This window comes from Myotis nattereri (genome assembly GCF_964212035.1).
Source record: "Myotis nattereri genome assembly, chromosome: 3".
In the NCBI taxonomy this organism is placed as follows: Eukaryota; Metazoa; Chordata; class Mammalia; order Chiroptera; family Vespertilionidae; genus Myotis; species Myotis nattereri.
In genome coordinates this window covers 87323528-87611885 of record NC_138077.1, presented here as the reverse complement: position 1 = coordinate 87611885, position 288358 = coordinate 87323528, and the positions used below count along the sequence as shown (strand labels likewise).

Below are 288358 nucleotides of genomic sequence, written 5' to 3'. Positions count from 1 at the left end.
GAATAAGCTAAAGGAGTTCATCACCACCAAAACAGTATTATATGAAATGCTGGAGGGTATTCTTTAAGAAGAGAAAGAAGAAGAAAAAGGTAAAGATAAAAAATATGAACAACAAAGTGGCAACAGATACATACCTATCAACAATTGAATCTAAATATTAAATGAATAAAAAATCTGATGAACAAAATAAACTGGTGAGTAGAATAGAATCAGGGGCATGGAAATGGAACAGACTAACAATTCTCAGAGGGAAGGGGCTAGGGGGTGCAGGAAGAGATTAGACAAAGATCTTACATGCATTACCTGTGGACACAGACAATAGGGTGGTGAGGACCAGGGGTGGGTTGGGAACCGTGTGGAGGGGAGCTATGGAGGGAAAAAACAGGGACATCTGTAATAATCTCAACAATAAAGATTAATTTTCTTCAAGAATATGTATACTTTTGTCAAAGAATGAAATAAAAAAGATGTTATATAGTAATACTAATCTTAGATCCCTACCTCATTGAAAAAAATATATTTAGAAAAGTATTATAGAACATTAAAGTCTATCCTAACATCCTAGAGCAGCAATTTTAACCTTTTTTATCTCACAGCACACATAAACTAATTACTAAAATTCTGCAGAACATCGAAAAAATATAATTTTTGCTGATCTGACTGTTGTCTTTTTTTTTATTTGACAATCTAAGGGAAAAGAAGTCAGTGCCCCTGACTAAATAGTCAGGTATTACATGTTTTTAAAATTCTTGTGGCACACCAGTTGAAAATGGCTGTTCTAGAGGAATAAAGAAAACTAAATATCGTTAATCTTCATTTTTAAAAGTTGTGAATTTTGGTTTACTACTTTCACTGCTTCATTTATTTTGGCTGGCTTGCCCCCAATGTTCAGAGCAGCCTAATTAATTATTATAATACCTTCCATGAACTAAATGGGTTTGAAAGACCAAAAGGCAGCTACCCTTACTTAAAAAGGAAGAGGTCACTGGGATAAAATGCTCAAGACGTTGTACTGTGTCTAGAAATTCTTACCTTTGTTCTGTCCAATTACTTCATTAAATCCCAAGTGAGAAAAGGACTTAAGGAAAGTCACATTTCAGTTCTCTTTCCAGCTGGTATTTTTTTATATACTGCTCTTTTAATATCACTATTCCAGGACTATTCTGAGAAGACTGTGATTTTTAATTTCATATTTCCTTTTCAATAACAGTTATAGAATCTTGCTTCAGAGGCACTTAATAAGCCATGATAACACTCTGGATGCTGTTAAACGTTGAAATCTTACTCTGAGCTACTTACAAAGGTCTATAAAAAAGGAAGTATAATATTTTCAGATTAGTTACATAGACTATTCTGTTTTAACCCAAAATTTGTATCTCTCAATTCAGCCATTGTTTACTTTAGCACTGGTTTGGGAAATGACAGTTTTTAAAGACAATTCTCAAACCAGACTCCTAACTTGTTAAAGTGTATATGCAAATTTGTTCTTCATACAAATACCCAACAATAGAAGTTAATTGTATTGTTAACTAGACCAAATATCTTTTATGGGATAGTTTCTAACGCTGCCTTACAAATAACTCCATTCTAAATACTCAGGAAATGATTAATTACCTAAGCGCCTCACTGACAGATCAGTCAGTTCCTAAGAATAGCAGCAGTTTGAATGTATGAATCTACATCTCAAGAAAAGGTTATTTTAGGATATGAATCCATGCTTCTTTTGTACCAGTCCTTGGGAAAGGACATCTCCCTCAGAAAGATATGCTACTGTAAAGGACTGCCAAATTTCTTCAAGTCTAATACAAGTTTAGAGGAAAAGCAGTGACATTGGGAAAAGTAAACAGCATAATCTATACTAATAAAAGGGTAATATGCTAATTAGACCGGCTTGACCAGACATCTTCCGGTCATCCGGTCCTCCTTCCAGACAAAGCCACGGTGGCAGGGGCCAAGGCAGAGGCAGTTAGGGGTGATCAGGCTGACAGGGGAGCAGTTAGGGGCAATCAAGCCAGCAGGGGAGGTCGCTTAGGGGCGATCAGGCTGGCAGGGGAGGGCAGTTAGGGGTGATCAGGCCGGCAGGCAATGGGGTTAGGTGCCATCAGGCAGGCAGGCAGACACAGTTAGGGATGATCAGGCAGGCAGGCAGAGGGGTTAGGGGCGATCATGCAGGCAGGCAGGTGAGCAGTTAGGAGCCAGCGGTCCTGGATTGCAAGAAGGATGTCCAACTGCTGGTTTAGGCCCGATCCCACAAGGAAAGTTCTGTTTAAACTAAAGTGACTAAGATTTTCTCCCTAAACTGGCAGTCAGACATTTCCTGAGGGATCCCAGATTGGAGAGGGTGCAGGCCGGACTGAGGGACCTTCCCCTTCCCCCGCACAAATTTCGTGCACAAGGCCTCTAGTAGCAGGTTATAAAGTTCAAATAAAAACCACTATCATCTTTCTTCTGTCTCCTAGAACCAGGAAGACGGGCTGAAATTCTAGTTTCCTTCCACCACTTGCAGATCTTTACTCTCTCATGTTACTCCACAGGTGGATTGAACATTTGTGTACAAGGCTTTTTGTGAACATGTTTTTGTTTCTTTTTAATTCTTACCACAGGATATGCTTATTGGCCTTTTAGAGAGAAGGGAGGAAAGAGAGAGAGAGAGAGAGAGAGAGAGAGAGAGAGAGACATCAAGAACATTGATTGGTTGCCTTAAGTATGTGCCCTCACTGGGGATTGAACCTGCAATTTAGGTATGTGCCCTGACCAGGAATTGAACCTACAAACTTTCTGTGTACAGGATGACACTCCAACCAACTGAGTCACACTGGCCAGGGCAACATATGTTTTTATTTTTCATGAGTAAAGACATAGCAATGAGATTGCTAGGTCATATGACATGTACATGTTTTACTTTTTTCTAAAAATGCAAATAATTTTCCAAAGTAGTTGTATCATTTAATATTTCCATTAATAGTGAATTAGAATTTAACTTGTTTTATATTTTCACCAACAATTGAAATTTCCATTCTTTTAGTATTAGGCATTCTAATGATAATTTCATTATCAACAACAAATGCATAAATATAAGTGGAACAACAGTGTAAATATGAGAGAGACAAACTTGAGATGTAAAAAGTGCATTAGTAAACAGATTTAAGACATTGCCATGGGGGTATTTCATGCTGCTTTGGTAATGTGATTTTCTAGTGCAATAATTAAATCTACTCTGATATGTGATGTGAGTAAAGGAGGATTTTGAATTTTATTGATTAAATAAGAATGACTCAGTAAGCTAACTAATGAAATAAATACATATTTTACATCACAGTACCCCAACTGAATACAAATATCATTTTAATAGGAAAAGATACCAAGTTTCAACCAGCTCATGTTACATCTGAAAAAATTCTTTGACTCAACAGCTATTTTAAAAATTTTTAAGTTTGTTAAATAAAAAGTATTAATACATTTCCTTTGTTTCTTTATGGAAACATCTGTATGTTCAGTTTGAGAAACATCCTAAATGAGTCACAAAAACAAGTGGTATTTGTAAATTATCAGAAAATGGTAGCTGTCCAGATCATTAACAATCATTTCTGATTAGATTATAGATGGTATTAGAGTGGTAATTCTCAAAACTGAAGGAATAGTATGGGTAGTTCTAAGGATACAAGACACCAAAAGAAACTGACTTTTCGTGGATTCCCACAAGTAGGAAAGACTGTGTCTTTAAAACCTAAAAAACCTGTATCTAATCCCAATTGTGACAATTTAATTATACTTGACAATAAACCAATCACTAAACTTCTCTGAGCCACAGTTTCTTCATGGGTAAATGGGTATAACACTTTTATTGTGGGGATATTATGAAAATCATATAAACAAGCTCTATAAGACATCGTGCCTGGTTTCCAGTACCATAGTTAAGTGCTCAACAAAAGTTATTTCCAATTTTCCTTTTCTCCAATTGCTATGCCTTCCCCATTTCCTATCCCCTAATTGAATTTACTTTATTTAAATTAACCCAGCAATGATCAGAGTTGACCATTTGAAATCTATCCTGGTTGATGTAGCCTGAATGAGATTATGATAAACTGGTTTCTGATGACTATTACACTACTCTAGTCTTCAAACCACCTTTGATCTGGAAAGCAGATGAAAATTAGTTGGAACCTCCTTCAGAATTCCAAAATAGTGTTTCTTAGAACTCTAGTGTCTTACTTGTGTGTCTCTCACACACACAAAAGGTCTATAGGCAAAAAAAAAAAAAAAAGGCAGAAGAACAGTGTGTACTGTGGTCCCCACTTTCAGATGCCTAGTGAAAAGTAGCATATTGAAGTTTCAGAGAAGTTCTACAGTAGAGATGGGCCATTAACCCACAATATTCCAATTTCAATATTCCCTCCCCACAGAGGCATTCATTACTAGCTTTAGTGGTTCAAGTCTAAGGAATATAACTTGAGAAATAATGCTACATGATATTATTGATGACTAGTCAAAAGCCAGAAAACTAATTTTAACTTCCCCTCCTTGTCATTGAAAGAGCTCATTCCCAGGAGAGAACCCAAGATGGCAGTCTCTGGGGACCCAGACTCATACGGGGAGAAACTGGACTGTCTGGCAGCAGGCAGAACTCGGAACTCGAGGGCGGCTTTCTCTCAGAGGTGCTTGCAGCGATTACCGGGACACTGAGACGCGGGCCTCTTAGGGCAGGGCTGAGGATCAGACATAGCTGCTTGCTCTGCCCTGTTGATTCCCTCAGACCCCGCCCAACCCAAGCTGCCGCAGAGGCTTTTGCATATGAATGCCCTGGCCCTTTGCAATCTGAAAATTACCTAACAAACTGCAGCTGGGCCAGACAGACCCAGAACTTCCAAGAGAAGGCCCAAGGCTCCACAGCAGCTTGCATTGCTTCACAGCTGGGCCTCATCTGAGCACCTCCAAACCCCAAACAAGGAAGGGGAATCTGCAGATCTCTTTGTAGCTCCTGCGTAGCCTCAGGCAGAGGCTAAATTAGCACCTCCTTAGATCCAAGAGCCAGTGTACCCAGTGGTCAGAAGGGGACCATCCAGATTACAACTCCTCAGATCCATAAGGGACACACTCAGGGGGCAGACTCAGTGAGCACCAAAGCCCCACTGAAGCAAGTCTTGCCCCAGAAAAGTGTCTCCAGCTCAGAAGTTCTCCCACTGTAGACACAACTGATTCTCACAGCCAATTGGCCTGGAGGTCAATTCCTCCCAGTGATACCTGCAACAATCCAGGCTTAACTACAACAAGACTGTGCACAAAGCCAACAAAGGGGTGCACCAAGAGTGTCCACCTCAGGTAATTGGGGAGGCTGAGCCACTGGGCCCTATAGGACACCTAGCACACAAAGGCACTCTACCAACACAGAGAAGCATAAAAAATGCAGAGACAAAGAAACAGGTCACAAATGACAGAAATAGATGATAGCAAACTACTGGATATAGAGTTCAAAACCATGGTTATAAGGTTTTTCAAGAATTTTCTAGAAACTGCCAATAAATTTTGTGAGACCCTGGAGGATATGAAAAGAGACCAACTAGAAATTAAGCATACACTGACTGAAATAAAGAATAATATACAGAGATTGAACAGCAGACAAGAGGATTCCAAGAATCAAGTCAAAGATTTGAAATATGAAGAAGCAAAAAATACCCAACCAGAAAAGCAAAAAGAAAAAAGAATCAAAAAATACGAAGATAGTGTAAGGAGCCTCTGGGACAACTTCAAGCGCACCAACATCCGAATTATAGGGGTGCCAGAAGAAGAGAGAGAGAGCAAGAGATTGAAAACCTATTTGAAGAAATAATGACAGAAAACTTCCTCTACCTGGTGAAAGAAATAGATTTACAAGTCCAGGAAGCGCAGAGAACCCCATACAAAAGGAATCCAAAGAGGACCACACCAAGACACATCATAATTAAAATGCCAAGAGCAAAAGACAAAGAGAGAATCTTAAAACCAGCAAGAGAAAAACAATCAGTTACCTACAAGGGAGTACCCATATAACTGTCAGCTGATTTCTCAACAGAAACTATGAAGGCCAGAAGGGAGTGGCAAGAAATATTCAAAGTGATGAATGCCAAGAACCTACAACCAAGATTACTTTATCCAGCAGAGCTATCATTCAGAATTGAAGGTCAGATAAAGAGCTTCACAGATAAGAAAAAGCTAAAGGAGTTCACCACCACCAAACTAGTATTATATGAAATGCTGAAAGGTATCCTTTAAGAAGAGGAAAAAGAAGAAAAAGGTAAAAATAAAAATTATGAACAGCAAATACATATCTATCAACAAGTGAATCTGAAAATCAAGTGAATAAAAAATCTGATGAACAGAGTAAACTGGTGAATATAATAGAACCAGGGGCATAGAAAGGGAGTGGACTGACGATTCTTGGGGGGAAAGGGTGTGGGGGTATAGGAAGAGACTGGACAAAATCATACACCTATGGATGAGGACAGTGGGAGGGGTAAGGGCAGAGGGTGGGATGGGAACTGGGTGGAGGAGAGCTATGGGGGGGAAAAAGAGGAACAACTGTAATAATCTGAACAGTAAAGATTTAATTAAAAATTTAAGAATAAAGACAAATCAACACACACACACACACACACACACACAAAGAGCTCATTCCCAGACAACTCCAATCAAGGGAGGAAACCTAGGAGTTATAGGTTTTAAGTATTTTCTGAGATAAAATGTTAACCTGAAGACTTAGGGGAAAAGTATCACCAGGATTGTGGCTCCTTGATGTGCTGTTGAATTTTTTATGACTTTAATGTATTGTGCATAAACATAGTATCTGATATCTTACCCATGAAGACAACTTCACTGTATGAAAAAGTTATATAACTGAATTCATTGCTTTCTCATTTTGTAATCTAAAAATGGCATGTAATGGAAATAATATAAAAGAGGAGATAGGATCTAAAAGGGAATGCAATGTTTACACAAACTCTACCAAATATGGCAAAATGTCTTAAAGTTGCCAGATAAAATACAGGACACCAAGTTAAATTTGAATTTCTGATAAACAAGAAATATTTTTGTCATCATAAGCATTCTATCTGAAATTCAAATTTAACTGAGCATTTTATTTTTTATTTGCTAAATCTGGCAACTTAAATGTCTAAATACCTAAAATGCATCAGAAGTGACATACATAGAATACAAATAATGAAAATAGGTAAGTCTTTAGTTTTTAAATATTTACATGCCACAAAAGGAAGAAAGAAAAGCAACTTCAATTTCTTGCAAAAGGATGACAGAAATTAGCATCTATCTAAGAATTCAAAATTGCTGCTTTGGCAATTACTAAGAACAGCAATATTTAAAGACAAAAATGGAAAACCAATAGGCAACTCTTAATTAATTAAATTTTGGAAAAAATGCTTTAGGAAATGGAAATAATGTGAGAAATAGCTATAAAGGCTATGTTGTTTATTTTTCTTTCTTTTTTTATTGATTTTAGAGAGAGAAAGGGAGAGGAGGGGAGAGAGAGAAACATCAATGAAAAAGGATAATTGATCAGCTGCTTATTGCACACCTCCTACCAGGGATAGAGCCAAAAACCTTTCGGTGCAGAGGACAACACCCAACCAACTGAGCTATACTGGCCAGGGCTGCAAAGGCTTTAAACTACAATTTCTTAAAAAGTCATACACCCAAAAACACCTTTTATGTAAATAAATGTACACTTTCTTCAGCATAATATTGAAGATAAGGCAAAAGAGAAGTTCATATGCAAAATGAAAATATGAAGTTCATTATAGTTAAGTCAACATGAGTATTGTACTGTCAAAGTCATTCTAAAAAATTGAAGCTAAATGTATATATGTGTTATGAATTAACTCATTACAAACTTAATAGCTTTTTCCTTCATACTTAAATTAGTAAGATATGCAGTCATCAGAAAATATTTTGAAAACTAAATTATATCAATTGAATTGATAGGCATTTTATTTAAGTATTTATATTTCTCACACCCTAGCTGGTTTGGCCTAGTGGATAGAGCGTCAGTATAGAATAAAAGCCTAAGCAACCATGAGGGCAGAACAATCGAAATGACTAGTCACTATGGTGCACACTGATCACCAGGGGGCAGACGCTCAATGCAGGAGCTGTCCCCTGGTGGTCAGTGCACTCCCACAGGGGGAGCGCCGCTCAGCCAGAAGCTGGGCTCATGGCTGGCAAGCACAGCTGCCAAGACAGGAGCCTCTCCCGACTCTATGGCCACAGCACAGTGGACCAGGATGAGTGCGACTCCGTGGCACCTGGCACAGTGGGCTGGGATAAGCGTGAGTGACACAGTGCCCAGCCCCAATTCGGGCTCCTCCCTGGCCGCCTGCAGCTTGGCACATTGCTACATCCCCTGAGGGGTCCCAGACTGCGAGAGGGATGTCCAACTTCTGGCTTAGGCCTGATCCCGCTGAATAAAAACAGGCAAGAGTAGGACTCGTGGTTCCTCTCCCAAAGGAGATTCCGCCTGGCTCCCATGCTTAAAACTTATTTCTTGAGTAGTGTCTTCATTGTGCATCAGCCCTCCTGCAGTCCCTCCTGAACCCGCTGTGCAGGTCGCTGCATGCCTCCTCAATAAAGATTGCTTTGAGAAAATAATTATAAGTAGTTATCTATTTCTGAAAAAGTACTGCATTATGGGGGGGAAAAAACGTTTCTGCCACAACACTCTCTTAAGAATCGTTTTAGTATATTTCAGAATATTAGTCAGGATGGAGATGCTAACTTGTTTAATTGCCTAAACATGAAGAATTTAAGAAACTCAAAGTTGCCCTCACTACATTTTATTTATCTTTAAATAAATTCAAAGTTTCTACAAATTCATGTCATTAATTGAATTCATATGTTTTAATTGAACTAATCAGGATTTCTGAAGGTCATCTATACTAATAAAAGAGTAATATTCTAATTAGACTGGATAGACCAAACGTCTTCTGGACATCCTTCCAGACAAAGACACGGTGGCAGGGGCTGAGGCAGAGGAGGTTAAGGGTAATCAGGCAGGCAGGCAGAGTGGTTAGAGGTAATCAAGCCAGCAGGGGAGAGTGGTTAGGGGCAATCAGGCAGGCAGTCAGAGGGGGTATGGATGATCAGGCAGGCAGGCAGAGTGGTTAGGGGGGATCTGGCAGGCAGGCAGGTGAGCAGTTAGGAGCCAGTGGTCCCAGATTGCGAAAGGGATGTCCCAGATTGGAGAGGGTGCAGGTTAGGCTGAGGGGACCCCCCCATGCACAAATTTTGTGCACCAGGCCTCTAGTGATTATATAAGATAAGAAATCCAACCATTCAGCCAATATCAAATGGCTCATTGATGTTTCTTATTGATGTTTCTCTCTCTTATCCTCCCTTCTTCTCTCTAAAATCAATAAAGACATATTTTTTAAAAATATTTTTTTTATTGGTTTCAGAGAGGAAGAGAGAAGGAGAGAGAGAGAGAAACATCAATGATGAGAGAGAATTATCGATCAGCTGCCTTCTGCACACCCCACACTGGGGATCGAGCCAACAACCCGGGCATGTGCCCTGACCGGGAACTGAACCATGACCTCCTGGTTCATAGGTCGACACTCAACCACTGAGCTATACCGGCTGGGCAATAAAGACATATTTTAAGAAATACAATACAAAGTATGTGGGGATAGGCTATCATAAAAGGAACAGAAATAATAAAAGTAAAGTAATTTTAAAAAGAAAAGAAAAATAAATTGTAATATTGAATTGGACCATACAAACCACAGCAAGATACAGGAGAGACCCCATTCTGGACCTTTCATACAGACAAAAAGCATATTGATCATATGCTGCCTTCTTAAAGGTAGAGTCAGTAGACATGCTAAGGATGCTAGTTAATAAGTACATCTTTAGGGGAATAAATATATCCTATGAGTATTAAGTTTTACAAGGTCAAACATCTTGATGATACTAAACAAGCACTGAATTAACACAAATACTAAGTATTATACCCATAAACCACTCATTTTAGATGGCTGTGCAATTCAAAATTTAGGCTTGAGAGATAAAAGCAAGGAATATCCATGTGCCCATGGATTGTTCTACAATCAGTGACAAAAGGTTATACTGCCTACGGCTATCTCTACCCAGGTTAGAGCCACATCAGCTGAAACTGCTAACACTCTGCTCTTTCCCTTAGTGGCCCTGTATCTCAGATGACCTTTGAATTCTCTACTAAAATGTCCTTTGGGAACTTTATATTATGCCCTGCTTTTCTTAGACAGACTAGGACAACCAGAAAGGTATCAGAACTGTTGCATATTTAACTTATGAAACATTTATTTTTCCCACTTTTGTGAGATTTCTCCATCCAAAAGAGAAAATTGATTGCTAAATATGGTATTTCATTTCTACTGCATGTTAAACTTCAGCTTTGATAGAAAAATAATGGTCTGTCACAAGGACATCTTTTGTACTGTAATTTCTTTCATTATTTTATGACAATTGACATTTGGCAGAATATGGTAAATAAGTTAAATTTTAAGTTGATGATTGAATCCAAATGACAAAAAAAATACTTCATTAGTAATCTAAGAACTAAAATAGATATTTGTTGATTAATTAGATTATTCTACGTGCTTTTTAAAGCTCATAAGATAAAAGACAACTCAACTTTGACAGGGCTTAGAAAAATCTTTCAAATGCATTAACTCATATACTCTTAATTATTCTGCTTGCTGAACCCACAAAAGGAATTTGCTCTCAGAATTATTTACGTGATTTATAGACATTGAAAACTCTTGTTACAGTACAAATAATTAAAATATTAACCTAAATCTATTTGAGTAGCAATAACATGTAAATAGAAATGAGGTAAATGATATTTATTTAATTTTTATTTACAGTAGTCATGTTTATGGTTTTTTAACTTTTTTGAGCAAAAAGATCAATACTTCAATAATCAGCTGTTCTGGAAACAAGTGTCTAAAAAAAATAAAATTTTAGATATATTTAGTTTCCTGAGTATTATTATAGACATTTATCATAATAGAATACCATCCTCATATAACAAAAGTAAATTTTGTTTTTAAAGGCTATTATACTTTTGATATGCAGAAATATGAATATATGCAAAGTAAGCAGTGGTAGGAGTGGATAAGAGTCTGGAAGACAAATCTAACCGGGTTCCCATATCAATACAGATCTGTCTATGAGAATATAAAGTTTATTCAAAGTAGAATCAATGGAAAATGCAATGCTGTTAGTGTCCCTAAATAAAATTGTAAAATGTATATAATGTAAAACAACATAATGTACAATAGTATAATAGTATACTAGAGGCTCATATTCAAAATATATAAAGTACTCATACAACTCAACAAAAAGAAGATCAACAATCCAACTAAAAAATGGGCAAAAGACCTGAATAGACACTTCTCCAGAGGACATACAAATGGCAGAGTGACACATGAAAAAATGCTCAAAGTCACTGATCATCAGAGAAATGCAAATTAAAACCACAATGAAATATCACTTCACACCTGTCAAAATGGCTATCATAAAAAAAAAAATCAACAAACAAGTGCTGGTGAGTATGTAGAGAAAAGGGAACACTAGTTCACTGCTGGTGGGAATGCTGACTGGTGCAACCATTATGGAAAACAGTATGAAGTTTCCTAAAAAAGTTAAAAAGGAAACTTCCATTTAACCAGCAATCCCACTTCTCAGAATATATCCTAAAAACCCCAAAACACCAATCAGAAATAATATATTTACCCCTATGTTCATAGCAGCGTTATTTATAATAGCTAAGATTTGGAAACAGCCCAAGTGTCCATCAGTAGATGAATGGATAAAAAAGCTGTGGGACATTTTATACTATGGAAAATACTATATATGGTATATTCCATAGTGTAAATGTAAAAAAGAGAGATCTCTTACCCTTTGAGACAGCATGGATGGACCTGGAAAATATTATGCTAAGTGAAATAAGCCAAAATGAGAAAGAGAAATATCACATGATCTCACTTATTTGTGGAATTTAATGAACAAAATGAATTGACCAACAACAAAATAAGACCCAAAAGCATGGAGGCATGGAACAGACTGACATACCTTGATGTAGGGTTGGAGGAATGAGAAGAGATAAACCAAAGAACTTATATACTTATATGCATAGCCCATGGACATGGGCAATAGGGTAGTGAAGACTTGGATGGGTGGATTGGAGCTGAAAGGGGGGGAAAAAAGGGGAAGATGGGATATATATATAATACTATCAACAATCTATAATAATAAAAGCATAATATGCTAATTAGACCAGTCATCCTTCCAGACGACCTTCTGGACGAAGCCAGGGTACAAGGGAAGCCCGGGTCCCGGGTGCCAGAGGGAAGCCAGTGCCAGCAGCTGGGGGACAGAAGGCCTACTCTTTTTATTTTTTAAAAAATATATTTTTATTGATTTCAGAGAGGAAAGGAGAGGGAGAGATAGAAACATCAATGATGAGAGAGAATCACTGATCGGCTGCCTCCTGCATGCCCCCTACTTGGGACCAAGCCCACAACCCAGGCATGTGCCCTTGACCAGAATCAAACCTGGGACCCATCAGTCTGCAGGCCTACGCTCTATCCACTGAGCCAAACCAGCTAGGGCAGGAAGGCCTACTCTTGCACCAATTTTGTGCATTGGGCCTCTAGTTATATATAAAATAACATTATGGAAAAAAAAGAACTCTGTCTTGAAATCCCCACTTAACTAATTAAATTCACTCCTTCTTCCAAGATACTACCTCCTCTATTTGTAAACTAAAGTTATTTCCCAATTGGTATCTTTATCAGTTGACTTTAATGACTTTTTGACTAATATCCTCCACTCCCTTGCTATCCTGTGCTTCTCTCACAACAAGATATGTAATCCAACAATGTTCATTTTCCACTCTTATACCAAAACTACTGTGCATTTCCATAGAGAAAAATGCAACCTAGCAAATATTTATGCTCATACAGCTCTAAACAATACCCAGAATACTTTCTCTGCCTTTGATAACCTCCCTTCCTACTCTCTATAGCCACTGTGCAAAATGTTCATCTTGCCCTTCATGATTCCTGCCTCCTCTCCCTCAATAGATGACACAGTCTCCTTACCAAAGTGAAAACAAGAGTCTATGACACACGAAAACTCCAAGTTCCTGTTTTTTTCACCTCCCAATAATACATCAATGACCACATATTCACCAGCTACAAATCTATGTTTTTCACTTATCTTCTTTCTCCAAGTCTCAAATAACATCATACAAAGTACTTAAGGAAGTGTTTGACACAAACTAATATATTCAATAAGTTTGTTTGATCAGTTAGTTAGTTTTAATATTATTCCATTTTAAAAACAGGTAACAAATGCATAATGTATGTAAAACTTTAGTATCTTTCCAAACCTTATCTCCCTCACCATACATTTCTATTCTCTGGAGAGAACCACAGTTGACAGTTTCTTGTATATCTTTCCAAAGATATTCTATGTACAAATAAGCAAATATTTTCATAAGTATTCTTTTTTGTTGTTATTATTAATCCTCACCATAGCATATTTTCTCATTGATTTTTTAGAGAGAGTGGAAGGGAGAGGGAGAGACAGAGAGAGAAACATCAATGTGAGAGAGACACATCTATTGGTTGCCTCCTGTATGTGCCCCAACCAGGGCCAGGGATTGAGCCTGCAACTAAGGTATGCACTCTTGACCTGAATCGAACCTGGGACCCTTCAGTCCACAGGCCGATGCTCTATCCACTAAGCCAAACCAGCTAGGGCACTAGGGCACATAGGTATTCTTTATGTTACATGAATTGTAACATACTATACATATTCTGTGCACTCTGACTTTTTTACTTTAAAATGTTTTGAAAATATTTTCATATAAAAATATAGAGTCCTTATTTATTGTTAGTATATACAATCATTTATTTATCTTTATCTATTGATGTGCATACTTCTTTTTCACACATGAAAATATATTTATAGAATAAATTATTGAAAATAAAATGATTGTATCAAATATTGTCTCTATGGGTTGTACCAACATATATCAGCAATGTGAATGAATGCATGCTTTCCTTCACTTTCAATTAATATGGAGTAGTTTTCATTCATTCATAAACAAATCAATAATTTATAATTTATAATTTAACTTTTTACTTTATCTGACAGTTTAGCATCTTATTGCACAAATATACCAAATTATCTTTTTATTTAAAAACAGTAAGTACAAGAGCTCAATTTTGAGTTTTCATCTACTTTTTGCCTTTTTAAAATATATTTTTATTGATTTCAGAGAGGAAGGAAGAGGGAAAGATAGAAACATCAATGTTGAGCAAGAATCATTGATTGGCTGTCTCCTGCATGACCCCTACTGAGGATTGAGTCCACCACCTGGAATCAAACCCAAGACCCTTCAGGCCAATGCTCTATCCACTGAGCAAAACCAGCTAGGGCTATTTTTTTTTTTTTGCCTTTTTAAAAGTTTATAAATTTTAATTTTTTCATTAGTAACCAAACCTCTAAATAAATACTTCACATTGACTTTCTCCATTTATTCATCTTCCATTCATTCTTCAATGCATTGTCTTCACCAATCCCTGGAAATTTTATAGATGCACAGGGTTTCAACTAATAATGAATGAATTATAAATTAAATTTCCAATCCAGATTTGCCTTCTAGACAATTCCTTTTATGTTTTAAGTTAAACCAAAAATCTTGGAGAAGAAAAAAACTACTTGGTAGGAATTTCAGTATTCTCAGATGGAAAAACAATGTTAAGTCAAAGCACATGAAGAGGTCTTCTCCTTTCTGGACATTCAAATATAGACAGATTTTTCATAATCATTTTGGGTTTGAATCTCAGGTGTTGTTATCTTAATCATCTTCTGCACTTTAATTTATATCTTGGCATCCTATGATAATTTACTGTGTATAACAGAGACAAACAAGATATGTGCTACAGCATTAAGTAAAGCCAACCAAATAAAATAAAAATAGAAAATATCTATTTTATTTAAAATCATGGCTACTTAATACCTTACATTTATATGAAACCAGTATATATTAAGCTAAATATGTCTCAGTCAAGCACTGCCTGTTTTGTCCAAGTTTAAAAGTTAAGGTTTTCTTCATATTTTAGTTAATAGCCTTGATTAACCAGCTGACTGGGAGACCAGATTGCACTTAAGCAGAGCTCCAAATCATGGCTATATAACATCTGCCTTCTGTTCAGTGCTGAATATTCTATATCATTAGTCGAAGATGACAAATCAACTACCCAATTTGATCTGACAGTTATTAAGCACTCACACTATTTGCTAGATTTCTGCTTTGTATGTCAGCTCTACCAACCCTACGGTGCTAAATAAATGTCAATATTAATAACTAGGGGCCCGGTGCACGAAATTCGTGCACTGGGTGGGGGGGGAGGTGTCCCTCATCCCAGCCTGCCCCCTCTCACATACTGGGAGCCCTCAGGCGTTGACCCCCATCACCCTCCAATCGCCTGATCGGCCCCTTGCCCAGGCCTGACGCCTCCGCCAGAGGTGTCAGGCTTGGACAGGGGACCCCCATCTCCCCCCGATCACTGGCTCTGGCCCCCACCCAGGCCTGATGCCTCAGCGAGAGGAGTTGACCCTCATCACCCTCCGATCACCAATCACCGTATCGGTCCCTTGACCAGGCCTGAGGCCTCCGGCAGAGGTGTCAGGCCTGGGCAGGGGACCCCCAGCTCCCCACGGTTGCAGGCTCCGCCCCTGCCCAGGCCTAACGCCTCTGGCCTAGGCTTCCGGCCCGGGCAGCAGGGACCTGCAGTGGCAGCGGGGGGTCCCACGATCGTGGGCTTCACTTTAGGCCCAGGCAAGGGACCCCTAGCTCCTGGGACTGCCAGCTTCGACCGTGCCCAGCTCCCATTACTGGCTCCACCCCTACTTCCTGCTATCACTGGCCAGGGCGGCAAAGGCGCCTGATTCTCCAATCATGGCCCCAGGGCCGCCTTTGCCCTGCCCCCCAGCTCTTAGCTCCCCCCTGGGTATCTGATCACTGTCAGTGGCAGGGGGCTTCTTCCTGCTTTCCCTTTCGCCTCCTTGCATTGTGCCTACATATGCAAATTAGCCGCCATCTTGTTGGCAGTTAACTGCCAATCTTAGTTGGCAGTTAACTGCCAATCTTAGTTGGCAGTTAACTGCCAATCTTAGTTGGCAGTTAACTGCCAATCTTAGTTGGCAGTTAATTTGCATATAGCCCTGATTAGCCAATGAAATAGGTATCGCCGTACGCCAATTACCATTTTCCTCTTTTATTAGTGTAGATTTGTTTGATGTATGATACACAATCACTTGGTACTTCCTAAATCTACCAGATGTAAATATACACTTAATAAAGCTTAAGTCAAGTGGGTCAAAAAAGAGAAAGTGGATTTAAGATGAAAGAAGAGGAAGAGAAATGCTTCATTTTAACATACTTACAAAAGAAAGTAGAATAAAATAGAAGAGTATACATCATGTTAAAGTGAAATACATTTTATTCCATTAGTACATTTGCATAAAATATAAGTAGCATTTTAATGCCTTTCAAGTTCTGTTTTTTTTAAAAAAAAAAAAAAAAAAAAGACAGAGAGAATAAAAAGAGAGGAGAGATTGTTGTACTTGAAATTGCTTAAACCTTGCCATCTGAGCTTGGTTAACTAGTTATTATGCATCAAGAAAATTGAAATTGTTAAATAAAATATCACTAAAATTAGATCTTTTAACTTTACAATAATAACTTTCATTGAATTTTAACACATCCCAAACATGTAATATATTTTTTCAAATATTTTGCAATGATGTTTTTATTTTATGTCGTAGCATCTGCTATAAACTAAAGGCATGGCTGTGGGTGTGGTCATTGTCTCTCAGAGAAGCAGCGTCCCACCGAGACCCAGCTTTCATTCTCTTGTCTGTCTTTTCTAAGCCTTTCAGTCGCCCCACTCTGGTTCACCCCCTGCTGGTGTGGCACATTTTAGAAAGATCTGCCTCCATGCTCCCAGGGCAGGTTCCTGCCTCAAACTCTGCCCTTACAGGAAACAGCTTGGGGGAGGGTGCAACCGTTGCCAAGACAACCCCTGTAGGACTGACTTCCTTCCACTCCGGCTCTGTCGCTATTCCTCTGTATGTGATGAACACCACCCATGGTTTTTATATAAGTAGATTGTATCCAGTGTCACCACGGAGTGACCTATTTGTCTTACTAAATACTCAAAGAGAAGGAATGTTAGGCAAAGAAGAAAAGATCATAAAAATGTTCTTTCAAAACTTTCATCTATATCTTGATTCTCATAGCCACTTGGCCTGGAGGTCAAACCCTCCCTGGTATTAGCTACAACAATCAAGGTTTAACTTTGCGCACAAAGACCACTAGGGGGTGCACCAAGGAAGCATAACAAAATGTGGAGACAAAGAAACAGGACAAAATTGTCAATGGAAGATATAGAGTTCAGAACCACACTTTTAAGGTCTCTCAAGAACTGTTTAGAAGCCGCCGATAAACTTAATGAGATCTACAAGAAAACTAATGAGACCCTCGATGTTATATTGGGGAACCAACTAGAAATTAAGCATACACGGACTGAAATAACAAATATTATACAGACTCCCGACAGCAGACCAGAGGAGCGCAAGAATCAAGTCAATGATTTGAAATGCGAGGAAGCAAAAAACACCCAACCGGAAAAGCAAAATGAAAAAAGAATCCAAAAATGCGAGGATAGTGTAAGGAGCCTCTGGGACAGCTTCAAGCGTACCAACATCAGAATTATAGGGGTGCCAGAAGATGAGAGAGAGCAAGATATTGAAAACCTATTTGAAGAAATAATGACAGAAAACTTCCTCTACCTGGTGAAAGAAATGGACTTACAGGTCCAAGAAGCGCGGAGAACCCCAAACAAAAGGAATCCAAAGAGGACCACACCAAGACACATCATAATTAAAATGCCAAGAGCAAAAGATAAAGAGAGAATCTTAAAAACAGCAAGAGAAAGAAACTCAGTTACCTACAAGGGAGTACCCATACGATTGTCAGCTGATTTCTCAACAGAAACTTTGCAGGCCAGAAGGGAGTGGCAAGAAACATTCAAAGTGATGAATACCAAGAACCTACAACCAAGATTACTTTATCCATCAAAGCTATCATTCAGAATTGAAGGTCAGATAAAGAGCTTCACAGATAAGGAAAAGCTAAAGGAGTTCATCACCACCAAACCAAGATTATACGAAATGCTGAAAGGTATCCTTTAAGAAGAGGAAGAGGAAGAAAAAGGTAAAGATACAAATTATGAACAACAAATATGCATCTATCAACAAGTGAATCTAAGAATCAAGTGAATAAATAATCTGATGAACAGAAAAAAAAAAAACTTTCATCTATAACTTACTAACATATTACCTGTTTTCCATTTTAATTAAAATATTGAGAGAATATACATATTCCCTCATTTATGGTAATTGTATGTGTTTCCTCCCACCACCACATTCTTAAAGAAGAATTAGAAAACTTGGTATTAGATAATGATGGTATTATAAAATGTTGACTGATGTAAAAATTAAAGAAATACTTTTTACCCTGATAGACCTATGGTACTTTAATTTTTTAATAATCCTGAAGGCAGAGGTTGCTAGCTCCATACCGCAGATGACAAATATAAATAGCAAGCTTATTAGGTTGCCAGGCACCTAAGGGATTTATTTTTTTTTAATATATTTTTTATTGAGTTTTTACAGAGAGGAAGGGAGAGGGATAGAGAGATAGAAACATCGATGAGAGAGAAACATTGATCAGCTGCCTCCTGCACATCCCCTACTGGGGACGTGACCCCAACCAAGGTACATGCCCTTGACCAGAATCGAACCTGGGACCCTTCAGTCCGCAGGCTGATGCTCTATCCACTAAGCCAAACCGGTTAGGGCAAGAGAGCTTTCTTTTTTTTAGTGATGCATTGTATTCCATGGTGGAATTGTACCACAGCTTTTTCATCCATTTATCTGCTGATGGGCCCTTGGGCTATTTCCAGATCTTCGATATTGTAGACTGTGCTGCTATGTTCATAAGGGTTGATACATTCTTTCTGATTGATGGTTCCAGATTCTTAGGATATAATCTGAGAAGTGGGATCACTGGGTCAAATGGAAGTTTCATATTTAATTTTTTGAGGAAACTCCAGACTGTTTTCCATAACAGCTACCCAGTCTGCATTCCCACCAGTGGTGTACTAGAGTTCCCTTTTCTCCACATCCTGGCCAGCACTTCTCACTTGTTGATTTGTTAATGGTAGCCATTGTGACAGATGTGAGGTGATACTTCATTGTCATTTGAATTTGCATCTCTCTGATGATCAGTGACTTCGAGCATTTTTTCATGTGTCTTTTGGCCATCTGTATGTCCTCTTTGGAGAAGTGTCTATTTAGGTCCTTTGCCCATTTTTGAATTGGATTGTTTGTCCTCCTTTTGTTAAGTTGTATGAGTTCCTTATATATTTAGGATATTAACCCTTTATCAGATGTATCATTGCCAAATATGTTCTCCCATAGAGTGGGCTCCAATTTCATTTTGTTGATGGTTTCTTTTGCTGTGCAGAGGCTTTTTATTTAAATGTAGTCCCACTTGTCTCTCTCTCTCTCTCTCTCTCTCTCTCTCTCTATATATATATATATATATATATATATATATATATATATATATACACACACACACACACATATGTTTCTTCTTCCCATTACATCAATTCCTTTAGCATTTATTGCGGTGCTGGTTTGGTGGTGACAAACACAGTTTGGTGGTGACAAACACCATTAGCCATGTTTTGTCTTGAAAGCACTTTATTGCACCATCTATTTTGAATGATAGCCTTGCTAGATATAGTAATCTTGGTTCCTGATCCTTGCTTTTCATTACCTTGAGTTCTTCATGCCATTCCCTTCTGGCTGTAGAGTTTCTGATGAGAAATCAGCTGACAGCCTTATGGGAGATCCTTTGTAAGGAAAAAATTGTTTTTCTCTTGCTGCCTTTAAGATTCTGTCTTTGTCCACTGGGCAGTGGGGGCTTGCCCGGGGTGGGAATGGTTGGACCAGGACCCGGGTGGGGGGGGGGGGGATGGCGGGGGGGGCAATTGGGGAAAAAGGAGACATATGTAAAACTTAAGATAATAATAAAAAAAAGTTTAGTATATATTTTAAAAATAAAATCTAAAATTAAAAAACTAAAATAAAAATCTGAAATTTAAAAATTAAAATTAAATAAAAAAGATTCTGTCTTTGTCTAATTTTTGGCATTTTAATTATGATGTGTTGGGCATGGCCCTGTTTAGGTTCTCCTTGCTTGGGACTCTCTGTGCTTCCTGAACTTCTGTGACTTTTTCTTTCACCAGGTTAGGAGTTTTCTTCCATTATTTCTTCAAATGCATTCTCTATCCCTTGGTCACATTGTTCCCTTTCTGGCACTACTATTATGCAAATATTGTTATGTTTCATGTTGTCCCACAGCTCATGTAAGCTCTACTCCTATTTTGGTATTTTTTATTTATTTGTGTGTTTTGTTTTTTTAATAAATCTTTATTATAGAAAGTATTACATATATCCCCTTTTTCCCCTCATTGACCCCTTCAAGCCTGCCCCCACCTTCCACCCCAGGCCTTCACCAACCGATTGTCTGTATCCATGGGTTATGCTTTTATGCATACAAGGTCTTTGGTTGATTACCGCCCACCCACCTACCCACCCTCCCCGACCTTCCCTCTGAGATTCCACACTCTGTTCCATGCTTCCATGTCTCTGGATCCACTCTGTTCATTAATTTATTTTGTTATTTAGATTCCACATATGAGTGAGATAATGTGATTATTTGTCTTTCTCTGGCTGACTTATTTCACTTAGCATGATACTCTCCAGGTCCCTCCATGCTGTCTCAAAGGGTAAGAAATTCTTCTTTTTTACTGCTGCATAGTATTTCATGGTATAAATGTACCACAGCTATTTTATCCACTCATCTACTGATGGGCACTTGGGCTATTTCCAAATCTTAGCTATTGTAAATTGTGCTGTTATGAACATAGGAGTGCATACATTCATTCTAATTGGTGTTTCAGGTTTCTTAAGATATATTCCTAGAAGTGGGAACACTGGGTCAAATGGAAGTTCCATATTTAATTTTTTGAGGAAATGCCATACTCTTTTTAATAATGGTTGTACCAGTCTGCATTCCCACCAGTAGTGCACTAGGGTTCCTTTTTCTCCACATTCTCCCCAGCACTTGTCGTTTGTTGATTTGTTGAAGGTAGCCATTTTGACAGGTGTGCGGTGATACCACATTGTTGTTTCAATTTGCCTCTCTCTGATGATCAGTGACTTTGAGCATTTTTTCATATGTCTCTTGGCCATCTATCTGTATGTCTACTTTGAAGAAGTGTCTATTTAGGTCCTTTGCCCATATTTTAATTGAATTGTTTGTCTTTTTTTTTGTTACATTGCAGAGGGTCCTTATATATTTTGGATATTAACCCTTTATCAGATGTATCATTGCCAAATATGTTCTCCAATACAGTGAGATCCCTTTTCATTTTGTTGATGGTTTCTTTGCTGTGCTGAAGCTTCTCATTTTGATGTAATTCTATTTGTTTATTTTCACCTTAGGTTTTTTGTTTTTGTTTTTTTTTCCCCTAGGAGATGTATCCATAAACATATTGTTACAAGAGATGTCTGAAATTCTACTGCCTATGGTTCCTTCTAGGATTTGTATCATTTCCCAACTTACATTTAAATCTTTTGTTCATTTTGAGTTTATTCTTGTATCTGGTGTAAGTTGATGGTCTAGTTTCATTTTTTTTTTTTGCATGTATTTGTCCAATTTTCTCAACACCATTCATTAAAGAGACTGTCTTGACTCCATTGTATGTTCTTACCTCCTTTGTCAAATATTAATTGAGCATAATGGCTTGGGTTAGTTTATGAGTTTCTACTTTGTTCCATTGATCTATTTGCCTGTTCTTATGCTAATGACATGTACTCCTATTGATTAATTGATTTTTCTTTTTGTTTCTTGGATTGAATGATTTTTTTCTACCCTGTCTTCTAATTCATTGATCCAATCCTCGCTTCCCCTAACCTTTTATGTGTCCCTTCCACTGTGTTCTATATTAGTGCTATGTCATTCTTCAGTTACTTTATCTTTTCTCAAATTGTTAAGCATCTTTGTCATTATTCTGACTTTATGTCTGGTAAATTTCTTATCTCCATTTCATTTAGCTCTTCTGGAGAATTCTCTTATACTTTCATTGGGGTTTGTTTTTTTGTCTCCCCATTTTAGTTGTGTGTTTCGGGTTGAGTCTGTGTATTACATAGATCCTCTACAAGTCCCAATCTCTAGTGCAGAACAAAATCAGACGTTGTTTGTGACTGGTCCAGCGTACCCTGCTTGGAACTATCAGCAATCCAAAGCTTGTGGCTCTCCCCAAGATCTTCACCAGGGACTCCTGTTTCTAGCCCAGGACCAGGATTAGGTCAAAGACTCAAAACCTCCTTACACCCACCTCTGCCTGCAATCCCATTGACATTCAGTTTTGATTAGCCTCAGGTTATTTACTACAGGGTGGGGTTGAGAGGTTCTCCAACAGGGTAGGGAACTGCCTTCCCCCAAGAAAAACTGCCTGGATACCAAAGTTTCACTGGAAAACAACATCCTCTGCAGAGTGAGGGAATGGCTTAGCACAGGAAACCGGAGTATCAGTCCTCCAAGCTCCAACCCCAGAGCCGCCAAGCCTGGATTCTGCCCACAGAGCTCCAGTCCACTCGGCCCTCTCTCAGCAGGAACCCCGGTGTGTGGCTGCACACGAAATTTTGTGCATTAGCCCTTTAAGAGGGTCCCTGCATTTCAAGCTGTCTGTCCCTGGCAGACAGCAATCCTGTTGCTTTTCTCAGCCAGATATTATGTGAGAACTAAGAACTATTTCTTAGTTCTTGTGCTCTGGGCTGGGGAATCAAGCCTGGGTTTTAGACACTAAAATTCTCAGTGGGAACCCCCCCACAGCTGAGATATTCCTCCAGAACTTCAGCTGCTGTCTGTGGGAGCTCAGCCAGTCCTTTCGTGCATCTGCACTTCCTACCAGTCTCTGTGCGGTCTCTACTTTCTGTCCTCAGTTATCAGGGTTCTCTCCAGCTAGTCTTCAGTTGATTATTCAGGATGGTTTTTCTGTATTTTAATTGTATTTCCAGTTTGGTCCTGGGAGAGTGTCAGTGTAGTTTTCACTTTCTCTGCCACCATTTTGGAGTCGCTTCTAAGATTCTTAATCATACAGCCCCATAGCCCTAATATTCTTTGCATAATAGGCAGAAGTATGTCTTGAAAAATTATGCATGTGATATTTTCGGACATACCATGGCTTCCAATGAGATTTACAGGGAAATACAAAGTTTTTAAGAGAATTATACTGACTTAGATCAAAGGGGAAAGAGACAGTTCAAAATAAAAAGATTTTTATAGACAGAATGCAGGCTGAGGTGTCTACTTAGCTGTAAATGTAGACTACTTCTCATAGAAAAGACAGAACCTCTTTGAGAGCCAAATCAACAGCCCAAAGAGAGGTTTCAAGAGCCACAGAGTACAGTGGGTTAGACCTGTGGTCAGCAAACTGTGGCTCACGAGCCACATGCGGCTCTTTGGCCCCTTGAGTGTGGCTCTTCCTAAGCCTTAGGAGTACCCTAATTAAGTTAATAACAATGTACCTACCTATATAGTTTAAGTTTAAAAATTTGGCTCTCAAAAGAAATTTCAATCGTTGTACTATTGATATTTGGCTCTGTTGACGAATGAGTTCGCCGACCACTGGGTTAGACAACCCAATTAGGGAGCAGAAGTGGGCCTATTTGAAGATGCATTCTGACCCTCCTACTATAGCTCTCCGACATTTGTCTGGGTAGATTTCAGATGAGTGGCTACTATGTGCCTCTATTTTCCTAATCTTTTTGAAAGGAGAAGTCAGTACAATTATCCTGTCCCTGACTGATCATTATATGTTAGGAATTAGGGAACAGATAACTTGTTTTTTGTTCACAGGTCTCTGAATCAAGAGGCACTGCAGCCTCAAAGAGCCTCATCTGCTTATAGACCTTCCTTATGCAAAACACAAGCTTATGGGCTCCGAGACTTTGCCATGATTGGATGAGTCTTGGGCAGCCAGGAGACCTGGTGAATGCATTTTGAATATGAGAGAAATGGGAATTATTGCAGCCAGTAGACAATCCAGGGGAATGATAATCCCACAGGTGAGACTGAAACTTGGTCAGACATCTGTAGGCAGAGTTGAAGCAATATGTGACAAGAAGGAATGGGTATCTAAAGCCAAAAAGGCAGTTGGTGACAAATCTGAGTAGGGTACATAAAAACCTAGAGTTCAGGAGACTTAAAGATTAGAAACAGAAGGCAGTGATAACGAAGTAGGTAAAGAAAATCTATTCATATACATGGAAAATGTGAGCAATGCTCTTTTGACTTCAGAAGTGCTGCAAAGCCTTGTGAAGACCCACATTGCTCTCTGTAAGCACATCTTCTCTGGGCTGAAGGAGTTCAAGCATTGCTTAACATTTTCACGCCCCAGCCCTCAAATCACTTCTTAAATTTGAAACTGCAATCCCAGACTCTGAATGTAACTGCAATCTCTTTCTTTTTTCATCCTTGCATATTACCTGAGCCTGCATTACCCCTGCTGCTTACCTCATCAAGACCTCCAGTTACCCAACCCTGGCATGTTTCCTCTTTAAATTTCCCTCTCTGATATGCCCCTTTCTGAAACTACCATTGACTCAGCATCATCACCAACATCTTCCCTTGGCCCCAGTCTGCATCCTGATTCCTGATCCTATCCAGAATTAATTCAATTATCTTTTGCTCTGGGAATAAATCCCTAAATTTAGAGCACTGATGGAGGATAACAAAACCTAGATCAATTTTATTCCAATGACCTTCTAAGGTTCTCATTTCAGCTACACCCTTAACAGTTCTCTATAATCTTTTTGCTTAAGCTTCCTCCCTAAAGCAGTGGCACAACTCTCTTCAAGCTGTATCACTGTACTTGCAAAACGCACTCTGCCCAAACACATTTCCTATCCTTTCACAAAGCTTCTTAAACATTTTGAAAACTTCTTATAGCCTAGAAAAGAAAACCCAGTGTTCTTATCTGCTGGGGTCCAACCCCAGCGGGTCCAGGGGTCCCCAAAGGTGTGGACGGAGTCGGCGAAGAAGGAATGACACGGAGACAGCGTTCAGTTGATCAGCAGCCTACCCAGGATCGCTAGCCAGGATCTCCAGCGAAGTTCTGTTCAGGATCTCCAGCGAAGTTCTGTTCAGGATCTCCAGCGAAGTTCTGTTCAGGATCTCCAGCCAGGTTCTGTAGCCATGTTCTCTCGCTAGGTTCTCCAGCCAGGTTCTGTCCAGGTTCTCCAGCCAGGTTCAGTCACCAGGTTCTAGTCAGGTTCTCTTGCCAATTTCTGTAGTCAGGTTCAGTCCAGGATCTTTTGCTATGTTCTCTCGCTAGGTTCTGTCTCTAGGTTCTGAGGCCAGTTTCTGTCCAGGATCTTTTCCCATGTTCTCTCCAGCGAAGTTCTTCTGTCTCTAGAGAACGTTCTGTGTAGGTTCTGTGCCAATTTCTGTCTCTCTTCATTCTGTCTTCTTACATCTGTATTTATACCAGTTGATTCCAATCCTATCAATCTCTATTTCAAAGGTTAGGGCGTTTCTTATCTCCATTCCAGGGAGTAAAGATTATGTAGCTTAAGCATGATTGTTCGTAGTTAAAGTGATTAATTACCCACCTGGAACTTAGTTTAGAGGTTTTATTCCCTCCCTAATTTCAGGGGAAAATCCCTACCTGGGGAAGCAACCTTTCTCAGAGACCTTGGTTAAAACACATAGTGCCTAGAAGGTGAGCAAACATATTCAGAACAGTATGCCATATATGCCAGGTCCCTTGAAACAGCAAGCATGGACCAGCTCCCGGCACTTATCATGCCAGGACCTTCACTGTCTTCCTAGGTAATTTTCACTCCTTACTTCCAACCTTGGTGCTGCTGTGCCTTTGCAGGACCCACATCGGACTACTTACTTCACGTGTCTAACACCTCCTGCCTTTATGCCTCTGCTTTTGCTCATACTTTATCCTCTACTAGAACAGCTTTCACTGTCTCACCACAGTATGATTAATTCTTCCTCACCAGTACTTCTAAGACGCTTTATACATACTCTCTAATGCCCTTATTGCATTGTGACTATACTATAAGTATGTGTTTAACTTCTTTCATATACACGCTAGTATCTTAAAGACAAGTACAAGGTATTATTTCAAAGTTTTGTTCCTGAATAGGTTTGTTTGCCTGTTTTGTGGGGTTTGCTTTTGTTTGCTTCTCTTTTTTTACAACTAGAAAATTAATCAGCACATAAATAGCACTTAATAAATAGTTCTTAAGTAAATGGGAGCGTTGAAATATAATAAGGACATTGGAATGTCTCAGAATTGAAAAAGCAATAAAAGATGTTTGAAAACTCTATGAACACATTCCTACCATTATAATTTAACATCAATATACACATTTAAAACTGGTCATTATCTTAAACATTCCCAGAAAGAAACAGTTCATTCTGTTGGATACTTGCCTCCATTTGAATACAATCCTTACTCTGTAACAATATTTTACAGAAAAGAAATTACTTTATCGCCCTCAATACTAGAAGAGTTATTAAGTAAAGTAACAACTCTCTCACAGACAGTAAAATGGTTTTTTCCACAGCCAGTTATATTGTTATTGTAGAAACATTAATTAAACCTCTATACTTCATTTTTCTTGCCTATGGAAGGGGAGAAAATAACTGTACCTATCTTTTAGATTAGCACTGACAATTAAGTGGGCTAATACATGTAAAGCAGTTAACATCCTTGGAGAAGTAGAAACTGAGAAAAGACAAGTATTATTGTTATTCTAATTGGAGCAGCCAACTTTGTAGGTTCTCATGAGTTCTTGAGAGAATTGAATGTTACTTTCATGTTATTAATAAAACTATGTGTGTAAGAACCCCTTCAGGTCCTTATAATCTAAAATAAGTTAAACTAGGAGCATATAGTTTAAACTGAACAGGAACAATATAATTGGACATTAAGATAAACAGAAAAATATAAATTAACATTAGATTTTTTTTAATGTATGTAAGTAGAGGAGTGAAACATATCATGTAGCTAGTTCAATAAATTAGCAAATATTCATGCTGAGTAAATCCTGGGAAGTTTTTATCTCTGTCTTATTATCAGAAAGGCTACATATAGTCAATGGGACTACAGGCTCCACTTAAAGAGTAGTCCTGACTTTTACTCAATGAAGACATTCAAAACATAGAATACAATCTATGTTTTAAGAGTAGGGGAAACTTGAGTGACATTGCTTAGGTTCAGTAACCCAGAAGCGGTCCCTAGCACCATGAGGACTCACAGTGGGAACTTCAGATATAAAGGAATATGAACGAATCTAATTACAGGCAGTGTTTGAATCAATAATGGTACATTATTTATTGAAATTCTAATTGTAAGTGGCAAGAAAAATAAGACAAAAAGTATAGAAACTGAATTGCAACTGGCTGCATTTATTTTCCCATTTTCTTTGTTTTCTATAAATACACTGTCAGATTAATTTTTCTAAATTTAATAATGAAAAGATTCCTTATAAACTGTAACAGAATTTATGTGACACATTTTTATTTTTTTCCTTAGTACTAAATACCATTTTATTAAACTTAATTTGAATGCTACAGTGTGATGCTTAGAGATATAAGTTGAATTATTAAATAATTTACTTTCTTATTTTAAGCTGGTCCATTTTCCTACAGAACTATTTTTTATTATGGAAACACACGGAACTATTTTCAGTTTCTTTTTTTAATATTCTGTTCAAAATGTAATTTGAAGATTATCTCTTGAAGAGGCTTGTGTGCCAAAATTATCAGGCAAATTAAAGTGGAAGTTATTTATAACACTTATAACATGGGAAATATCAGCACTTTTAAATGAATTCTCATAATACTAAATAATCTTGTAAAAGAATTAACCAATCAAGAAAACATTTAGCCCTTTTATTGAATACATAGTGCAAATTTTATGATAGGATGATGGGGTAAAATTGGAAGGAAGGTAGAAATTAATTAATCTACCATGTTTCCAAGATGCCTAAATGACTTTGGAGTAAGCATTTCACCACAGACCATTGACCCCTCACACCCACCCCGGAGATGTTTCTAGGGAAGACAGCTAAAGACTGTGAGGTCCACTGATATGGAAAGCATATATCAAGGATTTTCATGACGGTTCTGAGGATGCTGATAAGCACACCATTATGCCTCAGGACCTGAGATCCAATATTGTTTTAGGAAATAGGGTCATATGACATAACTCCCCTACAGGCTGAAAAGAGTGGAAATGACGTGGGGAGAAGGGAGTTAAAATGCCTAGAGCAGGTCCAAGAGCTGCCCCAAGACCTCAAAAAAAAAAAAAAATAGGGAACTATCAGAAGAAAAGTAGGAGTAAGATCGTTTATTTGAGACACTCCAAAAAGTCAGTTAGGAATGTGAGAGAGACGCTGAGAAAGTTGTACAGTAGAACTGTCACAGCTGCTGTCAATGAGAGAAACTCATAGATGCTACAGCAGTGAAAGGATTAACAAACGGCTGAGGAACAACCATATTGATTACCCACCACCCACCTGACTCCCAGGACCAGCACCATCAGCATCACCTGGGCTCCTGTTAGAAATGCACATCTGGGCTCCCTGCCCCAGATTTACTAAATCTCAAACTCCAGAGGCTGGGACCAAGTCATCTGTGTTTTACCAAGCCCCCCTGGTGATTCTGACGCAAACTAAAATCCAGAACAATTGGTTTAGAATTGCAAAGGAAACTTTAGCCCCCATTCTTCATCTGGAGTTGTCTTACCCTTTAAAAACAGCTAAGTGTTGATATAAATTATAATGTAGATATACAACTCCTTTTCAATTACACACCGCAGAAATACTCATTTTCCAGGTAGTAGGTGTTCAAATTTCTTCTGCCCCTCAATTTTCTTAGAAGAAGCTATCAGAACCTGCCTTAAATAAATATGAGAAAAATAAAAATTAAATGTAATGCTGGTAAACCAAATACAAGCAGAATATTAAATATGCTGCACGCCAGTGTTTTATAATGCACACACACTTCAAAGGAAGCACTTGATATAAAAATATCAACTATTTTAAATTATTGTTCTATTAGTTCCAACAAATGAAACATAACCATTTAAAGTAAAAAACTATTTAAGGAATATGGAGGTAAAATTATTATGAGTTATAAGTAAGAATAAAGTTTCAGATTTTCATGTTCTTTCTTCTCTTCCTAAGATATAGGCAGCTGGTAAAGAATTATTCAAGAAAGAGAGAAGGGTAGATGCAAAAAATTATTATAAAAATAATTATTCTTATTTGATTATATTCTTATTGCTCTTATTTAACTTGTCATTAAATAATATCATGTACTGCCTCAAAAAACATAAGCCAGTTTAGAGGGTCTTCTTTCAAAAGTAAGGTTACATGGTCATTATCATTGTGATCTGTAGAAAAGAATAATTTCCATTTCAGGGTGTGTGCCATGCTGAGCTCTCCTTACTGTCACAATCATCTCAGTAGGTGGGTTATTTGCTCAGATGTGTCACTGTAATAATGGGCAATGTTGTTCAGTCATTTAACTGTATCTAATTTTATTTCATTTTAAACTAAATTAGCTACTTCTAACCACAAAGACTACTAAACACTCTGATGTTTTACTAATTTCATAAAATAATCATGGAATTCTAGAGAGATACTAAAAATATTTTATTTTTGTTTATTTTTCTTTTTATAACCTTTATATTATGACATAAAGTGCATTAAATTTTCCTTTAGTCTTCATAAACCCAATAATAATGTTCTCAATGTAACTTTGAATTAAGTACAAGATTGTTTATGATTTTAAATACTGCCTTTAAAATAATATTTTCTTTTGTAATGCACAAATGAATATTAATGACATGTGCTTTTAAACTTTTTCTGGCACAAACAGAGAAAATCATAGCTAGGATTAATACAGTTTTTTAATGCAATTCTATAATGGTAGAGATTTTACTGAATTATAGTTTAGTTTACTCATAAAAATTATTTTATTTGAGGGGTATTTCAAGAAATGTTTTGAAAATTATTTGTTACTATTCTCATTGGTTTCTTAAATTAAATTTAATATAAAAGAAAATGAGTAATCTCAATTCATTTTTTTAATCTATAGAATGTTCTGGAAAAACATACACATATACTTTTTACAAATTTATTCTGAAAGGAAGAGAAAAATATTTAAAGCTTTCTCTGAACTGTTTTTCCCCTCCTTTGTTACAGATATCTATTTTTCAGCTATATTAATGTTCTCAAACGAAGAAATGGATTTCTTAAATTCATCTGATCAAAATTTGACCTCAGAAGAACTATTAGACAGAATGCCATCCAAGATTCTGGTGTCCCTCACTCTCTCTGGGCTGGCGCTGATGACCACCACCATCAACTCTCTCGTGATCGCTGCAATTATTGTGACCCGGAAGCTGCACCACCCAGCCAACTATTTAATTTGCTCCCTGGCAGTTACAGATTTTCTTGTAGCTGTCCTGGTGATGCCTTTCAGCATCGTGTACATTGTGAAAGAGAGCTGGATTATGGGGCAAGTGGTCTGTGACATTTGGCTAAGCGTTGACATTACGTGCTGCACGTGCTCCATCTTGCACCTCTCTGCGATAGCTTTGGATCGGTATCGGGCAATCACAGATGCTGTCGAGTATGCCAGGAAAAGGACTCCCAAGAATGCTGGCATTATGATTACAGTAGTTTGGATTATATCTGTTTTTATCTCTATGCCTCCTCTGTTCTGGAGGCACCAAGGAACTAGTAGAGATGATGAATGCATCATCAAACACGACCACATTGTTTCCACTATTTACTCAACATTTGGAGCTTTCTACATCCCATTGACATTGATTTTGATCCTCTACTACAAAATATATAAAGCAGCAAAGACGTTATACCACAAGAGGCAAGCCAGTAGGATTGTCAAGGAGGAGCTTAATGGTCAAGTTCTTTTGGAGAGTGGTGAGAAAAGCACCACACTGGTCTCCACAACCTACATGCTAGAAAAGTCTTTATCTGATCCATCAACAGACTTTGATAAAATTCATAGCACAATGAAAAGTCCCAGGTCTGAATTCAAGCATGAGAAATCTTGGAGAAGGCAAAAGATCTCAGGAACAAGAGAACGCAAAGCAGCCACTACCCTGGGATTAATTTTGGGTGCATTTGTCATATGTTGGCTTCCTTTTTTTGTAAAAGAATTGGTTGTTAATGTCTGTGAAAAATGTAAAATTTCTGAAGAAATGTCAAATTTTTTGACATGGCTTGGATATCTCAATTCTCTTATAAATCCACTGATTTATACAATCTTTAATGAAGATTTCAAGAAAGCATTCCAAAAACTTGTACGATGTCGATGTTAGTTTTAAAAAGATTTATTATTAAAAGGTTGCGATTATTTTTTTTGAGGTGAAGTAACTAAGTGAATGCTAAATGATAAAGCATTTAAACTTTTAGAAGGACATAAATTAAAACTGCTAAAATGATAAGACTAGTTTATATTTTAATAGCAACAGGAATATTAAATGTATTGATATAAAGATATTACTTTTGACCATCATTTTAGAGTACTCAAAATGAGAAAATAATTTATTGTTTATAAGCAGTATTTTGCCTATGCAATGTTCCTAAAAAGCTAACTGGAAATATATATATATATATATTTAATAACAGTAGTTTTCCAGATTTATATCTTACAAAAATTACAGAAGAGTGTTCAATTAACAACATACCTCCTTTTATACTGTCTATAGAATCCTACTGTTTTATTATATAATTCAATTATTTTATTAAAAATATATAATTCACCACAAAGCACATCTTTCTCCTACCTAGCCACTCTTGTTCCCTGTCCATCTTACCATGGGCAATAGGACAGGAGGGAAGGAGCTATCAAGATTCTTAGTATGACTGGAGGAAACGTAAAAGTCAGAGATAGAGAATGTCTCTGTATTTAAATAGTAGAGTAATCATAAAGTGAGTTAGGGACTGCAAAATAATTTTAGATACCGAACTTATGCATCTTTAACATATTATTTTGTTTCATGTGAATTCCTAGAGTAGTTTTAATTAAACTTAATTTAATTTTTTTCATCACCATTTATCCCCCTATACCGTCTTCCACTTCCATCCACTGCCCTTGGCCCCACAATCACCACACTGTTGTCTGCCAACCATCTGTTATCAACATTTGAAATCAAAGTCTTACTCTAAACAGCAATAACTCAAGGGGAAAAGGTGAGGGAGGCCAAGGAGAGGTGTTATACTTACACATGTTTATTTAGAAATCAAATGTGAGGCACTAAGAACACTAGGCTACTCACCATAGCTATTATACTCATAATGTCTTTTTAAGAATGTAAAATATATTTCCTTTCTGTTCATGTTAATAAGCTTAATTCTAACTAAAATGTTCATGAGCCTTTACACTTCAACATTTCCATACCTTCTATTGAAATATTATTTCCTTTTTATTAGAGAGAATGTGATAGAAACTTTTAGAACTTTTCACTGACTTAAAAAAAAAAAATCTAGTTTCCAGTTGGTAGAAATGAATAAGCAGATACTCATTATCGTGATAAATATATTTATATGATAATTACATATGTATATACCTCCCAATTCGTTATTCTACTAGTTCAGTGAACTAAAGCAATTTCATAATTTTCTCTTCCATATTTAGATAGAGATTTGAAAACAATAGAGAAGATTACAGGCCACCTTTTGTAAGGCCTACCATCAACCAAGATTATTTGAAAAACAATACATTTTTTTAAGCTGTACCATTATGTGTATTCTAAACATTCTTTCTTTGTGGATGCTTAAAGTACATTGCATTTTTTATGTCTCGATAACACATTATTCTCAATCTAACAAATATTTACAGAGTTCTTGCTTTATATAATGTCTTCTTAAGAATTACTACATAGAAGACACAAGAAATATTAGAACACAGTTTATTCCCTTAACATGTTTGCAGTCTAGAAGGTGGGGGGTTGGGGGGACGGGGGGTGAACGCTATAATGGAAAAGAAAACAAAGATGTGTCATGGAACCTGCTTGCATACTTATAATGGTTAAATTAAAATATCACTTACGGTTCAGAAAAATCAGGAAAATTTTACAAAAATATATCTAAAATATTATTAAATAAACAACATTTGGGCAAGAGAAATGGAAGAGCATGCTCCAGGTGTGGCAACATCAGTTCAGACTGCATCCTGCGAGTATTCGGTGGACATGTTTACGAAACATCAGTGAGTCTGGCAACTATTTAAAACAGGAGGAAAAGAAAAGATTAAGAGAGAAAATGGCTGTCATTGTGGCTGACTCTGAATGTCAGAAAAAGAACTTTACTGTCAATTTGGTTACTATCTATCAATGAGTGGTCACTGGAACTTTTTAGTAGAAAAATTATAAGTTTAGGACATGGATTCAAGCAAATAGGGTACTTGGAGATGATGACTTTTTGTTAGAAAGCAAATCAATGATCCAGGCAATGATGTCTTGAACTTGATTCTGGCAATGAGAAGGAAAGGGTAGAAACCGATGAAAGATAGTCTGGCAGTAGGATCTACAGGATATAGCAAATATGTTAATAAGCAGGCAGGCAGATGAAAAGACATGACTCAGATAACTTGTCCTCAACTAAAATGAGAAACACAAGAGAAAGGCCCTTGCCTTCTGGTGAGATGACTTCTGTTGTGGGTATATCAAACACATAAAGACATGTCAGCTCACAGGCACTATGAGCAAAACAAAACTAACAAGATGATGAGGGTTATCTAAAGCTCTGTTGTCCTCTTCCCTTTGTCTCCCAGGAACTTATGCTGTGTTGACAATTCAAAGCCTGCTCTAGTCCCTGTCACTCTCTGCTTATTTCTCTTTTCCCTTCTCACCAAAATTTGATTGTGATTTATTCATGAAAGGCCTTGCTTAAGTTAAAATAATCTGTTACATTGATTTTTTTAACCCACCTCAGAAATGTATATATTTATATTGGAGAACTCACCAATCACAGCCCATCAACCCAAGGGAACAAATCTGAAGCAGAGTATGTTTATCCAAATACACATACCACCCTCTACTCTGAGTTGGACTGTAGTGAAAATCTAGGAACATGTAGTGACAAAGAAGTCAAGTCTCCCTTCAGAGCTCTGGGATTAATCAAGTTTATTATTTCTGTGTGCATAGACTTTTTTTTATCCAAACTTACCGTGACACATTACAGTAACTATCACTTTATCCGTGTGTTTCCCCCATGTCCTGGAGGTACGGGTCATGCCACCTCTCATGAACAAATATGACTGATTTATTTTTAATATAGTTAAATAGTAGGTAATATAGGACCAAGTGCAATTTGTACTTTCTTTGAAATTTACTAAAAGCAGATTACACATAACCTGATATTATTCGCTGAATACTTAGGATTTATGTAATGAAATAAAATGTCAATGAAAACTTTCCAAGTAACTAAAAGTTAAGGATTTTTACAAAATATATTTTTCACACTGATAACAAATGTAATGATATAATAATGTTTATAACTTAACTGATAAGGTAGAGGAAGAAAGTATAAATATCATAGAAAGTGGTTAAATATTAGATAATGAAAGTTAATTTCTGCTATAATTTTAAATATAACAGGACTAGAAAAGTAAATGGAGATTTTATTTTTGCTTTGCTTCTAAACATTTTCAAATGAAGGGTGTAAGAAAGGCAGGGTCAAAACACAAAAGAAAGATAGGAAATCAAACTACTGGTTACTAAATTCCATCTAATACTTTATGATTAAGTACAAATTATGTTTGAAAATTCACTACTGCTTATGAAATATAATCTATACTAATAAAAGTGTAATATGCTAATTAGACCAGGTCAACCAGCCACCTTCCAGATGTCTGACTTCCTTCCGGACAAAGCCATGGTGGTGGGAGCCAAGGCAGAGGCAGTTAGGGGCAAGATCAGGCTGGCAGGGGGTTAGAGGTGAGATCAGCTGGCAGGGCATTAGAGGTGATCAGGCCAGCAAGGGAGGGCAGTTGGGGGTGAACTGGCCTGCAGGGGAGGGCTGTTGGGGGCGAGGCAGGCAGGCAGGTAAGTGGGTAGGAGCCACTGGTCCTGGATTGTGAGAGGGATGTCTGCACTGGGATCAGGCCTAAACCGGCAGTCGGACATCCCCCGAGGGGTCCCAGATTGAAGAGGATGCAGGCCAGACTGAGGGACACCCCCCATGCTTGAATTTCATGCACTGAGCCTCTAGTATCCTATATAATAAAATCCTAATATGCAAATCAACCAAACGGCAGAACGACCGGTTGCTATGACTTACACTGACCACCAGGGGTCAGATGCTCAATGCAGGAGCTTCTCCCAGGCCACAGGCACCAGGCCAGCTAAGGCGGGTGTCAGCGGGGGGCCCCCCGATCACCACGCTGGTCACCCCACAGATCGGCCCTGATCGCTGGCCAGGCCTAGGGACCCTACCTGTGCATGAATTTTGTGCACTGGGCCTCTAGTCTATATATATATATAAAAGCCTATGTGACCTAATGATTGAAATGACCAGTTGCTATGATGCACACTGACCACCAGGGGGCAGACACTCACCACAAGAGCTGCCCCCTTGTGGTCAGTATGCTCCCACAGCCAACCTCCCATGAGCCCTCACCCCCTGTCCAGCTAGCCTGATGGCCCCAATCAGGGCAACCAACCTCCCGCAGCCATCCATGGACTGGCCAACCTCCTGCAGCCCCTACCCTCCAAACCCCCCTTGGAATGGGCGCCAGATGCAGGGCTCATGGCTGGAGAGCACTGCTGCAGTGGCGTGAGCCTCTCCCGATCAGGACTGACTGGACACGAGCCTGCGGCAGGCCCAGCAGGGCGGGGATGAGCGGGAGTGACAGGCAGCATTGGACTGCTGGTTTCAGCCCAATCTTTGCAGGCCACACCGAGGGGCCCCACCCATACATGAATTCGTGCACCAGGCCTCTAGTCTTTATTATAAAACTGGTGTAAGCTTATGGATAGCCTACCTCAATAGTTTGTTTTGTTTCACAATAAATCCATGAAGTCAAATCCATAGCATAAACAGTTTATCCAGGTACTGGCATCTGATGGATCAATCCTTATATAGGACCATTTTCATTTTGAATCTCCAATCTTCCTTCCCCTATTCTGGTGAATTTGATCTTCTCCCTCCTTCCAACCCCACGTGTGCTCTAGGGTGCATGTGTTCTAGGGTGCCTGCTTGCCAAGTGAATAAAAGCTTCCTTGGGACCCATTTCTACATTATTTATTATATCAGTTATGTAAGCTCCAAATTAAAAAAATTCCCTTAGCAGAGCATAATTCCCACATGCACAGGGTCAATCTTAAACTTGCCCCTCTATATCCAAGAGTTTTGTGTACAATAGCTAAGATCTGGAAACAGCCCAAGTGCCCATCAGTAGATGAATGGATAAAAAAACTGTGGTACATATACACCATGGGATACTATACAACAGTAAAAAAGAAAGATCTCTTACCCTTTGAGACAGCATGGAGGGACCTGGAGATGTGCTAAACAAAATAAGCCAGTCAGAGAAAGACACATATCACATGATCTTATTCATATGTGGAATCTAATGAACAAAATAAACTGTTGAACAAAAGAGATCCAGTGATACAGAAGCATGGAACAGACTGCCGAATCTCAGAGGGAAGGTGGGGATGGGTGGGTAGGTGAGAAGATATCAAGCAAAGAACTTGTATGCATATATGCATAACCCATGAACACAAACAATAGGGTGGTGAAGGCCTAGGGTGAAGGGCAGAGGGTGGGAGTGGGCTAGAAGGGGTCAATGAGGGGTAGGGGGGACATATGTAATACTTTCAATAGTAGTTTAGATACATAAATTGCCAATTGTACACCTGAAACCTATATAATTTTATAAACCAGTGTCACCCCAATAAAGTTAATACAAATTTAAAAGGTAAAGATGTACAAATTGCCAGTTATAAAAACAATCATGGAGATGTAAAGTACAGCATAGGAAATATGATCAATAATATAATAACTATGTGTGGTATCAGGTGGGTTCTAGACTTATTGGGGTGATCACCTGATCAGTTATATAATGACTAATCACTACATTGTACACCTAAAACTAATATAATACTCTATGTCAATGGTAATTGAAAAAAAAATGTTTTAATTGAAAAAAAAGAAATGGCGCATTAATTAGAAACCCATTACTAGGAAATGTATTGACTTGTTCTACCAAATGTTATGAAAGTGGGGGTGGTCATATGCTTCTTGTTGACATGCTTTCCTCTCCTTCAAGGAGTGAACAGTTTCCTCATGAAGTTATACGAGACCTCATTTGACTTACAGTCAGAGAATCAGTTTTAGTAGAAAGAAAACTTGAAGGATTTTTTCTTATCTAAAGTTTTTCAAAAAATAATTCTGCTCAATTCAAAATAGGTCTGCTTAATTTGTTTTAGAAAATATGTGTTCCTAATATGTTCCTAATAACTTACAATGGTTATATTCAGACTTTTATTTTATCAGAAAATGTTTCTAAAGACAAGTTAATATTTCTGTCATGAATAAATTAAAAGTTTTCTTATAATATTGTGATTAATTTTTTTGGTCGTGTGAATCAATATGGTTTCTCCCATTAGTTAAAATGAGGAACATGTTGGAAGAAATATTTCCAAACATTATAATAAACTAGAGACCCGGTGCATGAATTCATGCACAGGTGGGGTCTGGCCAGCCCACCGGCCAGTGGGGGGGAGGGGGCCTGCGGGCAGTTAGCCAGTCAGCCCTACCCCCTATTGGGGTGTTGGGGACCAATTGTGGGCAGGGAGTGTGATTGGGGCCCAAATCAGGCTGGTTGGCTGCTGCAGTGCACATCATAGCCACCAGTCATTCCAGTTGTTCTGGTCGTTCTGTCATTCTGGTTGCTGGGCTTTTATATATATAGATGTTTGATTATTGATATAGAATATATTCTCTGTGCAAAACATGAGAGTACTTGAAATCCACCTGGAAAAAATTAAAAATTTTCAAAGAATTTATACTCCCTGGTTAGGTTAGAAATCATAAAAATTCTGTGTGTGTATGTTTCATTTTGCAGATATTAAGCACTGAATTGGTGGGGGGGGGGGGGGAGATCTTTTTAGCACCACACACTGTTGAACTTTAAGATGGAAGAAGAATGGAAGGATAATTCTTCAACAAGAAAAAGGAGGAGTAATTAAAGTTTCAGGTTTTTAAAACTAAAATCACCTGAAGAGTCACCTGAGATACTTACTGGTTACAAAGGCAGATTCCAAAGATTCTAAATCTCTAAGTCCAGAGTGGAGACAAAGAATCTGAGTCTTCAGCCCGGTTCTCAGTTTTCCAATGAAGGTGGAGCTTGGAGCTTTTCTAGAGACCACGGAAAACTCCCAGTCAGCTATTTAAGTGTTTTGTGGGACACAGTTCTAGCAGTGAAAATGAAATTTCACCACCATTCCACTAGTAAGTTGTTCAGAATCCATAAAGGTATTTGCTGCTACATGAAAAGTGCCTAATGCAAACTTTAACAGAAGTAAAAATCACATCAACATTAATGAGTGGATTATAAACATTCAGGAAGAAGTAAACAACTATTAAAGTCTATTTTCAGTCAGCATATTATTTAAGCTTTGCTAGGGCAAAGAATAAATGTTTTTCATCACATAGGAAGAACTTTCTAGATTTGAAATCAGAAAAGGCTTAGTGAGAGTCCTGATTCTGCTAGTCATTACTTAATGCTGAACAAATTTTATCTATCCTGCTCTCTTTAGATTACAGTTCAAAGATTAAGGAGATAAAATGATATGAAGCAAATACTCTTGAAAAACACTAAAGTAGCCTAGCTGGTGTGCTCAGTGGTTGAGTGCCAACCTATGAACCAAGAAGTCACAGTTTGATTCTGGGTCAGGGCACATGCCTGGGTTATGAGCTCAATCCCCAGTGGGGGGTGTGCAGGAGGCAGCCAATCAATGATTCTCTCTCATCATTGATGCTTCTATCTCTCTCTCTCTGCCTCTCCCTCTCTGAAATCAATATATATATATATATATATATATATATATATATATATATATATATGAAAAACACTAAAGGACTATCCAAAATAAATTAGCATTTTTGTTGTTATTATTCATTATAGTAGGGCTGAAGTGAGTCACTTGAAATGGAACCTCAAATTTTGCATAACGCACTGCCTATTTCTGAGTCTGAAGAGAATCAAGTTGTTAATGGCATCCTGTTTCTGGCTCTCCCTGTAAGATCTATCCTTGGTGAGCAGTAACTCCCAACAATCCTACCAACAACTACAGAAATGACACCCTTTTGGGCACTTGCCAGTCTCTTCCTTTGCTCTATCCTTCCATCCCTATGCAATGCTATCCTTCTTCCCTATTAAAATTATAACTGCAATTATTTCAGCATTAATTTCATCTATAAAAATATTCAGAGATAATTTCTCTTATGTTTTAAGATTATGGTTTTATTTTAATTTTTTATATACTAAAGGGGAAATTTTCATTTGAAATTAGAATTCTCACCTGATGAAAATAAGTCAGAAGATGTAATTTTCAGTTCCATTGAGTGCAAGAAAAAACACTACTAATTTGTACAAGAATATTAATATTTAAAGAAACTACTCAATAATGGCCCCCTATTACATCACAAACTCTCTTGCCTGACTTTAGGGTCTTAATATTAATAACAAAAGATAGCACTTGCTGAAAGATCTTATTTCTCACTATCCCCCAGCCCCAACAATGCTCTCTTCTCCAATATGGTCCCTCTATCACTATCTTCACATGTGTCTTGCTCATTCTTGTATCCACTGCTCTTTTTGCTTTTAATTTTTTCCTCCCACTTCCCTGATGTTTAAAGGCACAACATATTAAAAAGCTCAGTTTAAATTCGACTTCCTTCTTAAAACTAAATTTGTATTCAGTTTCAATATTGTGAAGATATATTGTTTTCTGTAATTCTTCATTTGTTTTTAATATCACTAAGTTCTTCTTGATTGATTGGTTTCACAGCAACTAAAAATAATAATGAAAGCTACTCAAAGAACATACGTTTATTTATTTACATTACTTCCATACCTATCTTAAATATTTTTGAATACTGAGTGAGCCTGGTTCATTTTGCTATGTCCTAGTAACTTAAATATAGCTATAGTTGACTTATCTTTATTCCTAAATTTAATAAAAAGAAATACACGTGAATTGTAATCAGAAAGAATATGTGTTTTGTTAAAAATAGAAAACTAAAAAGGACATGAAACCCATAAAGAACCAGTCGGAAATGAAGAATCCACTAACTGAAATGAAGAATAATTTACAGGAAATCAACAGTAGAACTGATGAAGCTGATAATCAAATTGTAATATAAGGAAGCAAAAAATACCCAATTAGAACATCAAAAAGAAAAAATAATTTAAAAAATGAGGACTGTAAGGAGCCTCTGGGACAACTTTAGACCTACCAACATTCACATCATTGGGGGTGCTGGAAGAAGAAACAGAGAGAGCAAGAAATTGAAAACCTATTTGAAAATATAATGACAGAAAACTTCATTAATTTGGTGAAAGAAATAGACACACAAGTCCAGGAAGCACAGAGAGCCCCAAAGATGCTGAACCCAAAGATGCCCACACCAAGATACATCATAATTAAAATGCCAAGGATTAAAAACAAAGAGGTAATCTTAAAAGTAGCAAGGTAAAAGAAGTTGGTGGCTTACACAGGAGCTCCCATAAGACTGTCAGCTGATTTCTCAAGAAAAACTTTGCAGACCAGGAAGGAGTGGCAAGAAATTTTCAAGTGATGAAAAGCTAGGACCTACAACCAAAATTACTCTACCCAGCAAAGCAATCATTTAGAATCAAAAGACAGATAAAGAGCTTCCCATACCTAAGAGTTCATCATCAACAAACCAGTGTTACATAAAACATTAAAGGGTCTTCTTTAAGAAGAGGAAAAAACAGCAGGCAGCCAGTGTTGCTCAGCGATTGAGCATTGACTCATGAACCAGAAAATCACAATTCAATTCCTGGTCAGAGCACATGCCTTGCTTGTGGCCATGATTCCCAGTAGAGGGCATGCAGGAGGCAGCCAATCAATGATTCTCTGTCATCACTGATGTTTCTACTGCTCTCTCATTCTCCCTTCTTCTCTCTGAAATCAATAAAAAGATATTTACAAAAAAAGAAGAAAAAAAGATTAAAAATATGAACAATAAAATGGCAATAAATACATATCAGTCAACAATTGGATCTAAAAAACAAAATAAACAAGCAGAAAAAAAAACAGACTCATAGATACAGAGAACATAAAGTTTTCTGTCATTATATTTTCAAATAGGTTTTCAATTTCTTGCTCTCTCTGTTTCTTCTTCCAGCACCCCCAATGATGTTGCCAGATGGGAGGGGGTTAGGGTGATGGGTAATAAAGGCGAAAGGATTAAGAAGCACATATAGATAGTTACAGAATATTCATAGGGATGTAAGATACAGCATGAGGAAGATAGTGAGTAATATTCTAATAACTATGTATGATGCCAAATGGGTGTGAGATATATCAGGATGATTATTTAGTAAGTTATATAATGTCTAATTACTGGGGTGTACACCTAAAAGTAATATAATATGATATGTCAACTTTAATTTAAAAAATTATTTTTAAAAAAGCTTTAAAAAATAAAATAAAATTAGTCCTTATTTTTCAATGATTAAGGAATATCTTATTGGCAATGAAATACATAAAATTGACAGAACATTAATTTTTTGTAAAAAAATCTATGCATAATGATAAATTTCAATAAACTGTTTGTAGTTATACATTATAAATCTTCTATGCACTATATAAAAATTCTTTAAATTGCCTACTTCTAAAGACAATATTTTAATTACTATTCTAAAATAGATCTAAATAAATAAAGTTGATCATATTAAAATTCAGCTATTGGCTTCCTTTTCATACACCTGCCCTGATTTGTCCCTCTCTGTTCCACAATCTGTATGTGGATGAAAAAGGATAGCACTTTTAAGTAGGAAATATCTCTGCAGTGAAGTAGAAAATGCAGTACATCTCTCAGCTACAAAGGAACAGTTCTTAATTCCTGGAGAACTCTAGAAATATTTCCAAAAGCTGGAGAAACAGCATTTCTTAATATTTTCCCTCAGCTCAAGCATCTGAAAGAGGTAATAAGTAATTGGAGCCCACATCTACTTCACCATCCTATATAATTGTGGCTCAAGTACTCTTAAGTTAACCAAACATAGAAATGTCAACTCTTTAAAGCTGCCCAACTCTATAGCAAGAACCCGAGAATTACTCTGATGTTGAGGAACAGAGTATATAAGCTCTGGCTACCAAACAGAGCTTGTTCTCCACAGAGACTGTCTGTCATGGTTGTCCTTTCATCCACAAACAGGTTCTAATTACATATACTTTTTAAAAATGGAATAAAAGATGTGTGTGTTTTTAATCTTCACCCAAGGATTTGCTTATTGATTTTAGAGAGAGGAGAAGGGAAAGAGAAAGAGAGAGAGAAAGAGAGAAATCAATGTGAGAAAAAACATCAATTGCTTGCCTTCCATATGTGCCCCAACTGGGGGTTTGAACCTGCAACCTACATATGTGCCTTGATTCGGAATCAAACCTGTAATCTTTCAGTATATGGGATGACACTTCAACCAACTGAGCCACACCAGCCAGGGCTAAAAGGTAAATTTTATCTCATATTTTCATTTATGTTGTTGTTTCAGAAATGAGTTTTTGTGTTAAGCTTGGTTTTCTTTTCTATTATATTTTTCCTATCAATCTAAAAGTTTAAATACTATCTATTTTACTTGCCATACTTATGCAAATATAACTCTAACTGGAGGCCCGGCGCATGAATTCATGCACCAGTGGGGTCCCTCAGTCTGTCCTGCAGGATCAGGCTGAAACCAGCTCTCTGACATCCCCTGAGGGGTCCTGGATTGTGAGAGGACACAGGCCAGGCAGAGGGACACATGTTTCTTTGTGTCTACATTTTGGCTGCTTCCTTGTGTTTTTTACTATGTATTCCATATGAATGGCCTGTCCTAGATCAGGCTTCAGACTCTCTTAAACAAGCAGCAGCTACTATGTCTTCTGGAATTGGTAGAGCAGCCTTGTGTAGTAGCTGTCCTGTAGGGCCCAGTGGCTCAGCCTCCCTAGTCACCTGCACTGGGCATTCTAGAACACAACAGTGTTGTTGGAGTTGAACCTTGATTGTTGTTGGCATCACTGGGAGGAGTTTACCTGCAGGCCAATTGGCTGTGAGATCCAGCTGCAACTACAGTGGAAGAGCTGCTGTGCAGAAAACACCCCTATGGAGCAGGACTTGCTTCAGTGGGGCTTTGGTGCTGACTGAGTCTGCCCCTTCAGTGTGTCACTTGTGGATGTGTGGAGTTGTAATCTGGTATGGTCTGAAACTATACACTGAGTGCACTGGCTCTGGAGCCTCCTGGGAGGTGCCAAGTCAGCCACTGCCTGGGGCCACCTGACGGGAGCTACTGTGTGATCTGCAAATAGCTGCTATTTGTATTGGGCTTGGAAGGGGTGGCCAAGCTGAGAAGCAAGGCAGGCTGGTGCTAGTGCTGAGTCGTGGGCCTTTTAATTGATTGGTATGGGGCACACTAACACCAGTTGCTGCTTGTTTAAGAGAGTTTAGGAAAGTCTGTAACCTGATCCAGGACAGGCCATTCATATGAAAAAGCTCCTTCAAACAGCTTGGGTGGAACTGCAAGTTGGATGGGGCAGGGTCTCAGGGAATCACCAGGGTGGAACAAACAGTCTGAGCCATGCTGATGGAAACTCAGATATGGCTGCCAGACAGCTCTGCAATGTGGGGAGGTCCCAGCACAAGAACAGTGACCTCTGCAAGTACCCCCATCTGGGAGAAAGCCACCTCCCCTAAGCCAGACAATCCAGTTCTTACTTATATGTCCCTGGTTCTCCCAATTCCTCTGCCCTGCTGCCACCCAGCACTGGAGCTCAGAGGGAGTGGGATCATGTAAGTTCATGTGCTGGCCCTTTAAGAGGGACTGCCTGAATCTCTAGCAGCCTCTGAGTCACTCAGCCACAATCCCCACTGGTTTTTACAGCCCAAAGTTATGAGGACTTCCCAACTCTGGAACCCTACACTAGGGGTCTGGTGTGGGGCTGAGACCCCTTGCTTCTCACAAAAGGGCTCCACAATGAAGATATCCCTCTTGATTAAAAACACGCCACACGTGGGTGTTGGACCAGCCGGTTCCGTGCCTCTGCCCCTCCTACCAGTACTGATGTATTTTCTTCTTTGTCTCTCTAGTTGTAGGACTCATCCAGCCAGCTTTCAGGCAGTTCTGAATAATGGTTGTTCTGTATTTTAGTTGTAATTTTGATGTGGTTGTGGGTGGCAGCAAGTATCAGCATTTACCTATGCCTCCATCTTGGTTCTCTCCCAAAAATCACTTATTTTTATTTTTGAAGTAGCACCAAAAATCTTCCTTGTGTCAAGAAAATCTTTATGTATTGACTTTAATGTGATCTAACCCTCATGCTTTATTCATAACAGCTGCTACTACAAGCTTGAGGTTTTGCACTACTATTTGCTGCCCTCTGCTGGCTAACTTAAAACTCACAGGAATTATTGGAATTCTGGAAATAAACACCCTGTATTCTACCAAAATTTATGAGAGACATAACCTAGTTAGGAATTGGGAGGGCCTTTGGAGGAACTCTCATACTTTAAGTCAGTTACAAAAGCCCTACAGGAAGAACTCTATGTTTACAACAAGCTCAATGGCTGTAACAGCCTTTCGCCTTAACTTCCTCTCCCTCTCTGTAAAAGGGACTCCTGTTTTCTTCGTGGCCTGTTTTCATGCACATGACTTGACATGTCTGCACGATCCAGATCGCAATCTCTTCTTTTTCTGGAAAAAAAAATTCTTTCATGGCAGAATACATAATTAACTTTTGTTTATGTTGGCCAATTCCAATATAGATGTACATTAGTGAATTTGAAATGCGAATGCTCATAAAATCTCAAAGTATTTTTTTCTGATGCATAGATGCCATATGACTGTGAACTACATTAGTTGTTAGATGATTGAGAAATGGAGACCTCTTTTGAGGAGCTTAGCATTAAAAGGAAAAAGATATTCTTGAGGTAGAAGTTTTATGTTGGTTTGGGTTTGTTTTAAATAACAGTGTAGTTGAGCATATGGGTCATTATGTGAAACATTACTTGATACTTCCACCCCTGCCCAGGAATTTTCTTTATTAATTGAGCCTCCCTCATTCAAGGAAATTTCTCTGGAATAAATGCTGAATATTGACCTTTAAGTTCAGAAGCCATGATACAGGTATAACAGTAGAAATTTTAAAAGGTATTTGTCTCATTCAGTCCCTCCAATGATTAAGTTGCAAAGTATCTTTGTGGGTAATAGAACTGAAGCCAAAATTCCAGCCAAGAATTTATTGAGGGAACTCTGAAAGTGAAGGATTCTGAGTTTGCTTTCCTTCTAAGACCCTGATCTAACAGTTCCCACAGAATTTTCTATTTTGGAGTGTGCAGTTGCAATATGTTAAATACTAGAGGCTCGGTGCACAGATTTGTGCACCGGTGGGGTCCCTCAGCCTGGCCTGTGGGAACTGGGCCCAAACCAGTTCTCTGACATCCCCCAGGGGTCCCAGATTGTGAGAGGGTGGTTCTTGGGTGATGCACCTCAGAATCAGGCTCCCTCCTCTCTGGTCCAGGTGTGTTACCCTAGAACCCCAACTGCCAAATCACTGCAGCTCTGCAGCTCCTGCATTGAATGTCTGCCCCCTGGTGACCAGTGCATGTCATAGTTACTGGTTGGATGGTCAGGTGGTCACTTAGGCTTTTATATATATAGATAGTTACATAGGATATGGGGGGCATAAATGAGCCCAGTGAGCATCCTATGGCCTGTGGTGACATGGAGTGTTCCTCAAAGATCCCAAATAAGATTCAGAAGTTGAGAGAGAGAGAGCATGAGAGAGATCATGGGTGAGTAAGAGAGAGAGAGCCAGCTGCCCTGCAGGGGACCTTAGGAACACAAGAAGACAGACAGCAAATCACATCTTGATTGAATCACATCTTGATGTTTATGGCAGCACAGAAACAGAACACATGAGTTCCATGTCAAATGAGTTACATCTCAAAGATTATAATACAGCATTGAGACAGGGCAAACATCAGTAGTAGATGTATTTTCCCAAACCTAGCAAGAAACAGTGTTGAGAGCAAATTCTGAATTTGAAAAAGACATGAAATACTCAGAAATCCCCACAACAATGAAGTTTATTGGAAATAATTGAGTTCTATCCTTTAGGCAGAGTCTTAAGACAGATATTTCATCCAGTTATAAGAAAAACAGTTATATTTTTTCACACCATCATTTATGATTGGAAAAACAACAGTGAAAATTTTAAAAGAAGTTTCTGAAGAAAAACCAACAGTGCTAGGAGTTGACATTTCTCCATACCTTCACTAGCATCTTACTCTCTGTTCATGCTTGTTGTTCAGAATTTCTCCTGTTCTATCTCTAGGTCTTTTTTTTAGTTTGGATAATTTTCCCCAACTTAAAAAAAAAGAAGAAGAAGAAGCAGGGAGGACAGATATCTTATCAATATCATCATTTTTCTCCAGTACAGAATTTTCTATTTTAGAGTGTGCAGTTGCAATATGTATGGCTTCTGGCCTGTGGTACATACTCAAAAATTACTTATTAAAATGAAATAAATAAATACACTAGATGAGTAAAGCCCAGATGAGAAACCTATATTTTGTGAGAAATGTAGACTTATGACAAGATAGTACCTTTACCCTTTCCTTCTCATTAATACACTGTGAATAATTTCTGTGGATATACTTAATTAGTGATAGTTACTAGGACTCAACTTAGAAATTATAAGAGACTTACCACTTGTCAACACAAAGGACTTGCAGATATTATCCTTTTCTTAGAATTATATTTTAAATGTTACAATTTACTCTTTTCTCTTTTGGATGTCCCTCTCATTCTGTCTTTGTAGCTTAGCATCACTAAGAGGAGTGGGAAAGGGATCAGAGATGTATTCATTAAGCAAAATAATAAGAGGACAAGTTCTAAACTAACTTAAGGTAACAGCTTAGTGTTTCAAATAAACATTGTTGTTTGCTGCCCCTTGCTGGTAAGATAATGAAATTGCTAAGTTACTTTTTAAAAGTATAGTTCTTGGCACTGAAATCCTATTTCACAGGAAATAGTTCCTTCACCACAAATGGTATATAAGTTACACAAGTGAATTGTCTCAAATACTGAATGTCATATGGGAAGAATCACTTAACTGAAGGCAGTTCTTTTCTGGCCTTCAATTTGGAGAATTGAAAGAAAGTTAAGTAGAAAAAAATAATAAAAACAAACTCCACATGGATAAGGTGCTCTCCCTTGCTTGAACACTTGAAAGTTATCATTGGCACAAATACTATCAGTTGATTGCCTTGAAGTGAAAAGCTTCTTTCATTCAATTTTGAGAAAACATCTGCAAAATACCCACATCTGAATGACCAGGATATGTCTTCCAGCCTTTAGTTACAGGGGCTTCTCTTCCCAGCTCTGGAACCCTGTGCTGGGGGGCGGCTTCTGCAGAGCCGTTCTCCCTCCCAATTAAGAAACAGCACGTGTAGGTGTCAGACCAGACTGTTCAGTGCCTCTGCCCCTCCTTCCAGTCTCAATGTGCTTTCTTCTTACTTCTCCAGTTGTAGGGCTTCCATTAAGCCAGCAGGGATTGTGGCTGAGTGACACAAGTAAAAATTGCATTCCATGAAGAGCAGCAACTACCTTAGTTTGCAGTTGAAATTAGAGCCCAAGTGCTTTTCTCAAGATAATCATCACAGTTCTTCATAATTCAGCAAAAGTAGTTTGTGCATACAATACACAAAACATTAGAAAGGAGCAGGCCTGAACTGCTGGGAAAATGCTTTAGCATATGCTTTGGAATAAAGCACAGAATTCTGTGAGCTTCCCGAGCTGTAGGGGTTGGGCCTCTGAATGCAGAGTCAGCAGTTCTTCCCTGGTCTCTGTTAACGGTTAAGGAGCACAGGGATTCCAGTTGCTAAATTAGTGTTCCTCCAGTGCCAGGTTGGCTGGCCATGGAAGGTTTTAATTTGGACATGAAATGGCCATGGCTTTACCCAGGAGGTGATCCAGACCATTGGTTAACAACCTAATGTGTGGTCTTCACTGCTACCCCTTCAGCAAACAGCATAGGTCCCAGGGTTCGGTTGAGATAAGCAGTTCATGGCAGTGTCTAGAAACAGCCGTGGGCAAACTACGGCCCAAGGGCCGGATCCGCCCCGTTTGAAATGAATAAAACTATTGAAAAAAAATGCCGTACCCTTTTATGTAATGATGTTTACTTTGAATTTATATTAGTTCACACAAACACTCCTTCCATGCTTTTGTTCTGGCCCTCCGATCCAGTTTAAGAACCCATTGTGGCCCTCGAGTCAAAAAGTTTGCCCACCCCTGGTCTAGAAAGGATCTAATTCTTGATAAACAGGTAAACAAGATGATGGATAAGCAAATAATGTTGAAAATCTAGTAAAAAAAAAAAAAAAAAAAAGGCAAGGCAAAGTTGAAAATGGAAAGTGAAGAATGAAGTCAGAAGAAATAATAGCCTCCGGCAGCATAATCAGGCAATCCCCTAGATGTGGCACCTGGCTTGTGACATGGCATGGGACTTAGAGGCAGTTCTTTAAAGAAATTGCATAGAGCCAATGAGGACAGCTAGGCAGGGAAAAAATGATCATGAAGCCAAAAGGAAATAGGGTCAGAAAAAGAGGGCCCAGGACAGGAGCTAACAGGTGGTAATTTCAAGCAAAGACTTAAAAAATCCTGTATTGTTTCAGATAGGCATAGTGTCCTGCTCTACTGAAGGAAGAGAGATGCTACTCTCTCTCCTCTTCCCTCTACAGTGAGCTACAGGAAAGAATAACGCTAACTCCTCTTACTCATTTCAGCCAGTTCTCAAACTTCATCTTCCACACACTACTTCCCAATTGAAAAATCCTATAGACTTATTTTAATCCTCCTTTGCTATGTAATTTTCATCAATATTTCTCAATAATCTCCTGCTAAGATGCCTCTAATAAAACAGTACTCATTATTACACTGTCACTTTCCTGATGTTATCCTCTTTTTAATTTTATTACAGGAAACTTCAGATATAGGAAAGTAGACAAAACAGCTTCTACAGTTATTAAACTCATAGGTAAAGTTCTTTTATCTAGGATCCACACCCATTTTTCCCTCCCATACTATTTTGAAGTGTTTCCCAGATATCATATCTCCTCATCCATAAATATTTCATATATATCTTTACAAGATAAATACTTCTTTGGTTATAAAACCATTGTCACAACTAAAATATATATAATAGTTCTTGATATATATAGACACAGTATATATATGTGTGTACATATATATATATAATAAAATATTATTCATCCATAAAAATGAGGAAATCCTACCATATGCAATAACATGGATGGACCTTGAAGGCATATTGCTAAGTGAAATAAGTCAGCTAGAGAAAGATATATATACTGTATGATCTAGAATAATAAATTTTTAAAAACCTTCAGAAGAAGGGGTCAAACTTGTGATTACCAGAGGCAGGAGGTAAAGGGAGGGAAAATTGGAGAAATGTGGTCAAAAGATACAAACTTTTCGTTATAACATAAATTACTAGTAGGGATGTAATGTTCAATATGATGACTGTAATTGCTGCATAATACATAAGAAAGTTATTAAGAGACTAAATCCTAAGAGTTCTCATCACAAGGAGAAATGTGGTTTTTTGTTTTTTTTTTTATTGTATCTATATGAGAAGATGAATGTTAGCTGAACCACTGTGGTAATCAGGTCAGCGTCAGGTGCTCCTCAACATAAGATGGGGTTATGTCCTGATAAACCAATTGGTAGTTGAAAATATTGTAAGTCAAAATACATAAAATATACATAGCATACTTAACATCATAGCTTAACCTAGCCCAGTGGTCGGCAAACTGCTGCTCAACAAACCACGGCTAGCGAGCCACATGCGGCTCTTTGGCCCCTTGAGTGTGGCTCTTCCACAAAATACCGACTTCTGCGCATGGGCCACAAAGTTTCAATCGCACTGCATGTGCGAGCTCGCACGTGGTATTTTGTGGAAGAGCCACACTGAAGGGGCCAAAGAGTGCATGTGGCTCGCGAGCCACGGTTTGCCGACCACGGGCCTAGCCTAACTTAAGTATGCTCAGAGCACCTACACTAGCCAAAATTATCTTACTGCTGATGCCCAGCATCACACGAGAATATTGTGCCACATATTGCTAGCCCAGGAAAAGGTCAAAATTCAAAATTTGAAGTATGGTTTCTAGTGACTATGAATTGCATTTGTACCATCACTAAGTTGAAAAATCCTAAATCAAACAACTATAAGTCAGGGACTGTCTGTACATATAAATCAAACCATTGTGCTATATGCATTAAACTTGTAGATATAGTGATATATGTCAATCATTTCTCAGTAAAACTAGAAAAGAATTCCTCTAATGATTAGCATGTCTACATGGATGACTAAGCAGAAGTTATTAGCATGCCGCTTAGAATAAGGGATGTATGTATTGCTTATCAAAGATTTGCAGAACCTTGTAACCTGACTCATATCAACTAACATAGCCTTCCTCAGACCCCTACTGGTACCCAAATGATCAATTTCCTCTTGCTCCTCCCAATTCCTTTCCCATGACATAAAAGAACCTGAATTCTGTACTTTTTAAAGATGGATTTTAGGTACCACTAAGTCTTCAATCTTCTCAATCAATAAACCTTTCCTTACTCCTTCCCTCACCCCCAAAAACAACTGGAAAAGAAAAAGTTAAAATTTGTTAATATAGCAAATATCCAGTCAGGATTTAAATGACCAATTTATTCATGAATGTCATTTCTTTCTCGTTTAAACCAATATTTAAATAAGATGTATAACTGTTTGATAAATTTCTTACTTCTCTTTTAATCTAGAAGTTTTCTCTCTTTCAATGTCCTCCTATATCCTGCCTGCAATCTCTTTATTGAAAATAACTTCATTATTTGTCCATAGAGTTTCCTACAGTTTAGATTTTGCTGGTGAGTTTTATTACTACTTGATTCCTGTCTTTGCATTTCCTGTGAAGCAGTGGTTGGATTATATGACGTTTTCTTGGTGAAACTGCTTCACAAAGAGTGTGGTGTTCTTCCAACAGAAAGTTTAACTGCTTTTGTGATGTAGGCAGACATGGGTAGGTATTGCCTAGACCAGTGGTCAGCAAACTGCAGCTCGAGAGCCACATGTGGCTCTTTGCCCCTTGAGAGTGGCGCTTCTGTGCATGGGCCTCTGCTCTAAACTCTAGCACTGGGCAGTTTTGGGGGACCCAGACACATGAGGGGAGGAACTGGATTGTCTGGAATCGGGGCCTGAACTTGGAGGCGCCTTTCTCCCAGATGGGGATGCTCACAGGGGTCATTGTTCCTGTGTGAAACCGTCCCTGTTGCAGGGCTGACTGGCAGCTATAACTGAGTCTCCATCAGCCTACATATGGCTTGCTACAGCCTGAGATGCTGCCCCATCCAATTTACAGACCCACCCAAACTGTTTGAAGCTGCTTTTCCATATAAATGGCCTGTCCTGGATCAGGCTTCAGACTTTCCTAAAATATCTCAAATAAGCTGCAGCTGGAGTCTTCCTACCCCAAACGTATCAATAAAAGGCCCAAGACCCAACACTAGCACCAGCCTGCCTCGCTTCACAGCTGGGCCTGACCTGGGCACCTCCAAGCCCAATGCAAATAGCTGCCATCTGCAGATTGCTCTGTAGCTCCTGCCAGGGGGCCCTAGAGCCAATGCACCCAGTGGACAGCTTCAGACCATATCAGATTATAACTCTACACATCCACAAGTGACACACTGAAGGGGCAGACTCAGTGAGCACCAGAGCACCACTGCAGCAAGTCCTGCTCCATAGGGTTGTTTCCTGCACAGCAGCTCTCCCACTGTAGTTGCAGCTGGATCTCACAACCTATTGGCCTGGAGGGCCATTCTTCCCAGTGACGCCAACAACAATCAAGGCTCAACTACAAGACCGTGCACACAGTTTGCACAGGGGTGCACTAGAATGCCCAGCTCAGGTGACTGGGAAGGCTGAGCCACTGGGCCCTACAAGACACTTACTACACAAGGCCACTCTACCAATTCCAGAAGACATAGCAACTCTACCTAATTTAGAAATAAATGCAAGGAAGCAGCCAAAATGCAGAGACAAAGAAACATGTCAGAAATGAAAAAAAATGGAAGCAAGCAAACTACTGGATAGAGTTCAAAACAATGGTTATAAGATTGCTCAAGGATCTTAATGAGAACTTCAAGGAACTTAGTGAGACTTTCAAGTATCTTAGTGAGAATTCAGAAGACATGAAAAAGGACCACTCAGAAATTAAGCATATACTAACTGAAATAAAGAATAAATTGACAGGGATTCAAGAGTAGAGTATGGGGATTCTGAGAATAAAATCAACAATTTGGAATATGAGGAAGCAATAAACACCCAATCAGAAGAGCTAAAAGAATCTAAAAATATGAAGATATGTAAGGAGCCTATGGATCAACTTCAAGCATGTTAACATTTGCATTATGGGGGTGTCAGAAGAAGAGAGAAGGCAAGATATTGAAAACCTATGTGAAGAAATATTGACAGAAAACTTCCCCTACCTGGTGAAAGAAATAGACTTATAAGTCCAGGAAGCGCAAAGAGTCCCAAACCAGAGGAACCCAAAGAGGACCATCCCAAAACACATCATAATTAAAAAGCCAATGGTTAAAGACAAAGAGAGAATCTTAAAAGCAGCAAGGGAAAAGCAGTTAATTACCTACAAGGTCAGCTGATTTCTCAACAGAAACTTTGCAAGCCAGAAGGGAGTAGCAAGAAATATTCAAAGTGATGAATAACAAGGACCTACAACCAAGATTATTCGACCCAGCAAAGCTCTCATTTAGAATTGAGGGTCAGATAAAGAGCTTCACAGACCAGAAAAAGCTAAAGGAGTTCATCACCACAAAACCAGTATTACATGAAATGTTGAAGGGTATTCTTTAAGAAGAGGAAGAAGAAGGAAAAAAAAGATAAAAATATAAACAGGATGGAGGCAAATGGTAATCTCAGGGATAGGGCATGCACAGCTGGCAGAGGGGAATGAATGATGGGCCTAAGCTGCAGTCAGACATCCTTAGCACTGTGGAGGAGGCAGGAAAGCCCCACCCCCACCCCCCGCTGCTGTGCTCACAGCCATCAGCCCAGCTTGTGGCTGAGCAGAGTTCCCCCTGTGGGAGCACACTGACCACCAGGGGCAGCTCCTACGTTGAGCGTCTGCCCCCTGGTGGTCAGGGTGCATCATAGCGCCTGGTCGTTCCTGGTCATTCCGCAGTTAGGGTCAATTTGCATATTACCCTTTTATTATATAGGATGGACTTAATCATAGTTTATATATTTTAGTCCATTGCAGTTGTCATTATGCATATTCAAATTGTCCATATTAGTACAGTGGGAACTGGTGTTTACCCAGAACTCCGTGCCACATCTTCTAAGTCTGAAAACTACATAGCCCATAATTGCCTTTCCTATGTGGTTTTTGGGTCAGTTTGTTAATGACAGGAATTTGAAAATTGGAAGTAGAAGCAGGAGCCATTATTCTCAGGAGTTTGCTGTGACCAGATTCAATTGCTTCATAGACATGATTGACAGCTTCTCAAACACTTTTAGAATTACCTTTCAAGCCACTTCAAGCTTCAGACTGAAGACATTAGTGATAAAATCCTCTGGCTTCTTTTCCAGCTTTTCCACACTCATGTAAATTCAAATTCTCATAATAAGCCTGTTTATCCCAATATCTGTTGTTGTGGCTCTTTTGTTTGAATCTGGGCTGATAAAGAGTTTCTTCAAATTGGGTCCGGAGTCATTTTGCTATAACATTGTGCAGTTTTTGATAACTTCCCTTCTGGTATAAGAAAGTATTCAAATGTTATTTTGTACTATTACTGCCCAAGAGCTGGAATCAGACATTTCTTCAGGAGCATCCTGTCTTTTGTTTTACTTTGTTTTACTTGGCATTTGAAATACTTCCTCTCTGCCTGAGTACATAATTTATTAATAATAGCTCCTATCACTCTCTGACATGAAATCATATATTTATTGCTCATTGTCTGTCTCCTCCATTAGAATATGAGTCCAGTGTGAGCAATGACTTAGCTATGTCTGCCACTGTAGCTCTAGTACATTTCTAGCTACTAACATTCTTTATTTTCTCATTCTTATCTAGGGGTTTCTTAAATTTCTGTTTACTTACTAATACCTTGGGATGCAGAATTAACTCCTCCAATAGAAATATTCTTGCTTTTTTAAAATAAATATATCGCATACATTTCTGATGTCTTGTGTTTTTTAAGTTATATCCAATAAAGAAAATGTTAACAAAATAAATAAGTTTAACCCTTGTATGTTAAAATTCCTACGCAAGGCGACAGTTCCTATGTTTTTGTGTTTGTCTTTATTATACTGAAATGAAATTCAACATTTACAACTTCAAAAAAAAGGTGCTCAGAAAAGTGCCTGTTCATTCAGAAGTGAAGGTCAGATAAAGAGCTTCACAGATAAAAAAAAGCTAAAGGAGTTCCTCACCACCAAACCAGTATTATATGAAATGCTGAAAGGTATCCTTTAAGAAGATAATTAATTTGATGAACAGAATAAACTGGTGAATATAATAGAATCAGGTACACAGAAAGGGAGTGGACTGACAATACTCGGGGGGAAGGGATGTGGGGGGTGCAGAAAGAGGCTGGACAAAAGTCATACACCTATGGATGAGGGCAGTGGCAGGGGTAAGGGCAGAAGGCGGGGTGGAAACTGGGTGGAGGGGAGCTATGGGGGGAAAAAGGGGGAACAACTGTAATAATCTGAACCATAAAGATTTAATTTTAAAAAAAAAAAGAAAAGAAAAGTGCCTGTGGTATGCCAGGCAGTTTTCTTCCAAGGACTAGCCTTGGAGTATAGTATATGCTAAAAATCCACTAAACTAGGGCAAAAGTAAGTATAACTGTCAATAAGAATTTGCTGCAACTCAGCTGCTTGGTGACACCTAGTAGCTTTGTGGTTTCTGTTGACACAAAAAAAATAAATAGTGAACTCAGAAAAGTATCACCACAGTAGTCTATTTTATATGAGTACTGGTGACAAACATCTGATGCTAACCACAGAGCGCAAAAGTCAGTATACAGATTAATACATGGTAAAACTTGAAATGTAAATGATTATAGTCACACCACAAACCACATGGTTTTCATAAATGTCTCCAATTTTCTTATAGGCAAGCTGAGTACCTGTAATTGGAGAAAGGCTTTAGACCAAAGAAATATGATCGTTCTACTATAAACTTCAGTGATTTGAATTGTTTGATTTAGAGGCGTAGCTAGAAATTTTTTGGTGTTTTAACAAATCCTAATAAACACAGCTAAACTGAAAGAGTGTACCCAGAAAGACCCTTTATTAAAGTTTTACTAAAGCAATATATTTTAGTATAAAAACAAACATATTGAAATAGTATTTGTAAAAAGTGTTACCAAAATACATCAGGCTTTAAAAACAATTCTTATCTTTATACTTTAAACATGCATTCTTTGGTCTTTATAAATTTTCTGGTACAATCTACAAAGATATACTTAATTATTGGTGTCTGAATACTTCAATTTTAGTGTTTTGTAAAGTAGGAACACACTGAAGATGGAAAATGGTAACTCTAAATGAGTCAGAAACCACTCACAGATTTCTTAAAGCCAAAAAAATGTAAATAGGAATAGAATAATCAATACTGCCATACCAATGTCCAAGTTGTGATTTACTATGGCAAAATGAGTCTGTTCGGTAAACTGTGAATGGGTTAAAGAGATAATAGTAAGTATTTGTATTCTTTTTCTACTCTATAAATATAAAATACTAGGGGCCCAGTGCACGAATTTGTGCACCTTAAAAGGAACTGTGGGCCACAAGGCTGCGGTGGGCACAGGGCAGGTCTCAGCCCATCCTCCGCCCCCCTGCCTGACCCCACCCACTGCAGCCCCTGGTCCCCTGTCTGCCAGCAGCCCAGCTCCCACTGCCGCTGCTCCCATGCGCTGTCAGTGCCAGCCTCGCTCACACCCACTGACAGGGGGAAAAACCCTCAGGGGCGGTTGGGGCCAGCAGCCGCCACTCACTGCGCCAGCAGCAGGTGCAAGCCGTGTCTCCAGTGCCTGAAGCAGGTACAAGCGGGGCTGTCACCCTTAGCGGGTGCAAGAGGTGATTGCCAGCCCTGATCACCCCTCAAGAGCAGGTCGGGGTAGAGAAACCTGAGGAGTAATCAGGGCCAGCAGCCACTGCTCACATCCACTGACGCTGCAGAGCAACCGGGCCCTGCATCGGCAGCGAGTGCAAGCAGTGGTTCCGGCGCCAGCAGCTGGTGCGAGTGAGGCTGACACTGGCAGCAGGTGCAAGCGCCAGGTGGGACCGCAGGCACTGGAGCAAAGAATTTTCAGTAACCACCAGAGGCTTGCCCTGATGACAGTGACTGGCACCCTGCCTTGGTCTGGTGCCCCTGCTCACCTGCTCCACCATCTCGCCATGGCCAATGCCCGCCATGTTCTGTGCTCCGCCGCCTGCTGCTGACACCTGCCATGTTCCGCGCACACCCCCTGGTGGTCAGCGCATGTCATAGTGACCAGTTGTTCAGTTCCGCCATTCGGTCTATTTGCACATTAGCCTTTTATTATATAGGATGTCATGTCAAGCCAGGAAAGGCTATAATGACAAGAATCTATTTATTTAGAATTAAAAAAATATATTTTTGATAACCTTAAATTCATTTTACTGCAAGCCTTAATGGGATAAGGAAGAGGAAAAGCAGAACAGGCTGGGTAACAGTAGTACAACTGCCATGACAGCATATGGAAAATGATCAGATTGCAAGTCTTTTGAGCTGGGCCCTCCACTTAAATAAATAACACACACAGACACTCAATTTTTCCTGTGAGTCCGGGCTCTCCTGAAAGCAGACACTAAGGTGGAGTTAAAAATGCAGAGGTATCGTGGAGGTAACACCTGTGCAAGATAAAGAGCAGAGGGAGCAAACTCGGGCAGAGAAAGCCTGCAATGCAAGTTGACACTTGTGAAAGTGAAAGTGAAAGATGAAAGACTGGGCCACAAGAGCCTCAGACTCTGATGCAGCTCTGAGAAAGTATCGGCTGGTGGGGACCACTGGGGCAAAGATTGCTCACAAGGGAGTTTCGAAGTGGGAGGAAATTGCCATGCTCTGATACCCATGCTGGGCTTATTCTCTCCAGGGAGCTGCTTAGAGAGAGCCTGGTCTTGATTTGAACACTGGGACAGATCCTGCAGGCACTGCAGTTGGAGGCTGTAGCTCACTGCATTCCTCCTGGCAGCTTCTCTCTTGAGGGCAGATCGAAGTGGCACACCTTCATGTCTGCCACATTTCCTGTTCAAGTTATTGTATAGTTATCCATACGGCTTTCTTTCTCTTTAGTAATAAGGCAGATTGTTTTAAAATGCCATATATATATGTGCTATCTTAAGAATATGTCATATGGACTACTTGATCTTTCAGTTATTGAGAAAATAAGATGTGTCCAAGGGGAAAATACACTAAAAGGTTTCAGAGAGATGTACCAAGACATCTCTAACTGAACAAGAATTAAAATGACATCAGACTTCTCAACAGCAACAGCAGAAGCAAGGGGGAAAGACAGAACTCATTTGAAAGTGCTGAAGGAACTATGAATTAGAATTTTATATCTAGGTGATCTTTTAATGTGAGAGTAAGGTAGAGAGGTTCTCAAGCATACAAGGTCTTAGACGTTTTATGACACATAGTCTTTATTGAAAATACTTTTTGAAGAAGCATTCCAGAAAGAAGAGAGATGAACAATTAATAACATTTACTGTTTTTTAGGTAATCATTACCTCACCCCCCAAAAAGAGAGAGAGAGAGACCAAGAAAAAAAGAGGGAAAAGGAAAAGGATGCATCAATAAAAGTTCTGGTTGGAGGATGTTAGACTGGTGGGAGTTGAGAGAAAGCTAAAATATAAGTCTTTTTTTAAGAGAACATAAAAATATTGTTTTAGGCTGGATTTTCCCAGAATTAACTCCTGAGCCAAGGATTTGGGTGCAAATATTTTTTTTGTTGTTGGTGACACCAATAGGGAAATGCAGAAGAGAATCAGGAATGGGAAAGAGCTTAATATAGGATATGTTACGGAGTAGGTTATCACTTAGGCAATGAGGGTAAATACCACTAGGACACTCTGAGAAACTAGAACATGCCTCAAATTTGTCCCATTCAAGTTGCCAAAAAACTTATTCCCTCACTGGTTAAGGACTGTTCTAATGGGCATTAGCTCCCTGTAGGTTACAATATGGCCAAGAACCCTCTTAAGACCCAGGAAACCCTCTGGCTAAGGGTCACAGTGCCTGAAATAAGAAGCTATTGGTATGTATGCAAAACATAATTGGACAGGGGATATGAGTTGGGCACGAACATCAACTGCTGTAGCCCACATCTTGTACTATACAGTTCTATGTATGCCCATTAAATTCTCCCTATTTAGTCACTATTTTTTAATTTACTGACTGGCCACAATTTTTAGCTCACTCCAACATATTTAGCCAACTCTTCTACAAAAAAAGGCAAACCAGAATGCCTTTTAAAATCACATGTGTTTGGAGATTTGAAATAGCATACTACTAAATGACCTTTGCTTAGCCAGAAAAAAAACATGAGGGAAACTTGTGAAATACTCAGAACTAAAAATCAGTGTACTATATATCAAATCTAAGGAACATTAGTAAAGAAATGTTTAATGGAGACATTATTGTTTTGAATATATTTGTTAGAAAACTAGAAAAATTAAAAACAAATGAGCTGGGAGTTCAAGCCAACAAGATAGAGAAGAAACAATTGAGTAAAGCTGGTGGGGTTGGGGGGGGGAGGAAGAAAATAAAGATAGAGGCACACTCAATAAAACAGAGAATGACGATAAATGAATGAATAAATAAATAAATAAAGCAAAAGGGAGAGATCAACAAAACCAAGAGCTGGTTCTTTGGAAAGACAAATAAGATAGATAAATAAATATGCATATAATATATGATTCAGAAATCCCAGTCCTGGTAATATGCCCAGAGATAATCTTGCACAGGCCCATGAAGGAAAAGATAAAAGATTAGTTCAAAAAAAAAAAAAAAAGATAAGTTCATCTCAGCACTATTTGTGAAGGTAAGCATTTGGAGGCACCATAGTTGTCCATCACTGAGATAATGGATAGATAAAATGTGATGATGCATATTATAGAATGCTATGAAGAAGTCAGAAATAATGAACTAGATGTAATCAAAGCTACATGGATAACTCTTGAAAATGTGCCAAGTAAGAAAAAAAATACATAGTGCAATATCATTTGTATAAATTAAAAACACCTGAATAGAAAAGGAACTAAATGTTTTAGTGATATAGACATTTTCTAGGAAATAAAACACATTAGCATAGACCAAAGGCGGTTGGGGGCAGGTATGATATAAATTGGAATAGAACCTGAAGAGGAAGTATAATAAAATTAAATATGACAAAATCAAACAAGCGAAGGGATGTGTTAATGATAGTGTATCATAAACCAATAGCATTTAGTATGGAATGGTCTCACATACAATAAAACACACTTGGAAATTTCACTGGAATAAATCTCAGTTATTGACCAAACTATTTGTACCTGAAGTTTAAAAAAATATATATTACTATCAACCACTAGTTGCATGACATGAAAAATGAATTTTATATAATGTAGAAATCACATCTTTCACAGAACCAAGACATGAATCTTTGAAAGATTTTGAGATTTAATTTCTGATTCAGGTTTCTTTAGGCTTTATTATGCTTTTTCTGTGAACAGACTTTGCCCATAATATTCCAAGTCTCTAATAAATTCAAATATTTATCAAACTTAAACCTCTATGTGATACAAAAATATCCTAAAAACTAGTGGCCCTGGGCATGAATCTGTGTGCGAATAGCTCGCTGCCCCGCCCTCCTGCTGATAGGTCATTAGGCGTCACGGAAAAACGACCATTTGCATATTACCTCTTTATTAATAGGATAATAAAATGTATTATCTGATCGTAAAGTCCTAGTTTTAGATCTACATTTCTAATGTTCCAATTCCTTTTTTAAAAAAAATATTTTAATGATTTTTATTTATTTTAATTTTTAATGTTTTTGGTAGACCAATGTATTAAGATAAAACTTTAATTTCTAAGAACTCAAATTACCTAATGTACTCTTGTTTTATAAACCTACACATAAAATAAGTGCCATGAAATAATTACACTTTGAAAGTTTGCCTGGCAGAACCGAAACAATGTTCCAGTTGGCACTGGTACACTTAGAAGGCCCGTAATGGATTAAGTTGAAACGTCCCTCTTTGACCCTTATGTCATCAATCTTGATCTACTGTCTCTGCACTATACCTATCATATCTACCTTTCTTGGCAGGTAAGTCAACTCCAGAGACAGATCATCTTTTTTTCTTGGCAACATCACTTTACTAAAAAGAAGCCCAAAGGCCTGCAAGACCACAGACTTCCAGTTTGGTGATCATCTTGACCCACCCCTTCTGTTAGATTTAGCTTATTCAGGTTGTGGAGATCTTATGAAATTTGCCAGTGTTGAGAGACGAGAGTTCAGCTGAAAGTCCAGACTCACTCCTTCCGAGCTCTAATGCTGGGCCAGCAGATTGAAAGGGTGAGAGCTGGAGGGACAGCTTTCCCCCAGACAGAGTGCTGGCAGAAGCCACCGTTACTTTCTTAATGATTTTTAAGTAATGTACCTTAAGACATTTTAGGTCAGTTCTAAATATTAATTTATTTGTTATGAAGTATGCATTATACTTAAAGTATGCATTTTATAACTATAAAAATCTTTAACAGATATTATCTGTTTTCGACACTTCCAGAATATAATCAAATTCATATATTTTCTATTGTTTTGAATACTGATAATAGCTTTGTCCGAAGCCAAACACAGTTTTGTACATGAGGTTCAGTTCTCATGCAAATATTTTATAAGTCAGACAGAACTTATATCTGGAGCTCATGGATCCTCTGTTGTACTGATGTCATACGTATTTTGTCTTGCTATTTTTTTCAAAAGGAATTTTATTAGGAAACTAAAAAGGAAAAGCTATTTTTTAAAATGCCAAATTAAGCAAATCTACAGTACCAAACTGTAGAAACTACTGAATTTCTTGAAGACAGGTTAAAAAACATAACCAAGACATTAATCTTTAATTAATAAGACTGAGTGTTACGGCTCAGTCTAAATTGTACTCATGCCTCTTACTCAGCCCTGTCTCCTTCTCCTGCTTCAAGGGCATCTTTCTAGTCCTCTGTCTTTCCACTTGTTCCTCTCTTAGTTCTTCCTGTCTCCAAGATAGTTCTGGTCACTTTAGCCTACTGAGACCACTGGCTCTTAATTGTTTACAATATAATTTCTGCTGAAAATAATGCCTTTTTATTCCATGGACTTTGCTAACATATTAGTCTCTTTATCAGATACTCAGTAGAAAACCTATAAAAGTCAAATGAACTTCAGATTTCATCTTAACCTATTGGTGAGCATAGTTTTCCTGAACTTCATCAGACTGCTTGCTTGGTTCTCAAGGATACAGGTGATAAATAGCAACTAAGTAGGTAAGGTTAAAATACCCAAGTTTGTAGTTAACGCACTGATTCATTTAAAATATCTTATTGTTGTAGGTGTAGGGAATGGTACCACATGTCTGACTGTCGGGGTCAGACCAAACCTGGGTTCAGCAACCTCGGTACTAGGGTTCTGGCTGGGAAAGAATTCAGAGCCAATACCCAAACTGTAAAAGAACATTTATCTGGTAAATTATAGAGGTAGAAAAAGCAATTCCTAGAAGAAATGGGCTCAGGAAACAAGTTAAGGAGGTAAAGGAAGGGCCCTTGGAGCTTGGGAGTGAGGAAGCTAATGGTAACGTGCCTGGGGCCAGGGCGGTAGACCGTGAAGGACAGGAAAAGCCCAGGAGTGCTGCCCTGAGGGAATGCACACTGGGTCCTCTGTCCTAAGGGTTTAAGGGTGGAGAATTTAGGGAAGGCCCCAGGGAAAGATCTTAAGACAGTGGTTCTCAACCTTGGTTGCACATTAGAATCACCTGGGAATCTTTTTAAAATCCTGATTTCTGGGCCTCATCCTCCGGAAATTCTGTTTCTTTGTTATGGGATGGGGCCACATTAGTAACAAAGAAACAGAATTTCCGGAGGATGAGGCCCAGAAATCAGGATTTTAAAAAGATTCCCAGGTGATTCTAATGTGCAGCCAAGGTTGAGAACCACTGTCTTAATAGAATATTGAGCAGTTTTCCAGGTATGTCTTTTCAGGGTTGTGGTCTCCACTGATTGATTGGCTGTCACCAGGGCAGGGGGTCATTATTCATTGTAGCTGTGGCTGGTTTTGTTGCTTATCTGAGCCTGGAGCTGAAATACTGCTGAGGCATAGATATTATCTCTAGGGAGGAAAGGTCAGGGGGTCCAAACTGTGTGACCAATGTTATGCCAGGGGAGGAAAAGTCACCCTGGGGGCGTGGTCTCACCCTACAATTGAGTGTCCCCCAGCTAGGCACCAGGGGCTTTGATGACCTTCTGCTGAGACTCCATGGTACAAAATGTGGCCCACAGCCCAGCCCAGCCCAGCCCAGAAATGATGGCTGTGTGTGCTGGGTAACGACATTACGTAGCAATGCCTGGCTTCCTCTCCCTAGCAATGACTAGCCTCCTTGCAATTTCTTCAGTCCAGGAACATGACTTGCTTTACTAGTATAGCCAGGTGGAAACATTTACTACTTTAACCAAATGTCTGTGAAGTGTTTTCCCATGCCTCATCTCATTTGGTCCTCACAGAATAGGTAGATAGGAGACTCAGTGGAACCCTATTTTCTTTTCATCAGCCAGAAAACAGGGGTTTAGAAAGCTTAGAAACTTGACCCTACTGAAAAAAACATAAGAAATGATGGACCTTGAAAATGACTTCAGGTTTTCTCACTGCACAGAATATTGTCAAACACTGCAGCAGATAAATATTTTACTCTTTGTTCTCCCTGAGTGATCTACAATAATAATCTGCTCCGTGTTGATATTTACTGCTGTGTTGCTGACAATTACCTGAAAGAGAAGTTGGGATGCTTCACTGGGCTGGAAAAAGTTTAGCTACATCAGAAAGCAGGTCTAATTAAGCAAGTTTATTCTATATATATGAAAGGCTAAGTTGACTTGCGCGTGCACGATACATATAAACCTCTCACTGGCACCAATTGCAGGCATGTGTTTCCATCTGTCACTGTCGATCATGAATTTGGTTGACACTTCTATTATAGAGAAAGGGTGAATAGCGATATTAAAATATTTCTTCTAATTTCCTTTCAATGTGCACAAATCCGTGCACTGGGCCACTAGTCCAATATAATAGCACTACCAGTTTCTGGAAACACTTCTCACTTTGGGACACAATGCTAGGAAATGTCATGTGCATGGTTTGCAATGCATCAGTTCCTGTATGGATAGTACTTTTCCTTTTGGGAAGCTTTTAGCAATTTCTCTGAGCCCTAAGAGTTTTGAAATTTCACAAATAATTGTCTAAGACACAACTTTTTCTTACTATTTCAAGCTATTGACCTTTAACTAAATAGAAAGCCAGATATTTCTGCAGTAAAACGAGTTTATATTTGTAAACAATAAAGAATTGAAATTCAGGGCATCCTGTCTAATGGGGAACTACATGCAGAAGTCCCTCTTTTACAGAAAAGAGGAATTTTAGAGAGCTGTTATAAACAAAGTTGTTCCTATTACGCTCTGGGATCTATGTGGGATATGAGAGCTCCCCCTTCTGGCCTCCTGACTTTATTTTAAATGAGGTTTCTGTTTATTAATTTTTACAGATCACTCTTGTAAATCACATTTGTGGTTTTGAGCATTAAGGGAAATTTTCTTCAATTACATATTTGATTATTTTCCCCCTTGATTTTCTCTTATTCTGTATTTCTGGAACTTTTGATAGACAACATACATGCTGAATTATTTCTTTATGTTCCTTTATTTCCTCGAAGTAACTGTCTATTGCTCTAAGACTGTGAAGAGTTCTATAACTTTATCTTCCAAATTAATCATGTGGTACTGATTGTGCATTGATTAAATGTTGTCACTTTTAAAGTGTAGGAACTATGCTTTTCTCTGATCACAATCCTTTTGTTACAACCTGTACTTGTTTTGTGAATACAGTATTCTCTTGTATGATATCCAATGTGAAGATAGTTAATTTAGTTTTGAAATGTTTTCTATTGGTTCCTTAGATCATCTGATTGGTCCTCTTAGTCAATATTTGGTTTTGTCAAATACTTGGTGAACTTTTTGACTAATAAATTAAGTTGATAAGTTAAGGTGGTATTATTATGTGTCCTCCAAAAAGACATGTTGAAGTCCTAACTGCAGCACCCGTGAATGTGACTTTATTTGTAAATAGGGTCTTTGCAGATGGAATCAAGTCCAATATGACTGGTGTTCAAACAAGAGCAGAATTTGGATATGGGCACACTGGGAGAATGCCAGGCTATGACAACAGAGGCAGAGATGGAAGAGCTGAAGCTATCTACACTAATAAAAGACAAAGATGCTAATTGACCATACCTTTGCTACGCCCACCAGCCAATCAGAGCGACTATATGCAAATTAACCCAACCAAGATGGAGGTTAATTTGCATGTACCGGCTGGGAGTGAAGACTGAAAACAATATAGAAGGAAGCCAAGCGCTGAAGAAGGGAGCAAAGTAGAGGTGGCAGAGTTAGGAACGGAGCCAAGGTGGCTGGAGGCGGGAGCAGAGCCAGGGCGCTGTGGGCGGCCGGGGTGCGGCGGGGGGCCTGGTAGGGGGCGGGAAGCAGGGGGAGGCAGGCAGTGGGAGGCGGGCAGTGGGTGGTGGCAGGGAGGCAGAATAGGCCCTTGATGTCATGGAGGGGCGGGACCTGATCACTTGCTGCAGAGGGATAGGACAGGCTCCATGGGAGGGAACAGAGCGGAGCTGCTCTCACATTCAGCCTCAGACTTCAGTTTCCTGGTGTGTCAGGTGGCCCTCCCCGCCTTCACCAGGTTGCAAGGTTCAGCTCAAAAGACTGAGAGCCTCCAGGGTGGTTGGGAAGGCAGTTGCGGGGGGTGGGGGGTAAGGCCGGTGGGCGAGCAGATTGACTGGAGGTGGGGCAGCAGGGCTCCCGGATTGGCTGGATTCGACAGGGCGGGCTAACCTTTGAGAGGTGCAAGGGGGAGTGTAAGGGAGTGTGCACTCGAGTGTGCCACTGGCCTGCCGGCTTTACTCTTACATGGCGACTGTGTTGGCGGCGGCGGTTACTACCCGAGCCCAGATGGAGCAGAGGCTGGTGGAGCAGAAGGACATCCCGGCATCCTGGTACCTGATGGTGTGGCCCGCGGGTCATGGCCAAAGGGGAGGGCGCTGAAAGCAGCTCCACAATGGGGCTGCTGCCTACAGGCATCCTCCAAGTGGGTGAACACCAGGCCCAGGGAAGGTGAGAACCTGGCATCCGGTGGAGGGCAAGGAGCAGCAGCGTCCACAGAGCATGTGAGGTGTTGGGAGCGGTGGACATGGCCCTGATGGCAGGCTAGGCCTAGGGGACCCTACACGTGCACAATTTAATCATGTGCTGGGCCTCTAGTAATTCATAAGCTGCCAGAAGCTAGGAAGAGGCAGGGAAGGATACTCCCCTACAGGTTTCAGGATTTGGGCTTGGCAGACAAGCTTGATTTCAAATGTATAGCTTCCAGAACTCTAAGAGAATACATTTCTGTTATTTTAAGCCACCCAGTTTGTGATACTCCATTACAGCAGCCCTAGGAAAGAGATACAGGTGGATTTCTGGGTTTTGTTTGCAGCTATGTGGCTCCTTTTCCTCACAATCTTCTCCCTTGAATGGAAGAGCTATATAAGTGAGGCAGTACCTTAAAGCATATGCAGTGAAGGACTAGAAAATTCCCCTTTATCTGCCAGAAGAAGAAAGACTTTTACTTGGGTGATTAGTCAGAGTCCTTCAGAGAAACAGAACCAGTAATCCTATCTAATAAAGAGGGAATATGCTAATTGACCCTCATGCCATCACAAAGATGGCTGCACCCACAGCCAATAAGGAGGGAATATGCTGATTGCCCCACCCTCAAAGATGGCGGCACCCACAGCCACAAGATGGCCTGCAGGGGAGGGCAGTTGTGGGCGATCAGGCCAGGAGGGGAGGGCAGTTAGGGGTGACCAGGCCAGCAGGGGAGGGCAGTTGGGGGCAATCAGGATGGCAGGGGAGGGCAGTTAGGGGTGACCAGGCCAGCAGGGGAGAGCAGTTGGGGGCAATTGGGCTGGCAGGGGAGTGGTTAGGGGTGATCAGGCTGGCAGGCAGAAGCAGTTAGGGGAAATCAGGCAGGCAGGCAAGTAAGCGCCTGGATTGTAAGAGGGATGTCCAACTGCCAACATCTGATGACTATTCTGGTCCCGGCACTGCTGATAGTGCTGCAAAGCAATGGAATTGCAAATATTAGGCATAATTTTGTTCAGTATTATACACCCTCAATTCATCAACTGTTACCATTTTTGTACCATAAACTTTATCTCTTATGTATCCCCATTTAAAAAGTCTAGTGAATAACTTTCTTTGTTCAAAGCTTAGTCTGGCTTCACCCATTATTTCAAATCAGTTAAACCTGAAAAGGAGTGAAAATTAAGTGAGTTATCAGCTATTAAAATGTATATACACTTTTGGGGGATACCCTATGCCCCCCCAAAAAAGTGTATACACACTTTGAATAATTATAAAGGCAGTTTTTGTATTTCAATTGCATTTTCAAACTTCCAGTAGCATTTTAGGATGAATTTTCTTTGTTCAAAGCTTAGTCTGGCTGAAAAGAAAGAAACATCAATTGAGCTATCAGCTGTTAACATGTGTTTACATATTTTGGGGAACCCCTGTATATGTGGAGAGATTTATTAAGGAATTGGCTCACAGTGATGGAGGCTGACAAGTCCCAAGAACTGCAGTTAGCAAGCTGGAGACCCAAGAGAGCCAGTGTTGTAGCTCCAATGTAAATATTGACAGGCTTGAGACCCAGGAAAAACTGATGTCTCAGCTCAAGGCAGTCAGGTAAGAGGAAATTTTTCCTCCCTTGATGGAGTGTTAGCCTTTTTGTGTTATTAAGGCCCTAAACTGATTAGAGGGGAAGGTAATCTGTTTTATTCCATCTACTGACTCAAAAGTTAATCTCTTCCTAAAACACCCTCACAGACACATCCACAATAATGTTGACTAAATATCTGGAAATTCTGTGGCCCAGTTAAATTGACATATAAAACCGATCATCACAAGTCCACCCCTTGTCAACTTGGCACCCATATGCATCACATTAAACCATACTTAATCTTCAAATAAAGACAAAAATAGGTCATAAGTTGAAACCACCTAATCTGATACAACTATCCTGTGTACAACTGAAATGTACTAACCCTTCCCTAGAAGAGGAGATGAAGTCCTTAAGTGAGCTTTATTCTTCTCCTTGATATCCTGTCAATTACTATAATGTAAAATTAATAATATTTAAATCTCTCTCTCTATATATAAAAGCCAAGTGACTGGAACAACCAGAATGACTGGTTCCTATGATGTGCACTGCAGCTGGCCAACTGGCCCGCTGTGGGCAGGGCCGGCCGGCCAACCTCCCGCAACCCCTCCCTCCAGCCGGCCCCAATCAGCCCCGATCAGGGCTGGCCCGCCGGACCCTACCTATGCACAAATTCGTGCACCCAGCCTCTAGTACTATAATATAAAGCCAGTTTTCTTATGTCACATAATAAAGGAATAGAAGGGGAGTGAAGACAAAGGTAAAAATAAAGATAGAAAGATAGATATATGTAAATATACAAATGTATTCAGAACAAAACAAAGTGGAAGTAAGTTAATGATAATTGCTGTCTTATTGTCTACTAGCATAACTGGTCATGGGTCCATAGCTGATATTTATAACTACTCTCTCTCACAACTCTGTGTGCCCTTTGCCGTCAGCAAGCAACTCAGTTGGTCCTGGTTCCTTACTTCATTTCCAAAGGGCCTACGCCTACAAGCTGTTGTAGTTTTCCATTGACCTTAAATACAGGGTATAGAAATACTAAGCAGTATCCTAAAGGATCTTTATATTCCACACCTCCACTGTAAAGTAGTAGTCAATTTCCTCTTGGTAGTCAGAATTAATCTCCTCAGAACATAAGGTTGTGGGAACAAGAAGCAAAAATCTTGCTAGTGAGTCACTTAATTATTGTACTGGTTATGGGAGAAACAGCACCATATTATTGGATGCTGATTCAGAGTATATACCACCTTCTGAAGAACCTGGCCCCAGCCCTACAAGGTATTGCTATCCAGTTAGCTTTATTATTGTTTACCCTGGTGATTATTCAGAGACAACACTCCTGCTCTTCATATTTGTTCACTTTGAGCTTGCTGTTTTTCTGGATCTGCTCTAAATTCGGAAGTGGTTTTCTTCAGGATGTGGTTTTCTTCAAAGCATCTGGGTCTTTGTTTTTCTCACGCTCTCACAGTCAATCTAAGCAATCTATTTTGCATAATCCACACAACCAATTGTCCAATACAATTAGTCTTTTCAATATCCAAATTTCTTCAAGATGTCTTTTCTCTTCATGGAAACCTTTTTTATTTGATAGTGCTACTATGAATTTCTTCTAATTTTCAGAACTTTGAGGCGTAAAGGGAAGCAAGTGCATGTGCTTGGCCTGTCACATCTCTTCACTCTGTGGCTCCGGTGTGCAAGTGTGACATCTTGAGACCAGAAGCAAAGGATTTCTGGTTAAAAATGGTTTATTAGGATGTTTTTATCTCTTTTCTCTCATAATACTTTACTAAAATAAAGATACGTGAACCACGCTGAGCCGGACTTAAGACTCAGGGGACAGGTTTCCTGGGGAACAACCAACCTAATCCCTCCCTCCCAGGGAGAATGTTGTGCCAATTTTCCTCTTCTGTCCCTGATTGTCTTGCCTGAAACTGAGAGCAGGGTGAAGCCCGGGGTTCCCGGATCCGACCCACATCGGTTGATCTGACGGCTTCAGAGTCTCCCCCATGTGGTGACTGGCTGAGTGTGAGCAGTGGGTCCTCTCCCCTGGCACTTGCCTCCTGGGCCCCACTCACTCAGCATCCTCCTAAGCATCCTCCATGCTTTCTTAGGACCCGAACGCCTTTCTATATTCCCCCAATTAGTAAGAAACCCCTGCTCCTTTGTCTTTGGTGCCCCCTTAGTTTGTTTGGTTTTTTCCACACAGGGAGCACCAGTTCCATTTCGTTATCACCCCCCCAGGTCAGTGTATCTGCAACTCCCTTCCAAGACAGTATCTGATACAGGCATTTCAGCATTTTTCCCATTGTTGTTCTCAAGTGACTCTGTTGAGCCCTGTCTACGGCATGGTATTGTTACAGGACTCCAGGGCAGGAGGAACAGGGAAACTGAGATAGGGAAGTTTAACAAGGCCAAACAGTGTGAGCAACTTGCAGCCAGCTTGTAACTAACAAACCATTACCTTCCCTCTCCAAGGATACGAGAACCAATGGTCAAAAAACCTTCCTAATGAGAGAATACGGAAAGGGCGAGGAAAGGGGAAAGGAAAAAGGGGCAGTTTTACCCGCTAAGCAGAGAAGCCAGCAGTCTCAAGGATTGGCAAGATAAAGTTGCCAGGTGCTTCTTGGGAATTCTGAAAAGGCCACAACAAAGTTAAAAAAAAAAAAAAAGGAGGAGTGGGGGGGGGGGGGGACTTGAGAATTAATCTGTACCAAAATAGTCAGCAGAGGAATTTTTTTTAAAAAATATATTTTATTGATTTTTTACAGAGAGGAAGGGAGAGAGATAGAGTCAGAAATATTGATGAGAGAGAAACATCGATCAACTGCCTCCTGCACATCTCCCACTGGGGATGTGCCCGCAACCCAGGTACATGCCCTTGACCGGAATCGAACCTGGGACCCTTGAGTCCACAGGCCGACGCTTTATCCACTGAGCCAAACCGGTTTCGGCCAGCAGAGGAATTTTGAGACTGTTTGAGGCAAGTTCCTCAGGCAGGGACTTGACCCCTCTGGGTGCAGGAAATTGGAAGAACACAAGGTGACTGACGGCAGGTAGATGGGACATGCTTTATTATGAACAAAGTAGCCAAACACTGCCTGGTCAGTGGCAACTTATATACACGATCAAACAAAAGAGGCCTCGTGCCAGTTAGTGATGCTCGTGCTACATTAGCATAAGCAGGTTATAAAAGGGTTATATAAGGGTGCGCTTGTGCAACATGTATAGTGCTACTGCTGAGTCATTGCCCTCATGCATGTGCATGGCAAGTAGTCCTTGAATCTCCGGCATACTCTGGTCAGGACCCTTACACTCTACCCCTTATGCCAATGGTTTCTACGGGGTACTCTGGCCCCAGTAGCAAAATTTACAAATGTCCAGCGCCATGCTCCTGACAATCCATCCTAATAATCTCAGAGGGGATTATAGGAAAGGGCTTGTATGGCCTGCACTTCCTTATCTCTTACAGGGCACTGGTTACATTTTCTTGATTATCAGGCACATATGTACAGCATTCTACATGTAGGATGGCACAAGTGTCCCCCTGAGCAACAGTTAACAAATCTAGTGCCATTCTATTCTGTAATACCACTTTGCACATCTGCGTTGTTTCATCCATCATTAGGGTAAGGGCTTGCCAGGTCTGATTCAAGGCTTTAGCTGTATGCTCAGCTAAGGCTGTAATTTCTACTTCTTCCTTAATTGCTCCTCCTGCAGGAAAGACTACTGCTAAGGGGTATAAACCACCAGGGAGTCCATTTAACACGATGTCACTGGTGGTATACTGAGTCCGAGTTATAGGGAATCTCTTCAAAAGTCTTAAGGATTCACCCAGAGTTATAGGGTCTACCCTAGGTACATCATCCCAACCGATTCACTGGGAGGTAGGGCCAACCATACCTTCCACACACCTATAAGTATCCTGGCATCATCATATCTACAGGTTTGTGCCGGTATAACACTTTCCATTTCATCACTTCTGGACCTCAACATTAGTGGTTATGTTATGGCACAAGTCTGGAGGCAGCCAGCCAACAACTTGATTCTTACTGTGTTGCTGCTGCTCCACACACATGTCTGCAGGTTCTTTTAATTCTACTCGTTCCCCTAGCAACCACCCCCAACTGTTCCACACTGCATAACTGATAAAGGGAGAAGTATCACCATGGTCATGCCAGATCAGAGTCTCTATGGCTTGGCGTACGGGGTCCCAGGAGATGTTGCCAAAATCTTGAGCAGCTAACCATGTCTAATTGGCAGTGGTGGCTGGATGGATGTGCCATGGAAATCCGCCAGCCATTCCTGGGGGAATTTCTGTGCACACCCAACAATGGGAGACATTAATGCACTCAAGCATAGGGGTGCACTCACAACACTATGCTGTTAGCTAAGCTCACTTTAGTCTAAGAGGCAAAAGACAAACTGAGACCATCAGAGGCAGATCATGGCCTTCCAGCAAAATGCAAGCAACTCTGTCTCCTCTAGACAGCGCTGTGGCTGGAATCGGAGGGCGACCTGGCTGGTGACAACAAACTGGATCTCCCCCTTTATAGGGGCCCAGTTTCACAGGGGAAGCTATGGAAAATCTGGGCACTGGCCAGAGGGCAATAGTGTAATTCCCCTTTAACACTCCCTCCCTGTGTTTTCTGGCTTGGACTTGTACAGTTACTTGCCAGGGCTGGATCAAGGAATGCAACTGTAACTTGTAGTCATATCCGCCTCCCCAAGTGGATAGGAGGGCTACCCAGGGCCCTTCCCTCGTTACAGTCCATGGCCAGGTCTATACTGCCTCTTCCCCTCCCCCAAGGAGGCAGGTGTGGGCAGCAGCAAAGTCCTACATGGGTCTACCTTGGGGGGACAACAGTTCATCTGTTGTTTTCACCTTCACATGCAGTGTCTGGGGATACCTCTGCATCATTAACTCTAAGGGGGAGGCACCTGTCTTCCTGGGCTGTTCATTCTGATGGATGTATCCAATGTTTTGCCCAACCTTTTAGGCTAGATGAGTCCACCCCTAGGCGGAGCTTGTCTTTCAATAGGCCATTATACCGTTCAATCATCCCAGCAGCTTGGGGATGATATGGAACGTGAAACTACCAAGCTATGTCCTAGGCCAGTGATGGCAAACCTATGGCATGCGTGTCAGAGGTGACACGTGAACTCATTTTTTTGGTTGATTTTTCTTTGTTAAATGGCATTTAAATATATAAAATAATAAATATCAAAAATATAAATCTTTGTTTTATTATGGTTGCAAATATCAAAAATTTCTATATGTGACACGGCACCAGAGTTAAGTTAGGGTTTTTCAAAATGCTGACACGCCGAGCTCAAAAGGTTCGCCATCACTGTCCTAGGCCTTGGCCCAGCTCTGTACCTCTTTCCCTGTGAAATGGGTTCCATTATCACTTGCTATGTTAAGGGTCACCCATAGGTGGCCCCTAAGTGTTCTAATCCTTGGACCACTATCAATTGGATGGCCTCCCTTGCAGGTTACACAAAGAGGAGGCTGGTGACAGTATCCACAGCCATAAGGTCATACTTAAAACCCAGATCCAAAGGGAGAGGCCCAATAAAATCTACCTGCCAATGTTGCGGGGGGGGGGGGGGGTGTGGTGCGTCTCCTCTGAGGATATGGCCCCTTTTCCCCTGGAGACCATATCGACTGGGGTGTACCTGAGCACAGCAAGGACATCCTCGCACTGCAGCAAGGGCTTCCCCCATGGATAGGGCCAGGTCCCAACACTTGGCCACCTGCATCGTTGCCCATGGTCCCACGTGCCCCAATTTCCAATGAAGCTACCAAGCCTGATCTTCAGGGGAAGGTACTACCTCCCGGACCCTTGCCAACGCATCAGTCTCATTCCCAGGGGCTAACAGTGGTCAATGGCCACTCAAATGATATATTGTTGCCTCTTTGAAAGTCCCTACTTCCCATATATCCTTCTACATTTCCTGTCCTCACACTGGACGATGACCTATCACCCACTGCTGCTGTGCCATTATGGCAACCACACAGTCAAGCCTTTAACTACAGACAGCCCAGCTGTCCGTTTAATGTCAAAACCACCCAGACTGCTCACAACTCAGCCTATGGGCTCCTTTGCCCAGTATAGACTCGAACCACAGTGCGTCTGTATCCAAACAGGTAGCCACTGCCATCCATGTAGTAGGGTTCCCCCTACTTGACCCATCGGTGAACCACATGGCCTCCGGGAGGGGTGGCGTACCCTCTGGGAACAAACTAGGGAGAACTATAGGGGCTGTGCGTGGGCCAGATGATCTTCACCTTTTCCAGCTGCAACATTGTCTGTCCAATTTCCTCCCGACCTCCTGGGAGGTGTACTGCTGCACCAGGACCACCTGGCAGGGGTTAGGCAGTTTATGGTCGTGTGAAGTGGGTGCCCCCTTGTGATGAGCTTTACCACAGGCATCCAAGTGGAATTTACCTTGGGTTGTAGCAATTGTTAACCCTTTTAGCACACCCATTCCCACGATGTATTCTGGTATGAGAGAGATATGCACGGTATATGCCTTCGGGGAAAGGCGGCCAATACCAGTGTCAAAGTTGCCTGCCACACATGGCCGGTTCGGGCTCTGTACCTGTACACATGGGCCACTGGGCCCGTGCATCTGTCCTGGTTTCCAGACAGTAAACTGTAGTCGGCACCGGTATCCACCGGCGCCCACACACGTTGCACGCTGTGGGGGATCAATATATAGTGAGTTCAACACGCGGCCTCCGCGCCTCCAGGTTCCCTGCGAACCGGGTTCCTCAGCCTGTCCTTCAGTCAGGACATTGCACTCCTCCTCCTCATGGAGAGTCTAGTCCTGGAGGCGCACCTGTCTGGGGGAACTGCCTTTTCCGCAGCTTCCGGAATCGCAGTCCTCCTGGTCATTGCCTCCAGAGGACCAGCACACGTCGTTGGGCTGCTGACCTATCTTCTCTTTCCTAACCCCCGCACCAGCAGTTACCCACATTTGCATGCGGGAGATTTTCACAGCCGCTGTCCTGCCACTTTTCCAAATCCTGAGCCCGTTGTCTTAGGCGTTGCTTACTTATGTGCCTTAGGTTTCTGCACAGGCACTGGTCTCACTACCCTCTTTTCTCATGGCTTGACTTCCGCGTCCCCCAAGCCAGCCGTCGTCATAGTAACTTCGTGGATACAGTGGTCTCAAAAAGGGGTCAAGTGGCTGCCAGCGAGCAGAATGCCACCAGAGGGGCTGAAGCAAGAATCAAGTCTTTCAAGCTGTAAAACACTCATCATCAAGACCTCGAGTATTCATATTAACATGGCTTGTCTTCCTACACCAGCCTCCCAGCAGATCATTGGGATCCCATTTAGGGTCTTCTAGAGGGACAGCCTGTTGTCCAATAGGGAAATGCTCACTTCCTGATCATCGGCCCCACAGGCATTAGTTATGAAAAACTCATCTCTGAATTGTTGGGTGGCCTCTAGAACCGTTCACTTTTCTGACCCTGACAAGTTCTAGCCCAGTGGTGGGCAACCTTTTTGTGAGTGCGTGCCAAAACCAGCAAAATCTCTGACTCAAAATTCTTCTGCGTGCCAACCCTAATTTTTTGAGAACATGTTACGCCTATTTTATATCTCTTAAGGTGTACGTATGTGAAGAACCTTGAAGAAATAATAAAATCCATTAGAGTGACAAAAACACAGTATATGATGATGAAAAATACATTTACTTTTTAATGTATACATGTACACTGAGAGTTTGACAGAAAACTTTATGACTCCATTTGATATTATCAGTGGGACTTTTGCTGCTGCATCACTGATGACAGAGATTTTATATCAGGTTTATATTTCGTGACCTTCAGAGATATGCATGAGCTACTACTTTCATCCGTCAGGCTACTCCTATTATGAGACTTAACAAAATTCATCACTGAGAACAAAGATTCACAAGCATATGTGGATGAAACCAAAACACTGGTCGGATCTAGGAAGGCAGGGAGAGTTAAGGCAGAGGCATAGAAATTGCTCTTCCCCTCTCTCGTCAATCCATGTCTATGGTCTTTAAGATAACTTGTTATGTAAAATTATTTATTTATCTAAGATGCACTTACACTGAATTTATCTGAAAAATAAAAAAGTCAATATTAAGAAAAAAATTGTAGAGGAAACCAAGATGGCGGCATAGGTAAACACCAGAAATTGTTGCCTTGAACAACCACTTCAAAAATACAACTAAAAGACAAAACGGACATCATCCAGAATCACAGGAAGGCTGGCTGAGTGGAAATTCTACAACTAGAAGGAAAGAGAAAAGCACACTGAGGCTCAGAGGAGGTGCAGAAGTAAAGTGCAGAGGTACGGAGGTGCACGTGGAAAGGGCTGGCAACTGAAGACATGGTCATCTTTTTCAATCGGAAGGGAGTCTCAAGCCCCCGACTGCTCTGAACTCCAGTTCCAGGAGAGTCTCTGGGGACCCAGACTCATACGGGGAAAAACTAGACTGCCTGGCGTTAGGCAGAACTCAAAGGCGGCTTTCTCTCAGAGGTGCTTGCAGCAATTACCATGGGACACTGAGACCCGGGTCCCCTTAGGGTAAGACTGAGGATCAGCCATAGCTGTTTGCTCCACCCTGTTGATTCCCTGAGATGCCACCCCACCCAAACTGTGCACAGAGGCTTTTGCATGTGAAAGCCCTGGCCATTTGCAATCTAAAATTACCTAACAAAACTGCAGCTGGGTCAGAGAGACCCAGAACATTGAAAAGAAGGCCCAAGACTCTACAGCAGCTTGCGTTGCTTCACAGCTGGGCCTCATCTGGGCACCTCCAAACCCCAAACAAAGAAGAGGAATCTGCAGATCTCTCCATAGCTCCTGCTGGGTAGCCTCGGGCAGAGGCTAAATTAGCACCTCCTTAGAGATCCAAGAGCCAGTGTACCCAGTGGTCAGAGTGGGACCATCCAGATTACAACTACGCAGATCCATAAAGGACACACTCAGGGGGAAGACTCAGTGAGCACCAAAGCCCCACTGAAGCAAGTCTTGCCCCAGAAGGGTGTCTCCAGCACAGAAGTTCTCCCACTGTAGACACAGCTGATTCTCACAGCCAATTGGCCTGGAGGTCAATTCCTCCCAGTGATACCTACAACAATCAAGGTTTAACTACAACATGACTGTGCACGAAGCCCACAAAGGGGTGCACCAAGAGTGTCCACCTCAGGTAATTGTGGAGGCTGAGCCACTGGGCCCTATAGGACACCTAGCACAGAAAGCCACTCTATCAACACAGGGAAGCATAAAAAAAATGCGGAGACAAAGAAACAGGTCACAAATGACAGAAATGGAGGAATGCAAACTACTGGATATAGAGTTCAAAACCACACTTATAAGGTTTTTCAAGAATTTTCACCGAAACCGGTTTGGCTCAGTGGATAGAGCGTTGGCCTGCGGACTGAAGGGTCCTGGGTTCGATTCCGGTCAGGGGCATGTACCTGGGTTGCGGGCACATCCCCAATAGGAGATGTGCAGAAGGCAGCTGATCGATGTTTCTCTCTCATTGATATTTCTGACTCTCTATCTCTCTCCCTTCCTCTCTGTAAAAAATCAATAAAATATTTTTTTAAAAAAAAAAAGAATTTTCTATAAACCACCAATAAATTTAGTGAGACCCTCAAGAAATCTAGTGAGACCCTTGAGGATATGAAAAAGAACCAACTAGAAATTAAGCGTACACTGCCTGAAATAAAGAATATTATACAAAGTTCCAACAGCAGACTAGAGGATCGCAAGCATCAAGTCAAAGATTTGAAATACGAAGAAGCAAAAATCACCCAACTGGAAAAACAAAAAGAAAAAAAGAATCCAAAAAAAATGAAGAAAGTGTAAAGAGCCTCTGGGACAACTTCAAGCGTATCAACATCCAAATTATGAGGGTGCCAGAAGAAGAGAGAGAGCAAGATATTGAAAACCTATTTGAAGAAATCATGACAGAAAATTTCCCCTACCTGGTGAAAGAAATAGACTTACAAGTCCAGGATGCACAGAGAACCCCAAACAAAAGAAATCCAAAGAGGACCACACCAAGACACATCATAATTAAAATGCCCAGGGCAAAAGACAAAGAGAGAATCTTAAAAGCAGCAAGAGAAAAACAGTCAGTTACCTACAAGGGAGTACCCATACGACTGTCAGCTGATTTCTCAACAGAAACTATGAAGGCCAGAAGGGAGTGGCAAGAAATATTCAAAGTGATGAATAGCAAGAACCTACAACCAAGATTACTTTATCCGGCAAAGCTATCATTCAGAATTGAAGGTCAGATAAAGAGCTTCACAGATAAGGAAAAGCTAAAGGAGTTCATCACCACCAAACCAGTATTATGTGAAATGCTGAAAGGTATCCTTTAAGAAGAGGAAGAAGAAGAAAAAGGTAAAGATACAAATTATGAACAACAAATACGCATCTATCAACAAGTGAATCTAAAAATCAAGTGAATAAATAATCTGATGAACAGAATGAACTGGTGATTATAATAGAATTAGGGGCATAGAAAGGGAGTGGACTGACTATTCTGGTGGGGGGTAGGGTTGTGGGGGTGTGGGAAGAGACTGGACAAAAGTCTACACCTATGAATGAGGACGGGGGTGGGGGGTAGGGAAAAAAGAGGCACAACTGTAATAATCTGAACAATAAAGATTTAATTTAAAAAATAAAGAAAAAATTGCAATGGAAGATTATAGGAGAGGGTTTCCTGTGCCAGCAAAAGTTACTGGCATGCCATATTTAGAGGTTGCCCACCCCTGTTCTAGCCTAAGAGGAACACCACTCATTTGACCAATCTGTCCCAGTGGCCCACCAGCTGGTTGACAGCCACTCACTCACTCCCTCAGTAGTCCTGCAGGTCCAGTCTCCAGAGAACGGGCCAGGCACTGACAGACCTCCGCCACTGGCATGATCCCGAAAGTGCCGCTGGTCTCCTGGAAGTCGGTCTCGGGCACTGTGGCCGCTTCCCCTCCCTAGATACTCCATAAGGAAGAAATGATATAAAAGGGGCCACCAGGTGGCTCCAGGCAACTGGCACAAACATCAGTGGGATGGATCAGATCCCAGCAGGCAAGGGTGTTCCACCACCTGCCTGGAGGGCTGATCATGTCCCAACCCCCGCCCCCCCCCCCCCCCCCACTCCTTGGGACAGGCGCCAGACAGGGTTCATGGCTGCTGAGGGCCACTGTGGCGGTGCGAGCCTCTCCCAATCGCGACTGACTAAGTGCGAGCCTGTGGCAGGTGCAGTGGGGCCAGCATGAGCAGGAGCAGCAGGCAGGAGCGGCAGGCGGTGTTATACTGCGGGTTTCTGCCCAATCCCCGCAGGCCACTCTGAGGGACCCCACCCATGCACGAATTCATGAACCAGGCCTTAGTCATAATAAACTATCATCAATAACTCAAGGGAAGAACAAAAATCCCCTCGGCCTTCATGGACAGACCAGGAAGGCATTGATGAAATACACCTCCATGTCCCCAGATTCCTTTGAGGGCCAACTCGTTTTGAAGGACAATTTTGTTATTCAGTCAGCACCAGACATTAGGAGGAAACTACAAAAATTGGAAATTGGCCCTGAAAGGACCTCAGGTAACCTCCTAAAAGTAGCCACTTCAACCTTTTACAATAGGGATCAGGAGGAGGCTGAGGAGAAGGAAGAAGGCAGTGGCTCTGGTTGCTGCACTTCAAGAGGCCAATATAATAACTCAGGGGCCCTGGGGACATGGAGCCCTCACAGCCACTTGTTAGGGCTGTGGCCAACCAGGGCACATCGAAGGGATTGCCCAAGAGGAAAGAGGAAGCCACCTGGCCCTGTCCTATCTGCAAGGCGGGTCACTGGAAATTGGACTTCCCAAAGGGCCTAAGGCCTCTCTGAGCTGATCTGGAGTCCCAAATGGTCCTGCAGCAGGATTGACAGGCCCAGGGGCCTTCCTACCCGGCTCTGACAGACTGTCATCTCCACCCAGGAGCCCCGGGTAACCCTGACTGTTGAGGGCAAGGAAATTAATTTCCTCCTCAACACTGGAGTCACCTTCTCCATCATCTTCTCCAGTCTTAGCCTCCCCTCCTCCCATAGTATAATTGTAAGAGGTGTGTCTGGGAAGCTTAAAGGCATTTTTCACAGCCTTTAAGTTGCAATTGGGACAACCTGATTTTCTCAAATACCTTCCTGATCATGCCAGAAAGCCTAACTCCCTTACTAGGGAAAGACATCTTAGCACACTTTGGCACTACCATATGTATGGTGCTGGAACAAGTACTCTGTTTCCCCCTGATGGAGACTGAGATTGACCCTTAGGTATGGGCCACCCAAGGGAAAGTCGACAGAGCAGTTGGGACAACCCCTGCTCATATACACGTCAGAGATTCAGACTCCTTCCCACATCAGAAACAATACCCCCTCAACCTGGAGGCAAGAAGGGGATTGCAGACTACAATAAACAATTTTAAGGCATGAGGTCTACTAAAGTTCTGTAATAGCCCATGCAACACTCCCATTTGGGGAGTTCAAAAGCCCAAAGGGGTGTGGACACTGGTCCAAAACCTTCTGTTTAATAAATGAAACCTGCTGCATGTAGGTTAATATGTCTTCACAAGTGGAGGAAAATCTTGACATTATAAAAAAGAACATCAAATTCATTGACAACTTTGAAAGCATAGACAAGACAAGGCCCCAGCTGGCTCCTGTCATTCTTATCTCAATTCAAGAATTCCTTGTGGTCATGGCTATTACCTTTTTTGTTCCCCCCTTATTATGCTTATGTTAGTACTACTATTTGGACCTTGCCTTTTGAATTTACTCCTATGTTTTGTTTCCGCCAGGATAGAGGCAATCAAGATACAAATGGTCATGGACATGGAATCCTGAATGGCAGCTCCTATCTTCTGTGGTCCCCTAAATCACCAACCTCTGACAGAACCCTAATAACTGTTGCCATCAACAATGCCCCTAACCAGCCGGAAGTAGTTAGAGCCTTCAGAAGCAGGTAGGCAGTTATGAGGAGAGAAATGTAAAGGGGAGGTGCAACTGAACCTTGCAGGTCTGAGCAAGAAGCAGTTCATCAGCCACACCATCTCCCATGTCAATTCTCAAGAATGAAAGGCTCTGGTCATGGGCTGGACACACAAGGGGGGTAGGGTGAGAAGGAACCCTGGAGTTTAAAATGTATGGATGTTGCTAGGGCTGAATTTTTTGGACCAACCAATGGGAAGTTAGCAGGGCACATATTCACCCCTGGACAAAGAAACTTCCACAGCAACCCCACTTGGGTCCCCTCCCTGTGGCAGGGAGCTTTTCTGTAATCAAGCTTTGCTTTTGCTCATCTCTTTATCCGTAAACTCATTCCTCAATTTCACAAGACAACAAACTTGGACCTGAACAGAAATTTTGGTATCAATATCATTGTTAATATCAGTTAACAAGTACAACAGTGAATGTGACAGACACAGTAAAAGACAACTCGGTTTCAAATTAATTGCAGTTAGTTGCAATGGCAAACCATTTTATTGTAAGCCTATTTCTGTAGAAATTAGGATCTGGAGTCATGTGCATGTAGAACTTGGTGAAGATACTAGATGAACCTTTCTGGTAATATTTGCAGCTTGAATTACAAAACTCCACTCTATTTATTGTGTATGTCTAAAACTCTGGATGAATGACTACATGGATTGTAGAGATGAATTTCCTACTTAAAACTCTTGTGATCTTGCTCTAGCTGGGTTGCTCAGTTGGTTGGAGTGTTGCTCCATGCACTGAAAGGTTGCAGGCTTTTTATCCATGTTTCTCTCTCTCTTCCTTCCTCTCTAAAATCAATAATAATAATAAAAAATACCCTCAGATGAGGATTTTAAAAAAATTGTGATATCTTAGTGAATTAAAAATATCTTGTTTTACTCAAAGGTGCAGAAATGAAATTAAACAAAGGGAAAAGAGATGAAGAAGCATTTGTGGAGAAAAAAGGAAAATCAGACAGGAGAGAAAGATTAAGAACAGATGACCATTGAGATGAAGAAAGATTGCAACTTGATTGTTCTATGTTGCTAATATACTGAGTGGTAAAAGAATTGTTGTGTCAGCAAGTAAGGAGATGTTAGGCCATCCCCCAGGAGAAAAAGAGCATTCAAAAGACTGTATGTTCCAAAACAGCAATCTTCATGGAGGGCGAAAGAGTTTTACGACAACAAATAATTAGCAGACATGGAGTTGCAATTCTGAGTTAATGTTGGTTTTCTGAAATAGGAAATTAAGGTATTATATAGAATTTATAAGTTATAAAGAACTACCTGATGATAGTCTATGTCATTCAGTGTATTCCCATTAACTGATAGATTTTTAAAAATGTCTACAGGGTTTTAGCAGTGATTAAATTTGTTTTGTTATAGACATTGAAGAAGAGTGGAGGAACATGTATAATTACTATGAGCAACCAGAATGTTTAGGCAGTTTATAGAAGGAAAGTACAAGAAGAGTAAAGCTATAGCTTTCAAAATTACTCCCCATTACATACTTTGTAATGAGTAACTTGGGAAAAAGATGACAACTTTGTAAATGAGCAAATACATTTTATAAAAGTAAATTTTAAAGAATTAAAAAGATGCATTTTATAATATTTGTTCAGCAATTAAAATTCTTCAAAATTCCCTTTAATAAGGTAGATGAATTCTGCCATATTGCTGTTCTTTACAATTTGAATATAACTATTATGCCAGCAGGCTTCAATAAAAGTCTACTTCATATTTATGTGTGTGACAAAGATAACATGTGCTTGCTGTAAATAAGTAAATGCACGGGGGTGTATTTTAAAAAAGGCAAATATTCTCTTCTGCCCCATTCAATATCACCACTGTCAGTAATCTTTATTTTTAAGATTTTAAAAATTTACTTTTAGAGAGAGAGGAAGGGAGAGGGAGAAAGACATCAATATGAGAGCAAAACATCAATCGGCTGCCTGCAACATGCCTTCTACCAGGGATGGAGCCTGAAACCTGGACATATGCCCTCACCTGGGATCCAATGGGCAACTCTTCAGTGCGTGATGCCACCCAACCAACTAAGCCTCACAGGCCAGGGCAGTAATCTTAACATACGGTGTGTGTCCATTACTTCATACAAATGTAGTGTAATTATATAGCATTGTTTCTGTTTTTTTCTCAAAAACAAGAAAATAGTTGCTTGTTTTTAATTCTCTCCTGAGGATATGTGGTTTTATTTTATTGATTTTTAGAGAGAGGAAAGGAGAGAGAGAATCAATCTGAGAAGCCATCAATGGGTTGCCTCCTATGCATGCCCCCACTGGGGATAGAACCTGCAACCGAGGTACGTGCCCAGACGGGTAATCAAACCCATAACCTTTTGGTGCATGGGACAACACTCCAACCAACTGAGCCGCTGGGCCAGGGCACACTATGTAATTTTAAAAAACAACAACAAAACACTTTGCAATATTATAGAAATCTCTTGATTTATACTTTCAGGTCACTTGAAAGCTCCATTATATGGATGTGTCATCATTTTTGGGCCATTCCCTAATAGCTGGACATTCATAGCATTTGTTTAATATTATAGTATTAAAATGAACTTCCCTTTACATATATCTTTACACACTGGCAATTTTGTTCTATAGAGTGTGTTCATAAAAGTAGAATTTTCTAGATTAAAAATAATTCATAAAAATATTACTATTGAACAGGTACTACATGAGCATTGTAAGAAAAAGTTCAGAGGAAAAAGGCAAATAAACGTTTTCCATTACATTGTTTCCCATTTCCTTCTGTTTGTTTGGAATGTTTAAACAAACAGAAAAGTTTGGAGAGTCTGTCACCTAATCCTATATAATAAAACTCTAATATGCAAATTGAACAAACGGTGGAACTACTGGTCGCTATGATGTGCACTGACCACCAGGGTGCAGATGCTCAGCGCAGGAGCTGCCCCCTGGTGGTCAGTGCACTCCCACGGGGGAGCGCCACTCATCCAGAAGCCAGGCTCGCTGTTCCTTAGCGCTGCCTCAAAGACGGGGAAAGGTTCCTGCCACCACCACTGTGCTTGTCAGCCATGAGCCCGGCTTCTTACTGCAGGTGGGCGGTAAGGAGCAAGGGGTCCTGGACTGCGAGAGGGCCTAAGCCAGCAGTTGGACATCCCCTGAGTGATCCTGGACTGTGAGAGGGCACAGGCCAGGCTGAGGGACCCCCCACCCCTGCCAGTGCATGAAGTTTCATGCAGCAGGCCTCTAGTATATACATAAACAGCTCAGGAGATTGGAGTATGATAATCATTAGTTAATGTATGATTAAGTACTAGAAAATATTTAAACTCTTCATTTACCATAGATATTGAATCAAAATGTGTGAAAAGTTCTTATTTTACAGGACTTTAAATTGATCAATCCCATTGCTTAATAGATTTTAATCTAGAAATTGATATATTTTTTAAAGAAATATTTTTTATTTCAGAGAGGGGGAGGGAGGGATAGAAACATCAATAATGAGAATCATTGATTGGCTGCCTCCTGCACACCCCACACTGGGACTGAGTCTGCAACCCGGGCATGTGCCCTTGACCAGAATTGAACCCGGGACCCCTAAGTCTGAAGGCCAATGCTCTATCCACTGAGCTAGGACCAGAAATTGATATTTTATAGATTGCATAGACTACCATGTTTTCAAAGAATATGTAGACCATTTTATCTGCATATTTTCAATCTTATTGCTGTTTCTTTTATGAAGTAAGACTTTGAGAAGCAAGATGAAACCCACGGCTATTAGTTGGCTTGCAACTAACTAGTCTCACAAGGAATGCTTAAGGATTTGCTTACTAAAAACAAGTGCACCCCTTCTTCCATTTTATGACAATGAGTCATCACTAGAATTAACGGGATTTCAATTTTCTGTGATGTGTCCGCACTGACTAGAGTGGGGACATGATAGGGACTCAATAAATACTAGTTGATTGCATATTATTCAAATTTAACCAAGAAGTCTAAGACAAGGGCTTTTAAATTATGATTCCAACATTTAAATGAGAACTAATCAGCATTCACTCTAAATAGTATGCATATAAAACCATTTAAATCATGTAACATACTGGAGGGGCAATCTGATGAAAGTCATGCCATATATAGCAAATGTATCTCATAAGTCAGTCCTATTCTATTTTCCAGTTTTAGATTTCATAGGGGTAGGTTAGCTAGTCTCATCCTAGGAGCATCTTTGCAACATGATACACCATATTACAGGTGTATACACAACTCAATTTACACAGGAAAAAAAAAAAGGAACTGTTATGAGACTCAGAGGCACATACATTCAATTGTTTACATTTAATAAAGATTATGAGATTCTTTAGGAAAAATGAAGACAGGTCACTGATGGTTTAGAGAGGTTAAATTGGAAACAGACATTTAAGGTCCTTTCTACCATTTCGATTCCAGGAAAAACAAGTTAATCACTTTATAAATTTGTTAGAGGCCTGGTGCACGAAATTCATGTACTGGTAGAGTCCCTAGGCCTGGCCGACAATCAGGGCTGATCAGGGCCTTCTTGCTGCCGGCCGGGGCCTTCCTGCATTCCATGCCGCCCCTTGGTGGTCAGCACATGTCATAGTGAGTGATCAAACTCCCAGTCTCCCAAAATCCCAAGGGGACACTTTGCATATTAGCCATCCTATCTAATAAAAGAGAAACATGGTAATTAGCATACGACCGCTACCCTTCCCATTGGCTAATCAGGGCGATATGCAAATTAACTGCCAGCCAAGATGGTGGCCGGCAGCCAGCCAGCTTGAACTGAACATGAAACTTGCTTGCTTCAGTGACAGAGGACTCCAACGTTCCCCGCCTGCCGCTGCCGGCCTCTGAGTTGCAACTCTAAGCAACTATGTTACAAATATAGAAGCTAAACAAAACCCCAGAAACCTGCTTTAGTCTCCGGGCTTCAGCCAGCAGGATCGCAGCATTTTTTCAAATACAGAAGGTAAACAAAGGCCAGAAACCTGCTTTCAGCAGCGGAGGCCTAAGAGCTGGAGCCTCAGAGCTGGCCCAGAATAAAAACAAAAAGAAAAAAAGGAGCGATTGGGAGCTTCAGTCACCCGCCAGTCTGAAAACAGCCCTCAGCCCCTCACCCAGACTGGCCAGGCACCTCAGTGGGGACCCCCACCCTGAAGGGTGTGTGACCAGCTGCAAACAGCCATCATCCCCTCATCCAGGCTGGCCAGGCACCCCAGTGGGGACCCCTACCCTGATCCAGGACACCCTTCAGGGCAAACCAGCCGGCCCCCACCCGTGCACCAGGCCTCTATCCTATATAGTAAAGGGGTAATATGCCTCCCGGCACCGGGATCAGCGTGACAGGGGGCAGCGCCCAAAACCCCTGATCGCCCTGCGGCTCTGTGTGTGACAGGGGGCAGGGCCACAACCTCCCTATCTGCCCTGCTCTGTTAGTGACAGGGGAAAGTGCCCCAACCCCCTGATCAGCCCTGCTCTGTGCCTGATAGGGGGGAGCTCTCCAACCCCCTGATTGCCCTGCGGCTCTGTGTGTGACAGGCTCCGGTGCCCAAACCCCCTGATCGGCCCTGCTCTGTGCGTGACAGGGTGCAGCGCCCCAACCGCCCCCCCCCTCCCCCATGGGCCCTGCTCTGTGTGTGACGGGGTAGAGCCATAACCTCCCCTTTGGCCCTGCCCTGAGTGTGACAGGGTGCGGCACCCCAACCCCTGGTCTGCCCTGCTCTGTGACAGGGGGCGGTGCCCCAACTCCCCTATTGGCCCTACTCCGTGAATGACGGGGGAGCTCCCCAACCCCCTGATGGGCCCTGCTCTGTGACAGGGGGCAGCGGCCCAACCCCGATTGGCCCTGCTCTGTGCGTGACAGAGGGTGGCACCGCAACCTGCCCATCAACCCTGCCTTGAGTGTGACAGGGGGCAGTGCCCCAGCCCCCCAATCGGCCCTACCCTGAGCATGACTGAGGGTGGCATCGCAACCTCCCAATCTGCCCTGCTCTGTGCATGACAGGGGCGGCACCCCAACTCCCCAATCAGCCCTGCTCTGAGCCCGACCAGGGGCTGCACCTAGGGATTGGGCCTGCCCTCTGCCACCTGCGAGCAGGCTTAAGCCAGCAGGTCATTATCTCCCGAGGGGTCCCAGACTGCGAGAGGGCACAGGCCGGGCTGAGGGACCCCCCCCCTTCCCGAGTGCACAAATTTTTGTGCACCGGGCCTCTAGTATGTGTGTGTGTGTATATATATATATATATTAGTTTCTTTCCCCCAAATAGAGGTAAGTAGAAGCTAATTTGATAAATGGAAGTGGATATCCCTTAAAACTATGTAATACTACTAAAACGGAAGGCAATTTTCAAATTTTTTACACCCAGAGTCAAATAAGGGCATAGCAACTCTCTCAGAAACCCAATAAAACTTAGATGCAAATTAGGTTTATCCTTGATAGCTGGTATTTCCAAAAGTAGAAAATATTTCCATTTAAAAGCACTGATTAAGTTTATTTAAATATTACCTATATAATTTCTACTATATTTATGTGATTCTTTCTTGACAGAATACATGCTTTTATATTAAGCATAAGAACGAATAATCCTACAAAGATAAAACTCATTTAGTAAAATTCTGTTGATCTTTTGGAATTATGAAATGTTATTCACTCACAAAACAAAATGTGCTTTCAAAAATTTCTGAAACAAATTCTTTGAAATTTATTTCTAAAAGTCACAGAGACAAAACTTTAAAAGTGGCACATTTATACTAATACATGCATGAAGAAAAAAAAAAAGCACAGGAATACAAAAATGAACACAGTAAATTTTAATGAATACAGTATTCTGGATACAAGTAGAATACTAGGTAAGAATTGTATTTACCTCAGAAGTCTATGACAGTATGGACTCAGATAAACCAAGGTTTAATTAAGATAGCCACTTCACTATTCACATTTTAATCAGTGCTGACCAGATGCTAAAGCAATTTATTTTAGGCTAATATTTCCAGTGAAATTATAGAATGAATCTTCTATTTAATGAAGGTGATATGTACTCATTTAAAAGCAGTTGGGGCAAGTCAAACCATGGAGAGCCCTTACAAAGACTAAGCACCAAATTATTTTCTGTGGCTTTCATTTATAGCCACTTTAAATTTGTTTAAATGTGTTTTCCATTAACATTCACATACAAATTCTTCCAGGCAAAAGTTTTAACATGGAACTTTCTGCTTAGAGTCTTGCCAACTGTTACTTACAATAGTTTTTAAGCAATAAATACTTCAGAACAATCCCAAGCCAATACTTAATTGGTTACAATTCTAAGATGCACAACTTTTTCTTTAAAGTTTTTTGGTCCCTGAAAATTCAGTAGGGCCAAATGCATTAACTGGAAGTAGCATTTGTTAAGAAAAAGAAGTCTAACCCAAAGATGATAATGAATAAAATAACTATTTAGGCTCTCATACACAATCTTTCTAGATTTTCACCTCGTAAGAAATGATTACAATGTCCTTTAGGCTTGCTATATGCCCCATAGAATCAAAAGAAACCAGTAAGGAATTTAACATTTCAACTAGCTAGGAACTATTTATTGTAAGCATAAAGTGAAATTTTGGAAGACATACTACTATATTTCAAGAAAACACTATTAACAGGTAAGCATGTGTTGAAGGCAGTTTATAAATGAAATATTACATATCTTGTTTATGCATACAACTTATAAAATAGAAAATGCTATTTTCCCAAATAGTATAGTATCACACTAACACTATATAGTTAAGATTTAAAACTTCAGAACACACGTCCACTATACCTTGACAGCAGTATATGCCTCTTAGATATTCTCATTTGTTAACATATGCCAACCATCGTTTCACAGATTTGTACGTTTGAGCAGGCTAAAACAATCATTCTGCTTTATCTATTTAACTATGAGACAAGGTTAACCAGACTCAGGGAACGAAGTTTTATAATGAACATATTAAACCTCCACAAAAGGATGAAAAACTCTTCTAAGGACATGATATAATCATAGCAGGAGGATGGATTATGCCCCTATATATGGTGTGTGTGGGAATAGTTTGGAGCCTGGTGAAATACATTTATATGGGACCTAAATGATCATCAAATCTGTAATTACTAGAAACTCAAATGTGAATTATTGGTGTTATTCCAGTGGAAAGTCATCCAGTTTATAGTTTAGGACTACTGAAAACTGTTCTGCCACTATAGATTTGCTTTCAGTGCAAATTAATACCTAAACAATAGGGAGCAGTCTAAATCACATGGAATTTTGAAAAATTAGAATGATTGCATATCTAACCTTATTTTTGTATTCTGAAAATAGCGCTATAAAACTCAATTACTTTCCTAGCTTCTTAAGACTTTTTACCATCATAGATAATTCAAATTAAACATGGTTGCCTGCAAATTCTTTACTAGAGGAAGTAAAAAAAAAAGTACATTTTGGTTATGTTTTGCGGCTGGTCTTCTGATGTATGTGCTTTATCAATGAGAGCACTACTCTAGGAATTTATTGTGCTACTTTAATATAACTGGACATGAGGAAAATTAGTATTCAAATTTTGACAGGGGACCTTTTTTTTCTTATTTTTGGTGGCAGGCTTATTTAAAAAAATCCACATAAAATCTAATATCAGACGGACACTTTGACAACCTGAACTAGGAACTTAAGTCTGTAAATTTAGAAATGGAAAGCTGTTTCTGAAAAATATAAAATCTAAACCTTGTTACTTACTTACTTTGGCTTTTCTTTTTTAAATAAAGATTTGTGGTAAAATAACCTTAAATATAATACCTGCTGTTAACATAGGGCATCATTTGTCAGTGCTTGTAATAGAAATATATAAGTATTTTAACTTGAATGTGTTCAAAGAATTTAAGAGTTTTTTAAAGCTATACTCCAAGTTTTCACTGTTTAGTTTTTAAAAAATATAATTTGGGTCTCTGATAACCTTAAAAGATAGTGAGGTTCAGATAGAGATCATTTCCTGAACATGGTTGACCTCTAACAGAACTAATTATTTCCTCACCCAAAGAGTTATACAGGATACTGCCAGATCTCCACTACAAAAATCTTGTACTGTTAGACAATGTTTACCATCCATTTAAAAGCCTTGTATCACCAGAGGCAAAGCACATAAAAGTGAAAGCAAACTTGTTTCTAGTCTACTTATCCCAACTAAACTCTTATGAAACCATATGGAAAAATTAATATATAGAAAGTAATTAATTTCCTTATTTTCTGATCTGTCAGCAAAAAATTACTAGTTTTCTGTAAGGACAGAAAACTCAATAAAGTGTCTACCTGTTTAAATTAAAATGATAATCCTGGTGTCTTTTAACATCAAGACATTACAAAAAAAAAGCTTACAAACTCAAGATGATGCTTGAAATGAAAGCTATGGTTCAAAAATGTTGTGTTTATGTTAAGAGACTAAAATTGTGTCACTGCAAAATTCCCTATGGCTTTTGGCACTGACATTAAGAGATTTTAGTCTTTTGGTCACTTGAAGTTGTTATTAAATATAACAATAAGCCTTTAAAAAGGGGGGAAAATACAGTGAGGAACTGAAGGATAGCTAAGTAACTACATCATATACAAAGTAAAGCATAGTTTGAAATAAACAGTCATTTTCTGCTAGGGATCTGAATATACAAGAACAGTTTACCAACATTGCTTCCATTTTGAAGAGGATCCTCTAATCAGAAAGAATTCCTTTAAGTTACTGTGAGTGGTGTTGCCTGGCAGCAGCTTCAATTTCCTAGGCTAGTCTTCAATCCAAGTAATTAAGTACTCTCACAAGGAATAATCATACATGGCAATAGGGTAAAAAAGCAGGGCAGTTCTTCCATGCACAAATATTTCAGGAGAAAAACCTTCAACTTTAAAGATAACCAGCAGGTTTAAGGTATTCTAGCACACTTTAAACCTTACGTTTTGTTTTATACCATTGGTGACTAAAATTAACAGTAAGTTTTATGGTGAATTTTTGTTTTTGCTTGCAACTATATACACACTGAAAAACTATTCTGCATCACATGATTTTTAAACGAAATAAATATAAAAATGAACCATATAATCAATACATAACTTTAACACTCCACATTATTTAATCTCGATCACAATGATGGTAACCTCCTGGTCAACAATCTTGTGAGTTGAGGAGCTGATTCTCATTCTCATATCCATCAGGCAGATATGCTCTCCTCAGCTGGTCTGACTTAGGTATGGAGCCTCCATTCTTCACATGGCGAGACAGGAAAGCACGGACGGCTGGGTGATCAGCCTTCTCAAGTGGGATGTTGGCTTCCAGGCACATTTTCACAAAGTCCTGGATAACACTGACTTTCTCTGTTTGTGCAGTACTGTTGCACTGAAGGGATGCAGTTAGGGGCCTTTGCTTCTTTCTCACATTCTGCTCTTCAAATTCTGCCTTCCTCTTGGTATGAGTCTTTGACTTGAGGTGGTCACTAATGGCAGACTTGCGAACATGATTCAGAACCACATTGCAAGAAGTGCAGAAGAGTTTTCCTCCATCTTCATGCAGCTCACCTCCAAACTCAGTGACTCGATCCAGGGGAGTCACATACAAAGCAGTCTTAGAACGGTTTCGAGCAGGTGGTGCTGTCACTACAAATCTTTCCATTTTGACTTTGAATAAGGTTCTTTCAAGACAAGAAAAAACGTGTTATAACAACAGTTCATTTGGGAAGCAGTTAACAAGAAAAGTATAAACATTTTTAAGATTATAGATTTCAGAAAACTTAATTTAAATTAATAGATCGTGTACCCATTACTAGTAACAACTACATCCATTCCTTGAATTTGATGAAATTCAAATAAATTTAAACTATGAAAAAAGAATTACACCTATTTCAGATGTCACTATCTTTTAGAAAAACCTAATCACAGGTCAGTATTTAGGGTATTATATTAATTTCATTCAATTTAGATATGTATTCAAGTTTAAAAGAGCTTCTTTTTTTTCACGGTTCTGGGGCAACTGATTTTAGGAACACAATCATAGGGAATTGTTAACAAAGTTTGTTCAAACAGGGGGATAAATAAACTGGCATAATTGTATATGAAGGTAAATATAATTTCCACAACTGCTCAGAGAAAAAAAGTATAAGCCAAGAAAGCAGACCAACACAAGTAACATCAGAAACAATACCATTATATTTTAAAGCAAAAATAGAATTCAAAGAATTAATGCATATATACACCTCTATTAAGTTTTCCAAAAGGTGATGATCAAGATATATGCAGTGTTTTTTCTAACACTTTTTTCCATTAAAGACGAATATTCACATCTATTAATTTATTCCATTTAACTAGTCAGCTAGAACAAAACCAAAAACTCATTAACATAGTGCCTAGTATATGATAGGTGTTCAATCACAATTTGTTGATGGAATAAATAAATGATTATCTTTACTATTTTTTCATATATTAATCTCAGAAGCAGCTTAATCATTTCAAAATTTATCCTAATTGCAAACATTTATGATCACTGCCAAAACCAGTGGCACTGAAAACTTGAGATATTGAACAAATATTGTTGGTGGAGACCATCTGTTTCCTGAGGCATGTGCCTTTGGGTTAAGCTCTTACATTAACCTAGATATAAGAAATTCAAATGAATTTGATAGAATTGAAAATAGAATTCTGTTCTATAGAAATATGATAGGTACCATGTTTTCTTTATAAGTGTAATCAGAAACAATGGTGTTAATCCACGTTAGAGAACTTGTAGCTGAGTAATATTGAAAGCTATCTCAAAATAACTTTAAATTGTCTATGGACATAAACTCAGAGAAGGACTTAATGTTTTACATAAATTCTGAAAAGCATGATAAAACTTAGGTTTTAATAGGATTAATTCAAATATTCTATTAACACGTTGAGCGCCCAGCCTGTTTTGTCTTTGGGAGGGAAAGTATAGTGTCAGTCACCGGGGACTGACAGGGGCTTAACGTGTTAAAAATGTGTTTAATGGATAGCTTTCATGTGCCAAATATTGTGTTGGCTACAGGTGTTCAATGGCAGATAAGGCATATATGATTCCTGCCCAATAAACAGTTAATTACCATTACATGTGTGTACCTTAAGTTAATGATTTATATTTTATACACCTATAGCAAATCAGTCCCAATTATTAATGGCTCTAAACTAGTTATAAAACAACATTAAATATTTGTGCCCAGCAATGCCTAAATCTTTCAATGTGAAAAATCTTCTGTCTTAATAGTTTAATTTCAAACTTTAAAAAAATGTTCGTTATTCTCTGAGGCATAAAATGCCCAATTACTTGTGATAATGTGAAAGGCCTACACATCCAGTGTCTTGTAACTTTCAAAAGTCTGTTTGTGTTCCTGCAAAAGCAAACACCTACCCAGCAGAGGATGCTTGAGTTTACAGACCTGAAGAACAAAAGTGTTTTCAAGAGAAGGTAAAGATATTTTAAGCGCGGACGAAGTTAAGAGCAGGAATTAGCTAACAAAACAGAAGCAGCAAATCACTTACTAGAGCAACACAGAAGTCATCCGTTTTCAAGTTTAAATGTTTACCTGATGAGTTTCCAGTTTTTTCCGTCTGGATACTTCCTAGTAAAGGGTCCCCGCGCAAGACCAGAGATGCATGAAATCCCGGCACTTTCCGTTGGTTCCAACCGGAGACGCTTTCAAAACCCGTGTTTCAACAAGTGGTGGTGGGCAAAGAGTTCCTGGGCTTGCACCCCGTTTTCCCTGAGATGCGGGGAAGTCATGCCTTTACTGCAAAACGCAAAACAAATGGGAAGAAAAAATGGGGGTAGGGAGAAAAAGAAGGGCGGGCGAAAACGTGAACAGGGACACCAACAACCGCCACCACGCAGGTGTCTTTAAAACCTCTCTCTTTAGGGAACTCGACACCGCAAGTCCCGACCCCAACGCGGACCCCAACACTCCGCAACCCGCTCCCTTCCCGGCGGCCCGCCCCGCCTCGGCACCTGGCCGCGCGCCCCGGGCCCCAGGGTTCCGTCCCGAGAGCGAGGGGAAGGCGGGGCGCGGGGCGTTCTCGCCGTCTAGACGCCCTCCTCCCGCGCCAGCCCCGGCACGCCGGGCCCCGCCGCCCCAGCCCCGCTAGCTGGGCAGGGCCGCGTCCCAGCCGCCGGCCGTGGGCCCCGCCACTAGACAGCCTAGTTGGCGGCAGTCTCAGGGGAGGAGGCGGTAGGCGCCTGACGGGGCGGCCGCTGTCAGGCTTCCCGTCTCCTCCCCCTTCCATCCGCCGACTACGACGCCCCGGCTCCGCCCCCGGCTCCCGTTCGGGCAGGAAGGCCCCGGGCCCAGAGCCTGCACCAACGGCCGGGCCCACCCTCGGCCTCCCTAGCTTTTCGTTACCGTAGGATCCGGGCGGCCTCTAGGGGACGTGGACGAGAGCCGGCCAGAAAGGAAAGGAGGAGGAAGAGAGAAAGGAGCAAGAGGCTGAGGGAAGAGAAGGACTTGTCGTCGTTGCCGCCGCCGCCGCCGTTGCCCGGTCGAGCCCCGCGGCGGCCGCCGTGTCCCCCACCGCGCCCCGTCCTCCCGCACCGCCTATGGCAAAGCTCGTAGGCGGGCCCCAGCAACCGCCGAGCAGCGATGGCCAATTGACAGCGGAGCTATCAAACAGACGGATGCCTTGACCAATGGCAGTAGGAAGGCGGGCATGTGCATGATTGGCGGCTAGATTTCTCCATTGAAAACTAGGGGCGTGGGTGGGCGGAGCCGGAAGTAGAGCCAGACGAGAGGCCCCCGTCCACCAGGGGCGGAGAGAAGGGGGAGGGAACTAGAGGAGGAGGAGGTTAGCCGAGGCTGCTACAGCGGCGGCGGCGGCGGCGGCGGCGGCGGCGCAGGGGCTGGTACGCGCTGGGCGGCGAGAGCCTCATGGCGGAGGAAGAGAGCGATCAAGAGGCCGAACGCCTCGGAGAAGAGCTCGTGGCCATTGTGGAGTCCCCGCCAGGCCCTGCGGGGCTTGGAGTTGCGGGCGACGGCAACGACGGCACTGGCGGCAGCAGCTGCGGTGGCGGCGTCGTCGGGATCAGCAGTCGGGATTACTGCCGACGCTTCTGTCAGGTGAGGCGCCCGTCGGCCGCTCGGACTTGTCACCCGGGTACTGGGCCTCCCTGCGTCTCCTGGCCTCCTCGTCCTCGAGTCAGGGCTGTGTCCGGTGCTCACTCCGCCAGCCCAACAAGGAGAGTGAGGGTGAAGCTCCCCCCTCCACCTATCCGGCTCGGGGTGGGGGGCGGGGAGCGGGGAGCGAGACGGGCATGACCCGTGGGTCTAAGGGTTGCTGAAAAAGTGAGAGTTTGTCGCGGGTGGAGAGGCTGGAGCGGAGGGTCAGCTGGCAGGAAAGCGCTGGAGTACTGACATGCCTCCCCTTCCCCAGACAGACCCCTTTCTGCCCGAGGGTCCCGCCTTCTTGTGCTTCCCACCCAGTTCCTGCTCACTTCATTTGGAATCTCTGGCAACGTTTCCTGCCTTCCCTTCTCCGCCCCTGGTGCCCCCGCGGACCCCCTTTTTCGGAGATCGGGGCTTGCTGTGTGTCTGCCGCTCCCTCTCCTGTCATCGCCACCCCTCCCCCTCTGCTAGGGTCTCCTGTCATCCCTGCACGAGACCCCGCCGGGACAATTCTGTTGGTTTAGGCGCTGACCCACGGTGTTTTATATACTTTTTTCGCGGGGGGAGGGGGGGATCCGGGGTTAAGACAGTGTGATTGTCATCTTTTCTTTTCTTATCCCCTTTCCTCGACCGAACAGCGACAATAAATTATTTACTTGGTCAACTGTCACCCTGATTTGATGTAGTTTCAAGTGTTTGGCCATAATCAAATGTTATAGCACCGAAGTACTTCTAGGGGTAAAGTTGTGTCATCTACATTCACATCTACATATATTTATAAACATTTTTTCTCATTCACAACAGTCTTGTTTTGCAAACTGTTTCGGCAGAAAGTTTTACTCTTTTTTTAACCCATTCTTTTATTTATTTATTTTTTAATTTGCTCATTATCTTTTGAGTAGAGTTCAAATCATGGCTCCACCACTTCCTAGTTGTTACCTTGGACAAGTTACTTAATCTCTCTATCCCACCGTTTCTTCTTCTAACAAATGGGTTTGGATCCTTTACATATTAATTAAAGTTAGCTATTTCATTCTGGTAACAAGTAGAAAATAAAGTTAACCGGAAGTAAGCATCATATTTGCTGAAATTTGATTTTTATGCCTTTCCAAACATTGAAAGGGAAAGGATGGAATTGAAATTTTCAGGCAAGTTTTTAATACTTTAAACTGTCTTTTGATTTTTGGTTCATTCCTTCTTATCATAAATAAGAAGGTGGAAACTGTCTTGGTATAAAGGGCGTGTATTTTTTCTTTGGCATTGCTCTCTATTTAGTGACTTTCTTGAAAATATTTTTTCTTATTTTTATTTATTTTGGTAGTGGCATTCACTGGATTTAGAGGTTCAGTGTCTTTACAATACTTGTTTTCTAACTTGTTTTACATCTGGAACCAATGTTATCGGTAGACTTCGTATCTATGGGAATTTTAAACATCTGAAAATTAGTTTATGATTGATCTTTTTAATATATTCATAGGCTGAAAATCTTTTTATTTTCTCTTTTGCTTTTTTAAAATATATTTTTATTGATTTCAGAGAGGAAGGGAGAGGGAGAGAAAGGTAGAAACATCAATGATGAGAATCATTGATCAGCTGCCTCCTGCATGCCTCACATCCCTCACACTAGGGATAGAGCCTGCAACCCAGGCATGTGCCCTGACCAGGAATCCAACAGTAACCTCCTGGTTCATAGGTCAGTGCTCAACCACTGAACCACACCGGCTGGGCCTGTTTTCCTTTTGATATCATTAATAAGCAAGTTGGTTTTGGTTACCTTTAGCTTTAATTTACTTGATCAAATAACCCTTAATTGCTGAAATTGCATTGAAATTTTATTTGAGGGCCAGAACATTTTTGGAGAATCTTTAACTCTTATTATATTTCTTGAAATCAGTTTTAAGAACAGATGAATAAATTTAGCCTGTGAAATACAGTGTCTGAACAGTGACAGTAAATTATTTTAAGTACCAATGAAGTTGGCTATTTTAAAAAACTCCAATACCACCTAAATATACAAGGAAATAAAACTAAACAGGACGAACTTAAACTTTTATTTTTACATTGCTAAGTTATGAGTTAAGGTATGCTGACATACTTTTATGCTACCAACTTTTACCTGAAACCTTACATGTTTTATAATATTCTAGATTAGCAATAGATCTGTTCTTAGGGCTCCTGTCCTGGATCCACCCTGCAGGTGAGCTTTGTGAAGTTTTTTTTTTTTTTGTACTAAAACATTAAGATAGAATAAAAGATTACCTATGTTAAGTTGAATTTTATGCATTGATTCATAAATTCTAACAGTATAGTAGTTCTGTTTTATTTGCCACCAAAGGAAGAAGTGGATTATGTAATCTAATTCCCAAAGATTGTTTTTTTTTCTTCTTTTTAACATTTGGTTTCCTAATATTTACTAAGGGTAAAGTAATAGTAAGTAACTTGCACTCATTAGTGAATGACTTAATTGTGAGTAATCCATAAAATAGATAATATGCGCTTGGGTGGGTGACAGTTAATGAAATATATGATTTATACTCACAGTCTTGTGCACTGAAAAGAAAGGCTCCAATTTATATTTCTCTTTTTAGAAAGAAATCTGAATAAAAATGTCTTGGGCAGTTAGTTGTGTGGGTGAAGGGGAGGTTCTGTGTCTTTTACCACAAGGGAAAATACAACAGAAGACAATAGGTAATATAAGTGATAAATTATGCATCCATTCAATGCATTTGAGGATATACTTCTTTACTTGAGAAACAATACCAGTAATTATAAAATCTTAGACTAAGGGAATAGTCCCTTAGGCTTAAACTGATTTTTGTGATGATGGATTTGGGAGATTGTAAGTGTTAATTTCCAAATAGTTACTTGTCGGAATGTCCACTAACTGCCCCTATCACAACCTCCCTTAACTGTTATTAATGGACTCTCAACAAATGCTTAAATTAGCTCTTAATTTATATTTAATTTACTTTGAGGATTAAAGGAAGGGGAAATTAATTTTTATTGAGGGTCCTACTAACTCTTAAAGCCTTCAGATAGGTCCTGTTATGCAAGTTTCATAGTTGAATTTGTCTTCATTTCTGGTAGGTGGACCAGCTGTGATTTGAATCCAGACTTCAATTTCTACTGAAAGGCAGATTAAAATTACAAATAAATTTGCAAATAATAATAAAGTGAATTATTTATGACAAGTTGTGCAAAGGGGAAAAAATAGTTACTGGATATACTCAGGGAATCAAGGATGAAAAAGTCTAAAAGTAGTCTTTCATTAGGGCATAGTGTTAAAAATATTTCAAGGAACAGCCTGATTATTATTTCTCTGACTTGTTAGGTGCTGTGAACATTTCCCCTATTCCTGAAGATTATAATAATTGAACTTATTTTTTTGCTAGATGTATTGAAATGCTTTGATCATAAATTGATTGTAAACTAAACAAGTAGCTCAGTGCTAGAAAGATTACAGTGAATGATAAGTATTTCTGAAAATACTTTGATATGTTGATTAAAATACTTTAAAATTGTTTCTTACTAAAATGGGGTTAATAGTCATCCCATGAGGATGTCATGAGTATAAAAGGAGAGAATGACCATGAAATGTTGAGTACTATACCTAGCATGGAGATAGACATAATTAGACAAAGGCTGTTAATATTTCTCATGTGAAATTCTTTGAAAATTTAAGAGGGACATTAGAGATAATTCAATCTGAAGGTCACTTATAGTTTGTATCCCACAAAAAACTTTAGAGAAAATTTAGAAATGTTATAATTCTGAAATTCTGTTATTTATCTAGAAAAGCTGAATGCTTCAATAAAGCCCTAAATAATTTGCAATAGCAGATACATTTTCTCAGAGATTATGTTTCCTGCAGGGGACATTTGGTAATGTCTAGAGAAATTTTTGATTGTCCTAATTGGGATAGGTTGCTATTAGCATCTATTCTAGACAGTAGAAGACAGGGATGATGTTGAACATACAGTATATGAAGCCTTGGTTCTTGTATGTCTCCCATCTAGAGCAATTCAGTTCTCTACCACGTTGTTCACATAAAAAAGTCTCAGTTTTCCAACAAAACTTGGGTTCTGACTTGACAACCCTTTCATGCTGATACTCTATGCTCAGTCACGTGTCTTTTTTAAAAATATATTTTATTGATTTTTTTACAGAGCGGAAGGGAGAGGGATAGAGAGTTAGAAACATCGGTGAGAGAGAATCATTGATCGGCTGCCTCCTGTACACCCCCAATTGGGGATGTGCCTGCAACCAAGGTACATGCCTTTGACGGAATTGAACCTGGGACCCTTCAGTCCATAGGCCGACGCTCTATCCACTGAGCCAAACGGGTTAGGCATCAGTCACATGTCTCTTACGTGACAATGGAGAGAATGCCTGAGTATGAGTCAGTTTACTGCTAAACCTTGTTCTGTTAACATCTCAGGAAATTGTGCTGTAAATATTTTTGTGTTTGTTTTTTTTTTTGCTTATGCTATTGCTTATCATTATTAAATACATGGATCCAAGTCACCATGGATCCTAATGAGGTTAGTGATAGCAGCAAAGTGAAAAAGAAGTTGTGAGAACAATGATAGAGCTTTAAAAAAGAAATAATTACAAAGTATGATAGAGGTGTTCATGTGTCTGATCTAGCTATGGAGTATGGCTTGGTGAAATAGATGATTAGCACAATTTTAAAATATAGAGAGGCCATCAAGAGTACTGATATTGCAAAGGTGTGACAGTGCTCATGAAACAACCATCACTTGAGAAAGGTTAAAATAGGGAATCATTTGTGAGTCTGGAACAGATTAATTCAATTTACATTATTTCTAATGGGAAAAATGATTAGATTTTCAAACAAATTGCTTCTTGCATAGCCTTCTGGAACTATTTACGTTAATTTTTAACAATTGCTACTTATTAGAATTATTTTAAAATTCACTTTCTTTAAGGATATTTTTTCATTGATTTTTAGAGAGAGTGGAAGAGAGGCGGAGAGACACAGAGAGAGAAGCATCAGTGTGTCTCACATCGATTGGTTGTCTCCCTACGCATCCTAATATGAGCAGGGAATTGAGCCTGCAACCGAGGTAAACTGCCTTGCCCTTGACTGGAATCAAACTTGGGACCCTTTAGTCCACAGGCCAAAGCTGTATCCACTGAGCCAAACCAGGTAGGGCAAAAATTTACTTTTAATTTTTATAAATGTTTTATGTATACTTAGTTTAAAAAGTCATGTAAGACAACGTATTAGGAATTGCATTTTGCTGCTAATCAAGTCCTGATTTAAATATCTTAAACATGGCTTTTTATTCGTGTTAGGTCTTGAATAGATAGTATGGGGATTTTATGGTGGCTTTATCATTGTACCATCATTTGCTTTCTTATCTTTGTCTTCTTATCTCAAGTTTGTTTCATCATCCAAAACAGTTGTTGGAGTTCCAGCCATCACATCTGAGTTCAAAGTAGTACATCAGGGTTTTTGGGGTCAAAAAACATCTTGACCTAAGTCTTATTAACTATCCCCATCTGAAAAGAATATTAGATAACTTTTTTTTTGTATTTTTTCCCCCTGATAAAAATGTGTCTATGATTCTGTTAGGAAGGAAGAAAATAAGAATGGATATTGTAGAGGCAACCATTTTTTTGTCCTCCCCCCCCCCAGCTTATAATAAAAAATAGCAATTCATACACTATTCCTTTCCTTCCCCACATATTCCCCAGAGGCAACTAATTGCAACTGTTTAACTTTTATGATATTTACCTCTATAGTTATAAATAAATTTTTTCTTAGTTGTAGATATGATCAGTTAGCCTCCTTGATGGAGGAGGTAGGGACTGCCTTACCATTGTTCAGTATGTACCCTTTGATTTTACCTCTTGTGTTCTCTATATACCCTTTTCTTCCCTCCAATCCCTTCCTTCCCTGCCCCATTATAGGTTCAGCCTCTTTAGAGAATTAGTGTCCATTGACCTAATAGGGAAGGGGATCTGGGGGAGATGTTCAACTGATCTTTCTGTTTTTGACTCTTTTACCTCCACTTTTAGAAGTCTGTAGTGTTTCAGGTTCCTGAAATTTTTCTGGGGTTCAGCACAAATCAGCTTGTTCCGTCCTCCCTCCTTTCTCCTCCCTAAATAATAGCTACCTAAATGTTGTCTGTCATTTCTCCTTTTTCATTGTTTTCCTCTTTAATGGGTTTAGGTCTTTTAAAACAAAAATATTTTTACTGTTATCTTAGTGGATTTTTTGAGAGGGAGCAGAAGTAAATGTATGTTCAATGTGCCACAATTAACTAGAAGTCTCAAATTAGTTTTTAGCTTAGTAAAGAAGAGTATAGTCCTAGTGGGCTTGGCTCAGTGGATAGAGTGTGCATCTGCAGACTGAAGGGTTGCGGGTTTGATTCTTCTGGTCCAGGGCCTGTACTTCAGTTGCAGGCTCAAACCCCCACTCCAGGTAAGGTGCGTGTGCGATACAACTAATCCATGTGTTTCTCTCACATTGATGTTTCTCTCTCTGTGTCTCTCCCCCTCCCTTCCACTCTTTAAAAATCAATGGAAACATATCCTTGGGTGAGGATCAACAAAAAAACAAACAAAAGAATAGTACATATGAAAGACAATGAAAAGTATTGAAATTAATTTATAGTGATTTATTTACTTTTGAAAAAAGAGTATCCTACTTCCTGATTTACTCTGTAATGAATATTTTGAGCCAGAAATAACATAATTGCATGAGTTTATGTATTCCTTTTGGTGAAATTATTTTTATTACTAAATTACAAATTAATATTTTATTTCTTTAAGTTGTTTTCAAAATTTGACATATTTGATATATTTCCAGTGTTCATGCAAGGTGAAGTCCATGGAAAGATGTTAACTTATCTATATATATAAAAGCCCAGCAACCAGAATGGCGGAATGACCAGAACGACTGGAACAACCACTGGCTAGGAAGCACATTCAGCTGATCCGGGCCCGATAGGCCCCCAAAATCCTGATTGGGGGCAGGGCCGGCTGGCCAACTGCCTGCGGCCCCTCCCCCCTGGCTGGCCCCACCCCTGATCAGCCCCCCAACCCAGATCGGGGTCAGGGCTGGCCAACCAACCACCCATGGCCCCTCCCCACACTGGCCGGGCCTGATGGGCCCCCATCTTGCCGGGGTGGCTGGACCCTACCCATGCACAAATTCATGCACCAGGCCTCTAGTTTGTTATAATTAGGAAAAACAAAACAAAATGAACCTTAGATCTTGATGGCTATATTTAGGGAGCTAAATGCTTTCTGGTTTAATGATTTTTTTTTAGGTTGACTTACAGAAGTAAATTACACTAATTGTTTACAGTGATATTATTTGTAATAGCAAAATCATTGAAAATAACCTCAATGATCAAAGTTAGGGAGTTGTTCCATATAATGGAATCCTATGTTCTCTTCCTAACAATCATGATTATAAAGAATATTTATTCATATGGGAATCTGTTCATGGTATAGCTACTAAAAAGACATAAGAGATGGTTAATTTCACTTTTTTAAAAAAAATATATTTTATTGATTTTTTACAGAGAGAAAGGGAGAGAGATAGAGAGTTGGAAACATCGATGAGAGAGAAACATCGATCAGCTGCCTCCTGCACATCTCCTACTGGGGATGTGCCCGCAACCCAGGTACATGCCCTTGACCGGAATCGAACCCGGGACCTTTCAGTCCACAGGCCGATGCTCTATCCCAGGGGTGGGCAAACTTTTCGACTCGAGGGCCACAATGGGTTCTTAAACTGAACTGGAGGGCCGGAACAAAAGCATGTGTTTGTGTGAACTAATACATGTTAACACTGCTGCTGGTGAAGGAGCGGAGGGGAGAGCAAGAGAACCCTCCGCTCTTTCGGCTCCGCGGCCGGATAGAACAGCCGAACGGGCCGGATCTGGCCCACGGGCCGTAGTTTGCCCACCGCTGCTCTATCCACTGAGCCAAACCGGTTTCGGCTAATTTCACTTTTGTAAGTAAAATAGTCTGAAAAGATTTATAACAAACTGCTAACAGTGGATAACTTCTTAGTGATATGTTTATAGCTGAATTTTATTTTTGTCTTTATACTTATTTTTTTTTTTAAATATATTTTATTGATTTTTTTTTACAGAGAGGAAGGGAGAGAGATAGAGAGTTAGAAACATCGATGAGAGAGAAACATCGATCAGCTGCCTCCTGCACATCTCCCACTGGGGATATGCCCGCAACCCAGGTACATGCCCTTTGACCGGAATCGAACCTGGGACCTTTCAGTCCGCAGGCCGACGCTCTATCCCCTGAGCCAAACCGGTTTCGGCTTTATACTTATTTTTTATATTTTCTAGATTAAGCCTACGGTTTTTATAATGAGAGTAAAAATAAAGTAAAAAAAAAAAAAATATTTTTTTCTCTCCCTACTTCAGAGATTGCTTATTTTCTGTTAATAAATGTGAGATTATTTGGAGTATGATGAAATTTATCTACACTGTTTTTTAAAAATATGTGAAATGCATTTTGGTTAAGTGAACTTATGAAAGTCATTTTTAGGTTAACCAATGAGATCCTAAACTTAAGTAACTTCTTTATAAACAGTCTTACATTAGATATATGTCCATTATTGCTTTCTGATTACCACCCGTACACTGGCTGAAAAAAATCTAGCTCAATTTTAATTTTGTAGATAAAATAGGAGGCAAAATATTTTTAAATGAAGTTCGCTACTGTTATATTTTTTAATGATACTATCATTTTGCAGTTCTGCCAAATAGAAGTCAGGCACCAGTTGTACTATTATTGCTGGCACTGAATCTTTTTGATTTTCTACCAAAATATACTAAACCTTAACAATTACAAACAAAAGCAAAATAGAGAAATTTAAATTAAATTTTAGAAAGCTTTTGTAAAATATGTATCTGATGAGGTATTTGAAAAAATAAAGTATGGTCAGTAAAATATGGTCAATTGATATGCCATTTTAAATGTATATTAATATATAATAGTAAGGATATTAGGGCATTTAAAATCTAGAGTAATTCATTTAACTGAATATTAACTTTAGTTATATTGTAAATCAATTATAGTGGTACCTAGTCCAAGTATTTTTAAGTTTTGTAATTTATAGTAAATCTAAGATAACTTTCAGTCTTCATGTAATATATATTACATCGATTTCTTGGCTCCTTATTTCTTTGACAGATCAGTTAATCATTTCAGCAGCACACTCTGTTCAGTATGGATCTGCTCTCTAGGATGAGACCCAATCATTGTCATCTGGCTAGACCCATTGTGGGACACTGGTGGCAAACTAAATCTGAGAGGAGGTCGATCTATAATGTGTGACATAGGGTCCTAGTGTCCATTACACTGACCCTCTGTGCCAGAAATTCAGTACTCTCAACTCCTAAGCAGTGGTGAATATGAAAATTGCTGAAAGACTCATGTAAGCAGTAGAAAAAGATGTTGTTGTTACTAGGGTTTTTGGTTATATAAGGCATTGGACATGTAGTAGTTGTGAGCAAACAGCATTGTCCCTGGTTTTGTATACAGTTATAACTTTGATAAGTCTATAAGGAAAAGGTGTACAATACAGTAGTCCCCCCTTACCCATGGAGGATACATTCCAAGAACCCCAGTGGATGCCTGAAACCATGAATGGTATCAAACCTTACATATACTGTGTGTTTTTTTATTATATACATACCCTGGTAAAGTTTAATTTATAGATTAGGCACAGTAAGAACGTTATAACAATAACTAATAATGAAATAGAACAATTATAACAGTATAATATAAAAATTATGTGGTCTGTCTCAAAATATTCTTATTGTACTGTACTCCCCCTTGTGATGATGTGAGATGATACAATGCCTATGTGATGAGATGAAGTGAGGTAGATACACTGCACAAAGGGATGGTCCATGTATGGGTGGGAAAGCACGGGACTGTGCAAGATTTCATCATGCTACATAGAATGGCATGCAATTTAAAACTTACAAATTGTTTATTTCTGGAATTTTCCATATAATATTTTTGGATCACAATTGACTAGGTAACTGAAATTCCAGAAAGTGAGACCGTGGATGGGTGGGGGGCACTACTGCCATATACAATGGGGGGGCTAATAAAAGTCTTGCCTATTTTGGGATTCTTGGGCAAGTTGAACTCTGCTAAGACTCTTTGGTTTCAAACTAAACCAAAGAATTTAAGGTAACTTTCCTTATCCAAGGAGAGGTCTTAAAGCTGGATTTGCAGAATTTAGAACTCAGAAGTGGGGCAGGTCATCAGAGCTGTGTGGATGGTATTTGAATGAGCTTACATAGAGAGAGAGTGTAGAATGGGAAAAGAAGACCTAGAAGTGAAGCTTCAGGAACTCCACAGTTAAATGGCATTGTAGGAAAAGTTGAGTCTTCAAATGAAATCTGAGAAGAATTAAGGAGGTTGGAGAAAACCAAGGAATTGTGTATTAAGTAAGACACAGGAAGGGAATGTTTTAGGATAGAGTGAATGGTAACTGGCATCAAAAGCCATTGAGATTGAATCATTGAATTACATGGAGGTCTTTGGTGACTTTAAGCAGAGCTATTCTGATGTAGTGATAGCAGGAATCAGACTGGAGTAGTTTAAAGATTGGGAGGCAAAGAAATACAGTAAGTAAAGGAAAGATATAGGTGGAGCTGAAGAGGTTGTGGATTGCAGGTGATGATTTAAAACAAAATTGGTAAGAAATTGATATGGTTAAAATCTGATGAGACTGATAGATTTATTTGAAAGGAAGAGGTAAATCTGCAAAAGAAAGAAGAGATAAAGTATAAGATTCTGAAAAGGGAAGGACAAGATTTAAAACACAAATGGAGAGGTTGCTTTATATAGGAGCTTTGAGGTAGGAGGAGAGTTCATCTGTTGAAAGTACCTGGGGTGGTTGGAGATTTAAGGTGGAGCTATAAAGCTTCATAGATAGGTGGATTGAATTGACCTGCAGAACCATTTGTGCTGATTATGAATGTAGGATGACCATTAGTCTGTTCTTTTGTTTAGCAGTGTTTAAGTGTGTAGGAGAAGGCATGGAGAACATAATGAGTTAGTTATTTATGGTTGAGCAACTGTAATTGACCAGTTAATTAACTTTGAGAAAGAAGGGGGCAGGCTCATTTTCTGGCTCCATTTGTGGTAAAACATAGTACAATACAGTAAAATAAAAGGAGAAAAGATAGAGGAGGAAAAGAAGTGCTTCTTTCAGTACTTACTAATAGATAGCTGCATAACATTGGAGTATGTACTGTGAAAAAAATGTGTGTATATATATATAGATATATGGATATATATCTATATCTATCTATCTATCTATCTATCTATCTATCTATCTATCTATCTATGTATTAGAGGCCTGATGCATGAAGATTCGTGCAAGAAAAGGCCTTCCTTCCTCTGGCTGCTGGCACCGGCTTCCCTCTGGCACCTGAGACCCAGGCCTTTGCTCTGGCCACCGCCTTCCCCCTTTGCTCCTGCTGGAGCTGCCTTCCACCTTCGCTCTGGCCCTGCCACCCTTCTGTAGTTCCCTCCATGCCCCCGCCCCCTCCATTTATAGCAGGTGTTCTGCCCCGCCCACTCTGCACCAGCGCACATGCGCTGCGCAGAGGCCCGGAGCAGCCGGGGTGGGGCGGAACGCCTGCGTCATTGCCATCTTTCCTCCCAGCCTGGCTGCCGCCATCTTTGTTGCATCAATTTGCATATTCCCTCCTTATTGGCCATGGGTGCCACCATCTTTGTTGCAGAGTGATGGTCACTTTGCATATTCTGTCTTTATTAGATAGGATAATGTCCCAATAAATCATGTACAAAGTTTATTAATATACATTTTATAAATGGAGTTTACTAAAGTTAAGTATATGTTTTAGTTACCCCAAAATTGAAATGGTCAAAGTACTCATTAATTATTGTTGCCAGTGATTCATTGTGTGTGTGTGTGTGTGTGTGTGTGTGTGTGTCTGTTTTATGTTTTTAATATCTGGAAGATTATTTTATTGAAATGCTCCGAAGATGTATATAACTCATGTTAGACTGTTTCAAATGTATCAGGTATGTGATAAGTCCTTTACCTGTTTTATCTCATTTAATCCACTGCCCAACAGGATATGTGCCATTGTTTTCATTTTACAGATCAGGAAACTAAGATGAGAGAGATTAAATAGTTTAAGTAAGTAAACATAGCTGGTATGTGATAATCAGATTGGAGTCTGGCCAATCTGACTGTCAAGAGCCCGTGTACTTAGCTATCCTATATAATAAAGAGCTAATATGCAAATGGTCATCACTCCCTCACATGGTACCAGCTCAGACACTCAACCCTGGGGAGAAAGGGATGGGGACCAGCCAGGCACAAATAAGATCGAGAGAGAGTAATGGGGACCAGCCAGGCACAAATGAGCTCGCAAGAGAGTAATGGGGACCAGCCAGGCTGCGGCCTGGGAGAGGGACAAGCTGCACGCCCCACGGTCCCGGGTGCCAGCATCTGCACCTGTGGCCTGGGAGAGGGACAAGCTGCCCGCCCCACGGTCCCGGATGCCAGCGGCTGCGCCTGCACCTGTACCCAGGAGAGGGACAAGCCGCACGCCTCTCGGTCCCAGGTGCCACCGCCTGGTCCCCCTGCGGCTGCAGCTGGCCTGGATGAAACTAGCTCAGGTCCTGGGTGCCTGCGGCCGGCTAGAGGGAGGGAAGCCCAGGTCCTGGGTACCTGTGACCAGCTGGAGGAGGGAATCCTGGGTCCCGGGTGCGGGTTGAGGCAGAGGCGGTTAGGGGCAATCAGGCCAGCAGGGGAGCAGTTAGGGGCGATCAGGCAGGCAGGCAGGCAGAGGTGGGTAGGGGCAGTCAGGCAGGCAGGCAGGTGAGTGGTTAGGAGCCAGCGGTCCCGGATTGTGAGAGGCAGTCAGACATCCCCTGAGGGGTCCCGGATTGGAGAGGGTGCAGGCCAGGCTGAGGGAGTCCCTCCACCCCCACCCCCCATGCACAAATATCGTACACTGGGCCTCTAGTTGTAATATACACACATATTATTTTGTATCTAGGAGTATGCATTTGGTATCTATTAGAGTGTCTATGCATATCTATTTGACATATACTAAAGCAGTTATTGACTGAGTACACATGATTAAAAACACTCAGGGCAGCAGAAGCTAAAGATGTTGATGAATGTAAAAGAGAGAGAAAAAAATCAAACTTAAGCTATCAGAAGTTGACAATAAGAAGTGACTCGTAACCCTTTTTTCCCCCTTAAATCCACCTGAATGTCATATACATACTTCTGTCAGAAGCAGTGTCTCATTATAGTGATCATTCTTTATTTTTTAAATATATGTTTTATTGTTATCGGAGAGGAAAGGAGAGGGGAGAGAGAGATAGAAACATCAGTGATGAGAATTATTGATCAGCTGCCTCCTGCATATTCCACACTGGGCATTTGCCCTGTCCGGGAATCGAACCATGACCTCCTGATTCATAGGTCGATGCTCAGCCACTGAACCACACTGGCTGGTCTATGTAAGTGGTTATTCTTAAAATGCAAGAATTATGATAATTGCAAATCAGCAGAAGTTATTTTATGTTATTTATCTTGTGCTCTTGAAGGAGAGTTCGGTGTATCTTTTAGATGATTATCTTAAATGATTAACTTTTAAAGTTTCAGTCTCTATAGTACTTAGATTTAACCTTCAATATCTGGAAATCTTACTAATCCCGAGTGCAGAAGATATGCATGTTTGGTATTATCTATTCTTTCACTATGCTTTGAGAATCTTGCCAATGATCTTTTAGGTTATGGAATTCATTAGTAAAGTCTAAAATTTATATTCTCTGCTCATAAGAATGGTGAAATGTATATCTGATTTCCATCTGATGGGAGTAAAATTGCCACAACTTTTCTGGACCATAATCCATCAAAATATATTAGAAATGTTAAAAATAATGTTGTACCTTTAGATTTAGTAATTTTCCTTATACATTAATTTCCGAGGAAATATAAATTTGGACATAAATCTATATACATCAGAGCATTAATTATAATTAATGAAAGGAATGAAGTGAAAATGAAAAAGCAACCAGAACATCTGAAATAGTTTAAAACTTCTCAACCCTTATGAACTAAAATGTTACTTAGCCTCAAAAATGATGTTTTCAATGACCATGTAATGACCTAGGAAAATATAATATGACTAGGGGCCTGGTGCACGAAATTCGTGCACTGGGTGTGTGTGTGTGTGGGGGGGGGGGAGAGTGTCCCTCAGCCCAGCCTGCCCCCTCTCACATACTGGGAGCCCTCAGGCGTTGACCCCCATCACCCTCCGATCGCCTGATCGGCCCCTTGCCCAGGCCTGACGCCTCCGCCAGAGGTGTCAGGCTTGGACAGGGGACCCCCATCTCCCCCCGATCGCTGGCTCTGGCCCCCACCCAGACCTGAGGCCTCTGGCCCAGGAATCATGCCTGGGCAGGGGACCCCCATCTCCCTCTGATCGCTTGCTCCACCCCCCGCCCAAGCCTGATGCCTCGGCCAGAGGAGTTGACCCTCATCACCCTCCGATCACCAATCACCGGATTGGCCCCTTGACCAGGCCTGAGGCCTCCGGCAGAGGTGTCAGGCCTGGGCAGGGGACCCCCAGCTCCCCGCGGTTGCAGGCTCCGCCCCTGCCCAGGCCTAATGCCTCTGGCTTAGGCGTCCGGCCCGGGCAACGGGGACCTGCAGTGGCAGCGGGGGGCGCCGCGATCGTGGGCTTCGCTTTAGGCCCAGGCAAGGGACCCCTAGCTCCTGGGACTGCCAGCTTCGACCGTGCCCAGCTCCCATAGCTGGCTCCACCCCTACTTCCTGCTATCACTGGTCAGGGCGGCAAAGGCGCCTGATTCTCCCATCATGGCTGGGGGGCAGGGCAAAGGCGGCCCCAGGGCCGCCTTTGCCCTGCCCCCCAGCTCTTAGCTCCCCCCTGGGTTTCAGATCACTGTCAGTGGCAGGGGGCTTCTTCCTGCTTTCCCTTTCGCCTCCCTGCATTGTGCCTACATATGCAAATTAGCCGCCATCTTGTTGGCAGTTAACTGCCAATCTTAGTTGACAGTTAACTGCCAATCTTAGTTGGCAGTTAATTTGCATATAGCCCTGATTAGCCAATGAAAAAGGTATCGCCGTACGCCAATTACCATTTTTCTCTTTTATTAGTGTAGATAAAAAAAATTTGGTGGGAAAATTTGTTTGTAGCAGGATTACACAATTTGAATTTAGGCTGGTCCATTCCCACTGTACTCACATGTGGACTTTAGAGCTTCTTTTCCAGAAACAGGATTTCTAGATGAGAATCCTTAGGAGCCATTTGTATATTTTGGAAGTCTGTGAGCTTTCTGAAATGATTTGCAAGAAGTTATGTTTGCATTTCTGGTGCATGGGTCAAAGGTTGGTTTGTTTTTAACAGATTTTCTTAAGAATTTCAAAACTTGCTGAACAAACACAACACAAGAACAATTCAAACACCAGAAGATTATGGACCTTTGTCATAAGCCATTGTGTCACAAGTAGTACTGACTGTTTTGCAAATAAAACTTTATTGGCATGTGCCCATTCATTTTTATATTTTCTATAGCTACTTTCATGATACATTAAAGGTCAGTAGTTGGGATGGAGAATGTATGGCCCATAAGCAGATTTCTGGTCCTTTAAGAAAAAGTATGTCAGCCCCTGTCCTAGATTCTCATTTATTCTTTACAACAACCCTGTGAGATAGGTACTATTTTTATCTTCATTTCATGAAAGATTCATCTGAGATTCAGAGAGGTTAGACAACTAACACCAAGTCACACAGTTGGAAAAGGGAAATACACCAAGATGATAATAGTGGTTATATGTGGGCAATAAAATGATAGATGATTTTTTTCGTATGTTATTAAAATTTAATATAGTGAGTGTATATAACATAAACTAAGAGGGGAGAAAGTTGTAAAAAAAAATAGGACTGAATTGTGAGAATCTTAACACTCATTCATGCTTTCTTATTATTTTGATTTCCTACCACATTATCTGTTTTTATAAACTTAGAATGGATATGAAGTTTTTGCTTCCCTTGTTGGCACTTAACTTTTATTATGCAGTGCCTTCCTAACTCTTGATTTTATGAAAAAAATAAATTATAGTGTCTTTAAAACTTTTGATGTTAACTGAACTCATTTTGTCCTTTAACTTGAGATTCTTTGTCCTCTTTTACATTTGAAGTTAATTTCAACACTATTAAGTGCTAACTTAATAGGTGCTTATAAAATGCTCATATATGTCTGTCTGACAATATGTAATTTATTTTTTCTTACTATCAATGAAGTGAATTATCCTTAATTATTTTAGGCATAGATCTAGATAAAGTGTGATAAAAGTGTTTTATAGGGTACTCCCAAAAGAAAAAATTTGGTTGTGTACTATGTGAAAAAATTTGTCCTAATGATTACGGGGGTTTATATGGAACATGTAACAATCCCTGCCCTCAAGGAGCTGAATCATCTAGTTAGGGAGAAAAGGCATAACTGACTACTGCATTTACTGTTATGACCTTGATCCAAACCACAGTCATCTATACCCTGGATTATTTTATCTCCCTGCTTCCAGGGTTTCTCAGTTTATTCCCCACACAGCCAAAGTGATCCATTAAAAGACATGAGTGAAATCTCCTAAACCTATTGTGCTTTTCTATCTTCAACTCAAAGCTCAAATCCTTAAAATGGACTTCAGGACATTTTGATCCAGCTCCTGTCTAGCTCTTTGACTTATCTCCTATTACTCTTTGCCTCCAGTACTTACTTACCTTCAGTTACAGTAGCATTTTTCCCCTTCCTTCAACTTGAATGAGTATGCTCCTGCCTCTTGACCTTTGCACTTGTTTTTTATTTTTCATTTATTTATTGACTAAAGTTTTACATGTGTCTCCTTTTTCCCCATTTAACACCCCCCTACCCCCAAAGCCATTCCTACCCTGGGCAAGCCCCCACCATCCCAGTGTCTGTGTCCATTGGTTACACTAATATGCATGCATGTAAGTCCTTTGGTTGATCTCTAACCCCCGCCCCCCCCTGCCATTTGTCTGTGGATCTATTCTTGTTCATCAAATTGTGTTGATCATTATATCCCACAAATGAGTGAGATCATGTGATGTTTATCTTTCTCTGATTGGCTTATTTCACTTAGCATAATGCAGCACATTTTACAATAGCTAAGATTTGGAAACAACCTAAGTGCCCATCAGCAGATGAGTAGATTTAAAAAACTGTGGTACATCTACACCAGCGGTTCTCAACCTGTGGGTCGCGACCCCTTTGGTGGTCGAACAACCCTTTCACAGGGGTCGCCTAAGACCATCCTGCATATCAGATATTTACATTACGATTCATAACAGTAGCAACATTACAGTTATGAAGTAGCAACGAAAATAATTTTATGGTTGGGTCACAACATGAGGAACTGTATTTAAAGGGCCAGAAGGTTGAGAACCACTGATCTACACAATGGAATACTATACCACTATAAAAAAGAAGGAACTTTTACCATTTGCAACAGCATGGATGGAACTGGAGAGCATTATGCACTTGAATTTTGTTTGTCCGCCAGAAACACTTTTCATTTGGATATCTGTATGGTTTTCTCTACCCTGTTCAAGTATCCTATATAATAAAAGGGTAATATGCAAATTGACCCCAATGGCAGAATGACCAGAACGACTGCTCGACCAGTCACTATGAGGCCCACTGACCACCTCTTGGTCCCTTTTCCTGGTTGGCAGGCTCCAATCTCCTGATGGTGAACCAAGAACCGGGGGTGGGTGGCGGCGGGAGTGCGGCCGGCTGTGGGCAGCTGGGGAAGATGGCCCTGATCGCAGACCAGGCCTAGAGACAGTATGCATGCACGAATTTCATGCACCAGGCCTCTAGTCCTTTTATAAGAGAGATGGAGGCCTTCTCTGAACACTATAGATAAAGTAGCATCCCACCTCTAGCATTCTCTTTTCCCCTTATCTTGAGTTGTATTGTTTTCCTAATTGTACTCCATATAATATATATCTGAACCTATTTTTCTTCTAATTGAAAGTGTCAGATATGTGGTACATAGTGAGCACTCCATAAGGTTTGAATAAATGAATGAGTAAATATAAATAAACCTTAAAACAGGGAAATGGCGATTAGTGCCACTAAAACAATGTATATTAAGTCCTCTGAAAGTTCATTTGGAGAGACTACAGTACTTCTAATAGAAATAATTTGGGAAAGTTTTAGTGGATGAGATAACATTTGAACTGAGTCTTAAAGAATTGTTAGTATTAAAATGTAGGCATGAAAAAGAAAGTGGTGAGAGTAGGAGGACATAAGTTAGAGCAGATAATTTGTGAAAAGGTAAATGGTATGGTATATTTATGAATGGGGGTAGTTAATTATCTAGAGTTGTGATTCTTAAAAGTGTGATTCCCCTGACCAGCTGGAGCATCACCTAAACACCATTAGCAATGTAATTTATTGGCCCCACCCCAGATACCCCAGATCTGCAGAATTTGACTCTTATGGCCCAGCAATCTCTATTTCTCATAAGCTTTCCAGATGATTCTGATGCATTATAAAGGTAGAGAACCACTGAACTAGAACATGTATTCAGAAAAGCATTTGTGGGTATTTAGATTTAAAAAATGGACTGCTCCAGGTCTTGACTTAGGAGTTTGAATTTTCTAAGAAGATCTGTAGGTTTAAGGGCAAAGCAGTGACATCATTAATCTTAAAAAAATGTTTTAAGACAGAGTAAAGGAGATAAAGAATGAAAGCCGAGACAAAAAAAGGAAGTGATTGGAGTATTTCAGAAAATGAGCAATTGAGGGCCTGGCTGGGTAGTGGCAGTGAAAATGGAGATAGAAGAACAGTTTCAAGAAATATGAAAATGAAGTAATTGGCATCTGGTTGAATGTGGAGACAAGGTACAAATAATTTTATGAAATTGCATTGGGTTTCTTCTGTAAATGTCTGGGAATATGGTGGTAGTATTAACAGTAAATGGTAGAAGGGGGACAGTTAAGGGATCTAAATAAACAGTGGTGTTTTGACTATTAGATTTGAAGAATTAATGCATTCTAAAAAAAAAGAATAGAAATTGCTAATCATTAGCCACAATGAGCATTTTTATTAATATTGAGGATGCTCATCCGCATTTAATAACTGCATTTTCAGGTAACCAGTGATAAAGTTTATTGAAATATAGAATTCAATTTTTTTTCCTGTTTTTAGAAATACTTCAGTACTTAAAGTATAAGGCTTTTTAATAGATGCTTCTTCTATGTTTGAGAGTTAATTTACCTGTGATAGTTTTTTTGTTTTGGTTAATCCTCATCTGAGGATATTTTGTCATTGATTTTTAAAGAGAGTGAAAGGAAGAGAGACAGACCTGAGAGAAACATCGATGTGACATAGACACATCAATTGGTTGCCTCCCCGATGTGCCCCAAACAGGGCTGCGATTGAGCCAGCAACTGAGATATATCCCTTGACCAGAATCAAACCTGGGACCCTTCAGTTTGTGGGCTGACGCTCTATCCACTGAGGAAAACCGGCTGGGGCCCTATGATAGTTTTTAAGTTTAAAATGTCCTTTCAGCCCTGTTGGATTTCCTTGAACTCAGTGGTTGAGCGTTAACCTATGAATCAGGAGGTCCCGGTTGGATTCCAGTTAGGGCACACACAGGCTTGATCCCCAGTGTGGGGAGTTCAGGAGGCAGCCAATCAATGACTCTCTTATCATTGATGTTTCTATCTTTCCCTCTCTCTCTCCCTTCCTCTCTGAAGTCAATAAAAATATATTTTGAAAAATATCCTTTCAGGTTTTAATTTGGGGGAGGGGGCCAAATATCAATAAAAGTAATAGTCTGTCTAATTTGATTAAATGAATTGTCTGCCATTTGATCAAGCTCATAAAGAGAAATTAAAATCTAGAATCCAAAAAGGTTAAGTTCCCAAATTCCTCACTTTCTTGAGTATTGCTAAATCAAAGCCAGTGGGTTTCTCATATGCCTCTATGGTTAGAGTTGGGGGTTTTCCAGGAGCTGTAGCTTGGGTTGTTTTCCTCTGATTGTGAGTGGCTTTTTTTGTACTTCTAAAGGATAATTATTTGACCCCCAATCTCTTTTGTAGCTTACTTTTTTAAGAATTAGGAAGGTCTATCCAGCCCAATACCCATTAAATTTAGAAACACTAGTAATTCCTTGAACTTAGTACATAATACAGTTAACTCACATTACTATTGCCAGTAGGATTTAGTGATATCAAAGGGAAGATGGATGCACAGAAAATGGTACCAAGTCAGTTTTGGTTTCAGCTTCACCAGGGTGCCAGTCAGTTGTGCCAATTGCCAAATTCTATAACTTGTACTAAAGTTTTACTGGGAAAATTCATCAGGTGTTCATTGTGCCACTGTATGTTTACCATATATTTTGTGGGTGAGAGCACTTCACCAAACATATCTACTTTCTTGAAAGTTGTATCTGAATTTCTGTCTTTAAAGTGTACAAGTTTCCATGACTGGCAGCCTTAGGCACCAGGCCTTCCTTCATGTTTCCTCCTTTAGATTTCCTTAATGTTAAAAGGTTTTAATGTCGCCGAAACCGGTTTGACTCAGTGGATAGAGCGTCGGCCTGCGGACTGAAAGGTCCCAGGTTCGATTCCGGTCAAGGGCATGTACCTTGGTTGCGGGCACATCCCCAATGGGAGATGTGCAGGAGGTGGCTGATCGATGTTTGTCTCTCATCGATGTTTCTAGCTCTGTCTCTCTCCCTTCCTCTCTGTAAAAAATCAATAAAATATATTTTTTTAAAAAAAGGTTTTAATGTTCATTTCTTCTGTGTTGTCTTGGTACTCCTGTGCTGAAATAAGTGTGTATACCATTTAGTGTTCCATCTTATAAAACTGGCTCTTGCACAGAGTGTATCACTGCTAGTGTATAAAGTTCAAAACACAATATCCACAGTGTCAGTTAGTGTTTTGCCCGTCTCTAGATTTCTCTGATCCTGCCACACCCCAAACTTTTTAGTCCTGTACTACCTTGGCTGTTTGCCACTCCCCTGAAATTTTTAGGCCTATTGAGCTAAAATAATAAAAAGCACTCCTGTTGTGCCCCATATTTGTGTAATTCGGATAATCATAAGCAGGTACATGGAAAAAAAGCTGCTTTTAATGTTTCTGATTGTCTGTTCTCATAGGAGCCCACTGAAGACAATATCTTTTCTGCCACTAGCTCTCAGCATTTTTTTTATTTTTTATTCTGCTATTAACTGTTTTACGCCTTGCATAATTTGTTCTACCTCTTTGGCAGTGTAAATATTTCTTTTTGCCACATTTTTTTCAGTAATGATAGGATATACCATTTCAGATAAACATAACTGGTTTTTGTTTTTGTTTACATTTTAGCGTATTCTTTTTTAAAAATATATTTTATTGATTTTTTACAGAGAGGAAGGGAAGGGATAGAGAGTTAGAAACATGGATGAGAGAGAAACATCCATCAGCTGCCTCCTGCACAACCCCTACTGGGGATGTGCCCACAACCAAGGTACATGCCCTTGACCGGAATTGAACCTGAGACCTTTCAGTCCGCAGGCCGACGCTCTATCCACCTAGCCAAACCGGTTACAGCTTAGCCTATTCTTAAGTTGGCCTCTCCTGTCTTCCTTTTCCTTTCTCTTACCTTTTGGGCCCAGATTTTAATATTCTTCAATTATCTCTTATAAGATCTCCCATAATGTCAGAGATGAAAGTCAAGGAATTCTGAGTTCAAAAAGCATTCATTAGCAAACAGATTTTGCCTACTCTCATTTTCCTTACCAGTTCAACATCAAACCTAGGATTGACCTATTTTATTTTTCTTCAGTGTGGCATTTCCTTATTCACACCCAGAGTCCTAACTTTGAGTTCCTGGGGCACTTGGCTTTGTGATACCTTGCCATACCATACATTGCCTCTGTAATAACCATAGATAGTCCCTGACTTAGAATAATTTCACTTACGATTTTTTAACTTTACAATAGTGCAAGAGCAATAAGCATTCAATAGAGACTGTATTTAGAATTTTTATCTTTTCTGGGCTAGTGATATGTGGTAAGATACTCTATTATAAAATGGGCATTGTGATAGATGATTTTGCCCAGCTGTGGATTTGCTGTAGTTGGATTTCCATTCTGGTTCACTCTGAGATTTCTATCCTACAGTTACCTTCTATTCCTTTGTTAGGTAGCTTTGGACCAGTCACCCTTCCTTTCTAAGGGGTAACAACTAAAACACTCCTTCCCTCTCCTTATTTCATCTTCAAGAATACATAGTTCTGATATATATATTTCTTTTTCAAATCTGTCTAGTCTGGGTTCTTAGAATGAATTTATTTGTAAGGAAGTCCTTTTCTTTTATATTAATCAACATAATCTTATTTTTTTAAAACTCTCCCACTGTCATTTTAATTGTAAGTGATCATCTTTTTTAAAACAAGCTTAGTTCTTCTTAAGGCTGAGCAAACCTGGTACTTAAAGTTAGTGTTTGAGGCATAGGCCTTTTAAAGTTCCTTTTTGGTCTTTGGATTTGTAATAATTTCATTGAGTTTTCTTTCTGCATAAGAAATTGATTTATGTCCTATATAATAATACTAGAGGCCCAGTGCACGAGATTTGTGCACTCGGGGGGAGGGGTCCCTGACCCCAGCCTGCACCCTCTCGCAGTCCGAGAGCCCTCAGGGATGTCCACTCCCAGCAGTTGGACATCCTTAGTGTCGCCATGGAGGTGGGAGAGGCTCCCGCCACCTCCGTGAGCCTGGCTCACGGCATGCTCCCCCTGTGTGAGCACATTTGACCACCAGGCAGCTCCTGCGTTGAGTGTTTGCCCCCTAGTGGTCAGTGCACATCATAGTGACCAGTCGTTCTGCCATTTGGTCGATTTGCATATTACCCTTTTATTATATAAGAAGGAAGGATGCCCTTCATTATCTGTTTACTTGATAAAGTCCACTGGCCATCTTTGTTGAATTCAGAAAAAACTTCATATCTACAGCTTTGATTAGATTTATGTCCAAATCTCAGAAACTACTTGAGATCATATTATGAAAGTGACTATAGAAGCCTTTGGACAAGTCACATGAATATAAGAGCTACTCTTTGAGAACAAAATTAAGAGAGAGGGGGACAGAATTAGGCCAGCTAATCTAGGACTAATACTAAAGATGTAAAGGCTAGACTAGGGGTGGGCAAACTTTTTGACTCGAGGGCCACAATGGATTCTTAAACTGGACCTGAGGGCCGGAACAAAAGCATGGATGGAGTGTTTGTGTGAACTAATATAAATTCAAAGTAAACATCATTACATAAAAGGGTACGGTCTTTTTTTTCAATAGTTTTATTCATTTCAAACGGGCCGGATCCGGCCCACGGGCCGTAGTTTGCCCACAGCTGGGCTAGACATTCACACACTGGTGTTATAAAGAGCCATGTGGAACTTAACGGACTTTATCCAATTTAATCCTCTGGCTTATAATCATTGTTGAAAAACCAGACAGAAGGAACAAAAAAGAAAAATTTCCACCTACCAATGTCTTAAAAATCTGTATGATTAAAAGACATTTTTAAAAAATCAATAATATAATCAATGCCTTAGCCATACCTGCAATACCATCTATGGCCAGGCTGTCCTAAACTGAAGTCAGAGGCAGAGTTCTGTTTGGCTTACCCTAGTTAAGACATTATTGTGCACACACATGTGTGGATACCACTAGCTGCAGGCACACAAACATAGGTTCACCCCACATTTCCATTTAATGTTCATATACATTTCCTTATGCTTATAATTTTGGGCTTTCCTTATTTATATGTCAATTTTAATATTTATGAGGGAAATGCTTGATATGTTACTCTCCCTAGTGTGTCTGGAATCAAATGAAAAATTTGGGATCACACTTTATCTAAAGCCTTTAAAAATTAGCCTGCCTACTTTCTTTCTTTGGATGTACTTAAGAGGAAAGTTGGGACTTTAAGCAGATACTCAGGTAGTCCACGGGAGATGTAGCCTGCCTCACACTATGGACGCAGAGAACTCAAGAAGGAGATTAGAGCCTTCTGGGAGTGATATTCTTTCTATGGTTGGTAGTTTTGACTAGATCATCATGAAGATTCTTTTAAAAAATATATATATTTTATTGATTTTTTACAGAGAGGGATAGAGAGTTAGAAACATCAATTAGAGAGAAACACCGATCAGCTGCCTCCTGCACACTCCCTACAGGGTATATGCCCGCAACCACGGTACATGCCCTTGTCCGAAATTGAACCTGGGACCCTTGAGTCCACAGGCGGATGCTCTATCCACTGAGCCAAACCAGTTCGGATGAAGAATCCTTTTAATAGTAAGATTATACGGTATATTAAGATTTAGAGATACTTAGTTACTCCATTTTCCATTTTGTTAAATGTTTAGTCTTACTACATTTACAGAACCTTTTAAAGACCTTAATGTTATATAAATATTATCTTGAGTAATGAGCCAAACAGACAGTATGCTTTATTGGGCCCTCAAAAGAACTGGGTTTTAGATTGCTTGTACCAAAGATTAACCCCTTGCAAATTTCAAACAACTTTAACTTACTAGAATCTACTTCCAAATCATTTTGCTGGGGTTTTTAAATAAGACTTTAATTTTAGACTTTCTTTACGTGATTATCCTGATAGAAAAAATCAAATGACAAGTGACTCTTCTTTTTTTGAATAGAGCTTTTCTTTGTCATCTTGATTCTCAATGGAAAACTGGGCGAGGGGAATTTGGGGGAGGCAGAGAAAGAATCCTCAGTTATCTGTTCAGGCATGAAGCATTTTATTTGTATTGCTGTATCTAGGATATGCTTCATTTTTCAATGAGTATTGAACTAACAGTTGACATGCAGCAATACCTTTGGAATAGATTATATTTGGGTGTGGCCAGTCTGCTTGCCAAAAATAAAATTTGTAATTAATCATCCTTGAAGACAAATAAACAGTTCAGACTGATGTGATGAAAGAGCCACCGAAGTAAGCTTAATCTTGCCATTTTCTTAAAACAAGGTATACTGGTAATAATAGCTCTTGTTTCTTATTGTGCCAGGAATTACCCTAGATTTTAATATATATCTTACTTAGTTCTTCAGTAGCTCTGTGATTATAGTGATGTTAAATTCATTTTATAGACTGAGAAGAATAATTCTGCTAATATTACACAGCTGTTTAGTGACAAAGTCAGGGCTGTTAGATTCCAAAACCTATACTCTTTCCACAGTGCTGCCAACCTACCTGCTTTATTTTTCTAAGTGACTATTAAAAAATACCCATAGGCAAGGGTAAATCTTGATGTGTAGTCAGAAAACATATTAGGGAAAATATGTGAACAATTGTGCTTATATTATAAAAAAAACCTCCAGAAAATAAATGAGAACATTGGAAATTGAGGTAAAGGGTTGGAACAAAATAGTTTTGTTTTAAAATAACTTTAAAAAATTGAGCTAACCTTATATTTAATAGAAAATAGTACAGTTGTCAGAACAGGAAAATAACATTGGTGTAATATTCACTAAATTATAGACCCTATTAGAAATTTACCAGTTTTTTCACTAATGCTTTTTCTGTTCCTGGTTATTTATGATCTAACATTGCATATAGCTGTTATTTCTCCTTAGTCTCTTCTAGTCTGTAATAGTTCTTCAGTTTTTCCTTGGTTTTCATGATTTTGACACGTTTTAAGAGTACTGATCAATTTTTTTTTATAGAATATCATTCAATTTGAGTTTGTCTTATGATTTCTCATGATTGGAATGAATTTATGCATCTTTGGTAGAAGTACCACAAAAATGCTATTGTTTCTTGGTGTATCCTATCAAGAGAATTAGGATAATACGTTTTATTATTTGCTGGCCATATTTACCTTGATGGTTGGTTAAGTTTGGTTTTCTCTACTTTTAAAGCTACTATCTTTCTCTTTGTTGTTGTTTTTAAAAAAATCTTTATTGTTGAGAGTATTACAGATGTCCCCGTTTTTTCCCCATTACCACCCTCCACTAGTGTTCCTGCCCTACTCCAGGCCTTTACCACCCTACTGTCTGTGTCTGTAGCTGAATGCTTATGATAGCACATATAGCACAGAAGAAAATATTCAAAGTAAAAGGGCAATGCATTGTATACAGTATTACATATTTAAGAAAAAGATATCCAAGAAAAATGGTATTACAGTATTATGTTAATAGCAGCATCTGGCATGACATTAAACAGTGTAAAAAAATATGTGAACTTAGCCAATTTTGTTTGTCTCTTCAAGGATATTGTGGCAAACGTATTGGAGATGTTGCCCCAAGGACTTTTATTGTATTAGATTTGGGCTCAGCTAGATCAGGCAGGGTATTAGTAGCTGAATATTGGTGAATGGGGGAAGTTAAAATGAGAATAGAAGTTGAAAAAGTAGAAAGCTTCTCTTCTAAGGAGATAAACCCAGCCCATAAATGGAAAGTGAATAAGGTTGTAAATAGATATGGATTAGGATAAACTATTTGGGACTGAGAACAGGAAAACTGAGACTGTCAGTTGCATATTTTTTATGTCATACAAAAATGGTGTTGTGGTGGCAAAAAAAGAGAGACAATAAAGCTGATCAAACCCTCTAGTGAAGAGAAAATTTAAAGCCAGGGAACCCCTGTTTATCTAATATTCTTTTTTGCCCTAAGATGGTTTAGAAAAGTCTACCCAACTTGGGGTCATCATAGTTAGTAGTAATTTTTTATTTCCAGTTAGTAAGTACTATAAGATTTGGAAGGGATACTAGGTCATAGAGATAATACCTTCTCGCTTTCTTTTTTATCCAAACATGGACCTATAAACACTGGAGACCTGTGCTAGCTGCCTGGTATTGCAGTTTGGAATTGTCAAAGAACTGTGAGGGTCTGAGAGTTTATCTAAGCCTGCCACTTTTTCATGGATGTGGGCAGAAGACAAAACTCCTGGATAAGAGATAAAGGACTTTATTACTCACTAGAGGCCCAGTGCACAAAATTCGTGTATGGGTGGGGTCCCTTGTGGTTGCCGGCTGTCGACCCTGGTCTCCGTTCATTCCACTCCCTGGTGGTCAGCACATGTCATAGTGAGCGATCAAACTCCTGGTTGGTCAAACTCCTGAGGGGACACTTTGCATATTAGGCTTTTATATATATAGAATGCTCAGCAAGCAGCATGAGCTTCATGTTTATGTTGGTTCTTCTTGCCCCTTAGTCTCACAAAGATGGTGAGTGACTCAGGTGGATCCTGCACTCAGAGTAAGTTTTCATCACATCTGAGGACCCCAAGTTTAGAGAACCCTTCTCTTTTATAGTGGTCTGAAGCATATCTGTCTGACCTTTGCTCTAGAGCAGGGGTGGGCAAACTTTTTGACTCGAGGGCCACAATAGGTTCTTAAACTGGACCTGAGGGCCGGAACAAAAGCATGGATGGAGTGTTTGTGTGAACTAATATAAATTCAAAGTAAACATCATTACATAAAAGGGTACGGTCTTTTTTTTTTTTTTTTTAGTTTTATTCATTTCAAACGGGCCGGATGCCCATAGTTTGTCCACGGTTGCTCTAGAGGGAATTGACATCATGATTATAGGGACAGTAAACAGGCTCACTGTCTGGAGGGAGACATCATCTATTTTTTAAGGTCATTTCCAATACATAAAAGATAAAGGCTATCAGAACCTCTTTTTGAAAAACTATAGAAATACAAGATACCAATGAAAAATTGTCTCCCAAAAGAAAGTGATTAGTATGAAAAGTCCTTGAGCTGTGAGTGTTCTTGGTGTTTTTACCCTGCACTAGTTTTCCCAGCTTTTAAATTAGAGTTGGAAAACTTTCTGTAAAGGGGCATATAATAAATATTTTAGTCTTTGTAAGCCAATTCTGTCACAACTATTCAACTTGGTTCTTGTATCAGGAAAACAGCTATAGGTAATACATAAATGAATGATCCTGGATATGTTTCAATAAAACTTCATGGACATTGAAATTTGATTTTCATATGATTTTCACACATCACAAAATATTTTTTTCTTTTCTTTTTTTTTTTAAAATATATTTTATTGAGTTTTTACAGAGAGGAAAGGAGAGAGATAGAGAGTTAGAAACATCGATGAGAGAGAAACATCTATCAGCTGCCTCCTGCACACTCCCCACTGGGGATGTGCCCGCAACCAAGGTACATGCCCTTGACTGGAATTGAACCTGGGACCCTTCAGTCCGCAGGCCGACACTCTATCCACTGAGCCAAACCGGTTTTGGCACAAAATATTTTTTTATCATTTAAAAATATAACATCCATTCTTAACTTGTGGGTTATACAAAAAGCAGGTTGCATGACAAATTTGGTTTGCAGGCTGTAGTTGGTCAATCTGTTTTATATGATAAATTTTAAAAATATAATACATTGTTTTAATATAGCAGCAGTCTTGCATATGAATAATTTTATATAGATTTATAGCTACATGATATATATCAATATTTTATAGTGATTGATCATTCTAAAGTGTTTTTACATAAATTAACTTAAGAGTAAGCATGCAAGACAATCATTAGTTCTGTTTTATGGTGAGAAAAGTAATGCATAGAGAAGAAAAATGAACTACCCAAAGACAGAGCCAAGCCTGATTATATTCTGCACTCTTTTCTCCATAACGTGGTACAGTTTTAACTTTCATAATTAGAGCATCATGCCACTATATCTTTAATACTCGATTGTTGCCAGAAGGCTTAGAGTTCAGTCCTATAAATAAAGATAATAATAATACATACTTATTTTTACTTTAATACTATATTCTGCTATCTAGCTATTTTAATATTAATTAGTATTTTGACAAAAGCTAAACATAGGAGGTGAAGAGTATGTGCTACAAAGTTTGGTAAATATTTGGCAGCTGAATGGTACAATCATTTATATAATATATTTCTTTTCCAAATATTCAAATAAAATAGTTAATTTTATTTTTAGATGTTCACTATAAAAATAAACAATAAAAAACCCTTCCCCCCCATCATTTGTGTTCAAGCATAACTAATATTTTAATTTATCTACTAAGTTTTATTCAGATTTTAAACTGGAGATGTTGAGGACAATTTATATAATAATATACTTTTTGGATTGCTTCTCTATCAGGTGGTTGAAGATTATGCTGGAAGATGGCAAGTCCCTTTGCCGCAACTTCAAGTTCTTCAGACTGCACTTTCTTGTTTTACATCAGCCAGTGCATCATTCCCAGATGAATGTGAGCACGTACAATATGTGTTGAGTAGCCTTGCCTTGTAAGTACTCATTATTACTTATAAAAATATTATTTATCATGGTGTATTTGAAAATTGGTTTTTGATTATTTTCTTTGTGGAAGACACCTTTCCTAAAGTCTTCCCTCAAAAAGAAATTTCCATTTATTATTTAACTATGTTTAATTTTGAACAATTAACCACAATTTTACATTTAGTTTTACAGTTAAATGGAATTGTGATATAGATTCTTACGTCACTATCAGCACTTTCCTTTTTCTTCCCCTTTCCCTTTTAATTCCTTAGATTGCCTTGGGAAGCTGTAATGGTAACTCCCAGAATACAGCAATTAAGGCCATCATAATTAGCAGAGGGACCTTAAATCAGCCAGAAAAAGGTTAGGAAACTCATGATTTTTAAAAATAGTTGTAGAAGGCTTTGAGTTAAAGATCAGACTCAGGCTTTGTGTTTATCGTTTTTACCCTTCTAGATCCTACTAAAATTATAGTAAAGAAGTAAAAGAGAAATATAGTGAAAGGAAAAGAGAGGAGTCATCAGTGAATGAAAGATTTCAATTGTCTGAGGGGCAGAAAACAGATAGATGAGTGGTCATTGAAACATGGCAGAAAAAGTCACAACTTAATTTGTTTTTTTGTGTGCCTCAAATTGCACTACATCACAAGGGTAGGTTTTGAAATATTTATCAACATTATAAAACATAGTAGAAAATATGAGTACTTCACATAGAAGAGGTACTATTTTGTGAAACTCTTACTGTTTTATATATTATTTTTGTGTACAGTCATGCATCACATAATGATGTTTTGGTCAATGACAGAGCCACATGTATGATGGTAGTCCCATAATATTATAATGGAGCTGAAAAATTACTGTTGCCTAGTATCTTAGTGCAGAGGTTGCAAAAATACCCAAGGCTATGGTTGAGATGGCAAACAACTTTAACCAGGATGTGGATGAGAATGACAATGAAGAACTCCTAGAGGTGGTTCCTGAAGAATTGACTAATTAAGAGTAGTTGGAACTGGAAAAGGAATGTATGGATGAAGAAGAGGAAAGAGAAAAGGAAATTGCAGGAGAACAAGAAAAAAATTCCCAGTGCAGGATTTAGAAGAAGCTTCTGAAGACCTCATCAAGCTTCTTAAAAAGTTTGAAAACCTGAACTCTAACACCAAAAGGTTTTCATTAATAGAAAGGAATGTTTATCGTACATTATCTGCTTACAAGCAAATCTATGAGAAAAAAAGGAATAAACCAAGTAAATCATTGTGGACATATCTCTGAAAAGAGTGGGACCTCAAGAAGAGACTCAGGCAGGTCATTCAGGAAGTAGTTCAGAAGAAGTAATTGTTATCATAGGAGAATACAACTCCATCCATGTGCCCCTGAAGACCTTCCAGGGGGACAAGATACGGAGGTAGAAGACAGTGATATTGATGACCCTGTTTAGGCCTAGGCTAATGTATATGCTTGTGTCTTAAGTTTCAATAAAAAATGTGTACATGTTAAAAATAAAAAAATTAAAAATGGAAAAACCAGAATAAGAATATAAAATATTTTTGTACAGCTGCACAATGTGTTTGTGTTTTAAGCGAAGTTATTACAAGAATTAAAAAGTTAAAATGTAAAAGTTTATATGGTAAAGTAAAAATGATACAGTGAACTAAGGATAATTTATTATTACTAGAAAACATTTTTTTTGTAAATTTAGAGTGCTCTAAATTTACAGTGTTTATATCTAAAATAATGTAGCATTTTTAAATCTTGAAGATGTGTCATTTTCATGTATATGAGCTATATATTTTTGGTTTATTTACATATAATAACTTAAAAAGAATACATGTACTTTATGCTTCTTTAAAGGTTTACTTGTATATATTTAAAATTGTAGGGGGGGGAGCTCTGAGGTGATGGATATATTAATCAGCTTGATTGTGGTGATCTTTTACCATATTATGTATATAAAAAATCAAGTTGTACACCTTAAATATATACAATTTCTATTGGTGAATTATACCCCAATAAAACTGAAAAATAATTGCAGGAGAAAAGGAGCATTTAGGATATATCATTACTAAGATTTGTAAGAACAAGGCAGTTAAAAAAAACTATGATTTTTATATTTATCAAGCCTAAATGAATATAGGAAATCTATTGGGACTTTTGGGTTGTAACTGACAAATCTTAAGCTAGTTTAAACAAAAAAAGGGGGGGAGGGATTTATTAGATGACTAAACCATGGAAAAGCAAGGACTAGAACTAGTTTCTAGATTTTTCTGAATCTAGAGAAGAAAAATATCATCTAGAACTGTTCTCTCCCATTCCATTTTTCCCTTTGGGTTTCATTCTCTTTTGGTTGCTGACAATTCTGGGATCAAGCTTACTTTATTAACTACTAGAGGCCCAGTGCATGGATTTGTGAACTGGTGGGGTCCCTCGGCCAGCCTCCAGGGATTGGGCTGAAACGGGCAGTCCAACATCCCCCAAGGGGTCCTGGATTGCGAGAAGGTGCAGGCCAGGCCGAGGAACCCCACCGGCGCATGAATCAGTACACCAGGCCGCTGGTATGCATATAAGATCTTTGGTTAATCTCATCCCACTCTCCCCCCTCCCACCTCCCTTCTGAGATTCATCAGTCTGTTCCATGTTTCCATGCCTGTGTGTTGAGCATCTGGCCCCTGGTGGTCAGTGTGCATTATAGCTACTGGTTGAACAGTTGCTTAGGCTTTTATATGTATAGACTAGAGGCCCGGTGCACAAAAATTTGTGCACTCGGTGGCGGGGGGGAGTCCCTCAGCCCGGCCTGTGCCCTCTCGCAGTCTGGGACCCTTCGGGAGATAACGACCTGCTGGCTTTGGCCTGCCCGGGTGGCAGAGGGCAGGCCCAATCCCTAGGTGCAGCCCCTGGTCGGGCTCAGAGCAGGGCTGATTGGGGAATTGGGGCACCGCCCCTGTCGTGCACAGAGCAGGGCGGATCGGGAGGTTGCGATGCCACCCTCAGTCACGCTCAGGGTAGGGCTGATTAGGGGGTTGGGGTACCGCCCCCGTCACACTCAAGGCAGGATCGATGGGGAGGTTGTGGTGCCACGCCCTGTCACTCACAGAGCAGGGCCCATCAGGGGGGTTGATGCTCCGTACCCTGTCACGCACAGAGCAGGGTTAATCAGGGGGTTGGGGAGCTCTCCCCTGTCACGCACAGAGCAGGGCCGATCAGGGGGTTGAGGAGCTCCCCCCCGTCACTCACAGAGTAGGGCTGATAGGGTAGTTGGGGCACCGTCCCCTGTCACACACAGAGCAGGGCGATCAGGGAGTTGGGGCACCGCACCCTGGCACACTCAGGGCAGGGCCGATGGGGAGGTTATGGCTCTACCCCGTCACACACAGAGCAGGGCCCGTGGGGTGGGGGGGTTGGGGTGCCGCACCCTGTCACACACAGAGCCGTAGGGCGATCAGGGGGTTGGGGGAGCTTCCCCCTATCAGGCACAGAGCAGGGCTGATGAGGGGGTTGGGGTGTCTTCCCCTGTCACGAACAGAGCAGGGCGGATAGGGAGGTAGTGGCCCCGCCCCCTGTCACATACAGAGCCGCAGGGCAATCAGGGGGTTTGGGCGCTGCCCCGTCACGCTGATCCCGGTGCCGGGAGGCCTCTCGGCTCCGCTAATCCCGGTGCCAGGAGGCCTCGCAGCTCTGCTGATCCCGGTGCTGGGAGGCATATTATCCTTTTACTATATAGCATAGAGGCCTGGTGCACGGGTGGGGGCTGGCTGGTTTGCCCTGAAGGGTGTCCTGGATCAGGGTGGGGGTCCCACTGGGGTGCCTGGCCAGCCTGGGTGAGGGGATGATGGCTGTTTGCAGCTGGTCACACACCCTTCAGGGTGGAGGTCCCCACTGGGGTGCCTGGCCAGTCTGGGTGAGGGGCTGAGGGCTGTTTTCAGACTGGCGGGTGACTGAAGCTCCCAACCGCTCTTTTTTTTCTTTTTTATTCTGGGGCAGCTTTAGCTCTGAGTCTTGGCTCCAGCTCTTAGGCCTCCGCTGCTGAAAGCAGGTATCTGGTTTGTTTGGGTTCTATAATCGAAACACTGTTTCAACTCCAGCTCTGAGATCCCGGCTGGCTGAAAGCGGGTTTCTGGGATTTTGTTTAGCTTCTATATTGGTAACAGTGTTTCAAACTGCAAGCTCAGAGGCCGGCAGTGGCAGGCGGGGAACGTTGGAGTCCTCCGTCACTGAAGCAAGCAAGCCTCATGTTCGCTTCAAGCTCCCTGGCTGCCGGCCGCCATCTTGGCTGGCAGCTAATTTGCATATCGCCCTGATTAGCCAATGGGAAGGGTAGCGGACGTACGGCTAATTACCATGTTTCTCTTTTATTAGATAGGATGGGAGAAGAAATCCCCTCCTTCCACCTCTAATCCCCAGCTAAGATTATGTATGCCCACTGTATTGAGGAGAATACGGTAAAATTTTTGTCTCGGTCAGATGACAAGCCCACCCATGGCTAGGGGAAGTGAGATACCACAATAGCAGCCCCATCAGAACCATAGAAATGTTGGTGGGATAAGCAGTTCTCTCAAGAAGTGAGTGAGGTAGTGTAAAAGAGAGCTAGGTAAGTTATAAGGAATATTTTTATGTTTCTTTTGAAAGCTACAAAAATAGTTTCCATTATTCTCTATTGATTTCTGAGGAAAATAAAGTAAATATTAATAGAAACATGTTGTTTGTAAGCAAGAAGTGTTATTCTTGTCTCAGTGCCTATGTGGATTTCCCTCCCTTCCTCCCTTTTCTTCTATATAATCTTTGTTAACTTTTTAGTATTGTACTGTGAAAATGCTTTTAAGGCTTATAAAAGTACTTTTAAAAAAATTATGTTATTTGTTGACTTCTGTTTCATTTCTTGCTAGCTTTTTTACTACTGACCATGAAAGGAATAATGTATTAAGCAGAAGCAAATCTTATTTAAGATGGACACTGCTAGACAAAAGAAAGTAAATTATCCTACTGGTTTGTCAAATAATAATGTTTCTTAAAAAGAAAAGTTTCTGCATTATTTGAACTTACCTTAACAGAAAAGTTAATTGTATTTTAAATACCAGAAGAAAAATTGGTAAATAGCACGATGGGGGTCTTAAAAGAGTAAGTCTGCAATTCTATTTAAATAAATATATAAGCCAGAAAATTCTTCTAACAATTATTCCATAGTTATTCATTCATTTAATCTGTAAATCTCTGAGCTTGGTTTTAGGAATAAAATAGAAAATAAGATAGTTAAGTCCTTTTTATCAGAGATTTTACAGAACTAAAAGATAGTGAAAAGATACATTGTTATGTAATTGTAATCATGAAAGGATTACATGGTATGATGAGAAAGTATAACAGGGCACTTGACTTAGTCTGGGAAGCCAGGGAAAATTTGAGCTGAGCTCTGAAGGAATGATAGCAATATATTAGATGAAAGAGCATAAGAGCCTCCCAGGGATGGAAAACAGAATGTTCAAAGTGCCTGAACAAGATGTCAGGATATTAATAGATTTCATCATAATTCATATCTATTTGTAGAATTCTTGTTTATGATATATGTCATGTATTATTAATTTATAAATCACTTGTATTAAACATTTATATAGAAGCTAAAGGATTAACTTAATATCTGTAATATTCTGTTATATGTTATACGTTAAATGTATGTTACTATATTCTCTGGTGGAAGTGAAATTTTCTCTATTTGCAGAAGACATGATATTATATATATAGAAACCCTAAAGACTATCAGAAAACTGTTAGAACTAACAAAATAATTCAGTAAACTTGCAGGATACAAAATCAATGTATGAAAGTCTTTGGCATTTCTATCTACTAATATCTGTCAGAGGAATTAAGAAAACAATCCTATTCACTATTTCATCAAAAAGAATAAAATACCTAGGAATAAATTTCACCAAGGAAATGAAAGATCTATACACTGAAAACTTGACAATGATGAAAGAAAGTAAAGATTCAAATAAATGAAAAACAAAAACTTGTTTATAAATTTGACGAATTAGTATTGTTAGAATGTCCATGCTACCCAAAACAAACTACAGATTCAATGCCATCACTATAAAAAATTATGGCATTTTCACAGAATTAGAACAATTTCCAAAATTTATATGGGACTACAAAAGATCCTGGATAGATAAGGTAACGTTGAGAAAGAACAGACAAGAAATGGCAACGGAGTAAGTGGATGCTACACAGACATGCTCCCGGCTTTAGTTGTAATTTGGAATTACAACTAAAATACAAAAAAATCCTGAATAATCAACTGAAGACTAGCTAGAGAGAACCCTGATAACTAAGAATGGAAAGTGGGGACTGCATAGAGACTGGTAGGAAAGGTGGAGGCATGAAAGGGCTGGACTGGATCCTACAGACAGCAGCTGAAGTGCCAAAGAGATAGCTCAGTTGTGGGGAGTTGCCAATGAGTACTCTGTCCACAAACTGAGCCCCCCAGCAGAGAGCACTAGAACTGAGAAAAGTGCCCACATAATATCTGACTGTGAAAAGCAGAATGGTTGCTGTCTGCCAGGGAAAGATGGCTGGAAATGTGGGCACCCACTTAAAGGGCCAGTGCACAAAATTCCATGTTCAGCCACTCACCTGTGTTCCAGCAGAGGGAGGGAAGAGTGGACTGGAGCTGTGTGAGCAGAAGCCAGGTTGGGGGCCCTAGGGTTAGAGATCAGAAGGCAGACTCCCAGCTGCCCTGTGCTGAGTCATTCTTCATGCTGCGGAGGTCATCTTTCTTACACAGGCTTTAGCTATTCAGGGGGTGTGGGGGGACAGCTGAGTCACCCTATTGGAAAAAACCTTGCTCCACAGTGGGTGTGGAATTTCTGAGGCCCATTAAGAAACTGAGAATAACCGTTAGCCTCCAGGCAGAAGCAATTGACCCACAATGTTGGAAAAACTCTCCTCACACCAGTGGACTATTGCTTGAGAGCTACTCAAGACAGAATCCAATCAGCCTGCAGGCAGAGGTTGTCTCTGGAGGTTTTGAGTCTGATCTAATTAGTCAGAAACAGCATTTGACACTGTCCTGCACTAGAGGTTGACAGGCATAGCAGATCTACCTAACACATAGTCACCCAAACATGCAGCAAAAATGAGACAAAAAAACAACGCCCAAATGAAAGAATAAGAGAATTCTCCAGAAAAAAGAGATAATGAAATGGAAATAAGAAATTTATCTGATACAGACTTCAGAATAATGATGGTAAAGATGCTCAACAGCATGAGAAATGATATAGTAACTGAAAATGGAAATAAAGAATGACATAGCACAAAGAACACATTGGAAGGATTACACAGCAGATTAGGGGAAGTTGAGGATCAGATCAATGAATTGGAAGACAGGGTAGAAAAAAAATCACTCAATCAGAGAATAAGAAAAGAAAAACAAAACAATTAAAAAACAGGAGGACAGCTTAAGGGAGCTGTGGGACAGCATGAAACAATAATATTTGCATAGTAGATGTGCCAAAAGAGGCAGAAAGTAAGCAAGGTATAGAAAAAATGTTTGAAGAAATAATGGCAGAAAACTTCCCTAACCTGGTGAAGGGAAAAGTCAAACAAGTTCAGGAGGCACAGAGAATCCCAAGCAAGAAGATCCCAAATAGGGCCATGCCCAGACACATCATAATTAAAATGCCAAAAATTAAAGATAAAGAGAGAATTTTAAAGGCAGCATGAGAAAAGCAAAGTGTTACCTACAAAGGAGTTCCCACAAGGCTGTCATCTGATTTCTCATCAGAAATTCTATAGGCCAGAAGGAAATGATATGAAGTACTCAAAGTAATGGAAAGCAAGGATCTGAATCCAAGATTACTATATCCAGCAAGGCTATCATTCAAATAGTCAGTGAAATAAAGAGCTTCCCAGACAAATAAAAGGGTAAAGGAGTGCATCACCACTAAGCCAGCATTATAAGAAAAGCTAAAGGGATTGCCGTAATGAGAAGAAGAAATGGAGAGAGAAACCTAGGCATACAGAATTAAAATGGCAATGAATAAGTATCATCAATAATAACCCTGCATGTAAATGGATTAAATGCTCCAATCAATAGACATAGGGTAGCTGGATGCATACAAAAACATGACCCAACTGTATGCTGTTTATAAGAGACCCACCTCAGAACAAAAGATTCACAGAGGTTGAGAGTGAAAGGATTAGGGGAAAATTTCAATGCAAATGGAAAAGAAAGAAAATTTGGAGTAGCAATACTCATATCTGATAAATAGATTTCAAAATGAAGGCCATCATGAGACAACAAAGGCCACTACAGGCTACTAAAGGGATCAACCCAATAAGAGGATATTACCCTGGTAAACATATATGCACCCAATATAGGAGCACCTAACTATAGGTTCTGCGTGCCTGCCTCCAGAGACCCCCCAGTCCCCTCAGCACTCCAGCCTCCCAGGATTAGCCCGAGGCACAGGCAAGCCTCAGATGTCGGCTGCCCAGCCACCCAGGGCTGCCTGAGGCTCAGGTAACCAGGGCCAGCTGAGGCTTGCCCTGCCGGCAGTGGCAGCAGCAGAGGTGTGATGAGGCATTGCCTTCCCCTGATCGCCGGGTTGCCTCCTGCCCCTGAGGGCTCCTGGTCTGTGAGAGCGGGCAGGCCAGACTGAGGGACCCCTCTCCAGTGCATGAATTTTTATGCACCAGGCCTCTAGTGTTTGATAAAAACTCAGCAAAGTGGTAATAGAGGGAATATATTTCAACATGATAAAGGCCATATATGACAAACCTACAGCTGTTGTAGATAAGATGCCAGGTGGCGTGGGAGAATATTCAGTTGAGCACTCAGAGGAGTCATAAGAGGAGCCTTTAATGAACTAGTGCAGTGACTCAGGGGTATCAGCCTCCAAAGACTGAGTGATGAATATGGAGGAAGCTTTCCTTTTATCCCTTTTAGTTTCTTTGTCCCACAAATATGGGTCAGGCTTCTGGACTTTTTGTGGGCTTTGCAGCCCCCTATGAGTTGGGAGAGGGAAATGAGATTACACCCAAAGGCTTGGCCTGGCTGGTGCTAGTGCTGGCAGTCCCCTCTGGGGGTTGTATATGGTTCATGATATGGCCTCTGTAAAATGGGAGTATCCCGGGAAACAGGTTCTGCAAGGCAGGACAGGCATCACGATAACAATGGAATTAATTATCTGCTAGTAAGAATCTGCATCAGAATACAGGTTACTGGCACAGATTCAGATAGCTATCCCCCCAAAAGTCTTATTTTCCACTTCATTCCCCCCTTTTGATCCTCAAGCTAGCCTTAGCCTTGGGGATTATAGAAGGAATTGGGGATAGGGTCGCTGACTGCTCTAGCTGCTTAATGCTGAGGAGGGATGTCGTTATGGGGGGTTCAGCAGCTTGAATTTTTTTCATCTTCCCTGAGAGGGTCGTAACGGTAGTTCAGTGTCCTGGCTTGTTGTACCATCTGGAGCTTGAAGGCTTCTAAACAAGAGGAAATAAAGCAGGTGAGAAAGTTAAGAATGCAAGGACCAAATAATAGTGCAAGGAGAAGCATTAGGAAGAGCTAGCTAATGGGAGTGCCCAAGATGCCTAATTCCATATATAATTACAGGAACTCCAAGATTTTGATAATTCCTGTCTTCTTTTTGAGGCCTGGTTGGGTAGTTTCTGGGCCCCATCCCTTACAATGCTGGACTGATTGGCATAAAAATGGCACTCTTCCTCAAGGAACATACATAAACCCCCATTTTCTGCTGTGAGAAGATCTAGTCCTCTTCAACTTTGGAGGGTATTTTCTGCCAGTGAGTCTGTCTGGTCTTGTACTGCAATAATGCTCTGAGCTATTTCTTCTAAGATGTCTGCAAGGTCTTTGCATAGGCTTTGATAATAGGAAAGGGAAGTTGCCAACCCCCACCCCCCCATCTCAGTGCTCAGGCCTGTAGCTATTCCTAGGCCAACAAGGAGGTGGGGAGAAGGGCGATGGCCCTTCGGTTCAATCATAGGCAGTGAATGGGACCTTAAAGGACTGATTGTTAGGGGCAATGTCTTTTTCGGGGACTAGCTTAAACTAGAGTACAGGTCTCAGTCCAGTTGGCAGATAGACAGAGATAGGTATTGGTGCGACAGAGGAAGAAAATTTCCTGGGTCTCCAGACAGAAGGTATTCCAATGGTAAAGAGGTGTGTGAGCTTGCTGTTCTCTTGTTCTAAGAAAGAGAGAGTTCCTGCCAAGGTTGCCCCTGTAAGGAGCTGAAAGGTGTTAGGTTAGGTGGCTCAGGAGGTGGCATAGGAAATAAAGACAGTCCAGTGAATCAGAAAAAGAAAGAAAAGGAAAAGGTTTATTTCTGCATCCCCGGGAGACCCATGTACCCCAAAGACAGGGCACGTGGGTTCACGCCAACAGGGAGGGGGGCGCTTTTTTTATACTGCGGTTGGGTGAGGGTCGGGGGCATGAGCTGAGGTGTTTCAGCTGCAGGGGTTCAGCAAGGTATTCAGGAAGGAGTCAGTATCTGTGTCTGGCACGCTGATCTGTTAGAAATGCCAGGGAGAGTCCATTATCTCATCACACGTCTGCATGTATCCGATCCTGGGCTCTCTCCGACCTAACAAAAGGGGCTTTGGGGATGATTTTGTGTATCCCTGAGGTAGTGTCTTCAAAGAAAATAAATTTCCTGTCAGTCTCTATCCAGAATTTAGAGTGTGTGAGCCTGTGGGAAAGGAGGCGATGACATGAGGCCTGTTGGTTCAATGTGCAGTCCTGCCACGAGTGAAACCTTGAGCAGGTGTGGGGTCGGTCTGAGCAGAACTGAGAGGTGTCGGTGGTTGGGAAGGCTGCTGAGATGGTGGGCCCTGCTGAAAATTGAACGGGCTTCTGCAAGGGAGCTCTTTGGGTGACAACATAGTCAGCCCAGTTAGAAGCAGGTTTAAGGTTTAGAGTAAATTTGCAGAGGTGTTGATTAAGATGTCCCAAAGCATTTCCTTCAGGGAGTTCCTTCTGATGCGAAGGGGTGACTGAAATGCTAAGACAGAGTTAGTGGTAACCGGTCCAAGGATAGGAACCTTGTTGGATCGGTGTGGTGTTATATCGATTAAATAAGTTTGGAGCAGCTGAACGGCCTTGCCTGTAAGTGTTCCTTTTGTCATCTCTGATTTGGAAGTCATAGAGTTCATTGAGGCACATAGGTTGGAATGGAGGTCCTCCGTGTACCTTATAATGGAAGGACAGACTAGAATCAAATCATGTGTGCAGGGAGGTGGGGGTTGCTATGTAGCTTGTAGATGAGAGGGGAAGACAGAGCCAGCAGTCCTTAGCCAGTCCAGGGTTGTTCAGGTTGAGGAGGTGATGAGTTAAGTTGAGGGTTTGAGAGAGATAGTGAGGACTTAGAAGATCCTTGAGAGGCAGAGTGTAGACTTGAGAGTGGTCAAGAATAAGAGAGTTTAGTAACAGTATGAGAACCAGCCTCATCTTGGTTGGGGACAGCAATAAATTCTTTTGCAGTAGAGGAGGTAGTAATTTATAGTGGTTTTGTGTCCCAGCAGGGACAGAAGAGTTCTCCTCCTGGTACTAGTCTAGGGTTCTGGCGGCACTCATAAAAAGACAAAATAAGAATTATTAGAAAGATAAAAACAATGATTATCCAGAAATACCAGAGCATATTACTTTTAGGAGGAGATAAAAAAGAAATACTAGTGTAAGGAAGACTTCAGCAGCGTATTATCTGAATTCCTTGGAACAGGTTGGTCAGCCACATCCGCTGTTTTCTTGAGGGTGATCTGCAGGGGGTGTTTCTGGTCGGAGGGTACCCTCCACTCAGGCTGGGTGTCACTTGGCTGGTGGGCTGCTTTCACCTGGGAGTGGTGGGTCCAGGTGTTCAGTCCTGCAACCTTGAGAGCTGGGGGTGGTGGTTAGTATGACTGGATAGGTTTCCTTCCAAGTTGGCTTAAGGGGCTCCTTTTTCCAATCCTTTACCCAAACCTGGTCTCCAGGCTTATGAGGGTGCACAGTCGTTCCTAAAGAGATGGGCAATCTGTCGGTCAGTAACCCATCTGTGGACTTCAAAGATAGTTTTCCTGAGTCTTTGTAATTGCTTCTGAGTTTCTAAGTTTTCTATTTCCCCCAAATCTCCCTTTGGCTGAATTAAGGGAAGGGGTCTGCCATATAGAATTTCAAAGGAAGAGAAACCTACCCTGACCCTCAGGGCACAGCATGCCCACAGGAGTACAAGAGGCAAGATATCTGTCCAGGATAAGGTTGTCACTTGACATAGCTTAGCCATAGCCTGCTTGAGAGTCCAGTTCATGTGGTCTACTTTCCCAAGCTCTGGGACCTGTAAGCTGCATGTAAGTTCCATTAAATTCCTAAAGCCTTAGCTACTAGCTGTACTATTTCAGCTACATTGGCTGGGCCATTATCTGACCCTATGGTTCGAGGCATTCCATACTGTGGAATTATGTCCTTCAGCAATGTCTTAGTGACTTCTCTTGCCTTCTCTGTGTGAGCAGGATATGCCTCGACCCAGCCTGAAAAAGTGCAGATAAAGACTAAGAGATATTTATTCCCTCTGTTAGGCCCTATTTCTGTAAAATCTACCTCTAAGTCTTTAAAGGGATCTTGCCCACAGTGCTGAATTCTCATCGGTCCTACAGGACCCTGTTTGGCATTGTTCTGTGCACAGAGGAGGTAGCGCTGAAAGAGTGAGGCACATAAGGAGGGAAGATAGTCAATTAGGTAGTATCTGCTTAACAAAATAGATAAGTTCATGCTGCTGAAGGACTACCTTATGGGCTAACTGTCTGGGACATAGACCTGAGAGTGTCCACCAACCTTCCTTCATCTCTTACCCCCTTCTTGCTGGGCCCATTCCTCTTTCTGAGGAGTGTATTTTGGAGGTTCAGGTAATTCGGGGGTCAACATCTGTGACAGTGCTACTTATTCTTTAGCAGCCAGCATGGTTGCTGCATCTGCACTATGGTTTCCTTCTGACACTGGATCATTCCCTTTTTTTTGACGGCTTCCCAGTGGGTAACGGCTACTTCCTTGGGCTCCCAGACTGCTTCTAGTAATGTTAGGATTTCATCCTGGTTTTTTATTCCTTTCCCTTCAGCATTCAGGAGTCCTCTTTCCTTGTGTATAGCCCCGTGATTATGCAGGGTGGCAAAGGCATAGTGTGAGTCAGTGTAAATGTTAGCGTGCTTTTCCTTGCTGAGTTCTAAGGCTCTGACCAGGGCCCAGAGTTCTGCCCTCTGCGCTGACTATCCTTTGGGCAGAGCCTGTGCCTCTACTGTCTCAAAGTCTGATACTACTGCATATCCGGCTTGTCTTTTCCCTTCATCTAGAAAACTGCTCCCTTCCGTATAAAATATCAGGTCTGGATTCTGCAGAGTCTGGTCTGTTAGAGCTGGCCAGCTGGAGTAAACCTCCTCTAGAACTTCTAGGCAATCATTCTCAGGGGCTCGTTCAGCAACGGGTAAGAAGGTGGCAGGATTAAGAGTTCTCACTGCTTCTAATCGTACTTATAGATTTTCACATAGAAGCCCTTGGTATTGAGTCATTTGAGTATGAGTTAGCCAGTGCTGCCCCATAGCTTTCATTAGGATGATAACAACATGAGGTACTTTTACATTTATGTTTTGTCCCAGGGTAAGATTATCTGCTTCTTTGACTAATCAGGCCATGGCTGCAAGGACCCTGAGACATGGAGGCCACCCAGAGGCAACCAGGTCAATCTGCTTGGAGAGATAGGCTACTGGTCTTTGCCAGGGTCCAAACTCCTGGGTTAGAACTCCTAGGGCTTTCCCATTGTTCTCATGAACAAAGAGGTTAAAGTCCCATGTCACATCTGGTAGCCCTAGTGCTGGGGCCTCTGAGCTTTGCATTTATGGTGGTGAAGGCCTTTTCCTACTCAGGACCCCAGTCGATGGGTGCCTTCTCCCCTCCTTTTAAAGCTTCATAGAGAGGCTTAGTTAGGTCTGAAAACCCTGGGATCAAATTCGACAAAACCCTGCTCCTCCCAGGAATTCCGGAATCTGGTGCCGGGTGCTAGGGACTGGAATAGCACATACTGCCTGCTTCCTTTCAGTCCCTAGTCCTCATTTCCCTCGGGTGATTCGGAAACCTAGGTACTTGACTTCTGTCTGACAGATTTTTGCCTTTTTCTTAGACACTCAGTAACCTGTTTCAGTTAAGAGTCTCAGAAGGGCTCGCGTTCTTTTCCAGTATTGAGCTCGTGTGGAGCTAGCCAGTAGGAGATCATCTACATATTGGAATAGAGTGCACCCCACATCCTGTCCTGGGAACTTAGATCAGATGCTAGTGCTCTGCTAAAAAGAGTCGGGGAGTTCTTGAACCCTTGGGGCAGTCTGACAGGTTAACTGCTCCTTGGCCCCTGTAATTGGGTTTTCCCACTCAAAGGCAAACAGGGGCTGACTGGAGGGTGCCAACTGAAGGCAGAAAAAGGCATCTTTCAGATCTAGACATGTAAACCATTCCACCTCTGATGGAATAAGTCCCAGAAGAGTGTAGGGGTTTGGCAGTGCGGAATGCAGGGTTATAACAGTCTCATTAACAGCCCGCAGGTCCTGCACCAGGTGGTAATCATTAGTCCCAGCCTTTTTGACAGGCAAGAGAGGGGTGTTTCATGGAGACTGATACTGTTTAAGAAGTCCTCAGTGAAGCAGCCGGTCTAAGTGGACCTGGATTCCTAGGCGTGCATCCCTTGGAATCGGATATTGGCAGATTTTGACAGGCTGGGCTCCAGGCTTCAAGTCAGTTAGTACTGGGGCAAGGTCCTTGGTCAGGCCAGGAGGATTTCCTTCTGCCCAGACCAGTAGGAATTCTTCCTCTAATTCAGGCTGTAATGGTGAGTCCTTTGACTGGGAGGTATAAAGTCTCCATTCTTCCTCCCTGGGCACTGCTAAAGACAGGATTATTGGAGAAGTCTCCTCACCTAGGTGCAACTGTGCTGAGCCATCTGGGGCAAAGGTGATATCTGCCCCATCTTGCTAAAAGGTCTCTACCCATTAGAGGCCCTGGATAATCTGGCAAGTACAGGCATTCATGGATTACTTGGTGGCCGCCAAGTTGGCATTGGCGAGGGCGGCAGGATGTTCTACTGGTCTGGTCCCCAGTAGCTCCGAAAATAGTGACCTCCTTTCCTGAGAGAGGAGCTGCCTTCTGAGTGACTACTAAGTACTCAGCCCCCATATTGACCATAAAGTTCACAGTCTGGTCCCCAGTTTTCATTCTGACCATGGGCTTGTGGGGGCCTCGTTAGGGGTGATTTTTTTTTCATTTGACACTAAAGGCAAAGGCAATAAAAGCAAAAATAAACAAGTTGGAATATATCAAACTAAAAAAACCTTTTGCACAGTAAAGGAAACCATCCGTCAAAACCAAATTAAAATAACAATGAGATATCATCTCATACCTGTTACAATGGTTTTTATGAAAAAGATAACATGTTGTCAAGGATGTAAAGAAAAGGTGAATCTTGTACACTGTTAGTGGGTGTGTAATTTGGTGCTGCCACTGTGGAAAACAGCATCGAGGGTTCACAAAGAATTAAACATAGAACTACCGTATGATCAGTCAGTTCCACTCCTGGGTATTTATCCGAAGGAAATGAAAACACTAACCTGAAAAGATCTCTGCACCTCTGTGTTCACTGCAGTGTTATAATAACCAAGACATGAAAGTTACCCATGTGTCCATTGATGGATGAACTGGTAAAGAAAATGTGACACACACACACACACACACACACACAGGTGTGTGCGCACATATACATCATTCATAAAAAAGAAGGAAATCTTGATATTTGTGACACCATGGATGGACCTTGAGGGAATTATGCTAAGTGAAATAATTCAGACAGAGAAGGACAAGTAACATATATTCTCACTTATATTTGGAATCTTAAACAAAACAAAACTCTGATACAGAGAACTGGTTGATGGTTATTATAGTGGAGTTTGAGAGATGGGCCAAATGGGTGAAGATCGTCAAAAGGGTACAAACTTCCAGTTATAAAATAAATAGGTCACTGGGATTTAATGTACAGCATGGTGACCATCCTATCTAATAAAAGAGTAATATGCAAATTAACTGTCACTCCAACACAAAGATGGTGGTGCCCATGGCCACAAGATGGTGGCTCCCAGTCCTCTCAGCACCGCTGGAGTCCTTCAGTCCTGGGGGCCAGCCGCTGAGAGCAGAGCCAGCTTGGCTATTGCCCTGGCAACCCAGGAGCAGCCAAGTGGGCCCCGCAGACAGTGCACAGCAGGGCCCACTGGGCCGTCACCAGCGGCAACCCGGGAGCAGCCAAAAGGGACCCACAGGCAGCAGAGAACCACGGGGAGCGGGCCTAAGTCATCGGTAGGACATCCCCTGAGGGCTCCCGGATTGGAGAGGGTGCAAGTCGGGTTGAGGGACACCCCCCCCCCCCCGTCGTCATGCACAAATTTCGTGCACTGGGCCTCTAGTAGTTAATAATACTGTATATTTAAGAGATGTTAAAATGAGTAGGTTTTCATAATTCTTATCACAAGAAAAAATTGTGACTATGTGGTGACGGATGTTAACTAGACTTGATATTTTTGCAATATATGAAATATCAAATCATTATGTTGTACACCTGAATCTAATAAAATGTTACATGTCAGCTGTAGCTCAATAGAAAAGCAAAAATTCCATAGAATTAAGGCACCTAAACAAACATATATTTTTTAATATTTAATAAAAATAAGTATGTGGGTCAGTTGGTTGGAGTGTTGTTCCATGCACCAAAAGGTAGCGACATTTATTCACGGTGAGGGCACATACCTAAGTGTTGGCAGTTTGGTCTGTGTTCGGAGCATGTACAGGAGGCAACCAATTGATGTTTCTCTTTCACAGCAATGTATCTCTATTTCTCTCTTCCACTCTCTAAAATCAATAAACATCCTTGGGTGAGGATTTTTTAAAAAGGGGGTATGTGTCTATTGGTTTAAAAATGAATAAAAACATATTTATGTGGCTTATGTTGGCTGTAGCCTATTGGTTATAGTTTTCTTAAGCTACAGTATTCTGAAAAGTTTTCCATTTTAATTTTGGGACATGTGGGAACAGAAAATAATTCCCTGTTGGTCTTGTAGGAAATGGTCATCAATAAATTTCTTTTTGTTTCCTTTTTCATTTCCTTTTTTATTTTAAGATATATAGATTATTTCCATCAAGATCTAGTTAGGGAAATATATGTCATGCTAGATACTTAAGTAGAGAGAATTTAATTCATAGATTTTCTTTCAAAGTTGTTTGAAGATTGAGAGAATAGACAAGGAGAGGATGCTGATCCCAGACTTAGCACTCTAATAAGTTGCTGTTAGCCCTAGAAATGGAAGGAGGAAGGAAGGCGGAGGCATTGGTAGAGCTCAGAGACTGGAGATGGTTGATGAGAGGAGGAAGCACTGACTTGTGTAAAAGGAGACCTCAGAAGAGAAATAATTACTGTTAATCAGGACCCTGAAACCACAGAATCAAGAAATTTGGAGAAAAACAAACAGGATAATTTGCAATACACACACACTCTACCATCTCTAGATCACCTAGATGCTTAATATTCAATCTCTAAAATCACTGAGAAAATCTTGAAGGCCACCGGAGCAAAAATAGACTACCTAATTTAAAAGATTAAAGATAAGAAATACAGCATCATTATCAGGAACTATGCAGGCCAGAATACAATGAAATGATATCTTTAAAGTGCTGAAAGAAAAATCATCTTTTAACTCTAAATTCGAGAAGGAAAAATAAGCATGTATTTAGGGAAGGAAAAACTGAAATAATTAATTCCCAGAAGACCTGAACTATAAAAAATATACCACAGATATAATGCCAGACAGAAAATCTACCCAAAGAGATGAAGAAAACTGGAAATGGTAAAAGCTGAACCATACTTATAAAATAGAGTTTTTGTTATTTTTTAATCACTGAAACATAACTATCTAAAGTTGGGGCTGGCAAATATTTTTTCAAAAATTATGTTTTTATTGATTTTAGATAGAGGATGAGAGAGGGAGAGAGAGATGGAGGGACGCAGGGGGAGGGGGGGTAGAAACGATTGGCTGCCTCCTGCACACTCCTACTGAGGATAGCGCCTGCCACCTGGGCATGTGCCCTGAACAGGACTCAAACCAGCAGCCTCTTGGTGCATAGGACGACACCCAATCCACTGAGCCACAATGGCTGGGTGGCAAACATTTTTTTAAAGGGCTAGATATTTAGACTTGCAGATTATAGAGTATCTGTTGTAACTGTTCTGCTCTGTACTTGTGACATTAAAGCAGCCATAGACAATACATAAAGGAATCCTTTGGCTGTGTTCTAGTAAAGTTATAAAAACTGGCATCTAACCTATGGGTCATATTTTCTAAATGCCAAGACTAAAGCAAAAATTGTAGTGAAGTACTGTTGGCTCACAGTACATCTATCCTAATAAAGATGGAACATGCAAATTGACCGTCACTTTGTGACAAAATGGTGGCGCCCACAGCCTATAAGGACGGAATATGCAAATTGCCGCGACAAAGATGGCAGCAGCCAGGCTGGGACGCTTGCATTGTCGCCATGGTGACGATGCAGGCGTTCTGCCCCGCACTGGCTGCTCGGGGCCTCTGGGCGGGCGCAAAAGTGGAAGGCAGCTCCGGGCCGGAGCGAAGGCAGAAAGACTGCTCCGGGCTGGAGCGAAGGTGAAAAGGCAGCTCCGGGCCAGAGCAAAGGCGGAAAGGCGGCTCCAGGCTGGAGTGAAGGTGCCAGCAGCCAGGGGAAGGAAGGCCTATTCTTGCACAAATCTTTGTGCATCAGGCCTCTAGTCTAATCTAATAAAAGAGAAACATACAAATTGACCGCACCGCCGCTATGCCCCAAGCCATGCCCACCAGCCAATCAGAGTGACAATATGCAAATTAACCCAACCAAGATGGCGGCCAGCAGCCACGGAGCTAGAGCAAGCAGGAGGCTTGGTTGCCCTGGCGATGGAGGAAGCCAGGCTTCCCGCCTGCCCTGGCTGGCTGTGGCCTCTGCTCAAGGCAACAAAGTTTCAATTATAGAAGATAAATAAATCCCAGATACCTGCTTCCAGCCAGCCTCCACTGGGGGCTTGGGTGTCTGGGGACCGTGGCCAGCCTGCAAACAGCCATCAGCCCCGCACCCAGGATGGCTACACCCTCATTGGGTGAGGGTCCCCTCTGGCGGGCAAGCCAGCCTGCAAACAGACATCAGTCACTCATCCAGATTGGCCAAGCACCCCAGCTGAGCGCCCCCACCCTGAAGGGGGTGTGGCCAGCCTGCAAAAAGCCATCATCCCCTCATCCAGGCTGGCCAGGCACCCCAGCGGGGACCATCCCCTGAAGGGGCTGTGGCCAGCCTGCAAACAGCCATCAGCCCCTCATCCACCTTCATCCAGGCTGGCCAGGCACCCCAATGGGAACCCCCACCCTGAAGGAGCTGTGGCCAGTATGCACACAGCCATCAGCCCCTCACCCAGGCTGGCCACACCCTCATGGGGTGAGGGTCACCCTGGGGGGCTTGGCCAGCCTGCAAACAGCCATCAGCCCCTCACCCAGGCTGGCCAGGCACCCAAGCGGTACCCTCCACCCTGATCCAGGACACCCTTCAGGGCAAACCAGTCAGCCCACACCCATGCACCAGGCCTCTATCCTATATAATAAAAGGGTAATATGCAAATTTACCCTAACAGCAGAACGACTGGGAATGACTGGTCACTATGACACACATTGACCACCAGGGGGCAGATGCTCAATGCAGGAGTTTCCCCCTGGAGGTCAGTGCTCTCCAACAGGGGGGGCTCTGCTCAGCCACAAACCAGGCTGATGGATGCCAGTACAGCGGTGGTGGTGGGAGCCTCTCCTGCCTCCTCAGCAGTGCTAAGGATGTCCGACTGCAGCTAGGCCTGCTCCCTGCTGGCAAGTGGACATCCCCCGAGGGCTCCCAAGCTGCCAGAGGGATGTCTGACTGCCAGCTTAGGCCCGATCCCCCAGGGAGCAGGCCTAAGCCAGCAGGTGGTAATCCCCTGAGGGGTCCCAGACTGCGAGAGGGCACAGGCCAGGCTGAGGGACATCCCCCCACCCAAGTGCACAAATTTTTGTGCACTGGGCCTCTAGTATATAAATATATATATATATATATGTAAAAAGCCTGTGTCTGTGACGACCGGGATAACCCAGCGACCAGTCACCATGCGGTGCTAGCATAGAAACCAACCAATCAGAACTAATCTGGGTGAATTGTGAAGGCAGTTTCTTCACGGAGCTCACACTGTAAGAAGGTTAGGTCAAGGATGAGAATTCAAAATTGCCACCAGCACCGACCTCAGGTGCTGCTTCTCAGAGTGGCCAAGGATACACCCAGTAGCGGACTGGGGGCATGACTGAAGGGCTGGTGCTGACATGAAGGCAGGCCGTTCTGTATTTCCCAGAGGAGCCAATGGCTGCCTAGGAGGTGGAGCTTTTGATGCTGACTGGCATAGAAACTGACCAATTAGAACCTAATCTGGGTGAACTGCAAAGGCAGTTCTATTTAAAGCAGGCTATTTAAAGGAGTAATTCTTTTAAATTGGGACTTTCACATTACTTACAATACACTTTCTGTACTTTTCTCCTCCTTCCTCCCTAAATGTATACTTTTCACTTCAAAACGACAGTCTGTGTGCATAGACACAGGTAAAGTCTGTGAGTGAACTAAGAATGAACGAGCCAAATGCTTGCCTTCACGGAGCTTGCACTGTACGATTAGGTCAGGGACAAGAATTCAAAATTGCCACCTCAGGGTGCTGCTTCTCAGAGCATCCAGGGATACACCCAGTAGTGGACTGGGGGCATTACTGAAGGGCTGGCACTGACATGAAGGCAGGGCGGTTCTGGGTTTCCCAGAGGAGCCAATGGCTGCCTTGGAGGCAGAGCTTTTGATGCTGACTGGCATAGAAACCAACCAATCAGAACCTAATTTGTGTAAACTGAGAAGGCAGAACCTAAGGTGGGGTCTGAGGTGGGGTTTTAAGGGCAACAGCTATTTGGTGTAAGGTGTAAGAAAGTGGTTCAGTTTTTTAATAACCCGTTTGACAGTGTAGTGCATATGGCTGGCTATCAGTCCAGATATAGGGATTATGTATTTTTGTCTGCCAAGAGCATCTCCTCCTGCTGAAAAAGGCTTTTCCCCCCATTTAAGTTATCCTATCATATATAATCTATCTATACTAATAAAAGGGTAATATGCTAATTAGACCATGCCGACTGGCCATCTTCCGGACATCCAACTTCTTTCCAGACAAAACCATGGTGGTGGGGGCCAAGGCAGGGGCAGATAGGGTTGATCAGGCCAGCAGGGGAGAGCAGTTAGGGGCGAGATCAGGCTGGCAGGGAGTTAGGGGCAATCAGGCTGTCAGGGGAGAGCAGTTGGGGGTTACCAGGCCAGCAGGGGAGGGCTGTTGGGGGCGACCAGGCCAGCAAGGGAGGGCTGTTAGGTGCGATCAGGCAGGCAGGCAGGCAGGCAGAGGAGGTTAGGGGTGATCAGGCAGGCAGTGGTTAGGAGCCAGTGGTCCTGGATTGTGAGAGGGATGTCTGACTGCCAGTTTAGTGCGTGATCAGGCCTAAACTGGCAGTCGGACATCCTCCAAGGGGTCCTGGATTGGAGAGGGTGCAGTCCAGGCTGAGGGACCTTCCCCTCTCCTGTGCACAAATTTCATGTACTTAGCCTCTAATTTAAATTAAAATTGATGAAAAACTAGCATGTAGATTATTATATTATACCTAAATTAGCAGATACTATTATTTGAGGGTAGGCTGGGACTTATTAAAGATATGCAGTATATTGTCAACCTTAGGAGAATCATGAAAAACATTGAATACAGAGGGGTATATTTAAAGCTAAAGTGGGGATAAAATGGAATCATAAAATTACTCAATCCATAAAAGGTGGAAGAAGCGGTCAAACAGAACAATGAACAGATAGGACAAATAGAAAACAACTATTGGGATAGTAGGTTTTAACCCAGGCATATAAAAAAAATTATATTACATGTAAATGGTCTAAGCCAGTGGTTCTCAACCTTCCTAATGCCGCGACCCTTTAATACAGTTCCTCATGTTGTGGTGACCCCCAACCATAAAATTATTTTAGTTGCTACTTCATAACTGTAATTTTGCTACTGTTATGAATCGTAATGTACATATCTGATATGCAGGATGTATTTCCATTGTTACAAATTGAACATAATTAAAGCATAGTGATTAATCACAAAAACAATATGTAATTACATATTGTGAAATATTTATTTCTAATTACAAATAAATTTTGTCTTGAAGCATGGTGCAGCATGGGTAACAGTCTTAATATAACAACAGTAAACTACATTGCTACATTTTGCGACAGTATGCGTAAAAAGCCAACATCAGTGCGAAGGTTGAGATTGCTTCTTTCTCACCAGATCAGAAATTCTCGGGGCAGTCTTTGCAAGAGCACAATGAAAATCATCTTCCACAACAAGTCTACTTCTCTATTTAGACTTGATAACCAACAAGCTGAAAACTCTGTTTCACAAAGATATGTTGTTGGAAATGGAAGAAGGCACAACACAGTCTCAGACAGAACAGGATATGACTGCAAACACTTGATCCAGAATTTTGTAACTGGCATTGTAGAGAAATCAGTTATCGCTGCATTGTTTTAATAAGTTCAATGAACTCCTTTTGTGCTGTCTCAGGAACATCTTCAACTTTGTGAATGGGCTTCTGCCAAGTGCAAATGGGGTGTCAGGCAGATTTGGAAAGTATGATGAAATTTCGTCTGCAAGCACGTGCAAGTGTTCTTTCACAGAAATTATCATCGCAATCCTTTTGTCTGGTTCAATGTCATGTTCCTTAAAGAAAGCAGATAAGGTAGGCAACATGTAAATTTTATTTTCATCCAATTTTTTTTTGCCAAAGCTGAAGTTTCATTTGGAACGATCGGATCTTTTCAGACAAATCGAGGCATGTTGCATTTGGTCCTTGCAGTGATCCATTTAACTCATTCAAGATGGCAAAGATGTCAACCAAGTAAGATATTTTCTGCAATTAACTTTTATCCCCGAAAAGTGTTTTGAACTGCATCTTGCTTTCTGATTAAAAAACGTTTTGATTTCATCACGAAGCTCAAACACGTTTTAAAATTTTTCCTCTCGACAACCATCTCTCTTCAGTGTGAAATAACAGAGCATTGTTCGGCGCATCCAACTCTTTGCACAGTTGTGAAAACAGTCAACTGTTTAAAGTGCTCACCTTTACAAAATTGACACAACTTATGACGCTTTTCATTACTTCTTATAACTCTTGTGGCAGCGTCTTCGTTGCTAATATTTGCTGATGAATCATTCAGTGAGTTCCGATGCCTTTTGGTGACTCATTCGGTACCAAACGTTGAAATCCAGATCGACATCCTTGCATGGCCAGAGCACCATCTGTGCAAACACCACAAACCTTTTCCCAAGAGATCTTATGCTCCTTTAGAAATGAACCAACTGTGTCAAATACATCACGTGCAGTAGTTGTCGTTTCAAGAGGTTTGCAAAAAAAGAAACTCATCTTTAAAGTTGCCATCATTAATATACCTCAGGTAAACCAGTAACTGTGAACAGTTTGCAACGTCTGTAGATTCATCAAGCTGGATACTAAATATTGGAAGTGGAGCAGATTTAATTTCTTTGATTACCTGATCAAGAATATCAGCAGACATGTCATCTCTTCCTCTGCAGACAGTGTCATCAGATAAGGAAATTGCACTCAATTTCGTAACAAATTTGTCTCCGATCATAACTCGAACAATGTCTTTGGCCGCTGGCAACAGTAAATCCTCAGCAATAGTGTGAGGTTTCATAGCTCTGGCGATTCTGAGTGCCACCAAATATGAAGCTTCAACGGCTGCTACGTTTTGTTTGTGGTACTTGCCACCAGTGTCAAGTCTGGCTTTCTTGAGTTCATCAGCTTTGCTTCTAAAATAGTTGGTATCCTTGCCGGCAAAGCTCGGATGCTTGCTATCAAAATGGCGTTTTAGTTTGTTCGGCTTCATAGATTCGCCTGATAGAACCTCACAACAAATAACACATTGCGGTTTCTCAATTCCTCCTATAATTATTGAGGTAAAACCATACTGTAAAAAATCCTCACTATATTTTCTTTTATTAACGTTCTTCTCTACACGATCCATTGTCATGGGATGGTTTGCTAATGAAAATAATATATAACAATAGCTTTAATAATACAAAAGATGATACATGGCATAGTTCAGTCCATACAGTTCATTAAAGTTTCTTATGATTTACTATTCTCTGTGCTTTTTTTACATACCTGTTACTATCACAAGGGGGCAGTATTCATATCAACCACAGCTGGATATAAAAAGACCGATTAACATCCAGATTAAGTTCCCATGGTACAGATTTTTTTTTTTTTGCAGTAGTTGATGATTTTACAGTACATGATTTTATATTTACCCTGTAATTATAATTCATGAAGTGTCATTTTACCTCCAATACTGCTGCTTTCAACACAGTAGCTACTTTTAACAGAGTAGCTGCTTTCAACACAGCAGCTGCTTTCAACACAGTCGCCGCTCTCTACACACGTGTGACTGGTCCGCATAAGTACATTATGGCGCCAACCCTGTCACATACACCTGTATTTGTACGGGGTGTATGTGATGGGGTTGGTGCGATGATGTCATCATGCAGGGTACTCGTATGTGGGCGTATCTGCGTGTGGGCGGATCTGCCTGGAGACAGATAGAGGAGCGGTGTCTTGGTTCCTAAGACCATCGAAAATATGTGTTTTCTGATAGTCTTTTTTTAAAATATATTTTATTGATTTTTTACAGAGAGGAAGGGAGAGAGACAGAGAGTTAGAAACATCGATGAGAGAGAAACATCAATCAGCTGCCTCCTGCACATCTCCTACTGGGGATATGCCCGCAACCCAGGTACATGCCCTCGACCGGAATTGAACCCGGGACCCCTCAGTCCGCAGGCCGACGCTCTATCCACTGAGCCAAACCGGTTTCGGCTTTCCGATGGTCTTAGGCGACCCCTGTGAAAGGGTCGTTCGACCCCCAAAGGGGTCGCGACCCACAGGTTGAGAACCGCTGGTCTAAGCCTATTAAAAGACAGAAATTGGTTGGATGGAAAAGCAAGATCCAGCTAACAGATATACAGGGTGTCCCCCCCCCCACCAAATGTATACACACTTAACACCTGTTACATTTTGAACATGAAATATATTTTAATAAGCCCTGCTTTTATAATTATTCAAAGTGTGTATATATTTTCGGGGGAAACCTTGTACATCCATACCCAATGCCCTTTTTTTTGATTAATGAGTAACATACGTTACTCTGCTTTTTTTCATTTAATAGTGCATATATCTTGGAGATCACTCCATAGTTATATAGACATAGTCCAAATTCCTGTTTATAACTCATAGTATTTTATTTTGTAGATATGCCATAGTTTATTCAGTACGTCTTATAATGATAGGTATTTGGGTTGTTTCCATTCTTCTTCATAGCACGAATACTGCTATGATTAATTTCCTTTTGCAAACTTTTTTGTTGTATTTTTGACAATAGATTTTGGGGAAGGTTCCTAGAATCTGTGTCAAGGATGAATAAATAGGTAATTTTGCTAGTAGTTCCAAAGTTCCCTCTGTACAGCTTGTACAGTTTTACATTCTTACCCACAAAATGAGGCCTTTTTTTACCTCTAACCTCACTGTAGTTTTGTATTGTCAGACTTCTGATTTTTTGCTAATTTAAAGAAGAGAAATAGCATCTCAAAGTAGTTTTAATTTGTATTTTTCTTACTGTGAGTGAAACTGAACATTTTTTTGCATACTAAAGACCATTTTTATTTCATTTTACATGAGCTGCCTGTGTGTATAGCTCAAGCCCATTTTTTGTCAATTCGAGTTTTTATTCTCATTTTTATAAGCTTTTCATGTTTTAGGTATATTTTGAATATACCTAATACCGTCTAGTGATATAAGTTGCAAATGTATATTTTTTCATTTATCTTTTGCTTTGTTTATATTATAGACTTGGGGGTAGGGGAGTAGAGACTGGGAGGAGGGGGAGTAAAGGGGGTGGAAAATGGGAGATATCTCTAATACTATCAGCAATAAAAAAATATATTTTAAAAATGTAATTAAGCCGAAACCGGTTTGGCTCAGTGGATAGAGAGTTGGCCTGCGGATTGAAAGGTCCCAGGTTCGATTCCGGTCAAAGGCATGTACCTTGGTTGCGGGCATATCCCCAGTGGGAGATGTGCAGGAGGCAGCTGATCGATGTTTCTCTCTCATCGATGTTTCTGGCTCTCTGTCTCTCTCCCTTCCTCTCTGTAAAAAATCAATAAAATATATTTTAAAAAATGTAATTAAATGTTATCAATATTCCTTTATTGCTCCTGAATTTTGAATCATAGTTAAGAAAATGTTCTCTAGCCCTAGCTGGTTTGGCTTAGTGGATAGAGCGTCAGCCTGTGGAGTGAAGGTCGATTCCGGTGGATTCCGGGTTTGATTCTGGTCAAGGGCACATGCCCAGGTTATAGGCACGATCCCCAATGGGGGTTGTGCAGGAGGCAGCTGATCAATGATTCTCTTTCATCATTGATGTTTCTATCTCCCTCTCCCTTCGTCTCTGAAATTAATAATAAAAAAAAAATTTTAAAGAGAAAGTGTTCTCTATAACCAGGTTGTATGGGATTTTTTTCCTGATACTTGAATTGTTTAATATTTTATATTTAACAATTTTTATATTTTGATCCATTTGAATTTTTGTTTGGAAGCTGGAGTGAATCAATTCTGCCTTTTAACATTTGGCTATTCAGTATGAAGTATTCAGTAACATTTGGCTATTGATTTGAAATACTGTTTTTGTCATATACTCACTTTTCACATCAGTTGGTTTATTTTTGGATTTTCTGTATGATTTTATTAAGCTGTTTGTCCATGTGCCAATACAGTTCTTAGATTCAATTACAGAGGTTTTATAAAGTGTTTTAATATTGGCTAGTTCCTTTTTCAGTACTCTTGATGATTCATGGTTTTCCTAGATATCCATCTTGTATACTTCTAGAAAAAATTAAAGGCACTTTCACTATATTAAATTTATAAATTAGTTAAGGAGAATTTAGTGCTTAACTCATTGAAGTGTTTATATGCTTTTCACCTTCATCCAGTCTAAGGACACTGGAACACTAATACTAAAACTTCTCATTCCAACTTAAATGCTATTTATGTCATGTTTTTCTGCTATATATTACTTAAAGCCCAGGTTACTTAGTATTATTATAGCTTCATCCTGTCAAATTTTGTAGCCTATGTATTTTTGTGTCTTAGACCCTTCTTGCTAATTTAATTTCCTGTTTCTTTGTAAACAGTCTATATTTTTTTCTGGTTGTTTTATACATTGCTCTGATATTTGTATTTTATTGTTTACTGTGATTGCCGAGGTGCAGATTCAATTTTATTAATCCTTATTGAGATTTCTTGGGCTTCCTGGATCTGAGGATTAGTATCTTTCATCAGTTTTAAAAATTCTTACCCAGCCCTGACTGGTTTGGCTCAGTGGATAGAGCGTCGGCCTGTGGACTGAAAGGTCCCAGGTTTGATTCCAGTCAAGGGCATGTACCTTGGTTGCGGGTACATTCCCAGTGAGGGGTGTGCAGGAGGCAGCTGATCGATGTTTTTCTCTCGTCGATGTTTCTGGCTCTCTGTCTCTCTCCCTTCCTCTCTGTAAAAAATAAATAAAATATATATTTAAAAAAATAAAAATAAAAATTCTTACCCAGTTTTTCTCTTTGTCTCATTTTCTCTCTCAATGTTTGACTTGTACATTTCATTGCCTGTGTCTGTAACTGTTGCTTGTATCCGTTTCTTTTTCTCTATATTGCACTCTCTCAGTCATAATTTAGTGGAATTTTCTCATGGTAGATATATGCACAAATCCACATTAGTGTATTTCAGTGTGAAAATTACTTATATGCCACAGAGACCCAAAAGAGAATAGTAATTCTGATTGTAACTACTTTTGTGTCTGTGTATTGTATTAGCATTTGTAATACAAGTGTTTGGGGAAATATAGTCTGACTTCCCGGCATCCCAATGACGGAGAGTTTGTTTCTTAAAAAGGGACTCTGTTGGTACTCTAGTTATATAAACTTTCAGAGCTAATAAGAATATACTGATGGATGATTATATGTGGTATGTTTTTAAATTTAGAAAGTATACCATCTATAATTATCCCACTAAAAATAATTTACATTTATATATTGATCATTTTGGTTAGGTGATTCTATTTTGAATAATTTAGATAAGTGAACTGTAGATAATGCATAGTTTGGATGAAGATTCCTTATACATTGATTAATATATAAACAATTACATAGTATACATTAAGTATATATTATATTATACAAACATATCTTAAACATTCAACATGAAAAACTGATAATAACATTATACTATAATACATTTTTTGGAAAGAAACTTTTTGAGGAATTTAGTCAGATATCTTAAAAATCTTTATAATTTAAATGAAAAAAATTAATACCTTATATTTCAATGGAATTGAAATCTAAGAAGATCTTGTGTTTCCTTAGATTGCTGAAGGGAACTTGGATGACATTGTTAATAATAAAAATAGTAGTACTATATTATCATTAGCAAACACCTATAATACTACCAGTGATTGTTCTAAATGATTTACAAGAAAGAAACTGAGGCACAGTGACTTGCCTAGTTACACATCAAGGGAGTAGTGGAGCTGAGGTTCATACCCAGTGTGACTCTAGACCAGTGATGGCGAACCTATGACATGCGTGTCAGAGGTGACACGCGAACTCATTATTTTGGTTTGATTTTTCTTTGTTAAATGGCATTTAAATATATAAAATAAATATCAAAAATATAAATCTTTGTTTACTATGGTTGCAAATATCAAAAAATTTCTATATGTGACATGGCATTAGAGTTAAGTTAGGGTTTTTCAAAATGCTGACACGCCAAGCTCAAAAGGTTCGCCATCACTGCTCTAGACTATAGGTGAGCAAAAGGGCCAGATATTTCAGGCTTAGCCCATAAGGTCTCTGTTGTACACTAATCAATTCTGTCATTGTGGTATGAAAGCAGCCATAGTATATATGTAAATAGATGGGTGAGGTTGTGTTCCAATTATACCTTATTTATTGATAATGATATTTGAATTTCATGTAATTTTTACTTGTCACAAAATATTCTCCTGATTTTTAAAAATAATTTAGATATGGCTAACTGTTCTTACCTCTTGCATTATACAGAAACAAGCCTTTCCTGGGCCAGATTTGGCCTGTAGACAGTAGTTTGCCAGTCCAGCTCTAGACTGTTATGTATATTTTTGGGTCTACTCTGTTCTATATTGAACTCATTTACTCTGCACCTTGTAGCGTGTTCTTCCATGAGGGGTAGACAACTTGATTTCTAAACATTTAGTTGATCCTTTACATTAGTAGGCATAGGAAAAAGAACAGATACGAAATATAAAGTTTCTACCTCTACATATAATCTAGATTTTTTTCCCCTTAGGGATTTCATTGCTGCTTAAATACTGACTTACCTGACTCTTACCCTAAGGCAAAGCTACATAGACCATGTTGTTTTGTCTTTGTTTACTCTTTACTTATTTTACATGTTCTTTTTTCCTTTTAATACAATTATCATGGAGTTGGGCCTTGTTATTGAGAGAGTTGACAGTAGGGCGTGCAAATAATTCTCTTTTGGAAAAAATGTTGGCTGCCCTTTCATATTTATATATGCAGACATAATTCTGCTCTTTTGTTTGACACTACGAAGTCATGTTGGTCTGCATACTGATGTCTAAATTTACTATCACAGCACATTTCTAATAATACTTTCTGTAACTCCCTTCTTTAATTCAAAATATAATAATTAGTGCAAATTTAACACCTTCACGTTTCAACATGTTATAATAGGGATATATGCAAATTTTGGTGCAGACAAATCAACCATTTATTTGTTTAGAGAGAAGGAAGGGAATTTTAGGCCAAGTTCTTAGGTGAAAGTATATAAACAGGTCTTGAGGAAGCAACATATCCAAAGACCTTAAAATTAAAATCATGTGAGTTTTAGGGAATGAAAAGTGTGTTGTAATTGAAGAGCATGGAATTTGTGGTAAAAGATATTTGTTTAAGAGCAGTTTTGGATCAAACAAAAAGGTTTTTTGTCATGAAAAGCAATTTGAATTTTCTGCTTTAGATCAGTGGTCTTATATACCTAAATAGAATTGGAAGGCAATATAAGTAATAAATAAATCAAACAGGCACTGTGTCGGAGAGGCGGATGGAGACCGGCAAATTGGAAAGGAGGTTCATTCCCTGTAGCCATTCAGCTTATTTGCCATGGAGAGATGCAAGCCCTGTGTTACAGGGATTCTTGTTTTTCAAGAGCTAAAATAAATCTATATTTAATGTGAAACATCACAGTTTTTTAATATTTGCCATTCACTAAAATATTCTAAAATAATATGTTATCCAAACAGAAAAAGTGTCTCGCTAAAGGTCTTTGCTTTATATGTACAATCCAAACAGTAGTTTGTAAAGTCTGAAAGTAGTTAGATCATTATTTTAGGAAGATAACGGTGGCAGACATAGGTTTTAGGTAAGGGTAAACTAGCAAGACTGGAATTAGGAAGGCCTATTAGAAGTTTAAAGATGAGATAGATGTGAATTAATGTTTGTTAAAAGGGATTGAGAAGATTCCAGAGACACATTAATGGTTTTTTTCTTTTCATACTTACTGATAGTAAAATAAATAATTAAAAAGGGTTATTATTGAAACATAATTCTTTTTATCCCTGACTTCTAGTTTCTCCTATGTAAAGGCAATTTCTTTTATCAATTTGTTGCATAGCCTCTAGATCAGCGGTTCTCAACCTGTGGGTCAAGACCTTTTTGGCGGTCGAACAACCCTTTCACAGGGGTCGCCTAAGACTACCCTGCATATCAGATATTTACATTACGATTCATAACAGTAGCAACATTACAGTTATGAAGTAGCAACGAAAATAATTTTATGGTTGGGTCACAACATGAGGAACTGTATTTAAAGGGCCAGAAGGTTGAGAACCACTACTCTAGATGGTCTGACAATATGCCCTGGATGTACATGTGCCCTTTGCTCCCTCCCTCCCTTTATACAAATGATAATGTAATGAATTTCTGCATCTTTGCTTAGCAGTATATCTTGATTTTTTTCCTTATCTCTTCATGTAGATATAAGTATCTTCTCACTAATTTATTTCATTAATATTTGCATTATATTTCATTGTATAGGTGTATTATAATTAATTTACCTAGTCCCCTGGGGTAGACATTTAAAATATTTTCAGGGGAGAGAGAAGATGGCGGCGGTATAGGCAGACGCGTCCCAGGTCGTGTCCCGGAGCAAATGGAGTGAGCAGCTGAAACTAGTAACATCCACCCCGAATTGGCGAAATTGCTCAGCTGGCGAGACGGTTTGCAGCCGGGAAGAGCAGAACTCCCCTGGAAAGCAGATCCAAGCAACAGCAACCTCCTGAGCACCAACACCCTCTGCTGAGGAACAGCAGCTGTACGTGAAACCTCGCCCCACCAGCCAGAAGAGCCACCACAGCTGTGAACAGCACCCACCAGAGGAGCTGCTGCCAACTGAAGAGCAGCTGCTACCGCAACCGCCCGAAGAGCAACCACAGACCAAGGAGTCACTGCCACCAAGGGAGCAACCACTGAACGACTCAACGTCTAGATATGTCAGTGAGATCAAACATGGGTAGACAAAGAAACCCCCAAAGGAAAGAGAAGGAGGACTCTCCAGAAAAGCAGCTCAGTAATACAGAGGCATGCAACATGACAGAAAAAGAATTCAGAATAAGGGTCCTAGAGTGCATAAACCGGATGGAGGAAAAAATCGACAACCTCTGCAAGAAGCTAGAAGAAACAGATGAAAAAATCAACAACTTAAGTAAGACCCAAGAAGAAATGAAGAGTGATATAGCTGCAATGAAAAACTCCATTGAAAGTATCAAGAGTAGACTAGGAGAAGCGGAGGACCGAATTAGTGAATTAGAAGACAAGTAAGCAAAACACACCCAAACTGAACTGCAATTGGAGAAAAAAATTAAAAGACAGGAGGAGAGCCTAAGGGAGCTTTGGGACAACATGAAACGAAACAACATACGAATAATAGGGGTACCAGAACAACAGAAGGATGAACAAGGATTAGAAAACCTATTAGAAGAAATAATATCAGAAAACTTCCCTGAGGTGGGGAAGAAAAAAGTCACACAAGCCCAGAGAGTCCCAAACAAGGTGAACCCGAAAAGACCCACACCAAGACACATCATAATTACCATGGCAAATGTTCAGGACAAAGAGAGAATCTTACAGGCTGCAAGAGAGAGACGGAAAGTTACATATAAGGGATCTCCCATTAGATTGTCAAATGATTTCTCAACAGAAACACATCAGGCCAGAAAAGAATGGACAGAAATTTACAAAGTGATGCAAAGCAAAGGACTGAATCCAAGAATACTCTATCCAGCAAGGCTATCATTCAAACTTGAAGGGGAAATAAGAAGCTTCACAGACAAAAAAAGGCTAAGGGAGTTTATCACCACCAAGCCAGCAATGCAAGGAATGCTAAAGGGACTGGTATAAAAATAAGAAATAAAAAGCTCAGAAAGAAAACAGCCACACAAAAACAGAATGGCCACAAACAAGTACCTTTCAATAATAACTTTAAATGTAAACGGACTAAATGCTCCAAACAAAAGACATCGAGTGGCTGAATGGATAACAATACATGACCCATACATCTGCTGTCTACAAGAAACCCACCTCATTAGAAGGGACTCACACAGACTGAAAGTGAAAGGATGGAGAAATATCTTTCAGGCAAATGGAAAGGAAAAGAAAGCTGGGGTAGCAATACTTATATCGGACAAAATAGACCTCAAAGTGAAGGCCATAACAAGAGATAAGGAAGGCCACTTCATAATACTAAAGGGATCAATACAACAAGAAGATATAACTCTGGTAAACATATATGCACCCAATGCAGGAGCACCCAAATTCATAAAAAAAACTCCTGGAAGATATCAAAGGAGAGTTCGACAACAATACAATCATAGTAGGGAACTTTAATACACCACTGACAACACTGGATAAGCCCTCTAGACAAACAATCAGCAAAGATACAGCAATCCTAAATGACTCACTAGATCAGATGGACTTAATAGACATCTTCAGAACACTTCACCCCAAAGCCAGGGAATATACATTCTACTCAAATGCTCATAAGACATATTCAAAAATAGACCATATATTGGGTCACAAGCAAAGTATCCACAAATTCAAGAAGATTGAAATCATAAAAAGCATCTTCGCAGACCATGATGGCATAATACTAGATATAAACTACAATAAAAACAACCCAAAATACTCAAACACCTGGAAGCAGAATAGCATGCTATTAAATATTGATTGGGTTACCAATGAAATCAAAGAAGAAATTCGAAACCTCCTGGAAACTAATGACAATGAAAACACAACAATCCAAAACCTATGGGACACAATGAAAGCAGTCCTGAGAGGGAAGTTTATAGCTCTACAGGGCTATCTCAAAAAACAAGAAAAAATGGTAGTAAATCAGCTAACTCTACAACTCAAAGAATTAGAAATACAGCAACAAAAAAACCCCAGAGTGAGCAGAAGGAAGGAGATAATAAAGATTAGAGCAGAAATAAATGACATAGAGACCAAAAAAACAATACAGAAAATCAATGAAACCAAGAGCTGGTTCTTTGAAAGGATAAACAAGATTGACAAACCTCTAGCCAGACTCACCAAGAAGCAAAGAGAGAGGACCCAAATAAACAAAATCAGAAACGATAGAGGCGAAATAACAACAGACCCCACAGAAATACAAATGATTGTTAGAAAATACTATGGACAGCTCTACTCCAACAAACTAGACAACCTGGAGGAAATGGACAAATTCCTAGAAAAATACAACATTCCAAAACTCAATCAGGGAGAATCTAAAAATCTCAACAGGCCAATAACTATGGAAGAAATTGAAGCAGTCATCAAAAAGCTTCCAGCAAACAAAAGCCCAGGACCAGATGGCTTCACAGGGGAGTTTTACCAAACATTCAAGGAAGAACTAAAACCTATCCTCCTCAGACTACTACAAAAAATTCAAGAGGAAGGAACACTTCCAAGCTCATTCTATGAAGCCAGCATCACCCTAATACCAAAACCAGGTAAAGACAACACAATGAAAGAGAATTACAGGCCAATATCCCTCATGAACATAGATGCCAAAATCCTCAACAAAATCTTAGCAAATCGGATCCAGCAGTACATCAGAAAGATCATACACCATGACCAAGTAGGATTTATCCCAGGGATGCAAGGATGGTACAATATCCGCAAATCAATGAACGTGATACATCACATAAACAAATTGAAAGAAAAAAACCACATGGTCATATCAATTGATGCAGAAAAAGCATTTGACAAAATTCAACACCCATTTTTGATAAAAGCTCTCAGCAAGGTGGGAGTAGAAGGATCATACCTCAACATAATAAAAGCCATATATGACAGGCCCACAGCCAACATCATACTCAATGGACAAAAACTAACACCATTTCTCCTAAGAACAGGAACAAGACAGGGATGCCCCCTCTCACCACTCCTGTTCAACATAGTACTGGAAGTGTTAGCCATTGCAATTCGGCAAGAAGAAGAAATAAAAGGCATCCAAATTGGAAAAGAGGAAGTAAAACTGTCCTTATTTGCAGACGACATGATATTATACATACAAAACCCTAGAGACTCCATCAAAAAGCTACTAGACTTAATACATGAATTTGGCAATGTAGCAGGATACAAAATTAACCCCAAGAAATCTGAGGCATTTCTATACACCAATAGTGAACTTTCAGAAAGAGAGATCATAAAAACAATCCCGTTTACCATCGCACCAAAAAAATTAAGCTACCTAGGAATAAACTTAACTAAAGAGGTAAAAGACCTCTACTCAGAAAACTACAGGACGTTGAAAAAAGATATAGAGGAAGACATAAACAGATGGAAGAACATACCGTGTTCATGGATTGGTAGAATCAACATCATTAAAATGTCCATACTACCCAAAGAAATCTATAAATTCAACGCACTTCCCATTAAAGTACCAACGGCATACTTCAGAGATCTAGAACGAACTCTCCAAAAATTCATCTGGAATTAAAAAAGACCCCGAATAGCTACAGCAATCCTGAAAAAGACCAAAGTAGGTGGGATCTCAATACCAGATATCAAGTTGTATTACAAAGCCTCTGTTCTCAAAACTGCCTGGTACTGGCACAAGAATAGGCATATAGATCAATGGAATAGAATAGAGAGCCCAGAAATCGGCCCGAACCAATATGCTCAATTAATATTTGACAAAGGAGGCAAGAACATACAATGGAGCCAAGATAGTCTCTTCAATAAATGGTGCTGGGAAAATTGGACAGATATATGCAAGAAAATGAAACTAGACCACCAACTTACACCATACACAAAAATAAACTCAAAATGGATAAAGGACTTAAATGTACGACAGGAAACCATAAAAATTCTAGAAGAATTCAAAGGCAACAAAATCTCAGACATATGCTGAAGCAATTTCTTCACTGATACAGCTCCTAGGGCACTTGAAACTAAAGAGAAAATGAACAAATGGGACTACATCAAAATAAAAAGCTTCTGCACAGCAAAAGAAACCATCAACAAAACAACGAGAAAACCCACTGTGTGGGAAAACATATTTGCCAATGTCATATCTGATAAGGGCCTAATCTCCAAAATTTATAGGGAACTCATACAACTCAACAAAAGGAAGATAAACAATCCAATAAAAAAATGGGCAAAGGACCTAAATAGACACCTTTCAAAAGAGGACATTCAGAAAGCCAAGAGACATATGAAAACATGCTCAAAGTCACTAATCATCCGAGAGATGCAAGTCAAAATAACAATGAGGTACCATCTCACACCTGTCAGACTGGCTCTCATCAACAAATCAACAAACGACAAGTGCTGGAGAGGATGTGGAGAAAAAGGAACACTTGTGCACTGCTGGTGGGAATGCAGACTGGTGCAGCCACTATGGAAGACAGTATGGAGTTTCCTTAAAAAATTGAAAATGGAACTACCATTTGACCCTGTGATCCCACTTCTAGGAATATATCCCAAGAAACCAGAAACACCAATTAGAAAGGATATATGCACCCCTATGTTCATAGCAGCACAATTCATCATAGCTAAGATCTGGAAACAGCTTAAGTGTCCATCAGTAGATGAATGGATTAGAAAACTGTAGTACATCTACACGATGGAATACTATGCTGCTCTAAAAAGGAAGGAACTCTTACCGTTTGCAACATCATGGATGGAACTGGAGAGCATTTTGCTAAGTGAAATAAGCCAGTCAATGAAGGAAAAATACCACATGATCTCACTCATTCATGGATAATAGAGACCATTATAAACTTTTGAACAATAATAGATACAGAGGCAGAGCTGCCTCAAACAGATTGCCAAACTGCAGCGGGAAGGCCGGGGAGGGTTGGGGGGCAGGAGGTAGGGGGGTAAGAGATCAACTAAAGGACTTGTATGCATGCATATAAGCATAACCAGTGGACATAAGACATTGGGGGATAGGGGAGGCTAGGGGACTGTCTAGGGCGGGGGGATAAAATGGACACATATGTAATACCCTTTGTAATACTTTAAGCAATGAATTAAAAAAAAATAAAAAAAAATAAAATATTTTCAGTCTTTCATACTACAAACCATCTGTGGGTATATATTCTTATATATACATCTTTGAGCTTAGGTATATATATTTGGAGGATTAATTTCTATAAGTAGAGTTGCAAAATCAAGAGGTATATGTGCATTTAAATTTTTTTTTTGCATTTATAATTTTGATGATTATTACTGTGTTGCCCTTAAAAGAGGTTGTACCATTTATCATTCCTCTACCAAACTATCAGAGCCGTGATAGAATATATCAACATTTTCATAAATATGAAGAAAAAATGGTATTTCATTTTCATAAATTTTTACTTATTTAACTATGAGTAAATTAGAACATCTTTTCCTATTTGAAAAAAAAAAATCTACCTGCATTTGTTTTCCATGAAGTTAGTCCTTTTTCCCTCCTAGTTTTCTACTGGTTGTTGGACTTTTTAAAAAAATTACTTGTATATCCTTTTTAATTAAGGAATTCAGCAAAATTCTTTCTCGGTGTATCATTTTGCTTTTGACTGCTTTTACACTTTTTGGTCTGGTGACATTTAAAATTTTTAAGTAGTCAAATTTATAAAAATATCAGTTAATATTTTTGTAGCATATAGTTGCTATGCTATATTTTGAACAGTCTTTGTATTTATTGTGTAGTGCTTAAGTGTCATAATTTTTAAAACAAGACAGTCTCATAGTTATGTTTGCATTTTAAAATTTTGATCTTTATTAGTGATTAATTTTGATAAAAGGCAAACTGTTTATAAAACTACAATTTTGTGTATCTTTTACATGACTTAGTATTTAAACATTTTGTGTTTTTTGCCTGATCTCTTTCTGGTCCAGGGATTGGGAAAAGTAGTCCCTGGTGCACATCTTGGTCCTTTCCAAAGGCACCCAACCACAGCAGAGAGAGCCACAAGCTTTGGCTTGCTGATAGCTCCAAACAGTCACAAACAGTATCTGACATTGTCTTGCATGAGAGATGGGGACTCATAGCAGATCTACTTAATACAGAGACACAAATCCAAACAGGCAGCCAAAAAACAAGCCTGAAAGGAAAGATCAAGAGAATTCTCCAGAAGAAGAGATAATTGGAGTGGAGATAAGAAATATAACAGACATAGAGTTTAGAATAATGATGGCAAAAATACTCAACAGCATGAGAAAAGATATAGTATCTATGAAGAATGACATAGCAATAATAAAGAACACAGTGAAAAAAAATACAGAGCAGATTAGGAGAAGCCGAGGATCAGATCAGTGAATTTATTAGATGATGGTAGAAAGTCACTCAACCAGAAAACAAAAAAAAACACAACAACAACAATTGAAGAAAACAGGACAGCTTAAGGGAGTTATGAAACAATATGAAATGTAAAAATATTTACATAATAGGTGTGCCATAAGGGGAAGGAAGTGAACAAGGAATGGAGAACATGTTGAAGAAATAATGGCCAAAAACTTTCCTAATGGGGTGAAGGAAAAAGTCACACAAGTTCAGGTGGCACAGAGAGTCCCAAGCAAGAAGAACGCAAACAGGCCCATGCCCAGACACATCATAATTAAAGTGCCAAAAATTAAAGAGAGAATATTAAAGGCAGCAAGAGAAAAGCAATTTGTTACCTGCAAAGGAGCTTCCATAAGGCCATCATCAGATTTCTCATCAGAAATTCTACAGGCCAGAAGGGAATGGCATGAAGTATTCAAGGTAATGAAAAGCAAGAACCTGAAACCAAGATTACTGTATCCAGCAACGCTATCATTCAGAATAGATGTTGAAAAAATAGCTTCCCAACAAAAAAAAGGCTAAAGGAGTTTATCATCACCAGACCAGCACTGCAATAAATGCCAAAGTGAATGCTGTAAGGAGAAGAATAGAGACAGAAAGAGAGAAACAGGGATACAGAATTAAAATGGCAAATAAGTACCTATTATTAATAACTGTAAATGTAAATGGATTACATGCTCTAATCAAAAGACAAGGGTAGCTGAATGCATACAAAAACATGACCCAATTATATGCTGTCTATAAGAGACCCACCTCAGAACAAAAGACTCACACAGAATGAGAATGAAAGGTTGGAAAAAAAAATGTCCATGTAAATCGAAAAGAAAAAAAGCTGGGGTAGCAATACTCATATCTGACAAAATAGACTTCAAAATGAAGGCTATGACAAAATTTAAATATTTTGTGGGAGTGCCCAGCTGGCATGGCTCAGTGGTTGAGTTTTGACCTATGAACTTGGAGGTCACGGTTTGATTCCAGGTCAGTGCACATGCCTGGGTTGTGGGCTTAATACCCAGTAGGAGCCACGCAGGAGGCAGCTGATCAATGATTCTCTCTTACCATTCATGTTTCTATCTCTCCCTCTCCCTTCCTCTCTGAAATCAATAAAAATATATTTTAAAAAATTTTGTGGGATTTGTCATTTAGGATTGCAAAGTAATATATAAAATTTTATAGTTTTCTATGCTCATGATTAGGAAATAAATAATATTTCTTCCTGTATGAGCTAATGAATTATTAAGGGCACATAAACTAATTAATAACAATATTTTTCAAATAATTTATTTGAAAATAAGGATTTTGGACAGTAGGATAATGATAATTAAGAGAAGCCTGGAGTTTGAGTGTCCATATGTCATTAATTAGATACATAATTGGTGATATTGCTGTAACATAAATGTTGGTTGAGAGATTCATGGTGACTCGCTAATATGTTTTTGTTTCTATCTATCCCTTATATTCTTCTGAAAAAAATTAACTTGAATTTTTTCTGCTTCCCCTTGTACTACGAGTATGTGCCCATTTTAGATAATCTTCACATGTATTGCTACATTTTACCACCTGGTATCCTGTTGCATTTTTTTGCAGTGTGACCACTAGTAGGAATGAGTTCATTCTGTAATTCCAGAATTTAAGTGTATTTCTTTGTATTTTTCTTGAAGATACTTCTATTAAAATTTTACTGAAAACATAAAATGAATCCTAAATGATCTATATAATGTTTCAAAGCCAACTATTTTAAAACTAGATATCTGATTACATAGCTGTTATCTATTGAGATATTTTTAAATTGGGGCAAAAGTCAAAGAAGCAATGAAAGTTATCATTCATTTATTTTTCCTAGGAGTTTCTTTGAGTTGCTGCTTTTCTTTGGAAGAGATGAGTTTTATGAAGAGCCCTTAAAGGATATTCTTGGATCATTCCAGGTAAAACAATTTACTATTTCACATTTTGTCTATATATAAAACAAGCCTTTATTCTCAACCTAAAAGTAGTATATTGGTTACTTATTGGTTATAAGTTTTTAAATTTACTCAGGTGGCAGTGCTTAAGATCCTGTTATACTGGTGGGGAAAAAGTTTCTAAAAATGATTTTTAGCTGTATTTGTAAGCAGTCCATAGATAGGATTCCAATTCTACATTTGCTATACCAGAGCCTATTACCACCACCCTGTAGATTCTTTTTTTTTTAAAATATATTTTATTGATTTTTTACAGAGAGGAAGGGAGATAGAGAGTTAGAAACATCAATCAGCTGCCTCTTGCACACGCCCCACTGGGAATGTGCCCACAACCAAGGTACATGCCCTTGATCAGAATCGAACCAGTCCGCAGACCGATGCTCCATCCACTGAGCAAAACTGCTTAGGGCCACCCTGTAGATTCTTAAGCACATCCTGGACACATACTCATTTTTTATTGCTGCAGGCTTTGGTTTCAAAGCTCCATGAAGATCTGCCCAGAGCTAGACTCAGGCTGTGTGTCTCATGCCACATTTCCCCTTGTCTATACCCTGATTTTCTCATCTATTTTCTCAATAGTCTCCCCAAGATTGGAGGCAGATTTTTTTTTGCATTCTCTATGAGAGAAGAGAGTAAAAAAATACACAGGAACATTTTTGTAGATGGCAAGAACATTTGATCTTTTTACCATTTAGGAAGACATAACCTAGTACTGTGGCTCACTAATGGGCCCTTAGCACTTCTCTGGGGTGGAATAAAGGAAGATTTGCTTTGAGCTCCCCCTAGGGGTAAAGCGTTCAGACAAAGTATCTTACATTTATTCCTGTGGTGTTAAGCACAAAGGCTGATGGTCAACCATTAGTATTCCTGTCCACCTTTAGGAAGGAGATCCACAGAGTAACAGAAGAATCATGCAATACTGTATTTCACCTAGAATTTTTATTTCATATTTATTGAAAGCAAGCTTTTAGGTTGAATAGATTTTTATTATCAATTACTCTGGTATATACACAAAACATGAAAATTATAAGCAAACTTAATTGGCTAAGGCATATCTAAAACATCTTCACATTCAGAATCTGAGTCTAGATATGCTTTTCCACTCAGTCATTGATGTCTGTTTTTCTATACCATTTTGTCTTCAGTGACATGAAAAGTGTTGATAATGTAGCATTTCCTAAAATAATAAAAGAACTAAAGTCATTGGTACTTGGCTTTAAAAAGTTTAAGCTGGCTTATAGTCCTGTTTAGCCAATTTTTGACTCCTGCTTCGGAGGTGTTGCTAAGTTGGATTAATTACCCTAAACCCATCCCACATCTTTGATTCCCAAGACTTAATGAAGTACTCTGCCAGTCTCAGATTTTATTTTGAGTCACCAATATACCCTTTTGCAAGTGTCCATGATGTCTTTGAATGTCCATTCAAGCAGAATGACAACTATATGATGACCATTACCAGGTTGACAATGGATTCTAAGATATCATTGAATATACAACATTCTGATTTTAGAGTTGTACAAATATGAAAAAATGCATGTTACAATCAGTGAAATTAGGAACATTACATTGAACATTTTACTTTATCCATTTTTATATTCAGCAAAAGGTAAAAATACCTGCTGTTATGGAGCTTACATTTTAATTAGAGCCTATATTCAAGTATTTAAAACATTGATTTTCCATTTAATTTTTCCTTTGACACTTGTGTTCTTGGCAATCCATTCTTAAACTTTTACTCAGCAAATATTTATTGAGTTCCCTCTATGTGCTAGGTACGAAGCTCTGGGACAAACAGTAGTAAGCAAAAACAGAAATACCTTGTTATTGTGGAGTTTAATTCTAGTGTGGAAACAGAATGACAATAAACCAAATTGTAAATTAAGAGTATTTTAAATGACTTAGCAAAAAATGATGAAGATCAGGGAGATAGGGAATGCTGGCATAGTGGTACTGGGGAGGAAATTTTAGTTTTAAATGGATCGTCAAGGAATTCCTCATGGAGATGTGGTCTGTGTATTGGCAATGGAAACCAATGAAGTGTCCATTGAGTAGATGACTTGTATTAGATGTATGAAATCATAACATTTTGAAGGGATATAGTCTTTTTTTTTTTCTTGTGTGCAGGGTTTCCATTCACTTATCAATATAGTTATTTCCTCAGGGGAGGGTTTATAGATTTTGTATCTCCTACTCAAATTCTAAAGCCCACCAGCCTTTCTCCTTTTTGTTGCTTTTTACAATTTCTCTGCCATTTCTGTAATTGTGTTGCTGTGGTCTCTTCCCCTTTTCTTCAGCCTTTTTAACTCCTGCCTCCTAGGAGAGACTTCACCTTTTGTTCCCATTTTAGCTTTACCTAGATAATCGTCATCCATTTTCTGAACTCAGCTGTTGCTGTTGGTGCTTCCCAGGCCTATGCCCTTAGAGCCCCAGGAAGGCCAACATGCAGTACATCCCCTTAAAACTGGGGTGTGTAATGTCTGGCTCGTGGGCCATAGAAGTCTGGAGAAATCAATTGTACTGGCCCTGCCCAGGCACTAGGGGTGAGTTAATTGTTTGACCAAATATAGGCTCATTTTTAAGTTGCTAATTGTGTATAGCCTGCAAATGACGTTATAAATATGCAAATGGCCCTTGGCAGAAAAAGATTCTCCACCCCTGCCCTAAAATCTTGCATTTACTAAGCTTTGTGGATTCTCCAAAGTTTTTGACTGACTTTTGATAATCCAATAGCCAGCCGAGTGTCATCTTTGGAAATTAAAAAAAAATTTATACTGCTAGTGTAAACTATTTCCCCAAGTGGTTTCCTTCTGTCCATCTTTCATACAGATTCATACCTGCTTAAGATCATGCTCTTTTTCCTCTACCATGTACTTGGGGGTCTTGTTAAAATGCAGATTTATGACTCAGTAGTTCTGGGGTGGGGCCTGTGACTTTGCATTTTTAACAAGCTCAGAGGTAATACCTATAGTGCTGGTACCTGGATCACACTGAGTCCGCAATAGACTAATATTCTTTTAGTTAATTATTCCTTCTGTATCCACCCTCCACTCCCTGTCCCCATATTCCAACTATAAGTATACTAGCTTTGCTACTCATGCTGTCATCATGGGTAATTTCTGTGTCTGTTTCTTCATTTGTGAAATGAGGACAATACTGTACTTGCTGCATAGGATCATCAGCTTGGCATCATTCTTAGCAAAACATCTTACTTAAGGTTTAAGGCAGGCCTGATAGCCTGTCTGGTGAAGGATGTGGCGTTTGATGTCATACTACCTGGACTTACCTGTTTTCACAATAAAACCAAAACCTAGCCCTTAATTATAAGCTTATTCTGTTCTTCCATTGATTTCTTTTTTTAAAATAAACAATTCATAAGTTATTTTTATTTATTTGTTAATCTTCACATGAGGATATTTTTTCATTGATTTTTAGGGAAAGTGGAAGAGAGAGGGAAAGACAGAGAGAAACATAGATGTGAGAGAAACACATTGATTGGTTGCTTCCTGCCCAAGCCCTTACCAGGGCCCAGGCTGGGGAAGAGCCTACAACCAAGGTACATGCCCTAGACTGGAATTGAACCCGGGACCATTTGGTCCACAGGCTGATGCTCTATCCACTGAGCCAAACTGGCTAGTGCCTTCCATTGATTTCTGATCTAAAACCTGAGATGTTCAAGCAGAAATTTTTAAGTCTTATCCACTGACTATAATTTTCCTCTGGCTTATTCCCAGAAGAAACTTCAATCTTAGACACAGATGTTCCACTCACTGGCTTCTAACAGTTTCCTTTTTTATCCCTTAGTTTCCAATAACTTATTTTTTTTACCTCAACACAAGATGATGACACATTTCTAATATGATGCACTTACCTCACTATTATTATATTTAATCTGTTCATTGGTGAATTTTTTAATTAAATCTTTATTGTTCAGATTATTACATTTGTTCCTCTTTTTTCCCCCCATAATTCCGCTCCTCCCAGTTCCCACCCCACCCTCAGCCCTCACTCCCCACCCACAGTACTCATCCATAGGTGCACGATTTTTGTCCAGTCTCTTCCCAATCCCCCACACCCTTTTCCCCCCCAAAAATAGTCAGTCCATTCCCTTTCTATGTCCCTGAATCTATTATAATCACCAGTTCATTCTGTTCATCAGATTATTTATTCACTTGATTTATAGATTCACTTGTTGATAGATGTGTATTTGTTGTTCATAATTTGTATCTTTACCTTTTTCTTCTTCTTCCTCTTCTTAAAGGATACCTTTCAGCATTACATATAATACTAGTTTGGTGGTGATGAACTCCTTTAGTTTTTCCTTATCTGTGAAGCTCTTTATCTGACCTTCAATTCTGAATGATAGCTTTGCTGGATAAAGTAATCTTGGTGTAGGTTCTTGGCATTCATCACTTTGAATATTTCTTGCCACTCCCTTCTGGCTTGCAAAGTTTCTGTTGAGAAATCAGCTGACAGTCGTATGGGTATTCCCTTGTAGGTAACTGAGTTTCTTTCTCTTGCTGCTTTTAAGATTCTCTCTTTGACTTTTGCTCTTGGCATTTTAATTATGATGTGTCTTGGTGTGGTCCTCTTTGGATTCCTTTTGTTTGGGGTTCTCTGCGCTTCTGGACTTGTAAGTCTATTTCTTTCACCAGGTAGGGGAAGTTTTCTGTCATAATTTCTTCAAATAGGTTTTCAATATCTTGCTCTCTCTCTTCTTCTGGCACCCCTATAATTCGGATGTTGGTATGCTTGAAGTTGTCCCAGAGGCTCCTTACACTATCTTTGTATTTTTGGATTCTTTTTTCATTTTGCTTTTCCACTTGGGTGTTTTTTGCTTCTTCGCATTTCAAATCTTTGACTTGATTCTTGCGCTCCTCTGGTCTGCTGTTGGGTGTCTGTATAATATTCTTTATTTCAGTCAGTGTATGCTTAATTTCTAGTTGGTCCTTTATCACAACCTTGAGGGTCTCACTAGATTTCTTGAGGATCTCACTACATTTATCGGCGGTTTCTAGAAAGTTCTTGAAAAACCTTAAAAGTGTGGTTTTGAACTCTATATCCAGTAGTTTGCTTTCCTCCATTTCTGTCATTTGTGACCTGTTTCTTTGTCTCGGCATTTTTTTATGCTTCGCTGTGTCTACAGAGTGGCTTTCTGTGCTAAGTGTCCTATAGGGCCCGGTGGCTCAGCCTCCCCAAATAGCTGAGGTAGACACTCTTGGTGCACCCCCTTGTGGGCTTTGTGCTCAGTCTTGTTGTAGTTAAGCCTTGATTGTTGTAGGTAACACTGGGAAGATTTGACCTCCAGGCCAATTGGCTGTGAGAATCAGCTGTGTCTACAGTGGGAGAACTTCTGTGCTGGAGACACCCTTCTGGGGCAAGACTTGCTTCAGTGGGGCTTTGGTGCTCACTGAGTCTGCCCCCTGAGTGTGTCCTTTATGGATCTGTGGCGTTATAATTGGATGGTCCCACTCTGACCACTGGGTACACTGGCTCTTGGATCTAAGGAGGTGCTAATCTAGCCTCTGCCTGAGGCTACCCTGCAGAAGCCAGCTGTAAAGCAATGCAAGTTGCCCTGGGGCCTTGGGCAGCTGCAGTTTGTTAAGTAATTTTCAGATTACAAAGGGCCGGGCCTTTCATAAGCAAAAGCCTCCGTGCACTGCTTGGGCGGGGTGGAGCCCCAGGGGATCAACTGGGTGGGCAGAGCGAGCAGTATGGCTGCTCTCAGTCCTGTCCTCAGAGGCCCTGGCAACCACTGCGTGTGCCTCCGAGAGAAAGCTGCCCCCGAGTTCCGACCAATGCCAGACAGTCCCGTTTCTCCTGTATGAGTCTGGGTCCCCAGAGACTCGCCCGGAACTGGAGCTCAGAGCCTGAGACTCCCTCCCAATTGAAAAAGACAATCGTGACCTCAGCTGCCAGCCCTCTCCGCATGCACCTCCGCACCTTTGTATTTTACTTCCGCACCGCACCTCCTCTGAGTCTCGGTATGCTTTTCTCTTTCCTTCTAGTTGTAGAATTTCCACTCAGCCAGCCTTTCTGTGATTCTGGATTATGTCCTTTCCGTCTTTTAGTTGTATTTTTGAAGTGGTTGTGCGAGGCAGCAATCTCCGGTGTTTACCTATGCCGCCATCTTGGTTTCCCCCTGGTGAATTTTCCATAGGCTTGTGATTGAATTCATACAGTAGGCCTCCAGACACCATTAGTTTAATGACATTTTCTAGATTCCCAGTGAAATTACAAAAATAATATAAAATAAGGAAAAAGTTCCTTATGAAACATAGGAAGGACGAAGACCTGTATCAAGAACTTGGACAAACCAGATTGAGAGTTGGGCCAAACAATATTTGATTAACTGAATGCAATTAAATAGGGGAGTTTGAGAGAGAGAGAGAGAATGAGAAGTGGGATCTCCCAGTGCTATCTAGTAATGACCTCCTCTCCTCACACCCACACATCAGTGTATAATAAGAGGGGCTAGAGGAAATAGTAGGTGGTAGGGCATTTGATGTGTGGTCAGTGTCATTTTTGTTGGTGCTTTTAAAAAAAAAGTTTTTAGTTTGTTAATCCTCCCATGAAAAATCTGCACAGTCACCATAGATAAAGTCAGTGAAGAATCTACTCTTTCTGTTGTCCAGTCTCCAGCTCACTTTTTGTCAGCACTAACATTGACCTTTATAGTCCCTTTGATTTTTCTCATTCTGTTCTTGTGTTTCTTTTGCTGTTGTCTTGAGGTCTTCTTCTTGTCATACTGGTCATGTCTTGCAAGTCTGTGTTTGAGTTCATTTTTCTTTGCATAATCCAAGGAATCAAATCATGCCAAAGCCAGTAAATGGTCTTGCCACCACTAAAATGGGTTCTGAATGCAGATACAAAGATGACACCTGGTATGGTCTTACACATTTTGGCCAGTTTTTCACGAATTTTCTGTCTTAGGTTGCCTGCTTAGGTGAAGGATGTCAGTGATCATTTGTTCCCACTGAAATAGTCTGTTGGTCATGAACTTCCTTATCCAGATAGTTACGGTGTTGTTCATGATGGAGGCTAATATTCAAGCAGCCAGAGAGGAAAAGAGTTGTTGGTGCTTCTTGAAAGTTTAGCAAGTGTGCACCATAGCCCACAGAACAGGAATTGTGATATGACTGTTATACCTACATTAAAAATGGGATGTATGACTCTGCATGAGAGCATTCCTTCCATCAAGAGAATGAAGATATATCCCAAACCAAATGTAGCCTGTCCCAATACCCAGAGGTGAGAGAATCTTGAAAAAGTATGGTTGTCTCCCATGTAGTTGCCTCTTTACTGCCTCATAGGCCATTGATCTACCAAATGAAAACTCTCCTTCTCTTTTGCTTTGGGCTCAGGATTCCACAGAGAGACTTATTTACCCATTAGTAAAACAGCTCTCAGTTCTAGATATTCTAGAGAAAGATGAATAAAGAGAATTTCATTTACCATCAATTACATGGTAACATACGACAGTTATAAAAGAATCAGCTATGAGCATTATTTACAATAGCCAAGATCTAAAAATGGCCCAAATGCCCATCAGTAGATAACTGAATGAAAAAGCTATGGTACATTTTTACAATGGAATACTATGCAGTTTAAAAAAAAAAAAAAAAAGAGGATCTTAACTTGTGTAATATCATGAATGGACCTGGAGATTATTATGCTAAGTGAATATAGCTAGTCAGAGAAAGACAAATACCATATGATCTCACTTATATGTGGAATCTAATGAACTGATGAACAAAATAGAAACCAAGGCATGGATATATGAAACAGACTGACAGCTGTCAGAGAGAGCAAGGTACAGGGGACTGGATGAAAGAAGATGAAGGGATTAGTCAGTGAACATATATATATGCATAGATCATGGACACACATAACAGTGTGGTGATGGCCAAAGAGGGAGTTGGGGGTTGGGTGGAGGCAGGAAAAGGAGGGGGTGATGGGGACATTTGTAATAGTGTCAACAATAAAAATAAAGAAAAAATATGAATTAAAAAATTCAGTTATTTTCTTGCTGGGGTTGATTTCAGGGTATCTTCCATGAAACTAGAAATGACATTTTAAAGAAGGGAAAACCCCAGAGAATGTGTGAAAGTAAATATTGCATAGAGATGAAACTACTAAATTAAAAGTATAGTAAAGGCAATCAACAGCAGATTAGCTCCAGAAAAAAACAAATCAATGAAGGAAATGATATCTAGAAATTAATTTTCAATTCAAAGTTATGTGTAGTCATATCTGGTATAATCTTCAATTTTCAGGATGAAGGGAAGTTCCCACAAATGCAGGACTCATGTAGAATAAACACAATTCCCACAAAAGGAAAAATATTATCAGGCTGGCAATGACTTTCCATTATAACAAATGCCAGCCTAAATAGATACCTTCTAAAGAGTTTTTCAAGAGAAAAAAAAAATATTGTTTACTACAGTTGCCCAAGCCCTATAGTTTGAGAGGGCAATAGAAATAAATAGTCCAAATACTTGGAAAACAAACCATCTACATGTCATTTACCAGGAAAACAAAGAATTATGACCGCTGATTTAGAAATGATCAAAACAAAGAATTTACAAAGAAAGTTGTTAAAAAAATAAAAGAAATAGGATTGACCAGAGGAAACAAGTTAAAATTAGTGGATTATTATTAATATGGCTATTAAGAAAATTCTATCAATGTCAGAAATGTTTCTGGAAAAAATACATTTTAAATAAAAGCACATACATAATAATCTAGAACTAAAATCTCAGATTATAGTATCGATGGGGATAGGAAGATAGAGGAGAATTAAGTATATTATTGGGTATCTAAACTGAAGTAACCACACAGGGTAGGGTCATTCACTATGTGGATGGTGATTACAGGGGGAAGAGTGGGATATAGAAAGAAGGTAGTTCTACTTTAGACACAGAGTTTTAAATACCTTTGGAACATCCAAGTACTAATGCCCAATTATGGTTGGATACATGGATTTATATTTGTACCTTTCTAGTTTTTATTTTTGAAACAAAAATATATATATATATATATATATTACTTTTATAAATGAAGAGAAAAATTGGTATTATAAAGTGTTTTTTGTTGTTGTTTTTTCAATTTAGAAAAATAAAGGAGACTTTGGAGTAGTCTGCGAAATGCCAACCAGTAATTTAGATGCCTTACTTCTACCTCAGAGAAGACTATCTCTATCCCTTGAGGACAATGTATAAGTCAGAAAAATCTTTTCTGTTCAGACTAGAAGTAGGTCTTAGTTAAACTTTCTTGCAACTCCACCCAGTTTTTTTTTTAAATCTGCTTGTCCTTCTTTAGGTGAGTGGGGAAAAGGTGGGAGGTAAGGAGTATAACCTTCCAAGCAGGAGGACTGTCTTATTGCAATTGTATCATAAGAGCATAAAATAATCAAAAGTAAAAGAACCAGCCCTGACCGGTTTGGCTCAGTGGATAGAGCATCGGCCTGCGGACTCAAGGGTCCCAGGTTCGATTCCGGTCAAGGGCATATACCTTGGTTGCGGGCACATCCCCAGTTAGGGGGTGTGCAGGAGGCAGCTGATCGATGTTTCTGTCTCATCGATGTTTCTGACTCTCTATCTCTCTCCCTTCCTCTCTGTAAAAAATCAATAAAATATATATATATAAAGTAAAAGAACCAGCCTCAAGAGAGGAGGTTATATAAATTCCTTCATTGTTAGTTATCATGTTAATTGTTAACTGTTAACTGTACTGTACCCACCTAAGTAAAAGAAGTATGTGTCTATCATCTTAATTTTTATCCAATCCCAGAGTTTCCCTGCTTTGCTTTCTCCTGCCTCTCTAATCTATCACTAATGGATTTCATGTAACCCACTTCTCTTCCTTTGATGTAATGTATAAAACAAGGTGAAAAACTATCATTCTCTGGAGCATTATCCCAATACATTGAGATTGTGCTTCCCGGCAACTGTCTTCAGTTTGGCTCAAATAAACTCACAAAAATACTTAAAAAAGAAAAAAAAAGAGAGAGAGGAGGTAAAATAAACTATTCCCACCCTGTTTCACTGGAATGTTGACCTCACCTTTTAAAGTTAGAGTGTGTATTTCCTGGCATTATAAATCAGCACATCTCTTAGATTTTTTTTTTTTTTTTTAGCCAATATGAAGTTTAGAATTATTGACTTTCTACTAAAACCTTTTGAGGACCATGTTCTTAGATTTCTTGGAATAAGTTGCCCAAAGACTTAATTTGGTGAAGTCCTAATCGTGGTATTCAAAAATACCTTTGCAGTTGTGGCTTTTAAAGAATACAACCATAGTAGTAAGACATTTTGTGAGTATCAGTTTCAAAATTGTGTTCCCACATGGTCTTTTCTAATAGAAGTTCTGTATTATGTCTGCTCAACAACATTTTGCCTGCATATTACTTCTCTCCCTTGAATTTTTCCACTGTTAATCAAAACACTAATCACACTATATTCAATCTGTGGTTTGATAGTCTTTCCAATAGCACTGTTAGACCTGGTGGGTAGAGACTGACTCATCATTATGTCTCCAACACTTTGTAGTTTTACTTGAGGGAAGATTAAAAATGGCGGTGGAATAAGTGGATGCTACACACACAGGTTCCCAGGGTCAAAATGAATTATTCAACTAAAAAAATCAACTGAAGACTAGCTGGAGAAAACCCTGATAACCAAAGACGGAAAGTGAAGACCATATAGAGACTGGTAGGAAGGGTGGAGGCACGAAAGGGCTGGCCAGTTTCCCACAGACAGCAGCTTAATTTCTGGAGACAAAAAACCAATGCCCAAATGAAAGAGAATTCTCCAGAAGAAGAGATAAATGAAATGGAAATAAGAAATTTATCTGATATAGACTTCAAAATAATGATGGCAATGATGCTGACAGCATGAGAAAACATGTAGTGACTATGAAAACGGTCATAAAGAATGACACAGCACAAATAAAGAATATATTGGAAGGAATACATAGCAGATTAGGGGAAGCTGAGGATCAGATCAGCATATTGGAAGATGGTAGAAAAAATCAACCAGTGAACAAAAAAGAAAAAACAATTAAAAAACAAGAGGACAGCTTAAGGGAGCTGTGGGACAACATGAAACAATAATATTCGCATAATTGTGCCAAAAGAGGAAGAAAGTGATCAAGGGATAGAGAACATGTATGAAGAAATAATGACAAACTTCCGTAATCTGGTGAAGGAAAAAGTCACACAAGCTTAGGAGGCACAGAGAGTCCCAAACAAAAAGAACTTAAACAGAACCATGCACAGACACATAATTAAAGTGCCAAAAATTGAAGACAGAGAGAATCTTAAAGGTAGCAAGAGAAAAGCAAAGTGTTACCTACAAAGGTGCTCCCAAGGCTGTCTTCTGATTTATTATCAGAGATTCTACAGGCCAGAAGGGAATGGCATAAAGTACTTAAGGTCATGAAAAGCAAGGATCTGAATCCAAGATTACTATATCCAGCAAAGCTATCATTCAAAATAGATGGTGAAACAAAGAGTCTCCCAAACAAAAATAGTCTAAAAGAGTTCATTACCACCAAGCTAGTAATATAAGAAAAAGTAAATGGACTCCTGTAATAAGAAAAGGAGAGAAAAACTTAGGCATATAGAATTAAAATGGCAATGAATAAGTACCTATCCTATATAATAATGGAGGGATATGCTAATTAGCCCAGATGCCTTAGCAGTCATGACCAGCACAGACCTGAGGTGCATGTAATAGTCACAACCGGTCAGGTGTGGCCTGGGAGTGGCCCCTGGTGGAAGTGGCCACTGGTGGGGGCGCGCGGGGGTCCGTGGCACCACCTAGCCCGGAGACCGCCTGGCCAGGGGTCGTGAACAGGCCCTCGACGTCCCTGTCCTGTGCTGAGGTGGAGTGGCCCCCAGCGGGAGCCGCCCCAGCGGAGGTCGCCCAGCTGAGTCACTGGAAAAATTGGTTAAATTCAATAGTTAAGGGAAGAAAACAAGATGGTGGCATAGGTAAACACCGGAGATTGCTGCCTCGCACATCCACTTCAAAAATACAACTAAAAGACGGAACGGACATCATCCAGAACCACAGAAAGGCTGGCTGAGTGGAAATTCTACAACTAGAAGGAAAGAGAAAAGCATACTGAGACTCAGAGGAGGCGCAGTGCGGAAAATACAAAGGTGTGGAGGTGTGTGCGGAGCGGGCTGGCGTCTGAGGGCGCGGTTGTCTTTTTCAATCCAGAGGGAGTCTCAGGCTCTGAGTTCCAGTTCCGGGCGATTCTCTGGGGACCCAGACTCAAACGGGAGAAGCGGGACTGTCTGGCATCGGTCAGAACTCGAGGGCAGCTTTCTCTCCGAGGTACTTGCAGCAGTTGCTGGGACTCTGAGAGGCAGAGCCTCTGGGGATGGGACTGAGAGCAGCGATAACTGTTCGCTCCGCCCGCCCTGTTGATCCCCTGGGACCCGCCCTGCCCAAGCCTTGCACAGAGGCATTTGCGGGATAGCTTTAGGCAAAGGATAGATTAGCACCTCCCTAGAGGACAGAAGTTCTCCCACTGCAGACACAGCTGATTCTCACAGCCAGTTGACCTGGAGGTCAAAACCCCCCTAAAATTACCTACAACAATCGAGGCTTAACTACAAAAAGACTGCACACAAAGACCACAAGGGGGTGCACCAAGAAAGCATAAAATATGTGGAGACAAAGAAACAGGACGCAACTGACAGAAATGGAGGCTATAGAGTTCAAAACAACACTTTTAAGGTCTCTCAAGTACTGTCTAGAAGCCCCCGATTACCTAGTAAGGCCCTCGAAAAGACTGGTGAGACCGCCGATAAATATAGTGAGATCCTCAAGAAATCTAATGAGACCCTCGATGTTGTGATAAAGAACCAACTAGAAATTAAGCATACACTGACTGAAATAAAGAATATTATACAGACTCCCAACAGCAGACCAGAGGAGCGCAAGAATCAAGTCAAAGATTTGAAATGCGAAGAAGCAAAAAACACCCAACCGGAAAAGCAAAATGAAAAAAGAATCCAAAAATACGAAGATAGTGTAAGGAGCCTCTGGGACAACTTCAAGCATAACAACATCCGAATTATAGGGGTGCCAGAAGAAGAGAGAGCAAGATATTGAAAACCTATTTGAAGAAATCATGACAGAAAACTTCCCCCACCTGGTGAAAGAAATAGACTTACAAGTCCAGAAGCGCAGAGAACCCCAAACAAAAGGAATCCAAAGAGGACCACACCAAGACACATCATAATTAAAATGCCAAGAGCAAAAGACAAAGAGAGAATCTTAAAAGCAGCAAGAGAAAGAAACTCAGTTACCTACAAGGGAATACCCATACGACTGTCAGCTGATTTCTCAACAGAAACTTTGCACGCCAGAAGGGAGTGGCAAGAAATATTCAAAGTGATGAATGCCAAGAACCTACACCAAGATTACTTTATCCAGCAAAGCTATCATTCAGAATTGAAGGTCAGATAAAGAGCTTCACAGATAAGGAAAAACTAAAGGAGTTCATCACCACCAAACCAGGATTATATGAAATGCTGAAAGGTATCCTTTAAGAAGAGGAAGAAGAAGAAAAAGGTAAAGATACAAATTATGAACAACAAATATGCATCTATCAACAAGTGAATCTATAAATCAAGTGAATAAATAATCTGATGGACAGAATGAACTGGTGATTATAATAGAATCAGGGACATAGAAAGGGAATGGACTGACTATTCTTGGGGGGGAAAAGGGTGTGGGGGATGTGGGAAGAGACTGGACAAAAATCGTGCACCTATGGATGAGTACTGTGGGTGGGGAGTGAGGGCTGAGGGTGGGGTGGGAACTGGGAGGAGCGGAGTTATGGGGGGAAAAAAGAGGAACAAATGTAATAATCTGAACAATAAAGATTTAATTAAAAAAAAATTCAATAGTTAAAATCACAGTGCTCTGTGAGAGCTGACATCCTCAAACACTCAGAACCCTCAATCGTACAAATTAATAAGAAACAATTGCTTAATGCTTTAACCTAATTGTACACACTTTAATATTGTTTAAAAATTATTCTATATCCTTCAAGTAAATTCACCAGCTGACTGAGGAAAGGTGGTGCTGAGACGCATGTTGCCCCGGCTCTGCTATCTTGAGTTTGTGGTTTCCAAGGAAACAGGCAGAAGGGATGATAAACCCTCTGCAAACAGCCTATCTAAGTGGTGGCAAGCAGCGGCTTGGTTTAAATCGAGCCTTTCCGGCAGTGAATGACCCCAACCCTCCTTGGATCAGGCAGGTTCCTGTGGAGTGCAGTCTCCACGCAATACAATGGAGGCCCCAGTTTCTCCCTGGCGATCTCATGTGCGTTAGCTCAGGGCAGCCGGAATGGAAGGGAAAAGTCATCACGTGGGGCAGCTCTGGTGAACAAGCAGAAGGAAACCATGTCTGACAGACACTCCCCTGCCACCCCCTTCAATGTGTAAGAAGAATCAAACCAATACAGACACCCCTCCGCCACCCGGGAGAGATCCAGGACTGAGGGACATCCTGCCCAGGCATTGCGTACCTGCTTCCCATCCCCTTTATCCAAATGGACAGGTTAAGGAGTTAAGGGGAGGAGGAGGAGGAGGAGCCTTGCAGGAAGGGGATTCCCTGGAACCACACACCTGCCCTCCCTCTGGACCTGAACTCTTGGAGCACAGGGCCTGACCCTGTCCCCAGCAGATTTACATATCCCAGACCCTCTGGTACTTCCAGGCGCTGGGCATTCCCACGTCTTCCCTGCCTCCCAGCCACTGACCCTCACTGTCTCCTACCCCTGAAGCACTCTGCCCTCCTGAACTTTCAGTCTTTATAGCCTAAATGCATGGTGGGCTTCTCCACAGATTTTATTTGATAAGAGCCCAGAAGTCGCTTAGCAACTGAGCTGCTCAGACTTCATTAGAGACAACGAATAACACACCTTACTTGGCTTTGATAGCAAAGCAATCTTATTCTTCTATTTTTTAAATAGACTTTTATTGATTTCAGAGAGGAAGGGAGGAGAGAGATAGAGACATCAATGATGAGAGAGAATCATTGATCGGCTGCCTCCTGCACGTGCCCTACTGGGTATTTAGCCCGCAACCCAGGCATGTGGCCTTGACCAGAATTGAACCTGGGACCCTTCAGTCCTCAGGCTGATGCTCTAGCCACTGAGGCAAACCAGCTAAGGCAAGCAATCCTATTCTTAAAGATTTGATTTTTGTCATAAACAAGTGGATTTGAATCATATCAAACCAATATACATTTTTTAATAAAAGTCTCTTCATTTCTACTAATGCAATTCTACCTTAAGCTTATGTGATATAATCTACACTAATACAAGGGTAATATGCTAATTAGACCAGACGTCTTCTGGACATCCATCTGTATGTCCTTCTGCACAAAGCCACGGCGGCGGGGGCTGAGGCAGCGGCAGTTAGGGGCGACCAGGCCAGCAGGGGAAGGCAGTTAGGGGCAATCAGGCCGACAGGCAGGTGAGCAGTTAGGAGCCAGTGGTCCCGGATTGCGAGAGGCTTTAGGCCCAATCCCTGGCAGTCAAACATCCCTCAAGGGGTCCTGATTTGGAGAGGGTGCAGGCTGGGCTGAGGCACCCCGCCCCCCCGTGCACAAATTTTGTGCAGTGGGCCTCTAATCAATAATAAACTTATATGTAAATGGATTAAATGCTCTAGTCGATGGCTTTTTTTTACACACCAATAATGAACTCTCAGAAAGAGAAACTAAACAAACAATCCTATTTTCCACTGCAACAACAAAATTAAGATACTTAGGAATAAACTTAAACAAGGAGTCAAAAGCCTTGTACTTTGAAAACTAAAGGATGTTGAAAAAGAGATAGAGGAAGATATAAACAAGTGGAAGAATACACTGTGTTCATGGATTGGTAATATCAACAGTACATTTCTCAGACCTAGAACAAACTCTCCAAAAATTTATATGGAACCCAAAAAGACCCCAATACCAGGTGTACCAGTTAATACTGTGGATTTTGTAATTAAAGAAAACACGATAATTTCAAGAGATACATCAAAAGTGCTTTATTCAAAGTAATGTCCATCACTAGCTACACATTTCCCCCATCTTTCAGGTAATTTGTGGATACCGTCCAATAGAACATTTCTTGTTTTGAGGCAAACTATTTAGAGACCCAGTTTTCCACTTTGTACGTTTTGAAGTGCTGCTTAGAAAGTGCGTGTGCCATTGATCGGAACAAGTGGTAACCTGAAGGAGCAAGGTCTGGTGAATACGGCGGGTGAATACTTCTCAGGCAAGATCTTTTAACATGTATTTAACTGGTTTTGAAGTGTATGATACTGGGTTATCAGGAAGCAAAATTACTTTGTCGTGTCTTCTGGCCCATTCTGGTCGTTTTACAATCAAAGCGTGGTTCAAATAGATTATTTGTTGTTGGTAACGACCGGTATTAATGGTTTCACCTGGTTTTAGAAGCTTATAATACACCACACTTTCCTGATCCCACCAAACTCAGAGCATTGTCTTCTTTCTGAAGCATTTGGCCTTGCAGTCGATGTTGATGGTTGACCTGGATCAACCCATGATTTTGTGCATTTGGGATTCTCAAAATAATTCACTTTTCATCACCAGTCACAATTCGATGCAAAAGAGACTTTCTTTCATGCCACTGAAGCAAAATTTTACAGATGACTTTTCAGTTTTCCGTATGTCTTTCGTTCAGTTGATGTAGCACCCATTTTCCTTCCTTTAAAATCTTTCCCATTGCTTGTAAACAATCAGAAATTGTTTGCTGAGCAACGTTTAATCTTCTGCAAGTTGTTTTTGAGTTTGACACACATCTTCATCCAATAATGCTTGTAGTTATTGGTCTTCAAACTTTTTCAGTTGACCTGGACGTTTTTCGTCTTTCACATCGAAATCATCACATTTAAAATGTTTAAACCAGCCCTGACCGGTTTGGCTCAGCGGATAGAGTGTCGGCCTGCAGGCTCAAGGGTCCCAGGTTCGATTCCGGTCAAGGTTATGTACCTTGGTTGCGCCACATCCCCAGTGGGGAGTGTGCAGGAGGCAGCTGATCGATGTTTCTGTCTCATCGATGTTTCTAACTCTCTATCCCTCTCCCTTCCTCTCGGTAAAAAATCAATAAAATATATATAAAAAAATAAAGTGTTTAAACCAGCGTTCACAAGTATCTTGAGATGGACCATGTTCACCATAAGCTTCCCCAAGTATACAATAACTTTTTCTTCAAAATAATGAATTAAAACTTCCCACAAATGCTCTTTTCTGGCACAAAATTCGACACTTTTAAGTGTAAAAATATCTATGATGTTAACACCTTCAGCAAATTTGACATATGAAGTTTTGAAGCTTGCTGTCAATACAACAAAATAGCATACATATCAAATCACACATATATCAACACTAGAGGCCCGGTGCACGAAATTTGTGCACTGGGGGAGGTGTCCCTCAGCCCAGCCTGCACCCTCTCCAATCTGGGACCCCTCGGGGGATGTCCGACTGTCAGTTTAGTGGGATCGGGCCTAAACCGGCAGTTGGACATCCCTCTGACAATCCAGGACTTCTGGCCCCCAACTGACTGCCTGCCTTATTGCCCCTAACCACTTCTGCCTGCCAGCCTGATCTCCCCCTAACCACTCCCCTGCCAGTCTGATCGACGCCTAACTGCTCCCCTGCCGGCCCAGTCGCCCCCAACTGCCCTCCCCTGCAGGCCTGGTCCCCCGCAACTGCCCTCCCCTGCAGGCCTGGTCCCCCCAACTGCAGTCCCCTGCTGGCCTGGTCTCCCCTACCTGTCATTTCCTGCTGGCCTGGTCGCTCCCAACTGCACTCCCCTACAGGCCCAGTCGCCCCTAACTGTCCTCCTCTGCAGGCCTGTTCGCCCCCCAACTGCCGTCCCCTGCTGGCCTGATCGACCCACAATTGCCCTCCCATGCCGGCCATCTTGTGGCGACCATCATGTGACAACATGGGCACAGCCATCTTGTGAGAGGGTGTGACAGTCAATTTACATATTACCTCTTTATTATATAGGATATGTGTAACTCCATCTATTGAAAAAAATTCACGTTATTAACTGGTACACCTGGTAGCTGCAGCAATCCTGAGAAAGAACAAAGTTGGAGGATCACAATACCAGACATCAGGTTATATTACAAAGCCACAGTTCTCAAAACTGCCTGGTAGTGGCACAAGAACAGACATATAGACCAATGGGACAGAACAGAGAACCTAGAAATCAAACCAAGCCATTATGCTCTATTAATATTTGACAAAGGAGGCAAGAGCATATAATGGAGTGAAGACAGTTTCTTCAATAAATGGTGTTGGAAAAATTGGACAGATACATGCAAAAAAATGAAACTAGACCACCAACTTGCACCATACACAAGAATAAACTCAAAATGGATAAAAGACTTAAATGTAAGTCTTGAAACCATAAAAGTCTTAGAAAAAAAGAACATAGGCAGCAAAATCTCAGACATCTGTTGTAGCAATATGTTTATGGATATATCTTCTAGGGCAGTGGTCGGCAAACTGTGGCTCAGCAAACTGCGGCTCGCGAGCCACATGCGGCTCTTTGGCCCCTCGAGTGTGGCTCTGCCACAAAATACCGGCTCTTCCACAAAATACCGGCTCTTCCACAAAATACCGATGTCTGCGCATGGGCCACGAAGTTTCAGTCACACTACGTGCGCGCCTGCACATGGTATTTTGTGGAAGAGCCACACTCAAGGGGCCAAAGAGCCGCATGTGGCTCGTGAGCCACGGTTTGCCAACCATGGTTCTAGGGTAAAGGAAACTAAGGAGAAAATAAATAAAATAAAACTACATCAAAATAAAAAGATCTGCACAGCAAAAGAAACCAACAAAACAAAAAGGGAGCCCAGTGTATGGAAAAACATATTTGGCAATGATACATTTGGTAAAGGGTCAATATCTAAAACATATATAAGGAGCTCATATAACTTAACAAAAGGAAGGCAAACAATCTAATTAAAAAATGGGCAAAGGACCCAAATAGACACTTCTCCAAAGTGGACATACAGATGGCTAAGAGACATGAAAAAATGCTTAAAGTCATTGATCATCAGACAGATGCAAATTAAAACAACAATGAGGTATTACCTCACACTTGTTGGAATGGCTACCATCAACAAATCAACAAATGACACGTGCTGGCGAGGATGTGGAGAAAGGGAACCCTAGTCCAATGCTGGGAATGCAGACTAGTGCAGTCATTATGGAAAACAATATGGAGTTACCTCAAAAAATTTAAAATGGAACTTCCATTTGACCCAGTGATCCCACTTCTAGGAATATATACTAAGAAATGTGAAACTTCAATCCCTATATTCATAGCAGCACAATTTACAATAGCTAAGATCTGGAAACAACCCAAGTGCCCATCAGTAGACAAGTGGATAAAAAAGTTATGGTACATTTACACCATAAATGTCATGTAATGTCTGACATGACATTAGGATCAACAGAATGGAGTACTCTGTAGCAGTAAAAACAAAGAATCTCTTACCCTTTGAGACAACATGGAGGGACCTGGAGTGTATCATGCTACGTGAAATAAGTCAGAGAAAAACAAGTATCCCATGATCTCACTCATATGTGGAAACTGATGAACAAAATAGATTCAGAGACATGGAAAGATGGAACAGAATGCAGAATCTTGGAGGGAAGGGAGGGGAGGGTAGGTGGGTGGGAGGTAATCAACCAAAGACCTGTATGCATATATGCATAACCCATGGACACAGACACAAGGGTGGTAAAGGCCTGGGGGGGGCGGGGTAGGCTGCAATGGGGGTGGAGGTTCAAAGGGGGCAAAAAGTAGACACAACAATAAATATTTAAAATAAATACACAAACAAAGAAACAAACTTGAGACATTTAAGCTTAAGGAACCAAGTGCAAGCCTCCAAAAGATAGGACTGTCAGTATCAATAAGTTATATCTTTCTGGAAAGGTCAATGTACACGGATCAACAGTCTTCTAAAAGAGAGTACTACACAGTGTGCATTAATAGTTGTTCATACCAATCATAAAGATCTTACATTCTGAACATCTTGCAGAGTCTTGTATTATCAGGAGTAGGCATGTAATTGCCAAAAAAAATCAATGATAGGATTAACAGTTTGAAACTATCTCCAAAAGCACATATGGATCAGTGAAGCATTCACTAATCACTGAAAGCTGGTTTTGTAGAGTGTCCTAATACATAACAACTAGAATTTTAGCATGGTTGTGCTTGGAATAGTTTATATTTCAACAGATAAAATATTGGGTCATAGAAAATTTATCTTTAAAGAACTATAGAGGGCAGTAATTCCAATCTAATTTTTAAATAATGATGAAACCAAGGACCAGAGAGATTCATTTGTTTATCTATTTATCAACATTTATTGGAGATTAAGTAACTTGCCCAGTTTGTAGCATAGCCAGTAGTCACTTGTCCTCTTGACTGACTCTGCCGCTCTTTCTGCTGAATCAGATTGTGTATTTATTTCTCTGTGTAGGAATCTTTGCTGAAATCTTGCATACATCTTAATTCTGCTTCAGGTTTGTCTTACAAGTTAGAACTATAACAATAGAACTTCTCTGTTGGCCATATGATTTCATTACTTATTTTAAAATGTTAATGGGTGCATGTGCTTTCATTAGAATAGCAACTACAAATTAATTTTGAAATTTGACTATGCTCTCAGTTGATGGTTTTACAATATTTATGATTGTCTTTCTCCTTAGATAAAACTCTGATTGTAAATTTAAGTACCATTCACATTTTCTACCTAAATTTTAAAAAATATGTAATTATGTTTATTAAATAGGTAACCAATTACATAATTTAATCTTTTTTTTTCCAACTCTTATAAGGGATATGTTAAATAGTTCAGTAAGTACATGATTCTAGTTATTTTAAAAAATCAAATATGTCTAATTGCTAGGTATTTATGGAATTTTTATAATTTCAAGACTGGGAATCATCTTAGAAATTGTTTAATACAATAATTCCTTACTTTACATAACAGAAAATTAAGCTCCAATGTAGTTGAGGTTTTCCGAAGTAGAACAAGGACCTACACTCAACCCAGCATTCTTTAAAACCTTCTCAAAACTGCCTTATTGGGGAGAGGGAGAAACTTTAATGTGGTTATCTGAGTGAATGCAGATAAAAGCCCAGAAAAGAGGATAAGCCTGTAGAAGTGGCAAGGAGGACGCAGACCAGGACATTAGGATCAACAGAAGAAGTTGAGTTTTATATTTGATTCCAAACACAAATATAAATACAAGTAATACCTAAAACTAGGAATTTCCAGACTTGTGGTATCTTACCCATGTAGGATTGTGGAAAGATAGTTAGGAAAGGATTTAGATAGGTTCATACAAAGTTGTAGGAGAAAGAGCGTGCTATGAGAAAAAGCATAGGCAAGAAAGTACAAGATGAGTTTGAGAGACATGGAATACACCAGATTAGACTAAGAAGTATTTCATGATGTGTAATAGATGAATGAGTAGGTAGGTAAGTCCAGAGGTCATGAAGTTGGGGCGTTAAGACTTTCATCCCTTGATAAGTTGGTGAAGGGTTCAGATCAAGTATGCAGAATAGCCAGCACACTGATCTGCAGCTTCACAGACATGTTCTCGTGGCCAACTAGAGTTCAGCAAAGTGGGAACGAGTTCATGGAAGAAAAATCTTCTAAAATGAAACATTAAGCCCACGCCACATAGATTCCAAAAGAAGAGGGAGGGAAGGAGTTGTGTTTTCTCTCTAACTTTGCTATGACATAAGGTTGAATAAAAGTTTTTGAGGGAATTATATGGGGTGGACAAAAGTGGGTCTACAGTTGTGAGTTCATGAAATAGTTTATTCTTGTCTTATTTATTGTCTTTTTCTACATGAACAACTGTTAATCTACTTTTGCCCACCTCTGTATTTAGGACAGTGCAGTGGTATTAATGACAATAGATGACTTAGTAAAGGATTAGGTTAATATGCAGGTCTAAATCTTTAATTAAGTAAACGTTCTAAAACACACAACACAATATGTATGTATATTTTAAGAAAGATAAGTTGTGAATTCTGTAGTGATTTTGGTGCTTCCTTTTTCACTTTGAAGGCTTTTACTAGTAAACTGAATACCATCTAAAAAAGCCACCATAGTATTTAAGGAAGCAGGAGCCCAAACATACTTACAAACTTACTTGTTTTTTTTCATCCTGTGTCTTACTTATTTAGATATTATGCAAGAATGATTCATTTTATATTTTTAAATTTATCTTTATTGTTGAAAGTATTATAGATGTCCCCCCCCCCCCCCACTGACCCTTTCCACCCCACTTGTTCCCCACCCCTCTCTTTCCAGGCCTACCAGGCCTGTGTCTTTTTAATCCTTACCTGAGGATATTTTTTCCATTGATTTTTTTTTTTAAGAGAGAGAGAGTGGAATGAAGAAGGAGAGACAGAGAAACACTGATGTGAGAGAGACACATCAACTGATTACCTCCTGCATGCACTCCCCTCCCCCCACCATGGCCAGGAGCCTGCAACCGAGGTACATGCCCTTGCCTGGAATCGAACTCAGGGCCCTTCAGTCCATGGGCCAACGCTCTATCCACTGAGCCAAACAGGCTAGGGCCAGGCCTGTGTCTTGAATAGAACAGAATGTTTATTTAATATTTATTGCCTATCCTGAGCTATTTCTCATAGAAGTGGTCTCCAAAATACAGTGTACTTGATTCAAGAAGTGCACACACAAAAAAAACTTGTATTTATAATTTTTATCTTAGGGAAATGAACATAAGCTAATTTGCTAATTTTTAATAGAAGAGTTGATGGAATTTAAGTATATAACTTATAGTATGAATATTTGTGAAAGTAGACACTAATTGTAGGAGGTGCAATAAAAAAGTGTGCCAAAATTGATTGTGGGATAAAGGTTGTTAGGTTTACAGATAGATCATCAGGGCTTTCCCCTAGAAATTTCGACTCAGTAGGTTTCAGCTGGGGCCTGGAAATCTGTTACTTAACAAGACCTCCAAGTGTTTCTTATTTTCAGCCAAGTTTAGGAAATTAGCAGTAGACCTGCTTTCCCATATCTTGACTTTGGCCTAAGTGCAGTTCAAATATTAATGGCTGTATGATTGGTGCCTCACTTACCCTAATACAGCTAGAAAGATGGGTTGTCCAAGGGCTTAGCAGCTAAGCTACAGCTCACCTTATTTCTTGTGCTTTGATTGGACCAAAAGCCAGCTTGAATTTTAGAGGCACCAATATTGTGTCTAGTGTAATTTAGGATTTTGTTTACCTTGATGTTTGAAATTGATGACTGTTTTCAACCATGAAGCTGCTGCCACAGGTCATTACTATCTTCCATGTGTTAAAAAAAGCATGTATTTTTTTTTTTAATGCTCTAACATGCTGTCACATGGAAATCTAGAAATAAATTTCATGCTGAGGCAATTGGGTGTCCTAAAATAAAATATTTATTCAAAATGTTAAAAAAATATAGAAGAAATAATAGCTAGCATTTATTAGGTGTTTGCCATATACCAGGTACTATACCAAGCACTTTTCAATACAGTTTATTATTTAATCCTCACAACAATCCTTTGAAGGAGGTGTTTTTACTATTCTTTTTGCAGAGGAGTTCATTGAAGTAGCACAGAGAGGTTAAGGAAAAGTAACTTGCCCATTGTTTATAGGGATTTTGTTTGCTTGCTTGTTTGCTCATTTTAATTTGGGAATGTCCTAAATGACTTTTAGGTGAACTTATTTTCTTCGACTTCTTTGACTGAATGATTCTTTATCTTGAAATCTGATTTCTTCTATTGCCTCATTCTCATAAAACAAAACCTCTTATATATTTTAATAAGGAATATGAAGTAACATATAGATATCACTTTGGAACATTCAAATGATGAAAGAATATGACAATTTAATAAAAGCAAAGTTTATTGTCACTTTGAGTATGTAGCTTAGTGATTTATCTGGGGATTAATATCTATGACTATACATAGAGGGGTGGGCAAAAGTAGATTTACAGTTGTAATACAAATAAGTAACACAATAATTAATAAAACAACAATAAAATCTGTGTTTCACATACTCAACAACTGTAAAGCTACTATTGCCCACCCCTGGATATTGTTTTATCCTGAAGCTTTGTTTTATAACTGTTACTAATTTTTTAATGTCTGGGGATTTTTTTTTTTTTTGAGCATGGAAAGAAATTCTGGCAATTGTTTGTTTTAATTGATGCACAATTTATTAAAATTTTTAACATTGCCAGTTTTAAAATCTAGTTTTTTCTTAAGCTCAATTTATGCATTTAAAAAATAAATTTATTTTTATTTATTTTTTTACAGATACGTAGATTTTATTTTACAAAAGTGGGATAATTGGGAACACATATTTCTGCAACTTGCTTTTCTCACCGTGGACATTTCTCAAGCCAGAAATACAATCTACCTCATTATTTTTTTTAATTTTGTTTTATTGCTTAAAGTATTACAAAGAGTATTACATACGTCTCCTTTTTTTCCCCCCTTTATCTTCCCCTGGCCTCCCCTACTCCCCAGTGTCTTATTAACTCCATGAGGCTTCAGTTAATCTCTTTAAATTACCAAATTAAATACCCTGAAACATTTTAAAACACAACAATGGACAAAGTAAAATAAATCAAAAAGCATAATCAAAAAAAGAACGAAAAGCATAATCAAACAATTAAATATTGTAAATCTAAATCTAATAAATCAAATTTATAAATTCAGTAAACCAAGTTCTCCTAAATATTAAACATTGCTTACTAACTTAACTTGTTACGTAATTCATATTATAATCACAAATCTGAGATAATAGATTCTCTAAAAACATTTCAAATATCTTTAAAAAAAACACAACAGAATATGCATAAACAATTTATCAACTAATGCCCAACTTACCAATACATTTTTATCTTAAACCAAATGCAAAGTCTTCATACTAGCATTATAGGTCCAATTCATTCCTTAAGCCTGTCATTTTTCGTCCCAAGACTACAAATGTACTTGCACAACAAAGTAGAATAGAATTTTCATCTTTCAACCTTGTACCACAACTAGGATAATACATTTGGGATTGGGCAGGGCACCTATGTGTACTTGTCAACCAGAGTCTGCATTGGACCCTTCTACCCTTCTTATTGTCAGGCTTTTGCTTGCCCTTGTTAACAGAAACCTTGTGAGCCCTCACGTAAATTTAAGTAAGCATTTAAGTTATACATTTTTGCAACCTGGTTCTTTTCCTAGAAATGATGCATCCTGTGTTTCCATTTGGTTTTTGCAACCTGGTGGTTTTCCTAGAAATGATGCATCCATTAAGTTTTTCTTACATTTTAGCAATGCGATTTTCTTCCTAGAAATAATTCATTCCTTAAGTTTTTTCCTTAGGTTACACTTCATCCCCATTATAATGGGATTTCCTAAGTCCAGTTATGTACAAACTGTGTAACCTTTGACATTAAAGTTAACTTGTGTACTAATGGGTTTTGACACCCTACATAGGTTACTTAACAACCCTTTCTCTTTTATAATTTAATAACTGCCTCATTGGCCATCAGTCATTTTATTCACAATAATGATCAAGTTTAATTTTTAACCCCTTTAAATTCATAAAGCGAAAAATGATTTTTCTCTCCTAGGAATGCCAGAATCACCTCCGCAGATATGGAAATGTGAATCTGGAACTGGTGACTCGAATCATTAGAGATGGTGGCCCATGGGAAGATCCAGTGTTGCAAGCTGTTCTTAAAGCCCAGCCAGCATCTCAAGAGATAGGTACTTCAGGAAAATCAAAATCAAAACCAACATTTGTGAGAAGCAAACACAATTTCATTATCTCACTAGAGCTGTATTAGTGATTTTTCTTTATTTTATAATATTGAGTAAGAATTATGTATTTTTACATGAAATGTGTTTAGTTTGTTGTACTAATGTGCCCTTAGAGTGATTTTTGACACTAGACTTGAATACATTTATTTCTAGTAATTTCCCATTCTCATGGGAATTAACATATTTATTGTCCAGATGTTACTTACAGAGAGTTCATTTGCTTTTGTCACTGCAGTTATAGTTTAAATATCTATTTAAGTTGCCAAACCCTTTTAAAACAAAACATCCTGCTTAAGAACTTGAGATCTCCCTTATACAGAAGCAGCTGTGAGAGCTATAACTCATCCAGTTTTTATCACTATTACTGTATATCCCACACCTAGCCCAGTGCCTGGTAGAGAATAGGTGCTTAATATATGATGATTGAATGAATGACCACATGATGACTGTATAAGTGAATGAGTGACTAAATTTCAATTCCGAATACAGTAGAGCAGTATTTCCCACACTTCATCCATTAATAGAAGTTGAATTTTCCCTCATCCCTTTACCGCCTGCATACTTCTTTGACATCACCTCCTCTTAAACCTAGATGTACAGTGGTTCCTGTGGGCCAGAATTTTCTTTTGAGGAAGGAGGCTCTGTCAACTGCTTCTCACATATTATTCCTAAGCCACAGCTGATCACCAAAGCTTAGAATGTAGAGCTGAGCAGTAGTGAATAAACACAAAACTGTGAAAAACATTTGAATGTATGGAGAGCCTAAGGAGTACAATTTTAAGATTGCCAAAAGGAAAAGACAAGAACTCCTAGCTCTGGAACAATTCAGACCTTGGTCTGGTGAGAAAGACACTTCATACCACAGACTGTGCTCTGTGGGTTAGGATCTGTCCATTTGTCCCAGGTTAAGGGGTGAGGGTAGGGGTGGGTTGTGGGTATTGTTGAGTGGAGAAGGAGCTGTGATTCTTGGGCTTAAGAACAAGCCAACCAGATACAAGTGTGGAGGCCGATGGCAGAGATGTGAGAGAAGATGAAAGTAAGGCCAGAAGAAGTAGCACAAAGCAGTGGGATGAGATGGGAGATAAGACAAAATAGGAGGAAAGGGCTGAAATATATATGTGACAGTGTTATATACCCAAGGGATGCAAATGAGACGAACTTGGTATGAGGGTCTGGAGAAGGAATAAAAGAACGGAAGCAGCTGGAACTGAGGAGGAAGAGTTGGATGGCTGAGGAAAGGTAGTCAAATACAGGTAAGGCAAAGGTGACTACCTGAAGGAAACTATGAGGAGACTAGGGAATGAGGCAAGAGCAGGGTAGGAGATAGACAAGACAGAGCTTCCAAAGGAGTGAAAAGTTAGGGCTTTTAGGAGAGCTTTTAGGCTTCTCTGAGTAGGAGCAAGAACAAACATGAGTTGCTTTGAAGTCTGATGGCCTTAATATATGTATATATAGTTCTTCACACATAGTCCTTTAATACTTACAGTGACATACCTCACTCAGGGAAAAGCTGCTCTAGAGCCTCATTAATATGAATGACTCTTCTCTGGTTGGTGATCATTAGGGTAAAAACTAATGAGGTTTATCTTTGCTTTAAGTGAACAGATGAGTGTCTGTTGATCATATGTTGGAAACAGAACTGCAAGGCAGATGTTGGCACCCGAATAAAACATCACTCATAAGTATTTTAGAAGCTAATGATTAAACACATAACTAATTAAAATACTTGGGGTCCAATAGGATATATGTGTTCTAGTTCCTGCTTTGCCACTTAACTTTTGTCTTTGGGCAAGTCATTTGACCTCTCTGAGACTCAGTTTTGTGATCTGTAAAACAAATACTATGATATCTACCATAAGGATGTTTTTAGGTCTAAATAAACTTAGTAGATAAAGGTGTTTGCATACTTTTTAATTGTGTAAAACCAAGTATTTGTTAGTAATTATTCTTAGTGATTCATGAGCACATATTAATAAGCATTCCTTTTGGCTTAATCTTTTGTTGACAAGTAATAAAATATATTTTTTTCATGATTTAACTTTTTCATTAATTCAGATTTATTTCTCTATAATTAATCAGTAATGAAAATATTGAGCACTAAGATCAGAGTACATAATCTTAGACTAGAAATTACATACCCCATGTTATTTGAAACATTTTAACATATTAGTGAACTGAAAAATAAATATTTCAGGTTTTTTACTTTTTAGACTGAGAAGAAATCAACAGGTATTTCTTGAGCACTGTTTTGTTGTCACTTTTATTTCCGTTTTTCCAATCATATAATTGTATATCTTTTTTCACAAATAAACTCTTACTAAGAAAATGCTATTTAATTAAATAACTAGTTAATCTAATTAAATGCCACACGTTAGTGATAAAGTTTCAAGCAATAATCAAGAGTTTGAGAGAATCCTTTCTTGAGAGTAATACGAGTCTGTTCTCTATTTAATACAGTGAACAAATACTTAAGTTCGGAAAATCCACTATTCTTTGAACTACGTGCCAGATACCTAATTGCTTGTGAACGCATACCCGAAGCAATGGCTCTTATTAAATCTTGTATAAATCACCCAGAAATCAGCAAAGACTTGTATTTCCATCAAGCACTCTTCACATGTCTATTTATGTCACCTGTAGAAGAACAGCTATTCCGGGAGGTATTGTTTAAGATTTTGTTTGTTTGTCTATCATCATTTTAACCTTATAATAAAAAACAGGGAAAAATATAGCCGAATCTTGTTAAATTCCTTTTTATAGTAATACCAAAGGTTTTCAGATTAAATTATTTAGATGTGTTCTCTTTAACACCATTCTTTAAGCTCATGTTAAATTAGACCAGTGGTTGGCAAACTGGCTCTCGAGCCACATGCGGCTCTTTGGCCCCTTGAGTGTGGCTCTTCCACAAAATACCACATGTGGGTGCGCACGTACAGTGCAATTGAAACTTCATGGCCCATGCCCAGAAGTCGGTATTTTGTGGAAGAGCCACACACAAGGGGCCAAAGAGCCACATGTGGCTCACGAGCCACAGTTCGCCGACTACTGAAAAATCTGATATTAACAAAACATTAATAAGCTTCATTTTATTCATTTTAATCCTCACCCGGGGGTATATTTATTGATTTTTAGAGAGAAAGGAAGGGGGAGAGAAAGAAACACTGATGTGAGTGAAAAATATGGGTCAGTTGCCTTCCAACCAGGGATCGAAACTACAACCTAGGTATGTGCCCTGACCAGGAATTGAACCCACAATCTTTTGGTGTATACGTCAACCAACTCAGCCACCTAGCCAGGACAGCGATAAGCATTATTTATGTTGAGTTTCTGGTGTGACAGAGGTCAAATAAAAACTGAGAACCATTATGATTTTGCCTTTTAAATAAAATATTTAAAAACTGAAATTTTCATGTTTGTTATTTTGTTTTTTTCAAGATGAAAGAATCTTAATATGGATCCTACCTACCTATAAGTTATAAACATTAATGAGATTAAAAGTAACTGTAAACTATAGGTGCTATATAGTAAAAATATGAAGCTATGAAAAATTTTCTGTACAATTCATCATTGTCTTTGTAGAAGAAAACTAAACATCTAATTTCTTCTGAATGTTTAAACACTTATTGCAACTAGCTTTTAGATATTTTTAATGACATGAACTAATTTTTCTTTTCCTCTTATAGCATTTATTGAAAACTGATTGTAAGAGTGGAATTGATATCATCTGTAACACTGAAAAAGAAGGCAAGACTATGTTAGCCTTGCAACTCTGTGAATCTTTTCTTATTTCACAGCTCCAGAATGGGGATATGTATTGTATCTGGTAAGTGTTCCTAATATAGAAATTAAAGTAAGACGGGGAACAGAAAAATTGGTTAGCAGTTTGGACTTTATATTTTTTTAAAAAGTTATGTGAAAATGTTAAGCAAGAAGCAATAATGCCTAAAGATTAAAAAAGAAAATGATCAGGTACTAGTAATTGATATTGTAAATGTTTAAGGTATGTGTTATAATGAAACAATCATGTTTTAAATTAAATTTGGAGTGTTAGCTTGTTTGTTTTTTAATTTAAGACAGTTTTTTAGAGCAGTTTTAACAGCAAAACTGAAAGGGAGGTACAGACATTTTCCATATACCCCCTGCTCCCACACATATATATCAATATCACTCACCAGAATGGTACATTTTTTATCAAGGATGAATCTCCACTGATTCATTATAATCACCCAAAGTTGACAGTTCACTCTTGGTGTTATATATTCTATGGGTTAAACAAACATATAATTACATATCTATCATTGTAGTATCATACAGAGTATTTTCACTGCCCTAAAAATCTTCTGAGCTCTAACTCATCTCTCTCTGATCCCCACCTTTGGAAAGCACTGATCTTTTTACTGTCTTCATAGTTTTGCCTTTTCAGAGTATCAGCTAGTTGGGATCATACATGTAGTCTTCTCAGAATGGCTTTTACGTTAGTACTATACATTTACGGTTCCTCCATGTCTTTTCATAGTTTGATAGCTCATTAGTGCGAAATAATATTCCCTTGTCTGATGTACCACAGTTTATTTATCTATTCACATACTGAAGGACATCTTGGTTGTTTCCAAGTTTTGTCAGTTATGAATAAAGCTGCTATAAACGATCTGTGTGCAGGTTTTTTTGTGTGGACATGTTTGCAACTCCTTTGGGTAAAAATACCAAGGAGCACTATTGCTGGAACATATGATAAGAGTATGTTTAGTTTTATAAGATACAGCCAAACTGTCTTCCAAAATGGCTGTACCATTTCTTATTCCCACCAGCAATTTATGAAAATTCCTGTTGCTCATCTTCACCAGTATTTGTGGTCAGGGTTCCACATTTTGGCCCTGCTAATAGGTGTACAGTAGCATCTCATTGTTGTTTCAATTTGCATTTCCCTGATATCATATGATGTGGAGCATCTTTTTATAATCTTTCTTGCCATCTGTATATCTTCTTTGGTGAGGTGTCTGTCCATTAAGATTTTTGGCCCATTTTTTCAGTCGAGTTGCTTGTTTTCTTATTGTTGAGTTTTAAGAGTTCTTTGTATATTGTGGATAATAGTCATTTATCAGATGGCTTTTATAAATGTTTTCTCCCAGTCTGTGTCTTGTCTTTTAATTTTTTTTTATATTGTCTTTTACAGAGAAGAGGTTTTTAATTTTAATGAAATTTTATTTCTTTCACGAATCATGTTATTGGTGTTTTGTCCAAAATGGTATCACCATACCCAAGTCATCTAAGTATTATCCTATCTTAATTTCTAGAAGTTTTATAATTTTGCATTTTATGTTTAGGTCTGTGGTCCATTTTGAGTTACTATTCATGAAAGTTATAAGGTCTGTGTCTAGATTCATTATTTTTCATGTGGATGTCCAGTTCTAGCATCATCTGTTGAAGAGACTACCTTTGCTCCATTCTATTGCCTTTGTTCCTTTGTTTAAGATCAATTGACTATATTTATGTGGGTCTATGTCAGGGCTTTGTATTCTGTTCCATTGATCTATTTATTCTTTCACAATACAATAGTGTCCTCATTACTTTAGCTTTATAGTAAAACTTGAAGATAGATAGATTAATCCTCCAACTTTGCTATTCTTCAATTTTATTTTGGCTATTCTGGATCTTTTGCTTCTCCATATAAACTTTAGAATCAGTTTGTCAATATCCATAAAATGACCTGCTGGGATTTTGATCGAGATTGCATTAAATCTAGAGATCAAGTTGGGAAGAAACAACATTTTGATAATATTGTGTCTTTTTTTTTTAAATTAAATCTTTATTGTTCAGATTATTACATTTGTTCCTCTTTTTCCCCCCATAACTCCCCTCCTCCCAGTTCCCGCCCCACCCTCAGCCCTCACTCCCCACCCACTGTCCTCATCCATAGGTGCACGATTTTTGTCCAGTCTCTTCCCGCATCTCCCACACCCTTTTCCCCCCCAAGAATAGTCAGTCCATTCCCTTTCTATGTCCCCGATTCTATTATAATCACCAGTTCATTCTGTCCATCAGATTATTTATTCACTTGATTTATAGATTCACTTGTTGATAGATGCATATTTGTTGTTCATAATTTGTATCTTTACCTTTTTCTTCTTCTTCCTCTTCTTAAAGGATACCTTTCAGCATTTCATATAATCCTGGTTTGGTGGTGATGAACTCCTTTAGCTTTTCCTTATCTGTGAAGCTCTTTATCTGACCTTCAATTCTGAATGATAGCTTTGCTGGATAAAGTAATCTTGGTTGTAGGTTCTTGGCATTCATCACTTTGAATATTTCTTGCCACTCCCTTCTGGCCTGCAAATTTTCTGTTGAGAAATCAGCTGACAGTCGTATGGGTATTCCCTTGTAGGTAACTGAGTTTCTTTCTCTTGCTGCTTTTAAGATTCTCTCTTTGTCTTTTGCTCTTGGCATTTTAATTATGATGTGTCTTGGTGTGGTCCTCTTTGGATTCCTTTTGTTTGGGGTTCTCTGCGCTTCCTGGACCTGTAAGTCTATTTCTTTCACCAGGTGGGGGAAGTTTTCTGTCATGATTTCTTCAAATAGGTTTTCAATATCTTGCTCTCTTTCATCTTCTGGCACCCCTATAATTCGGATGTTGGTACGCTTGAAGCTGTCCCAGAGGCTCCTTACACTATCTTCATATTTTTGGATTCTTTTTTCATTTTGCTTTTCCGGTTGGGTGTTTTTTGCTTCTTCGTATTTCAAATCTTTGACTTGATTCTTGCGCTCCTCTGTTCTGCTGTTGGGTGTCTGTATAATATTCTTTATTTCAGTCAGTGTATGCTTAATTTCTAGTTGGTTCTTTATCACAACATTGAGGGTCTCATTAGATTTCTTGAGGATCTCACTACATTTATCGGCAGTTTTTAGAAAATTATTGAAAGACCTTAAAAGTGTGGTTTTGAGCTCTATATCTTCCATTTCTGACATCTGCGTCCTGTTTCTTTGTCTCCACATTTTTTATGCTTTCTTGGTGCAACCCCTAGTGGTCTTTATGTGCAGTCTTGTTGTACTTAAGCCTAGATTGTTGTAGGTATCACTGCGGGGATTTGACCTCCAGGGCAGCTGGCTTTGAGAATCAGCTGTGTCTGCATTGAGAGAACTTCTGTCCTCTAGGGAGGTGCTAATCTAGCCTTTGCCTGAGGCTATCCGGCAAATGCCTCTGTGCAGGGCTTGGGCGGGGCGGGTCTCAACAGGGTGGGCTGGAGCCAGCAGTTATGGCTGCTCTCAATCCGGTCCCCAGGGGCTCTGCCTCTCAGAGTCCCAGCAAACGCTGCAAACCTCAGAGAGAAAGCTGCCTTCGAGTTCCGACCGAAGCCAGACAGTCCCGCTTCGCCTGTTTGAGTCTGGGTCCTTAAAGACGTGCCCGGATCTGTACAGCTCAGAGTCTGCGACTTCCTCCCGATTGAAAGTGCCACTCCCTGGCAGACAGCACCCCACCAATTTTCACAGCTAGATAGTATGTGGGTACCCTCCTCAGTTTGGTGTTCTCTGCTGGGGAGCCCAGCTTTGGGATTAGATCCCAGAGGCACTCCTCACCCCCCCCCCCCCACCCCTACCCCAGCCCCCAGCTGAAATATCTCTTTGGGACTTCAGTTGCCATCTGCCCCTCCTACCAATCTCTATGCGGTCTCCTCCTTCGGTCCTTGGGTAACAGGGTTCTCTCCAGTGAGTTTTCCGTTGATTATTCAGGAAGCCTTTCTATATTTCAGTTGTAATTCCAGGTTATTCCTGGGAGCATGTTTATCTACACCTACATTCTTGCTGGTTCAGCTCTTCTTCTCAATATTGTGTCTTTCTATCCTGGAAATATCTTTCCTTTTATTTAGTTGATTAAATTCACCTGAGTTGTGTAGTTTTCCTCACAAATTTTGTGCATGTTTGTTTAATTTTTAACTAAGTATTTTGTTTCTTAGGCACTAATGTAAATGGTATTGTGTATTAGTTTAAAAAAAACATTTTAAGAATTACTTAAAAGTTATTAGTAGGATATGTAACTTAGAACGTATTATGAGTGTTTTTAGGACCTACTCTTAGAGTAGTGTTAGGTGAAACCATGAATAATTATTATAAAAGATTCTAATAACTTCTGTCCCGCTCCCTCAACACACATACACACAAACTTTATCACTTTGACATTTCATTAATTTTGAAGGAAAAACTAGATTTCATTTGCTGAATATAATAATCTGAAATATGAGCTATAAACATTTTTTATCAATGCTTTTGAATTTTAAATATTTAAAACAGTAGCTCAAAGGGGGATTTAAGCTAAACTCATTTAATATTCTTGTTTTACAGATTAAAATCTTCAGAATAAGAGATAAATAGGTCATTAGTAACAGAACTGTGTCTAAAAACTAGTGGATTATCTTCTAGGAGAGAATACTTTAGTTAGATTATGTAAGTTTTTATTCAAAAGTTTTCCTGGTAAGTTGGAATTTCAAATACATTTAAGTATCATTTCTTGATAAGTAGTATTCCAAAACAGAATATAGTCATGACTGTTATAGTAGACTAGAGGCCTGTTGCACGAAAAGATTCATGCAATAGGCCTTCCCTTCCCCTGGCTGCCAGCACCAGTTTTCCTCCAGCACCCAAAACCCAGGCCTTGGCTCCGGCCGGAGCCGCCTTCAAAGACTTCACTGCTCCGGCCGGAGCCACCTTCCGTCTTTGCTCCACAGCTTTGGGCCGTATGCAAATTAACTGTCATCTTTGTTGGCGGTTAATTTGGATATCATGCTGATTAGCCAATGGGAGGCGTAGCAAAGGTACAGTCACTTACCCTGTTTGTCTATTATTAGATAGGATTAGAAGCCCGATGCACAAAATTCGTGCAAGGGGCTTGGCCCTTGCAGCTGCAGTGGCTGCCTTGGCCCTCACAGCCCCTGCTTCTTCCAGAAGATCATCCAGAAGGATGTCCAGAAGATCGTTGGGCTGTCCAGTCTTATTAATATATTATGTTTTTATTATTATAGATTGCTACCTATGAGGATAGGCATGTTCTTTGCCCTTGGCTTTATTAAACTATCTAAACAGGATGTCTTCAGTCTTTTCATATTGTTAAGTAAATTGGAATTGTGTAAACAACAACAAAGAGGAAAACCTTTTACTTATTTTCTTGGCTAACCAATTTCTACTCTTTAAGGAAGGAAATTAAAAATAGAACAGTGCCTATCCTTCCCACTCCTGGCCGTTATCACCCTCCAAGAATAGAGCTGCGAAATGCAACTCCCAGCTGCCTAACTGGAAAGGAATCTTTAGCCTACTTCTTGGTCCTTTCTTCTGAGTAGGCTGAGTTCTCATAGTCTGCCCTCATTTCTTCTACCTCTCCTCTATTTTTTTTTTATTGTCTGAAGTTTTACTTATGTCTCCTTTTTTCCTCAATTGACCTTCCCCACACACCCATGCCCCAACTGCCCCAGTGTCTGTGTCCATTGGTTATGCTAATATGCATGCACATAAGTCCTTTAGTTGCTCTCTAACTCCCCTCCCCTACCATTTATCTCTAGATTGATCTATTCTTGTTCATCAAATTATGTTGATCATTATATCCCACATATGAGTGAGATCATGTGATATTTATCTTTCTCCAACTGTTTAATTTCACTTAGCATAACGCTCTCCAGTTCCATCCATGTTGTTGCAAATGGTAAAAGTTCCTTCTTTTTTATAGCGGCATAGTATTCCATTGTGTAAATGTACCACAGTTTTTTAATCCACTCATCTGCTGATGGGCACTTACGCTGTTTCCAAATCTTAGCTATTGTAAATTGTGCTATGAACATAGGGGTGCATGTATCCTTTCTGATTGGTGTTTCTGGTTTCTTGGGATATAGTCCTAGAACTGGGGTTATTTGGTCAAATGGGAGTTCCATTTTTAACTTTTTGAGGAAACTCCATACTGTCTTCCACAGTGGCTGCACCAGTCTGCATTCCCACAAGCAGTGCATGAGGGTTCCTTTTTCTCCACATCCTCGCCAGCACCAGTCATTTGTTGATTTGTTGATAATAGCCATTCTGACAGCTGTGATTGTTGTTTTGATTTGCATCTCTTGGATGATTAGTGACTTTAAGCATGTTTTCATATGTGTCTGGGCCTTCTATATGTCCTCTTTCAAAAAGGGTCTATTTAGATCCTTTGACCAATTTTTGATTGGATCAATTATTTTCCTTTTGTTAAGTTGTATGAGTTCTCTGTAAATGTTGGAAATTAAACCCTTATCTGAAATAACATTGGCAAATATGTTCTCCCATCCAGTGGGCTTTCTTGTTGTTTTGTTGATGGTTTCTTTTGCTGTGCAGAAGCTTTTTATTTTGATGTAGTCCCATTTGTTTATTTTCTTCTTAGTTTCCATTGCCCTAGGAGCTGTGTCTATAAAAATATTGCTACAACATGTGTCTGCTATTTTGCTGCCTATAGAGTCTTGTAGAATTTGTATGGTTTCCTGTCTTACATTCAAGTTCTTTAGCCATTTTGAATTTCTTTTTGTGTATGGTGTAAGTAGGTGGAATAGTTTCATTTTTGTGCATGTAGCTGTCCAATTTTCCCAACCCATTTATTAAAGAGACTGTTTTGACTCCATTGTATGCTCTTGCCTCCTTTGTCAAATATTAATTGAGCATAATGGCTGGGGTCGATTTCTGGGTTCTCTGTTCTGTTCCATTGGTCTATATGTCTGTTCTTGTGTCAGTAACAGGCAATTTTGAGAACCATGGCTTAGTAATATAGCTTGATTCCTCCAACTTTGATCTTCTTTTTCTGGCTTGCTGCAGCTATCTGGGGTCTTTTTTTATCCCAGATGAATTTTTGGAGAGTTTGTTCTAGATCTTTGAAATATGCCATTGGTATTTTAATGGGGATTGTATTGAATCTGTAGATTGCTTTTTGTAGTATGGACATTTTAATGATGTTGATTCTACCAATCCATGAACATGGTATGTTCTTCCATTTGTTTGTCTTCCTCTGTCTCTTTTTTCAATATCCTGAAGTTTTCCGAGTACAGGTCTTTACATCCTTAGTTAAGTTTATTCCTAGGTATCTTAATTTTTTGGTGGAATGGTAAATGAGATTTTTTTTTTTTCGTTTCTCTTTCTGTGAGTTCATTATTGGTGTATAAAAAGGCCATGAATTTCTGGGTGTTAATTTTGTATCCTGCTATATTGCCAAATTCATTTATTAAGTCTAGTAGTTTTTTGATGAAGTCTTTGGGGTTTTCTATGTATAGTATCATGCCATCTGTGAATAAGGACATTTTTTCTTCTTCTTTTCCAATTTGGATGCCTTTTATTTCTTCTTCTTGTCTGATTGCTGTGGCTAGCACTTCCAGTGCTATATCGAACAGGAGTGGTGAAAGTGGGCATCCCTGTCTTATTCCTGTTCTTAGGGGAAATGTGTTTAGTTTTTGCCCTTGAGTATGATGTTGGCTGTAGGTTTGTCATATAAGGCTTTTATTATGTTGAGGTATGATCCCTCTATTCCCACTTTGCTGAGAGTTTTTATCAAGAAAGAGTGTTGGATTTTGTAAAATGCTTTTTCTGTATTGATTGATATGATTATGTGATTTTTGTCTCTGAGTTACTTTATGTGATGTTATCATATTTATTGATTTGCGAATACTGTACCATCCTTGCATCCCCGGAATAAATCCCACTTGGTCATGGTGTATGATCTTTCTAATGTAATGCTGAATCCAATTTGCTAGAATTTTGTTGAGGATTTTAGCATTTTTATTCATCAAGGATATTGGCCTGTAGTTCTCTTTTTTTTTTTTTTTTTTTTTTTTTTTTTGTGGCGTCTTTAACTGGTTTTGTGATTAGGCTAATGCTGGCTTCATAGGAAGAGCTTGGAAGTGTGCCTTCCTCTTGAATTTTTTTGAATAGTCTGACAATAGGTTTTAGTTCTTTGAATGCTTGGTAGAACTCCCCTGTAAAGCCGTCCGCACCAGGGCTTTTGTTTGCTGAAAGATTTTTTTATTGCTGCTTCAATTTCTTTCATAGTTATCAGCCTATTCAGGTTTTTTGTTTCTTCCTGATTGAGTTTTGGGAGCTTGTATTTTTCTAAGAATATGTCCATCTCATCTAGGTTGTCCATTTTGTTGGAATAGAGTTGTTCAAAGTATTTTTTCATAACCGTTTGTATTTCTGTGGGATTGGTTGTTAGTTCACCTGTTTCATTTCTGATTTTGTCTATTTGGGTCCTCTCTCTTTGCTTCTTGGTGAGCCTGGCTAGAGGTTCATCAATCTTGTTTATCCTTTCAAAGAACCAGCTCTTGGTTTTGCTGATCTTTTTTTTTTTTTTTGTCTCTATGTCATTTATCCTCGCTCTGATCTTTATTATTTCACTCCTTCTGCTTATGCTGGGCTTTTCTTGTTGCTAACTTTGAGTTGTATGTTTAGATAATTTATTACCATTGTTTCTTGTTTTTTTTAGATAGGCATGTAGAGCTATGAACTTCCCTCTCAAGACTGCTTTCACTGTGTCCCACAGATTTGGGATTGTTGTGTTTTCATTGTCATTTGTTGCCATGATGCTTTTTATTTCTTCTTTGATCTCTTTGGTAACACAGTCATTGTTTAGTAGCATGCTATTTAGCCTCCAGGTATTTGATTTAATTGTTTTTATGGTAGTTGATTTGTAGTTTTTTCCCTTGTGATCTGAGAAGATGATTGATATGATTTCTAATTTCTTGAATTTGAAGAGACTTTGTCTGTGTCCCAATATGTGGTCTGTCTTGGAAAATGACCCATGTGCACTTGAGAAGAATGTACATTCTGTGGCTTTTGGTGAAATGTTCTGAAGATGTCAATTAATTCCATCTGATCTAGTGAGTCATTTAGGATTGCTGTTTCTTTGCTGATTTTTTTTTTTTTATATATTTTATTGACTTTTTACAGAGAGGAAGGGAGAGAGATAGAGAGTTAGAAACATCGATGAGAGAGAATCATCGATCAGCTGCCTCCTGCACATCTCCTACTGGGGATATGCCCGCAACCCAGGTACATGCCCTTGACCGGAATCGAACCTGGGACCTCTCAGTCCACAGGCCGACGCTCTATCCACTGAGCCAAACCGGTTTCGGCTCTTTGCTGAATTTTTGTTAGAGGATTTGTCCAGTGATGTTAGTGGGGTATTAAAGTCCCCTACTATGACTGTATTGCTGTCAGTCTCTCCCTTGATATCCTCCAGAAGTTTATGTATTTGGGTGCTCCTGTATTGGGTGCATATATGTTTACCCGAGTTATATCTTCTCGTTGAATTTCTCCCTTCAGTATTATGAAGTGGCCTTCCTTATTTCTTGTTATGGCCTTCACTTTGAGGTCTAATTTGTTGGATATAAGTATTGCTACCCCAGCTATTTTTTCATTTGCATTCGCCTGAAAAACCTTTTTCCATCCCTTCACCATCAGTCTGTGTGAGTCCTTTGTTCTAAGCTGGGTTTCCTGTAGACAGCAGATATATGGATCATGTTTGCTTATCCACTTAGCTACCCTATGTCTTTTGATTGGGGCATTTAACCCAAAATTATTAATGATAGGTATTTGTTTGTCGCCATTTTTATTCTTTATGTCTGTGTTCCTTCTTTCCTTCCTATTTCTTCTTTTTACAGAAGACCCTTTAGCATTTCTTGCATTGCTGGTTTGGTGGTAATAAACTCCCTTAGTCCTATTTTGCTGTGAAGCTACTGATTTCACCCTCAATTTTGATTGATAGCCTTGCTGGGTACAGTATTCTTGGATTCAGTCCCTTCCTTTGCATGACTTTTGTATATTTCATTCTATTATTCCCTTCTGGCCTGATGTGTTTCTGTTGAGAAATCAGTCTCTAGTCTGAAGGGGGATCCTTAGTAGGTAACTTTCTGTCTCTCTCTCTGGCATCCTTTAAGATTCTTTGTTGTTGGTGTTTGCCACTTTAATTATAATGTGTCTTGTGTTGGTCTTTTGGGGTTCTTCTTGTTTGGGACTCTGAGCTTCTTGGTTGTGTGAGTTTTTTCTTCCCTATATCAGGGAAGTTTTCTCTCATTATTTCTTCAAACAGGTTTTCTATTCCTTGCTCAGTTTCCTCACCTTCTGGGACCCATATCATGCAAATGTTGTTTCATTTCGTACTGTCCCAAAGTTCCCTTAGGCTCTCCTCCTGTTTTTTAAGTATTTTCCTAGGTCATTGATGGCAAACCTATGACATGCGTGTCAGAGGTGACACGTGAACTCATTTTTTTGGTTGATTTTTCTTTGTTAAATGGCATTGAAATATATAAAATAAATATCAAAAATATAAATCTTTGTTTTACTATGGTTGCAAATATCAAAAAATTTCTATATGTGACACGGCACTAGAGTTAAGTTAGGGTTTCAAAATGCTGACACGCCGAGCTCAAAAGGTTCGCCATCACTGTCCTAGATGCTACTCTGCTTGTGTATTTTTTCCAACCTTGTCTTCTAGCTCACTGATGTGGCCCACAGCTTCTCTAGTCTACTGTTGATGCTTTCTATTGAGTTCTTTATTGCAGCGATATCATTTTTCATTTCTTCTTGGTTCTTCATTTCCTCTTGGTTCTTACACATGTGAAATTTGTCATCCATCCTTTTCAGTGACCTTATGACCATTGCTCTGAATTCTTTTTGACATATTGCTTGCCTCCATTTCAGGTACTTCCTTTTCTGGTGATTCTTCCTTTTCTTTCGTATGTGGGCTGTTTCTTTGTCTCCCCATGATAGCTCCTCTCTGGATGTCTGGTTATGTAGTTCTCTCTGTCCTGCATTGAATTAAATGCAAAAACTACAACACAACAAGACACAACGCACAGGGCACCAAAGACAAATGTATTCACGATACTAATAAATCCAAATAAAGGTGTCCAGCAGAGATAAGAGAGTGAGGGGATAGAAAAGAGTGCAGAAATGATATTGAGGAAAGGAAAAAATGTAAGAGAGAAAAGAAAGAGAAGAAAGAAGAACGGGGGAAAAATATATGCATATGGGGAGAAAACTCCAATAAAACAACTAATCCAAAAAAATGCAAACAACAAACACACAGAGCTGAATGCAAACTATATACAACAACTAATCCAAAATATGTAAACTACAAATATTTAAACAACAAACACCCAGATGAATCTGTGGAAGCAGAGCTTATTTCCAGAGGTAAGGTCAAGGAATTTAATGAATGGGGAAATAGCCACAATTCAGTATAGAGGAGGTAGATAGAGAATGAGTGTATAAGAAAAAAAGTAGAAAACTAAATACAAAAAAAGAAAAAGAAATGTATATTAAAGTATATATATATACACACACACACACACACACACACCATCCATATATATATATATGTATATATATATATACTTTTCCCTTTCTTTAATCTATTTATGTATTCGTTTACTATTGGAAAAGGAGAATAGAAAGTAGATAGGCCTGAGTTTGTCATTGGAATTTGTTAAGCTATTAGGAGAAGAGGAGAATCATTGAGGTGAGGAAAAACAGAAGTTAAAAAAAAAAGATAGAAAAAACAAGCAATCGAATTCATAACAATTAAACAACACCAAGACAGATAGAAAGAAAAAGGCAAAAGAAAAAAAAAAGGAAGAGAAAGAAAATTTGGAGAGTGAAGAAAGAGAAGACAAAAGTATGTATGGACTTGGAGCAGGGGAGCAGAAATTAGATATATGAGTAAGATCAATTTTTAACAGGGAGTATAGAGAGAGGATAGAGAAAAACTAAAGCAGGAACAAGGTAAGAGAAACAGGACAAAAGGGGGAAGTGAGGAAGAGAGTGTTAACATAAAGGAAAAATTGAGATAGAGTAAAGTAATACTAAAGGAAAAATAAAAATAGAATGTAGAACACTAATCCCAAAATAAGATAAAGAAAAAATAAAACTAAAAAAAGGTAAAATACTAGTAGTAATAATAATAATTAAAAATAAAAATATAATGTATAAGGTAAAATCAGTGAGAAAAAGAAAAATTTATTTTCTCAAGTAAAAGATAAAAAGTAAAAGTGTGAAGTAGTGAAGGTCATTCAATTCTCTACTGTTCTGCTTGGCAGGTCTGTTTCCTGTCAGGTAGACAGCACAGTATTGAAGTTCCCTGCACTCCACCACTCCTCTGTGTCATAAGCAGTCTGTTTTCAGGCACTCAGGGTTTCTTTGTTTCTCAGCCTACCTTTAGTTGTATTTACACAAGCGTCAATTTCTGATACAACCCCTGGGTGGCAGTGTTTCTGTATTGATATCTGGTGATAAAAGCCCCCTCTCCTGCCCAGTGGTTAGATTTCTTCCCCTCCAGTACTCACTACTGGGTTGGGGATATAGACTGCCCTAGAGCTGGTTTTCTGCTCGTCTCTCCCTACTCTGAACCCCAACAAGGTTCCACAAAAACAGCTTCCCCTGCAGTCTCAGTGTTTTTTAATTGGATCATCCTATATACTGGACTTAGCAATCAAAAGCAAGGATTTAAAAAGAAAAAGAAAAACAAAAAAAGCCACAGGATGCACGCAGACTCGCCTCTTTTTTTCCCCTGGCACTCGGCAGCCGGTATAGTGATAGAACTTCAGGCTGCCTTTCTGGGCCCAGCCCTGCTGTGGGTTAATTTCTATAGTCCCCTTCTTCCAGTAGCCCCGTGGGCCCCCTTCCACATTAGAGGGGTACACTGACCCCAACAGCCGCGGATTTCGTGGGGCGCAGTCTTCCTCTGAAACTCTATTTCCCGCTAGGTGCGTTTTGCACACGTTTCTCCCTCCAGCCTGGATCCCACCTCTCACCTTTCCCTCGGTGATATCTGACCTTTCTGTCCACCCATTGCCTCAACAGCTATATTTAATTCACCAATTCTGGTGGATGTAATCGATTCATCTGTTCCTTCTATCTGCTCTGTGAGAAGGCGCAGGGCTCGTCCGCATATTCGCGCTGCTTTGTCTCCTCCTGTACAGACTTTCTAGGCACCCGTGGTCAGAGAGGATGGAGTTTTGGTTTTCCTGGGTTCGTAGCTGAGGCAGCTGTTCCCTGGCTGGTGTGGCTGTAGGGTCCCGGGAGGTATCTGAGGTCTCCCGGGTTGAAGGTGAGGTTGGGCTTCAGATCACCGCCAGTCTCCCCTTCAAGATGGCATGGTCTCTGCCGCAGAGCCGGCAGCTCCAGGAGAGATTTCAGCAGCACTAGAGGCTGCCTGGTCAGGGGAGCCCTGTCGGCAGTCCCCAGCAATTCCTTGGAATATAGCTGCCCCTCACTTACAAATATAGACACTTCCCGCGCATCCACACTCTCCTTTCCTTCTCTCACTCACACACTATCTTGCAGCCTGCCGTCCCGTTGGCAGCCATCTTGGATCCCCCTCCTCTATATTTCTTAATGCTGAGCTCCATTTTCCTTCTAAAAGTTGATTTTCATTGTAACTTGAAGAGCAGGAATCTTTCCATCCTATAAAGTCTCTGTTGTCTCTTTCATCTTGTCCTTCCCTATGAACTTGCTTACCCTTTATCTCCACTCTTTAAGGAAAGAACCTGATCCATAGTCCAGTTTTGTTGTATCTCAAGCTAGTGGAATAAGCTACTAACCCTATATCTTACCATTACTAAATAATAATAATAATATAGTAATAGCAGCTGCTAATAGTTGCCGAGTGCTTCCTATAATCTTTGCTGTAAATCTCATTTCAACAACTTTATGGGGTAGATAATATTATACTCAAGATATTCAAGTAGTTGGTAATAAAGCCAGAATACAAACCAAGGTAGCCTGACTCACAGCCTCTGCTAGTAAACATTACTTATATAAATGAGTCAAGTATGGAAAAAAAATCTATGTTATAAGGATGATTGTGGAACCTATTATAGCCTATTCTCTGCAACTACATAACTTGATTATTTTATTAGTACTTGCTACCTGGTAAAAGTACCAAATTGGTGCTGTGTTTTCTAAAGGACCTTATGTCTGAAGAAAAAAAAAATAAGTAAGCCTCATTAAAATATTCCCATTGGTCTTCACAAAGACTACTAGTGGTTTTTAGTGTGTTTGGTTTTTTATTCGTGTTTTCCTTCAAAACCCAGTGTACACATAAAACCTGAGACTCCTTTTGTAAATTCAGCCAGAATGGAGCTTTGTAACCATATTCTAGTATTTCTATTTTGCTTGCTAGAAAGCAAAAATCCATATTGGTAGCTCTCTCCTGGCAAATTTATCAAGGTCTTAGTATTACATTTTGTTTACAAAGTTTCCTTCTGAGTTAATAGAAACAAAGAGATCTCTCTCTTCAGAAAGAGAAAAAAATAATAATATTGTGCCTTGAGAATGTCTTTCTAAGGAGTCTCAAATTATTTTTTGGAATAAGTTGGAGAATATATACATTTCTATAATGTTAAACATTCATTTGTATAATCTTGAATGAAATACTTTCCCAAAATTTCCAAATACCATTTTTTGTCTTTAAATCTGTTGCAGAGAAACGCCACATCTTTTTAAACACTTCCTACCATCCATATTCCTCTGTTCATAATATGCCCCTTACTCGGAATGTCCACCATCATCTTTTATCTCATTCCATGTCTACATTTTCCTTTAATATATTTCCTCAAGAGGCTTATTCTAAATGTGTTTAACATTTAGGAATACAATTTTTTTCAGATCATTAACAAATATTTAGTGAACAAATTTCATTGCTTGGTATATTAAGATTATAAAGACAAGGAAAGAATAGAAGAAACTAGTGATTTATTAAACATCAGTATATACCAGACATATTACCGAGGTGTTTTCACTTAATATCTCTTAATTCTTTTTATGTACAGTGGGACCTTGACTTACGAGTGTCCCGACTAACGAGTTTTTCGAGATACGAGCCGTCTCTCGGCCGATTCTTTGCTTTGAGTTGCGAGCTAAAATTCAGGTTACGAGCCAGCTTCAGATATCCCACCGCTAGTTGGTGCAGTGAACGTCACAGTGAACGCCACAACATCAGCCCAGCATTCAATTCATTGTAATGGTGAAAATTGATTTGACATACGAGTAATTTGAGTAACGAGCTCCGTCACGGAACGAATTAAACTCGTAAGTCAAGGCCCCACTGTATAAGAAAACTTATACATAAAGTGGATTAAAGAGATGACAGTCTCACAGCTAGTAACAAAGTGAGGTTGGAATTAAACTAGTCAATCTGCAAATGATAGCATCCTAACTAGTTTAGGGAAAATATAGTATAGGCCAGGGGTGGGCAACCTTTTTGTGAGTGCATGCCAAAATCAATAAAATCTCTGACTCAAAATTTTTCTGCGTGCCAACCCTAATTTTTTGAGAACATGTTATCCATACTTGATATCTCTTAAGGTTTACGTATGTGAAGAACTTGAAGAAATAATAAAATTCATTCGAGCGACAAAAACACAGTATATGAAGATGAAAAATACATTTATTTTCTAATGTATACATGTACACTGATAGTATGACAGAAAACTTTATGACTTCATTTGATATTATTAGTGGGACTTTTGCTGCTGCATCACTGATGACAGAGATTTTACATCAAGTTTATATTTTGTGACCTTCAGAGATATGCACGAGCTACTACTCTCATCCGTCAGGCTACTCCTATTACGAGACTTAACAAAATTCATCACTGAAAACAAAGATTCACAAGTGTATGTGGATGAAAACATGGAGAGTAACGCTGTTGCAAAGTTTTTTAAACAGAAAAAATTTTCTGGAATGGCATTCCAAGTCCTCAATAGTTCGTTTTCGACACTATTGAAATTGCTCTTCCCCTCTCTCATCAATCCATGTCTATGGTCTTTAAGATAACTTGTTATGTAAAATTATTTATTTATCTAAGATGCACCTACACTGAATTTATCTGAAAAATAAAAATGTCGATATTAAGAAAAAAATTGTAACTGGAAGATTATAAGAGAGGGTTTCGCGTGCCAGCAAAAGTTACTGGCATGCCATGTTTGGCACGCGTGCCAGGTGTTGCCCACCCCTGGTATAGGCATACCTCGGAGATACTGCAGGTTCGATTCTAGCCATCACAATACAGTGAGCATTGCAATAAAGCAGGGGTCCTCAAACTTTTTAAAAAGGGGGCCAGTTCACTGTCCCTCAGACCGTTGGAGGGCCGGACTATAGTTTAAAAAAAAACTATGAACAAATTCCTATGCACACTGCACCTATCTTATTTTGAAGTGAAAAAACAAAACGGGAACAAATATAATATTTGTATTTGCATGTGGCCCGCGGGCCGTAGTTTGAGGACCCCTGCAATAAAGTAAGTCACAATCTTTTATTTGTGGAGGGTCTTCAATTGGTGAAAAGCATAACATCTGTCAATTGCAGTGAAACAAAGTGCAAAAAAATGAGGTATGCCTGTATTCATTGGAAAGATACTGGGGTATGACATCAGCCACAAAAAGAACATGGATATAGTTGGTCCTCAAAAGGGAAGTGCTACCAGGGACACTGAGATTGCTAGGTTTTTAAAAAAATTTGTTTCTGTTTTGTGCCATTTGGTTCCAGTCTCTCTTACTGCAGACCAAAAGAAATGCCAACAGTCCCAAGGCTTCATAGTTGAGAGTTGAGAACATTCCAGAGTTGAAAATTCAGTTTTCTATTCCTGAATTAATATCTTAAGGAGGTTGAGGAAGGACACATAGGAGACATGGCCACTGGGGTTCCAATCTTGTATACTAGGGTTATTGCCAGAAAAAGGTGGCTCAGTGTAAAGTGGGTAATACCATGCCAAGTAGCGTTTATTGATATTTAAATCTATTTCCAAACTCACATTTTTGCCAATACTTTAATACAATGTATCACTAGAAGATTTATAATGTATTAGTAGTTGCAGAAATAGGACCTATAGAATATAAGCAAGGAAGTATATGAAAAGCATGAAATAGTAAAAGGGATATAATATGTTCTGAATTATCACTTTAGTTTAGGATGAAGAGGCATTTGATATGGATGTTGAAAGATAAGCTCATTTTAGAAATAAATACTTTCCAAGTAGAGTATTCAATATAAACAAAAGTGAGAATAAGTGAAGCAAAGTAACTGAGGAGACCAATCTAGAAGAGTGCCCTGGATTCAAATCCTGATGCTTCTGATTATAAAACCAATGTTTCCATTGCACTTGACATTAACCAGTGTATAGAATAAGCACTAAATAAAATGCTCTGGAAGGTGTACACAGATCAGTTTAGCAGCCCTGTATATGTGTACAATTAAAGGGCCCAAGGTAGTAGCATTAAGAAAGAATGGTATGGCTTTGAGAAAAAAAATGTAATCGAAATGTAAAGACTGTGAAAAATAAACAGGTTAGAACAAGTAGATTAGAGGAATGTTTAGTGTTACTGACTGATCTAGGAAAAGATCTTTTACAGGGATATTATTTGTTCTGACAGGGTTAAGGCGATAGAGAGCAATCTTAATTGAAATATACTGAGACAAAAAATGGTAAAAAGTCAGAACTAGAGATTTGGGAGCAAGGTGTGAAACTTAGTGAGCTTTCAAAGGACTACATGTGCAAAAAAAAAAAAAAATGTGAGTGGTGGACTAAAACTTATGAATACCCACACAGTTAGTATGAAGTAGAGGTAGAATTTTGGTTTTACTGCTAATGTTACTTGCCATCATTTTCTGTTTTGTGTTTTCTGTATGGTCTCTATAAGTAGACTATGCACACCTTCAAGCTGCCATTAGATTTAATAGTTGTATATGCTGGGATAAAAGTATATACTTAAAAAACACATATTTTCATCAGTTATTTTAATACTTCTTAGATTATGATGCTCTATGTAACTTTAATGATATATTTTAAAGAATTCTATTTTGTTAAAATGTGATACCCAAATATATCAATTACTGGCATATCTTATGATTTCCTTTGCCTCAAAACTCACTACTTCATCTAATAACCTTGGCCATATGTTACAAAAGACTACCTGTGAAATACTTTAAATGGTCCCTAGCTTGTCTATATTGAAGGTACTGTGTGTTAACGGAAGAGCAGATAGATCATTTCAGAATTAGTAGTATAATATACTTATACTTTTAATGTGTAGTATTTTTGATATCTTAATAGGTTGAAAATGAAAAATGTGAACCATGTATTTGCAGACAGTCTTATAGCACTGATTTCTAAATTTGCAAACAGGGTATTAATTAATGGCCACAGTTTATTCTTTTTAAGTATCATAATATTGGTACATTGGAATTAGAGTTTGTTTTAACCAAGTACTAGAGATACCTTAGGTTTGTCAGCATACGATTGAAATTCATTCCTTACCACTGCAAAATCACAGTTTCTGTTCTCCCCTTACACCACCCCACCTCTAAGTTTTTATTAGTTTCATATAGGTAGAAGTAGTTTGGGGGTTAACATAATATCCATTTATACCCACTCTGTATACATCTCAGGGCACTATAGACTCAGTGAAAAAGAACTCATGTCTGTATTTTAATCAACTGTATTTGTGATATTTCTCTTGTTTTCTCATTTACAGGGAGTTGATTTTCATATGGAGTAAACTTCAGCTTAAGTCTAATCCTTCAAAACAAGTTTTTGTAGATCAATGCTACCAGCTTTTAAGAACAGCAACTAATGTGAGAGTCATATTTCCTTTCATGAAAATCATTAAAGATGAGGTAAATAGGATATATTTACCCTTCATTTCAAACGAAATTTAAATGACAGTTCACTGAATCTTGAGTATCTTATGACAGAATTAATTTGATTATAAATTTGAAGAGGAGGATATAATTAAATAAGTTTGTCACTTTTGTAGAGTTTTAACTAATTTGCAGGCGGACTTTATATATCTCTAGGCAATACCTGCTCACTGTTTTAAAGAAATACAGCTCAGCCCTAGAAGGTTAGGCTCAGTGGATAGAGCATTGGCCTGCAGACTGAAGGGTCCTGGTTCAAATCCAGTCAAGGGCACATGCCTGGGTTGCAGGCTCGGTCTCCAATAGGGGGCGTGCAGGAACCAGCCAGTCAATGATTCTCTCTCATTATTGATGTTTTTATCTCTCCCTTCTTCCTTCCTCTCTGAAATCAATAAAAATATATTTTTTAAAAATACAGTTCATAGTTTTAAGTCTGGTGTTTAGGTGAAAAGAAACCATGAATACGAGGTATTTTTGAAACTTAAGGACACATTTTTAAAGTGTTTATTTTAGGTAATAGTATAAATCCATTATCTGTTTTTAAAAATAGTTCTGAAGTTTTTGATGGGTCACTTGCAAGTGAATACAATTCTACATGACTTACGTAGATATGAAAATAGATCCTGCAAAATCCCTTAACTTTTCCCCTCAATTATTAACAATTTTGAATACAAAGATAGAAAAAATAAAGCTACCCTACTTTTTTTGGGAGGTTAATCCTCACCCGAGGATATATTTCCATTGATTTTGAGAGAGACTGGAAGAGAAGGGGAGAGACAGAGAGAGAGAAACATTGATGTGAGAGAGACATATTGATTGGCTGCTTCCTGCACATGCCCCGACCAGAGTTGGGGATTGAGCCCGCAACTGAGGCTGTGCCCTTGACCGAATTCAAACCCAGGACCCTTCAATGCTCAGGCCAACGCTCTATCCACTGAGTCAAATTGGCCAGAACTACCCTACATTTTAACTAAATCTTTATGTGGGTTACTTTTAAATGTATAAGGAGGCATCCATTAAATTATATTTTTCTTACATGTTTATGCATTTATCACATCACTCATTAGATGTAGAACCATGTAGTGATCATATTTCCATGATATAAAGTTGGCAGCATTATATCAGAGGTGTGTTTTGTTTTGCTTCCTATTTATTTTGCTAACGGCTTTAATAGCTATGAAATGTCATTCAAATGCATCGCATAGTTAAAGTTAACCTCTCTCCATACCAAAAAAGAGGGAAAAAAAACCCCAAACAAAGTATGCTATAGAATACTTACCAACATTCAAAGTGCATCAGAGTCACCTGTAAAACATTTCTAAAAATAAAGATGTATCTGTATTTTTTCACATGATTCTCATTTGCATAAAAAAATTGAGAGACTTTGTTAAAGAAAGTTTATAATATAGGTGAAGTTCAGCCAGTTATCATAAAGCTTTCTTGTTTTCACAATTTTCACAAGTCTGTTCAACCTAAGAATACATTATAAGAGGAAAAATTCTCAAAGATGAAGTCAATATTAAAAATGTGCTTAATTTTTTACTGTCCTAAAAAGGTTTTTATTAATGGAATAGGGTCACTCACATGCCTCCGTGCTATGAAAAGAGGCATAGACAATGCTGTATGAGTTCAGGAGGAGACATTACAGATGGCATATTTGAAAGGTTTCACAGTAGAAGATGCTTTCAGCTGTGTTTTGAATGATAGAGGAGGATAATACTAATATTTTTATTTTAGAGCACTTTTGCCTCATTATTTATTTCTCAACTTTATTATTTGTTATTTGTTTCTCAACATTATTTGTTTCACAACTGTCCAGTCTCATTAATAGTGTAGCAGAGAAACCTGGGAAAAGTGTGTAGGAGATGAAATTAATCAGAGGGACTGCAGGAGGTGGGGGTGGGTTTGCTGTTGGAACTTCAGTCTGTAAATATAATGGAATTGTTAGAGAATTTCAGGTAAGGAAATGTCCTGTTCCCTTTTGTCCTTTTACAATGAAATTTTTAAACTTAGGCAACTGGGTACATTATAACTTCATTTGAAGCAAGAGGAGGAATTCTGTTTGGAAGCAGTGAATTTTGAATTTGTCCTATCTGGAAAATCTAGGTGGGAATATCTAATTGTAACAGACAATTAGCAAAAGGCAACTTTTTTTGAATTCAGAAAAGAATTTCAAGCTGGAAATGATGGATTGATAGGAAAGAACTAAATTCAGTGGAATAGATCTGATCCCATTTACTCTGTAAACATTTACTCAAAGGTCACTATATGCCAACTTCTATGCTAATCATAGGAGGATATAAAAAATGAGATACTGTATTACTTAGGAATTCAAAGTGATTCCTAGGAATTTAAGAATTCAAAGTCAGAAGCATGGGCACACACAGGTTGTTATGAAACAATATATACATGCTTTTTAGAAATAAGTGTAAGTTATTCTCAGTGGAAAGAATGGGGAATGTTTAACTCTACCCCAGGGCAGGGGCCAGAAAGAATGGTGAGAAAAACTTTCAAAGTAGAACTGATTCTCAAAGAATGAATCGGAGATGGGTAGGAATTTACCAACTAGATAAAGTGGGATTATGATGTGAAAATTAAGGTCTGCTTGTGGAACTGTAAGTAGTTAAGCAGGGTTACATAGCATTTAAAGGATTAAGAGGATGTGAGCATGGTAAGGTAGTCTTCCTCTCTGTCATCTATAATATACCATATGCAGGCAGTATGATGTACACATACACACAGTTTTAAAGACATCACTTTTGTACTTCTTTCTATTCAAACAAGCATTTTGATAACTCTAAATCATTAGCAGTGTTATTTATAGCTTGAATTAGCGTGGGCAGACAATAGATTCCCAAGTAAAAGCTTATGCAGTTATCTTTGAGAAGTAAAAATTTCAAAGCTTGAATAATTTGCAGATAACTTCCAGTAGGTTCATTGTTCTGATACCTTACTAGATTTGGAAGGATTATAATTGCCCTTTCCATGTGGCCTATACTTCTCCCCTTATTTGGATAATACTTAAGTAACAGAAGTAATATTACCCAGTGCAGCTTCATGAAAGAGTTTCCATAAGCAGTTCTTTTTTAAAAAAAACTCTAGTTATTTTTTAAGATCAAAATTTGATAAATGTGTTTAAATACATATAATGTAACCCTTCTGCCACAGAATGTGAGGTAAGTACATAAACAGAATCTAGATTTGTAAGAAAATACTCCTCATAAGTTTATGAAGCACTTTGTATTTTAAATCACCATAAGGTTATGAAGCTTTTTGTATTATGATTAACTAGAGGCCCGGTGCACGAAATTCATATAGTCGGGGGGGGGGGGGGTCCCTCAGCCCACCCTGCGCTCTCTTGCAGTCCGGGAGCCCTCAGGGGGTGGTTCGACTGATGGCTTGAGCCCACTCCCTGTGGACTGTCAGTTGGAGATCCTTAGTGTTGCCATGTAAGCCGGAGAGGCTCCTGCCACCACCACTGCACTGCCAGCCATGAGCCCAGCTTCTGGCTGAGCAGCACTCCCCCTGTGGGAGCGCACTGACCACTAGGGGGGAGCTCCTGCGTTGAGCATTTGCCCCCTGGTGGGCAGTGCACATCATAGCGACTGGTCATTCCACCGTTCGGTCGATTTCCATATTAGTCTTTTATTATATAGGACTAGAGGCCCGGTGCACAAAAATTTGTGCACTCGGTGGGGAGGGAGGGGTCCCTCAGCCCGGCCTGTGCCCTCATGCAGTCTGGGAGCCCTCGGGAGATAACGACCTGCTGGCTTAGGCCTGCTCCCAGGTGGCAGAGGGCAGGCCCAATTCCTAGGTCCAGCCCCTAGTCAGGCTCAGAACAGGGCTGATTGGGGAGTTGGGGCACTGCCCCGTCATGCACAGAGCAGGGCGGATTGGGAGGTTGCGATGCCACCTTCAGTCACACTCAGGATAGGGCCGATTGGGGGGTTGGGGCACCGCCCCCTGTCACACTCAAGGCAGGGTCGATGGGGAGGTTGCGGCACCACCCCCTGTCACACAGAGCAGGGCCAATCAGGGGGTTGGGGTGCTGCCCCCTGTCAAGCACAGAGCAGGGTCGATCAGGGGGTTGGGGAGCTCCACCCTGTCACTCACAGAGCAGGGCCGATAGGGGAGTTGGGGCACCGCCCCCCGTCACGCACAGAGCAGGGCCCGTCAGGGGGTTGGGGAGCTCCCCCCTGTCACGCACAGAGCAAAGCCCATCAGGGGGTTGGGGAGCTCCCCCATCACGCACAGAGCAGGGCCAATCAGGGGGTTGGGGCTCCGTACCCTGTCACACACAGAGCAGGGCCGATCAGGGGGTTGAGGAGCTCCCCCCTGTCACTCACAGAGTAGGGCCGATAGGAGAGTTGGGGCACCGCCCACTGTCACACACAGAGCAGGGCGGATCAGGAGGTTGGGGCGCCGCCCTCTATCACCCACAGAGCAGGGCCCATCAGGGGGTTGTGGCGCCGCAACTCTCACACTCAGGGCAGGGCCGATGGGGAGGTTATGGCTCTACCCCGTCACACACAGAGCAGGGCCCGTTGGGGGGCGGGGGGGGGGATTGGGGCACCGCACCCTGTCACACACAGAGCAGGGCCGATCAGGGGGTTGGGACGCCGCACCCTGTCACGCTGATCCCGGTGCCGGGAGGCATATTACCCTTTTACTATATAGAGTAGAGGCCTGGTGCACGGGTGGGTGCCGGCTGGTTTGCCCTGAAGGGTGTCCTGGATCAGGGTAGGGGTCCCCACTGGGGTGCCTGGCCAGCCTGGGTGATGGGATGATGGCTGTTTGCAGCTGGTCACACACCCTTCAGGGTGGGGGTCCCCACTGGGGTGCCTGGCCAGTCTGGGTGAGGAGCTGAGGGCTGTTTTCAGGCTGGGGTGACTGAAGCTCCCAACCACTCCTTTTTTCCTTTTTTTATTCTGGGCCAGCTTTAGCTTTGATGTTTGGCTCCAGCTCTTAGGCTTCCGCTGCTGAAAGTAGGTTTCTGGCCTTTGCTTACAATGTTGCGATCCTGCTGGCTGAATCCCGGCAGGTTTCTGGGGTTTTGTTTAGCTTCTATGTTTGTTACATAGTTGCTTGCAGCTTAGAGGCCTGCAGCGACAGGCGGGGAAGGGGAACGTTGGAGTCCTCCGTCTCTGAAGCAAGCAAGCCTCATGTTAGTTTCAAGCTGCCTGGCTTCCAGCCGCCATCTTGGCTGACAGATAATTTGCATACTGCCCTGATTAGCCAATGGGAAGCGTAGCGGTCGTACGCCAATTACCATGTTTCTCTTTTATTAGATAGGATAGGACTAGAGGCCTGGTGCACGAATTCATGCATCAGTGGGGTCCCTTGGCCTGGCCTGCAGGATTGGGCTGAAACTGGGTCTCTGACATCCCCCAGGAGGTCCCGGATTGTGAGAGGGCACAGGCCAGGCCAAGGGACCCCACTGGTGCAGGATCAGGGCCGGGGAGGGATGCGGGAGGTTGGCCAGCCAGGGAGGGACACGGAAGGGCTCCAGGGCGTGTCTGGCCCGTCTTGCCCGTCTTGCTCAGTCCCAATTGGTCAGACCCCAGCAGCAAGCTAACCTACCAGTCGGATAATCTGCCCCCTGGTGGTCAGTGCACGTCATAGTGAGTGGTTGAGCAGCCTTAGCATATTGTTAGCATATACACTTTGATTGGTTGAATGGCTGACTGGACACTTAGCCTAAATAGGATAAGTCTTAACAAACTTAAAAATTAAATAAATTGGAAGTGAAAATGCTATCGTTTGCAAATTATTCTCAAGTTTAAAAAGATTTATTTACATATTACAAAAGATTTAAGGCTACCCATTAAGGAAAATTGTACATTTGAAATACTGTCTTTATTTAGCTTTCATTTCAGAGTTGTAATTTAAAAAGATAAACTGGTTTGTGTAATATTTAAAAGGTATTTAATAGTAATATATATATATATATATTGTTTTTATTCAGGTTGAAGAAGAAGGCTTACAAATTTGTGTTGAAATATGTGGTTGTGCTCTACAACTAGACCTTCATGATGATCCCAAAACTAAGTGTCTAATTTATAAAACAATTGCACATTTCTTGCCAAATGATTTGGAGATCCTCAGGATTTGTGCACTCTCAATATTTTTTCTTGAGCGCTCCTTGGAAGCTTATCACACTGTTGAAGAGCTTTACAAATGTCCAGATGAAGAATATAATGAAGGCACCAGTAGTGTTCAAAATCGTGTTCGTTTTGAATTACTTCCAATTTTGAAAAAGGGATTGTTTTTTGATCCTGAATTCTGGAACTTCGTAATGATTAAGAAAAACTGTGTAGCATTACTGAGTGATAAATCAGCAATCAAATTTCTAAATGAAAATACACTGGAAAATTCTATAGGTAATCTAAAAAAGACATTGGAACAGAAATGTTTAGATGAAGGTGTTGACTCTTTTACAGATCAAAGCACTGGAGAGCTTGATCCTGATGATATATCTGGAGTACAACCTAAAGGCCATGTTAACACCAAGAAAAACCTTACTGCTCTTAACACTTCTAAAGTAGACCACAGTGTCCCAAGGCATCGGTGTATGTTATGTAATAAGGAATTTCTAGGCGGTCACATTGTAAGGCATGCCCAGGCTCATCAGAAAAAGGGCAGTTTTTCCTGTGTTATATGTGGTAGGAAATTTAGAAACAGAGGACTTATGCAGAAGCATTTAAAAAATCATGTTAAAAAAATACAAAGACATCAAATTACTGTAGCTCAACAGGAGGATCAGGAAACTCCTGCTTTGGAAGAAATAAACTTTTCCAATTCTTCAATTTCATTTGAAAATGGAGATTTTGATAATAAAGATTTGGAAATACCGACTATTAATACTTCCAATGATGGAAACGAAGCGGTCATCCCTGAGCATGTGGCTGAATTCACTGAAATTCCCATAAGTGTATCAGAAGATGTCATTGAAAACATTGAAAATGGCAGTCCTGACACTTATATAAATAATGTATTGGAACCTTTAACTGTATGTGAGGATGATTACGAGGAGGAAGAGGATGAAGAAGGTGATTATGAAGAAGATGATTATGACCTGAATCAAGAAACTCCAGCACTTCATAAAATTAATGGAACTTTGTGCCATCCAAAAGACATATATGATATAGATCAAAAAGGAAACTTTAAGTGCCCTGCTCTTGGTTGCGTTAGGATATTTAAAAGAATTGGATTTCTCAATAAACATGCAAGGACTGCACATCCAACTGACTTAAATGTGCGGCAAACGGTAATGAAGTGGAGCAAAGGAAAATGCAAATTTTGTCAAAGGCAGTTTGAAGATTCTCAGCATTTTATAGATCACCTTAATAGACACAGCTATCCAAATGTGTACTTTTGTTTGCATTTTAACTGCAATGAATCGTTTAAGCTGCCATTCCAGCTTGCTCAGCACACAAAAAGTCACAGGATATTTCAGGCCCAGTGTAGTTTTCCAGAATGCCATGAGCTTTTTGAAGATCTTCCTCTGTTATATGAACATGAAGCTCAGCACTATTTAAGTAAAACACCGGAATCATCTGCACAACCAAGAGAAGCAGTTGCTTGGGATGTTCTTACAGACTCAAATAATAGTTATCAGGAAAAAGACTCATCTAGTAATGAGAAACAAGCTATTAGCCTGCCAGTTTGTACTAGCAAATCAAGGAAAGATTCTACAGAACCAAAGACATGTATAGACAGTATGGAAAAGAAGACAGACAGTTTAGTTCAGAATGGAAATGAACATTCTGAAGACACTGTTTCTGATATAAGCTTGACAGACCAAAAGATGCCTGACCTAGAGCCAAATTCTGAAAATAATTGTAGTATTATTGATTTAGTCAATGGACACGGTGGAATAGAACAGACATCTTTAGTTTCATCAGGTTCTGCTTTGAAAATTGATACAAATAGAATCAGAACAGAAAATGGCTCCATTTTACCCAATGTTGTATCACAAGAACACAGTACCCTGCCAGTATCTCAGGCACCATCCAAACCAAATCTAATGAGTGAACATACTTCATATGGCTTAATTTTATCAAAGCCATATGTCAGACCATTGCCTCCCAGTTACCTTGATGAACGGTACCTTAGTATGCCAAAACGCAGAAAATTTCTGACTGATAGAATAGATGCCTGTTCTGATCAAGATAACATTTGTAAAAAATCAGTGAAAAGATTAAGATGTGGCAAATGCCTGACCACCTACTGTAATGCAGAAGCACTTGAGGCTCACCGTGCACAAAAGAAATGTCAGGCACTCTTTGGATTTGATTCAGATGATGAAAGTAAGTCTTCTATCTTCTCAGCAGGTATATCTGTAGAAATAGTAAATGCCACAGGTCTTTAAAGTTAACATTTGTATAGCATCCTATATAATAAAAGCGTAACATGCAAATTGACAGGACTGCAGAATGCGGGGTGCAGGGCAGGCGGCACCAGGCCAGCCAAGGCACGTGCCAGTGGGCAGAGGGAGGGAACGACGGTGGGGGGGTGGGGCGACCAGCAGCAGCAGAAGGGCGATAGGGGGGTCTGACACCGTCCCCTGATCGGTCGCTGCATAGGGAGGCTGGACAGCGGCAGGGTAATGGGGGCGGCGGCGTCTCCTGTCCGGTCACCTCCTGCAGAGGGAGGCCAGACTATGGCTCAGGGAGCAGGCCTGTGCCATCAGTAGGACATCCTCTGAGGACTCCCAGACTATGAGAGGGCGCAGGCCGGGCTGAGGGACCCCCCCCCCCTCCAGTGCATGAATTTTCGTGCACTGGTCCTCTAGTAGATAATAAAGCACTAACTATACATTATTTCCTTTAGTCTATACAACCAATATAAGGTGATGTCACTATTCCTGTTTTATAGATCAAACTCAAATTCACAAGTTAAGTAATTTGCATAGGCACAGGCCTATGAACTTGTGGGACCCAAAACTTGTACACAGGTTTTCCATACTCTTTGATCATTTTCAGTGTATTTGAAGCTTTTCTTCATTCTAGGTTTCATGTACTTAAGGTTCTAGAAACAAAGTAATTATGATGGAAATGTTTTTCATCTGCATGCTGTATTATAATCCAAGTGAAACTGAGCCTCTTTACAAATACAATTTAAAAGAATCAGAAAATAAATGAAAGACAAAAATGAGCAGAAGAACTTGCCTGCCTTTTTACTGCTATCAATATTCTTTCAATGTGTAAGGGTGTAAATAAACAGGAATCTGACTTAGAGTTCCAGTTGAACATCTATACAATTTGAATTAATAGACATGTTTTGTTTTACAGGTGCCTGATAAAAATGTATCAGAAAGATCTGTCGATCAAGCAGTAGTGTGAAAAAAGCACTACAAGAAAATGCATCATCAGTTTGCTATTTCCCTGACGGCCTTAATTTTAGAGTGGTCTAGGATTAGTTAAAGACAAAGCACATTGTCTAGAATGAACACACAGCGATGTGCTAGGTCAGATTCCAAAAGGGTTATTACAAAACTCCCAAAGTACCAGTTATCCAGAAAACCACATTTTAAAAAAAAGTTCATGAGATTAATAGCAGCATGTTCAGTTTCACTTAAGTGAGAAACTTGTTCAGGCAACTAGTCAGAGAAACCAGCTATGGCCTTACAGAAAGGGAGTTAACCCATTTGAAAAGGGGGAGGGGTTGGTTTACAATAAACAACTTAAAGTATTCTACAAATGGGATGGTTTACTTGTCATGTATAATCAGATTTTGACCTCCCTTCTGATCAAACATGGCTTAAGGAATCACTACTAGGTTTATTATAATTTAGAAACTGATACATGAAAATAAAACTTGATTTATCACTGTTCTATCCATAAAAGATTGTAACTTGTTTCCAGATGATTGAATAGACAGGTCAAAGTTCAACGTATGGCATGCCAGTATTTAAAACTAAAAAACCAAAAGACAAAACAGTGCTTTGCTGGAACCTTCCACTTTCCATTTTTGTGATACCAATGAATTATAAAGGCAGCAGTGTCAATTAAATAGAAAAAGTACCATTGGTAACTTTGGGGATAGATGGGAGGAATTTTAAGACCATTAAAGGCTATCTAGTTGGTGGAAAACACTGAATTGCAAATTCCTCAATGTGAATAATGGTATAAGCACACTGGGATATTTCTATTTGTATATAGAGTAGTGTTGGGACATTGCTTGATGATTCATAGTAAGGTCCTTTAGACATTAATGTGAGTTATCTAAGTACAGTCCTATAAAAACTGGCTGTAAAAAATATGTAAGCTAAGAATCAGGTCAAGAACTCATTGGTTTTATTCATTTAGAATAGTTATAAAATAAGCCATACTACTCATGCTTTCTTATTTATTAGTGATAGATTTGGTCTGATTGATGATTTTTATATATATATGAAAGGAAATATTTACATAAAAATTTGCACAGCAAGAACACAGTAAGATATATTGATGCATTTATTTTCCTTGATGACCATTAATTTTCCTAAGGAAGATTTTAACTTAATAAATTAATACAAAAAACGTTTTTAAAAATACCCTCTCAGATGTGTTCTACTTGTACATTCTCTAAAAGAGGAAGGCTAAAGACCTTTTATCTAAAAATGTGTTAATCTATAGCAGGGATAAAATGAAAAATGCAAAGGCAAATTCTTCAAAAACTGGGCTAGTAATGTACCAATGTCAACCAAATAAATATTCCAGTATTCCAACTGACACATTTTTGTCCAAAGCAGATAATCTGATCAGAGCCTACTATATCCATATATTTTGAATATTAAACTTTGGCATAAAGTTTCTTGAATGAAGTTACCAAGCAAGTGTGGGACATTTCTTCCAGGGCATCATCTAGACCAGTGATGGCGAACCTATGATACGCATGTCAGAACTCATTGTTTTGGTTGATTTTTCTTTGTTAAATGGCATTTAAACATATAAAATAAATATCAAAAATATAAACCTTTTTTTACGATGGTTGCAAATATAAAAAAATTTCTATGTGACACGGCACCAGAGTTAAGTTAGTGTTTTTCAAAATGCTGACACGCCGAGCTCAAAAGGTTCACCATCACTGATCTAGACTACTGAATTAAGATTTCCAAGTCACAATAGATCATGGTAGGTCAGATATCTAAAAAATTTCCCAATTTTATTAGCTTAGTTATCATGTGCATTCACTACTATACAATTGACAGTCATAAATCCATTCCAATAAAATTTAGGTTTTTTGTTTTTTATTTTTATTGTAGCCTACATTAGGCTGTGGAATTTACATTTAAATTGCATAAGTAAACACAAATCAATTAGATTTTTTAATTCTTTAAGGTCAACTTAAAATCTTTTCCATACTCCCTTGACACTAAAAATATAATACTTGAGATCTACTTCAGTTTAGTCTAAAATAATCATGTAATTAAGTCTGTCTGGAAACTAGTTCATTTGGACAATAAAATTATTTTTGAAATATAGTTTCTGCTTCATTTTCCGGAAGTTTAACATTACCACTTAACATTTTTAACTCTTTACTTTTTTGCAAGTTGAAACTATCACATCTACAAATTATTTTCATTCATTTTGCAGTTCATACCAAGATGTTTTTAAATATATTGCATATGTTATTTTATGTCTTTGAGGTTTTATTTCTATTATGTTGCTAAGGGAAAACTTTGGGAGATTGATCAAATCGGTTTATACATAAATCAAGGAATGTCTTATAAAATTCTATTTGAACACACTGTTCTCACTCTTTATATATTTCTCAGATAATTGTTATTGAAAGAATGTGTACATTTTATGTATGTTTTATAAAACACAAACTTACGTCATTTTGCTTGTAGAGGATGCATAAACTTCCAACAATTCTAGTTTGGGATCCAGAAGAAAAGGAAGCTTTCTTCCTCAGTTTATTCTCTTTTTTACTCCTTCTGTTTTGAGGATATGTTTAACTTACATGGACCAAGTTTCAATCCTATGTTTTTAAATAAAAAAAAATTGCCTTCAAAACATTACATACTTTCTATGTTTCAGTAAGGTCAAGAAAATAGCAAATCTGAATTTTTGCTGCTCAGATATTTTGGGAGAGGTAAAAAAGGAATCTCCGTGGACAGGGACACTGGTACTTTGGGCTTTAGCCATATTCGTTTTTTTAAACCACCAATTATATAATGAGTAGATAATTTATAACATTGAACTTGTGATTCTTCTGAAATCACACTTGAAGGTTCAGCCGTACTCCTTTTGTGTTTGGTTTAAACTGTTGTATGGATGAAAAACCTAAAAGGGATGATAGTGTTTATTTTTTAATTTATTTGGTACTGTAAAACACCTTTCAGAATGACTAAATGCTGCATATGCATTTTGGAATTGTTAATATGTGAAAGATATTACAGTTTCAGCAAGAAAGGAATTTGTGCTTCCTTGTTGAACATTAAATTATTTTACTTTGCATTTTATAAGAGTACAAATTAAAACTGAGCCATTGAACTGCAATAAATCAACAATAGTGTCTCATTTCAAGAAGTTTTTTGTACTGTACATAGATTTGTTCAATAAAACATTGTTCTTATTGGTAATGAAGTGTTCATTTTTTTAAGCTGCTTTATTTTTTTAAAATATATTTTTATTGATTTCAGAGGGAAACGGAGAGAGAGAAAGAAACATCAATGATGAGATCATTGATCAGCTGCCTCCTGCATGCCCTCTACTAGGGATCAAGCCTGAAATCAGGGCATGTGTACTGACCAGGAATCGAACCACAGAGTCACACCGGCTGGGCGGAAGTGTTCATTTTTGTGTAACACAACCCTTCAAAGGAAATAGGCTTCATATATATATTAAATAAGAAATTTCTATTATGTCTTATAAGAGAATGAGGTATTTCAGTTCATATCATGTTTAGATTATTAAGTGATTTTAAAATATATAGAAAAAAATAAATATCTATAAGTTTAAGTAGACCTTTTTAGAAATTATTTTAACTAATGTCCACATGCAGGAATTACACATTGATAGAATGCTGGTTACTGAAGTCATTTCAAGTAAATGGCTTCAGTGTGAGGTAGGTGGAAGACAACTATCAGAAGCGAGACTGGATGGATTTGTTTACGTTGGTAATTCTTCAAAGATGAAGAGCTTTTGCTGGAACTTTTTAAAACAAAAACTGAAGTCATTTGGAAATAAGATGTAAATGATGAAAATTAACCACCTACAAAAACATTTCAATGGGAAAATGTCTAAGCCAATTAATCTGTGTCTAAAAGTGAGGGCTCCTACATTTTTGGTTCACTAACAAAGGAAAACCCCCTCCACTTTGCTATATCTTGCAACTGGAAAAAAATGGGCCTGATGTAGGAAAAGGACCTCTTTAATGTGATGAGATAGTACTGCAAATGACAGAACATATACTGTGTTAAATACACTGTTTTGTACATGATACAAATGTTATGCTTTGAAAAACACTATGAGAAAGTTATTAAAGCATAGAGTTGAGATCTAGAATTCTCAGTCTATGATTTATGAATATATGGTCTTAGACTATTAAATGCTTTGAGGTATTTAGATAAAATTATTGGGGTTATCTATACTTTTTTCCTGAAACTTGAGGAATTTTGAGAAGCAATCAAATATTACTAAGTACCTTTCAAATAAATAGGTTGTTTTTTATAGCCTAAGATCCATGCTGATTTCAAGAACCAACTGATAACAGAGACAAGTTTTGGCTCTACATCAAGATTTGCAATGGAGGCAATCCAATAGAACATGGAATAAAAATTAAAAGTGCAAGAGAAGTTCATGCCTTAGGGGTCCAATACACTGGAGAAGAAATGGCTTCTTGTTTTACTAAATTACTGTGTACAAACTATATGTGTAACTCCTAATTGTTAAAACAACAATAGATAAGAACACTGCTTTTTAAAATCAAGATTCAGAAAGTTAAAGTCAGATAGCTAATAAATAGGTAGAACTGAGAAGTCAGATGTGTCCTAAAACCATAATCCAGTTTCCATTCTGCCATGCTGTTTTCCCTACAAATATAGATCATGAGTGGATCTAATACATTCAAATTGAGAGGGCCAGACTTGCCTGAGGATCAGTGATTTCAGAGACAAAGGATGAAGACGGCTAAAGACAGCTATTTGATATTTTATTCTCTTCTACCACAGTATGGTCACCAGTGGTCTCCAAAGCAGCAGAATCTCAGAACTTGTTAAAAATGCTAAATTTTGGTCAGGTGAGGGACCAATCTGTGTTTGAGAAATCCTCCAGGTGATTGATATACACTAAGATTTGAAAACTGCAGACCTAAAGCAACAATGTTCTTCATTATTTCCCTAGAGGAGGTAAACTATGTTGCCTTAAGTTGTCTTTTCAGAAGCTCAGTTTCCAGGAAATTTGAAGAAGTACTTAACTACTTTGGGGTGAATGGATATTTTAATAGTAAGACCTAATACCCCAAACCACTCTAATCAAGAAAACTTTTCTTTCCTCAAAACCATTCAGTAAGTGAAACTGCCAGAACATGATTTAATGGAAACAGCCCATAGAGGTGTGGGGATCGGGCTCAATTCCCGATAGGGGGTGTGTAGGAGGCAGCCAATCAATGCTATGCTTTGATATCGATGTTTCTCTCCCTCAAGATCAATTTTTTTAAAAATCTTAAAAAAAAACCAAAAAACAGCAAGGGAACCACTGCGACTAGACTGGAGTGAGAGTGAGAGAATAACTGGAAATGAAGGCAGGAAGGTAAAAATATAAAAGCCAAAGTCTATAATGGCAGGCAAGGCTCTATCTAATACAGTAGCCACTAGCCACATGTGGCTATGAAAATATATTTAAAATTAAAATAAAATGTAAAACTGAGTTCCTCAGTTGTATTAGTGCCTGACAAGCCTATGCTCAATAAATACATGTTTCGAATGATATGAATGAAAAAGTTGGGCATGCCATCCATGTGGTTCCACGCCAGTCTGATGGGCACTTACTTGTCATGCTTTACTTGCCAAACTCCCAAAAGGTCCTCGAAGGAAGGTCTGTATCATTTTTCTGTATCTTCAATACCTAGCATACTAGGCACTCAGTAACGCTTAAGGAGAAGTGAATTGGTATCTGTTTAGTAAAACACCCAAACAGCATCCACCGCCAAATTAGATTAAGGATGCTGTGAACGCCTGTTCTGAAGACTACATTCAAAGTACATTTTATGACTGATATTTCGCTGTGTTTTTAAAAAAAAATATTAAATTTGCTCACGGGATCTGCATATGTGTCTACATTTCAGCTACTAAATGGCAATACACTAATTAAATATAGACGAATCTAAAACACGGCTTAAAAACGGAAGAGACAGAGGCACATGTTTTAAATCTGATCCCTAACCGGACTTCCCGCGGAGCATGACTTTCCGTCCCGTGAACGCGCGCTGCTGTCGCCGTACGAGTATCCGTGACGCTAACAGTTGCTGAGCTCTTTCTGTCTAAGGGCAGGCACTCTTCTTCACCCCCGCCCCCGTGCCAGCAAGCCCACACTGGCATCTCTCCTAGCTCCGTTTCGAGACAGGCTGAGGGACAAGTGTCTGAAGAGCTCGCCCACGGTCGCCGTGGCCTCCGGCGTCCGGCACTGAACCTGCTGCCACCGCCCCTCTCGGACCTGGTCGGCGGGGACCGGAGCGGGAGCGAAGCCGACCCCGCCGGAGGGGAGTCAGCTGGCAGGCGTGGCATAGGAGAGGTGATTTTAAAAAACACACCCGAAAAGCTTTCCATAGTATGATGTTAAAACCAAATTACTTTAACACAGTACCACGCAACTCAAGAATATCAAACTGCGGGCACGCCCAACTTGGAAGTAGCCGAGGCGGACTTTCAACCGCTCCCGGGGGCCGGCCGGCGGGCGGGGAGGAGGCGCCTCCAGTGGCCGGGCCCAGGGCATCACGGGAGTTCGCCGTACTTCCAGGCGGCGCTCGCTTTCACGCACCTGCACCTACGCAGCCCTCCCGGGCGCTCTTTTGGAGAAGGGACTCCTAAGGCTTTCAGGGCCTCACTTCCCGCAACCAGCTGCCTTATGGAAGGTCGATGTTCTCAGTGTAAATGCGCTGCTTTCCTAAAGTGAGATTCAAGGGACTCGCTCCGTCCTGGCCAGCCCGGAACGACAAGTTGGAACCCCGCGTTTCCTGATCGACCTCATTGGTGGGATCACTTCCGCCCAAGGGTTTGGAATACCCGAGGCGCTTTGGCGGCGAACACCCGGAAAGGCACTTCCGATGCCTGTTGCCAAGGCGCCGGCCCCGTGGGCCTAAAGGAGCGACATTATTGGCGTCGTCCTCTCCCCCCTTCCAGGGGGTCGAGATGTCGGGGCTCAGCTGCCCAGAGAGAGAGGGCTGTCGTAACCTGCTCGGCCTGCTGGATACCGACGAGATCATGGCCCTGTGCGACACCGTCACCAGCCGCCTGGTGCAGCCTGAAAACCGCCAAGGTGAGGAGAGACCCCCACCCCCAAGGGCGGTCGCCCTCCCCGGCCTCCCGGGCCCGCGGGTCGCGGCGGCGTGGGCGTGGGCGTGGGCGTGGAGGGGGAGCGCGGCCTCGCCCCCGCCCCCGCCCGTCGGGACCGCGCCGGACGGAGCCCGCGGGAGTCTGGGCCCCCGCAGCCGCTCGGCGCCTGGGACCCGCCCGCAGCCTCGGACGGCCCCGCTGCGCCGTTCCCCCCCGGGAGGCTGTGACCCTGAAAACGGCGCTGGCTTTACCCCTTGAACAATGTAGGCAAATGCTTGTTTAGAGAACGTGAATAGTCATTAAAAAAAAAAAGGAACCATTTTGAGGAACCATTTTGTTTCGATCAGCTGAGCGTCAGCTGTTAGCCGCTCAGGCACTTTCGAGCTTGTAAGGGAATATCAGACATTTTGTTCCATCTCCTGATAAAACAGATTATTACCGTAATAAAAGCGGGTGTTTGCATTCATCTATGTTCTTGGATCCAGGTTTTTTTCTGAGATTTTATGTAGAAACACATTGCTTCAAGGGTTATTAAACATAAGCCTGACTGTAACGAGTCCGGATAAAAATGCAATGAGTAGCTTAATAGTTTGTTTCATTTTATATACCACCTGGCCAGCTTTATTCTAAACTTGCTGGATTTTACTTTAAAATGTCAAAATTCCAGCCCCCTATAGTAGTAAGTGACTTATTTTATAAAAGACGCGGCTTTTTAACACTGTACTTTTCTACTTAAGTCAGATTTACATTTTGATCATTTAAGAAAATCTCTCATTTGAAACTTCGAACCATGAACATTGAAAGCAGAAATTCCTAAGAGAATGGTTTTAGACCTAATGTAGTTCTTCAGCTTCTATGTCTTTTACATAATCACCTCTAAAGTCATAGTGAGTGAATTTAAAATTGTAATACATCGAAATGCTGGATTTACTTGGTTCCCAGTACAAGAATGTGAAATGATTTGAAGAAATGTTTCTCAAAGAGGAAAATGTAATCACTAAACATAAGAAAAGGCAACCTCTTAGAAAGCAGTGAAATGAAAACCAAAACACACGATCTCTTTTTCCCTCCCCATATACCAAATTGGCAAACAAACTAAATGTGCAAACTTCAAACGTTGGCGATGCTGTGGAGCAGCTTCTAGGACCGCCGCCGTGGAAGGAAGCGGGTTTGCCGGTGTCCCCGCAGTGGAAGAGGAGCTCCCGCAGCGGCACCGGTTCCGGACCCGAGCTGCTCCAAGCCGAGCGAGCCTGTGGGTCCCGGGCCGTGTTCCAGCGCAGATTCCGGCTCAGGGGCTTGCGGAGGGCCCTGAAGGTCCACGTTTTAGCAAACCCCTAAGTGACGCTCATCTTGCCCCTCTGCACTAGGGGACATGCGTGGAAGAAAGTAATAGTGTTGGTAATTGGACACACACGATGAAACCCTATCAACAGAAAGATAATTACTTTGTGACTTAGTCCGATAATTAACTATGGTACAACTGGCATTCATAAAGCTACGTATATTCTAATAGATTAATCTCAGAAACAACATGAAGGGAAAAGCTGATTACAGAAGACATCTATTGGTGGGTTGAATTTACAGAGCGTTCAAACAATAGCAAGTTATATTGTTCAGGGATATGTCACTAAAAAAAAAAAAAATCAAGGAAATCATAAACAACATTAAGGTAATAGCTACCTGTGAGATAGATGGGTAGAGAGAGGGAATGGCATTCAGGAGGGAGGGGTAAAATTATGACCTCAAAGATATTAGTAATTTCCTGTATCTCAAGCTGCATGTTATGTACATGGGAGTTCATTTTATTGGTATTCTGTATACCTCACACATGTTAAAAATAATCTTTTGTCTGTTATTTAATATAATTTTTTAAATTAAAAAAGTACAAGTATGGGTTCTGCCAATTTTTGGGAGCATAATTATTGATAGCTTATGTATCCTCAAGTTTCATTATCTGTAGAGTGAGAAGATTGAACTAAAAGTTTTTGTACATCTAAAATACTGTGATTTTGCCCATTTTTAGGAATTATAACTGAATTTAGGTCCATTGCCACCTAAGAAAATTTTTTTTCTGGCTTAAATTTTTTCTTATAATACTAGGTTTATTTTTTTTATTTTTTTATCCTCACTTGAGGGTATTTTTCCATTGATTTTTTTTTTTTTTTTAGAGAGAGTGGAAGAGGGAAGGAAAGACATAGAGAGGAGCCTGCAATGGAGGTATGTGCCTTTGACCAGGTACCCTTGACCTGGGATCCTTCCATTTGCAGGCTGACACTCTATCCACTGAGACAAACTGGCTAAGGCTTTTTTAAAAGAGATGCTAGAATTTCATTATATTAATGAGAAGTGAAAGGAAGAGGGAATTTTAGGTAGGAAAGTTAAAAGCATAAAGAAATTTTTTTTAAAGTCCCAAACCTGACAACCTACTTCCTGGTTTTTAAAAATGATAACCATCTCATGCAGAAGCAAAAATGTCAGGACAAGAGTATAGATAGTTTATAGTTTGTGCTGATCCTGGACAAATTTACAAGCGACTCATGATTTTCTATTAATCTTTACAATTTCCTTCTAGATGCCATTCGTGCAATCTTAGTGTACAGTCAAAGTGTAGAAGAACTTCTGAGGCGTAAAAAAGTCCACCGAGATGTCATATTTAAGTACTTGGCATCACAGGGGGTTGTTATACCTCCAGCTACTGAAAAACACAATCTTATCCAGCATGCAAAGGATCACTGGAAAAAGCAATTACATCTGAAATTGAAGGAAACACCGGAGCCAGTTAACACCTCTCAGGACATTAGAGACTTTAAACAGGTAAAATTGATCGTATAGTTATAACCTGAACCATAATTCTGTTTCAAACTCTCTAGATAACCCTAGATCTGGCGTAACATGTTAATAATATTTTGATTTTTGAAATAATTTTAGCTTTTCTTCATTTCTACTTTAAAAGAATGCTATTGTCAGCTCTTTCTCATTTTGAAAATGGTCTCTGGTATTAAATTTCAGAAATTCCATGAAAGAAACTTAAATACTTTTTACATTTGGTTTTTAATTTAGAAAAAATTTTGTTGTAATTTCCACTTGCTGACATTGGCTGTTCCTATTCCTTTATATCTTTACTGTACATTTTAGATATTGTGTGAATATTTAAAAGTTGATTGAATGAACCTCTAGCTCACTTGCAGATTTTTAAACTGCACACCACAAACTGAATTAATGAGGTTTTACAGTGAGACCTATTTCACATTAGGAAAGGATCTTCATGATCATGGTATCTCCCCTGCCAGGTAAGTATAGGAAAGGATCTTATAAGGTCTTTCTTAATGTACTGAAAAGAACCTTGACTGTTAAATCATAACTGATGTGATTTCAAATTAGGGTCTGCCATATAATAGGTGTGAACTTGTGCAAATTACTTGACCTTTTTGAGCCCTGTTTTCTTTATCTACAAAATGGGCATAAGGATAATATCTACGTCATAAGGCTTGTGAAGATAAAAGTAAATAGCACATACCACAGTGCCCAATATATTCAGTAGCATTGCTCAGCAAATACAAGATTTCATAACATGTAAATGAGATAGTTTTTTTAATAACCTGTGAAACCACTGGCACAATCAAGAGAAAATGCTTATATAAATCATTATTATTGATTATTCATGATGATTTTTTAAGAGGCTTTTGCGAAAGTCTACGGCCAGCGTGGCTTTCGCGCGTTCAAAGGCTTGGAGGAAGAGCTGATGCACAAATGATACACAAGATGAAATATTATTTTTAATACTGGGGGAAACTAGAGGAAAACTCAACCATAGCAGTCAAGTTCTCTCTCACTGCTCCATTCCCAGCTGCTTTTATTTGCTAGAATACACAATTGCCTTTAGGAATGCAAACAGACATATCAATGGTAATGTTTAGTAAACAGTAAGATTGTCAGGTTTTGGGGGAGTTTGCTTTAGGTCATTGAGTCAGCAGCAGGTAATAAAATGTAGATATTCACCCTGTGACTATCAAAAGGAGTCCTGGTCAGCCTTCTGCCAGACTCCTCACATTTATATCAGTTACTGTTGATCTTGGTTTCCAGCAGGCTTTGTTAAACCTTAATTTTTTAGCTGGGTTTTTGGATGTTTCAGCTGGGAAATTCTAAAATGGTTTTCCCCTTTTTGCAGAAAGAATTTACTATGCATGATAGGTTCAGTGAGTTTACATGTAGGTCATTTCCCTTGTGCTATAATTAGTACTATATTAAAACCTAGCTCTGAAACAGGCTAGATAGAATAGATACAACCTTGATATTAACCTTGGTTATAGATATTAACCTTGCTTTTATTTTGTATTTATCTTAATCCACAGGAGAAAGAAGATAAAACTGAAAAAGTTGATTTCCGTCGATTAGGAGAAGCATTCTGTCGCTGGTTCTTTGAACTTCTTAATTCTCAGAATCCTTTTTTTGGACCACCTCAAGATGTATGGGGGCCACAGCACTTCTGGCATGATGTCAAGCTTAGGTTTTACTACAACACATCTGAACAAAATGTGACATACTACCATGGAGCAGAAATAGTGAGCCTTCGTCTGCTGTCACTTGTGAAAGAAGAACATCTTTTTCTCAGTCCCAACCTTGATTCCCATGGTTTGAAATGTGCTTCTTCTCCGCATGGTTTGGTTATGGTTGGAGTTGCCGGGACTGTCCACCGAGGGAACTCTTGTTTGGGCATTTTTGAACAAATTTTTGGACTCATCCGCTGCCCTTTTGGGGAGAATACTTGGAAAATCAAATTTGTCAACCTGAGGATTATTGGACAGTCTTCCCTTGCTCCTGGAGCATTAATGAAACCAGCTATTACATTTGAACCGAGTGATCTAGAGGCCTTTTATAATGTAATTGTTGTATGTGGTTCCAATGAAGTACAAAGTAATGTAAGGCAGACGGATAGTCGAACTGGAGACCAAGGTTTGTGCAGTGGAAATGAGGCATTGTTGAACAAAAGATAACTGAGTTTAAGTAATCCTCTAAAGCACTGAGCACTGTATGTACGGAGACTATTCCAGATACTACATTGAGATATTTTAGTTGCAATATCTTTTTTGACTACAGACTAACATATGTGAATACTTGCCTCTTTCTACCTGAGCTGCTGCAAATGTTCTAAGGGCTTAATGCAGTTCAAATAAATCCCACTTTAGATGTTATAAATGTTGTGCCCTAGAAACCAGGTAATATTTTCATTTTACTGAGTATAAATGTTCTGCTAATGTGTATACACATTTCATGTGGAAAAGGAGTGATGGTGTTCAAGGCTTCCCATAATTTTACAGTATTTAAAAAATATGCCCTTTAAAAAAATGCATATTTTAGAGATGTCTAATGTAAAATCAAACTTCTTATTCTAGAAAACATCAGTGACATTCATATGCAAAAAGTTTAATAATATAGCAGGCATAGAAAAATTTACTTTGCCTTTTTAAAATCTGAGGAACCTATTTCAAAGTTATCTACTATAGTCCACCTTAGATATCTTAGAACCTGCAACATTTTCTGAACTATTTTGGGCAATGTTAAGTGCTGTTCTCAAATCAGACTTTATTATCTAAGCTCTAACAGTTTTATGGGGCATTTATTGTAACACCATATAAAGGAAACATACTGTAGAAATTTTTGAAAGGTGTGCCCAGTTTCTAACTTCTAATTGAATTACTGTTTTTCCTCTTGCTTGATCTTGGTTGAGGCGACCAAAACATAAAAATAAAATTATAATGTAAGCATATACTCCCTCATCATAAAATTATTAGGATTTTTTTCACCTGTAACTTGTTTTACTAGGATTGAGTTATGCAGGTTAAGTTGCCAAATTAATTACATAGTTGCTTTAAAATTTAAATTTCTCATCACCCAGCGGCTACTTGCTGATACTGGATTTAGTTCGTAATTTTAATTTTCAAATGAAAAAAAATTCAACTGGGAAATGCTGTGATGTTGTGTTGTACATGTTAACTTTTTACCTTTAACTCTGCTAATGATCATCTAGGTGACTGAAAATAATTTTGGAAGCAGGAGGAAAGAACTCTTTTTTGTTTTTTTAATGCCATCCCTCTTATGAGGAGTACAGATTGATATGTCCTAAAATAAAAACTTAAAAAAGGAGGGAAAACTCTTTTGTCTGTTATTAGAACAGTGTATTATTTAGATTTAAAGCCAATTTTATTTTTCTCTAAGTTGGAAGTACTATAACATGTAATCGATAAATATCCTAAGTAAAGGATAAACTAAAAACTATTCCCATCATTTTCTTTGTGCTGTTGATGTCAAGTACTGCAAAAAATATAACTATAGATGCTTAAGATAGACAGAAACTGCCTCTAATACTGAATTTTTGAATTTGTGTAATGCTCCGGAAAAACTGCAGTCTCTGCATGTTTGTTTTAATCACCCTTAAAAATTCAAAATCTTCCTGATAGACTAAATCTCTTGAAGATTGGAGTTATGTTTCCTGTGAATCCGCAGCTGGGCACATCCATAGGACCTAATGTTGAACGGAATGGGTGAAAGGGTGACCAAAAGAAGCTTCTGTGTCTAGACTTTTATCTGTGGTGATTCTTATCAGTGGTAGCTTTTCGATCATATGGTCTGTTTGAGTTGTATATGTGGGTACATGGAAACTCTTAGGCCCCAAACTAACTCAGTTTTGGGAATCTTTTAACTTTCATTTAAATTTTGATGAATTTCAGAAGCCCCAGATCAGAGTGGGATATACTAAGAGGGCTCTAAAACTACCTAGACACTGTTATAGGGGACATGGATACTTCCCAGTTTGGAGGAGGAAGACTGGGAGAAACTGAAATTTGTTCAGTGAGCTTAAAACTTGGTCAGGCCTCTAAGAAGGTTCAGAAGCACTGTGCAGATTAAATGCTCCTTTTATACCACCCATTGACCTGTTTATGTTAGCGAATGACACAGACCCCCACCCCAGCCGGTGTCTCTTGCTTTATTACATTTCACTGTTATTTGGAAAGTCTGTGGAGGCAAGTGGTAAAGAATAAAACATTCTGCACATAATTTATAGTAACTGAGTGGTCAAACCCTGGGGCCTTTTGGGTTTTATTTACTGTAGGCTGATTTGCTGATACTTAATAATGGTATACATCAACTATTCTTTTTTTGTGAAAATAAAAAAAATCTTAAAGTACTAATTATATCAGGATATTTTATTAGTATATAGAATGCCCCTCCCCCAAAAAACCTATTTCATGTGTCTCATTAACAATAGCAAATAGAAAAAAAAGCCACTGCAAATAGCAAACTCAAGTCAGGAAAATGTTCCGGAGTTTTCAGAAAAGTAACATTTTTATGCTGAAGAAAGGCTAGTTACTTAGTCCCAGTAAGAAATTGTGATAACACCAGAAGAGGATTTAAAGAATAGTGGTTTAATTTTTAAAATAGCTGATCAGAAACGTGTTTTAACAAAATGGCTCTTGTGGCTAAGTAGATCATAAAAATGAATGAAAACCATACTTCAACATTTTTCTTAATATCTATTTTCACAAATGTAAATGCCCTTTTCTTCACTGGTTTTTAATTTGGGTTATGGGTGGTAGTCATTGACGTTTTGAAAAATGAAAGCTATGTTCCCTCTCCCCAGAAAAAGTATGTTTGCATGTAATATTACAATTGTTGCATATTTCAGAGCTCTTGGATTTCCTTAAAGCACATCTGTGAATCCTGCCATAATAGCTTTATTCCCCCCCTAGACTACTATTCTACTATATTAATCATTAAAATTATTTTTAGAAAATCTGTGCCCTTGCAAGTCCCAAAACTAGAGTACTAAATTTTATAAATGATCTCTAGGCAGTCTGTTAGTTTATGATCATTGTTAAACTTTTGTTTTTCAAAAGATGTCAGATTTAAGACAAAACCTGAAATACTGTCAAGTAAAACATAAAAATCAGAATTCATTGAATATAAATTTAATGTACAATGAACATGCTTTGGAGAAAGTGATAAAAATGAAAAGGAAAAATATTTTTTAAAATCTATTTTCTCAAGACCTTTATAAAAACCATCCTAAGATGTTTATTTAACAGTGATTGTATATTGCTAATTCTGATGAAAGATTTAAAAAAATAGGAACATTTCCTCTGATGGGCCTATATATGTGATCTATTTTTCACCACTTACTCTCCCCTAACCCTATTTATAAGCTTTGTATATAGTCATTTTGCAGATAGCACAGCTGCAGTACTGGAAACAGGATTTTCTGGATCTGGGTTCTCTTTACATTTATTTGGCATGTACTTATTGAGCATCTACAATTTGTAAGTAACTGAATCAAGTGTGAGATAAAGTAATCCATTAGGTTATTTACCTAAATTTATGTTTCATTCAAATCACAATCCCTGTGTTGAGATTTCTTAAGGTGACAACTATTGTAAGCCCTTTGCAAAAGGATTCGGTGTTAACCTTTTTTTGTGGTCAGAACAACAGGAAACATTTAATTGAAAATTTGAATAGTTATATGGTTCTAGCTAAGTCATACAGGTTTTACCAATACAGAGTATAGGATATTTTGACAGACCACTTTTATTTTAGAATTGTGTCAGTGTACTGAATCCTGTTAGGTTTATTTTTTCTAGTTTGAACCTTTCCACTAGTCTTTCAGTAAAAAGTGTTAAAATTGAATGTAATATTTGCTGTGAGTTATAATGTACCTCAAAAAATTAATCCAGAAACTCCAGAATTACTTAAAGAATTTTGTACCTCCTAACTTCGGTTCCGAGTATTGCCAAATTTAATATCCCTTTTTAGTGAGTCATTTAGTGAGGATTCTTTGGTTAGTAGTTTTCATTTTCAGTTTTTTAGATCACCTCAGTCTCATGTGAAACTACATTTGAATTAATTGAATTAAGGATTAAAGGAATGCCCTACTGCACACTGCCAACTGTGATAATATGATGTTTTTTAAACAAAAAATTAATATCTACTTAGGAAAGCCATTTTTCTGGAACGATTTAGTTGCACAAGTTTGCAGTAATCTTTTTCATCTCCCATCTTTCACTATACTAATGGATAGTATCAACACTTAATTGTCTCAAACTGTTACATGTAAGTTACTTTTGCCTCCTACATAGATGGTATATTCTTACTTATTTCACAATCTTCTTATTTATTTCACAATCTTTTCCCCTGTGTCTGGTGATTCTTATTTATTTCACAATCTTTTTCCCTGTGCTTTATAGGATATATAGGCTAAATTGTGGATGCTTAATATACTGGCTACTTTTCTGGGCACATTGTGTTTATTAACTCATTTTATCTGTGGACAGCTAAATGAGGTAGATACTATTATACTTCTTTTACCAAAAAACAGGGTTGAGTAATTTCTTAGCTTTTAGAGCTAATGGTAGAGCCTGGACTTAAACTCAGGTATTACAGCCTGAGAGCCCTGTGGTAACACTACACTGTATTGCCTCTTATATGTAGTAAGGTTTTGATGAGTCCTTTTTTGCCTGCTTATCATTTGCTGGCACTTAATTGCCTTTACTTTATATTGTTTACAGAATAGTAGTGTCAATGCAAATTTTATCATCTTTTAATTACACATTTTAAGTTGCTCCTTTAGTTATTTAAAACCACTGTGACAATATTACCTATGGAAGAGAATAAAAGTAATTGGGTAATCTAAAAATATACGTAACAATATATATCAAATTTCTTGAACTCATTGTCATACCACAATCTCCAGTCCTCTTCCCTACCTATTAATGATACCATTGTGCTTTCAGCCTGAGAATTAGTCTGTTTCACTAGTTCAATTTCTTGCCATGTCTGGATATAAGATATCCACAGTATTGTTTTCTGTTTCAGCTGCTGCTATAATTAGGTTCTCTTTACATAAACCTAGACTTATTTTAATTTATTTTTTGCTTTAATATTTCTTACATGTTTGTGACACTAAAATTCCCTTAAGTACAGCTTTTGTCATGTCTTTCATGCTTAGAACTTTCAGTAGTGGTTCATTACCTTCAAAATAAAGACCAGATTTTATAATCTGGTTTTCACCACTATCTAGGTTTGATTTCATTCATTTTCACACATTGTTTGATCCAACATCTACTAATGTGTGTAGTCATTATACTTACTTATCCTGTTTATTGGAAAGTAAACAAAATTGTAAAGTCTTATTTTGTTGTTGCAGTCTGATACTATATTATAGAAAGAAGAATTATGATTGAAATGGAGTTTAACAATTGGAAATGCCAATAAGTAGCATTTTTTCTATTTAGGAATTCTATGCACATCATTTGTCTAGAATACTCTTTCTCCAGCTTTTTGCATGGCTACTTTATTTTCATTTTGGGGGTTTGACTTAAATGTTTCCTCTTCTCAGACCAAGTGGACCTTCTTGTTAATATTTATCAGAGCACCTTGTTTGTTTGTCTTACCACTTTAATACTGTTAATTTACTGATTTATTAATCACTAGATTTTAAACTGAGAGCAAGGACTGGAACTGTTTCACTTTCATTGCTTCCACATCTTTGCACACAGACTAAGTGTTCAATATTTATTAAAGATATAAATAAGGGAACAACGCTACTGTTTATTCAGGGCCTTATATATTCCTAGTGTTTTGCCTAGCTGCTAAAGACAATGTCTAGCATGTATATTACATGCTCAGTAAATATTTGTTAATGAATAAAGCCAGAGTTATCTTCCTGAATACTGACATATAAGCTCTAATATAATCAATGCTCTTTAGTAGATAGAATTATTAAAGTTTTATGCTTTTGTAAAAAATGAAGAAACTGAGCCCACACCCAAAATTAAGTAAGGTGCTGAAGTTTACATAATTTTGTTTTGGAGATTTTTCCCTGGGCTTTTTGGTTGGTTTGTTTCATTTTTCAACTACAAAGCCTGTGTTTTTTCTCACTCTTTGTTTCCAGTCTGAATACTGCAACTACCTTATTTTGAAAGGATTTAAACTCTAATCCTCAGTTTCTTCACACATAGTGAACCAATTAGGTAAGATTATTTTTAAAGTCTGATTTTGAAGTTGCATGGTTTTGTGATTGTCTTCTAAGCAACTCAAGGATATTACTTTTAAAGGAATTTGTAGTTCATTGTTGAGGAAATGTTTTGCTTCCTCATAAATCATGCTCTTTGAAAAACACTTCATTTTTTGTTTTTTTTTCTAATAAGTTACATTTTAAATGTATGTGTGTGTTGTGTATACTTCTATTTATAAGAAGGGAAAAATCAAAAGGATAAAAATATTACACATCAAACCTAGAATAGAAAGGGTTAAAAATTATGAAACTGTTAAAATATTTTCCTGTTTTCCAATCACTAGAAATCCTGAAGTTGGTTTGAAACTACTGTTTTGTAAAACCTTTTTGCTTGGTTGCATATCTTCAAAATGTATGTCCATGTTTTAATGAAGAAAAGTGCAAAGTGGTTGACAGGCCAAATTATAAACTGACAGTAATCTAGTAAAAATAAAGATGTTACTAAAATAATCAAATATAGATGATTTCTTCAAAGAGAATAGGAGTTGGCAGATATGTAAGAGTGACATTGGAGACAGGTGATGGGTTTGGACAAGATATTTTGTGGGAAGATGGCACCGGCTGGGAACTTTAACAGAAAACATTTAGTCAATAGAGGAGGTTTTGCTGTACTGACTGCACTTACTGGAATAATACAGTTTTATGATAGAATTAGCTTAGAGTATAGAAACAAGATAGCAATAGAACTGGTAAGCATGTCAGGGGCTTTAATGCTAGAACTAGTAGAACAATCACAAAATCATTAGGACAAATTTGATGGACTCCTAGGACTTGAGAGAAACTGCAGAATGAGTTATAATCTTTTTTTTAAAATATTTTTTATTGATTTTTTACAGAGAGGAAGGGAGAGGGATAGTTAGAAACATTGATGAGAGAGAAGGGTATGAGAGAGAAGGGTATGTGCCAGCACCCAAGGTACATGCCCTTGACCGGAATCGAACCTGGGACCTTTTAGTCCGCAGGCCGACGCTCTATCCACTGAGCCAAACCGGTTAGGGCAATATAATCTTAATTCTAAAAGCAACCTTAAGCAGCAGCAAGAGTTTAGGACTAAAAAAAAGTTGGTTTTAAATAATGTATCAGCATTTTCTCTTGAATGTTCTTTCTATTTGATGAACATTTATTGAGCACTTATTCTGTAACCGGTATTTTAACAGACATTTGGTACATTATCTTCTAGTTTCTAAAGCATTTCTCACTTTAACTTCTATAAAGTAATGTTTACTGTTTAATAAAGAGTTTATTTTACTAGAAAGTGCTTCTCTGATCTCTCATTGATGCCCTTGTTGCCATTTTAACTACTGTCATCTTTTGGTGTTTAAATTGTAGGTAAAATTCTAACCTTTGGATTAGAGCAATGCTGCCAAAAGAATGGTGATTCTTGATAAATAGTTTGGCCGTTTCAGAGGGAAAAAGTTCACTGAAACTCTTCTTCACATAAAACATACATTTTTCCAATTCTTTGCACATGATTCACATTTTGCAACTTTTAAATGTAAGATGACTTTTATAAAAACTCATTAACAGTAGTATGTTCTTAATGTATAATCATTAGGTGTACATGACAAGGACTAAGTTGTCATGGACTAAGTTTACCTGAGCCAACATGAAGTTAACATGATGTTCATCTTTGGTAATGGACTTTCCTATTAATTTTAATGTTGGTTAAATTTGCATTTTATGGTTGATACTCATTTCTTTTATCCCCAATCACAAAAATGACTCACTGAAAAATGATGAAAATAGTAACAAGTATGCCATTAATTAATTGCCATAATGCAAATAGTAGAAAGCACTTCAGTGTGAATGCAGAATTAGAAGGTGTTTGCACTGTGCAAGAGATTCTGAGTGTGATGTTTTCAAAACATCAGATGAACTATATAAGGAAGGACAGTGATGAATATCTGAAGTTTTTTTTGGCTTGCAATCTATTTACCACTGGTCAGTAGAGCATAGTCTTTCAAATACTTGCATATTTCTGTCAAGTTTTTCACATCTGGTAAATGAATTTAGTTAGATAATTTTATGTTTCCTTGAACAAATGTAAAATAATACATCTCAATTTAAAATCTGTCATACCTTGTGGAGGAGAGTCCAAAATTACAAGTATACAGAGTTGCATTCGTTAAAATAAACCACATATGAAACACTGTTATCAGTTTCTGCCAGATGTTTGGCACACAACTCAGCACTTTATGGCAGGAAGCCACCTCACTTCACATCAGTCTCTTAGATCAATAACATGGACACTAAGATGTTTTAACATCTCCTGTCTTAAAGATTATGTCCATTTTTCTATTTGTGTTTTCTATGTTGGGTCATCCGACGTACCCTATAACAAACTAATAATAGACACTTGCTGAGAAGCTTATATTTGTTAACACTTTCAAAGTTAATAACAAATACAATCAGAACAATCAGAAAACAAATCTTTTAGAAAAATTCTATCAGAGTTGCTTTATTCAGGAACAACACCAAAGAGCAGTTTCTATCATATGCGTTCTAGAGGTGGGTTTTTTTCAAACTATAAGAAGTTTATTTAGAAAGTCACAGAAGTAGCAGTGAGCTGTAGAAGAATGGGCTCATGAAACAAGTTACAGAGGCAAAGAAGGGCCCTTGGGAGTTTAGGGGGGAGAGAGAGAGAGAGAGAGAGAGAGAGAGAGAGAGAGAGAGAGAGAGAGAGAGAGAGAGAGAGAAACACCTCGAGAGACTAAGGAGGGAGGAAAGGCATGGGCATGCTCTGGCAAAAGAGGCCAGGTCCCTGTCTCAAGGGATTTTATCTGAAGTCTCAGGAGGATCTTAATAGAACATTCATCAGCTTTCCAGGTGTGCCACCTTTTGGTCTCCACTGATTGGTTGGCTCGAGAGCAGGATGTCATTATCAGTAGAGCTGGTCCTCATGTCAGCCATGGCAACGCTCTGATTTGCTGCTTCTCTGGGCCTGGAGCTGAAACACAGCTGTGGCCTGTGTGTCGTCTCCAGGGGCTAATGCTAAAGGGAGTGGGCATGCAAGGGCTTGTAGTTTTGCCTGTTGTTTAGCACATAGGGCTCTCCACCCTGATGACCCCCTGCACATCGCCTATCTTTCCTGCTCTGTTCATGCCTGTCTTATTACCTACTACATTCCCCCGACTCAAGGATTTTGGCTTTCAGCTCTCCAAGGGAAACAGGCATGGGGTTTCTTCTGTAGGTATTTCCTGCTGAAGAGGGATAGAGTTTTCTTTCAGAACCAAGAGATCCTTGCTCTCTATTGGAGGGACAGTGAGGCCTGGGCACAGAAGGAGGTTGCAATGGTGTCCAGAATGGGCAAAGGATGGTATTCCTGGAGTATGAATAGGGCTGTGACCTGTTGGAGAAAAATTGTGTTATAAACCTTAATATTATTGAGGCAAAAGTTAGAATGACAAAGTGAACAGTCCTAGAGGATATTTTATGTTGCAGACAAAACTATTGATGTGCAGTGTCTGAATCACAATTTGGCATATGTGTTACATATATGAGTAAGAGAAGTCTTTGAATATAAAAAACAAGATTACATTAGGAAGTAAGTTGTAGTGAGGACTAGAAAGGGTGTGTCAAACTTTAACGATGGAATACCAGTTTGGGGGCAGCAATGAAGGTGATTGTTAGGTAAATAAGGCTTATACAAAAAGCCATCCCCTTCTTAAAAGAGAGCAGCTATTTTTCAACAAGAAACTATCAAGATACTGATTCAGTATTGAAGGGAATAGAAATACAATTTGATTTTATCCCTTGTGTCTACACCATTTTTTATAATGCTGTTATGAAAACCTGGGCAGGACGTTACAAAGCTGTTTTGTTTCCCCAGTACTGCCTGTTTAGAGGAAAGGTGTTCCCATGAAATTTTGAGATAAAAGCATAGATTAAAAATATTTCTTTGTGATGTTGCTAATGTCAGTAGGAGGCTTTTCTTTGATGTTAGGTGCTTTGCTCAAGTGGCATATCAAGCAGTCTTTATACTGTCTTGAAGAGACATCCCACCAGGTCCATAATGTGAATTGTAATGTCAAGGAGATAGATGATTTTAAGATTACATAACTCTTGTGTAAATGGCTCAGTTCCACAGAGCTGCATTCCCCAGTTCCTCCCCAATCTCATTTTCTTGGCTTACTGCAGAAACATAATGTATTTGGGAAGTTTATTTAAAACCAGGTCCAAACACTGCAACATAATATAAAAGAATACTTTCCTTAAATGAAAGCAAAGGACAGATTGGGAATCCATTTAATAGCATCTGCAGGTAGATTTTTCTTCTGGTGATTGGGGGTAAGATTATTGTGAAAGTGCATGCCTATTTTTAGAATACCAGTGACAAGCTTCCTCTTTCTATATGAAAATGTTAATATTGAACAGACCTGGGGGTGCGAGGGGGGGAATAACTGCTTATATATCATTCTTAGAGAGGTTTATCAAATTGAACACTAAAAGCCTATGCTGACCTGACTTTTTTTCTTAAAGTAGTAATCATCTTTTTACACAAGCAATTTCACTGAACACACCACCTGCGTTATTTAGCAAGCATTCAATGCCCTTATTTTCTGTCCTTTTATAATCCCAGTATTTTGGCAATTTGTCAGAGATCACTTAGCTCTGTCTTTTTACTCCCACCCAAATATCATTTGAAACAGTTTTCAGTACTGGATTGAAAAATACTTTTTAAAAAACGTTTCCTTTATTCACATTCTATGAATTACAATGATGAAGCACATGTCACTTACCAGTAGACAGCCTTTCTTTTAGAAGTTATGTAGAGCAAGGGCCTGTTTTGTACAATATATTGGAGTCTCATAAAATAAGTTTTATATTCTTTGTTATTTCCTAACCAGAATAGAGCTTCTGTTTATTATCATAATTAGTAAATACACAAATATGTCATATTTCTTTATTTATATCCAGATGGCTGGCTATGATCTTTCTTATATGGTAAGCCTGGCATTTTTGAAGCTCTTGAACTGGCACATTAATCAAAGTCTCATTGTTGGTCAAAAGTACCTTTAAAATACATCTGGCCCTAGCTGGTTTGGCTCAGTAGATAAAGCATTGGCCTGCAGACTGAAGGGTCCCAGGTTCAATTCCAGTCAAGGCACATGCCCGGACTGTGGGCTCCATCCCCAGTAGGGGGTGTGCAGGAGGCAGCTGATCAATAATTCTCTCTCATCATTAATGTTTCTATCTCTCTCTCCCTCTCCCTTCCTCTCTGAAATCAATAAAATATATATTTTAAAAACCCCCAAAACATCTTGCCCTGCCGGTATAGTTCAGTGGTTGAGCATCGACCCATGAACCAAGAGGTCAACAGTTTGATTTGGTTGGATTCCCAGTCAGGGTGCAAACGTAAGTTGTAGGCTCATTCCTGTAGGGGGCATCCAAGAGGCAGCCCTTGATGATTCTCATCGTTGTTTCTGTCTCTGAAGTCAATAAAAATATATTAAAACAAATACTTCTGGGCCTATTTTCTAGACTTTGTATGGTAATGAATTTACCTTTTACCCATAATAAAGGTTGCATGCCAATAAACAAGTTTTCAAGGTATGTAAAGTATAGTGAATAATATAAATTTTCACCACTCTCAAATAACTTAGCAATAGCTAATTTTTCCAGACTAAGTGAACTTGAATTGCAAACGCTTTTAGAGAATGCATAAAACTTTGTACATGAATAAACAAGTACATTTTTACAAGTTGTTCTATTTTAGAATGCCTACTTTAAAATATTAAATTTGAATTCATTAAAACATGTTTATTGGACTACACATTGCTAGAAACAAATTTGTGAAGGCCCAAATAGCATGACATACTACTGCAAAACCACCTTGCCTTTTTTTGCCTATCACATTTTTTTAAAATTTTAAATTTAGAAGGAATCAAGGATTCCTTCTTGTTGGAACCCAAATGCTGCTGATTATTTTGAAGGAAAGAAGCTTGTGATAGCATCTTAAAGTAGAATGTGGAATTTTAGTGACATCTGGTGGCCAAGACTTTTCTCTGAGTATTTTATATCTGTGTCATAGATTGGCTTTGTAATATAGTGGACTTCCAGCTGGAAAACGTATATTTCTAGTGGTACTTAAAGACTTACGAAAATTTAAGCTGGTATAAAGACTTAAGGCAATTTCCTTATCCCCAGTCTCATTTCCTCTCCCTAAACAAACTTGGGTATGCCTGTGGTCTAGCACTCTTAACATTTTTTTTTCAACCTTCCTTTTATAGTTACTATTTTTCCACTTTACAAAAGAGAGATCTTCTCACCCCTTCTGAATCTCACTGTAGTGCAATGCCTGGTGATGGCAAAACCTCTTGAGTGCTAAACACAGAGAATTTTAAGTTATTGGGGTTGGTGTAGTGAAAGGGAATCACTGTAGTACTATTCAACAAAAGTTTTTCAAGTCAGGTGGCTGCTAAACTTTCTTTAAAATGAGTCAGTTTCCACAAATTAAAGAAAAAGCAAATTATGTTTTCATTTGATAGATCACTCACTGAAAATAAATCTGATTTTTTTCCTTTTGATGTAAAATTTACATATACTATAATGTGCAAATCTTACCTATGTATATGTTTAAAATATTGGGTGTTATTATAATTTTAGTCCTCTGTACTTATTAATGTAAGCATGACTTCTCATGCTTACATATAAAAAAAAAATGAATAGAATTGATGATGAACTCTTACAACTAATAAACCCATCAAATTAAATTAAGATTTCCAGCAAAATGTGTGAACTAGTTTTGTTGTTTTGATAAATTATATAATACTAAATATTATAACTCAATCCAGAAGAAAATTTTAGCACATTGTAGTGAATATTTTTAAATTATGAAAATTTTCTTGCATAGAAGTGTTGTAATCAATAAGAATGAAATATATCACTTGGGATAAAATTCTTTGGGACAACTGATATACAAGTAGAAATTTAAGGATTGCAAGTAAAATTTATAACTATAAAAGGAGCTTATTTATAAATATGTAAATAGATAGAATTCAATGAAGTTTGATAATTTTTTTTTATTTTTTTACAGAGAGGAAGGGAGAGAGATAGAGAGTTAGAAACATCGATGAGAGAGAAACATCGATCCGCTGCCCCCTGCACATCTCCCACTGGGGATGTGCCCGCAACCCAGGTACATGCCCTTGACCGGAATCGAACCGGGGACCCTTCAGTCCGCAGGCTGATGCTCTATCCACTGAGCCAAACAGGTTTCGGCAAAGTTTGATAATTTTTAAAGAGTTACTTAACACTTTTATTTTAAAAGATGGAAATGACTCTTTCAATTACCTAGTAATGTCCTGAAATATTTCAGATGTCAACTCAAAATCTGTGAGGGGATAAAGTGTACAAATGTTCTTTCAGACGATAAGCAAGCAAACAAGTTTGAGGAGCAGGACTTTATATTATTTAACTTGACCTTCAGTTCATTAGCTCAGGTAGGTAATGTTTAGGAAGAAAACTACTTCCAGCTTTAGATATGTAGTAATATTTTCTGAAACTAAAATTAGGACAAAGTCAGTACTTTATAGAGCATTTCAAATCAAAACCATATTCCAAGATCTAGGAAACTGTTGTCATTATAGCATAAGCCAGAAATCAAAACAAAAGAAGCTGAGGTTTTATTTTTTTTTTCTGATCAGAAACAAAGTGTCCTGATTTGTCTTATTGTAAGATTTCATTGATTATAAGCTACATCATTAATTCAATTATTTTTGGTGCTAAAAATTATCATTATGCTCAATCCTATATAATAAAAGGCTAATATGCAAATAGACTGAACAGCAGAACAACCGAACAACTGAACAATCAGTTGCTATGACATGTGCTGACCACCAGGGGGCACACGCGGAAAATGGTGGGCATTGGCAGCAGGCGGCAGAGCGCAAAACATGGAGGGCATCAACCACAGTGGGATGGTGGAACAGGTGAGTGGAGGTGCCAGACCAAGGCAGGGCGCCGGTCGCTGTCATCGGGGTAAACCTCTGGTATTTACTGAAAATTCTTTGCTCCTGCAAGCCGCAGTCCTGCCTGGTGCTCGCACCTGCTGCTGGCACTGGCCCCACTTGCACCTGCTGCCAGCATCTGGTGCTGGCCCTGATCTCTCAGTGCTGTCAGTGGGTGTAAGTGGTGGCTGCTAGCCTTGATCCCCTCAGGGCTTCTCCACCTCCCCCTGCTCCTGAGGGGCAATCAGGGTCGGCAGCCGCCTCTTGCACCCGCTACCGGTGATGGCCCCGCTCACACCCACTTTAGGTGCTAGCCCTGCTTGCACCCACTGCCGGCACCCGGCACCAGTTTCAATTTCTTGGCGCCATCAGTGGGTGCGAGTGGCGGCTGCTGGCCCTGATCGCCCCTGAGGGCTTTTCCACTTCCCTCTGGATCCTGAGGGGCCATCAGGCAGCAGCCACTGCTCACACCTTCTGCTGGTACCTGCCCCAATTGCTCCATACTGTCAGCAAGTGCCAGTGAGGCTGGTGCCATCAGCACATGGGAGTGGCAGTGGCAGGAAAAGGGCTGCCAGCAGACGGGACTGGGGGCTCGGTGGGAGGGGCTGGGCGGGGGTGTGGAGGATGGGCCAAGACCCGCCCCTGTGCCCACCACAGCCTCATGGTTCACAGTTCTTTTCAAGGTGCACAAATTCATGCACTGGGTCCCAAGTAGATGTACAAAGAAAATAATCCAATGTCAGCAATGTTAAATGTGTGTGTGTTGGCGGGAGGTGGGGAATGAGGAAGTATCTTAAGACTGAAGAAATAAGCTACATATAGCAGGTTTTTAAATAACAGGTTTTTATTTTTTTTATGTGGCATTAGGTTTACACAGAGATATAGAATATGGTCAATATCTATGCTAATAATAGAGGAATATGCAAATTGTCCATGACTCCATCACAGTAACAACCGAACAGCAGGCTGCATGGGGCGACAAGGCCAGCAGGGGGTTAGTGAGAAACGACCAAATGACTGAACAGCAGGCTGTGTGGGGTGACCAGGTCGGCAGGGGGGGCAGTTGGGGGCAACCAGGCTGGTGAGGAGGGCAATAAGGAGTGACCAGGCCTGCTGTGGGGGTAGTTTGGGGGAACCAGGACAGCAGGGGGGTCAGTGAGGGGTGACCAGGCCAGCAGGGGGGGCAGTAAGGGGCAACCAGGCTGGCAGGGGGTGCATAGGGGGCAGTTAAGGGCAATCAGGCTGGCAGGCAGAGGTGGTTAGGGGTGATCAGGCTGGCAGAGGGGGCAGGAAGTTAGGGGTAATCAGGCAGGCAGGTGAGCAGTTAGGAGCCAGCAGTCCCGGATTGTGAGAGGGATATCTGACTACCAGTTTAGGCCTGATACCCGGGATCGGGCCTAAACTGGCAGCTGGACATCCCCCAAGGGGTCCCAGATTGAAGAGGGTGCAGGCTGGGCTGAGGACAACCTCCCCCTTGTGCACGAATTTTGTGCACCGGGCCTCTAGTTTTTATATAAACAGGAGAAAATTTAATAAGGAAAAGACAGCACAATTAGTACTAACAAACTGGAAGCATTTACAGAGTAGATTGAACTGTAAGTAAAGAGCAAGACTTAGATTCATGTAGAACAGAGGTTGGCAAACTAAATATTGTCCGAGAATCAGGGCCTATCCAACATATGTTTTTGTATAGCACCTCTAGCAAAGAATAGTTTTAATATTTTTAAATGATTGAATAAAAATTAAAAGAATAATATTTGGCAACATGAAAGCTATAGGAAATTCAAATTTTATTGGAATACATGCATGCTCATTCATTTACAATTGCCTGTTTTGGCTCTACAGGGCAGAGTTGAGTAGTTGTGACCAAGACCATAAGGCTTCGAAAGCCTAAAATATTTAGCTGACTTTTAACACAAAAACTTTGCCTGTCTCTGATGTAGAGCAATTTTACAGGCAGGATTGGTGACATGCACAAAGGCTCAGGGGTGATGGTGTGGCATGATGGAAGGAGGAGTAATAGAGGAAGAGTCAGTAGAGTAGAAGAGGATTAGAGCCAGCTTGAAAGACTTTATGTTAGGCATTGAGATGCCTCAGCAATTTTGGAGCCAGGGAATGATTGTCACAGTGCTCTTTAGAAAGATTAACTTGGCAGCAGTATGTGAAATAGATTAGAACACAATATTAACAACAATGGGGTAGAAAAAGTTCAAAGATTATAGCAATGGTATCAACATGAGGCAGCATGTATCTGGAGCTCAGTGGTGACTTGGGAATGAAAGGAGAGGAACAGATAAAAAATTAATACTTATTAGTAATAGCAATTTTGATTTTAAAGATCTTTTAATCTGGATTTTATCATAGGGTTAGTATACATGATTTGACCAAAATCTGTTTAATAGAACTATCCTATATAATAAAGAGCTAATATGCAAATGATCATCATGCCCTCACACTCTCACGCCCTCATGCCCTCATGCCAGGGCCAGGGGACCTGAGTCCAGGCCAGGGGATCTGAAGCTGCGCCCCCTGCCCTGCAGGGCTTGATGAGGGTGGGGCCAGCCGGGTCTGGGTTTCATGCAATTTCAAGGCACGCAAGGGTGGGTGGGGCCTTGACTCTGGGTCCCACGGTGTGCCCCAGACTCTAACAGGAGGGAGATTTTCATATACATTTTACTAATTTTATTTCATCTCTGACATTTCTATTATAGAGAAAGAGCAAATAGCAATATTAAAATATTTCCTCTAATTAATTCCCTTTTAATGTGCACTAATTTCATGCACCAGGCCACTAGTATAAATAATAAGATACTACTCCCAATGTGCAATTAACCAACCAATCACTAGGTTTCCTCTTCAGTGCAATGTCAACTTACTAATCTATCAAAGCATTTGCTCACTAAGAACTTATTCTGGCTCTAGCTGGTTTGACTTAGTGGATAGAACGACAGCCTGCGGACTAAAGGATCCTAGTTTTGATTCCAATCAAGGACACACATGCCTGGGTTGCGGGCTCAATCCTCAGTGTGGGGGATGCAGAAGGCAGCCGGTAAATGATTCTCTCTCATCATTGATGTTTCTATCTCTCTTTCTCCTTCCCTCTTCCTCTCTGAAATCAATAAAAATATATATATATATTTTTAAAAAGAAACAACCTGCAAATGAAAGAAGAAGAGAATTCTCCAGAAAAAGAGATAAATGAAATGGAGATAAGAAATTTATCTGATATAGACTTCAGAATAGTGGTGGTAAAGATGCTCAACAGCATGAGAAAAGATATAGTAACTATGAAAACAGAACTAAAGAATGACATAGCACACATAAAGACCACATTGGAAGGAATACACAGCAGATTAGGGGAAGCTGAGGACTGGATCAGTGAATTAGAAGACAGGGTAGGAAAAAATCACTCAACCAGGGAACCAAAAAGAAAAAAACAATTAAAAACCAGGAGGACAGTTTAAATATTGTGAAATGTAACAATATTAGAATAGTAGGTGTGCCAGAAGAGGCAGAAAGTGAGGAAGGGGTAGAGAACATGTTTGAAGAAATAATGGCAGAAAACTTCCCTAACCTGGTGAAGGAAAAAACTCACACAAGTTCAGGAGGTACAGAGAGTCCAAGCAAGAAGAACCCAATAGAGCCACACCCAGACACATCATAATTAAAGTGCCAAAAATTAAAGACAAAGAGAGAATCTTAAAGACAGCAAGAGAAAAGAAAATTGTTATCTATTAAGGAGCTCCCATAAGACTGTCATCTGATTTCTCATCAGGAACTCTATAGAGCAGAAGGGAATGGCATGAAATACTCAAGGTATTGGAAAGCAAGGATTTGGACCAAGATTACTATATCCAGCAAGGCTATCATTCAAAATAGAGGGTGAAATAAAGAGCTTTCCAAACAAAAAAAGGCTAACAGAGGTCATCACCACCAAGCCAGCATTACAAGAAATGCTAAATGGACCGCTGTAATGAAAAGAAGAAATAGAGAAACATAGGCATACAACATTAAAATGGCAATAAGTAAGTACCTATCAATAATAACCTTAAATGTAAATGGATTAAATGCTCCCAAGAAAAGACATAGGGTAGCTATGGATACAAAAACATGACCCAACTATATGCTGTCTACAAGAGACACACCTCAAAACAAAAGACTCACATAATTTGAGAGTGAAGGGATGGAAAAAAATTTCCTTGCAAATGGAAAAGAAAAATAAGCTAGGTAGCAATACACATATCTGATAAAATAGACTTCAAAATGAAGGTCATCACAAACCAACCTACATAAGGTCACTACATAATACTAAAGGGATTGATTCAACAAGACGATATAACTCTGGTAAACATATATGCACCTAATATAGGAACACCTAAATATATAAAACTACTTCTAGAGAACTTTAAGAGAGCGATCAACAACGATACAGTCAGAATCAGGGGCTTCAACACCCCTCTGACTTCAATGGATAGATCCTCCAGACAAAAAATTAACAAGGAAACAGTGACTTTAAAAGACACATTGGATCAGATGGGCCACTCACTCTTTCCTCCTTGAAACACTTTCTTCAAGGGGTCCCTAGGACACCACCCGTCTTTTGTTTTCTTTGTATCTAACTGGCCACTGTTTCTCTATTTCTCTTACTAATTCCTTATTTTCCTGATCTATTAACATTGGAGGAACTCAGAACTCAGTCCTTAGATTTCTTCAGTACCAAACATCATACTTTGTTGGTCTCAGCCATTCTCATGACACTAAATAACATCTTTATGCTCATAATTTTCAAGTTTATACCTTTGGTTGGAGTCTCCAAACACGTTATATTTATGTTTAAATTCTTTATTGTTGAAAGTATTACCTATGTCTATTTCCCCCCCACCATCTGAAGTCTCTCTCCCCACTCACTCCCACCTTCCAGCACAGGCCCTCACCCTGCATCCCCCCTCCCCCGCATTGTCTGTGTCCATTGGTTATGTTTATATGAATGCATACAAGCCCTTTGGTTGATCTCTTCTTTTTAAAATTTTAATTTATTTTATTTTCTATTGTTGATACTATTTCATATGTCCCCCATTCCTCCTCACTTTGCTCACCTCCACCCAGCCCCCAACATCCTCCCCTGGCCTTCACTATTGCTACATGATTCACTCTTGCACTACTTTCAACTCCGTGTAAACATTGCCTTCTTTTTCCCCCCATTGACCCTCTCCAGCCCACCTCCACCCCTCATCCCAGGCCTTCATCACCTATTGTCTGTGTCCAGGGTTATACATATATGCATACAAGGTCTTTGGTTGATTACCACCCAGGCACCCACCCATTCCCACCTTCCCTCTGAGATTCTGCATTCTGTTCCATGCTTCCATGTCTCTGGATCCACCCTGTTTGTCAGTTTATTTTGTTACTTAGAGTCTACATATGAGTGAGATCATGTGATATTTGTCTTTCTCTGACTGACTTATTGCACTTAATATGATACTCCCCAGGTCCCTCCATGCTGTTGCAAAGAGTAAAAGACTCTTCTTTTTTACTGCTGCATAGTATTCCATGGCATAAATGTACCCCAGCTTTTTATCCATTTGTCTACTGATGGGCACTTGGGCTGTTTCCAGACCTTAGTTATTGTAAATTCTGCTGCTATTGAAATGTGGGGTTTGGGGTGCAGATTCTTCTGTGGGTCCTTGTCCTACAAAGTTTGAAGAATAAATTCACAGACTAAAAGGCTTCTTTAATAAAATTGTGGAAGTTTATTGGAAGCATCTACAAACTCTCCCTGGGGAGGGTTCCATAAAAGGGGAACCTTCTGGGGAGGGGTTCCCAAATAGGAAAAGCCTGCGCTCTCTCTCTCTCTCTAATGGGGAAAATTTTTTTTTAAAAAATCTGCCTCATGTCCCTTTGTCTTTGGTTTATAAAGGCTACAATTCTTTGTCTGAACGTGACCCTTTCTAATTGGACCCTTCATTAATTTACAACCCCCATGCTTTCCTCATTAGTCACTCTGCTACACAGTATCAGTTTCAAATGTCAACACCCACGCAGTGCCCCCCTCTTTCTTTCCCCTTATCTTGAAACATTCCTCTATCCTTTGTAAAAATATGTGTTCCTCTTCCTAGTATCTTGCAACATTTCTCTATCCTCTCTCAAACTATGTTTCCTTCTTCCCATCCTGCTGTCCTACATATTTTACTCTAGGTAACTGTAGTGAGTAATATCTTAATGACAGAAACATAATATATTAATTCATTTTATTTTTATTTCACCCAAAATTTGGCACATGGTAGTATTGATATTCTCCAGGACAGCAAATGTATTTTGGTCATTTTCTTTATGCAATATTCTTTAGTTTAAAGGAGAAAAAATGAGGAGGATGGATGTGTATTCTAAAGAAATTTACAATCTATAGGATATTATGTAATCAAATAAACATACAATTAGGAAGTTTAAGGTACAAGTGAAACAAGAAGTAGCAAGTACTATATAGAGAGTTTCTTTTCTGGAAATATGGACAACAAGACATTAAAATTCTTTTTTTTTCTTTTTTAAATTCTCACTCAAGAACATGCTTAGAGAGAGGAAGAGAGAGGGAAAGGGAGATGGAGAGGGAAAGGGAGAGAGAGAGAGAGAGCGAAAAAGAGACATTAATGTAAGAGAGAAACACCTATTGGTTGCTCTCTGGTAAGGGCACATGCTGGGTTGTAGGATCAACTGCAACCCAGCACGGGCCCTTACCAGGAATCTAACCAGCAACCCTTCAGTGCATGGGATGACACTCAACCAACTGAACCACTACAGAGAAGAGTAGGAACATTGATTATATTGATTAACTAGAATTTATATGATTATTCACACTACAATTTTAAGGGTGACCGCTAAAATAAATTGGACTTGCAATCTCTAGAAAATAAATGAAGGGAGGACACGAAGTTAACAAAAAATGAGGTTAAAATTTATGACAAAAGCAGAAAAATTAGAAAGCACAAAATAAAATGTTAGTAATGTGTAAATATATTAGTAGCCATAATAAATATAAATGGATTAAATGGCCAGTTAAAGGAAAAAGATAGACTTGATAAAATAATTTTTAAGTTATTAGTACCACTGATGAGCCGTATAGCAACAAATTACCACTCCAACTCCTATAGAAATTATTTCACATGGCTTGACAAACTAATAAAAAAAGCAAAATTTTTTGGTTTCTTAGAAGAAATAAAGAGCAACACATGACTACAAGACAAAAAAGTATTTCTTAGATAAGAGTTACTAGCACAAATCACAAGGGGGAAAGATGGTAAAATTGACTACATATACATAAAGTTATTTAATTTGTGTGAAACATAATTAGAGAATAAATATTACTTATAATAGTATTTCACTGTTCACCCAGTGAAAATATAAAAAACTACAAAGTTGAGCAGATATTTGAAAGTATAAGAATGATAAAGGGTAGAATCCAGAATTTTAAAAATCTCTTAAAATATATATAAGAAAAGACAATTTGATTGAAATATTGGTAAGTAGATGAAAAGGTAATTTTTCAGAGAATAAAGACAAGTGACTAACAAATTTGTTGAAATTCATATATAATCTGGAGAGAGAAAATTAAAACCACAATAAATAACAAGTATATCTCTCAAATTAACAAAAATTTAAAAGTCCTGAAAATACCAAGTTTGGGTGAGAATATGGAGTATCAGGAACAATGCTTGGAGTGAATATTGGAAAAAATCTTGCAACTCAGTAATTTAAATTCTAGGTACATAAAAAAACAAAAAACCCCCACACAAACCCTCTGGATTATACATACAAGGAAATGATTTTAGCAACATTGCTTATCATAGTAAAAAGCAGTGAAAGCACTTTAAATATCTATAAACACAGAGACTGGATGAAACAATTTATATTATGACTAAAGGCCTGGTGCAAAAAAATTTGTGCACTCTGGGGGGGGGGGGGTGGTGTCCCTCAGCCTGGCCTGTGCCCTCTTACAGTCTGGGACCCCTCAGGGAATGTCCATCTGCTCGCTTAGGCCCGTTCCCCGGGGGATCAGGCCTAAGCTGGCAGTCAGACATCCCTCTGGCAGCCTGGGAGCCCTTGGGGGATGTCCACTTGCCAGCAGGGAGCAGGCCTAAGCTGCAGTTGGACATCCTTAGAGCTGCTGAGGAGGTGGGAGAGGCTCCCGCTGCCACCACTACTGTGCTGGTAGCCGACAGTCTGGCTTGTGGCTGAGCAGAGCTCCCCCTGTGGGAGCACACTGACCACCAGGGGGCATCTCCTGCATTGAGTGTCTTCCCCCTGGTGGTCATTGTGTGTCATAGTGACCAGTCATTCCCAGTAGTTCTGCTATTAGGGTAAATTTGCATATTATCCTTTTATTATATAGAATAGAGGGCTGGTGTACGGGTGGGGGCTGGTTGGTTTGTCTTGAAGGGTGTCCCGGATCAGGGTGGGGGTCCCGCTGGGGTGCTTGGCCAGCCTGGGTGAGGGGCTGAGGGCCGTTTTCAGGCTGGCCACAGCCCCTTCAGGATAGGGGAGTCCTGCTGGGGTACCTGGCCAGCCTGGGTGAGGGGCAGATGGCTATTTTCAGGCTGGCCACACCCCCCTGCAACCCAAGGTCCCAGCCTTCTTTTTTCTTCTTTTTTTTTCAGGGATTTATTTATCTTTTATAATGGAAACTTTGTAGCCTTGAGTGGAGCCAAAGGCCGGCCAGGGCAGGCGGGAAGCTTGGCTTCCTCCATTGCCAGGGACATCCCAAGCCTCCTGCTCTCTCCAGCTCCATGGTCACAGCCATCTTAGTTGGGTTAATTTGCATACTCGCTCCTGATTGGCTTGTGGGCATGGCTTGAGCATAGCAGAAGGACAGTTAATTTGTATGCTTCTCTTTTATTATATAGGATGATGGAATACTCTATATTACTAAAAGTAGATAAGTTAGGTTTACATGTAAGAAGACTAAATGTTGGGCAAACAACTTTTACCCCATACATTCCCTAAGTCACAGGATAAGATATACAGTATGACATCACTTTAATAAATCTTGAAAAATAAAAAACATATATTATTTAGATTATATACATATATAGCAAAATTATAAACAATGCACACAAATGAAAATATTAGTTATAGTCATGGTTACCTCTGTGAGAGAGTGAGGAAAATTCCTTTGGGGAAGGGTATGCTGAGATCCTATGTTTTTAATTATTTGTTAGTTGTATTTCTCTCTATGCCTTCTTTTATATTTGAAATATTACAAACATGTGGGGTTTTTTTTGAAGGACTGAAAGAGTTACGGGAGGGCATGGAGATCAACTTTGGAGGGAATCAGGTACATAACAGTTAATTTGTCCAAAGAAGCCAAAGGATGAAAGGCAGAGATGGAAGTGACAAGGGCAACAGGGAGGAAGACAACAGCATGGGCTTCTGCCCTGACACTAGGAGGACTGGTCGCACCTGAATATGGAGACAGGTAGAGAACAAGAGGAATGCCATTTAGGATGCTTCAGGAAACGCTTTGATTATAGGGTTTTCCGTTTTATTCATATAAAATGGGGAGATATTCAGGGCTTATAAGCAGGGAATTATAAGATTTTATGTGTGCTTTCGAAATATTAAAATGGTACAGAATTAATCAAGACTTGGAATGAAGAAAACGATGAATCTGATAGGTGAAGATGCTTAAGATACTTAATGCAATATTCCAGGCAACAGATGATGGTGAGTTACCTGTAGCTAGGAGGCTGGCATTGGAAGTGGGAAAGAAAAGATGGGGATGATGAATAGTATTGAGAATAGAATGATAAGTCAGAGTCTGACTGTGGGTAGGGTGGGGGGATGGCATGTAAGATTTATAGATAACTTCAAGCTTTTGAGGCTAGAGGGCAGAGTAGTTGTGGCACTAATAGAAACAGAAATATCAGGAAAACATACTAGTTTTGGAAAGAAAATTCAGTTTTATACACATTGAGTTTTATATATTCCCTAAAGAGATATTGAGAAAGCAGTTGAGAACCATGTACCTGCTCAATGGTGATACTAGCAGACATATATAGATTAAATTAACCACAGATTAAAAATATTTGAAAAAAAAGTTATGTTGTTATTGGCTACTATGTACTTAGGCCTACGATGGTTGTATCTGTACTGAACATGATTTTTTTGCTTTGTCATTATTTCCTAAACAATACAATTATTCACATAGCACTAACATTGTACTAGGTATTATAAGCAATCCTGAGATGATTTAAAGCAAAGGGGAAAACGTGCATAGATTAGATGCAAATACTACTAAGGGACTTGGGCATCTGAGGATTTTGGTATCTGCAGGGAATTCTGGAACCAATCCCCACTGGATACCAAGAGAGGCCTGTAGTTATGATTCCACCCAAAGGCAAGAATTAAAAAATATTCGTGGAAATAGATCTTTGGAATGAATATTTTCTTAGGATGATAGAGAAGAACCAGAAAGAGTTGTGCAAGCAGTGCTAAGAAAGGGACTAAGTGGTCACAGCATCATCCTGAAGTGAAGCAAAGGAACTAGAACTAAATGTAATGTTTTACAGGCCATTGTTGCCTATTGAGAGAGTGGTTTTAAAAGAACAGCTAAAAACGTGATGCATTGTTTAAAAACTCTAAGTTCTGATTATAACTAAGTTTTTAAACATAAAATTTATGCTATTTTAATTAATTGGGACATTCGTTTCCAATTCTTTGATCGTTTCTGACTTCCCTTCCTATTTTATGATTCTTTTAGTGACTTTCTCATCTTCAGGGCATTTACCAAACAGTAGTTTCCAGAAATAGTTACAGAACAAATGAAGTGTAGTGAAACAGTGTAGCTTCATTTTTTTCCATTGACAGAGTCATCTTTCAAAGCCCTAAGCTTTTAAAAATAACTTTGCTCCAGTGATTTTAGTGATAATGCCTATTATATTCACCTAGTTTAGCTACATCCATTGAATTAATGGAATTAGCTTATGTGTTTCGTTTTGTTTTTAACTCCAATAATCAACTGTTAAGCACATAACATACCCAGTCCCTCAGATATAATAACATAATTTTGATAGTCCATGTGTTCAAGTCCTTGATCTACAACATTTGCATTGTCTAATTCACATTGTTACAGATTCATAGTTGCTTCTTTCCTTAAAGTATTTATTTGAAAAAGTCTTAGTAAATTCTAAATATGTGGCATTTGATTAAAATATTTATATATTTTTTTTAAATTTATCTTTATTGTTGAAAGTATCACAGGTGTCCTCCCTTTCCCCCCATCATTATTTTCTCATGCAGAATCATCATAGAATCTTAAATCTGGTTAAGGCCTTAGAGAAAATTAACATGCATCATTTGATGCGTGAGGAATGGAAGTCCCAGATAAATTAGGGGAATAATTAAAAGTCACATGACTTGTTGACACACCTTACATGACTCAGAGTTATACAATTGCAAGGATCAACACATAATAAAATGGTTAAAAAATTACTTGCTTATCACAGTCATTTTAAATATTATTAGATTTCCACAATGGACATCAAACTATGTTAAGAGCTGATGAGGAAATAAAAGGTGGTGATAACATTCTCCCTTCCCTCTGGGAGGTACATACTTGGGGGAAATCTTTGCTGTGCACCTATAGAATCTAATAGAAAGTTGTCATTGTGGAATGAAACAAGAATGAATGAATGATTTTAGCTAACAAAATGTTTCCCTTCTGTTATATGGTAAAATCACTAACAAACAAGCCAATAAAAATATAATATAGATTAATGTTTTTAAACAAAGTGGTCAAACTAATTCCCAAGTGCAAGACGCTTTGAGCCTTCACTTGAACAACAACAACAAAAATGCTGTTGTCCAAAAGGTTTGACCAAGGAGGATTGGGAAATTTAGATTTTTCTCCCTTTGTCCTTCATTTAAGAAATCTCTTCACTCAACACTAGAAAAAGGGGCTTGTGCACAAAGGCACTTTGAAGTGAGTATATATGAAAACAGTAGACCTTCGATATTTAATCTAATAGCACAAAGTTTTGAAAAAGCTCCATAAAATTTAAGCTTAACTCAGATTAGCATCTCATATTATTGTATACCAGATAAATTTTGTGGGAAAAGAATAATGATTAATAAAGGAAGTCACTGTTAAAATAAAGAGGGATATAGTATAGTTTCATCTTTATTTTTTTAATTTTTCTAAATAATGTATTTGAGTAGGATGAAAGGGAGAGAGGTGGACCATTAGTAAAACAACCACAGTAAACCGTGCCTGCATGATAAGAAGCCATGCTGACTAAGAGATACTAATAAAATTATGGACTAAGATTGATTTTCAGGAAACTATTAAAATATCTTCAATTTATTATTGAATAAATGCTTGGGTGCATCACCCTTAAACCATGCGTTCCCACGGAGTAGTAAGCAATTCTGAATCTGGCCACAGTGAGGAGCTGTTGCGACACAGATTTACATTGCCATGCGGAGGAATGCATATTCCAATCGTAATGGGAACATGGATTTCCACTGGCAGCACTGCTTTCCTTTCCATTTTATAATATCTTATCATAACTTAGTGCCTCCATTTTCTACTGTAACTCCATAAAGGTGTGTGGCACACTATTTTTTCTAGAGAAAACATTAGAATTTTTATGCATCTGTTACCCCTAAGTAATCACATGTAATATGGTGCTTTAAACTGATTCTCCATACCATGACTGGGAATCTATGTCATGCTAAATGAACCAATTTCAATATACTGTACAGTGTTCTTAAAAGCCCCACGAGGGCATGTAAAATAATACCCAAAACCACCACAGTTCATGGGTTTCATTTAAGAATGAAATGGCATTCCTTGTAAAAAAAACATTCACGATTTCATGTGCAAATGTAGCTGTTATTTCACTTCACAAACGTGAAGTGCCTACTCTGTGCCAGACACACTTCCCAGATATGCAGAGAGAAACAAAATAGACTTGATCCCTATCTACTGGAACTGAGTGACATTAAAAAGATTTACAAATACATAATTACTGTGAGACAAATGTGATGAGGGCAAAATAAAGAATACAATAAAATGTTATGGGAAGAGAGAAAGAAGTGAGGTGACAAATTCGCCAGGCAGAAAGTGTTCCCAGGTAGAGGGAACAGCATTTAGAGAGGGGGAAGGAGTTTGGTAACATCAACAAACTGAAACAATGTTACTAGGTGAATAGGCTTGATGGAACTTGTTGAGGAGGGTCGGGTAAGAGTGGCAGGAGATGCCCTGCCAAGTCAGCAGGGGCCAAAACATCTTTGTGTTCAATACATAATTTGAATGAATATAGATCCTTTGTAAAGAGCTGATTATCTTTTGGCAGGCAGTAAGAAAACCCAGTTTCTTTCTACTACTAGTAAATGATTTGTTATATCACTATATTAACAATATATTATTATTAATAATTATTATTTTGGCACTATGAGAATTCTAGCACTTATAGTTCCCACAGTACATCTTTTTTTAAAAAGAATAATTCTCACATGAGGATATGTTTTTATTGATTTTAGAGAGAGAGGAAGGGAGAAAGAGAGAAACATTGATGTGAGAGAGAAGCATCCCTGGGCTGCCCCCTGTAAATGCCCCCACCAGGACTCAAACCCGAAATACTTTGGTGTATGAGACACTTCAACCCACAGTGTGTCTTAGAAAGTGACTGTTACCTGCTGAAATGACTAAAGATGCATCAGAATTGGCTACACATTTTATTTGTTTTTTGGTTCTCACCTGAAGATACGTTGATTGGTTTGAGATGAAGGCATTTTGTATTTACTCACATGCCAATTTTTGGTGCTCTTCTTGCCCTCCTGCAAATTTGAATTTTCATCTGGTATCATTTTTCTTCTGCCTATTGAACTTCTTTTTATCATCCCCCCCCCCCCCCCATTCAGATCTGCTAATTATGAGTTTTCTTAGCTTTTTTCTCAAAAGTTTTTTATTTCACTTTTAGATTTAAAAGTTGTTTACTCTGGATACAAAATGCTAAGTTGATATTTTGTATTCTTTCTGCATTTGACAAATTTACTTCATTTTCTTTTTTTTGACAAGCAGAAGTCTGAAGTCATTCTTATCTTTGTTCTCTGTACTTAGTGTGTTTTTCCTTCCTTTCTGTATCACTTGTTCTCAGCAATTTAATTATGATGTACTCAGTGTAGGTTATTCTTTAATCATGCTTGGGATTTGTTAAGCTTTCTGAGTCTATGGGTTTTTATTTTTATCAAATTTGGAAATGTTTTGGCCAATTCATGTCTATTTTTCACTCCTATATCACCCCTCCCCCGCAAGATTCCAATAATATGTAGGTTAAGCTGCTTGATAGTTTCCCACAGGACAGTGAGACTCTGTTCCTTGTTCTAAATTTTATTTTCTCTCTGCTTTATTTGGACAGTTTTTATTTCTGTCTTTCAGTTTACTTCTCTTCTCCGCTTCCTCCCCCACGAAGTGTTTAATTTGCTGACAACTGTGCCCAGTGAAATTTTCACGACAAGATACTGTATTTTTCATTTCTGGACGTCTCATTTTATTGTTTTTATATCTTCCAGTTATTTCTTCATTATATTTATGTTTTAAATTTTGAGCATATTTACAATATTTATTGTAGCTGGTTTAAAGTCCTTGTTCACAAATTCCATTATCTCTGTCATTCCTTGAACAGTTTATATTGATCAAATTTTTTTCCAGGGTAAGGTTTATATTTCCCTTCTTCTTGGAACGTTTAGGAATTTTTTATTATATGCTATACATTATAAATTTCTCATTGTTGAATCTAGATTTTGTTGTACTCCTTTAATAAGTTCTATATTTTGCTCTGACAGTATTTTGCTCTGACAGGCAGGAACATTACTTCAAATAAGTATAGTTTATTCAAGGCTTGCTTTTTTTTTTTTTTTTCAAGGCTTGCGTTTAAGCCATTTTTGGGTGAGTACATGTAGACATTCTCTAGGACTAGTTCATTCCTGATATAGAGGATAGAGGATAGTGTTTTCTGGATACTCCATAGGCTCCTTGTGTAGTAATCTGCTTGGGCTGCCATAACAGAATACTACAGACAGGATGACTTAAATAACATTGATTTTGTCACAGTTCTAGAGCCTAAAAGTCCAAGATCAAGATGCTGATCGCAGCCTAGTCGATTTGGCTCAGTGGATTGAGTGTCGGCCTGTGGACCAAAGGGTTCTGGGTTCGATTCCGGTCAAGGCATGTATCTGGGTTGCAGGCTCCTCCCTGGCCCAGGCCCTGGTCAGAGCTTGTGCAGGAGGCAAACAATCGATGTTTCTCTCACATAGATGTTTTTCTCTGTCTTTCCCTCTCTCTAAAAATCAATGGAAAAATATCCTTGGGTGAGGATTAACAAAAAAGAAAAAAAGATGCTGAATAAGGTTGCTTTCTGGTGAAAACTCTTTCTTTCAGGCTTGCAGCTGGACACCTTCTTATTGTGTCTTCACATGCTCCTCTCTCTGTGCATGAGCTGATGTCTTTCTGTGTACTTCCTGGTCTTTTCCTCTTCTTATATATGAGGACTCCCATCTTATAAGATTGGGGTCCCGCCCTTATAAGCTTATTTAACTTTAAGTATCTCCTTAAAAGCCCTAGAGTATATAGGGCCTATACGGTCATAATGGGAATTGGGGCTTCAACATGAATACTCTGGCACACCACTCAGTGCATAGCACCCTCCATATTTAATAAGGTTGTTGCACTCAGGCTGCTGGGAACTGAATGGATAATACTCAGCCTTGTAGGAGCTGTCAAAAATTTTTGTCTGATGGGGTATCCAGTAATTGTTCTTTCCCTTAAGGGTTTCCCCCCCCCGCCCCAGTTCTGTAGCATTTCACCTTATACATGCTCATGCTATTCTTTATTGAAAGACTTTAAGAAACCCCTATGAATATTTCTGGAGCGCCTTCTCTTGTTTTATCCTCTGCCTCCTAAATTCTAGCATTCGTAGCTTCCTTAAACATCAACCTATGTTTTCTCACTCTATTTGTGTTCCCCTCACTATGCTGCACCTGGAAGCTGCCTGAGGCAGAAAGCTAATATAGATATAGGACTCACATTGGTTCCTCTGTCTATTGTCTCAAAAGAGTTGTATCATATTCTTTCTAGTTTTCTACTTGTTTTTGGCAGGGGGTAAAATCTGAAAGATAGAAGTTATTCATGGGCAGAAGCAGAAGTCCTTTACAAAATTTATATTTGTAAAATTAAATGTTTGTAACTACTTACTTTTATTTATCTTCTTTCTTTTTTTTATTTCAAGAAAAAGATTTTAAATATAATAATGTTACATGCAATAAACATTAATATCTCAAGAAAAGAGATTTTAAATATGATAATGTTACATTCAATAAACACCAATTGCTCAGGAAAAATGGTCTTACATATAATAATATTACATGGAATAAACATTAATATTTCAAGAATAAAGGATTTTAAGTATAATAATATTACCAAGACTGTACTAACATAGTATGATATCACAAAAGTTATAGGAAATATTAAAAGTCTGCTAATAACAGGATTACCTCTATTATATTCTAGACTATTTTCCCCCCTTCGGCTCTATTTTTGTTCATCAGTTTATGTTGTTCATTATATTCCACAAATGAGTGAGATCATATGATATTTATCTTTCTCTGACTTGCTTATTTAGCTTAGCATGATGCATTTAACATCTATTTTGTCAGATATGAGTATTGCTACTCCAGCTTTTTTTTCTTTTCTATTTGCATGGAAATTTTTTTCCCATCCCTTCACTTTCATCCTGTGTGTGTCTTTTGTTTTGAGGTGGGTCTCTTGTAGACAGCATATAGTTGGGTCATGTTTTCGTATCCATTCAGCTACCCTCCACCTTTTGATTTGAGCATTTAATCCATTTACATTTAGGGTTATTATTGAGAGTTACTTATTTATAGCCATTTTAATTCTGCATGGCTAGGTTTCTCTCTCTGTTTCTTCTTAGCAATTCCTTACAGAAATCCTTTAGTATTTCTTGTAATGCTGGCTTGGTAGTGATGACCTCCTTTAGCCTTTTTTTTTTGTCTCGGAAGCTCTTTATTTGACCATCTATTTTGAATGATAGCCTTGCTGGATATAGTAATCTTGGTCCAGATCCTTGCTTTCCATTACCTTGAGTACTTCATGCCATTCCCTTCTGGCCTGTAGACTTTCTAATGAGAAATCAGGGTCAGCCTTATGGGAGCTCCTTTGTAGGTAACAGTTTTCTCTTGCTTTAAGATTCTCTCTTTGTCTTTAATTTTGGCATTTTAATTATGATGTATCTAGGTGTGGGTCTGTTTGGGTTCTTCTTGTTTGGGACTCTCTGTGCCTCCTGAACTTGTGTGACTTTTTCCTTTACTAGGTTAGGGAAGTTTTCTACCATTATTTCTTCAAACACCTTCTCTATCCCTTCCTTCCTTTCTGCTTCTTCTGATACACCTACTATTGTTACATTTCATATTGTCCCACAGCTCCCTTAAGCTGTCCTCCTGTTTTTTAATTGTTTTTTTTTTCTTTTTGGTTTTCTAATTGAGTGATATTTTCAACTCTGTCTTCTAATTCACTGATTCGACACTCAGCTTCCCCTAATCTGCTATATATTCCTTCCAATATGTTCTTTGTGTGTGGTATGTCATTCTTCATCCCAGACTGTTCTTTTTTCATAGTTACTATATCTTTTTTCATACTGTTGAGCATTTTTAACATCATTACTCCAAATTCTGTTTCATATAAATTTCTTATCTCTGCCTCATTTATCTCTTCTTCGGGAGAATTCTCTAGTTCTTTCATTTGGGGGTTGTTTCTTTGTTTCCTCATTTTGGTTGTCTTTTTGGATTTGTGACTATGTTTTAGGTAGATCCTCTACACCTCTCAATCTCTAGTGCAGGACAGTGTTAAAGACTGTTTTTGACTAATTGGATCAGGCAAAGACTCAAAGCCTCCACAGACCTCCTCTTTCTACAGACTAATAGGATTCTGACTTGAATTATCCCCAGGCAATCATCCTCAGGTGTGGCAAGAGTTTTTTTTCAACAGGGTGGGGCAGTTGCTTCTGCCTGGAGGCTAATTGTTACTTTTAATCTCTTAAGTGGCCTCAGGGCAAGGTGTTTTCCAATAGGTGTGTTGACTGTCTTCCCCCTAGGCAAGGCAGATGTCTATGTGGGAAAAATGTCCTCTGCTATGTGAGGGAATGACTCATCCCAGGCAACTTGGGGTGCCTGCCTTTTGAGCTCTATCCCCTGAGTCCCCAGTCCTGGGTTCTGCTCTCATAGCTCCAGTTCACTTCACCCTCCCTCTGCCAGAGCACAAGGTGGGTGGCTCCACAGGGAATTTTTGTGCATTGGCCCTTTAAGAGGGTGCCCAAACTTTCAGCTGCCACTCCCTGGCACACAGCACCCCACTGCTTTTCACAGCTAGATGTTATGTGGGTACCCTCCTCAGTTTGGTGCTCTCTGCTGGGGAACCCAACTTCAGGATTAGATCCCAGAGTTCTCAGTGGCACCCCCTGCACAGCTGAGATATCTCTCCTGGACTTCAGTTGCCATCTGTGAATTTCCTGGACAGCCCTTTCGTACCTCTGCTCCTCCTACCAGTCTCTATGCGGGCTCCACCTTTGGTCCTTGGGTATTAGGGTTCTCTCCTGTGAGCTTTCCATTGATTATTCAGGAAGCCTTTCCGTATTTTAGTTTTAATTCCAGTTTGTTCCTGGGAGCATGTCCATGCAACATCCTCCTACTCTGCCACCATGTTTAATCCCTGTAACTATTTAATTTTTTAATAAATGTATGATGTTAATCCTATATAATAAAACCCTAATATTTAAATCAACCAAATGGCAGAATGACCAGTCGCTATGATGTTCACTGACCACCAGGGGGCAGATGCTCAATGCAGAAGCTGCCCCCTGGTGGTCAGTGCGCTCCTACAGGGGAAGCACCACTCAGCCAGAAGCCAGGCTCACAGTTGGAGAGTGCAGTGGCGGTGGCGAGAGCCTCTCCTGCCTCCAGGACAGAGCTAAGGAGCCTCTCCCACCTCTGCAGCAGCACTAAGGACCCCTCAGTGGACATCCCCTGAGGGGTCCTGGACTGTGAGAGGGCACAGGCCAGGCTCAGGGACTCCCCCCGTGCATTAATATTGTGCACCGGGCCTTCTAGACATATCTACTAGTATCTAGAACACATATTCTAGATAGATAGAGGGTAAGTCTATAAAGATCTATAAGGCAAGATATATGGATCTTGTCAATGTAAATATATTGAGTTATACTGTGGTTCTAATTACAGCCCCTAAAGCCCCCAAAATATATTTAATTAGAATCTAAGATGAAATACTTATCAAAACTTAATCTCACAGTAATAAAAGTATTGTGAAATATGTTGTGAAAAATTGCTCTCAGTTGAGTACCATTGCTATAATGTATCCTTAGACTGACCAAATGTGAAAATAATATAGCTATTTGTTCGATAATTGAATTTCACTGATCTCAAACATTTTATTGCAATATCACCCAACCTTTTGTGCAAATGAGAATTACACAGATGCAAGTATAGGGAAGGTATTGAAGTTTAAAAGTTGTACAGGTGATAATGATGCATATCAAATGTTGAGAATTGCTATTGTGGAGCTCAGACTTGAGTGTGTATCAGAATCAACTGGAGGCCTTGCTAAAACACAGATTGCCAATGTCCAGTCTCTGAGACTTTGATTCATTAGGTTTTGTCAGAGCCTAAGATTGTTCATTGTTAACAATTTCCGAGGTAATGCAGCTGCTGCTAGTTCTGAAACCTTACCTTGAGAATCATTGTTTTATAGCATAGTTATTTGTGCTGTTTAATTCTGGCAATAGTAATTTTTCAAACAAATAGTGTATTAATAATTTGATCAATTGAGATGATCATGTGGTATAGCCAAAGAAGTATGGAAACTGGAATGAAAATGAAAACAGGATGAAATACCTTGGTTTAGATCTTACCCAGTCCTTGCTTGAAAGTCTGTCTCTGAATCTCAGATTCATCATCTATAGAAAGGGAATTATAATATACTAGAGGACCAGTGCACAAAAATTTGTGCACTTGGGGGGAAGGGGAGGTCCCTCAGCCCGGCCTGTGCCCTCTCGCAGTCTGGGACCCCTCGGGAGATAACGACCTGCTGGCTTAGGCCTGCTCCCGGGTGGCAGAGGGCAGGCCCAATCCCTAGGTGCAGCCCCTGGTCGGGCTCAGAGCAGGGCTGATTGGGGAGTTGGGGCGCCTTCCCCTGTCACGAACAGAGCAGGGCGGATAGGGAGGTTGTGGCCCCGCAGGGCCATCAGGGGGTTTGGGCGCTGCCCCCTGTCATGCTGATCCCGGTGCCAGGAGGCCTCGCGTCTCTGCTGATCCCGGTGCTGGGAGGCATATTACCCTTTTACTATATAGAATAGAGGCCTGGTGCACGGGTGGGGGCTGGCTGGTTTGCCCTGAAGGGTGTCCTGGATCAGGGTGGGGGTCCCCACTGGGGTGCCTGGCCAGTCTGGGTGAGGGGCTGAGGGTTGTTTTCAGGCTGGCGGGTGACTGAAGCTCCCAACCGCTTCTTTTTTTCTTTTTTTTAATTTATTCTGGGCCAGCTTTAGCTCTGAGGCTTGGCTTCAGCTCTGAGGCCTTGGCTGCTGAAAGCAGGTATCTGCTTTGTTTGGGTTCTATAATCGAAACACTGTTTCAACTCCAGCTCTGAGATCCCGGCTGGCTGAAAGCAGGTTTGTGGGGTTTTGTTTAGCTTCTATATTTGTAGCAATGTTTCAAACTGCAAGCTCAGAGGCCGGCAGCGGCAAGCAGGGAATGTTGGTTTCCTCTGTCACTGAAGCAAGCAAGTCTCATGTTCGCTTCAAGCTTCCTGGCTTCTGGCCGCCATCTTGGCTGGCAGTTAATTTGCATATTGCCCTGATTAGCCAATGGGAAGGGTAGCAGAGGTACAGCTAATTACCATGTTTCTCTTTTATTAGATAGGATGATTTGCTGCCTTGCATAAGTAACACATATAAATTGATTAATATTTAATAATAAACAGTATTTTCATTCCACCTCGTTTCTCATAGACTTCACTAAAAAATAAATTATACAGACAACAGTGTATGGACTCCTTTGAACTAAAAAACTCTAAACAATGAAGGCAAAAGTCACCAGAGGACCCTTTATTAGGGGATCTGGAGCATAATAATCATTTTAATCTTCTTGAGTCAATTCTGGAATAGTCCCTAAGAAGTACAGTTGTCCCTGAGTTCTGGTGAATAGTTCTAGTGGGTAAAAAACATCTTGGATATTTTAACTCCTTCTTGAAACACACAGATTTGCTTTAGAATTAACCAGAATTTATTTTTACAATATATTTTTATTGATTTCAGAAAGGGAGAGGGAGAAAGAGATAGGAACATCAATGATAAGAGAATCATTGACTGCCTCCTGCATGCCCTCCACTGGGAATTGAACCCAAAGCCCAGGTATATACCCTGACAGGGAATCGAACCGTGACCTCCTGGTTCAAGGGTTGATGCTCGACCACTGAACCATGCTGGCCAAGCAATTAACCAGAATTTTGCGATTCTAATCACTTGAGGCAGAATTATTTATATATCCACCATGATTATTTCAGACTGAACTAAAAACATTTATATCTACATTATTGGTCTTTGGTTTACTTTGGGGCATTTATGAGAAATGCACAGACTTCACTTGAGAGTTAGTTTGAATTATTTTGCCACTAAGATGCATCAGTCTTTAGGAGGTTGCTTCTCAAGATAGACATATTACAGTGTTCTTTACTACATTTTTCTGCTGGAAGGATGTGTAATGTATGTTACCACTTCTATCATTAAGGGTATGGATCTTGCTTAGCATGACAGTTTGTGGGATCCTAGTTGTGTGGTATATTTAAAGGCATCTAACTGGATAAATAACATCTGATGAGTTCAAAGCACACACATTAATGGTAGTATGGGTATCTTTCTGAATAAACTACAAAAACAAAACCAAATTCTGTGGTTATGCTTCCATCTGCCCTATGACATTCATTATTATAGAATAGCATACAGTGCTGGTGTCACAAATGTTATGTCTCTGGAGCATCACGTAACCTTGGGAGTAGAAATATCTGAAGAACCAAAGGAGAGTAAAGACTATAATTAAAAATAAGCCCCAAGAAATAGTTTCCATGTGGTTGTGAGAAGCCCTTGAGCACAGCTGGAAAATTTCAGGCTGAAATATGTTGGAACAATAGTTTACAGAGGAAAGTAGCTGGGTTTGTGGTTATACTTGGAAGTGAAATTTCCTTGCTTGGTCATAATAGCAAACTAGTTATAATGTTTGAAAGAATATTCCCTAAAGAAGATTGTTACTCCCTGAATTACAAAGAGAAACATAATAGAAGATGATTTCTTAAATGAAAGTGTCAGCTTATGCTCACATTAAGAATTGTTTATTATGTACAAATGGACATAAGTTTCAAGGCATAAGGAAAAATACAGATTTACTTAAAAATAAAGGCTTGAAAAGTCCAAAATTCAGGAGAGGTGATTAGGACTTATTCTAAAGTAGTAAAATAAGGTTACATTTTAAATCTTATGGTACAAATCTCTCATCCTAGTATTTGAATAAACATCTCAATATATCGAAAATCAACTATCATTTCCTCTCAGATTTACTTCTTTTGTATTTCCTTTGTTGTTATTACTGTCTTCATCTTCCTTCAAGTCATCTACTCTTGGTGTTATTTTAAATTTCTCCCTCTATCCATTTTCCATATTAGGTCAGTTATTAATTTCTTTCAATTCTACTCTAACAGGACATTTACATCCATATCTATTTATGAAATTGTTTTTAGAGGTTGGGATTATTGAAAATAGTCTTAACAGAAATGTCAGGCAAGCAGAGAAGCACTGTGGAGTTGAAAAGCTTCAGGTGTATATAATCATTTGGAAATGGGCGGAGGGGTAGCAGGGTGGTTATTTGTGGTTGATGAAATTTTAAGAAATCAATGCATTGAAAAGCTAGAGTGGAATCTAGGAGTAAGGATGGAAAAGCCAAAAACAGATGTGTGGCAGGCATATGTGGGTAATCATGAGTAATATTTTAGATGATAGGAGTGCATTTTAGAACAAGAATGTATACTGCTGCTGACAAGCAGTATTATCAAACTATAAAAAATGATGCCAAATATGGGTCTACCTGGGGTGGAAATGCAATCTTCCTCACAAGAAAGTAGCTTCAATCAGTGTTTCTTCAACCTTCAGACACATTATCTGCAAATTGTTTAGTTGTTAGAATATAATGCTGGAAATTTTGTTCAAAGATTTTTCCCCCAGTAATGATAAAATTTGTGTTATGGAAAACGAACTTAAAAGACCAATGCAATTTACAGTTGTATTATTGTGCATGTTGGCTTAGTGGTTTGGATATCAACCTAAGACAACTTTAGAATTTTATTCAAGATCTAAATCATAATGTAAGTTCAGTGACTCTCTCCATGGATGCTAGGATTGCTCCCTGTTGCATTAGTTTTCCATTGCTGTTAAACAAATTACCACAATTTAGCAGCTTAAAACACCCCTCTCCCTTTGTAATCCTCACTTGAGGATAGGTTTATTGATTGTAAAGACAGAGGAAGAGAAAGAGGAGAGAGCTATTTGTTGCCTTCCTTACATGTCCCAACTGGGGATTGAACTTTTTGGTGTAGGGACAATGCTCCAACCAACTGAACCATCCTGTGCTGGGGCAACAAAACCCATTTTAAAACTTGCAGTTCTGTGAGTAAGAAGTCCAGGATGTTGTGGCGAGGTTTTCTGCCCAGGGACTCACAAGGCTGAAGGTAAGGGTATCAGCTGGCTTTGTTATCATCTGGAGCTTGGTGTCTCCCCATGATTCCTGCTATTGGCAGAAGTCATTTCTTTGCAGTTGTAGCAGTGAGGTTCCCATTACCTGCTTCTTATCTCCTGAAGGTCATCTGCATTCCTTCTTAAGTGTTTCCTTCCATCTTCACAGCAGCAAATCATTCTCACACTTCAGATCTCTGACTTCCTCTTCTGCCATTAGCTGGAGAAAGCTCTTTGCCTTTATGGGATCTTGTGATCAGATCAAGCTCTCTATTTTAAAGTCAACTGTGCCACAAAGCATAACATAATCACAGAAATCATATCTCATCATATTCAGAGCCTTTGGGGGTTAGGTGGTGACATCTTGCGGGGGATGGGGGGATGCATTTTAACAATTTTGGCTGCCACACGTGTGTAATGTCAGCAATGGGATGGTGAGGTTGTGGGTTGCAATGCAATCCCAAAAGACAGATGGAATTGTTCCTTCTATTTGGTCTGTAGGTATGCTCTAGTCTCATTTTAAGTTGATTTAAATAAAAAACAAATTGTAGCAGAGAAGCAAAATAAACTATATTTCCAAGACCAGAATGCTCCGATAAAAAGAGAGTTAATAATAGAGGAATTAATAAATTTTTAAGAATTAGCGTAAAATTAACTTAAGATGATATTTAACAAAATGAATACGAAGACATTTTTGGTAAATTTTAAGTAAACAGTCCTGGCTGATTTGGTTCAGTGGATAGAGCATTGGCCTGTGGACTAAAGGGTCCTGGGTTCAATTCCGGTCAAGGGCACATGCCTGGGTTGCGGGCTCGTGCAGGAGGCAGTCAGTCAATGATTCTCTTCCATAAATGATGTTTCTACCTCTCTCTTCCTCTCTGAAATCAATACAAATATATTTTAAAAAATTTTAAGTAAACAAAATCACCAATATTTTATGAAACTACTAGAAGCCCAGCTCACAAAATCACGTGGCCCTGCCCACCTGCGCCGGTCTTATGGTGTTAGGGCCACAGGCCTTTTATAATATAGATTTTCATAATGGCAATAAATTGCATACATGCTGGCAAAAGAACTGTAATGATATAAAATAATTTACCACTCTTAGGTATTTTCAAGGAGAAACATAATAATGAAACCCTGAATTGCCATGATTTCCTATGGTTTAAGGAAAAATAAAAAGTGAATTGGAAAATATTGCTTTCTTAAGAAGACATTTACTAATAAAATTAGTGGATTTTCTTTAAGATATCCTTAGCAACAAACTACCCCCCAACACACATTGTGTTTTTATGAATGCTATTAAAAAACACTCATAGAAATAATTTTTTTTGCAAAAATATTTGGCAGAGTTTAGTTAATTATATAAACTAAACTATTATAATTGAACAAACTTACATATGAGACACACTGCAATGCACACACATGATTCAATCCCATGAATATGTCCTTTGGGAATATTAATGTACTAGAGGCCCAATGCACGAAAATTCATGTAAGAGCAGGCCCTCCTTCCCCCGGCTTCTGGCACCGGCTTCCCTTCAGCACCCGGGACTGGGGCTGCTTCCCTCCGGCCGCTGTCAGCAGGTGCCCGAGACCCGGGCTGCTTTGCTCTGGCCCCAGCCTCGTCCAGAAGGACATCTGGAACGACACCTGGAAGGACGTTCGATCTAATTAGCATATTACCCTTTTATTATTATAGATGTTTCATTCTGAGAGAAATATGAAATTGAATTACTAAAAAAGAATGAGTAAATCAGTTTCTGAATTTAACTATAAATAGAAATCTATTTTTTTACTTAGCAACAGATGAATAATTAATTTGAAAATATTTAAGATATTGAGTGGAAAATCAACTGACTTTCCATTTTCTCAAAGGAAATATGGTGATAAGTGAAAAGGACAAAAGTTATTAAAAAGGTATGGGAGCTGGAAATTTATGGATTATTGGAATCTCATTATAATGGTGTTACACATGATTATAAAGAAAAACAAATTTTAATGAGATTCAATTTATTATTTTTAAGGAATATTATATAAGCATTAGTGCTCTTTGTTGTTGTTTTAATTTAAATTTCTTTATTGTTTAAAGTATTACGTAAGTTTCCTTTTTTCCCCCTTGACCACTCCCCGGTTGCCCCCACCCCTTAGCACATGCCCTCACCTCTGCCTCCCCCCTGTATTACCATTGGTTATACTCATATGCTTGCATACAAGTCCTTTGGTTGATCTCATACCCCCTCACCCGCCGCCTTCCCTCATAGGTTGGACAGTCTGTTCGACACTTCTATGACTCTGGTTCTCTTTTTGTTCATCAGTTTATGTTGTTCATTACATTCCACAAATGAGTGAGATCATGTGATATTTATCTTTTTCTGACTGGAGAGCATTATTTCACTTAGCATAATGCTCTCCAGTTCCATCCATGCTGTTGCAAAGAGTAAGAATTCCTTCTTGTTTACAGCAGTGTAGTATTCCATTATGTAGATGTACCAGCTTTCTAATCCACTCATCTGCTGATGGGCACTTAGGCTGTTTCCAAATCTTAGCTGTTGTAAATTGTGCTGCTATGAACATAGGGGTGCATATACCCTTTCTTTTTTCTTTTTTTAAAAAATATATTTTATTGTTTTTTTACAGAGAGGAAGTGAGAGGGATAGAGAGTTAGAAACATCGATGAGAGAGAAACATCAATCAGCTGCCTCCTGCACACCCCCTACTGAAGATGTGCCCGCAACCAAGGTACGTGCACTTGACTGGAATCAAACCTGGGACCCTTCAGTCCACAGGCCAACGTCTATCCACTGAGCCAAACCAGTCAGGGACATATATCCTTTCTGATTGGTGTTTCTAGTTTCTTGGGTTATATTCCTAGAAGTAGGATCACTGGGTCAAATGGGAGTTCCATTTTTAGTTTTTTGAGGAAACTCCATACTGTTTTACACAGTGGCTGCACCAGTTTGCATCCCACCAGCAGTGCAAGAAGGTTCCTTTTTCTCCACGTCCTCTCCAGTACTTATCGTTGGTTGATTGGTTGATCATAGCCATTCTGACAGGTATGAGCTGACACCTCATTGTTGTTTTGATTTGCATCTCTTGGCTGATTAGTGACTTTGAGCATGTTTTTATATGTCTCATAGCCTTCTGTATGCCTTCTTTCGAAAAATGTCTATTTAGGTCCTTTGTCCATTTTTTTCGATTAGATTGTCTATTTTCTTTTTGTTAAGTTGTATGAGTTCCCTATAAGTTTTGGAGATTAAACCCTTATCAGAGATAACATTGGCAAATATGTTCTCCCATGTAGTGGGATTTCTTATTGTTTTGTTGATGGTTTCTTTTGCTGTGCAGAAGCTTTTTATTTTGATATAGTCCCATTTGTTTTTATCTCTTTAGTTCCCACAGCCCTAGGAGCTGTTTGGTAAAACTCTCCTGTGAAGCTGTGTGGTCCTGGGCTTTCGTTTGCTGGAAGCGTTTTTTTTTTTTTTTTTAAATATATTTTTTTATTGATTTCAGAGAGAAAGGGAGAGGGAGAGAGATAAAAACATCAATGATGAGAGAGAATCACTGGTCAGCTGCCTCCTGCATACCCCCTACTGGGGATTGCACTCACAACCTGGGCATGTGCCCTTGGCTCACAACCTGGGCATGTGCCCTTGGCTGGGATCGAACCTGGGACTCTTCAGTCTGCACGCCGCCGACACTCTATCCACTGAGGCAAACTGGCCAGGGCAGCTGCTGGAAGCTTTTTTATGACTGCTAAAATTTCCTCCTTAGTTATAGGCCTATTGAAATATTTTGATTCTTCTTGATTGAGTTTTGGAAGGTTCTATTTTTTTTAGGAATATGTCCAGTTCCTCTACATTGTTTAGTTTGTTGGAGTAGAGTTGTTCATGGTATTCATGGTATTTTTGTTTTTTACAGTCTTTTGTATTTCGGTGGGGTCAGTTGTTATTTCACCTCTATCATTTCTGATTTTGTTTATTTGGGTCCTTTCTCTTTGCTTCTTGGTGTGCCTGGCTAGAGGTTCATCAATCCTTCCAAAAAACCAACTCCTAGTTTCACTGATCTTTTTTTTTTTTTTAAATATATTTTATTGATTTTTTACAGAGAGGAAAGGAGAGAGATAGAGAGTTAGAAACATCGATGAGAGAGAAACATCGATCAGCTGCCTCCTGCACATCTCCTACTGGGGATGTGCCCGCAACCCAAGTACATGCCCTTGACCGGAATCGAACCTGGGACCTTTCAGTCCGCAGGCCGACGCTCTATCCACTGAGCCAAACCGGTTTTGGCGATCTTTTTTTTTTTTTTTTTTTTTTTGTCTCTATGTCATTTATTTCTGCTCTAATCTTTATTATCTCCTTCCTTCTGCTCACTCTGGGCTTTTCTTGTTGCTCTCTTTCTAATTCTTTAAGTTGTAGAGTTAGGTAATTTATTACTAGTTTTTCTTGTTTTTTGAGGTAGGCCTGTAATGCTATGAACTTCCCTCTCAGGACTGCTTTCACTGTGTCACAGAGGTTTTGGGTTGTTGTGTTTTTATTGTCATTCATTGCCAGGATGTTTTTAATTTCATCTTTGATCTCTTTGGTAACCCAATCATTGCTTAATAGCATGCTATTCAGCCTCCTAGAGTTTTAATTTGTTTTTTTTTGTTTTCATTGCAGTTGATTTCTCATATTATGCCTTCATGGTCTGAGAAGATTATTATTTCAATCTTCTTGAATTTTGAGAGACTTTACCTGTGACCCCATATGTGGTCTATCTTTGAAAATATTCCATGCACACTGGAGAAGAATGTCTATTCTGTAGCTTTGGGGTGAAATGTTCTGAAGATGTCAATTAAGTCCATCTGATCTAGTGAGTCATTTAGGATTGCTGTTTCTTTGTTGATTTTTTGTCTAGAGGATTTATCCAGTGATGTCAGTGGGGTATTAAAGTCCCCTGCTATGATCGTATTGCTGTCAATCTCTCCCTTGATATTTTCCAGAAGTTTTTTATGTATTTGGGTCGTCCTGCTTTGGGTGCATATATGTTTATCAGGGTTATATCCTCTTGTTGTATTGATCCCTTTAGCATTATGAAGTGGCCTTCCTTATCTCTTGTTATGGACTTTACTCTGAGGTCTATTTTGTCCGATATAAGTATTGCTACCCCAGCTTTCTTTTTCATTTTCATTTGCCTGAAAGATATTTTTCCATCCTTTCACTTTCAGTCTGTGTGAGTCTCTTATTCTGAGGTGGGTCTCTTGTAGACCGCATATATATGGGTCATATTTTCTTATCCATGCAGCCACTTGATGTCTTTTGATTGGAGCATTTAGAGCATTTACATTTAAAGTTATTACTGATAGGTACTTCTTTGTAGCCATTTTTATTTTTTGTGCTTGTGTTCCTTCTCTCCCCACTCCCTTTTTTCTTCTTTTTATGACAGTTCCTTTAGCATTTCTTGCATTGTGGCTTGGTAGTTAACTTCCTTAGCCTTTTGTGTGTGTGTGTGTGTGTGTGTGTGTGTGTGTGTGTAAAGCTCCTGATTTCCTCTTCAATTTTGAATGATAGCTTTGCTGGATAGATTATCCTTGGATTCAGGCCCTTGCTTTGGCATCACTTTGTATATTTCCTTCTATTCCTTTCTGGCCTGATGTCTTTCCTTTGAGAAATCATTTGATAATCTACTGAGGGCCCCTTGTAGGTAACTGTCTGTATCTCTTTGAAGCCTTTAAGATTCTCTCTTTATTGTTAATGTTTGACTTTGTAATTATGATGTGTCTTGGTGTTGATCTTTTGGGGTTCATCTATCTGGTAATCTCTGTACTTGTGTGATTTTTTTCTTCCCCAAATTGGAGAAGTTTTCTGACATTATTTCTTCAAATAAATTTCTAACCCTTGCTCCTCTTCTTGTAGTTCTTGCACCCCTATTATACATATGTTGCTTTGTTTTTGTTGTCCCAAAGCTCCCTCAGGATCTCCTCCTGTCTTTTGATTTTTTTTCTCCAATTGCAGTTCCGATTGGGTGTGTTTTGCTTCCCTATCTTCTAATTCACTAATTTGGTCCTCTGCTTCTCCTAGTCTTCTATTGAAAGCTTCCATATTGTTTTTTTATTGTAGCTTATCACTCTTTATTTCCTCCTGATTCTTCCATAGGTTGTTTGTTTTCTCGTCCATCCAGTTTATGAACTGTATGACCCTTACTCTGAAATTTTTTTCTGACAAATTGCATGCCTCTGTTACATTTAGTTCCTTTTCTGGCGATTCCTCCTTTTCTTTCCTTTGAGAGTTGTTCTTCTGTCTCCCCTTTTTTGTTATCACCAAAGGATCTAAGTGTTGAGTCACACAGGGTCTGCGGCTGCAGTGGTGGGCTTGGTGGTGAGTTGCATGGTTGTGGGTGGCGGCTGCTCCTCTGCCAGTCTAGGAGGCATCTGCTTCTTGGGTAGTCACAGGTGGTGGCTGCTTGTGGGGTGGCCACTTGTGGGGCAGCTGCTCCTTGAGCGGTTGTGTGGCAGCTGCTCCTCACATGGTCATGGGGTGGGTCTCCTTGCGCAGTCATGGTCAGTGGTCGCTCCTCGGTAGGCAGTCGTGGGGCAACAGCTCCTTGTGTGGTTATGGGCAATGGCTGCTCCTCCAGTGGTTGCAGGTGGTGGCAGCTGTGGAAGCTGCTGAAGCAGTTGTGGTTCCTGAGGCTGTTGCATAAAGTTCAGCTGTTTGCATGCTTGTGGGCAGTGGCTGCTCCTCCCGTCATTGCAGGTGGTTGTTGCTTATGCATCTGCTGGAGTGGTTGTAGTGCCTGTGCCTGTGGCTGAGCCCAGGGCTGCTGCATAAGGCTTGGCTGCTTGCGCATGTGTGTGGGGTTGTGGTGCCCGGGGCTAAGGCATCTGGCTTGGGGGAGGGGAGTGCCCTCTGGAACGCACAGGAGCCCTCAGCTGGGGAGGCTAGAATCCCAGTGTCTGTGAGTCAGCAGCTGAGGCAGCAGGACCCTGGCCAGAGTGGCTGTAGGATCCTGTGTGGTGTCTAAGAGCACCCTGGGTGGGGGTGAGGCTGGGCTCCCAGTCACAGCCACTCTCCCCTTCAAGATGGCGTGGCCTCTGTGGGAGAGCCAGTGCTCCAAGAGAGATTACAGTGGTAGCAGAGGCTGCCCGGCTATGAGAGCCTGGTCTGCAGGCCCCAAAGGTCGTGTGAGATCTAGCTGTCCCTCACTCACACACGCACACACCACATGTCCACATACACCCCTTTCGCTCCCTCACTCACTCACACTCTCTTCCTCACTGCTGCCCTGCCAACCGCCATCTTGGAAATCCCTGCTTTTTGTTTTTTAAAATGTAATATTGTTATATTCGTCCCTACAAATGATGTCTGATTATCAGCTATGAAATTTTTTTTAGACTATCAAAGGCAAAGAAAAATTATATTTTAAATTGGGAACATTAATTATGCCATGAAGAAATAGAAACCTTATCCTTTCTCTTTTTCATTCTTAAAGAGGTAACTTTTTCTTTTAATTTCACAGGTCAAGTTTTTTCTTATAGAATATAATACCATGAATATAGTCCTTTTGTGAGAATTTATTTTCAATGATCTCATTTTTAAAAATGTGTACATATATGAATGCAATTTAATGATTTATCAGGATGCATAATTTAATTCTAGTTTAGAATAAACCGTAAGTATGGAAAAAATCATTAATCAAAATGTCACAATTAAAAATGTGTAAACACTCAACTTGGATTAATTTAAATGAACTTTTGTATGAGTTGTTAAAAATTAATTATGACTTTTTTTGTTTTGTTAATCCTCACCCAAGGAAATTTTCCATTGATATTTTTTAGAGAGAGTGAAAGGGAGGGGGAGAGACACAGAGAGAGAAACATCAATGTGAGAGAGACACATCTATTGGTTGGCTCCCACATGCACGCTGACCAAGGCATGTGAGTGAGCCTGCAATTTAACTGAGGTATGTGCCCCTGACCAAAACTGAACCTGGGACTCTTCATTCTGCAGACCAATGCTCTAGCCACTGAGCCAAATCAGCTGGAGCAAGATATTTTATTTTTATATAAACCCAACATTGAGGCAAAGGAAATATTTAGCCTTATGTAAAAAGAATAATTTTTCTTAGTTTCAAATATACTACTGTCTTATCTTTCAAAATATATCTTTTAAAATATATAAATTGTATACAGAACAACACACAGAAATATACTTTCTTTAAAGCAATGCTTGACTTTTGCCATTTATTCATCCAATATTAAATACTTACTGAGCACCAACTATGTTCCTGACACTGTGCAGGAGACAATAATAATAGAAATATCAAAGGAAAATATATGTTGAGCAGCTGTTATATGCCGGATAATTTCCTAAGCTCTTTTTTTTTTTTTTTTCAAATTTTGATAAATCTCTTTAAAAAAATTTTAAAAATCTTTATTGTTGAAAGTATTAAATATGTCCCCTTTCCTCCCCCAATTGACCCCTTCTATTCCATCCCCATCCTCCACACCAGGCCTCCACCACCATATTGTCTGTGTCCATGGGTTATTTATATATGCATACTAGAGGCCCGGTGCACGAAAGTCGTGCATGAGGGGGAGGTGTTCCTCAGCCCGGCCTGCCCCCTCTCCAATCTGGGACCCCTCAAGGGATGTCAATTTTGGATGTCTGATTGCTGTGGCTAGGATTTCCAGTACTATGTTGAATAATTGTGGCGAAAGCTGACATCCTTGTCTTGTTCCTGTTCTTAGAGGAAATGGTTTTAGTTTTTGCCCAGTTAGTATGATGTTGGCTATAGGTTTGTCATATATGGCATTTATTATGTTGCGGTATGAACTATCTATACCCACTTTGCTGAGAGTTTTTATCAAAAAAGGGGGTTGGACTTTGTTGAATGCTTTTTCTGTGTTTATTGATATGATCATGTAATTTTTATCTTTCAATTGGTTTATGTGATATATCACATTTATTGATTTGAAAATATTGTACCAGCCTTGCATGCATGGAATAAATCCCACTGGTCATGGTGTATGATCTTCTTAATATTACTGGATCTGATTTGCTAATATTTTTGTTGAGGATTTTAGCATGAATGTTCATCAGGGATATTGGCCTGTAATTCTCTTTTTATGTAGTGTCTTTATCTGGTTTTGGAATTAGGATAATGCTAGCCTTATATAAAGAGGTTGGAAGAGAGTACATTGTCAAAAAGCCCATGGAATTCATCAGTCTATTCAATAATAAAGATAAACTGCTTGGCTGGCATGGCTCAGTGGTTGAGCACCAACCTATGAATCAGGAGGTCATGGTTCGATTCCCAGTCAGAGCATATGCTAGGGTTGCGGCTCTATCCCTAGTGTGGAGCACAGCCGATCAATAATTCCCTGTGATCATTGATGTGTCTATCTCTTCTCTCTCTCCTTTCCTCTCTGAAAACAATAAAAATATTTTTAATAATAATAATAATAAACTAAAAAAAACCCGGGGAGAGTGTGTTTATTGAAAGTGTTCAATTGTATCAAAACTCCTTAGAAATCAAGAAAAAGGATGCTGAAATTGTTCTGTTATATTTGCTATTGTGAAGAGCATTAATGGCTTTTGCAAGAAAAGTTGAAGCAAAATAATGAGCGCTAATGCCATATTAGAGGCAGTTAAGGAGTGAGAGGACATAGTCTGGGTAAATATTATTTGAGAAAGTTCATGGTCAAGGGCAGCATCTAGAAAGGGATTTAAAGCCAATGACTTAACGACTTAAGAGAAAGACTAAAGGACACAAATTATTTGGTACTTGTCCCACTGAGAAGTGGTTTCTAGTTTTCCCCCTTTTGCTTTTAGGGCTTGATTTAGTGACTTGCTGATGTAATGCGGCAAACATGATGTTCTGGGCTTCTGAGGATAAGTCATTAAAAACCATGCAGCTTCTAGTTGGGCCATCACTAGTGTTGCGGAGGTTTTCCACAATAATGGACAACTGGTACCCAGAAATATGACTCTGTGGAAAATTCTTATAACTGTCTCTAAGGGGTTATTCTTGCCAGGAGAAACATTATGTGTTATGATTGAGTTGGCAGGATATAATTTTTATCAGGAGAAGCAACTAGAAATTTTTTATGTAAATTGACTTTATCTCTTTGAAAGTGATAGCATATGAAATTAAAGTATCTTTTAAGGAATGAAATTGCGTATAGAATACAATATCTGTTCTATACATTTATTTCTTTTTGCAGTTAGAACAATATTCATTCACCAAATAATGTTTTTAATTAATGTTTCAGATTAAGGAATGTAACTTCTAGAATAATATCTTTTGTGAACAACAAAACCCTCACCATTGTGGATGAAAAGGGGTTCTATAGAAAGTAGCCTCACAAGGTGATATGATCATAAGTTCTACTTAGTAGGTCATGGTGGGTAGTCATGACCCATGACCCAGGCATATAACTTCTTTAGGAAGAGCCTTATCTTTGCCTTAAGCAAGCACAGTCCATTGTTCTTGTGCATCCATGAACACATCTTTGAAATAACCACCCTTAAGAGAGCTCATAATCTTTTTATTTTTTTTATTTTTATTTTTTATTATTAGTTAAGGTATTACAAATGTGTCCTCATCCCCCCAAAGAGAGCTCATAATCTTGCTAACTATCCTATAATTCAATTGTTACTGATTGGTGTTACTGGCTGGGACCTCAGTTCTCATCTTCTTGAGGGAAAGATTTCAATCAAGAGACTAAGTGTAGGAAAGCAAGCAAGAATTTATTGACCATAGCAAAAATATACTTAGGACAGTGAGATAAGGAAGGGTATATAAAAAGGAACAGGAGAGCTTAGGTGGGGCTGCTTTAGCTCACTGAGAAGTCAAAGAAAAGGGGGCTTAGAGTCAGGGTAAGGGGTTAGCCTGCGACAAGCTGCTGCTGCCCGTTGCTTCCCTGGTTGCAAGTCTCGTGGGTCCCTTAGAGATTGGGGGATATGTGCCTGTGGAGGAACGGCATGGGCATGCTTTTGGAGGGAGAGAGTGACTGGGTCCTTGTCCTAAGTATATTTATTTTTCTCTTACAGGTGGAAATCTTAGGAGAGGTGTCATGGGACGGTCTTAATAAAATATTCATCAGCTTTCCAGGTGTGCTCTTTCAGTGTTGTGATCTCCACTGATTGGTTGGCACCAGGGCAGGGAGTCATTAGTCAATGTAGCTGGTCCTGAGGCAGCCATGGCATCACTTGTCTGGTTTTGCTGCTTTTCTGAGCCTGGAGCTGCAATACAACTGAGGCCTAGATGTTATCTTTAGGGAGGAAAAGGTCAGGGGGTTTAAACTGCCTGACCAGAAATATGAAATATTTGGGGTCCAAACTGCATGACCAGTGATATGCTAGGGGAGGACAGGTTACCCCGTCTGGTTTTGAACTCCCCACTGGCAGACTTCTGGCTGCTGGGCTGCCCATAGAGAGGCAGTCTGCAGGCAATATTGCTACGACCCCTGTTCAGGACCCCAGGGCAGGCCACACCCCAGCCACTCATGTCTAACTTCCTACCTAACACAATCCCTGCCTTGCTTTCTCCCACCTTCATGTAATCTTCCTTGTTACCTCTGTGGTAGGCAGTTAGGCAGACATGAGCAGAGCAAGGATAATGGGTCGGGTTCAGAAGGTCACCAGAGTGGAAAGCCTCAGATGCTTAGCAAAGGACAATTGTAGGGTGGGACCTCACCCCCAGGGTGACTTTTCCTCTCCTAGCATATCTCTGGTCATGAGGTTTGGACCCTCTGAACTTTCCCCCCTAGATATAACATTGAGGCCTCAGTTGTATTTCAGCTCCAGGCCCAGAAAAGCAACAAAACCAGAGACAAGTGACCCCATGGCTGACCTCAAGATCAGCTGCATTGGATAATGACCCCCTGCCCTGGCGCTGACCAATCAATTAATAGAGAACACAACTCTGAAAGGACACACCTGGAAAGCTGCTGAGTATTTTACCCCTGGGACCACCCCTAAAATCTTCACCCTTAAAATCCTTAGGACAGAGGACCCAGCCTACTCTCCCTCCTGGGAGAACACCCATGCTTTTTCTTTTCCCTTCCCCTCCCTGCCCAGGCCCATTACCATTAGCTTCCTCACTCCCAAGTTCCAAGGGCCCTTCTTTTACCTCTATAATTTGTTTTCTAAGCGCATTTCTTCTAGGAATTACTTTTTCTACCTTTGTGATTTTATAGATAAACTAGAGGCCCAGTGCACAACATTCATGCACTGGGGGTGAGGTGAGGGAGGCTCAGCCAGGCCTGCGCCCTCTTGGAGTCCAGGACCCCTCGGAGGATGTCTACCTGCCGAACATCCTCCAAAGGGTCTTTAGCACTGCCACGGAAGTGGGAGAGGTTCCCACCACCGCTGCTGTCCTTGCCAGCCATGAGCCCGGCTTCTGGCTGAGCAATGCTCTCCCTGTGGGAGTGCACTGACCACCAGAGGGCAGCTTCTGCGTTGAGCATCTGCCCCTGGTGGTCAGTGTAAGTCATAGTGACCAATTATTCCACCGTTCAGTTGATTTGCATATTAGGGTTTTAATATATAGGATATTCTCTTATAGTTAGTCTTAGCTCAGAATTCTTACCTAGCCAGAACTCAAGTACCGAGGTTGTTGAACCCAAGCTTGGTCTGACCCCACCAGTCTAACACCTGATGCTGTTCCCGCTGACTGCAACACGTCCTTAATTTCAAATGCATAAAAGGAAGTATAAGACTCTCATTTTGCGGAGCTTTGAGATCTTTCTTCCCAGAAATTGTCTTCAATTTTGGCTCAAATAAATTCATAAATTCTTTACAAGTCTGGGTGTTTTTTCATGGACACCATCAGTCATGCCTTTGGTGTAACTCCCTTTATATGGGGACAGTAGGTATGACTATAAATGTGCGTGGTAGTTAATGTGAATTTATCATATTGTCTAGGAGAAAAAATTTTTCTCTACCCTTCAAAGATTTTTGATTGGTCTAATAATCAAATTGACATAAGACAGATTTAGCAGGAGAAAATCAAATTAAAATTTAATAACATGTATACCTCCTATATCCATGGAGACACCCAGGAAAACTGAGTAACCTGTTGAAATGGTGGAAGCCATCACCTTAAATACCACCATTAGACAAAAGTAGATGTTGGGAGTGGAGAGTGGGTTATGGGAGGTTGCCAGGAAAAGCAAAGTAAATAAGGGTAAAATTGTTATGCAAATGTGAGTATCTTTTCCTTTCGTAGCTAAGACAGGCCTGGTACATTGAGGGAGACACCCTTACAAATGGAGATTACCCTTGCAAATGTAAATGCACTTTTTACAGGGCTAGGCTGATTGATGATGGTTAAGTAATGAAATAGTTTCTGGAGACGTCTGTGAATGAGGATTAGAGACATTTTTATTGATAGGTTACTTAAAATTTTCTCCCTTTTTCTTTTCATATTGATACCATTGTAACTAGCTAGTTATTAATAGGAAAGGAGCAAAGGGAAGGCCAGCTGTTATAGGCATGTCATTTGGGCAGCTTCACCAGGATGCTGCAATTTCACACTCCCCAGGGAACCACCAGTTCATTCTCTTCAGATCATTGGGGGGGGGGGGGGGAAGACTGGGCAAAGGGGAAAACGGGCACATGCACAGTAAAGTTGGGATGGCATAGGGAAGATGCCTGTCAATCTAACCTGGGAACAGATCATTGGCCAGAGTAGCCAGGACCATTGCAAACACATGAACATTTGGGAATACATAATCCCCCAAACAAAGGAGGTCTCTCTCAGCTCTCTCTTGGATCTCTGGTTTCTTTGGCTTTGCTCCTGCTTGTGTTCCCTCCATGGTCATGTGGCCATGGGGACCCCAATGTACTAATGGACTGCAGCTGGGAACACAAACTAAGCTAGCCTGGTGCCATGGGACAGAACTCTGGACACTGGCTTTGATTTTAGCTGTGCTGAAGCCACAGCTACACTTCTTCTATGGCAGGGCTAAGGGAAATGGAATCTTGGTAACTCAGGGGTTTGAGTCCACAGAAATAAAACTTTCTATAATACTTCTTGTGTAACTCTCAGAAAATTCCTTTTCTCAGGATATTGCAAGAAGCCCACTCCCAAGAGCGACATGTGGGGACAAGGACCTCTCCCCACAGATAACAATATCAAGCAAAGATTAACACTTTCCCTTCTTATAAGAAACCTTTAGCTTCTAGACCAGCGGTTCTCAACCTGTGGGTCGCGACTCCTTTGGCGGTCGAACGACCCTTTCACAGGGGTCGCCTAAGACCACCCTGCATATCAGATATTTACATTACGATTCATAATAGTAGCAATTTTCACAGTCTTGTAGTAAATGATGATGCACATGCCTTCTCAAGGAGCTATGCAGGCAGTCAGGCTACTACTGAATCTTCTTACTGCCTTACTCACAGGAAAGAAAGGTTCATTTTCTTAAGGTGGAAAATTAACTATGGAATCTGTCTCAAAAGAAATAGAATTCAGCACTTACATAATGTTTAAGGGGCAGGAGAAGAGTAGGAGAAAAAAACACAGGAATTCCTGTTATTGCCCACCATCAATGCCCCACCCCTGTAATGCTCAAAGACTCCTGTTAGCCTAAGATAATGAAGGTAGGACCCTGTATATCTAGTGGAGTATGAGAGGGACAAGCCACTAAACATGGGCTTGTGAAACCCAGAAACCAGAAGCCTCCCCACAAGAGAACAGTGTCCTTTATATTTCCATTGTTGACCTTGCAGTGCAAAATTGTTATAACTGATGGCCTTCTGCTCAGATAATGTCTTCATATTTGTTGTTTAAAAAAGAAAAATAAATGTCAGTGAACCTACCTCTTTGAAAGTCATAGAAGATACCAAAGATGAAGCATGGAACTCAGAGTTGAGTATTAGAAGCTATATGATGGGGGCAAGGAGCCCGAAATGAAAACTAAGAGTGTCACTTTTTTTGTGACTTTATTAAAAGGTTTATCTACATTCTTGCAGAGTCCTCGCCTCTGTGATCTTTGTTGTTTTCTTCTTTGACCTGACTCACTTCCATCTAGAACTGAATGGTAATGAATTAAATGAAAATACAGAGGATTCCAAAATGGTGGTGGAGTAAGTGGAAGCTAAACTGACACTCTCCCAGGACCAACTGGAAATACAACTAAAATACAGATAAAACATCCTGAATAATCAACTGAAGACTAGCTGAAGAGAACCGGATAACCAAGGATGGAAAGTGGAGACTGCACAGAGACCATTAGGAAGTACAAAGGCACGAAAGGGCTGGCTGGGTTCCCCACAGACAGCAGCTGAAGTTCCAGAGAAATATCTCAGCTCTGAGGGTGGGGAGGTTTTCCACTGAGAACTCTTGGGTTTAACCCTCAAACTGGGCTCCCCAGCCCAGAGCACCAGAACTGAAAAAGGTGCTGACAGAACATCTGGCTGCAAAAAGTAGTTGGATGGTAGTCTGCCAGCGAGAGAGGGCTGGAAATGCACAAAATTAAAGGGTTAAAGGGTTACTAATACCCAGGCACAAAACCAAATAGGTAGACAAAATGGGGAGACAAAAAACAAAACAAAAAAATAAGAAACCCAAAATGAAAGAACAAGAGAATTCTCTAGAAAAAGAGTTAAATGAAATAGATAATAAATTTATCAGAATACAGTTCAGAATAATGATGGCAAAAATACTCAACATGAGAAAAGATATATTAACTATAAAGAATGACATAACACTAATAAAGAACACGAGGGAAAGAATACATAGCAGATTAAGGGAAGCCGAGGATTGGATCAGTGAATTAGAAGACAGGGTAGAAAAAAATTATTCTATCAGAGAATCAAAAAGAAAAAAACAATTAAAAAACAGGAGGACAGCTTAAGGGAGCTATTGGACATGAAACGTAACAATATTCGCATAGTAGTGTGCAGAAGGAGAAGAAAGTGAGAAAGGGGTAGATAAAGTGTCTGAAGTAATAATGGCAGAAAACTTTCCTAATGGGGTGAAGGAAAATGTCACACAAGTTCAGGAGCTACAGAGAGTCCCAAGCAAGAAGAACCCAATCAGGCCCATGCTCAGACACATTATAATTAAAATGCCAAAAATTAAAGATAAAGAGAGAATTTTAAAGGCAACAAGACCTACAATGGCAAACTG

General features: G+C 39.5%; 4 protein-coding genes across 5 annotated transcripts; 3 read left to right on the top strand and 1 right to left on the bottom strand.

The window, feature by feature from the left end:
* Positions 1 to 30500: 30500 nt before the first annotated feature.
* Positions 30501 to 31619, top strand: HTR1F (5-hydroxytryptamine receptor 1F; the record flags this gene model as incomplete). The annotated part of the gene is made up of 1 exon (XM_081088233.1): positions 30501 to 31619. The coding sequence occupies one exon, from the start codon at positions 30501 to 30503 to the stop codon at positions 31617 to 31619; it is 1119 nt and encodes a 372-aa protein (XP_080944359.1).
* Positions 31620 to 89130: 57511 nt separating this feature from the next.
* CGGBP1 (CGG triplet repeat binding protein 1) lies at positions 89131 to 91339 on the bottom strand. The gene has a single exon (XM_081085951.1). The coding sequence runs from the start codon at positions 91324 to 91326 to the stop codon at positions 90823 to 90825; it is 504 nt and encodes a 167-aa protein (XP_080942077.1). The 5' UTR covers positions 91327 to 91339; the 3' UTR covers positions 89131 to 90822.
* Positions 91340 to 94465: 3126 nt separating this feature from the next.
* ZNF654 (zinc finger protein 654) lies at positions 94466 to 223398 on the top strand. Of its 2 annotated transcripts, XM_081087080.1 has the most exons (9): positions 94466 to 94771; positions 124030 to 124175; positions 164186 to 164267; positions 190015 to 190150; positions 192662 to 192864; positions 193888 to 194027; positions 212719 to 212860; positions 218847 to 221190; positions 222175 to 223398. In XM_081087080.1, the coding sequence occupies exons 1-9, from the start codon at positions 94583 to 94585 to the stop codon at positions 222180 to 222182; spliced, it is 3390 nt and encodes a 1129-aa protein (XP_080943206.1). In that variant the 5' UTR covers positions 94466 to 94582; the 3' UTR covers positions 222183 to 223398. The 2 variants fall into 2 exon arrangements, with proteins under 2 accessions (XP_080943206.1, XP_080943205.1); XM_081087079.1 differs by lacking the exon at positions 222175 to 223398 and having other exon boundaries at positions 218847 to 221996.
* Positions 223399 to 229092: 5694 nt separating this feature from the next.
* LOC308515830 (uncharacterized protein C3orf38 homolog) lies at positions 229093 to 236591 on the top strand. Its single transcript, XM_081086462.1, has 3 exons — positions 229093 to 229347; positions 231937 to 232178; positions 233717 to 236591. Exons 1-3 carry the CDS (start codon positions 229221 to 229223, stop codon positions 234356 to 234358), a joined length of 1011 nt encoding a protein of 336 aa, XP_080942588.1. The 5' UTR covers positions 229093 to 229220; the 3' UTR covers positions 234359 to 236591.
* Positions 236592 to 288358: the final 51767 nt, after the last annotated feature.

Excerpts from the sequence above, each read along its gene's own strand:
- CGGBP1 (XM_081085951.1), bottom strand. The coding sequence starts at position 91,326 with ATGGAAAGATTTGTAGTGACAGCACCACCTGCTCGAAACCGTTCTAAG.
- ZNF654 (XM_081087079.1), top strand. The coding sequence starts at position 94,583 with ATGGCGGAGGAAGAGAGCGATCAAGAGGCCGAACGCCTCGGAGAAGAG. Across the intron at positions 94,772-124,029 it reads ACTGCCGACGCTTCTGTCAG|GTGGTTGAAGATTATGCTGG; the intron begins GTGAGGCGCCCG and ends CTTCTCTATCAG. Across the intron at positions 212,861-218,846 it reads TGAAAATCATTAAAGATGAG|GTTGAAGAAGAAGGCTTACA; the intron begins GTAAATAGGATA and ends GTTTTTATTCAG.
- LOC308515830 (XM_081086462.1), top strand. The coding sequence starts at position 229,221 with ATGTCGGGGCTCAGCTGCCCAGAGAGAGAGGGCTGTCGTAACCTGCTC. Across the intron at positions 229,348-231,936 it reads GCAGCCTGAAAACCGCCAAG|ATGCCATTCGTGCAATCTTA; the intron begins GTGAGGAGAGAC and ends ATTTCCTTCTAG. Across the intron at positions 232,179-233,716 it reads ACATTAGAGACTTTAAACAG|GAGAAAGAAGATAAAACTGA; the intron begins GTAAAATTGATC and ends CTTAATCCACAG.